At 35.4% G+C, this 288358-nt stretch overlaps 2 protein-coding genes across 14 annotated transcripts; both read left to right on the top strand.

The window, feature by feature from the left end:
• The first annotated feature begins 67074 nt into the window (after positions 1-67074).
• On the top strand, positions 67075-276575 carry NRG1 (neuregulin 1). Of its 13 annotated transcripts, none has more exons than XM_079140216.1 (13): positions 67075-67654; positions 111728-111905; positions 121631-121752; positions 129542-129592; positions 131905-131955; positions 241386-241515; positions 252249-252316; positions 264166-264268; positions 265884-266010; positions 268283-268413; positions 269418-269624; positions 271828-271970; positions 272350-272488. In XM_079140216.1, exons 1-12 carry the CDS (start codon positions 67555-67557, stop codon positions 271946-271948), a joined length of 1389 nt encoding a protein of 462 aa, XP_078996342.1. In that variant the 5' UTR covers positions 67075-67554; the 3' UTR covers positions 271949-271970; positions 272350-272488. The 13 variants fall into 13 exon arrangements, with proteins under 13 accessions (XP_078996342.1, XP_078996348.1, XP_078996343.1 ...); XM_079140222.1 differs by lacking the exons at positions 252249-252316; positions 271828-271970 and adding exons at positions 252914-252972; positions 259382-259405 and having other exon boundaries at positions 67522-67654; positions 272350-276575; XM_079140217.1 differs by lacking the exon at positions 252249-252316 and adding an exon at positions 252914-252972 and having other exon boundaries at positions 67522-67654.
• LOC306661347 (uncharacterized protein) lies at positions 161703-162019 on the top strand (the record flags this gene model as incomplete). The annotated part of the gene is made up of 1 exon (XM_079140275.1): positions 161703-162019. The coding sequence occupies exon 1, from the start codon at positions 161831-161833 to the stop codon at positions 162017-162019; it is 189 nt and encodes a 62-aa protein (XP_078996401.1). The 5' UTR covers positions 161703-161830.
• Positions 276576-288358: the final 11783 nt, after the last annotated feature.

Genomic DNA, 288358 nt, shown 5'->3' with positions numbered 1-288358 from the left:
GCAACCATGAATAGTGGCCATATTTATTATAAATATGGAAGTGCAGATGTCTTTTTAATATACTGATTTCATTTCCTTTGGGTACAAACCCCACAATAGGATTACTGGGTCATTGGTTGTTCTATTTTTAACATTTTGAGGAACTTCCATACTGTTTTCCATAATGGCCATACCAATGTACATTCCTACCTATAGTGAACAAGGGCTCCCTATTTTTCACACCCTTTTCTAACACTTGTTAACTCTTGGTTCTTGTTTTTTCTTTTATAATAGCCAGACTGTAACTTTAAATTGTCCTGGATGGATGCTAAATTATAAATAGGGAAAATTGGATTCATATTTAGAATCCTTTACATTCAAATAGTGTTTGGTATATGCAAATTATTTTCACATATATGCCCTAATTTAAAATTGTTTTATATTTATGATACAGCAACACTGAGGTATTATATGAATTAGGAAATGAAGGATAATGGATCTTAGGTATTTACTTCTTCGGTTTAGACTTCATCCAGGTTTTAGAATCCCAGTCCTGTGTTCCTTCATAGTCACAGAATTACTCCAGCTTGCTACAACCTAAAACAAAATCAAAGTTTTTGTCCAAAAACTCAGAGTTTAATAACACAAAGATGATAATGCTACTGTGACCCATTTTTCAAAAAGAATGTGGAAGACAGTTTCATTTTTCATTAAAAAAAATAGAGAAATTTTTTCTGAAGATATTATCCACCAGAAGATTGTATTACTTACATAACCATGAAATCTTTTTAGTCTTTGGTTTTATTAACTATTGTCATTGGCCCAGAACTTGTTGAAATCTATGTCATTTCCAACTATAACATTCTAGCATCATATGGTTCTCCCGTGTTTACTCCTTGATGTTTGTTTGCTTGGTTTGGTTTGGTTTTCTCTGTTCATCAAACCTCCTTACTCTAGGTAAGGTGATAATTTTAAAAAGTGAAAAGTTGGCTTTAAGTTACAAGATAAGGAAATGTACCTGTGCACCAAGAGCCTTTCTCTAATCAGGAACATTTTTCCTGCTGAAAATAGACCAGGGTGATCAGATACCACCTGGGGGATACTGGAGGAGGAGGAACCTGGCCTTGTCACCATATCATAAATCTGTTGCTTCTTTTTATTTTTAGGGGTGCAGCTCCTTGTACCTAAGTTGTAATTGCAGGATCAGCTCAATGCCCAGGGACCTTGATGCTCCTTTGAACAAGACCATTTCTTTAAGAGAAAAAAGTCATTGGTCATATATTTAACCCATTGCTGTCAGCTGTCAGTTGACTTTCCCAAACTGGTAAGCCTGCCAAAAGCAAGGAGGAACTTTTTCTAAGAGGACATCACAACAACAAAGATATTCATTAAAAATACCTGCAAACTTGGTTGCATATGTATTACATTTTGTTAAATGCTATACTGTCTAATCCAACAAGTACTATTCTGGGAAACTACTCAAAGGATATTATTTTTTTTTTTCTACAAAGAATTTTCTGAACAGGAAAATTTAATTTTCTTAATCAGGAGTGCTTAAGATAGTATTAATTTTAAGTGGGAAAAGATGGATATAATTTACATGCCCAACATTATGGAAATGACTATATAAAATATAGCATATATGCTCTTTTAATATGATACAGTTATGTAATCATGAAAGGAAATGGTTCTGATAAATTATTAAGATAAAAAACAGTACAAAGAAGGCATACCTAAAATAGAAAAAAATGTTAAGTATGTCAACAAAACAAATAGGAGATGTTAATGACAATGAGCCTGAAGTAATGTTTTTTTTCTTTTTCTTTTGGTAATGGGGATTAAATCCAGGGCAGTTTAGCACTGAGCTACTTCCTTAACACCTTTTCTTTTCTTTCCTGTTTTTTTTAAAACAGGGCTTTGCTTAATTTCCTTAAAGCTTCACTAAGTTGCTGAGGCTAGCCTCAAACTTGTGTTCTACCTGCCACAGACTCACCTCACTGGGATTGCAGTCATGCACTTCCTGTTTCTCTTGGTCTATATGTTCCGAACTTTTGCTAATGATAATCAATACTATTTTGACAATTTTCAAAGTCCAGTGACCGGGTGATCATCCAGTGGCATCAAAAATTGTAAATGAATATATACCTGAGTTCTTATTACAGCATGGACACTTGTCATGTGATGAAAAGAAACCATCTATTTTGATTTCCATTTCTTCAAAGTAATATGTGTTGTTCCTCAGACCTCTCTTAGCTCTGAACTGTGATGTTCTAGCTGTTTACAATGAGCAGTGGGTGCGTAGGTTTTAAGTGTATAGTTAATGGTCTGCACATCACTTACTTCCATCCTCCATTCCATTGTAGAATCTGCTCTGCTGTGGGATAGGTGAAAGTATGGGGAGTTCACCTGGTCAGTGCATTTAATGGCTTTGCTACTCTTTCTTTCCAGAAGTGTTTCCTCCTCAACATATTGTCTTCTTTAAGAAATATTTGACTTAAAGCAATAACTCTACCATTTATGTAATAGTGATATTTTGATGCATGATGTGAATAATATCAATATAATAATAATGTCATTCACATATCATAAATAATACATGCATACATAGCAACTCCTCAGCATTTCATCTTCATATCAATCAACTCCCTTTACCTCCACTGATATTTAACTTATCTTCACAATCCTTCCCTTTATGAAATGGACATTTTGGGGGGCGGGTGCTGGGAATCGAACTCGGGTGCTTAACCACTGAACCATGTCCCTAGACCTTTTTATTGTTTATTTTGAACAAGGTCTCACTAAGTTGCTTAGGGCCTTGCTAAATTGCTGAGCTTGAACTGTGATCCTCCTCCCTTAGCCACCTGAGTTGCTTGTATTACAGGCATGCACCACCAAACACTTTTAACCTTGTCTAATATAAAGACGCAACTTCTTCAGATGCAAAATTTGCAAGAGCACAACATATCTTTTAAGAGCAAATTCAACATAAATACAAAGTAATGTAGGAGGAAAGCTCAAGCACCAATATATTCATGGGAAAATAATATGCCCCAAATGATTATGTTTATTTTATTTCTTTTTTTGTTTTGTTTTTTGCCTGCAGTATCAGCAGTTCTTTGGCAGTGATTAGTTCACTGAGAGGGAAGAAAACTTGTCTTCACCAGTACCTTTCAGTGCCTTCCTCTTAGTCCCAAAGTCCAACTGGAAGTGTGCTGCACACCAGGTCTATTGCCTTAAGTCTAGTAGTGAACATCCGTTATGTCAAATGCATAATCAGCCCAACACAGAATTATTGCATAAGACAGTCTCTTCCCATGCATGAGAAATATTTTGATAAAGCTTAATTTATAGAAACCCTTTGTTCAATTGGGGATATAGCTCAGTTGGTAGAGTGCTTGCCTAATATGCACAAGGCTCTGGGTTCAATCCCTAGCACCACAGAAAAGCAAAAATAAAACCAACAGAAGTCACTTATTCGACTTATTCATTCACTGAGTTCCTATCAGGGGCCACATACTGTGTTAAGGTAGATCTTTGGGTCAACCAAATGTGAATTCATCTTTTAAAGAATATGAAATATATATTCTTCATAAACAATACTGAGTTATAAGTGGATAAGAACCCAAGGCAGGGGTGGGGGATAAGATTAGAGGTCTATGACAGTCAGGAACAGAAATGGTGTTGTCTGAAAGGTCAATGGCATTAGAAAGGGTCCCAGAGACATTAAAGTCTAGCTCCTTCCCTCTTGGTATAGTACAGCTTTTCAGGACTGCTGATTGGCAATGTCTCTGCTTTAAATGTTCCAGTGCACAGAGTTTCTGTGGTGCCTCTTAGGTACTTTGAAAATCCAAATGATAAACATCTGGACTAAAGACAGAAGCCTCCAGGAAGCTGTCTTGTTGGTAACCACCCAGGAGCAGGCAATAAACACAACACATTCAATAGTATGTAATGCTCTGGGGATTGTGGTCCTCCTGCTTCCTAATCCCTCAGTGCTTTTCCTCCTTAATGACTTCTCAGGAACGTGACACTTAACCAACCATTAGAGCCCAAGAAATGACCTTCCTTCGAAGAGTGGTGAGGTGGGGGCTGGGGACAGAAAGTAACTGGGACACAAGAGAGTTAAGAGTCCAGCTTTGTCTTCTTTTAAGAGATAAATCTTGTTTTTCTTCTTAGCTTCTATCTGTTTGTAACCTGAGGTCAACTGAAGTTAATTCTTTTAGTTGGTTCTTGAGAAAACACTTTCAGTCTATGTTTCTAGGGATAACTCTTCACTCTCTTTTAGAAAAGTGTGCATATATATATATGTGTGTATATATGTTATTAAATATATTATATAGTATATATGTTACATATATAAATTATATTTGTTTATAAAATTTTACAAATATGATTGTATTAAAATCAAAATTTAAAATAAATAACACATTTAAATATATAATTAAAAATTTTCAAAATCCACTTAATTTAATCCCTCATTTATAGCTGCATTCTCAATGTTTTCATCTTCCCAGAATCACCAAACCCTACAATTTTGCCCCAAGTATCAAAGTTAGTTCAACCTTTCACAATTTCTTCTTAACACTTCCAACATTTCCCTAAATAACTTAAACGTTTCTTATTTCCTTAAATTCTCCTAGGGAATTCTCTCATTTTGTACTTTTCCAACCACTTCAAGTCATACCAGAGGAAAACTTTTCTGTTGTCCACCTAGTGCTCTATTCTTCCTGTTCTCCCTCTAAGCTGTAACTAATTAGCAACTGCATATATACATATGATCATTGAATATTGCAGCATCACAGTTTTCTTTACAGCAAGAAGTATATTCATCATACATTAAGAGCCTAGGAAACTGGCTACTTGTCTCATATCATCAATATCTATTTTTATCCACTTCAATTTTGGAAGTTTCTTTTCCAAAGAATTATATGGAAGACTCAGAGGAGGGAAAGAATATAAGCAAGGAGTTGAAGCTACTGCGAAAGTCATTCATTCATTCAACACTTATTTTCTGAGTACAGTGCTAGGACCTAAAGACAGTGTTGTGAGGCAGAGTGGAGTCCTCCTCCAACAAAGCAGTGGAAACCATAGAACACCAAGTTACAGGCATGCTAATTACCAAGTCCATCACTACTAATGTACACATGAATCAAATCATATATTGTAACTCATAAATATGAACAATTATGTGTTAATTCCAAGAATAAATAATAAATGTTTATACACAATAGGAATTAAGATTGTCAGAGATGATGAAATTCTGCATAGTCCTCTTCGAATCTCAAGGGGAATGATAGTGATGATGCAGGTGTCCAAGGATAGTGCAGGAAAAACTAGCCAGCTTCCCTCCTATGGGAAATTGATTGATTGACTGATTGATTGATTGATTTGGGTATAGGGGATTGAACCTGGGCAAGAGGCTGGACCACTGAGCAACATCCCCAGCCCTTTTTATATTTTATTTTGAGACATGGTCTTGCTAAGTTGCTTAGGCCCTCACTAAATTGCTGAGGCTGGCTTTAAATTTGTCATCCTCCTGCCTTAGCCTCCCAAGCCACTGAAATTACAGGCCTAACCACCATTCCCAGCCTATGTGGAATTTAGATAGGTGTAGATAGGTTGAGAATATGAAAATAATAATTGTTCTCATCTTACTGAGTTTTAGTGAAAAGAAATTGTGCCAGCTATGTGTTTAACAGAAAGCTTGCCACCTAGTAAAAATCAGTAAACATTAGAAAACACTGTAAGTTAGAAGAGGATGGACTGAGACCCTCAAGATTTTGGATCTTTAAGGATACAAAATAGACACAAAGGAAACTCAAAAGACTTAAAGAGCATAGAGGCCAATGAGTTAAGAAATAAGACCAAAGAATATTGCAAAATGTTTCATCCACTCAGTGTGGGAAGAAGTTTCTTTTTAACCTCTTAACCATATCTAATCAAGTGCAACCTTTTTATTTATTTATTTATTTTTTTGTCATAAGCATCCTCCACTCCTTCCCCAGCAGAATATAAAAACTTTGGAATGGGAAATTTGGTGAGGGAGAGAGGTTGGGATGTTACTGGTTGTGCGTTTGCTGCTACTATACCCACCCTGATACTAAAGAAAAGTGCCTCATTAGGTAACTCAGCTCTCTACTTGCAAATAAAATGCTCTGTTAACTGAGGAAAACAAAAGCCACACTTAACCCCCTTAGATGGGTTCATTCATCTCACATGCCAGAAATTCCTACTTAAATAGTTCTTCCTGAAACAGACTGTGGCTCCATCACATGGACCACAAAATAGAGAATTGCTTTCTTTTGTACAGGGACTTTAATACATTTAAATTCTGCTTCAGAATCTATTTGTTGGCTTTAAAAAATAAAATTGCCTTATAAATATTTCTCTTCACCTTTTGGAAATACCTACCAAATAGAGTAACCAGGAATAGATATCTTGATTTTTAATGAACAAGATCTTATAGAGATGAAGAAATGTAGAATTTTAATTGACTTCAGAACTGTTGCTTTGTTCATTTACACAGTATTTAACTTTTCACCATGTTGTTGCTAAATTTTTAGGCATCTTTTGTAACCCAACTGACTCCCTGCCCTCACCAGGTTCTCTTCATACACATTATCAACATGTGAAGTCACTTATGCCTATTGACATACAAAGGACTAACTTCCTTCAATTGTCCATTTCCACTGCAGGCACTAATTCTGTTTCCATTTAACCAAATCAATGGACTTATCTTTGTGTCTGTTCAATTATCTTTTTTAGCAACAATAGGATTTTTTTTTTTTTTTAATCACTGTAGAATAGTGCATAGAAGGACACATTGCCCTGGTCTGCTGCTGCCTCGTTAAAAAAAAAAAAAAATCCATTATCTAATCACTTTTCCTTGACCCAGTGGGTCTTTTTTTTTCCTCCTACATTTTGTAATTTGTCACATTTACATTTTTGGTGTTTTTTTTTTTTTGAATAACTGATCTGATAAGAGGGTCGTCGTTATAGATCAATCACCATCAATCATGTTACCAAGCAATGAGAAGTGCCCACCATTTTACATTTCATTTAGAACAGCTTATTTAAGATCCAACAGATGACATTGAGTACAATCTAGTTGGGTTTAGTAAAAAACAATAAACATATGAATACAAAGATTTATGTTTAAAAACAAGAGAAAAAAAATCCTCCAAGGTAGATTCTGTACTTAGAAACAATCGACGTTAAATACATATGTAATATTTGTAATATTTAAATACTAAAAGAAAATTTATTGCTCAAAATCTTCTATTGAGTCCATCTACCAACTTAGCAGCAATTCCCCCCAGATAGGTTAAATAAGTTGATTTAAATTACAATTAACTTATCTGGCTTTTTGAAAAAATTTTAAAACCAGGGATTGAACCCAGGGACCACTAAGGCACATTCTTAGTCCTTTCTGTTTGTCATTTTGAGCCAGGGGCTCAATAAATTGGTTATGGCTTCACTAAAATGCTGAGGCTGACCTGGAACTTGTGATCCTCCTGCCTTAGCCTCCGGGGTCACTCAGATTACAGGTGTGTGCCACCTACCTGGCTATCTGGCTTTTTTCTAGTCAGTTTTAGAACTGATGTTCATAATAGTTGGAGACTAGATGTGAAAAGACAGCTTGGAACGAGAATGGGGGAAATTGTAGTAAGTGTCCATGAATGCCTGTGGACCACCTGCAGTCCTGCATTTACACAGGATGAAAGAAGAAGCTAGCTTCTACCTCTGTCCCCTTTTGGCCACATGACTGGACTTGCCCAGGCTGCTTCCTAGCAAGCCTTCAAGTCATCACTTCCAATAGGTTTCTTTACATTTAGGATGAGCCTATACATGATATCTATGGGATCTGTGGGAAGCCTTCGGACTTTATACAAGCATCTAAGTAGTGTTTTTGTTATCTCTCTAATTTGGCAGCACCCCACCCCCCAAAGAAAGCTTTAAGAAATGCTGAAGATGAGTGGGAGAGGATGGGGGCCATCAGGTAAAGAGGGAAATCCTTATTTATTTATTGAATCTCCTTTTATAATTCTGTTAAATTTTTTAATTGTTTTAAATTCTGTCAAATTTCTCCTTGGAATTCTGATAGCATTGCCTTCCTGTGTTTTGGTTTTCTGGTGTTTGGAAGACACAGGTTTATTAATGACCAATGGATAGGGAAAATGAAGGTACAGGGTAGAGAGAAATCTTTGCAAATACATTTGAAATCACTTTGACCTTAAACAAGTTACTTGTTGAGCACACATTCATAACCATCTTTAGTAAAATTGTGCTGTTGAATGGAATATAGATAACATGTACATGTGTTAGTACATATGCATATAGTATATAGTACAGAGAAGGTGTTGGATGAACTGGTCCAATTACCATTCAGATTATTATATTGTTATTAAAAATAAAGCACTTTTGACCTACAATTTACTCATTGAATTTAATTTACCTTAGTACACAGGGATGAAATTTTAGGAGAATTGACTTCAGAGATAATCTAGTAAGTGAAATCTAATCTAGCCCCTTCATTTTATAGATGAGGAAACTAAAGCCCTTGGGAGTTTAAGGACATCAGATTTCTTTTAAAGATTTAAGTAATCACAGATCTTGGATTAGAACCTCAAAGTCAGAATCAGGGCTCTTTCCAGGATAACTTACTATTGTTCAGGCTTTCATGCTCTAGTTCTGTCCTAGTTTCTAGATACAACTAAACCCATCATATTCTCTCCCAACTCCCAATTCTCTGATTAGTGAGAAGCCTGGTGGGTGGTAGAGCTTTTCCCAGGCTTACAATAAATACCCCTGGCCTCTCATCAGTTCACATATTCACTCTTAGAACCCTGTCCCTTGGACATAACCTCACAAACATTGCTTTCCACTTAGTATTTTTCTTAGTCATAACCAAAATGTATCGATGGTACTATACTCCTATATCTTCATGATAGAGTACAACACTAATTAATATAGGTATTATACACAATTAATAAAGGTATTAATGGATAGACATGCTATCCTATACATGAAGATAAAAGAATAAGGTGATGTTAACAATATCTTGTTTAGAAGAGCAATTTCGAGTATTTATTATTCTAACAACTCTATCTTATTCTAAAAATATTGCCCATCCCTCCAAGCATTCTAGTAATTCCTGGAAATCACTGGATTGATGAATGATGGTGGTAAGAGTTTTTCTGGGAGTCCAGGAGGTTGATTTCATTAGAAAGCAGATTCTAGTAGTACCAACAGCAGACCTCCCATGTGATCTCTCCTCCATAGGCATATAGATACATCCAAATTGTGCTCTTCTCTACAGGGTCCTGGAATGCTGTCAGTTATATTCCTGTTTCTATGACTGCAATTACGTATGCACATTAAAGCACTCGTACTATGTGATAGGGATGATACCAGATACTCTGCTGGCTTGGTACCGTTTATGAGGATAATTGGTTTATTTATGCAAAGTGCATAAAATTGCCCCCTACCATTGCAGAGTATTAGCACCAAGAAGACTCATAAATAGTGAGATTTTTCTCCCCCTAGAAATCCATTATCTTTAAGATTTCAGTCTGATTTACCCTGCCTGCTTCCTGGCCCTCACCACCTCATGAGCCTGCAGCGGTATTCACAACATCTTACCATCACTTCAAATGTCCCTGACACCACTTCTTGGCTCCTCCTTGGGAGTATCCGCTGATAGCCTTGCCCTGTCTCTTCACTTTCAGATCATTCCTGGCTTAAGAATACAAGTAGCTTATATGATATAAATCTGTAAGGTAGAGGAAAGAGAAGATAAGACTTAAGGCTTACAGGTTAAATAATGAGGTTCAAATCTTGGCTCTATCACTCACAGGTTACACGATTTCACAAAAGTTAGTTGTAATACTAGTTATTAATATCATAAGACATTTATTGATCCTTATGGATCAGGTATTAAGTGCTTTAAATGCATTATTTCAATTAATTCATTGGTCTGATTCTTTTTAGTACTGGGAATTCAACCCAGGGTCTTTTCATGATAGGCACCTGCTCTACCACTGACCTACACTGCCAGCCCCTTATCACTGATTTTTTAAACTTCTATCCCCAAATTTGAAGACAAATATGCCTATTTCACTGGGAAGTAGTAAAAATTTGACAAGTAGCCTGATGGGTAGAGAAACTACTAAGTGTCTGAACATGTGAATGAGAAAAAGACACAGATATATAAAAGAAATGGGAATCTATTGTAAAAAAATGTCTGTGACAGAAATTGTTTAAAAAAAAAAAAAAAGATAGTCTGTTGGAGAAGATATTTGTCTTTACCTATGAGATCAAGGACCAGTGGGGAAAGAAGGGCCAGTGACAGGAAGAATAAGAGCAAGGTACATGTAGAATTCTAGGATTGGCTCTCAAAGATGAAGCCAAGATCATAGATGAAAGAGACAATGCATTCTCCAAGGGTCAGCTCTATTGATACCACGTCCTGTCACACTTATCAGTTAATTTATGTATTTTTCTCCATTATGTATTCATAGGCATTAAACATACAATCAATTACATACAATTAGTAAAGTTTCATGCCAGGAGGAAGGTTTGTTGTTTCGTTTGTTTTACCTATATGGAAACAATCATGATGACTGTGGATAAAGATGGGCATGATCTTTCATTGGTGGCCACCACACGTTCTTTTCTTCTAGGCTCTGTAAAGTTTAGAAGACATTTTCCATGTTCAATTTGTTTCAGAGAACTACATGTTCTGTAAGACTGACTCCTTTGGGCAACCCGTGAGAATTACCAATGATTACAGTATAGGGGGCTCCACTCATGATAGCAATTCCCCTTGTTTCCTTACATCTTTATATATGACCTGCTGTAAATATTGACAGTTATGTTGCTGGAAAGAATAACACAGAGACAGCTTTTCTGAAGCTCCAAACTGAATTTCGTGGTTAGTTGATTGGCCAGCTGGCCCTGCCGTCTCTTGACCTCTGCAAGAGCCAGCAAGATTGATGGTTTCAACAGCCTTTCATGGTGCACTGAAGCATTCAGATCTATCTTTTGTTATTTGGGAAACACTAAGTTCTTATGTAGCACATTATTTAGATGGACTCAGGGGCTGATGAGTTGGGAGGCAGGCAAATGCCCAACTGAAAGACAATGTCTACAGATCAAAGGAGCCGGTGAGACAGAGAGTTCATAAAATGTGAATACAATTCTAGGGGAGGATTGATGATTATGGAAGCAGAAAGCCAATCAAGTTAAATATTCATTCCAGCAACAAGTCTGAGCCTCTCATCGGGACCCATGCCTCTGCCTCGTTTCCTCAGCTTTTCAAGGTCTGCACAAGGAAAGAACAAAGCCATCGAGGATGCTCTCATTCCGGAAAGCCGGCTGCAAGATGGCATGAATCAGAGGTCAGCGACTACCACTGAGAGTTCATCGCTTTCGACCCCGTGAAGAATAGAGCTCAAACAGTGGTTCTGCAGGAGTGGCTCAGCATCATCAACATCACGAGTCCCAGTGAACGTGACAACTTGGAATCACTGGGTCATTTCCTCAGAAACTTTTTCCTCCTCAGACGTAAAATGAGCCTGAAATCCATGTCTTATATTTTCTTCTATGAATGTCATGAATCAACAATAGACATTGGGATATAGTGCCACATTTCAAGAACATCAAAGCATTAAATGCATTAAAAATGTGTTGAACTAGTTTTGCAAACTGTCTCTCAACTGCCATTAAACTTTTAATGATTGTTGGGAGTAGGTGAGTTGCATGGTGTTAGAGGAAGAAAGAATCCAGAAAAATTGAAACTAAATCCAAAAAGTAGGGTTGAAAGGTAAGAATTATTAGTTTAGTATCTTTTTACACACACACAAATTACATTCAATTTTTAGTCTCTCACAATATGTACTTTAACTCCTTATGTAATTTAGTGAATTTAGTGAATAAAACCAAATTTGTTATTGGTTCACATCTTGGAAAAGATTCTAATACAGATAACTCAGTTCCATTCTGTTCCTTTTTGCTTAGCTCTTTGGATTATCTTCACCAATAATGTAGTCCATGTGCAATAGACTATTTTGGAGATTTGGAAAATCACAACCTGTAATAAATCTATCTATAATTCTCATCATCTGGAACAATGAGAAGTTAAAACTGCCTGATCTTTTCAAGTGAGTGTTGCCACTTTGACCCAGGCAAATGAGAAATAAAACAACAATACCAACCAGCAGTTTCAAGTATCCTTCTGCTGCATAATAACTCAGCAGTAGGCTTTGCTAATGGTGTTTATGAGCTGCCAGGCTAGGATTGGACCTTAAGCAAGGAGGCATTTGCCCTGTGGGCTTCTTCTGTGTGTGGGGCCTTTTTGCAGCCCAGGGGAGCCCTTTTAGGTGATTCTCAGCAGGAGCAATCCCTGCAGGCCAAGGCCTTTTGCAGTGAGCTAACTGTGTTCAATTATTGCTTTAAAGCCCAGGCTGCATTCAAAATGTTTTAGGACAGCAATATAATACCATAAAAATTACTATATAGGACATGACTGTGCTAAAAGGTCATGACTGCAGTTTTTTAAGTATTATTTATTTATTTGATACCGTTAACACAAAGCAAACAAGCCCAAAACACATATTTCCCAAAGTTTCATAAAAATGATTGCCTCCTGAAGTTGAACAACATAATCCAGTGAAATAGAAACCATCATCCATGAGATAAGCATGGAAGTATATTATATATGAAGAATTCAGAATTAGAGATCACATAATGATGTCCCAATAAAGGCAAAAAAAAAAAAAGGAATTGAGATCCAAGGATCAGACCATCCAAGTTGTCCTCTGATGTTAAAATGATCCAAAATGTTCATGAGTTCAAGTTAAAGAAGGAAATCAGTAATATATGTATAATATACTTTAGGTTTCATTTGACGCCTACAAGCTGAAACTTCCTCTGGGGTGTGTGTATTTACCTCAGCGAAGAATATAATTGAATTTGGAAATTATCTCCAGTGCTACTTGTTTGGACCTGTCATTTCAGCTCCCTGAACACTGTTTCACTGAGATCTACTGGGGAGAGTCTTGCTGTGGCCTCTGCTTCATGAGAGGGGGCTGTGCCCATCTCTCTAAATCCCAAACCTAACTCACAGAAAACATAATTTTGAGGAAAAATACTTAAGAGACAAGGCTAGGCTGGGTGTCAAGGAATCTCTGTCAGGTTTCTAATTCCTGATCCTCATGCTGAACCAAATTAATTTGTCATAGTTGAAAGGAAAGGAGAAAATAGAGTAAAGGGGTTTAGTATTAATGAGTGGTCATGTATTCAAAAGCTTAGAGGATTAACACCTTGCAGTTCTCTACATCATTTATTTTTATTATTATTTGATTTTTGGTAAAAGAAAATCCATCTTCATATATTTTCTTTAGAGTCAGTCAAGGATACATACAGATCTGGCCAAAATATGACCAGCATTTTGGTAGGCTTAAGAGGGAGGTGCTAGGGATGAGAAGGAATTTAAGATCATTATCTGAATCATTGAACAAAATGCTCATTAAGCAACCAGTGTATGAAGGATACTGGAAAAGGAACGTGTAGTCTCAGCCTTTTTGGTGACAAATGAGAAGGCAGAAATAATTGGTAATAATCTCACTTATATGTGGAATCTAAAAAGGCTTATCTCATATAAACAGAGAGTGGAATAGTGGTTATCAAAGGCTAGGGTCAGAGAGAGGGATGAGGAGGGGAGACACTGAGTGAAGACTACAGTTTCAGTTAAACAGTAGGAGTAAGTTACATTCATTACAGTTAATAATAATGCATATTTCCAAATTGCTAAAAGAATAGATTTTAAATGTTCTTACCACAAAAAACGAGATGAGTTGATAGATGTGTTAGTTTGATTTAATCTTTCCTTTAATGTATACGTATGAAATTGTACCCCATAGATATGTCCAATTATTATTTGTCCATGAAAGAAAGAAAAAGAAGGAAATTTAAATTAAAAAAAAAATGAATGAATAAATAGATAAACGGATTGTGTTAGGACAGAAAAAGGAAGAATGTTAGGCAATGTAGCTGAAGCTAACATTTAGTAAAATGTGTGAGACAAGTGATCAAGAAAACAAGTGCAGGCCCTGGGGTTATTGCTCAGTCAGTGGTAGAGCACTTGCCTCACATGGGTGAGGCACTGAATTCAGTACCACACATAAAAATAAATAAAATAAAATAAAGTTAGAAAATATTTTAAAAAGAAAAGTGCAAAGTCAGAACCACAGCCATTATTGTTGTCTGCAGATGATACAGTCAGTCTTATCTGGGAGTGAGGCGGTATTAATCCCAGCTTTGCCACTGAGAGACACAGGACCTTAGACAAAGACACTTAAACTCTCTGCTTAATTTTTTCATCTCTAATTTAGAACTGATGGTAGGGTGAAATAGCGGAAAAACTAAATATACTAAGAGATATAAAGTGCTTACAACAGGTACGCGAACTCTCTGAAGGAGCTGGGCCTTCAGGATGACCTGAAGAATGGTTGGATTAGGTAGGAAAGGTGCAGGAAGACATCACACTACATCAAATGAGAGGTGCTGGTGTGAGCAGGAATGCCGGGTGGAGAGCACAGTTTGTCTAGGGTGAGTAGGAAGGCCTCTAACTGGGACAGAAAGTTCTAGATTTTTTTTAAGGTGTGACACACTGGGCTCAGACAACTTAGAGCCCTGAATTCTAAGAGAGGGAGTTTATTTTTCATTCTATAAGACAGTTTTCCATCTCTCTCTTCCAAGACAAATAACGACATTTTGTGTAAGTAACAGGATGACTGTGCATAACTGTGAGAAGAATTAAGCACTTGCAATCAAAACTCACAACAAATTAATATACCACATTAATGATATACATTTTCTATCAGTGTATTATTAGTGTTAGTTTTCCCATCTATTCTTTGCATATCATTGAAACATGCCAAAAATTAAAAGTGGGAGGCTGAGGTAGGAGGATTGCAAGTTTGAGGCCAGCCTCAGTAACTAAGCAAGACCCTATCTCAAAATAAAAATTACAAAGAGCTGAGGATGTGGCTCAGTGGTAAAGAACCTCTGGGTTTAATCCCCTGTACCAAAAACAAACAAAAAAACAATTCCCATATCTTCTTGGCAGATGCAGACTGGTCCCTGTGTCCCTACTTGCCTTGAGTTGTCTTGCCTGAGATCCTCCATTGATCTGCCATGGTTAGGAAGGGTGAGGTCTGAGTACCCAATTGTCTTGTGGAGTGAGCCCAGTTCCTCCTCCCTATGCAAGAGGCAGGGGCAGGATCCTGACAAGAGGAAAGGTGTGAAGCAGGGAGAGGGGACTTGCAAATAAGCCCCAGGTCACAAGCCTCTTTGGGGAATCTAGTGTGGAGGATAGTGCTGTGGGAAGAGGTATGGGGCAGAGAGGTGGAATTGGCTGCTGACAGAGGGGCTAAGCTAAAGCCCAGGGACACTTCCCTCCTTCCACCAGAAGTTCATTGGTATGAGGATATAACCAGACTTTAAAAACTCATATACACCGAAGTGCATAATGCCTAAGTTGAGGCAAGCTGTTGAGCTCTATGGGTAGAGAGTCACTCAGCTTGAGGCTCAGCTGTCCAGGTGTCTTCCCACCATCTCCACCTTATGAGCCTTGGAATTCCCTTCTCTCCATCTCCAACCTTATAAAGGTCTTATACTAAGCTTTTTGAAGGTAAGACCAGGACTCTATAGATCTTGTTTGTATTCCCCCACTTAAGCATAAATAGAAAACTGAATGTTTCTGCCAATCCCTCTCAGGTGGGTGCTACTGCCATGACAGTTTCCTTCCCCTGCTGAAGAGAGGAGATTCAGGAGGGCAAGGACCTCCAGGAACAACATTACCCATTTTATAGTTTTTCATCACTGCCCCAGATGTCCACTAACCATTGGGAAATTTGGGGAAGATCACAGAGCTTTAAGAGAAATCATTTGAAGGCTTGGTTCAGGTAGTAAAAAGAAGGAAGTAAAGAGAAAAGACACAGTGCACCAAGGAGAATATTTGACTTTTGTGCAATATGCATTAGAAACAAGAGAGAAAGAAGTTCAGAAATCATGTTAAGATACTAAGGTGCTAGGTACAGAGCACAGAACTGAACTTCCCATGTTTATGTTTTCAGGGGATAGGAGAAGAGACAGTGGGGAAATTAAAAAAAAAAAACTTTTCAATTCACTTAACTTAGTATCAGGCTGATGTGGAGAAAACTTGAAAAGCGAGTCAACTTTGACAGAGGTTTGAGGAACATACACCACTGATGAAATATGACAATACTCATAAAAATAGAGAAATTAAGGTGGGTTTTGGTCAAAACATATTGATTTCAGTTTCAAACAATTTGAGGTCAAGGTGACCCTTTAAAATCCAAATGATGCTCCAGCAGGCATAGTTATCTACTTGGAGTCACTCAGGCAACCCATCTGTGTCCTATGTTGTCTTGTCTTTGTCCTGCCTTGAAACTTACAAACTCATTTCACCTTTTTCTGGTGGGCCAATACATTCTCATCTTAAAAGGAGGTTTTATGTTTTGCTTGTTCAGTTTCTGTTTCTTTTTATGAAAGTAAAAACATTTATTTGTGTGCTATTAAAATCACAAAGCATTGTTAGGTTTTATGTTTTAATTAAAGCTTTCCGTACTTTGAGAATAATAATGAAAATTTGTACAAAACTTAGCCTGTAAATAATAAATAGAACTTGGAAATGCCATCATTTCCCCTTCTACTTAAATCCTAATCACAAGGAGAATCAGGCAGAGTTGTAATGTACCAGTAAACTCACATCTGGAGAGTGACCGGAAGCTAGGAAGAATCTCAGAAGGATCTGGTTTCTGTCCATCCCTTCAGCCTCGCCTTCCACCATTGAGTTTATATTCTGGTAATGCCAGACTTCTGGAGGCTCCTCACACACAGCAGGCCATCTTTCCTTTCTGAGCATCTCTAACCTGTTGCACCTGCTATTATTGTGCATCCTGTCTCACGTGTATAATAGGCTTCTATTCATTCTGTGCAGCCCAAACATGACTTCTCTTTGGAGGTGACTTTTCCAGTTCTCTGACAGCATAGTTAACTGCTTTCTTCTTTTGAACTCTCCCAAAGACTTCCCTGAACCCTATGAATATTCTGTTTATTATATTAGATCTTTCATTTCTTAATTGATTACATGTCTGCTTTCCTGCCCTCCCCATATAATGAGGTCCTCAAAGATTGAGTTTTGGTCTTAATGTTAGAATCCCAATACTGGACACATGGCAGACAATCAAGAAGTGTTTGCTAAGAGAATAAGGAAAAGGAAAAAAAAAAAAAAAAAAAAAACAAGGAAAAGGAAGGAAGGGAGGGAGGTGGGGAAGGAGAGAAGGGAAGTTGGTTATGTTACTAGGTGTTTCCCTGATTCACTGAGGAAACATATTTTAACAAAAAAAAAAAAATAGTTGTTAGAATACCATATTGCATTTTAAGCTCCTGTGACAAGTTAATTATACTGTGGCAATTCTATCTAATGAAATTTTCCCTAAAAGATTTATTTTTCTTTTAAATTCCATAGTGCCCCTGGATTAGGTGATCTATTCCATCATCCATTCTATCTTTTCTTCTTAATCCCCTAAAATTATTCTTGAATATATAAGCCTTGCTAAAGGAAAAAATATTCAATGACACCTGTTGAAAGTATAGAAAGGAAAACCTAAACTTAAGGCTATCATGATGGATTTATGGACCACTGCAGGGTAGTCTTGTGGTGGAGGAGAGAGATTAGGCTCAATTTGAATACAGAGTGGGCAAGTGGATATTGATAGCCAAGGAGAAGTGGTGGTGGTGGGTCTGTGGATGCAAAATTATTAAGAGGAAATGCCAGGAATGAGGGGGGTTCTAGCTAAGCTAACCTAATAGGGTTTCTGCTGAAAACAGGCCAGGATGACCAGATACCACCTGGGGGATACAGGAGGAGGAGGAGGAACTGGTCAAATATGAAAGATGATCAGATACCAAGGATGGAGGTCAGTGCTACACTGAATTTGCAGGGTTCTTTTGATAAAACTTATTACAGAGACGTATGAACAGGAGGGGAAAAGGTTTAGGAGTCTAAACTTAGGCCAAGCAAATAAACTTGGTCAGTCCTACAAATTGTATTTCCTACAATTTGCCCTTTTTATTCATACTTTCTAAGTGTATACTTGTTTTATGTTTTGTTATAATTAATATTAAAGAGCTACCACTTACTCAAATTTCAGGCACCTACAGAGATTGTGTAAGTGTCCCTTACGGCATGCCATTTAAGAATACATAAGTGCTAAGTCACTAAGTTTTTAGCAGGCAACAATGTTAATATGATGAAGACATGGATAAGAGGCTATGGTCAAAATTAAGACTTTATGTATGATATGCTTTAATGTTAACATGGGTGCTAAAATAGGATGGGAAATAATTGATATTATTCAGACCTACTGTTGGGTCTCAAATGAATATAAAAGCAGGTTTTAGCAGCTGTGGATATAGTTCAGTAGTAGAGCATTTGTGTAGCATGTGAAAGGCCCATGTGGTTTGATTCCCAGCACTGACAGAGAGAGAGAGAGAGAGAGAGAGAGAGAGAGAGAGAGAGAGAGAGAGAGAGAGAGAGAGAGAGAAGGTTGTTTTTGGTTTTGTTACTGGCATTGAATCCAGGCCTTGCTCATGCTAGGCAAGAGCTCTACCACTGAGCTACACTGCCCCCAAAGCAGACTTTTTAAAATACACTATTATATCCCCAAAAGACTGCAGAGTTGCTGAAATTTAATGTCAGCTCTCAACAGTGTTTCTGTTCTCTAGATCTAAGAAATAGCAGGCGTCTGATACACATTAATAAAGCAAAAATGAAAAATCCAGAGTAAACAAAGTTCTATTTTTTTATTAAAATCCTATAGAGTCAAGCCAGGTGTGGTGGTGCACACCTATAATCACAGTGGCTAGAGACTGAGGCAGGAGGATGAAGAGTTCAAAGCCAGTCTCAGCAACTTAGGGAGGCCCTATACAACTCAGTGAGACCCTATCTCAAAGTAAAATATAAAAAAGGGCGGGGGCTCAGTGGTTAAGTGCCCCTGAGTTTAATCCCCAGTTCAAAAAATAATAATAATAATTCTATAGAGTTGTTTTTGTCAAATAATGATTTTTCATTGTTGCCATCAATAACATGTGGAACAGTATCTGAATATTCCCTATCAACTATTAGATCATAATTTTTTCCAAACTTGAAAAGAAAAAAAGGGTAAAAATAAGTTTTGATTGAAAGCTATGATAATGCCTCTTAAATGCCAGTGAATGCATGGACAAGGTTGAAGACTGCATGGGCAACTTCACCCCTGTATAGCTCAGTTTCCACTCCATTAGGATACACACATACCTAGTCTATAATGCAGTTTTATTCATTTGATTTCTTATGTCTCTTTGAGAAAAAAGCTGATCAGAAAAGGTATTTATGAGTTGATTGGGATGGTGCATGTCTGCAATTCCAGGCACTCAGGAGGATTGTAAGTTTGAGGCCAGCCTCAGCAATTCAGCAAGGTCCTAAAATTTTGTGAGATTGTGTCTCAAAATAAAAAAAAAAAAAAATAGAAAGTGCTAGAGGTGTGGCTCATTGGTAAAACACCTCAATCCCCCCCAAGCTCCCTCCCACTCCAAAAAAGAAAAGGTATTTGTGAACCTTGTTTGTTGGTGTTTGTTTGTTTGTTTGTTTGTTTATTTAGTTGGTACTTGTTTGTGAGATGGGGCTTAGAGACTTCTTTCAGCCCATCCCAATAGCCTAATTTTCCTTCCAAAAGTAAGCAAGCTAGAAAGGTTAATGTCTCTGTGGTCTGCCATTCCAGAGATAAGAGCCAACTGATTTTTTAAAATCCAAGAACAAATGATATGTACATCATTTCCAAATTCCTTGAGACTGCCTGTGTCCCTGTCCTCGGGATTATAGTCAGTCTTGTGGAGCAATTGGTGCCACTGAACTCTGAAAAGCCAGGCAGGAGGCATCTACTGGGGAACCCAATCTGGTTTCCGTGGATCAGAAGCGCTTCTCCAAACATTAGAGTCTAAAGGATATTTTAAATAGAGAGGGTCTACTCAGGAAACTCGTTACCAGTCTCTTTCAACTGGAGTCAAACTAAGAATACTCAGCAGATGGTTGTGGAGTGAGGTAAATTGCATGCAGCCTTCAGTCATTAGTGACAGATCTATTTTGAAGGCATGAGATTGTGCAACAGGGTACAAAGGCAGCTCATGATTCTAATTGTTGGGCTCCATTAGAGGGGGTTTTCCTGGAGACCGTGGTTTCTTATGGCACCACAGTCTACCCCCAAATGAAAAGCATCCTGCTGGCTAATTAACTTGCAGCTCTTTCTTCTCCATTGTGCCCTGATTTTTTGTTTTGTTTTAATCTCAGACCCTGTATCTAGAAGGGTGGATGGAGTCTTCTGTTGTTTCACCTAAATATTTTGTGATGGACTGAGTTTCAATCAACCACTCACTCCACTCACTCTGATTTCCTTGCTTTCATTTTACTTTTCATCATTATTATCTGCAATATAGAGAGCAGATTTTCAAAAGTCAAACTCTTTTGTCTCATTTCTCAGTATCCTGAAACTTTGTGATCCTTGGAAGATACATTTTACCCAATTTTAAAGTCCTATGTAAGAACATACAACGTGATTAATTTGGTTTTCATTTATTTCAACACCCCATATGAACATTACTAAATGATTAAGAATTCAGCTTTGTGACTAAATATGCAGCAGTGTCTATTGCCTAGAAGTTCTGCTTGAGCAAGTACATTGCCAGAACAAAATCAAAATCAGAGGAATTCATGGAAGACAGAATGTTCAAGTCCTCTTTCCCTTGGAATTGTGATCCTAACATACGAATTGAAATGTGGAAGAAAATGAAGCCATTAAAATGAGAGACCATTGTACTTCTGACCACTGGAGAAACACCTCCAAGAAAATGGCTTAAAAGTCTTTTGAATTGTTTAGTAATGATCTCTTAACTATAGGATCCATGAAATAAAGAAGTAGAAATGGAAAGACAGTGGGTGGAGGGGAGGAGACTCAGTACAAAAATCTGTAACATCTGCTGAGAGTGACACTTGGAAGTTTAAATAACCTTAGGACCGGTCCCTGGCTGGGATCAGGTAGACTTTTTCAAGGGACCTTGTAGACTTCTTCCTGGTGAAAGACCAAGAGTGTATGAACCTACAGAGAGTCAAAGACATTAAGTCATGGAAGGTAAATATTTAAATTAATAACTCATAATAGTTCTCCAAATGTCTGTAAAAGGCTTTCATTTAACAATAGTTGGCAAATACTAAGTCAGTGGAAAATATAGCCAAGTTCTGGCTCATCCAAAATGTTGTCATCACCACCACTTTAATATTTAAGAGATTAATGTTTCAAGACTCTTCCAAAAAACCGTATTTGGAGTCTGATTGAAAGACTTCTCTGTTCTCCTTTTATTATGCTTTGTTCACTTGTGACTCTGGAGGTTCTAAGTACATTTCATTTTTACGAACCCATGGGGAAGTGGTTCTCAAAGTGCTGTTCCTGGACCACCTTTACTTGGGAACTTGTTAAAAATGCCAATTCTTGGGCCGCACCACCCTACAAACCTACTGAAGCAGGAACTTTTGAGGCCAAGCTTACATTTTAATTAGACCTCTTAGGATTCTGATTTATACTCAGTTTTAGAATTGCTGCTCCATGATAGTGAGCAGGTACTAGCAAATGATTGGCGGGGCTGTTCTTCAGCCAGTCTTTGTGATTCATGGAGTAGGTAATAGTCAGCATTATTTCAGTACCTAGTAGGTAGGAAGTGTGCTATTATTATGATTTGTAGTAAAAATGGAGCAGAAGTGCAATTCCTTTCTCACACAGTCATGTGAGACTCTGGACACCTAAAGCCCCAGAGTTGGAGAGAGATCAAATTCATTCATCTTGAGAAATTTTAATACTCTTTTTGCACTCCAGGCTTGTTTAACTTTATTCTTTTGTTACCAAAATCACCTGCTGATCTCCTTGTTTTATGTTCTACATATAAAAAAGAGAAGCCAAACCTGGAGAGGAATGATTACTTGCCATCCGTTCTGTCCCTGAGGTGAAGCACTTGCCCATCCTGACCTGTCCTCTGCCTGTCCATCACCACTGGGCACCCGTGTTATGACTTTGCCCCCAGTCTCCCAATGTTCCATTTTATATTCTTAGTACTTTTGGCATGCCTTTGTTGGTGGTATCAGAAGAATGCAGGGCATATCAAGATCAATGCTTACAAATGTCCTGAGGGAACAATTTTTTTTTTTTTTCTTTCCTCCTCCCCCTCCTCCTCCCTTTTCTTTCTTTCTTTCCTTTTTTTGACAGTGTCTCACTCTGTTGCCCATGCTGGCCTCAAATTTGCAATCTTCCTGCCTCAGCCTTGTAAGTAGCTGGCATTACAGACATGTACTACCACACCCTGCTTCCCGGGGAATCACTACTTAATCCTAGTTACTATACTTCCTTAATAATATCTCTAATGAAGCTAACTACACTTACACTGTAGAAATCATGGTTAGAGGAAGTGGAAAACAAAAATCCCTAAAAGACTCAGCATATTGTCTGACCCATAGAGATGATCAATGATTTGGTATCAACACAATTATTTTAGTTAATACTGAATCTTCTCTTAGTTTCTCTTAGATTAGTACCTTGGGAACTAATTGCAAGGAACCAATTAGCAAGAAAATCAGCTTTTGTTTTCTTACAACGCAAAGAGGATCGATTTAAGGAAATAAGTATTTTATCTATTATTTTCATATTCTGTAAAAATCACTATATAAATACATTTTGTAATGACTAGTAACATGTAGAAGAAGATGATTCTTTACATCTTAAGGATCATAAGAGGATACTAGGAACAAGCAAATACATTTGGTTGGGCATAGGAGGAGGATGGAGGATACAGGCAGAATGTTCTCTTTGTGCCAACACCCCCCCCCCAAAGAAAAACAAAACCAAAACACCCACAAAAAAACAAATTAAAAAACAGAAGCTTCACTTCCCTTCAGTTTGCCCTGTATTACTGGATACAAATCAACTACAGAAAGAGTCTTTCCCCAGTTAGTGGAGCTTCAAATGCCACCTTGTAACAGTGTCCTGCTAAAGGAGAAAGCTGCCTCTTTTGGACCCAAGAATATCCTTGGGAATCATAGACATGGAAATGAGTGTGGAGTGGCCCTTGTTCAGGGAAAGATCCACCTTATATTCTCACTTGATCTATGGTAGCAACTTCCTGAACTTGAGCCTCTTTGAGGTTATGAAGCCAAAGGGGTATACAAGGAGTACATTTGTTTTTAATTTTCTAGGAATGGGACAGGGTGTCATTCTCCTTCACCTGCTTTTACCTGCTTTTACTTCAGCTTGTTCCCTGAAAAGGTGAAAAACAAAATTCTGTGTTATTAGTGTCAAATCAAATATGCTACTTTACAAAAAAAAAAAAAAAAATCAACATAAAACATCATTTTTTTAAAATCTACATTTTTGTATGGAATTCCCATATTTTTTCCTCACTCATCAGAGAAATTTATCCATCTAAGACATGAAAATCTTAGTTAAGACATTTTTTAAAAAGCCATTTTCTACTCAAACGATCAAGGAGAACAGATTGTCTGTCATTCACCAGGGCCAAGCACAATGTTGAGCACACACTATAGGTGTCCCAATAAATCCTTGTGGAATTGAGTTATATGGAAGTCAATTGTTTAGTCACTACATTGCTTTAGGAGGGTGAGTGCCTGATAGATTTACTTTCTGTTGACCTGTGTCACATTTAGTTTTGCCATTTTGTCTGTTTTTTCTATGCACCGATACTCAAGAATAATTTTTCATGTTCCCTTTCTCTCTCTCTCTCTTTGGAAAACACACGTCCAGATACAAGATCTCTAACAGTATGCTCCAGATCTGACCTGTAATACTAAGCTTAGTCCATGAAACACTTCAAAGAGTTGATTGATATCATACTACAGACACACATCCTTAAGGAACTTAGGACAGATCCTTTCCTTTTCAAGAAAATAAACTAAAATGTGAGAAGGCCTAAGGTGAAAAGAAAGTGTTTGAACCCAAGAAAGCCTCTAAAGGAATTTTGTTTTCTGCCTGTGTGCTAACATCTGCATTCACCCTGGTCTTTCCATTTAATTCAAAACCTTTAGTTTGTTTCGTCCTCTCACAATCTTAGTGTCTCAGAACTGCCTGGCCCCGATGAGGCAGTTGTTTTGTTCAATGAAGTTTTTCATTAAGCAAGTTTCTGAGTGTGTGTGTTGGGGGAGTGGACAAGTTAAATTTATTGTATTCAATGATGTTAACAAGAAGAGTTTGAAGCGTTTCTCAAAACATGGTGGAATAATAAAAATATAAATAAGGCATTACAGAGTTCTAATTATAAAAGCTTTCTCCATCCAGGATGGAACTTTAAGGCCTCTACTTGCTGCATCATTTTGAAAACAAGTGTACTGCCAGTGATTTCTAGTGGTAACTTTACCATTCTTACCCAGTTGGAGGTAATTAAGAGGCTTTCTGTGTGTGAAATTAGGTATCTACAGGGGCAAGGGAGCTTTGGGTTTTTGTTGTAAACCACAGCCTCTTTTCTTGTTAATCATCCTCTAAGAATCTCATAAGAATAGTGACTCTCCACCCATTAGAACAAACTCAACTAAGAAACTCAATGAAAGGTTCTGAGGTCCATCAAGAAGGAAAAACAGTGTGGATTAGAGCTGCTTAGCTGACCACTTGTTGGAGGATGCTACCTACACACTCCCATTTCCTATGTCAGAAAATGACAAACTCCAAATGGCCCTCCAAAAACAATAACCTTTAATACTTGTAGCTGAATCATTTCATCTTTTTTGAATCATTTCTTCTTTGCTTAAAATTAAATAATGGACATGAGTTTGTTACTTTAGAATGGCAGATTACATCTCCTTAGATACCCATTCGAAAAACCAAGTGGTATAAGAAGGTAATGCATTTTAAATAGACACCATTACATTCTTGTAAATGCTTCATCTGAAATTGCAATCTTAGAATCTTAGACTTTTCCATGTAATTGACATTCCTGAGCTGCTTTGGTACATTGGAGTTGATTGTTATTAAAAATAAAATGAAATTCATTTCAAGTATCTTTACCGTCAGGAATTTAAAATATAAATAAATAAATGCAAATAGACCCAAAATGTTGCTATTAGTTTTGCTGAAAGTTGCAAGAATGAACTGAATTGAAAGGTAATGAGTTCCCCATTGTTGGAGGATTTGAGGTTCTGGTTGGATAATTCCAGATGATATTGGAACAAACAATCTCTAAGGCCCCTTCTAATTCTGAGATTCCATGGTTATGAAACACATCGTTTTATTGAAAAAAGAAATTTTATAAATGTTCTCAAGGAAGTGATAGAGTAATGAAAGGGGAAACATAGAATTTTTTAAATTGTTAATAAGCAACCACCATACTTTGTAATATTTTTTTTCTTTTTAATTGCTTGTTTGTTTAAGGCAAAGGCCATGTTGTAATCAAGTGGCTTTTACAACAAGAAAACACTTCTCTCAATTAAATTGTACTGTGAACAATTCAAAGATGAACAGAAGTGGTTCCTGCCTTCAGATGTTTATTTATAGGCTTCCTTTATAAAATTGACTTCTTTTCTGATGATAAAAGTAATACATATTAATTGTGGAACATTTGGAAACTACCAAGGACTATAAATAACCCAGAATTGCCTCACCAGAGATGATTGCTCTTAATATTTTTAATATTTTGATGTATTTCTTTCACAAGTATTCATATTCACATTCACACTAATTTTTCAAATTATGCATTCTGTTTTAATCTGCTCTTTAAAGTTCATAATATAATTATACCTCCTTTTTATACATGAATTAGTGCTCAGAGCCAAAGTGATTCGTTTGCTGATGTATTTTTTAATTCTACCAGGATGAAATGGACAAAGAGAAGCTCATCTTTGTAGGGGAGAAGATCAAAGAGTAATCCTGTTCTCCTCATCAATTATGTAGCAATCAGCCATGATAAAAAGCCCAAATTACTAAAATAACAAAAATAATTTCATTTAGTAACCACTTTTAACATTAAATGGAGAGTTATGGACAACAAAAACTAATGTAGAAATAAAAATTAAGTCTTGGACTGTAGCTCAGTGGTAGAGTACATGCTTAACACATACAAAGGCCCTGGGTTCAATCCCCAGCATCCAAATAAATTATTTTTAAAATACAGTTTTTAATGAAATTAAGAGCTTAAAAAAATCAAGTTTCAGATTATTCAGAGTGAATTTTTACCCTGAGCAACTATTTCATTATTTAGTTCTTTGTCATGACATCAACCCTGAGTCCTTAGTAGTAACTGATATTTCTAAATCCTCAAATATAATGTGTGACAATGTAGAATTCTGGTCCTGTAAACAGCCTAGGAATGGTTTGTAGTCATGCTGAATATTCCTTAGGAGTTTTCAACACAAAGTAAATCATAATAACAGTACATACAAAAATACAAAATCCCTGGTTCCTTTTGTGGTTCTGACTTGGTTCCCTGAGGTTCTTGGCTTCAACTTTGAAATAGAGCCAGTGGGTAATACTAAGGGTAGCTGATGATGACCTCAGGTTCCTTTTTTTCCACACCAACATGGAAGAGGGACCTTCTCAGTCCTTTCTGTCCTGTTCTGAGATTATTTTCTTGAACTTGTCAAATGAACTTCTCGGTGAACTGTATCATGCCAGTTGTATCTGAACAGAATCACCATTCTCAGTCTGGGGGGCTGGCTATTGGTAATGCATTTAACATTTATAACAACTTAAAAAGGACTCCTCTAGGAGTTATTGAAGGATATGACATATTAAGTGGACAATTAGTGGTAGGTAATAGGGGATTGAGATCTTTCTCTAAAGTTGTTCAGCTTTTTATTTTTTTCCACCAAAGCCCTGATAATTTCAGCAAAAATCCCCAGACACAATGTAAACCCTCTTAGCAGGTTTCTATTGTTATAGCTCTTCCCCTAAACAGTAGTTAATGAGGTACTAGATGTTAGAAAAGTAATGGATTTGGTATTCTACAAGGGCTGACTTTTGTCTGATGAACACACTGTGGAAAGCCCTGAACATTTTAGAAATTGCTCAGGGAATTTTTCATCTAAAATTAGAAAGGATGGGGGTGGGGGTGGACCAAGATATAGAAGTATATTGTAGGTTTTTGTCTTTTATCTGAGTTTTTCTCAGACTTTTTTTTTGTCTGATTATGTATATTAGGAACTACTTGCTTCTTTATTATTATTATTAATATTCCTAGATTAAATTTAATAAGCATGGGAAAGAATCAACAAGCCTAGATCTCATCTCTATATTAAAAACTAAATCCTACTTAGCATTTGATCAGTAAAACTGTATGTACATGCATCCTATTTGATCCTTACTGTAATTTTGTAATATAGAAAAAGAAGATATAATTCTCACTCCCTTTTTACACAGAATGGAATGAACTTATCTACTCAGGAGGTTGCCCAGAATCATACAACTAGTAAGACACTGAACTCAGAATGGAATTCATGGTTGGACACAGTGGTGCATTGCCTATAATCCCAGTGACTCAAGAGGCTGAGGCAGGAGGATTGGAAGTTTGAAGACAGCCATGGTAACTTCAGGAGATCCCAGCTCAAAATTAAAAAAAAAAAAAAAAAAAAAAAAATGAAAAGGACTGGGGTGGCAGCTCAGTTTTAAATGTCCTCTGGGTTCAATCCCCAGTACCAAGAAACAAACAAATGGCATCCATTTCTTCTGGTTCACATGTTTTCACGTTCAGATGCCCATATATAAATGCTTTTTAACTCTTCTAAATGGGTCAAAATTAGTTAACATTGCATCTTGTGGTATGACATGTAACAGAAACATCCAAATCTCTAAAGTAACACCTAAACAAGGGAGACTGTAATGCAGCTAGTTGTTATTTATTAACTTACTGGTTGCCTATTTCTGCTGTGCTTTAAAGGGATTTAGCCACAGAGATCCAACTACAGGCAATTTCCACTACTAAACACTTAACTTTACTCTGATACACATCACACCTGCCTCGATCCAGAGAACTAACACATTGTTAGTCCAGTCCTGGAGGATTGTACAAGGTGATTATTGGAAAAGAAAAAATTTCTTCTTCCTCTTAAGTTCAGTAAATGGGGCCTGTGAATTAGAATAACACAGAAAAAATTAATAGGAAAAGCATGCAACGTTTATTAATATTTATGTGCATAGAGTTTGAAGTAGTGGTTAGATTTGGAGGCTTATAAACTCTTCTTAATAAAAGGAAGAGAGTTTGAACATCAAGGGATGATAAATTGGGGGGAATTGACTAGGAAATAAATGGGGGAAGTTAATGGAAGGTAATACAGGCTAATTTAGTAAGGTCTGTTTAAGTAAACTCACCTTGGTGTTGACCCCCTATCTTTGATGATAAGAGTTGCTTTTCTATTCCTGATAGGCCTGGGAGACAGTACTATCTTCAAAGGGAAATTTATGCCCTGCTTTCAAGCATGCAAGGAGAGGACAGGGTCCCTTACTTCACCTGTTCATTCTCCATTGCCTTCAGCTCAAAAATAATTCTTAAGCCCAAAATAACATATTTTGGACTGGCACATGAAAACAGAAGAAAGAACAAAGAAAAATGGTTAGAGCAGACAATAAATAATAGTGTTTGAATTCACAGAGTAGTTAATCAAGATTTCTTAATGTAGAGATTGAGGTCTCATTAGATGGTGAGTTGAAGATAATGGTAGCCAATTCATAGTCATGGATATTTCTTGGGGTTTGAAGGAACGTGTTCTGGTCAGCTTCCCCAGTGGCCCAAACTGTTGTGGTGATAAATCATGTGAACTATATCAAGTTGTTCAGCCTTGGCTTTCAGGGCTTCAACAAAAAGGAGTGTTAGTTCTTGGCAAAGCCAAGTCACAAGGGTGGGAGAAAATTAAAATTGCTAATTACAAAATGGCGGAATCCAGTTTACAAATAGGTGAAAATAGTTCAATAACAATGAATACTCACAGAGGTGGATTATAGTTATCTATTAAAACATAAAATTCCTATTATAATCATACCATTTTTGATCAAAGACAATCAAAATACAATTAATTTTCCCTTATCTGAAATGCTTGAACCAGAAGTGTTTTAGATTTTAGATTTTTTCATATTTTGAAATATTTGTGTATATGTAAGGAGATATTCAAGGTTAGGACCCAAGTTTAAATACACAATTCATTTACTGTCTATAAATACCTTATATACATAGCCCAAAGGTAATTTTGCACAATATTTTTGATAATTTTGTACATGAACCAAGTTCCATGGCATAATTTTCTATTTGGGGAGTGAGGTTGAGGCTCAAACATTTTTGGATTTTGAAACTTCTCAGCTTTTGAATTAAGGATATCAGACATGTGTGACTATTTGTGTTTTCAAACTGAGTCTAGTTTCATTAAACTTAGTTTGATTATTGATTAAGTACAACAAGAATAGTTGTACTTACTATATGGGCCTTTTTAAGTGTGCTTTTTCTGGAATGTTTACTATGGAATCTCAGATGATATTTTTAAAAAACCTCTCTATGATGGGAAGCTGAGAACTCACCATCAGATTTGGTCTGCATTATCTATAGATTTTGATGAATTTCCCTCTCTTCAACACCCTCAAAATTCTCTAGGTGCCAAGACCTGCCAGTTGACTTACCTTACCTCTAAAGCTGGGAACCTATAAACAAGATACCAGGCTGTTCCGCCTCAGGGGGCTTTGTAAGCATTGATCCCATAAAGCCCATCTTAGTTCCTTAAAACCATTTGATCAAACTGGGTATAGAGATACATGCCTGTGATCCCACTGAGGCAGAAGAATCCCAAGTTGAAGGCAACTTAGTGAGACCTGTCTCAAAATAAAAATTTAAAAGAGTCTAGGGATATAGTGCAGGGGTAGAGCACTTGCCCTGGGTTCAATCCCCAGTACTAGAAAGAAAAGAAAAAAAAAAAAAAAATAAGATTTGATCATAATGAATTCAATGTACTTCATTCTCAAATATGGCATTCCAGTTAAAGTCTTGGTAATGTAACTAATGTTTCCAATTGTGTCCTATTATAAGGAGAACAGATTCTTACTCAAATTGTACAAATAACTATATTTCCATGAATATAAGAATACTCAGTAAATGTTTCCAAATTTAGGACAGATAAGGAAGGGAAAAAATAGATATTACACTTTTTTTTTAACAAAAGTATAATCTACTAAATTGTTGTGAGTTATATAACTCAAGAGAAAAGAGAAAAGAAATCATAATTATTTTTCTTCTGTTAATTCAGTCGCCTATAATTAGTCCTTGCTCTGCTTGATCTTGTATTGGTGGGTTTATTATTCCATCAATTCTAGAAATTCTGACTCAATCCAGTGGTATAATTTTAAGTAATTTAAGCAATGTCATCAGAAGCTGGTACTCCAGGAATACCTGTCAGTGTCTTTTCCATGAATCTCTAAGACAATCCTTTATTGAAGATGAAGCACTTTGGCCTGTAGCTGATTGAAGGAACATTCAGGAAATATCAGCACAAAACAATAACCATCTGTGACTGCTAAGAGAGTTAAAATGGTCATGGTTGAAACATCTGATGAGAGTTCATTATAAGGCAATTGACAAGGAAATTTTATTGTTTCTGTGACATACAATTTTTAAAAATAATAACTGAAGTATATCTGATAGCAATAAAACAAGAATATACCATGCACAGCAAAGACACTAACAAATTTTAGAAATTTTATACAATTTCTGAACAACATTTTACCCATATAAAATATAACTTATGAATGGTTAAAAGCAATTCTTATTTCACAATGCTTCCCAGGCAATTTAGCATAGTAAATAAGCTGATTAATGTAACCACTAACATCTCCTTTTACCAAGAGAGGGAATAAATTCTTTGAGAATGTTCCAAAAGCCCTCTGAGAACCCCAGATTTAGTTTGAGGTCAAAAGGACATCATTTATGGGCTGGGATTGTTGCTCAGTGTTAGAGCATTTGTCTTGCATGTGTGGGGCACTGGGCTAGATCCTCAGCACCACATAAAAATAAATAAATAAAATAAAGATATTGTATCCATCTACAACTAAAAATATATTTTAAAAAAGACATCATTTAGAATTTGATTTTTAGGAAATTGTAGAAAATGTCAAAAGGTTTGAACATTTCATTGAATAGGATCACAGATCACTATGAAACATCTATTTAGATAGTGACAATAAAAGATTTTTGAGATAATATGACAAGAGAAAAACATTTAACTCTTTCAGTATTGAGCAGACTTGAGTTTCTCTAAGAATCAAGACACGATGAAGACAGCAGGAAGTACACAATCTTTCTTTTCTACGGTATATTACTTGACAGTAAAGAAAAGCTGCCATCATCTCTTTTTAAGAATAGAATAGAATTCCAAGAAAACTTTGTCATCTAAATGCTAGTTTCTCACTGGTGTATTTACTGGGCTCATTTTAAAATCCTAACAAATAAATCCATTCAATCTTAGCCAGTTTAACACACAAGGTAAGATATGCCCTCTGCTCTCCACTGCCTCCTTCTCCCACCCCTCCTTCTTTCCCTCTCTTTCTCTCTCTCCACACTTCCTTCACAACTTTCTATATCCACATGGGTTTTCATTCTTCATTTTCCTCTTTCTCATTCTGGAGCAACTTTTAAATGACCTCTAAACTACTTCCAGACAAAATTACTCTCAATCTTCTCTTACAAAAACACATTTCACAGTCTTTGAACACTTTCCTAGTAGTTTGTTTAAATGTATTTATTAGATTTTTAAATCCTTAGTAGTCTTAATTTCTATGAGAATGAGGAAGTAGACAATTATAAACTGGTCGTCATATATCAGCTTTCTGCACCAGATCAGCAAATTTGTGAAGACATCATTTTGTAATTTCTAGAGGCACATGTTTTCTAACAGTATAGTTTTTCAATGTGGCATATTATTAACAGACGCAAATACTCTTAGTCTGTCTGTAAAATTAAGAAGAAAAAAGTAGATAAATTGCAGTAGACAAACTTAAACTTTAGTAATTAACATTTGAATATTTCATCTTATTCAGAACTGATCTACATAAGTCAACGAATATCTGTAATTTAACAGAGTATAACCTTACACTTCAGATTACTGAAAAGATCTTGGGATGCTTTTTTGTTTTGTTTAGTTTTTTGGTGCTGGGATTAAAACCCAAGGCCTTGCGCATGCTAATCATGTGTTCTACCCCTGAGCTACACCCCAGTCTAAAACTATTTGTAAGTCAGCATGTTATAAAACACAGTTGTTGTTTAAATAAAGTTTGCCAGAATGATGACTCAATTTGATTAAAATGAAACTTATACATTTTATAATCTTATACATTACTAGTTTTATTAACTTGACTGTTAAACACAAATAGAATACAATGTACCTATTATGCTTAATGCTGACATCTCCGAAGATATACTTGTCTTTTTATGAAAGTGCTAATATTAGTTTTATTTATCAAAGATTATCCTATACAAGTATGCTTGAAAAGCATTTAGGTTAATTCCTGTTTTCTGAGAATTTTAGAAATAGTTACAACTGCTTTTTATCTTGTACCTCAATTTAGAATAAATTTCTATTTATGAATTGGGTAATATCATCTGAAGGTAAGAAAATTTCACATATATGGAATATATATATACATACATAAAGATACAGACAGATATGAGTAGAGATAGATTTAATGGCTTTTATTTTAAAATATTAGCCATGAGTCAGGTATATAAACACAAACACAAGTTGCTAATTTATATAAGATGAATCTTGGGTTTTTCTTCTTTAAAAAAATCTGAATTATATTTCTGGCAGGTGGAACAACTCAAGGTTTCCTGCTCAGTGTGAGGACTAAAGTTTTCACAATATTTGTCAGGGAGGGGAACTTTATCAATTTTCTTTTTCTTGACATATTAGCTTTTTGAGACTGTGGCTTACTTCAGGTAAGTGTTTTAGTTAACCGAAAAATTAAAGCAAGGTACCATTTGGGCTGGGAACCACAGTTATTTAGTTGGATGTTTACATTTCAAAAAGATGACTCCAGGTCCTACAGAAGTCTGTTCTGGGTGGTAGATTTACTTCTGACCGGGAAAGAAAAAGGATGCAAATTTTCAAAGAGTTGCTTTAAAGTCACATTTTTTGTATTACCAAATTTTGTTGTTGTTGCTGTCCTGTTTGTTTGTTTATGTGGGTCAAACAGTAAATTCTCCTGGCAGTATTGAGATTTTTCAAGTAGGCATTTAAAGAGTGGTGGTGGGGGATGGAGATAAATTATAAATGGTGGATATAGATTCAAATTTTTGTTCTAAATTTAATTTCTGCTCTTTAATTTTGTTAAGGGTGTCTTCCAGGCTCCATGATATACTTTTTCATTCTTTCAATGTGATAGTCCTATACATGCCCATAGAGACATTTATTTAGGTGGGAGCTGTCTAAACATTCTTTTAAACATAAAAGCTTTTCTGAGTCCATGAAGTCAATCCTCTGGCTTTTGATGATTTATGATGTCCAATGGTATACCTGTTCCAAAATGTGAATCAACTTCAGTAAGCCTTTTATGACTCAAAACCAATAAGCCTTTTTATGTTTTACCTATGGACACAAAAGAGAGCCCCAAAGAGAGTATAGAATATTCATCCCCCATTGTCCAAAGTTATTCATTCCCAAAGATCACCAAAGAGAATGCAAGACCCTCACTGGCAAAAGCAGTAGAAAGGGTGTTTGTAAAACTTCATGTCGCCAATCTCCCACAAAAGTCAGACACCTCTCATTTCAGATTTGCTAATCTCAGATAATATGGAGATAGGCCTTTCTCAGCACTAATAAGGTAAAGAGACAATAAGGACCCCTGTAGGTTAAGACTCTTTATTTGGACAAACATCCTGGATTGCTGGCATGGTCAGATTGAAAGTTTTGCCTATGCTTGTTTCTTAGCCTGAAGGCTCGCCACCTACAGACTCATGACCAACTATCTGTGCCCGCAGCAGACAAAAAAATCAGAGACAGAATGCTCTCATTGGATCCAAGCCAGGGTCCCAGGACAGAAAGGAGAACCTCATCTGGCTTTTGTTTTGGTGACCTACAGCAATCTTTGTCCAAAGGAATGCAGGTCTGGTAAGAACCTTGAATTTGCCAGTTGGTGTGTCTGGTTTGAGCCACAGGCTTCTAGATCTATGCCAGTATTCTACCCTAAGATTTTCCTCCTTATGATAAACAACTCAAAAGGTAGAGATGAAGGAAAAACAATGGCTATCTCTAGGAGGAAAAGGATTAATAACAATGGTCCTGAAGCCAAAAATCACAAGTGTCACAATACCCAGAGAATTCATTCTTACAAATGTTTTCTCCTGCCAATCTAAATTTGGAAAGGAAAAGACAAGCAAAGGCTCTTACTGCAAAAGATTTCTGCAGAAATCTGGGGGGGCTGACTTAGGAATTCTTCCTTTGACAGCTTTGTCAGAGGCCCTCTGATCTCAGCTATAAACCCCAGAGCAAACAGAGTTCAAATCCATCCCATTTTTTTCAAAAGCGACAGAGGAAGAAAAATTTCCCTTCTGCCTTCTTTAGATTTTGCCCTGGGGGCCTGTGAATTTGAATAACAAAAGACAGATTAGCAAGGGAAGAGGCTCTGGATTATTATTAATCTATATTGGCATGGGAATTCACAGGGAAGAAGTGAAACTCAAAGTGGTTAGACTAGGGGGTTATACAGGCTTCTTAGCAAAGGAAAGAGGGTTTGGCTTCAGGGAATAATTATTGGGAGAAAAGGAAATATATGGAGAAAACTAATGGAAGATGAGGACTATTTTAGTAAGGTCTGTTTATATAAACTCATCTTGGTGTTGACTGTCTTTGATGGTAAGAGTTGCTTTTTTCTTCCTGGTAGGATCAGGGAGAGAGCACCACCCTCAAAGGAAATTTATGTCCTGCTTTCAGGGCATAAGAGTAGCACAGAGAACTCTTCATGTATCTATTAATTCTCCATTGCCTTCAGCTTGAAATAATCCATGTGCTAAAGTGGTATGTTTTAGGATGGCATTTTGGGTAAACTTGACTCCTTCTGTGTAACACATCACAATTATAATGGGTCAATAGCTTCTCTTTTTATATGAAGGTGAACATGATTCCTGTGACTCAGATATTTCCTGTCGGATGTCGAAGTGGAAGCATTTGGAGGAGGTGGGGTACATTTTCAGATATAGACCTTACCTTTAGGGAGAGAGATTCAAACTGAGACTGACTGATTTTAAAGCACCTTCTCAAGGATGCAAAATCCCCTACACCATTCTTTCTATTCTTTGATTAATCACTCTCCAACTCATTTAGCCATTTGTCAATTTAACAAACTGTTTTAAGCACCCACTTTGTTCCAAGTAATCTACTTTGGGGTGAAAATATCCCTCCAAAGGTGAACCTGACACATTTTTTGTATTTTGTATACCTAGGTAAGAGGGGAGGGAGGGAGACAAAAGGAAAAAAGGAGCAGCGAGGTGGAAAAAAAAAAAAAAAGAAGACAAAGACAAAGGTTAATGAGTACCTGAGAGAGAAAGCAATGAAATCTGTTCTTCACTTCTTGTGCAATGCTGCTAAAGAGAGGGCAAGACATCTAAAGTGTACAGGAACCTAGTAAAGAGAAACCTTCCCCTCTGTGTCTGCCAGCTCCTTGGTAGAAGGAGTAGAAGGTGAGGGAAGAGAGGAAGGAAAAGTACAAGAACAATGATTCCAAGGAAGTGCTGTTTATGTTGAGGCAAGGACATTGCTGATAGTCACAACAAAGGACCATGCATGCTGACTGGAACCCTGAAGGGCCACCACATTCTCTGGCCAAGTACAATGAGACAAGTTTCCTTCTTAGTTACCAAGAGGATGAGATGCTACAGGACCACCTCTTGGCTTGAATCTTCCCAGTTGGGGCGATCTCTGAGGTTCTTAAAAGACTTAAGGTTAATTTTCTCACTACTGTCATAGATTAAGAGTTTAATATTTGAGGAAAATAAGAGTATGTGTTTGAACTATTTAAATTTGTACTGAGACTTTTTCCTGCTAGACCCAGTAAGATGGAAATGGCTTCAATTTACAAAGCCGTCACATTTACAAGGTCAAATAATTATGAAAAAACATAATAAAATTTTATCAGCAGTAAGCAAATTTAGTTGACCCTGCCTCACCTATCTTGCTTCTCCTCCATGTATATCTACACAAGCTCACACCCACACCTGTAAATACACACGTGTGCACACACACACACATACAAATAATTTGTGGATTATAGACTCCTTAAAAATATGTATGAGTAGGTAATAGTTGCCTGTAGTTTTGATGCTTCATAGAAAGCTGTTTCCTTCCCAGTTTTATGAAACTCTTACACTTTTTCTTATTTTCTCAGGTCATCACAGATACTTTTGATTAATTTATACTTATGCTTAGCCTAATGATGCAGTGATGTTTTATACTGAAAGTGCAAGGAGCAATAGTAGTTGGATTATCTTAAGCCTCTTACTTTGGCTAGATTTGAGCACCTTTTCAAAATGTGTACAAACTACAGTTTGTCAACTGAATTGCAAAGGCTTGTGTTTAAGTCAGCTAAAGCTACTCATTGATAAAAACAGTTAAGAACTCTCTACTAACATTAAATATGGTATGTGAGGACAAAGGCACACCTTAGAGGAAATCAGAGCAGGTAAGTACATGAGTAGTCATAGGTTAGGAGCACACAGCTGTGACACTATTGCAGAGCACAACTTGGAATGCTTCAATGTCATGGCTGCTGGAAAGCTGATGCAACAGACAGAGCCAGGACCAGTGGGGTGGGACTGGAATAGACGTCAGGCCTTGTGCCAGACATTGTCTGAGTCTCTCTACTGCCTTGCACATGTATAGTAGGAGGCTGCACTATGATCAGAGGCCAGTTCACGCTATAGGAATGCACTGACTTGAGCTGGCCCTCTTCTTCATAATCCAGGAATAAGGAAAAGAGATATGTAGGTGAGAGGCTAATGCATTATGAGAGAGAGTGGGGAGAGGAGGAACTTCTAGAGGAACTGGAATTGCAGTGCAAAGCTATTTGTTTAGATGCTAAAACAAACATACATATTTTAGTCAATATTCATGTAGAATAAAAATAATTTTAATTACTTAAAAAATTATGTCTACTTTTCAAAACGTTTTGATGTAGGGCTTAAAATTTATCTAGTTGGCAAGATTAACAGTAACTTATTAAGCTAAATTTGACATGGGAATAATAGAGTGGTAAAATATAAACATATTGAAACTCTAGAATCACATGAATTTCCTTCAATAGCTAGCTTTTAAAATCATTTTTTATTACTATCTATATTTTTGTTTGACTTTCAAAAGGAACTGATAATAATAGCTAATATTAATTGAACAAGTATTATATACCAGACTTTCTTCTAAGTATCATTATCTCAATTATTCCACATATTAACCATCTACAGTAAGTACCTTTGCTGATTGTAGCCCAGAAAAGATGGGTAACTTATTTAAGACAACACTACAGCTAAGAAGGGGTAGAGTAGGAATTAGAGCCAGGCAGGTTGATTTTAGCACTTACAATCTTTTTTTAAAATTTATTTTTTTGATACCAGGATTTGAACACAGGGGTTCTTAACAACTGCGCCACATCTCCAACCCTTTTTATCTTATTTTTTACTTTGAGACAGGGTCTAACTAAGCCCTTTGGGTCTTGCTAAGTTGCTGAGGCTGGCTTTGAACTTGAGATCCTCCTGTCTCTGCCTCCCAAGTCGCTGAGATTACAGGCATGCCCCACCTGGCAGCACTTACAATCTTAAACATGATACCATATTTCCTCCTTGGCATGGTGAATCTTCCGGAAGGATACTTTAGAAGGAGGAGTTTCCATTTTTCCCTTTTAATAGTCATATATTCTTTGAATTTGTTTATAATAAACATGCATCTATTTTGTAACTCAAAAACAGCAGCAGCAACAACAAAAGAAATAGAAAAATACCCCCATTCTTAAAAATAGTATTGGGACATCTGTTTTGGGTAGTGTGGTACTAAGATGGTCTAGGATTTGCTTATTTGAGATATAATAAGTTCCAAACAAAGATAGATGTGAAAAACTGGGAGAGTAAAAGTGTGACCTTTCTATAAAGACACAGAGATATGTGCAAGGCAGTTTAATGAGATTTGGGTAATGTCAGGTCATAGTCAACTATTATGTATAATAGTTTGTTTTAGGTAATTGTTTGTATTATTGATTTTTCATAGGCAGGTATATGTGTGTGTGTGTACAGTACACATATATATATATATACATATATAATTTTTACATATACATATAAATCTTTTTAGTGGTTCCTTTTTATTTGTGCTTCTCAACATGTTTAAGCAAGTGTATCTTTCCATATAAGGAGCAAAAGAATTTGGAGCTTTGAGGCAGGATGACGAAAAGGAAATATGTCCTGTCTGAGCAAGCAAGGAAAAGGGAAAGGAGAGTGAAATTCTTGCAACATTTAGCTCTTAAAAAAAAAAAAAGTGACCATCATTTCTCCAATAGCAGTCAATTTGTCACTTATAATAAAATGACTAGAAACATACCTATTATAGAATTGCCACCCTGAGGCTCAGTTTTTGTCTGTCAAATGCTGGTAATGGGTCAGTGGAATTGATTACATGATTTATAAGATCCTTTCCAGCTCTACCACATTGTGAATTTCTGGTCTGGTCTAGGGGTACACAAATTCAACCAGAAGTATTTTGGCTACAAAATGTTTGTATTATTTTTGAGGATAAAATATTTATATATGTGTCAGTGAAAATCTGTGCCATCAAACAAAAACTTTGTGATAGGAAAAATAATCCAGTTGATCTTTGACAGTATAAAATGTGGCATTTCAAGTCAATGGATATATTTAGATGGACAAGGGAAGTATTTGGTTATACTCTTTTACCCTTTCAACCCAAGTAATATTTCTGCATGGAAACAAAGACCATCCAAATGGCAATGGGAAGAGCCAACTAGTGTGTGGATATGCTCTAGAAGCATTTGAGGCCCAGAAATGACTTGAAGATGTTGTTGTACTGATTAGCCAATACTAATTGAAAATTTTTCTAGCAAGTTTATAACCTACGTACATTTTCCAAGCTGTATACTGTAGTTCTCAGGAATTGACAAAGCTGAATCATGACACCTCTTTGCCAAGACTTGTCTGCAAATTCTTAACCTTTTTTTGTTTGCCAGGAACAAAGAAAAACTGTTGTAAACTTAGCTGCTGTTGTAACATATGAGCAGTCTTTTCCGAAAATGCAAATGAGACAAACAAGAATCATTACATCATTTGCAGAATGCATTTACATTTGGTTTCTGCTATTGCATACATATATTACTTTCTTACCTTACTTGATATATTTTATGGTGCTTTACCATTTTTAAAGCACTTGCATATGTGTAATTTCATTTGATCTTTTTTGAGACTTGATGTTTTTAATATACTTCATGTTTGAAAACTTTGATACTTAAATTTATATGGTGCATGCAATATATAACAAATGTTTTGATTATATTGTATGGAAAATTTTTATGATATCTCGGCATATAAGTTACACACAATTGGCAAAGTAAGTCACTGTCAATTTTATTGCCACATAAACTGGATTTTCAATTATTACCAAATGCATCTGGATTTTTTTAATGGAAAACATTATTTAATAGATGGTAAATTATGGCACTATGTAGGCGAAAACCAAGTATTTTGGGTCAGGTGGATTATTTTTAAAACTTTGATTAGACTTAAAAATTCGATACACTGAAAAGTTAATTGTTCACATATAGTTTAATAATAAACCCATTGCTTAAAAAATCTGCATTTTTGGTTGTTAAGATTTTATTATTGTATTATAAGAAGCATTGTATTGGATCAAAACTATAAAAAGTATTCTATTGGCTCAAAGTCCTACTTCTTAGTTAATAGAACTCATGGTACATAAGGTAAGAGTTTTCAATTATCCTTAGTGGTCAAAGAAGAATCGTTCAAGAAAAGTAATCTGTGATTTTGTTTGATCAGCAAAAATGGCATCTCAGTGATGATGTATTCTCTAGAGAACTGAAAAAACACTTGGGTATGTGGGGAGGGAAGAAGACTATCTTGAGGATCTGTGGCTATAGGAATATGTTTGAGTAATTTTATAAGTTAAACTGGGTAACTGTAGGTCCAAATAAGATGACGAAACTTGGGGGAGACCTTCATTGTCCCCCATGTGCCTGCTTCCTACCAACTTGAGGCTTGGTTTGCCTGTGTGGTAATACTGAGCAGCACAGTATGATTGGAGCCCAAAGTGAGTTCTGTGTTGTTTAGCTGTGACTGTTTTTCTTTTCCTTGAATATGTAGCAAACTCCTCATAGTTTTTTTTTTATTCTGTCTAGTTTTCTTCCCTCCATACTCTTTACGTGGTAAATACTACTGGTCGTATAGTTTACATCTTTGAAGAACTCTTCTTTTTTAATAAAGCCTAAGTTTACATCTTCTGTTCGACACTGTTAAAGGATCCAAAATACGACTTCTAATTTGCTTTTGAGTAGATGACTAGGAAAGAAAGATTTTGCATTAGAGACAAAGAGACATTTGAGACAAAGAGAGCTCAATGAAAAAATTCAAAAGAAAACAAATATGTTCATATGTGTTTCTCAAAGTCATGTATCTATGTAACTACTTTTGTAATTTTTATTAATAAGTGAATGTATATACACTGCCATGTCTAGTTCTGGGAAATAAATAACAAGTTTAAAGATATCGCACCTCCTTTTTAAAGTTTGAGATTTATTTATGAAGATAACTACAGAGAAATGCTCCATCGAGACTCATATCAGTTTTATTATATTAAGGTGCTGTATCGCATGTTGTATATAGAAATGTCCTATCTGGGGTAATTTGAGAACTGAGACAAGATCTCTAGAACTTGTAAGACTTTCCCACTATATTCATTTGAGTTAATGTATTGCACTTACTAAAGTGTCCATAAGAGAGCCAAATTAGAGAAATATATTAACATGTTAACTTATAAGTAAACATTATTTTATTTGCTCTCTAGCAAAGATCAAACCCACAATGAAGAAGGAGGGAAAGAAAACAGGTACTATCTGGAAATGTGGCTCAGAATAGGAGAACAGAATGTAGTGTCAAAGGCCTTGATGTCAAGCTACAAAGAAAAGATGAAGAGAGAATAGAAGAAGTCTGCTGGCCCCAGATATAAACATATATTTTTGTATTTCTTGATATCATCTTGGACCATTGCTGGCGACATGTTTTCAAATCCTTTTCAGAACTTAGTCTTCACATCCTTTTCATGCTCATTTTGATCCTGGTCATCCTTGCTATTCAAAGACCACATTGAATGAAATAGTCACATTGTCCCCTGTTGTGCTTGCTACTTCCATGTCCAGAAGCTGCAAGGTTTCTGCGAGCCTCAGGAATACAAAGCAGAGAGGAAAGAAAATTCTGATTTGAATTTCATAAAGACTCTCACAATTGTAATATCTAGTCCCATTTGAGTGAGTGATAAACTGTCCTATGGTAGAATTAGGAATGTAAATAGGGTTGAGGCTCAGAGTTCCCTATTCTTGCTTCTTTAATTCTCAGGGGAATGCTGACATTGCGAAGAGCTACAACATGCCAAGATGAAAAACAAAACAAAACAAAACAAAACGTTAGAGAAGTCCTACTGAACTGCACAAGGAAAATTGCAACTCGTGATCCCAACTCTGCAAAGGACCAGATTTCCCAGTGCTTATTACCATGAAGATGCAGAGAAAAAGCTCATAGGTTCAGGCATTCATGTGAAAGTCATTGGAAAAAAACAATTCCTGTATTTGCTGCAAGAATAGCATCTGATTTGGTGCCATGAAAGGACAAGGAAATAAGAAAAAAAAAAGCATAACTATGAATAATATTGAGAAAAAAGCATAACTATGAATAATATTGAGATGGTCATAGCAATTTTGCTCATAATTGAGAATCTGGTGAACTTCACTGACTGAAGAGTAATATTGGTATTTTAGTAGTCATGTGTTGTTTATTTCTGTGGATGAGTTGTTTTAGACTTTGAAAATTTTTTCCAGGTATGAGACAAAACTACACTTAAATACCACAAAAACTGCCATATAGCGAGGCTATTATTTTAGAATGACTTAAAGTTAATTTAGTTTTGCTTATTACTAAGCTCCTTGAGATAACTGGGACAGATCAAAATCTTGTAAAGGAAAACAGGACCTATTTGTTTTAAAAAACTAAATGAATAGATTTATAATCAGGAATAGTTTGCTTGATGGACAGTTTTACCGTAAACATTATATACTCTCTTAAAATAAATAAGTTAATAAATAATAAACTAAATGTGTCATTTATAAATGATTTTGTTTTTGAGGAAGGAGACATTACCTTATAGAAGCAAATGGCTTCAGATAATAATATCTATGAAAATAATCAAAATAATGTGATTTAATGTAGGATTTGAAACATTCCCACACTTGAATTACATAACCATATTTCCTCAGACAGATCATAAACTAGCAATAATGTTGCACTCAGGTTATTTTAGTTACTAAGTTGTATTTCAGCTCTGGTGATGAAAAGATCACTCAGAGTACACTGTAAGATAACAGAGGCCTTCCAAGATGGAATCAAAATCCAAGAATATTTTCACTCAAAGAGATTTGAAATCCATGATCAATAAGTTTAAATTTGTTTGTGACCTTATTTGGTCAAAGTAACTTTTTCAGAAGTTCCCCCAAATTTTTATTCCCTTCTTTCTGCTATCAGGTCTTCTTGTGTCTTGGAGACACATTAGTCTACTGCAAAAGGTGTGTATTTCTCCAGTTTCTCACATTTTCATAAATGTTCTTCTCTTCTTATTCAGTGTTTGCAGTGCAGTTTGTGAATACTGCATACACACACATATACACACAGATACAAAACCCTTTACTCCTTGCAGTAATATTTCAAAGAATAAAAACAGACACAACGTAATAGAGTATTTCATGGGGTGGGAGGCAGGGGGCTTGGCCGGGTTTCATTGCGTGGTGCTGGTGTGAACTTGGACATCTTCTTAGATCAGATTCTTTACCTGTAAAATGGAGATAAGAGTACTTTTATATCATTGCATTGTTGTGAAATTAAAATGAGATAATGTATGTAAAAATCTTACTATACTGCCAGCAATATAGTAAGGAATAATAAACAGTACTTGTTATTTTTACTTTTTGTTACTATTAAATCAAATGGATATATAATGAAACTTTTAGTAGCAGCTATGACAGTAAAGGTGAACATATACAGAATATGCTTTGGGCTTGTTTGTTTTGTCTGTATAACTCTAAAATTATTTAAAAAATTTAGATAATCTAAGTGATTGATTTGGACATCAGATAGATTTATTGTAGTCTTTTTTGGTGCTTCATTTCCCAGTGTTTCTTTCTTTCTTTTTTTGTTTTCTTTTATGGAACTGGGATTGAACCCATGTGTGCTTTGCCACTGAGCACCATCCCATTCTTTTTACTGTTTTATTTTGTGACAGGGTCTCACTAAGTTGTTGAGAGTCTTGCTAAGTTGCTGAGATTGATGCGGAATGTGCAATTCTCCTACTTCAGCCTCTTGAGTTACTGGGATTACAGGCATGTGCCACTGAACCCAGCTCCACAGTTTCATTTTGTAGATGCAGAGATTAAGGCATCAAGATTGGAAATGCTTATTCTGGCTCATGGTCCAAGCTCAGGAAGGAACAATACTGGAAAGTTGTTAATACAAAAGATTCTTTAAAGATTTACCTAAAAAAATAAAATAGGAAACTCAAAGTAAAAGACAAAGATATATTGATTTTCATTTTAATGAGAGAAATAATCAATGATTAAGTTAAACTTTTTTTTTAATATTATGAATTAATGTCCTTAAAGTCAGGTCTTGAAGGGAAAGATAACTTTGAAAATTAAAATTATGTCAGAACATTTCAGGACAAAGTTTTGACTATTCTTAAAGAAAAATGAAAAAAAAAATGTAGAGTCAAGTATAGTTTTCTAAAGAAGATATGTAATGAAATGTCTTCTTCAACCTCCTCAACTAAAAGTGATAATGGATGTACCTAACTAAAAATCCCATGGGAAAAACTCCTTCAGTGCACCTCTTTCTTCCTTTAGTTGATTTTCTATGTAAATTTGAGAGCTCTTAATATATATCTGACAGAAAGTTGGAAAAAAGATTTTCTGAAATAAATACCAGATGAGTGTAGTGCTTGCTTGAATTATGACAGATGAGAAAGATGATGATACTGTACAAGATGAACTTTTCAGCGAGAAATCTGAAGTCCATCTCCATTGTGGATATTTCCCTGGTGGCTCAGGCAGACTCTATTTCAGAGAGAGAATCTGTCCCTTAGGAGTCAACAAGAACAGCCCAGGGTGGCAAGCCCAGCTATTTTAGGCTCATTCACTGCTCTAGTTTGGATCTGAATTGTCCCCCAAAGGCCCATGTGTTGAAGATCCCTGGGCCATGGTGCTGTCAGGAGGAAGTAAAACCTTCACGAGGTGGGACTTAAAGGAGAATCAAGTACCCCAGCCTCTACTCTTCCTCTCTTTTCTCAGCTGCCCATGCTCTCTCCCTGCCATGATGTTCTGCTTCCCCATAGGACCAAAAAGAAAAGGGCCAACCAAACACAGGCTAAACACTATGCAGCACGGTTCCATATATGCTGCCCATTTAATCACTGATTTTTTTTTCTCTTTAGTTCCCCATAGCTGTCTTTCCCCATCTCTAATATTGCACCTATATTACTCACCTGAAGCAAATGACATATGTCACTCTTGACTGAAAAGATAGATGGTAACTCAGTTTTCCTCATCTCAAGCTCATGCCATGTTTTTTACTGTCTTGGCTTTTCCTAGTATAACCACTTTTTCTTGTATATGCTTTGCAATCTTGAGGAAAAGTTAGAGATCTCTTACCTCCCAAACTGCCAGGCATGGTGTCACGTGCCTGTAATCCCAGCAGCTGGAGAGACTGAGACAGGAGAATTGCAAGTTCAAAGCCAGCCTTAGCAATTTAGCCAGGCCCTAAACAACTTAGTGAGACCCTATTTCAAAATTAAAAAGGGGTGGGAATGTGGCTCAGTGGTTAAGCATGCTTGGATTCAATCCCTGATACTAAAAACAAAACAAGACAAAACAAAGACCTCCAAAACTATAAGCCAAAAATCCTTTCTTCTTTATAATTTGATTATCTCAGTTATTTTGTTACAGTAATGGGAAGCTGCCTAACAAAACAGCTAATACAGATTCCTAGAAAACCATGCTCTCTTGACCAGTGTCCTCTAATGAGAACACCTTTTCACTGTCTTTTCATTTATTTAAAAAGAACACAGCAGGACATTCATTGTGGACTAAGCACTGAACAGCACTTCACCACTTCTACTTCCCATTTAATCATTGATCTTTCTCTCGTTAGCTCCCCTCAGCTGAATTTCCCCACCACTAACGTTGCATCTGTATCACTTACCTTGAGCAAATGATGCATGTCATTCTTGGCTGAAAAGGCAGATGGTGCCTCAACTTTCCTTACCTTTCTTCACCTTAAGTTTGTGCCATATTATCACTGCTTTGGGTTTTCTTAGTGTAACCACTTTTCCTTCCTTAAGTCTTGAGAAAAAGTTAGAAATCCCTTTAAAAGCTAAACATTCAGATCCATCCCAATACTTCAGCCCTCCACTGGGATCATCACCTGTAGCTTCAGTTTCCCCCTTTCTTGTTTCATTCCCTATTCTTAAAAACAAACAAACTCAGAATCCTTCCTTCAAATCTAATTCTCCCCTGAGTTGCCAACCAATTTGTCTATTCCCATGGTTAGGTTTCTCAAAGAAGTCCTCTACACCAGAATTCTCAGTGGGGCTTTGGAGACCTCTGGGAGCTCAAGGACATCAGGAAGTCCCTTCCAACTACCCAACTGTTCAATGCCAAATTTTCTATATATACTTCAATCAAAACAATATATCACAACAGCTTGAATGAAGAAGCAGACACGAGCATCCTGCTGTCTTCTGTGAAACCAAACAAAAAAGTAAAAAAAAAAAAAAAAAAAAGAGTAAATGAATCCTCTCTTCTTGCTAAAATTATTTTTGCTTGGGAAAAAAAATTTTCATAAAAATCTATTTTACTTATTTTAATATATAATGGAGTTAGCATGGTTATTTTTAAGTCAGTTTAATAAAAATAGGTCTTGCTTACTTAGTTTTAAGATCTAGTATGCTAAATACTGGTAGATATAACCCACAAAATCCAAAGCTTTTATGGTGGGGGGGGATTCCTAAATAATTTTAAATATGAAAATGAGTCTTATAATAAAAGATTTGAGAAAATAGGTCTGTATTCCTATACTTGTTTTTCTCCATTCTCCCTTTATCCTCTTATCTTGATCAGAGAATTAGTCCCACTGATGTCCTGCCTCAGATACTAAAGAATCTTCCCTGGTCTTATCCTCCCTACATTCTCAGCAATGTGTAACAGCGTTCACCTCTGCTTTCTTCTTGGAATCTTTTTTCTTTTATGGCAATAAACTCCTCTGGTTTTCAAACAGGCAGACTGATTACTCCTTTCTCTCCCTTGGTTTCTAGTCCCTGGGATACCTCACCCCTTACCGCCAGCAGTCTCTGTCCTTAAAGATGTTTTTTCTATCTCTCCCACCTATTTTCTAGATTGGAAATCTTTCCCAAGGTGTCAAGCAAAAAACACAGCAGTTGCCAGCTGACTATTCTGCACCTTAGTGTCAGGAGGTCTAAAACCACATTTAAGAGCTTTCCCTCCAGTAGCTTGATTCATTTGATGCCTGTTTCTGTCATTGAAGCTCAGTTCATGGAATTTTATATCTCCAGAGTAATTTTTTATACTTCCCACCATCACATCCAGTGAATCATGTGCTGTGTTAGTTCCTCTGTCTCTCCAGTCTCTTCCCAGATAATGCTGTTTGGCAGCTTATATCCCAAACACAGTCTACTTCCACAGTCACTAATCATAGTCCCCCTGGCAGAATTTCATTTGCTCAGTTCACCCTATAGTCCTTCAGGTTTATCAATACAATTATTGGTCTTACGCTTTTATTTTTAACCAGAAAAAAGTTTTACTAATTAAGTAATACTAACTTGTTTAGTTAGACTATGTCAGTGGATTTGCACTGAAATCTTGACAGAAGAAAAGTTTTGAAGCTTCCTCTTGACAGTCAGTATATGCATCTCAATAGAGGAAGGAAATCCCAGAGATGGGCATCCAAAAGATGCTTTTCCTAGCTGTCTTCTGATTCCTTAGTATAGCCACAAGATCTTGGAGTCAAAACCAAAAGCCTGGAGCCTATGAAAAGGATGCTGGCAATGTCCTCTTCCAAGTGGGCTACAGAACCCAGGGGCAAGGTCTTTTATGGCTTTTAGCCTAAGCCAGTCAGTATTTCTAGACAAGACCTCACTCACCTTAAGCATGGTGTGTGTGTGTGTGTGTGTGTGTGTGAAAGAGAGAGAGAGAGAGAGAGAGAGAGAGAGAGAGAGAGAGAGAGAGAGAGAGAGAGGAGAGAGAGAGAGAGAGAGAGAAAGGGAGTTTTCCCACTTTCTGAAAACTGAGAAGACATCAGAAGATAGAAGCCACCATCATTCCAAATGCAAACTTTCACTCCAATCTGAGACCACACTTATATGTTCTCCCTGCCTAGTATCCCCAGGATAAAGATTTTTTGACTTTAGTTTCTTCATGAGGAAATCTTAGTCATTTGCTCTTCAAGGCGTTGAGCGGATCTAAGTAAGTGCTTCTTAACTCATATTCAATCCAAACCTCTTGTTTTCAGCATTTCCTCCCCTTTTCCCTCTAGTTTCTCAGGCCCTGGATGCTATTTACAATTCTTAAACCTTTATATAATTCTTAAGCACAAAACAACTTTCTTGTTGATTTCCACCTTTATAGAAACATAGATTTCCATTCTTATCATCTGATAAGTCAGTTATTACAAATCTTATAAAATGTAAACATATCTATTATATCTCTCACAACATTCTTTCCTTTTCTTGTGAGCTAACACCCATTTTATTTCCTCACCCTTTTTCAAAAGATGTATTAGTTATCTATTGATTGCTGTGTAACAAATCACCCATTCCCATTCCACATTCAGAGTTTTTTGGTGACCAGATCCCTAAATAATACTTTGTATAATAAAGCTTAGAACAGCATATGTTTATTGTCTCAGAATCACTGTGGCTCAGAGGCCTGGGTGTGGCTTAGCTGAACTCACTGCTTTAAGGATTCTTACCAGGCTGCAATCAAGATGCTGATGCTGACTAAGCCTGGGTTCTTATATGAAGGTGCAAAGGGGAACCATTTACTTCTGTCTGGATAGTTGTTGACAGGTTTCAGTTTCTTGTGAGCTGTTGAATGGAGAGCCTCAGTTCTTTAGTGACTGTTGACCAGAAGTCATCCTCAGTCCCTTGCCACATGACTTTCTCTATGCAGCAGCTTGCTTAATCAAAGCCAGTAATGGAGAGAGTCTGCTGGAAGAAAAAAAAAAAAATGGAAATCACTGTTTTATGTAATGTAATCACAGAAGTGACATCTTATCACTTTTGCCACATTCTACTAGTTAGAAGCAAGTAGGCAACCTCCACTCAAAGTGAGGGGATTCCCAGGAATGTAAATACCAGGAGGCAGGTTGCTGGCTATCTTGGAGTGTGCTGATACAGGAGGTGATCAACTCATAGTCTCAATAATGACCTTCAATCTTGTGCAATCCAATGAATTATCCCAAGTTCTTGTCATGCTCAACCAGCAGCAATTGACATGCTTCTTGAAGCATTTTATTCCTTTGGATTTGGAAATACCTTACCTCCCTATAATATACCACTTTGTCATTTGCCTCTGTGTTACAGATTCCTTTGTTGATTGGTTTTCACTTTCTTTCTCTCATAGGACTAAATATTGGAGGGCTACAGGGCCCCATATTTAGTCCATTACTCTTCTTAAATTATACACTCCACCCAAGAAGTCTAGTCTCATGATTTTACATTTTTTTATTGATGAGTCTAAATTTTCTACTTCTAGCTCAAACTTTTCCCCTGAGCCCTAGGCAGTGCTCAATTGTCCTCTGTGCTTGTACTGAAAGACATGTCAAATTTGACAACTTAATGTAGAATTCTTGATTTCCTCATCTCTCTTTGCCTTTCCTCCCAAACTCACTCTGTCCAAATTGGTCCTCATGTCAATAAGTGTCACTACCTTTTCCCTAGTAGCTCAGATGTACATCTAGGAGTCTTCCTTTATTGCTCTTTATTGTCTTCACACTTTACCTAAAATTCTTACTCAGCATATCCTGATTGCTCCAACTTCAGATTCATCCATAACCCTATTACTCACCCCAGTTTTCCTGCTCTGTCTCCCAGGCACTGCTGCCTCTTGTCTGCCACTGACTGGCACATTTGCTCTTTTTCTATTGCACCAAGCTCATTCTGCCTCAGTACTTTTATGTTTGCACTCTGGCTGCCTGGAATTCTTATTCTTCTGATATTAATATGACATGCTCCTCTAACGTCATTGCCATCTCTCCTTAAATATCACCTCTTAGGGAAACCTTCCCTGACTCTCCTATATAAAATAGTGTCCATCATTCCCTATCCTCTGTCTCTGTTTTATGTTTCATGTGTGATCACTTGAAAGTATTCCCTGTGGTTGTATGATTAGTTGTTTACTGTCTGAGTATAGGCTTTATGGGGGTAATGTTTTGTGCCACTTACTGCTGCGTCCCTATGATCCAGAACAAAGCCCAGTATGCAGTAATAGGTATGCAGTGTCAAATGTATGAACAAACCGTTAGATGGGATTGAACATATGCAGTCGGGTTTCTCAAGTGACATCAAAGGCAGGAATCTGGTTTATTGTATATTCCCACAATATGTGTGCATGTGTTGATTTTTTAGAAGTCGTCTTAACTAATGACAGCAACTCTGCTCATAGGCTGTCAGGTAGTTCTTTTCATCTTTGTTCTCAGAGCAACTCTTCTGTTCCTTTTACTCTTCCACTCCTTTTAGAATAGACGAACTTTAAGATGTCTGAGCATATTGCAAGGGGGTTTGATTCTTACCATAAGCAGAATACATTCAAGGCCTTCTATACAATGTATTATGGGTTTGACTCAATACATAACTGGTCCCTGTATAAACTTTCACTGAGATCTTTATTATAGAGAATTGTATAAGTACAAGAATCATGGCCTCAGTTTACAATTTGAACAAAAATATGGGAATCAAAGTCCATTAAATAACCGATTGACATGACAACTATAATTTTATAGATTAGTTTGAAGCACACATTTTCATATGCAATTTTCAATAATAAATTAAGATGCCTGATTTCTAAACTGAAATATTTTCAACAGTCACATAGTTGGATTTATGTCTCCCATATCTGTCATCTAGAAATAATTTACTTCTCCATTCCTTTCTCCTTCTGTCCCATTCCCATTCCACATATAGAGTTTTTGGTAACCAAATTCACAAATAATACTTGGTATGATAAAGTAGTCCTAATGAAGTTGAGGCATTTTATTCTAGTGAGTAATTACTCTCATAATCCAAGAACAAACTACCTTTAAAAAAAATTAAGGACAAACTACCTATTGATCACAATTGGATATTTGCAGTTTAATAGTTGTATTTGGTATATATTGTCTCTGAATTAGTGGAAGTAAAAAACCAGGAAAATGCTGGCCATGCAATTTCAGTGAAAATTCAGGGGAAAGAATAGAAAAAGGGAGAGAAAGATGGAAATTGAAAAGACCCAGTGATGTACTGACATGCTGAGTTTTCCCAGTTAAGGGGAACAAAACCCCAGTGATGTAGAGAACTTCCAACACAAGCATTGATTCGTTTCTCTGTGTTTCTTTTTACTTTCTCTTTTCTCTTTTTTCCTAAAAGTCAATTAAATATTCATTACCATTAAATGAGAGATTACTCTGATAACATGGTCAAGAATAGAAAGTTTCTTACTGTTTCTCTGCCAAAGATTTTTAGTGAAAGTAATAAAAGAAGAAACGAAAAAGGGGGAACTATATAAGTTGACTGAAATATCCATTTTAAAATGTTATTGTGGCAGTATAAAATGATATTGTGTGCCCAAATACATACAAACCTTTGAAATATTTAAAATGGTATTTTTACTATAACTTAGTGTGTTGTGTAGGCAGTCTTATGTGACTTTTATGGTATAGAATTTTGAAATTCTCAACTTCAACTTATGCATCTGTAAAATAATAAAGTACAAAATAATACCTCTACCTCATAGAGTCTTTATGAAGGTCAAATCATATAATGACACATAAAACACTTTGCATGCTGCCTGGCATACAAGTTAAAACTAAAAAGTGATAGCCAAAACAAAAAAACTATCTAATTAGAAAACTGAAATATTTGAACCAACATGAGCACTTTTGAGAGTGAATGCAGGTGCTATTAGTAATAATGCTTAGACCAAAAGTATAAACCAGAATGGTCCCTGAGCATACTAGAACATAAGGTTTCCTCGGTCAATCTATTAACAAGTAAGCAATAAACACTCTCTTTTTCAGAGCTCACATATGCACAAGGCAACCAAAATCTTGTTCAATAGTGTACCAGTAACTCACCTGAATTTTCAAGAAGTCAAATTTATTAGGACTGTGGATTTATCACTGATGATTTTTCAAATATGTGCAGAAGCTAACTTGATTTATATCCACTTTTCTTATAAATTAGAAAATTTCCCAAGATTTTACTGTCTAACTAAAGATAAAATGTACTCTAAGTGTTTTCAAATGCTTGTTTTTCTCCCCAAAAATGTCCTTGCAGTTAAGGTGCTTATAATTTCATAGTGCCTATGATTTCCCATCAGAAATTAAAATGATACATAATGGGAACAAAACATGCTTTCACTTGAAATGCAATTAAACCAACTAGGAGAAACATTGCTTTTCTAGCTAAGATGAAAACAGCTGTGTTTATCAAAGCTTCTCTAATGGTATCAGAAATTCTCCTAGAGAAACATTTGCTTTATTTAAGATATATGATTTTCTAAATTATAATTGACATTGTAGACAATGCTATTTTCATTATAATTTTTTTTCCCAGTCAAGTTGGTTCTGTAGGAATCCCCCTTGTTAAATGGTGATCCTGCTTGATCATATCTCAATACAAGGTTTATGGAGAATTTTACTTTATTCTATTTTGTAGTGCTTGGGATTGAACCCAGGACCTCACGCATGCTAGGCAAGTGCTCTGCTGCTGAACTACATTCCTAACACCCATGAAGAGTTGTTTTAAAAGGTTAATAAGTGGAAGATCTCTAATAAAAATTTCATTTCATGACTAGAGATGACTAGCACAATTATGCTAAAATTTTAATTTTAAAATGCCTTAAGAAATAATTTCTGCATAAATTTGCTTAAAATTTCCTAAAAGGCAAAATTGGCAGATAATTATCTTAGTATAGCAAAAACATTTCTGTAAGTGGCTATTTTGTTCCCATCTGTGTGTATGTTGTGGCATTTTATAGATATAACCTATGCCTTAGTTTACTACATGCTGACGCTTCTCTAAAACCTTAAAAAAAGAAAATGCTTCCATTTCCATATTTAACATTCTTTCTTGATCTTTCTCAAGTGAGGTTCATAATTTGGAGAAATGACAAATGTTTACTTGGATATGTATAAATTCATATATACAAACAATAGAAAAAAATATGCAAATTTTCCAAGATGGTAATGTTCAAAGACATCATTACTAACAGCAACACAACAAAAAGGATCATAGTCATCAAGAGATTGATGTTGAAAATATAATCTTAAATCCCTCTGTTTGGAAATAGTATGTAATTAGGATATGATGGTAGAAACTTAGGTACAATAAACCTGATTCAAAGTAGTTATCATAGCTATAAAAGACCTCTAAATTTTAATTTTAGGTCAGGCCTTAAGCATCTAGTTAAATATTTTTACTAAACTGATTTTAACCAATTTGATTTGAATAATTATTATTTTCTTACTTTGAAATAATCACTGGTTGGTTATTTTAGGATCAGGGATAATCTCTCTTAAATTGATACTGTTGTATTGCCATTAAAATTCTTTGCTTTATTCCAAAAATAATTGCCTTTGAGCTGGAGTCTTGTTGTGTTGTCCAGGCCAGTTTTGAATTCCTGGGCTCAAATGATCCTCCTGCCTCAGCTTCCTGAGTTGCTGGGACTATAGGTGTGCATCTCTACTCCTGGTAACCAAATAATTCTTTAAAACATATATTTAACAATTACAAAGATAAACCTATTAATGTCTATCAAAATTGAACAGTGTTAATTAACTACACCTAGAAAATGGACTCATTTATTATTCACTGAATATTTCAACAAACTACTGGGTAAAAGATAAAATCTTCCAATAACATACAGTCTGCCCTCCAATAATTATTACATATGTATGTATAAATTAATATATATTAGTCATTAAGAAATCAGATAGGGCTTTGATCAAGGACATGTTAGCAATATAATCAGGCACGGCAGAAAGGTTAATTCAAAGAGCCAATTTAAAAATACTGATTAGTTTTGTACTTTTGTACTCTGAATGATTTTTATAAAAATGCATGAAAATAAAATTGTAATTTCTGTATTTTCTGTCAGTGTTGGTGGGAAAACAAATGTCATCCCCACCTAAAAGTGAATAGTGTCGTAACCAGTCATATGAGCCTTACCCAGAAACTTCTGGAGAAGTTTTGCACATGAACACACTCAGACTATGGAAACAAAAGGATGTTCTCTGCAGTGAGAATAAAAGTATGGTATAAATCATTCAGGGTAGCTAAGATAAAAACCATGAATTGGAAGTGAAAACAAGAGCAACAATAAAAACAGCTAATTAGAGAACAGGTTGTTTTTAGGGTCAGGCAGATGTCAAAGGTCAATTGAGCAAACTCTTAACAGGTAAACTTATCTGCATTTATATTCTATTCCTGAAACTACAGAACTATAGACTCCTTTAGCAGGAATGAGTCTTGGAGGCGAAAGAAAGAAAGAAAGAAAGAAAGAAAGAAAGAAAGAAAGAAAGAAAGAAAGGAAGGAAGGAAGGAAGGAAGGAAGGAAGGAAGGAAGGAAGGAAGGAAGGAAGGAAGGAAGGAAGGAAGGAAGGAAGGAAGGAAGGAAAGAAGGAAGGAAGAAAATTACAATTGCAAAATTAGTTAAGAATTTCGACAGTACTATTTGAAGTGTAGGACTCTGAAGCTTAAGTCTCATTAGTTTCATAGACCTTCCCTCTTAGTTCACAGATACTTTTAAAACATAGAAAGTTTGATTAAAGGCAGAAACTTCTAGTAGAATATTGGCTCTATCACTACAGAATGGTGATGTGTGGAAATACTTAAAGATAGATCATTAATGGCTTTTGTTGATAATCTGAGGTTTTAGCTATGGAAACATTGATGTCCCATTAAATAGACAATTTCATCAATGTACGCACCCATGTGGATAGTTCATATCTCAAGTTCAATATTTTCTTCACAACTGGGGCTCCATTTTTCAAAATTGGACTCACTGAATTCTTTTATTATCCATTTTACTTTGTCTACATGGGTAGGGTCTGTGGGTCGACTTAAAGCACAATACATTATTGAACACTCTTGAGTTTATTCCAGGATTTGAAAATTTTAGATGACTCTGACTTAATATATATTACAACTTTACTGCAAAGCATATGTAATCCAGTCAGCCTTTAGGGAGATGTTTTATGTTTCATGAGGTTGAGAAAAGGAGATAAATTCACCTGCTAATAGTAAAATAGTTAATCTTGTTGAGAGGAACCTTTTGCTAAACTGCATACTAATCATCTCATTCCAGCTGATTTTGTGGACTTAAAACATTTAACTTTGTACTTCTGTCTCCTAAGTAGTTTCTGTTTTAGTTATTTGTGGGTATCCACAATAAAAACTTAAGTACTACAGCAAAACAGTACAGTTCAACATATCTCTTTTCCATGCCAAAATTTTTGCTGCTTCAGGACCATGGACCTTCCTTAGGAACATTGACACATTTCCCTAATGAATCCTTAGGCTATGATATATTTTTAAGATGAATTGTTATTATTTATAGAAAAGTTCTTTATTTCTCTCATGGATTTATATTAAAGTTTATATAGCATTTATCTCCATGGCAGGTGTTTTATCTTACTGATTATTTTGGCAGAAAGCAAATACCCAAAATATCCCTGTGAGAAATAGAAATAAACATTAACCCTCCAAAAATAGAACAAAGCCACACTCTTCAGGTCCTCCTTGGACTTGTGGACAAGGCTTATAAACCTCCTTGAATTCCTTTGATGTCTGTGAGTGTGGTTGATACTCAGAGGAAGGATTAGAGACAAGATGATCTACATTGTAGAGGAGCTAGGATTTCCAAACTGGTTTTGATCTTCTGTGGTCTTTCAAAGTTTCCAACTTCTTTTCCCACTTGCCTGAGGTTTTCCTTTGAAAAAAAATAAGAATTTTATAGCCCAACTGGGTAAAATACAGTGGCAGAGGACTTTCAGAGCCTGGAAGGCTCCTTTGAGGTGACCTTGTTCATTCAGCTCCTCATTGACTGGATGAAGAAATTCAACTCTGCCTGGATCAGTAGAGCTAGTAAGTAGCAGAGATAGTCGCCACTGATTCCAAACTTTCTTCCTATTTGTCATTTTTCTCTCCTGAGAACCTGAACATCAGACATTATATAAATGAAAATGCTTGCATAGCTTCATTAGACCACTACTGCTGTGTAACAAATGACCCAATCCAAGTCAGTTTTAGCATGTGGAAAACAATACTTTGCAGCCATATACTCACTGTCCTGTGGGTTAGAATTCTGGGCACAGCATAACTGGGTCCTCTGCTTATGATCTCTGAAATTATGAGTTGACTAGATTATGCTGCAATCTGGAGCTTGGGGACCTCTTCCAAGCCCATTCAGGTTGCTGGTGGAATTTTGTTCCCTATGGTTGTAGCACAGAGGCCCCTGTTTTCTTGTTGGATTTCGGCTGTAGAACTGAGCTCCTAGAGTCCACCTGCAGGTCTTAGTCATGCAGTCCTTTCACTTAAGGGCAGCTACTTCTTTACATCCAGCAGAACTTTTCTCTTCAGGAAAGTTTCACCTTCTTGTTTAGGAATCATCTGAATGGGTCAGATTTACCCAGTTTAGCCTCCATCTTGAGTAGTTCAAAATCAGCTGATTGACCTAATCATAGAGGTGGTATCTCACCACATAACAATTCTCACTCTTGTGTTTATGCCCTGAAACAGTAATCTTGTGGGTCACTTCAGAATTCTATTTGCCAAATTGATAGTACAGTTGTCCATTGGTATCCAAGGGATTTGGTTTCAGGACCCCCATGGACACCAAAACTATAGTTCCTTATATAAGATGGTACAGTATTGACACATAATCTACACACCTACTCCAGGATACTTCATATCATCTCTAAATATAATATCTAATATGATGTAAATGTGATGTGAATAAGTGTTATTCTGTGTTGTTTATGGAATAATGACAAGCAAAAAAATACAAAAAAATCTCTGAGCATGTCATTACAAATACAATTATTTTTTCCAAACCTTTTCCAAAGGTTTTTTCTTTTCTTTCTTTTTTTTTTTTTTTTTTTTTTTTTTTTTTTTGTGCTGGGGATTGAACTCAGGGCCTTGTGCTTGTAAGGCAAGCACTCTATCAACTGAACTATATCCCCAGCCCTCCAAACTTTTTGATCAGCTGTTGGTTTAATGAGTGGCTGAGGAAACTGCAGTTACCGAGAACTGACTGTATTCTATTCATTTTTCTTTTTACCCACCTTTTCCATTCTGTTTCCTCCAATTGGGTAAGGTCAGAGTCTTTGGTCTGCAGAAAATACAGAAAAGTGTGATAAGAGGAGGTGAATTTAGCAATGAAGTGAAAACTTCAAATTCATATCCATAAAAATATTCCATTTTTGGCTTATTGCTCTTCATAGCATAAGTGACAATGGCTTAGGATCATTCAAAATTCTCTCATTTATAATAGCAAAAATTTATATATTCTTTTTGCCATACAGTTCCTTTTGGTAAAATTGGACTGGATTTGGAAATACTGGGAAAACCTGTGCTGATTGGCAGGTGTAGCAGCAGCCGCTGGAAATCAGGGGACAGTATTAACTAAAAAAGCTGCCATTTTCTCAGTGACAGCTGTAGGCTGCACACTTTACTTTCACATGCTTATTTGAGCCTAACCAGTGACCTAATACAGTAGATATTATAACCCAATTTCATAGATGAGGAAACAGTAGTTCAGTGACAGAGTCAGAATTCAGGGCTCTGTCTGATTCAATGGCACTGTCTTGTCTTTGTCAGGTTTTAGTCTAGGCCTATGGCACAGATAGTGACCTTCTGAGGTCCATAGGAGACCTGGGATGGTAGACGGGTCACAAGATTATAGGCACCCTTTGAGAGGGAGGCTATCTCAAGCAATCAAAATATATCAACTCTATGAAGGGACCCTTGACTTCTTCCTTTCAGAGTTACAATTGCATTTTTCAAAAATCAAGATCAAGGTTACATGTAATAAAGTTTATTTTTTATGGAGGAATTTATAAATAAGGGCTTACTAGAATGTTGCAATACCTAATTATGGTGATTCCTGAGTAATAGGTGTTAATATTATGATACCAGTATTTTTTATGATGAGGAAATAAGGCATAGAGTAGATAAACAAAGGGCTAATGTAGATTTTAGTAAATGCAAATGAGGTGATAGACATCACTAGCCTTGTTCTAGAACCCTGCAAAGTGTAACTTTTGGTTGAACAAATCAATTAAGATGTAGCTCATACAGCTGCAGAACTTGGAAAAGTTGCAGTTACATCGTGAATGCCTAGTTTTAGTTAGAGTAAAAAGTTAAATTTGGACACTGTTGCCTGAATCACTATGAAATTTAATCAAATGTAAATTACGAATTCTTTACATGGTTTGTTCATCATAGTACACATATGTTGGGTGTGTCCTTTAAGGAGATACAGAGATGATTCCTTGAGGCATCATTACTGCCTAATAGGGAGATAGTCTTGAAGACACGTAATTACAGCAATGCAGGTGCTGAACCAAAGATATTTATATATATAAGGAAAGCATATTCATCAGAAATTTGTTCTGTTTGGGAATATCAGGAAAAAAAGAGAAGAGGTGAGATTTTTTGGAAATCAGGGGACACTATTAACCAAAAGAGCTGCCATTTTCTCAGTGACAACTGTAGGTTGAACCCTTTACTTTCACATGCTTATTTGATCCTAGACAGTGACCTGATACAGTAGATATTATAACCCAGTTTCAAAGATGAGGAAACAGAAGTTCAGTGACAGGGTCAGAATTCAGGGCTCTGTCTGATTCAAGGCACTGTCTTATCTTTGTCCAGAAGAAAGTGTAGAAGTCTACCTGGCAGAAAATGGGGAGGAAATTCTAGGTAGGAGGACAGAGGGGAAGTTAGTTAAGAGAACATATAATTTGATGTACAAGGCACACCAAATGCCCAGGGAAGGTAGATAAAAAGAGGATGATTATTCACGCAGCAGGAAGAATGGGAAGGACCTGCTGGTCCTTTGTAGTGACATTTCATAGCATCAAGAACCCAATGGAGACATTATGTGAAGGAATGACAAGATAATAACTCTATTTTAGAAGATTAACTCTGGTGGCAGGAGGAGAGAGAATAGTGGGGTGTGAGGACTGAAAAAATGAAATAGTAAAATGAGAACTTAACAAATTCAGTCAAAGAATGACAAAAAGGACTCAGACTAGGGAAGAAGCAAAGGAGATGGGGTGAAAGTAAAACTTGCTTCAGAGGTGAATATGCTGAAATTGGGGACACCAAGTGGCTGGATTGAGGGAAGGAAAGGAAGATGGAAGAAGAAAATGAAGGATGACACCTAGTTTCTGATTTTGAGCTGAGTTGAACTTTTATTTTGGGGGGCAGGGTTGGGAATTAATCAACTATATTTGGGACATGTTTAGTTTGAGGTAGTTGGAAATAGAGGCTTGGAGTTCAGACAAAATTTGGAGCAGTAGATATATATTTGTGTGTTATCAACATTTGAGTTAGTGGCAGAGAATCTCAGTTGAACTGAGAGAATTTTCCAGGTCTGGGTACAATTGCTTTATGGGATCCCAGAGACTTCAGTAAACCTGGGACCAAAGATTAGTCATGAACACTAATCCAAACATGTCCTTAGACAGTCATTTGAATATCTCTGGCCCAAGACCACTCCCAGAATTTCTCTGGGCCCCAATGAATTCCATAAACTTTATAAAGAACCCAGGCGAGAACAGAGTTCCCTGCTCCATTTAAATTAGGTGGTTTCCATCTTGTACCTACAGGGAAGCATTGGAACAAATCCAGTCTTTATGATTAAGCAGCAAAGACAATATTTTCCATAAGAATGTAATCTTCTGCATGATTGGTCACCAGTTATTTTTTGGACATTCATTTGGTTTCCGTCAAGTTAGCTAATTATCCTGCTAAGTCATCTTTAAAAGATAGCTTGCCTTTTTGAATCATTAATACTTGTGAAATTCTTTTCCCAAATGAATGAGAATTGAAAGACACATATTTTTTTTAAAACACATGCACAAAAATTCTCTAACATATAGCTTGTTGAAAGTTGGTCTGTTGCAGAGTAAAGCTGACTTCTAGGCCTCGATCCAGGGGTGGAGATGGCTGAAACATTCCACTGAGAACTTTACTCTTGGCTCTCAGCTTGAAACTAAAAATTCCTAGTCAAGTTAGATATATGAAGCATTGGGCTCTATCATGAGGAATAACTGAGCAAAAGGAGGGTAGTGTTCATAAGGATTTAGTAAGGAAAGTTACAAAGAATGATGTGGAAAAGAAGGGGGAAAATGTGATATTATTGCATGCCTGGGCCAGGTACAGAATATTGTGGGTCAACATTTCATCCCATGCATCCCAGCTATCATGATGACATTATGAAGTAATTTCCTATATACTATAATCTGTTTTGGAAATGCTTTTTACCAGGTGTCTCTTATGGAACATACAGAGAAAAGAGTTGACCTGCTAAATTACTCTCGCTGTTCAAATATTTGACATACTAATTCATCATTCACCACATTTAATTTATATTTTAGCATTATTATAAATTTAATGGGGTTGAATCTTTTCACAATAATGAAGAAAGTGTGTTTGAAAGGAAATAAGGTGGTAACCTTGGAGTGCATCACGTGGGTTGGCTGTTAAAAGTCATTGAGGCATCTGATCTCTCCTGGTTATATAACAAATGCTCACAGAATCTGAGCCCCATATGTGTATGGAGAAATCCCTTTGTAAATGCTGTATGAGTATGGGTGATGAGAAGAGAGCAAAATATTGGAGGAATTAAATCTGAACTGCAGGTGAGTTCTAAGGTGGCTTTGAGTATAACTTGAGTCAGTACTTATATGGGGACTTAGCACTGGTCTGTGAAGTGAATAATAATCTTATGGAGAGAAAAACTTTATATCATGCCCAGGATAAGAAGAAATTTTTACCCTGTTAACAATGTCATATTTGGAGGTTTTCATCTCTTATCACTGGCAGAACTTCCTTTGTAAAACTCAGCTGCCCTTTGGCTTGCTCTGACACCTTACAAGAATCCAAGGGAGGAAATAAAGCCAATAAATATAATCTATAGGTGAAACTTGCAGAGGCATTTTAGGAGGAAAATGAATTTTCACAGGATTCAGTGGCACATACCTGTAAACCCAGCAACTCAGGAGACTGAGGCAAGAGGATCACAAGTTCAAGCCCAGCCTCAGCAGTTTAGCAAGTCCTTGTATCAAAATAAAAAATAAACAAAGGACTGGGATGTAGCTCATTGGTAGTGTTTCTGGGTTTGCGCCCCAATATGAGAGTGGGGGAGGGGGAGAGGAGAGGAGAACAGGAGAGAGGAGAGAGGAGAGAAAAGAAAATATTCCCTTGACATTTTATCATTGAATACATGTTATTGCCTCATTCCTTAGAGCAAGCATTGAGAGATTGTAACTATGAGTCTGTCTATCACTGAGATGCATCCCCAGCCCTTTTTAAGGATCTCCCTTAATTGCTGAGGCTAGCTTTTAACAAAGTGTATGTATTGGCTAAGATGAGATAGGTATAGTGGTAGACATATAAGATTACACAAGAAACAGTCTTTTCTTCAAGAAGATTCATATCCAGTGGAAAAAGATTATTGTAAAAATTATTCATAAATATAATCACATAATTACAAACTGAGAGGAATGTCATGAAGGAGATGCAAAAAGGGTGATGGGAGATTGAAACAGTTTCGAAAGGTGATGAAAATCTTTCCCAAGCAAATGAAATTCATTTGAGGTCTGAACAATGGAATTTGGCAAAGCGTGGGAATTGTGGGAAAATTCAGGCAAGTCAACAGCAGATGCAAAGGCACGGAGACTGGGAAGAATGGTGGGTTTTTGCAAGGATGCCTCTGTGTATGAAGCACAGTGAGAGAAGGCTGGAGTTAGGCACAGCTTAGCTCTTCAAGGGCATTGGATATAGTTCTGGGAAGCACAGAGTGAATGGATTTGATTCACATTTCAAAAAGATTCCTCTGAACTCTGCATGTGGAAAATAATTGGAGAAAGCCATAGTCCAGGTAGAAAGTTCTACCAACAATCAAAGCCAAGAAAGAATGAAGACTTGGATTTGGGTAGCACTTAGTGAAAGAAAATAGACGGAAGTCAACATTGACAGGACTTAGAGATGGATTTGCTGCAGAAAAGGAGGTATCAAATGATTATCAGAGTAGTTGATGAATAAAAAAATGGTATTATCAGAAACAGGATTTTTATATTCATTCAATTCTACTTAAATTCATTCTAACCACAAAAGTATTTAGTGGTTAGCAGATGCTAGGAATTCTAATGGATACCAATGAGAAAAGTGGATAATAGGATAATATAATCTCTGCCTCATATATGCTCACCTTCAGACACAATGTTTCTCATTTCCAGTAGAATGAGAATAGGTAACTACGTAATCACACACACACGTACATATACATAGGAGAATATATCTATATATGTATATGTATAAATAAATTTGAGATATTTACTTCACATATATATCTTAAATAAGGTTGTGTTGCAAGGGCATTGAGGAAGATAAAAGATAAATAACCAGTGTGGTCAGAATAACTGAAAAGTTGAGTGGGATGGTATCATAAGAAATTAAGGTATTTTCAAAACCTATTGACCTATTTATCTATCTTATTACAAAAGAGATTTATGATACTGGATCAATTTACCAAATAGTGCCCCCCCCCAAAAAAAAAGAAAGAAAGAAAAAGAAAGTAAGCATTAGTAATTGGCTATGTTATCTATATTTAATCTGATTCATGAAATGCAATCATGAAATGCAATCATGAATAATCTCATTAATAATGTCAAAGATAATAGAAATCATTGATATAAACTTTTAAATCCCAAAAACAGAAAAGAATAAACAGATTTATTTTAAATGCTCTTTGGTAATAGGATTCTAAACTCACAATTCTGTTATGAAATTGACTCTTCACAGCAGACAAAATAGAGTTAATTAGTAATTTTTGTTGTTTGCTTAAAGTGATAAATCACACCAATACTAGTTTTGCCAGGGCATCTAGCTGGTTAGAAGGCTTTGCTTAACATAGTTAACTTGCAGGTTGATTCTAGAATCTAAACATACAGAACAAGTACTAATCTGTGAATTATTAAGACTCTTTTCATTTCAATTTCCTCCCTCACAGGATAGTCTGTGTTCAACTCAGTTTTTCCTTTTTTGTCGGGTGAGGGTGTGGTACTGGGAACCAGCGTTACTCCACCACTAAACTACTAAATCCGCTGCCCCTTTTAAAATAGGATCTCTCTAAGTTGAAGAGGCTGGTCTTGAACTTGTAATCCTCCTGCCTCAGCCTCCTGAGTCCCTGTGATTACAGGTATGCACCACTCCACCACTCCATTCAGTTTCATGTCTATTCCTTGTGGTTGGGGTATTAATGTCTCCTACTGGTAGTGATAGTATTAGTGAATCTCTAAGATAGTGTATAAGCATCCTCTGCCCTTACTACAGTTATTGCAGATGATATAATACACTTGAAATTTGTAGAGGTAAATTTACCTTGAAGCTAATGAAACTTCAAGGCCTCTCACTTGTAAGGGCTCTCTTGTACTTTCTTGTACCTGAATTTGTATATTTTATTTTATTTTTGTTGTGGGCATTGAATCCAGGGCTGTTCATGTGCTAAGCATGTGCCATTGGACTGATAAACACCTAGCCTAAATTTGTATTTCTAATGTTGTACCCATTTCCTTTCACACAGCTCTGCTTTCAAAAATGTTTTAATAATTAGTTTTATGTGTTCCTCATAATTTTTTAGCTTCATGAGAAGCGATATTTTATTTCTGTTTCAGCACTGTCCACCATTTCATTCCACAAGTGCTTGTTAAACAAATTATATTCATTTAGTGGTTGTTTTAGAGTTGACTGTGGTGAGATTTTCTTTTTATCTATGCATCTTCATTAATATCGACTATGTCACAAAGTTATTTAAAAAGTAATCTTTGTTTAAACTATCTGAAGTTATTTCATTTTTAAAAAGTTGTAACTATTTGCAGAATTCTAAATTAAATTCTCATTACTGTTAATATGCAATTTTGCAAAGATGCACTCTATCTTCACTTATTTGTCTTCTTTTGTATAATCTTTTTTCTTTTTGTTTAATTTTCTTGGAGTAGTCCTAAAGGGAAATTACTGAAAGAGTAAATTCAACCAGCTTTGTAGATTGGAAGAGTACTTCTAAAAGTTAAGCCCAGCCAAAGAAATGTAATGGTACAAGATTGCACTTCTTTTAAGCTGTCATTTTATATAAGATCTACATTTTGTCTTTTTTCTCAAGGTACTTATTTATAGTTTGCCTCTTTCTTTTTTTTTTCAGATGACATGTTGACAGGTTCACATGTTAGTGGTGAGGTGATATGCCTTATATATACATGTTCTAAGAGCTGAACAATGCCCAACAAATTAATAAAATTAAACCATGAAGATATGTTGTCATTTCTAAGTTATATGATTGTGGTTCATATTTTATATTTTTTAAAGCAAAAAAATTCTTCTTCCTTTCTCTGTCCCTTGTTCTGATCAGTTCCAAGTTTCTGTAAAAATGCCAAAGAAATTCATTTGCCACTTACTGACCACAGAGATGAATAATTTAAGGACAATTTTAAACTCTGGATAAATCTCATAAATGTTTTAACTATCAAAGAAATTGACTTTTATTTGGTTATCTTTTTGCAGGTTGTAAATAATGTAATAAAATCAATTCCTGAGAAATTAACATAAAATAAGTATTCTTTAGAATAAAGACATATTTAAACAATGCAATAGTAGATAAAATTTTTGGACTTTACCATGAATTTCCTGGCAATTCAGTTGCAATTGACCATTAAAGTAGACTCCAGAATCTGGGTATAGTTCTAGGAAGCAGCCCTGTCATTCAACTGTCACTTTACTATCTTTCTTTACAATTTCTTCAATACTTACATTGCAATTTTTGTCCTTTCCCCCTCTCTCTGCCATATCAAACCAAGGAAAACAATTGAGAAATGTTAATTTATATTTCACTTTCTTTCACTCGTATTCATTCATTCACCAGTCCTAAAATTGCCATAGGAATACTGGTGGGTGCCATATTTTATTTTAAAGGTACTGAAATATCAGTCTTCTTTCACATAGTCATTTCTGTATAATTTTGGAAGACTGTCAACTATTTCAATAGGTTCATTCAGATAGAAAATTATCCCAAAATTGTACACTTTTCCATTATTCTCATGTAAAAATTACTATTAAATAAGAATTAATAAGCTCTTGTGAAGTAAAAATATCTAGACCCCATCCCCCAAAATGACTGAATTATTAGTATTTTCATCACATGGGTTTTATTACTGGCTTCCTATTTTATTTGGGAAAATCTTAAATTTGTTTTTAGTTTAAAAATATATTTAAGCTTAAGTTCTTAAATTCCAAAATAATATTTGATATCATGTGGCTAGTTACACTACACCCTTGCACTGTGTCACATCTTTGAGATAAAGTATCTTTGAAAGGACTTCTGTGTTCTAAATTTTGCTGTCCCTTCTTGCTGAGCAGTGGCCCCTCCTGGGAAAGCAGAGTTATTTCACCCAATACTCAGAGTCCACTTGATATTTGACACTGGAATATTACAGTACTATTGACATATATTCATAATCTTTTCTTTGGTTCTGCTGTTTTTGTGGCATAGTGAAACTTGTATGTGGTGTTTGTTGGAAAGTTGTCAGAAGACATCTAGACATCAAATATTTTAAAAGTGAAGAACCATGGCAATATTGCTATAATATCTTTTAATAATTAAGCCCACCCCAACAGAGTTTGATTCTTATTCCAATGCAAATTAAAGTAGAATAAAATTACTCTTAATTTAGGACAATTTAAAATTGAATCTTTTCGCCTCTTTCCCTTCCCACCTATATATCAAGGAGGCACCTGGATTTCACCTTTACTTATAAGGTGGCAATTAGAGAACCTAGAGAAGGCTGTAGGCAGGCAGTGGTTCAGTGAGCATTAATCCCAGAGAAGGAAAAACAGGAGCAAGTTGCTTTGAAAGTGGAATAAGATGTTGAGCATGGATTGTTCATGCTCAAAACTTCCTGACCACAATGCCAGAGCATGTCACTGTAAATGAACATTCTAAGGCAGTCTTAGTCACAGCTGTGGTGTAGCCATCAGATTTTCTTTACGTGGAGACTCTTCTGAATCATTCCCTGGTGCAGACATCGTTGGTCTTTATAGGTTTTTGTCCTTCACCGGGGAGTACCAATGCTTTCTGAGTTTCAGGCTCTTTATAATTCTCCACCAGAGGGAGGACAAGGGAACTAGTACTTTTCACGTACAGTTCTGAGGAAAGTTTGAGAAAACTAGCATTGATGAATTAAGGCTCTCCTAGACTGATATCTTCATTCTACCTTCATTCTACCCTTATTCTCTCGCACACAGCGGAAGGACTCACTCCAGGTTATTGCAGTCATTTTGGTTATTGTCGATCGTGCTTTGAGTCGTGCTTATCAAATGTTTTTAAAATTAAATTTTAGTAAGCGTTACAGTTTTTGACACCCCTTTAGGAAAAGCCAGTTTTTTTTTTTTTTTTTTTTGTCGTTGAGGAAAAACTGAAGATGACAATTCTAACACCAAGTTTTTAAGTACACGAAGGCAGAACACGCTTAAGGTGCAGATACCAAGTGCAGACTGATCATCCTTGTGGTTCCTGGAGCCCTTCCGGTTTTAAACTCCCTCCCAGAGTTTAACTCTGCCCTACGCGCGAGAGGGAAACAATTAAAATGGAAAGGAATGAATTCTGAACTTTTCTGGAAAAATAATAAACGTCAATCCCCCTCACAAGGTCTGCAGAGCCTTCATATGTGGGGCAGGTGTCAGAGTTGCAAATCCTTTCCTCCAACATCTTTCTCCACTTTAATGCAATCAGACTAGCCCTGCGGTCACTGCCTGCCCGCGGAGGAAAGCGAGGAGCGAAAGTCCCGGGTCCCTTCTTTGAACATCCCGGGCCATTCGGCTGAGTAACCGTGGTCGCTGTGGCGGTCGCCTTTCCGCGCAGCTTCCAGCGACCCCTGTCGGGAGTTCCCGGCAGCCGCTCTGAGCGCCGTCCCCCTCCACCCTCCCCCAGCGCCCCGGCTCGGAGGAAAGGGGCTGCGCCCGGGAGCGCCGAGCCCAGGCTCCTCCCGGTGGCGTGTCCGCGCCTCGGGGTGGGGGTGTGGTGGGGAAGAGGGAGGGGGCGAGGCAAGGGGAGGGTGAAAAGGAGGCGCCAGCCTCCAACCTGCGGGGTGGGAGGTGGGTAGCTGTGGGGCAATTGAAAAAGAGCCGGCGAGGAGTTCCCCAAAACTTGTCGGAACTCCAGGCTAGCGCAAGGGCTGGAGAGGAGCGGCGGCGGCTGCCTGGGCGATGGGAACACGGGCGGGACGGTGAACGCTCTCCGAGCTCGGGCTGCGAGGTCGCGGACAGAGGCCACGACAGGAGCCGCCAGTCGCGCGACCCAGGGCAACCGGTGTAGCCCCAAGAGCGAGGGCGACTGCTAGACGGAGAGACCTCCAGTTCCAGGTGGCTTGGGACCGCACGCCGCGTCCGCGCTACTCCCCGTAGGCAACAGGAGACGCCCCCGCACAGCGCGAGCGCCTCAGCCCGGTCCTTCACTCTCCCCTCGAGGGACAAACTTTCCCCAAATCGTTTCAAGCCCTTGGACCAAACTTGTCGCGCGTCGCCTTCGCCAGAAGAAGTCCGCGAAAGGCGCTCATTTCTCCGGCGAGATGTCCGAGCGCAAAGAAGGCAGAGGCAAGGGGAAGGGCAAGAAGAAGGACCGAGGCTCCAGCAAGAAACCCGCGCTAGCGGAGGGCGACTCGAGCCCAGGTGAGTGCGCAACCCGGGCCCAGTCATCATTCTCATCCGGTGCTGTGGCCTCTCCCTCTCGCGTCCGCCAGCGCCCTGCGCTCCTGGCGCCTGGCTCTGCCCCGCTGGTGTCCGCTGAGTCGGCTGGTACTCTTGCTTCTAGGGGTCGCCCTTCACCTGGGCGCCTACACCCTGCGCTTAGCACTGGGGTCGACAGTCCCGGCTTGCGCCCTCCCGGACTTTGAGGTGTGCTGTGCTTCCTGGCACTGCCTTCACCAGCTCCTCAGCGGCTGAGCCCAGCCCAGGAATTGGACCCGGCGTGCAGGAGCGAAGTCCGGGTGCGCGCGTGCCCTGGCGCCGAAGGGCTTTGTGTGGGCCCGGTCTGCCCTCTAGCGAGAAAAGTAGGAACCGGCGGCGGGAACAGAGAGCCTGGCGGCCTCTCTGAGGATCCCTGGCTGCGAAGAGGGTGTTCGAGAAAGTTGCGTGGGCAGCTGAGCGTCGGTGTAGTGTTTTGGGCAGGGGAGAAGCGATGTAGAGTCGCGGTAGGTGTGTACGTTCCCCTTGATTCAGTTCTGCAATAGGGAAACTCAGAGCAGCTGGGAGGGATTCCTAAAGGTTAGCGAAGCAGATAAAATCCAGCCCAGTGCCAGGAATCAGGTCAACTCCAATTAAGTTTTACAAACTTTTGGCGCAGCACTTCTGTTTTTCAGGACCGTCTTGACAAACATGGTTAATTTAAGTTCTCAAGAGGTACCAGAAAGCAACGGTTTACCTGTATTTTTTAATTCGGTTGCTTAGTGGTTGTATGTAGAATGAAATAGCAATTAAAGCATTCTGGAAACAAATCTATTTCATGATCAGAATACAACATAAATGACAGTGTTAGCTTAGATATGCCTAAGAACGGCTAATGCTTTAGACATTGCCTTGGACTGAAGAGACATCCGGAACAAATACTTGTTTGTAGGTGATCAAGATAAAGTAGATGCTTAAAAGGGGGTTGGGGGAAGAGGGAGATGAGAGTTGGTGTTTTGTTTTATTTTTTATTTTATTTTTCCCTTCCTGCCTCTGCAATTCCCAATTGTTACTTGATCTGGATGTCTTAAGTCACTTAGAGCATACCTCCAGCGCACATTTTATGAAGTACTTCTGAAGAATCAATTCAATAGCACTTGATAATATTGTGGCTAAAGAAGATAAACAAATATTTTTCTGTTCCTTGTAGGAAGAAAACAAACCAGATTTGCTTAGTCTCGTTGGAATCACTGATAGCATTTCAGGACCTGGGTTTTTGGCAGAGACCTTAAGCAGGGTTTTGAGCAAAACAGAAATTGAACAGAGAGTAATTGTTTAGCCACTGACTGACCATTCATTCATGTGCGTGCTTCTAAAATAAGACACTGCTGATCAGATTCACCTTAATTACTGCTCATTACCTCTCTTGAGGGGAGATTGAAATTTTCCTTTACTTTTACCCTATTTTGGAGATACAGTATAAAATTTTATTGTACATAGTATGAAATGTGGAGCCAGCTTGGCAACCTCTCTACTCTCTCTGCTGTCTAAGGTTATCATGGTCAGTTAAGGAGATCTTAGACCTAACCCAAACTGTAAAGTTCTAAAGAGTTATTTGTGGTGTTTTTTTTTCTGTCAGTACATTGTCTTCAGAAGTTTCTGTAGTCCTTTCAGATGGCCTAATGAAATAAGGAGGGATAAAGTTGGAGTAGCATCCCTTTCAGAGGACAGGTTTACATTTTATCAAGGGCTCACATCAGAAGTACCACAACACAGACATTTCAGACAAGCCAGTGGCTCTGTGGAGGAGAGATTTGGGAGAAAACAGGCACTTCAGATCTTATCTACTAGGTAGTCAGCTGTTCTGTGACTACCTGATATTCTCTCTTGATAGAGAGTACTGGAACTTCCTTAGTGGCTTTGATTCAATTTTCTAGGTCCACAGTTGTGATTCCCTCCAAACCAGATGTACTGATGTCTTTAAGTGACATTCTTTCAATTATCTTCCCTCCCAAATTGGGATAAACTTGTCTCTTGGCTATTTTTTAGTATATTTGTCTGTTCTCTCATGTAATAATCTTTTTTGTGGGGAGGGGTACTTTTTATCCCCTTCCAGGGCACCTTGCACTTGTTAAACTTGATAAGTATGTTTATTCTTCATTTGATTTGAAAAGAATGATGTACTTGAAACCAACTTTAGGTAGAAGCATGTAGCATTGAATGGAATCTTTGGAATCTGTGTTCCTCTCCTTCCTTGTCATTTCCCTTATAATGGGCAAGTGCCAGTATATTTTTCTTTATCCTAGGGTAATATATGACTGATAGCCAATAATTGTGAGAGAACCCACACTCTTTCTTGACCTGTCTGCTCTCTGTTGGTATGAGGCATTCTCAAAGTAATGACTTGTAGATGTTGTAACTACCACGTTTACTCTTGCCATGCCAGCCCAAATCATGATTTAGGAGGACAACCATCTTTTGAATTGCTCCTTTATCAGTTCCCTTCAATTCCAAGTTTCACCTTTTCTTTAAAACAGCCACTGAAGCTGTATTTCCTTGATGATGCATGTGCAATGGCCAAGTGTCTCTTTGGATGTTATAACATTGCTTCATGGCAGTCCAGGGAGATATAACACTGAGGGAACTCATCCATTCAGCCCTTCTGTGTATAGTATTATATGCATAGGCATAAACACATCTGTTGGAGGGAAGTTTTCAGGGGAAAAAGCTTCTCTAATTTTCATATGACATGTGTTTGATACACAGCACATATATGGCTATGTTTCATAGCATCTGCATTTTTATACAATTGACTGAATATTGAATTCCACACTATTGGGGCTGCAGATGTTCGACAGAATTATCTATTCCATGATAATGGCTCTAGTAGGTCCTGAGCCCTTGGGGTCATTGATTCCTCTTTGCTCAAAATTAGCAACCTCAGCATAGTCCTGGGATTTGTGTCACAGATCTATATACCAAGAGTCCTGTGACATCCTGAGCCTCCTGCATCCAGTACCTCCCAGATCCTGCTTCTTCATATCGATTCAGTTGACTCCACAAAGTTCTGCAGAAATCTGAACTACAAAAGCAGTTGCTTTGTTTTTTTCCAATTAGTATTTGACTCTAAGCTCCTTATATGATTCTCTTTGCTGATATGTTTTTCACACTCTGCAAAGGATTTTTTTTTTTCTTTTAAATGACCAGGAAAAAAAAGTCATTATCATGCCTAGCCCAGTTCCAGAACTATTTTGTTACTTCATACCTGGCAGAAGGGGCATTTGTGAGTACAGGTGTTGGAAAAGTTGAGAAACTTAGTATCCCAAATTGGTAGAAGCAGGCTTGTGCTCCCTGAATGACATCACCCACCTGTTTCCTTAACTAAGTGGCTCCACAGGCTGAAGTGCTTGTAAACATTCTTGGATATTAAGTGCCCTGTCACTAACAGGGCAGCCTGTGTTTATAGAATGGTAGGAATGTTCAGTGATCTGTTTCAGCCTGGTTTGTTGTAACTGTTTACCTTATATAATTATTAAAAACATTAAAGATTATTTACAGGATGAAATAGTACTTATGAAGAATGGAAATAGCAGAAAGAATGGGAGAAATGGACACTAACTTCATATATACAGCATGAAAAATGGTACCGATGAGAGTGGAGAGGAAAAAATAGAATACATAAAATCAGAAAATATTGGACCCATATTTAAACAGTACCTTTACTATATGCCAGGCTCCATACTGAATATTTTCTTATTTGATCATTAAGGGAGCTTCTATGTATTGAATTCTTACCACTTTCCAGATAGTATAACACCAGGCAAGGGATATAGTATCACTTGACCTGTAGAAAATACAAAAGAGCCTCACTATTAGGCAGCAGGAGGGGAGAAGGCCTCATTATTAACTCTCTAGCCAGATTACCTGGGTTTAAATCCTAGATCAGCAGCTTCTTAACTGCATAGCCATGGGAAAGTTATTTAATCTTTCTGTGCCTAAGTTTCCTCTTTTGTGTGTGAAATGGGGATAATAATATCATTATCACTATCGTGAAGACTTAGCAAAACGTAAACAAGATAACCCATGGAAAGCATTCTGAACAATGCCCAACGTGTAATAAGTGCCTAGTAAATCTAAGTTATTTTTATAAAATTACTTCAGGGATGAATTGTCTGTGTCTTTGCATGGATATTTGGTAAAATTTTCAAAATTTACCTTTTATGGTAAAAAATCCTGTGCTGACCTTAGATTAGTGTAGGTATAAATATTAAATAGGAACTACCTGTAACGATAGAGGAAAGCGGACCAGTATGTCAGATTCCATAACTGCATGTATGTATTATGAAAACAGTGCTGAACTCAATCTAAATATTGAAAGTAGAGTGAAGTACAACTTAATTTTATCCCTGGCAGAAAAATGTTGAGGTTTCAACCTATGAGAAGATTTTTGAAATGTGACTCCTTTTCTGGCAACACTTAAGAGCTGATGTTTAAACCTCTCTTTGTTGTATATAATATGTAATCTTCTCTTTGGGGACTATACAAATTATAGTAATTGAAAAACCAAGTGCATTAATATGTCCTGTTATCTTTTTATCAAGAGTAACAGTGTATTGCCAGTTAAGTTCATAGAATCATGTGCAGGTATTTGTAAATATAAACAAAACAGTGAATATAATAAATTCACATTACTCCCTATTTTCTTTCCTTCCCCTCTCACTGTAATGGTTATATGTAGTTTTAAGGTTCTAAAGAATATCATGTTCTCTCACCAAATCAGTGTCCTGAAACCTTCTCAAAGTAACAAATTAAATTCGACTTTAAAAGTACTGCTAATTTGGTGTGCTGTGTCATACTAGAAGAAAATAAACCAAATGTCAATGTTTTAGGTGAGTCATTTTTATTTACTCAGAGAGGCAAATAAATGACTTCTAATAGTTAGTTAACCCTGGAGCTTTTCACTTGGCAAATAGAGGAAATAGAAAACTAACGCTAATCATATTTGATTAACTTAACAATGGATTTATTTTGACTAGAAGAAAAATGTATCTATTAAGATACATAAAATAAAATTTCCCGAAAGGAACAAGCCATGTTTTGAGTTCATCCTCATTCTGTTGATGTCGTGAATGTGTGTTCTTGCATACGTTTTACTAATAAGATAAAAAAAAAAAAAAACTACCAATAAAAAAAGCAAACTACCAAAGTACCAATAGATGTCAGTGTTTGTTGCTTTAGAAAAAGTGAGGTGTTAGGAAAAATTTATTTTTATTTGTAGTAAGCATGAAGATGGCTACTTTGAAGCTTGCTAGTTAATAATATCCTATATAACCATTATTAGATTTTTAGTTATTAGATTTTGTTAATGAAAATATCATATGTCCACATCCCTCTCCTCAAAATATTGAAAAAGCCTCTACAATAAATTTCCCCAGAATTCAGAGTGTTGTCAGAAAATAGGCTATTTGGTGTATTTTTTTTTTTTTAATAAAATTAAGTAACAAAATTATGGAGAATGTTGTTATATATTGGACCTTTTTCACAGTTTTTAAAAAATGTATTTAGTTGTAGATGAATATAATACTTTTATTTATTTATTTAATTTATTTATTTTTATGTAGTGCTGAGGATTGAACCCAGTGCCTCACCTGTGCAAGGCAAGCGTTCCACCACTCTAGCCCCTCTTTCCCATTTTTAAACTAAATTACTTATGCATAATTCTTATATCTCCTGGATTATGATTGGTGGAGTGTGGTTTTTAGTCCATCTCAAGTGAGATCTGTGCAGTTCTTGGGCCTCTGGCCAGGTCAAACAGAGATGGTCAGAATTCTCTTCAGTTCTTCCTTTTACCGGTGTCCACCTTCCTATGGCCTCCAGAGGGTGCTGCAAGAGCATCACACTGCTATTCCCCAAAGGTTGACTTTTTTTTTTTTTTTTTTTTTACTTAATTTTAAGTTCCTACAATATTCTGGGCAATCTCCTGGAAGGAACAGGGTCTTGAGTCCCTCAATGTTAGATGCTTCAAGTGGAATTTGTTTTCCACCGAAACCAAATATCCTGACTTCATTAAGAGATCTGAATCAGAATATTCTGAAACATCATTCTGATGGTGATGATGCAGTAATTAAGGGAATGTGCAGGGGAACATCTGTCAGATTAATTTTCACTGGCATCTTTTCCACAGGGAGCCAAGCAACTCTAAGAATCTTCTAGGCATTTGTTGTCCAATAAATGCAAATGATATCCAGAAAGAGATTTAGTCATATTTGAAAATTTTACTCTAGCATTGGAAAATTATAAGTGAAAGCATCAGATTTGAACACGTGGTGTTTACCAATAGATTTGTTTTATTTTTGCATGTCCCTCTATTTCCTTGACCCTTGGCTTCAGTATTTAAGAGTTGTACTTTGAGTTAAACACAGGTTTGAATAACTAATTCTTTTGGACCTTGGGGTGATATTGTAATGCTCTCAGACGATCCTGCTATTTGTGGTTTACCTGTTCATGGTTTATTCCACCCTGCACTTGTCGTTTTTGTTGTGAGTTACTCTTATGGTATTACTTTCCCTCCCTTTCTAAAATGTGATATTGTTCACATTGTGTTTTGCTCCAGAAAGGCATCACTGATGTGAATAACTTTTGCTCTGCCATGATGTCCCAAGCCTCTCACAGCTTCAATCAACAGGCAACTGCCTTCCCTGGGCAGCTATTATGTTTTAGTTTCAATAATATGGGAGTCAGGGCCCATTTTATTACATTGAACCATATGAAACTGTCAATTTTATAGGTCATACATGGCTGAATATTGTCAGTGTTCCAGAGTTTAATCTAATATTGGGGCTTCAGTAACTTAATAATTTGTATGTTTTATGTGTTATTTTAAATAACATAGTAATGACAACTTTGAAGAAATCTTTTTAAGTTTTAGTAACTAAATGGGATTAAAGTAATATATAAAATAAATCTTGGATAGGAAATAAGTGAAGCAATGGCATTTTCTCCAATCAGTAGATAAGCTCATATGATATCCACATAAAATGGATTCAGTATAAAGTTAGCATATACTAAATGCTAAGGCAGTTACCATTTTTCCTTGTAGGAAAAAGTAGTAAATTTCTATCACAAAATTTAACAATGATGATTGATGAGTAATCTTAACTTTATTTTATGGAACAATAGGAAAAACAAAAAGCCCTTTACTCATGTTTACATTTCCACATCAACTGGATTTTTCTAACAGTTTTAATAAGCATGAATTTTATTGTCAAGTGAAATTGCATTTCATTATTAGATGGTTTATATTATGAAGTTGAAATTTTAATAAAGCCAGTTTTTAAAAGTGTATATGCTTATAATGCATCTCATTACACATAATCTCACAATTTTAGATATTAAGTTACATTTATTAAAAAAAATTTAATTGTAGATGGACACAATCCCTTTATTTATTTATTTTTATATGATGCTGAGGATTGAACCCAGTGTCTCACACATGCTAGGCCAGTGCTGTACCACAGAGCCACAACCCCAGCCCTTAAATTACATTTTTAAAGGATATCATAGTCTTTTTAGTTATTCCATAGCGATGTTAAAGTCTACAAGGAAATGTTTAAATTCCAATCTGGAATGATTTTTTTTTTCAGAAAAAGTACTTTTTATAAATATGTAAATTTTTTCAGGGATTGAATTTAGTGGCACTTGACCACTGAACCACATCCCCAGTCCTATTTTTTGTATTTTTATTTAGGGACAGGTAGTGCCTTGCTTTTGCTGAGGGTGGCTTTTAGCTTATGATCCTCCTGCCTCAACCTCCTGAGTCCTTGGGATTACAGGCATGTGCCACTGAGCCCAGCTAAAATTTCTAGAATACATATTTGTATATATTTTATATTGAAGGACTCCAAATTTGCAAGTTGAAATTTCCCACTTTACAAATACATTTTTGAAAATATATTTCATTTTGCTATAAGGCAAAATTTTGAGATTATTTCTAGAAGAATTTCTCTTTAAAAAAGCCTCAAATGTTATGATTAAGGGTTTGTTTCTTAGCTGTTTTGTATGTTATTTAGGATTTTCATTTGACTATAATAATAGGAAATAACACTTATTATGTGAACGCATAAGAAAGGCATCTAAGACTCAAAGAATAAAAGAAAATGAAGGGATGTAGGTGCCATATTTAAAAGAAAACTAATACTCATAGTGAGAGAGCTGTTTTTATAGAGATAGCATGTTGCTATTTAATGTTTAAAAATATGTCATGAATCAAATATTCTTTCAATTCTTAAGTCTATCAAAATTTAGAAAATTTCCTCATAGTCTCTGAATGTCTCTTCTGTCCTCTTCACGTTATTCCTTGGACTTCCTTTGATGATAAGGGAAACAGGAGGATTGTTAATGTGCTCTAACAGTAGTTGACATAATAAAGGCTGCAGGATAAAAGGAGTCATTTTAGATATAGCACATTATAGTTTAGTGTCTACCATGTGAACATTTGTATTATGTTTCACATGATTCCATACATGCTTTACTTGTGAACCTTCCCTTTGTTCTCTCTTCTCTCCCCAGCCTTCAACTTGGAGAATTTATTGTCTTATCACACTGAAATAGGAAGAAAAAAAAAAATTGTGCTGTTTCCTGATTAGCAGTCCAATGAGAATTTTTGTCTTTCTATGTAGGACAGTTCGAAACTCATCATCATAAGAATGTGACTTTGATTTCCATCAAGTAGATGGCTCTGTGATACTGGAATGCTGGTCAGGTCTAGCAACTAAGTCCATTGTAGGACAGGAAGTCCTGGTTTTAGTCCTGGCCTTGAAGGTACTCTTGGAATTTAGAACACAACAATGATTAAGAGACAAAATTCTGTACTCTCATGGGGTTGGAGCTAAGCCCTAGATACACCCCTTCCCACTATTGTAATTCTGTCAGTATAAAACTCTGTAAGCTTCAGTTTCTTCATTTATACATTGTGAACAATAATTTTATGTGATTTCTGGGGTATTTCTGAGAGTTAAGTGTTTAGCATTGTTCCTGGTATAGAGTCAACACTAAAATATCATTTTCATTTAAAATATCAGTTTGAATAAAAACCTAAGCAGTTTTTCATCAGTTGGTCATACATTTGTATCTGTGGGGTTACATCAATGTGTTCCCAATTTTAAGCCCTCAGAATGTAACTTTATGAATATTGTACATTTTTTCACAGGGCCTTATATATGGAAGTTGTTTTTTTTAATTTCAAAATGTATCTTATTTATTTACTAGTCTTAAAATATATTTGAAAAATCAAGAAGCTGGAAGCCCAACAATCTTTTTAAAATTTTTTAATTTGTTCTAATTTGTTGTACATTGTAGTATAATGCATTTATACATTTTGATAGACATACATAAATGGAGTATAATCTCTTTTTTCTGATTATACATATTTAGAATCACATCAGTCATGCAGTCATATATGTACATGAGGTAATAATGTCTGTTTCACTCTACTATCATTCCTACCCCCATATCCTTCCCCTCCCTTCACCCCACCAACCTAATATAAAGTAACTCTATTCTTCCCTATTCTACCCCCGCCCCAATTGTGAATTTGCATCCACATATCAGAGAAAACATTCGACTTTGGTTTTTTGCAGTTTGGCTTATTTTGCTTAGCATGATATTCTCTAACTCCATCCATTTACAAAAAAAAATGCCATAATTTCATTCTTCTTTAAAGATGAGTAATATTCCGTCTCTCTCACACATATACATATTACATTTTCTTTATCCTTCCATCTGTTGAAGGACATCCAGGTTGATTTCCATATCTTAGCTATGGTGAATTGAGCTGCTATAAACATTGATGTGGCTGCATCACTGTAGTATGTTGATTTTAAGTCCTTTGGGTATAAACCAAGGAGTGGGATAACTGGGTCAAATGATGGTTCCATTCCAAGATTTCTGAGGAATCTCCATACTGCTTTCCATAATGGTTGCACCATTTTTGCATTCCCACCAAGAAGTTCTTTGTGAATAAATATCATGTGAATAATACATATGAAATACATATTTGGCATTGATCCCAGAGGTTTGAAACATTGGTGAGAGTTGGATACCAAATATAGAACATACTCATAAAAGGAAGAGTTGGGCATTCTTAACCTGAGATTTAGCATGATCTTTGGCTTAGAAGTAAACTCAGTTTTAGAGTAGAAGAACTCTTGTGCGTGCTGTTTTATCTAATTGTTGCAATAGTATGTTAAATGAACTTGTATTTTAAATGCATACATTCCTGCACACACATATACACCTAGAGTCTCTTAAAACATATGCCCATTAGTTCTTAAATGTAGTACTCCCATTCTTAACCTCCCATGTTTTGAAGTCAAGTATAACTTACTGTAAATTTGTATTGCACAATAGTGCCTAGTATTTTGCATATAGATATTTGTAGAATAAATGTGTGAGAATCATTTTTCTATATATACCTATTGACTCTTTTAAAAATTTTCCAAGCCAAAAGCACAGATGAATGTAGTTTGTGAATTAATTGATTGGGGCCAATTGTATTATGTGGTATAAAAAGCTAATTGTCTGAGTTTTTCATTTGTATAGTAAGTAGACATTATTTTTGTGCATATGTATCAAACCTACTTTATATTATTTTAATATTCTATTTTCTGCCAACAGAGTAAAATAAAAGTATTAGTTTTAAGCACAGCATTTCATTGTTTAAAATTATAGTATTCCCTTTACATTCTTAACTTGAAATTGTTTTTAAATAAATAAAAATGGAAGGGGCTGCCTCAAAGCCCATGAGATGGTAGATGTTTATAAACAATTATAATTGCAGTAATACTGAAAATTATTGTCATCCATTTCTGGGAAAAATATTGAAAGTCGGTATATTGTCCCCAGAAGGATTAGATCAAATACAGAAAATAGATTGTGATTATAATTTGTTTCAGTGAGGTCACCTTGCTATATACTTGGAATCTTCCCTGGGGGTACTGCTCATGCATTATCCATTTTGGGAAAGAGTTATACTTACAGGAATTATGGAAATGAGCTGGTGGGTTTGTCAAAAGAAAACCAATTATTTGAATACTGAGTTGAATGGAAAATGAAATACATGATTTTCCATATATTAAATTCAACAGAAATGAGAGACTTATGTCTTGAGGGTTTTTCTTTTTTTCTTTTTTCTATTGGATAATATGTTGATTATATTGTGTTTTCTCAATTGTCTTGAAACTGACAGGAAGGAAACATGTCTATAGAAATACTCTTGTTTGATATTTTGAAAGAAACAGTAGATTTTTAAGTATTGTTTACATTGTTTACAGACCATCAAAAAAGGAATTGTGTGGGGGCGTTGGGGTTTTTCCGCGTGGAGTACTCTGATATTTGCATCCATATGGGAGGTACTGGGTTGGATCCTCAGCACTACATAAAATAAATGAATAAAATAAAGCTATTTGTCCATTTACAACTAAAAAAGGAATGGGGATAAAAGCTCAGTGGTAGAACACTTTCCTAGCATGCATGAAGCCCTGGGTTTAAACGAAAAAGTTTTTTCACCCCCAATTTTCCCCTCCCTCCCTCCCTCCCTCCCTTCTTCCCTCCCTTCCTCCCTCCCTTCCTTCTTCCCTCCCTTCCTCTCTCCCTCCCTCCCTCCCTCCCTCCCTCCCTCCCTCCCTTCCTTCCTTCCTTCCTTCCTTCCTTCCTTCCTTCCTTCCTTCCTTCCTTCCTTCCTTCCTTCCTTCCAACCCTGGGGGTTTACCACTAACCACATCCCCATCCATTTTTAATGTTTTATTTAGAGACAAGGTCCAAGTTGCTGAGGGCCTTGCTAAGTTGCTGAGGCTGGCTATGAACTCATGATCCTCCTGCCTCAATCTCAGGAGTCGCTGGGATTACAGGCGTGTGCCACCAAGCCTGGGTGGTGAACTCACAAAAAGAAATAATCCTTTGAAAGATTCCCAGTGTTCTGCTAGTAGTATTAGTATGTCAGTTCGCTATAACACAGATACATGACATATATATGTATGCACACACACACACACACACACGTATGTATTATATATACACATCCTATTCTGTCCTTACAGGAATCTAGTTTTGATTATCCATACAGCAGTCTTTGCTGGAAACTCCCTTTATAAATTAAAGTAAGAATGGGCCTCCTTAGAATTGTCATGTGTCAGGGGGTGTGTTTGTAACAAAAATGCTCTTTAAATAATGACTGATGGTTCCAGGTAAACAGTCTGTTTCTGGTCCTTCTAGGAAATAAAAAATGAGAAATGACTCCATGTTGATGTACATACCCAGATTACAAGTACTGCATTTGCATAGTACCCAAATATGTGCTTATATCCTTTTTATGGCTATTGGCTCTTTTTGATGTAGTTTCAAAAAGTGTTAAGAGGACTGGAGTGTAGCTCAAGTGGTAGAGTGCTTGCCTAACATGTTCTATTCCCTGGAGTCACTCTCCAGCACTTAAAAATAAAGAAGCATTAATGAATAATTATACTTAAAATGGGCTGGAGACACAAATTAGGTAGATAGACTTACTTCCTACAGAATTATTTTTCTGATTACTAGGTTATTGAAGTAGTATTTCCTGAACTGGTATAGATACTGAACTGTTAAACAGGACATAAACTAATGTATATAAATAAGTAGGCAACATTTCTATATTTTATAAACTTTTTTTTTACAATACAGAAAATATACTTTGAATTTTTTTTTTCTGTGTCCTATTTTGTTTTTGTTTACAGTTCAGAGGTGAAAATGAACTCTTGTATTGTGAGCATTTAATTCTGTCATTAATGTTTTAATTTTTAGAAATAAACCACTGTTACCACCCAATAGAACTTTTAATTGAGTGAGTATATATGCATACTTTAACATTTTATATTTCAGTCTTTCATGGAGATTGCAGTCTTTACAAAGCCATTTCTACCTCGTGCATTATGTTATTACCAAGGACCAGCACAGTGCTGGGACTATAGTTCTTATTCTTAAGAATTTACTCAGTGACTGAATAAATGAGGAAATTTCACTAATTTGTTTAAAATAGTGAGTTGTAGGAGTTTCTGGGTACCTATTTAGTTATTTTGTACTGTCACTTAAGAAAAGTATGAATTCTAATCGCCAGCACCAGAGATGTATGTATTTGCTCCTAAATTGACCATTCATTATTTTTGTGGTTTAAATTCCCACAATTTATTTTAAAGCTCTCAGCAAATATTAACATGTGCTTAATTGTTCAGACCGCTCAATTGGAAATAAACGTTTGTTTAGTGCCCAATTTTTGCTAACCCTAAATTGTTTCTATTACATTTTCTGTTGTATATGAAGAAGCAGTTTAAATTAAACTGATGTGATTTAAGGAATTAATAATATTCATAGATTACTTTCACTTCATCTGTACCTAATGTTTGCTATGTTAAGAGTTTGTTAAATAAATGAATAAATAGATAGATAAATAAATAAATAAATAAATAAATAAACAAACAAACAATTGTTCCTGGTAAGCAATGGGAATAATCTTAATATTAATAACTGCCTAAATATCAAGGTTTACATTAGTCTTGAGAAAAATCCTAGAGTGTTAGAACTGACAAGCTCATCTGCTTGAACTACATCTTTTTGGATGAAGAAAACCTTAGACTCTGACTGCATAAATCCCAGAACTAGAACCCAGTCCTCCAGATTTCAGGGTAGGGATTTTAATTATCATGATGGTACACTTTCAAATCTAAGATCAGAACCACATACATTAGCTTTACTTTGCTAATGGTTTCTCTAGTTAAGAGAAGTACATTCCTCTACCATTGAAGACCAGCTTGGGCGATGTGTTTCAAACATCCAAACCAGCCAAACCTTTATATATTTTTGTTCCCTATTACAGTGTTTATACCTGAGTAGCTCTAATAAAGTTTGACTGACAAGATGACCAGTAAAGTCATAATATGATAACATGGAAGAGGAGGGTTACATGTTGGTGTGTGTGTGTGTGTGTGATTGTGAATTTATATATGGTAGAGGTGGAAGGTGGTTCAGTGCTTTAAAACCTTTGTTAGCACTGATCCCTTAATGCAGGATAACTGAAAACAAAAAAGATCTTTAGGGCTCTCTGGATACTCTCTGTGGAATGGACGTGCATGAGAAAAAAGTCATGAGCACTTAAGCCTTGACAGCTGCTCTGAGACACTGAGTTGCCTCTTCCATCTGAAAACCAATGACCAGTCACTGATTACAGTGACATTTTATCACCAGCAACCTGAATCATCTCTGTCTCAGGAACCCAGAGATCAAAGGTCGAAGGTCTTTTAGACCATTATTAAATTTGCAAGGTGGCAGTTCAGTTTGCATTGGGGGATTTATTTCTATTTATTTGGTTTTTTTGAGGGGGAAGGATGTGGAATAAGAGATACAGTTATTTTTCCTCCTCTTATAGGATGATAATTTAGTCCAGATCTTTATTTGAAGGATTTGGCTAGTACCCTGAAAGAAAAAAAACTCAGTATACTATGGTTTTTCTCTGGGCCTCACATCAAATTTTCCTGAGGTATAGTGGGAACCATCTTCAAACTATAGCTTCACAGAAGAATGACACTCTGTAGGTCTTAAGGAGGAACTTTGCCTTGAGGAGAATGAGATCCTTTGAGGGTAGTAGAAACTCAGAAAGTTTGCTGACTCATTTAACTGGCCCCATTAATAAGGGAATTAAACAGTGGCTAGAAAGGGACTGAAGAGTCCACTGGGAGCTCATCCAAGGAAGTGGGAATACAGACAACTGCTGATTCTCAGCCAGTCATGGGTAACAAGTGTCTTCCAGGTCATAACCAGGAAGCACTCCTCAGCTCAGGCTAAGAGGGTTGGAGGGTGAAAACTTCAGAGTGTGTGTGTGTGTTTGATCCTGGATGTAGTATGATATGTGTTTGAGAGTATGTGTGTGTGTGTCTCCATATGTGTGTGTTTGATCTTGGTTACAGTGTGATACATGTCTGAATGTGTGTTTGTGTAAGTGTGTCAATATATGTGTGTTGGAACTTGTATACAGTGGTGTGTGTGTGTGTGTGAGTGTGTGTGTGAGTGAGAGAGAGAGAGAGAGTCTCTAAGAACATACAATAAGCAGTCATCACCTGGGAGGAAGAGGGAGCAAAAGCCTTTGGAGGACCACCACATGCTGGTGTGGAAAGGACACTGTTCTGTGCAGCAATCAAGATACTAGAGGACTGAATTTATGTAATTTTTGGCATTCATTTGTACTTTATTTCCTTGTTTCATGCTTAACAAAGTTAATTTAGATAAGGAGTCAAAAATGTAGATGTAGAAGAAAAACTATGATTCAGAGTTAATTTTGTATAGTGTGTTCTTGGTGTGTTTTCACCTGGAACTTCGTCACAAAGCCTAAGTTATTGCAAAAATAACAGTTGAGTAAAGTATAGGACAATAACAAACTGGTTTTGTGTAGGAAATAGTTTATGAACAATTTTTGATGGGTGAAGTAGCAATGTGGTTCATTTATCTTAGCAAACATCTAGAAATTCTTTTAGGTATGTGAATTATTTAGGATAATATAGTGCATGATAATAAATATATTGCTAAATCACCAGTGCAGAGCCTTTTGAATGACGTTCTCAATAGAAACTAGGTATTGGCTATGAGTTGTAATCTCTCACGTGCCCTTAACTTAGTTGTTCCGTACAATCTGTGATTGGGTAAGAGTTATGGTATTTAACCTCTATTAAGCAAGTCAGTATGAAGCAGTAAAACATGCAAACTAGACAGACCCTTTCAGAAATTCCTAATATATTTGCTTAGAAAATTATATAATTTCTTCCTCAGCAGTGGTACATGATTTTCAGATTTATTTTTGGTTCCTCATCCTTAATTTTCTATGTACTTCCTTTTTTTTTTTTTTTGATATGAGCTCTGTATATTTTCCAGGGGTGCAGGGAAACACTACTAAATCCATCAAGTAGATTTTTAATTCTTCTGTTCATTTTAGCAGAAGGATCATAATATTATGCTGATTTATGATCCCATATTTTTTTCTTTCTAGTAACTCTGAATTGTCATCAAGCTCTTCACTGAAAGGACCTCTTAAACTTTCTATTATAAAATTCCTGAATGTGTCTGTTCTCCTCTTGATAAAGCAAGAATTTTATTAGACAAGCAGGAGACTGCTTTTTAAGTGAAGTGGATTAAACTGCAGTGATTGTCACCATGGAGGCATATGTGAAATCATTTCAGTAGCCTTTTTAACATCAGAGTCATACTGAGTCCCCACACAGAAATATAAAATGCTCTCTAGCATTATCATAATTGTAATTAAGAATTTATTGATAGGATGTAAAGTACAATCAGAGATCTAAGGAGAAATATATGAAAGAAAAACTTGACTTCTTAAAGCCAAATCTAAAAGAAAAAGTTATTGAGCAAGCATCAGGTACTCTATCAGTGGCCCAGAGATATATTTAAGTTATTATGTTGAGGTCCATTTATTACCAGGGAAGAATCAATTTCACTTTTTCTTCTCTTTCTCTGTGGCCGAGTTCCAGGAAGGTATTTTAATTGATTGGTGGGAAGATTTTAACACAGACGAAACTTATAAGCCAAGCACCATTATTTCTAGTACAGTGTCTTTACCACATTATTGGATAATAAAGCTAAAAGCTGCCGAATGCTTCAGAATTATTTTCAGAAATTTATATCCTCTTTATTGCCATTACCTTGAGAAAGAGTTCAGAGAAAGGACTTAGTCAGCATGCAATTATGGCATTAGGTAAAACATATAGTTTGGTCTAAAACCAAGATGCGGCTAGTCCTGAGTGTACTTTAATCCATCAGATGATGTTGAGAAGCTGTTAACTGTCAGTCTAACCGCCACTCCTTTGAAGGTGATCTGCCTTTCTTCTCCAGATGCTTTCAAGAGTGTCCTCTCTGTATCCACCTCCTAAGTTTCACTGTGATGTGTTTAGGTGTGGATTCCTTTTTCCTTTGCCTGCTCAGGACATTGGACTTCTTGAACATGTGGATTTGCTTCATTTGGAAAATTCTCATAAAGCAAGAATTTTATCAGACAAGCAGGAGACTGCTTTTTAAGTGAAATGAATTAAACTGCAGTGATTGTCACCATGGAGGTGTATGTGAAATCATTTCAGTAGCCTTTTTAACATCAGAGTCACACTGAGTCCCAACACAGAAATGTATATACATTCAGAGATTTCCTGCAACTCACTCTCTTTCCTCCTTCTGAAACTGTAATTAAAATTAAGTTGGACTTTTTTGTAGTCCTCGGTTCTCTTAACTTCTCTTAAATTTCCCATATTTTTTCTTATTCTCATACTACATTTCTTCTAATCTGCCACACTTCACTCCTTGTCTCTTCTGTATTGCCAAGACCATCCATAAAGTTTTTCATTTTAATTACTACCCGCCTCTCCATTCCTAGCAATTTTATTTGGTCCTTTTTCAAACCTTCTATGTTGCATTTTATGCTTTCCTAGCCCTTAAAGATATTTTCAAGTGTGTTATTTATTTCTTTCAACAGAGTAGGCATAATTGTTTCATAATGTGTGGATGATTTCAGTCTGTGTTAATTCTCACTACTTGCTGTGTTTCCTTCTGTGTTTGGTTGTGTCTGACTTTGGGATGGTCGTTTTTTCTGTAAAAATGATGTGTGGCATTCCTCCGTGTGTAGAATACAGTGCATTCCTGTCAAGAAGGTTTGTGTTTGCTACTGACGTGCACCTTGGACACTACCAAGTTCATGGTTGGAGGTTCTGTGGTCTACCAGCCATGCTTTCAGTTTGAAAGCTTTCCCCTTCAGTTTTACTCAGTGTCAATATGATGTCCCCTTTGTTCTCTGAGGTTAGAAGAGAGATAGGTTGAGCTTTGCTTGTCTGTGGGTATAGCTTCTTTTGGGTTCTTTGCAGATATAACCTTTTGGAGTCTCAGCTTAATGTAGAGAAGTTCTACTGTAAGGTTCTTGAGTTATATTGCCTTTTTCCTTTAATGGTCATGTGCCCTTAAACAAATGGTTGCCATTGTCAATGCATTTTGCTTATATCTTTAAGATTTAAAAGATTTCCTCAGAATTTGTCCTTAATATTATCTATTTTGTCAAATCTTTTATGGATGATGTTTATTATGTTACATTCAGCAATTTGATTTTTTTTTTTTATTGTGAAAAATTTCCCTTCTGTTGGAAGAGGGAGTCATTAATTATCAAGAAACTGAAAACTTTAGGTCAGTATTAGTGCTTCAGAAAAGATCTATTGACCCGAAGAGTACTCAAGTTAGGGATTTTCAGTAGATGTCTTGTGAAGAAGAATTAACTCTGATTTACTTGGCCTTTCGGGTTTACTAAGTAAGCTTATATCTGGTCAATTTTGAGAAAGGGTATCTCTAAGAAATGCCTCAGGTGGGGATATGGAGGGAGTTAATAGGCCTAAAGGTCAGTGGGTTCCTCCTGAAAATCTCAGTGATATACAAACAAAATGTGACTCGGGATATAATTTGAACGTAACTGGTACCAGCTTAGTGATTGCTGCCCAGTTTATAAAAGAAGAATTAAGACTTTACCAAGGTATCAGAAATTTGATTTAAAAATAAATGAAAAAATCTTGCCAGCCTTGGTGGTACCTGTCTATAATCCCAACTACTTGGGAGGCTGAGGCAGGAGGATCATAAGTTCAAGGTCAGCATGGACAACTTAGCGAGAACCTTTCTCAAAATAAAAAATAAAATGAACTTGGGGTATAACTCAATGATAAAGCATCCCTGAGTTCAATCCCCAGTACACAGGGAAAAAAAAAAAAAAAAAAAAAAAAAAAGACCTCTATGGCCTGCCTTGTTCAAGCTTTAGTCTTCAAAGGAAAAATGATATGTTAGATGATTTGACCACTGGGTCAGGGAAAAGGTTCCAGCCTGTTAGTCCATCACCTGGTATTACAGGGTCTCTACATAGGTGAGCTTGAAGCTCTACATTCTGCCTTGACTGCAACTTAAACACTTTGACTGTCCCTTGATTCTCTTTTAAATAAACTATGACAGTTGCTGTAGTCCTTGTAAGTTGCTATTTCTCCCAGCAGTACCTGCATTAGACCATCACCAATGAAAGTGCCCTTGGGATTTTTGGAAGCATGTGGATTGCACATATTGCTAGTTAGCAAAGGTAACACAGGCTTGCTTGCTTGGGAGGGTCAATTGCAGAAATTGTTGTTCTACTTGAATTGGCAGTGAGTGCTTTCAGTGCTGTTGGAGTTCTGGGCATACAAGTAGATGTGATGATTATGACGGGAGGGGAAAGAACAGCTGCAGGACCCAGAGAAGTGACTGGATTCTGGTAATCATATTTGGCAGGTCAAGGGTGAAATTTAGCCTAATGGGATTTGGACCATACCCTGGTCTAGCAGAACAGTGTTAAAATCAACTCCAGGTGTTTCCGTTAGTCTTAATTCCTCAGTATTATTAAAGCAAAAAATAATGTGTTTTAGGATATGAATGGGAGGGAATAGGTCACTAACTGCTTGAGAATCACTTATTTGTAATAGAGCCTGTTCTCTCTTGACAATTGTTCCTGCATGTTTAAAACACACCCAAGATCTCTAACTGTTTGTTTCAATGGTAAGTTTCTTCCAAGTGAGCTGTTATCACTTTCGTCTTCAAGAGAATGCTAACTCACTGAGCCTCAGAGCTTTTTTATGCTTTATGAGCTTTTTTATGCTTTATGAGCTTTTTTATGCTTTATGCTATGGGATTTGGACTTTGTATCAGTGTATCCACAAGTTCCTAAGTTAAATCATAGATGAAGAAATTTGAAATCATTATGCCTGTTTTTAAAATCTCAAGTGTTACCAAGTGAAGAATGATAGGAATATGCTCTAAAAATACATCCAAGTACTAAATGATCAATGTTAGAGCACTATGAAACAGTTCATAAGAGATGCTACTGCTGACTGGAGTGAGCATGTGGAACTTTAGGGTTGATAAAGATGTAAGGTAGTTGGTAGTCCTATTTAAGCAGGTTTCTCCTTATAGCTATTGCTTGTTTTGTTTTAATCCAGTGTTGTAGAATTTTCTAGGCTTATTCACTTTCTTTTGTTTTTAAATTTCCAGTGTCTGGCAACATTGAATGAAGCTCAGTATAAGTCTGAACTTGTGACATGTAGGAGGAAGTCATTTTTAAATGATTCAGAAGCATTCTTTACCTAAGGCTAGGTGATACCATTCTTTGCCATGTAATTGTTGCATCTGGGGACTGACAAATGCCCCATGACACTGTCATTTGTATCTTTCTCAACCTCTTCCTCCAGTTTCTCCTTATCCTTGTCCAAACCCCAAATCACATTGTCATCTCTGCAGAATGCCCTGTTGGGGCAGTTTGCAGTCTTTTAGAGGTTTGTTTTGTTCTTTCTTTTTTTCTTTTTCTTTTTCTTTTTTTGGTAAGAATGAGTTTCTCCCTGGGAATGAGCAAGGCTAACAAGTTAAGGTGAAATTGGACTGTAGGTATCTTGGTGGCAGAGAGTGTGTATACAGAGCTCTACTTATTTAAAACTGTGCATTCTGTACACTTAGAGCTCAGCAAATATCAAATGGCATCAATGATTGTCAAGTTGAAATGAATGAAGTTAGAGCTGTTAAGAGAAAGGTACTGTACCTTTTTTTTCCTGGTGTATTGCCTGTGCCTGGTTATAGACCGTGACTTCTCTATGGTATCCCAGAAATGCCTGTAGAGGAAGACCCCCTACCCTATACCTCAGCACCTTTGCCTGAGCCCTTGATTGTCTAATTTCCTTCAGCATTTCCTTCCACCACTATCCCAATTCTAGTTTATTCTCTATACTGCTGAGAGTTACTTTCTAAAATCTGAATTTTAGCCCTTTTCTTTCCCTTTACCTACCTGTTTTTACGTAAGGTTGGCACTGCCAGGCCCTTATATCATGACCTGCCATGGACACTTTGGGGCTTTTTTCTGCCACTCTTTTTCTCCAACATCACACTTGTGTTTCAGCCACATGGTTCTCTGTCCCTCTAACAGCTGTATGGGATTCACAGCTTTGTGCCTTGGATCATTTGGTTGCTGACCTATCCAGGTCCTACTTTTCCTAAAAATTGAGCCCAACTCTCTTCTCTCAGGAGCCTTTCCACATTCTTTATACTACTACTCTGTGTTTCCTCAGGACCATCTCTTCTGTACCCCTATTACGTTATTTATAATTTTCTACAAATTAAAAAAAAAAACAATCTGTTTCCCCATCCCTCTCCTGCTAAGGCATTCCTGAAGTGTCATAACAGCATCTAAGCAGAAGGCTCCTTATAAACTGGGGGTGTGGCTCAGTGGTAGAGTGCTTGCCTAACATGTACCCTGGGTTTGATTCCCAGCACAGAAAAGCAACAACAGTGACAACAAAGTCTCAGCATGTAGGTTGAAAAAATGAAAGTGCTTAAGTAGTGATTACTTTGTGAAAACTAAGGCCTCTTTACAGAAGCAAATTGTCACAGGCAAGGTGTAGTTACTACAGGAAATTAAAAGAATGATGACAATCACATGTTAGTTCATGATCCATTTAACATCCATGATCCATACGACACAGAGTCTTTGATGAAGGAAAGAAAAAGCTTTTCATAGTACCCAATGGAAGAAATAAAGTTGTATGTAAAGACTAAGTTTGGCAAAGATGATTCTTGAAGTGTATGTGCTGTGTGTGCACCTGTATGTGTGTTTTTCATGGTTGACTTATTCTAGGGATACTGCAGGGAAAGGAATAATGAGTACATCTAGGCCAAAGCTGCTTCAGTGGAAAGCTGTCCTCATTATTTGCTTTATTTTCACCTTTAAAATAGAAGGAAAGATCGTATCAAAGACTCATCATATTTGATATCTGTCAGAAAAAATTATAGACAACTGTCATAAGAAAGGACTTGTGCTTCTTTTCTCATTTACTCTTTTTCTACACTTTGGTATTGTAGTTCTCAAGTTTTCTTTCTTGTGACTTTCTTTGATTATTTGTCAGGAAGACAGACTTACATAGAGATCCCTGATTGCTTGTGGGAAGCTCATATATTAATTTGTTCAACACATAATTATTAAGGGAAATATATGTTCCTTGCATTGTACTAGATACTGGAAATAAGGAATACAATAGATACAATATTTACCCAAGAGGAATTTATATTCTAGTGATGCTAGGAAATACTTTTTAGCAAAACTTGTTTTCACCTATATAAACTTCAAGTAGTGTAGGCCTTACCTTTAAACTTTTCTATGTCACTCACTACTTTTTTTTAACCAGAAAAACTTAAATGGTATTACTAAATAAGTATTTTTACCTCTTTATTATTAAGCTTTTAAAAATGAATGAACTTAACCAGAACATTTTCTAATGTAACATCATTACTAATTAAATTTCCCAGTTAACATAAAAATTAGTCAGAAAGCCCTTGGTCATCAACTCTTGTTTTGAAAGAAACCTTTCTTTTTTCTTTTTTTTTTTTAATTGTTTGAGATAGTTTTATGACATGACATCATTAGTAAAGGTACTGTCAGTGTTGAAATGAAAAGAAACCCTACCTCTAATATGCAAAGAAAATAAAGAGAATTATTGCTAATTACAAGGACTTCATAATTTGATAATATATAGTTTCAGAGATTAGGGCGTCACTGAGTCCTACATGAAGCGCCTCTTCCATAGACTTGTACTCAGAGTTCCCAGGGTTTTGCAGCAGATGAAGATGGCTTACCTGGTCACAATGACCAAGACAGTAATCTGAGTGTCCTTCCCTCAGTCCATTGTAATACATATTGAAAGAAACCTTTCTTTAAGACAAAATATTACATACAAAACTGAATGGTGATTGTGGCTGTTTCAGGTAATCGATGATAAGTTAAGTATTGTAATGTGAATGATGTTATAGGGTATTGGTAATGGACAGGAGTGCTGGTTAATGATACGAATGTGCAGTGAACTCATCACACCCAGAAAGTGCATCTGAACCAAACTTCTAGTTAGTGCTTTCCTTGTTCCTTCCTGCTTTTCAAAGAAAAGTAGTTTATATGAGGATACCCAGGTAGAGAGTATATAGATGTACTTTTGAACTGTGCTTGTTAAGTTCTGGAAAGTCTATGATGGGAAAGGTATTTTAAGGAGGATTGAAGTCAGGGGTAAACTTGTTACAGTCTTTATAATATGTTTTAGTAGACAATAAAGTGAATCAATAAAGACAGTGTTCCTAATTAAAAGTACAACAATGACATTTCCATTTAAAACTAGTAATAACATATGTTAGGCTCTGTTATTAATTTCTATTTACCATTCCTTACTCACTGGAAGTGGTTTAGGATCTTAGTTCCTTTGCAGTTTGAGATGCTCGTAAAGTCATTTTGCTTGGTTGTAAGTTACGCGCATATGAGGGGATTTTCAGTACCATCCCTTTTCCTTATGTATGGCCTAGTATCCAGTGCAATATGATTTTATAGCAAGGGAGTGGGTGTTGACTTTCAGGTCCTAGCTTTAGGGTCTTGATTTTCTTCTACTTCCTTCTTGGGTGCTGTCTCCCCTCATCTTCAGCTCAACCTTTGTGATCAAGTAGGTTCCTCTATCTTCATACAAACCATCAGAGACTAGTTTTTTTAAGGCCTTGCTTTGTTTTCACTCATATATTTCCTGAAGCTTTATTGTAGATAACTCTACTTCTCTTGCCACATTATTGTTTATTTCTTTTCCATTTTTAAACTCTGGTATTACTCTTGTCCCAATATTACTATTGGGGTGAATTGAATGACTTGCAATTCAAGTATACCAGAGCAAGACCTCCATCGTAAGATAACACAGTAAATAATTGCATATATGTGATAATTATGTATGTCCTTTTTAGATTACAGTTATATGTGCCATAAGAAATCAGACTTGAGTTGGAATTCAGTTTCTAAACTATCTGATTCTAAAACTCTAAAAACTTTTATAAGCAGTTCATTATCAGCCACCTTTTCCTTTTATATTCATTTTTATCTTCTGTTTTCTTATATTCTTAAGTTGCCTCCATTTTAAAACGTGTGTCTCTCTGACTTATTATTCCAAGTTTTGGTTCCTACCCGCTCTTCTAATTCTTATTTCCTTTTTCAAAGACATAGTTGCAACATGTTTTAGAAATGCAACATAAGTGGCTCACTCCCCGAGTCTCTGAAATCTTTTTTCCTCAACTTCTCAATATTAGATTTAAAAGTTAACTGACATTTTCCCTCTAATTCCCATCACAAAAGTCAACACAATTTTATAAAGGACATAAATGATCTCAGAGTCCTCCCAAGAACAAATTGCACAACATATTATCCATACAGCCTAAGCAAGTTGTAGAATAAAGTCCCTCAGATAAAATTTAAAGTCTTCTAATATTTTCTTTGTACAGATTTGATTCATTGTGCCCAAAATGAAATAACTGAATAATCCTCTGAAATAATAAGCCATTGTCACAGTTCTAATTCCAAAGTAACTCCTGCATAACTAGAATGCATTATCCCAATTTATAATTACGTTTCTTTTTATTATAGTTGAAAATCATTGACAACTAGTAAGGGCGTAATGTCATAACCTTGTACATGCAAACAGAATAGGGGATTTTATATACTGCTCATCTAGTAACAAAAACATTTTCCTCTGTTGGGTACAGCCAGTTGTTCTGCTTGCAAATGAGTGAGACATTCTATGATTTTGTCTCTAATTTTACATTTTGCAACCCTCAGTTCCTCTCTTTGATAAATATCTTTACCCAGGGCTTTTCTACCAGTCAGAGTTTAAGTGAACCAGTCTTCCTCTTTTTTTTTTTCTAGGTTGGAAATCATCATCAAATAAAATTATGCACATGAAATAAATACATAAGATTAAATGTGGATTTATAAAGTCATATTTTATTTTCTGCCTTTGAAGTTGATTTTCCTACCATTATTTTCAGGTTTATATATCCTACATCCACTTATAGTTTTTGCCTGAACCAAGTAATGCCAACATTTATCATAAGCATATCATTGCTTCCTCTGCTTATCTAGATAGGGATTTGTTTCTTTAACATCAACATACAATATTTTGAATATTTCACTCTATATACCCATTTCCTTCTTGATCCTCAAAATGCAGATCCCATGTGGGTTATTACTATTTTGTTGTGTCTTTATGATGCTTTTAATTGCTACGTGAAATTTTGTAGATGCTCTGTGATGACTTGTGGTGCTCCCTAACAGGGATCTGAAAATATTTTTGTAAATAACCAACTCTACAGTTGCACTGCAAAAGCAGCCAAAGGCAACTTATAAGCAAATATGTGTGGCTGTGTCTCAACAAAACTTTCTTTACAAAAACATGGCAGGCAGGATTTGGCTTGTGGACCATATTTTGATTACCTCTGCTTTATAATATCCCTTGAAGAGTTACTATTGTCCCAATATCTTCAATGATAGTTTCCCTCCCCCTCATATATATATGAGCCCTATACATATCTAAAGCCAAGCGCAGAATAAAGCTAAGCAGCAGATTATAAATCTTTCTTTGCTTCTTATGCATATGCTTTCTTCGAAATCCAGCTTCTGATCCTTCTCCATTCTGCTCAATTTACCTTTGACATGTCTGTTCTGCTTGGGCATACCTCTGGACATCCATGATGGGCATTGCCATTTCTCATGATATACGATTCTTTTCTAGTTACTTCCTCCTTTCTTAGGATGAATGTTTTAGCTCACATCATATTTGATTGCCTTTGTGGTTGACCTACTTCTTCTTTCTCCTCTTCCCTATGTTTAAAGTTGCTGGTTACTAATTTATTGGCTCTGCTTATTATTTAATGCTATGAAAGTTCCCTTCTTGGAAGGTTTGGGGATAGAAATGGGGGGATGGTAATAAAATTAACTGAAATTTGCAGTAGAACGTAGAAACACATGACTAAATGAGAAAGTCATAGTTTGGATTTTCTCAAATAAATGATGTTTGTGCCATTTTTCAGAGAAGCAATACTGACAAAGTCTCAGTCTCAAAGGACATCTATGGTGGACACACACATATCTCTATGGGTGTTAATGCTCATAGTTGCCTAGGAAAGAAATATGAAGTGAAATGATTAAGAGGTAGTCTTCTTGTAAAGATTGCATGGTGGCAGTTATTCGCTTATACAATCAGTAGGGCAGGAATATAGTACATGAGTGATAAGCCCCACAAATTCCCAGAATAAGCAGTTCTCAAAACTTCTATAATTCTTAACTACCATTTTTTTTAGATCCAGTCACTCAAATTTGGAGACCACATATGTACTAATCTTATCCAGAAAGCACATATATACAGAGGTTTGGTTCTTTCTCTTATATAACTTTAAAAAGTAGGGAAAAATCATTTTTAATGTGTTTTATTTGTTCTTTTTAGTTATACATGACAGAGTATATTTTGACATATTTATGTGAACATGAAGCATGCCTTATTCTAATTAAGATTCCAGTCTTGTACAGGTACATGATATGGAGAGATTAATTGTGGTGTATTCATATGTGAAGGGAAAAAACATTTTTAAGCAACCTCCAAACTCAATTTCCACAATAGGTGTTCTAATTAATACAATGTGCTTTATTTTAAAAAAATATTTGAACTTTAATTTTAGATTGATAAATAGTTTTATATATTTATGGATTATTGTATGATGTTTAAAACACATGTACATTGTGGATTGGCTAAATCAAACTAATGTGCATCACTTCACATATTTATCATTTCTTATGTGTGGTGAAAACACTTGAAATCTGTTCTGTTAGCAATTTGCTAATAATATAGCATACTTTAAATTGGTATTTAAATATCAAAGTCACCCTTTGCTCTTATCTGGAGAATAGTGTACCTTTCATAACACAGAAAGATAAATGCAGATGTCCAACTCAGGAGAAACCTTTTTGGAATACTTTATTCTCATTTTTTTCTCCTCCCTCTCCCTAAACTCCTTATTTTAGATATGAGGATCAAAATTGGAGCCTTGTAGATGCCATCAATTATAGTAGTGCTCATAGGAAACACTATTAAGTCTCTTTCTATAATATTCTGAATTTCTTCAAAAGAATAAATCCTATTCTCTTTAATTCCCCTAGGATAATAAATATTGAACATTCAAAGAAACCCATCATTATAGGAAGACTTAATGGGGGTGGGCATTACCTCTTTAACTTTTAAGAGGACCACCCCCAGCATAGGCAGTATACTAGTTCTGAAAATGTTGTACCTGCACTACCTGGATCAGAATCATTTGGAATGCTTTTTGAAAGAACAACAGCAACAACAAAAATCTTTCTTTCTCAGCACTGGGATGGAATCCAGAGCCTTGCATATGCTAGGTGAGCACTGTACCACTAAGCCACACCCCCCAGCCCTTATGCTGGCCCTGGAAGAGCAGATTCTTAGGCTACTAACTCTGAATCTTTATGGGGTCCATGAGTATTTCATATTCACTTTGGTAAACTTGCCTAAGTGACTTCTATGTGCAGCAAAAGGTCTGAGAACCTCTGGAGCTCAGAAAGTATTTGTATCTGCAAAACCATTAGCAGAGCCCTGTTTTCCTTTAGACATAGCTACCCCAAATCCAGGTTTGCATTCTTCAGGGAAGTGAACATATTTTGCAGAATCACACACTAAATGTAATGGGGATTCTGGGAAAGGTGGTGTTAGGGGAAAAGAACTCAAAACTTATGGAGCTGTACCTGGAGCCCCAAAAGAATGATTATGATCCTAATAAAAACTGTAACTCAGATACTAGTCTAAGGTCTAATGATAATTGTGCTCAACAATTTAGTTATATTTTTGGACCCTTAAACCTTTAGGCTGATGTTTTTTTAGAAAATTTGTTCTAATTATACATGATGTCAGATTGCCTTTCAACTCATTGTACACAAATGGAGCACAACTTCTCATTTCTTTGTACATGATGCAGTCACACAATTTGTGCAATCATACATGTACATAGGGTAATAAGGTCCATCTCATTCCACCATCATTTCTGCCCCCATACTGCCTCCCCTCCCTTCACTCTCCTCTGCCCAATCCAAAGTTCCTCCATTTTTTTCTAGTCCCACCCACCCAATATGGATCAGCATCCACATATCAGAGAAAATATTTGTCCTTTGGTTTTTTGGGATTGGTTTATTTTGCTTAGCATGATATTTTCCAACTCCATCCATTTGCCTGAAAATGCCATAATTTCATTCTTTTATAAGGCTGAGTAATATTCCATTGTGTACATAATCCACATTTTCTTTATCCATTCATCTGTTGGTTCCATAGTTTAGCTATTGTGAATTAAGCTGCTACAAACATTGATGTGGCTGTGTCACTGTCGTATGCTGATTTTAAGTCCTTTGGGTATAAACTGAGGAGTGATATAGCAGTTTCAAAGAATCATAAATTGAGTGGATTAAAATTAAAAAGCTTCCTCTCAGTAAAGGAAACAAGTCAGTGTGAAGAGAGAGGCTACAAAATGGAAAAAAATCTTTCCCCCATGCACATCTGATAGATCTCTAATCTCCAGGCAATATGAAGAACTCAAAAAACTTAACACCAAAACAACAAATAACCCAATCAATAAATGGGTTAAGGAACAGAACAGACCCTTCATGGAAGAAGATGTACAATTGATCAACACAATATGAAAAAATGTTCAACATCTCTACCAATTAGAGAAATGAAAATCAAAACTACTCTAAGATTTCATCTCACTTTACTCAGAATGGCAATTATCAAGAATATAAGCAACAGTAAGTGTTGACGAGGATGTGGGGAAAAGGTACACTCATACATTGCTGGTGGAACTGCAAATTGTAGCTTTTTTTTTCCTCCACAGACCTTGAACCTTGAGAACTTTCTATTTTAGTGGAGATCAGAATTAACTACTTTAACCATCTTTTCTGCTTTTAGGTTGGTGCATTCCACTGTCAGAGCACTTCTTGTAGAAATGGGGAAATATCTTTGCACCATCTACTACATCATTGACTTTTCCAGATAGCTTGACATTATGAAAAATAAAGTGATTCTTGAAGCCAATAAAACAGCCACTACTTTTAGGAAGAAAGACATATGTGTAGAACTGTCACCTTTTCTTCTATGAACTCCATGAATTACCATCTGTGTCTTTAATCAGACGAAGCTTGCCCCTTATTGCTTTTCAGCATTAGTTCACAGATATCAGGCCCCTACTTAGTACTCACTCTTTACAGGAACATATGCGTGCTCCTGTATCCACTGTAAATATTTCATTTCCTCTTCCATTTTTGTCACTGTCATGGTGAAATTCTTAGAGCTGGAATTCTCATGGGTCCTCTCCAATAGTTAAATCAAAGTGGTTTACTGCATTTTTTTTTTCAGAATGCTGACACTGCAGTTGTTCAAGAATGACCTCCAGGGCCTTTATATCAGCCGGTCTGGGCTAGGTTCAAAGTGTCTTATTTCTGTAGCCTTTAACTTACTTCAGGGTGATTTCCCCCATTATAGATGAATTTGCTCACACTTCTCTGTAACAGTTTTGCTGAGCACTTTTGATCCCATTCCATAATGTTCCCTTGTATTATGTAAGATATTTTAGGTATACCAATGTTATACTAGAAATAACTTTCTTTAGAAATAGTATTTGATCAGAAATTTGTGAGGGATTTCTTTAGATATCACCTCAGGAGTGAATGTAATATTAATCTGTAAAGTCTTCAAATTTGAAGATTTTGTTTAAATTTTTGTTTATTTAAATTAAGTGATGATATTTTTTCAAAAACCAAAAAAAAAAAAGTAAAAAAAAATTACTGCAACTTACAGTCACTGGAAAATTATTTACTTTGTTATATTAACTGTCAAATTTAAGCACATTCCTAATGATAATGTAGGTTTGGTTTTCTGAAACTCAGACCTTTGTAAAGTATTAGAAAGTTTTCTAAAAGCCTTTTATTTTTTGGTGTATTATTGCCATTGCAATGCTAGTATTCATTAATCATGTTTAAATATAAAAAATAAGGTAGTGACTCTGCTCATAAATTCCTGAAACACGATGTACAAAGGGAGAATAGAACTTCATGACTCACTCTGGAGTTTAACAGCACTAAGAGATGATCTGACCTTTTCATTTTATGAAAAAGAAACTGAGGCCAGAGAAAGAGAGAGAGTAGTTGTGTAGATCATAAGTGGTTGGGGTCAATGGGGTTAAATTTCAGTTCCTGAACTTATAGTGTTTTTTTCCCTCTGTTCTTCAGAGTCCTTTTGATGAGTTTCTTTGGTGGACTCTGGGTGGGAAGGTAAGAAAGAGAAATGATGCTCAGCTAGTGATTCTCTCCCACCGTGGTACATCTGCTTTGATAGATTAGGGTAATATCATGAGATTAAGTGTTTTGCTGATATTAGGAAGCCAACACAGGTGATTTCTCTTTGGGAACTGCATTAGTATTCTATGGCTCCTATAACAAATTATCATAAACCTAGAGGCTTAAAACAACACAATTTATTATTTTTATTTTTCTGTTCTATACATTGTAATTACAAGACAAATCTCACTGGGCTAACATCAAGGTGTTAGCAAGGCTGCTGGAGGTTCTAAGAGAGAATCCACTTCCTTATTCAGTTCTAGAGCTGCCTGAGATCCTTGGCTAAAGGGCTCTCTTGTGACTCAAAGCCAGTACTGTGGTATCTCTGATGGCTTTTTGACTACACTAAGGGGAGACTATCTGCTTTTTCGGTTCACTTGAGTAGACTGGTACACCTTTGTAGTAAGGTATAATCTACCCAGCTCAAGGTCCTTAACCTTAAGCATGTCTTTAAAGTCATAATATGCAGGCTAGGTAGCATATTCACAGGTTCTGCGGATTAATGATTTAGACATCTTTGGGAGCCATTACTCTGCTTGCCACAGGAATGAATATTATGATATAAGAATAGCTATCAATATGTGTTGAGTGCTTAGATGAGACACAGACTACTTAATGCCTTAATGGCAATATCTTATTTAATTCTTTGGCAATCCTATGAGATAAGGTTGTATCACATTTTACATTTTGGGAAACAGAGGCTTAGAAAATTTTTACAATTTACCCAAAGTCAAACTACTACTCTATGACAGAGTAAAACATGAATTTGACTTTTAAACAATATAATTCACTATTTATATTTGTCCCTAAAGTGATAAAATTATAGCATAGTAAATGTAGTATTGAAATATAATTTATGCAGAGAAGTCCTAGCTAATAAATAATAATTTTTAATATGGAAAATAAATTATAAACTTTCAAAATGATATAGTATCAATTGAGCATTATCCAACTTTTTAATATTAATTGGTTTTATATAGATTTAGTAATCAATTTTCAAAGTCAATTTAAATAGAAAAAAGTTGCATTGCATGATTAAGTGGAAAAGACATAGCTACCTCAATAATTCTTAGTGCCCTTAGATTGTAAAAATGAAGGATTTATTTTATAAGTCATATTATAGTGTAATCAGTTAATAGGTTCTCCATCTGTTCTTCCCTAACCAGAATATAAGCTCTAGGAAAATAAAGATGTTGTTTATCTTATTCATTTCTGTTTGTTTGAAACTTAGTAATCCTATAACAGAAGCACAATATTTTGTAACGAATGGAAACTGAGAAATATCTAAGAGAATGAAGTCAGTTATATATATGAATGAGACTGTTTGTGGATACTAGATGGATGCCGAAAGAAGGTCTTAGAGGTCGATGTAGAATAGTCTAATGCATTTGGCTAAGAACAGACAATATAAGGAGTTAATATCATATGAGTATGTGGGTAGTGATAATCCTGATAAATTTAATGCGTTTTTATATAAATCTAGTGTGTTATGGAATTCTAGGGAAAATAATTTTAGATTTATAGAATGGTTGCAAATAGAGGATAGAGTTCCCATAGATCCTCAGCCAGCTCCCTCAGTGTTACATAACCCTATTATATCCATTGATCAAACTATGAGATTAACATCAGTATAATATTATTAGCTGAACTGTAGAGCCTTATCTAGATTTCATCATCTTTGGTACACGTTTTAGACTGAGAGATCTTGTCTGACAGTGGTTTGTAAACAGTAGGCTAGATAGTAGTAGTATAAGAAATGCCAACTGGATGAGCCCAGGTTAGGTCACTGTTGGTGAAAGTTGCATTCTCCGAAGGTGGCTTTAAACAAATTATAGCCAGGCACAGTGGTGCACACCTGTAATCTCAGTTACTGGGTAGACTGAGGCAGGAGGATGCAAGTTCAAAGCCAACCTCAACAACTTAGTGAGGCCCTAAGCAACTTAGTGAGATCCTGTCTCAAAATGATAAATAAAAAGGGCTGGGGAATGTGGCTCAGGGAAGCCAGAGGAAGCAGTGCTGGATTCAATCCTTGGTACCAAAATTAAAACACAAACAAATTACATGTGAGTGCTCCATATTTTAATGTTCACTAAAATAAGTTAAAGAAAGATTAATTCCCTTCATGAATCTAAATAATTCTATATGAATCTGCTTTTAAAAGGAAAAAAAGCTGCTATTTATAGAGAGCTTATCATGTGCTTGGCAGTATCCCATTCAAAGCAGGTGATACAGCATCTAATTCTCTCACTCTGTCCTATGTAAGGTGAACCCATTTTACTGAGGAGGAGAGTGAGGCTTCTGTAGAGTGAAAATTTGGTCAAGTGCCAGAGCATTATGTGGGAAAATTGGGACTGGATCCTGAACCTACCTGACTGGCTTTAGAACCCATGTTTTTCTTGTGTATACTGCTTCCTGAGTCATTTTCCTCTGTAGCCTTCCCAGAATGAGCATTTTCCAAATTATTGTGCAAAACTTCATTTTTTTTTTTTTCTAAAACTATTTGTTTCATGCTTCCGGAGTCTTCCATGAGTTGGAGTATTCTGTGAATCTGAGAGATGATTTGACCCTTTGTGAGATTTCATGACTTTAAAGACCCCATTGCTTTCTATTCTTGGCCTTCCTTTTATCACTCTTTAGGATTCTATAATGTTTAGTCTATTCCTTTATACTGGCTTCCCTTCCCTCTGAATATTTTAGTGACCCTTCTTCATAGTTTCCAGCTGTTTTTTTTTTTTTTTTTTTTTTTTTTTTTTTGGTCCTGATGAATAACCACACTATATGCAATTTTGTAGGTATTAAGTATATAAGTTTGCACCATTTGGATTTATATCACCTAATATTTCCTAACTTCCTCATGCTTTAAGATCATGACAGTTATATCATCATTGATAATATCTACTTTAAAAAAATGCAAAGTGCTTTCATTACCCCTTTTTTTAATTAGATTTTCACTACTGAATAGAAATAAATAAGGCAGATACTATTTCCCCTCATTTTATGACCTAGATTATTGAAGTTGTAATTTTGCAGCTGCAAAGTTTCCTAGACCAACTAGGTGCCTTAACTCTGGTTTTCTGAATTTCTGTTGTGTATGGTGGGGGTGGGGATAAAACTCAGGGCCTGGTGAATACTAAACAGTCACAAGAACTTGGCAACTGAGTCACAATCTCTGTCCTCCTCCTGCTACTCTTCATCCTTACTATTGATTGAGACTGAGAAGCCTGAGGTAGAAGAGCAGGGTGTTAGGTGAAGAATTTAGTAATTTAAATTCATGACTGTTAGCAAAGAGTCAAATTAACCTTCTTTCTAAATAAAACATAACTCCAGATATTTTTAGTGGAGGAGGGAAAGAAAACTACCTGTTGATGCTCCAAGTACACTTTATTTTGGCTTCTTTTGGGTAACCTTTTATCAATCTTTATTGCAATCGAGAACCCAGGTGGTTATCTCAGAATGTGTGGGAAGCAGCTCACTTGCACTTTCAAAAGATGCCTTAATGAATTTATTTTTATGTAAGAGAAACCACAAATTCTAAGTCTTATTGTGATTCCTTATTGTGTGTTATATGAAATCAAACTACATTGCCTCTAATCATTGTTTGGCTTTTGAGGACTATACAGGAAACTCAGCAGCCTTCTGGTTATGTTCTATTGGCCACAAAATTGGGTTGTTTTTAGATGATCAATAATATTACACAAGTTTTCTTATTACACCTTTCTGTTTAAACTGACTCTGGTTATTTTCCACCTCTTCAAGTTAATGTCCCTGAGAATCCTAAGATAAGAACTTGCCTCCTGGGGCTTTTCCTGTGTTATAGAAGTAAAATGATAAGGATTCAATTGTTAGGCTGTCTACAGACTTACTTAATAAAGAGCTACCCAACCTTTAAAGATCCTCAGAAAGTTAGACTTGGACCCTGCTTAAGAAGGAATACAACATTGTTTACTTAAACTGTAATAAACAGAAGAGAGAGAGAGACTTAACGTTGATCCGGGAGGGCTCAGTGATTACAGAAGGCTCATTTCAACCCTGGCATGTACATTTAGTATGGTTTAATAAATTATTCAGTTCATTAAGCTTAATTCAGTTTAATAAATTATCTGTGGACAAAAAGGAAAAATCAGGTCATGATTACCAGGAACGTGGCCCTGCCTCATTAAAAAACACATTTAAGAGATTTGGAAAGGACACATTTATTTCACAATTTTAGCTCTGCTAAAATTTTTTCTTCCTCAAGGGGGAATAAGTTTTAAATGGCTATATGGAAAATAGATATTGGAAACTCATATCCATAGATCATTTAGGGATTTTATTTATATGCATCGCTTAAAAGTTCTCATGTGGTTGTCATGGTTTAAAACTAATTATAACCCTGTACTAAATCCTCTTACCTGGGCATTTATCCAGTTTAGAACATGTAAATAAATTCCTTCTTTTCAAATGAAAACAAGAGTGTTTTAGTAACATCAATTAATTAAATGTCATCTGGTTTGAACACAGGAAAATACTTATGAAGACAAAAATTAACACTTCAAAGTCATGCTAATATAGTAAAATGGTTATAAAGGCAAACATTAACACATCCAGGTCATGCTAATGTATTAACCAAGAAATACATCAGAACAGGAAAACTCTCATAACAAGAAAATAAATATATATTAAATTTTTACTGAGTCATTCTCAATTTTTCTATTTAATTGATATTTTGGAGGTGATATGGCAGGTCTATATAATATATAGGGGGGGAAAAAACCCTTGCTTTTCAGTAATGAAAAAGATCAAATTTGCTACCCAACCATTATGTGAATATGTGCAGGATGCATTTTAACCCTGTGCAGTTGATGGTCATAAGTGAAGCTTGCCTGACATCTTCTTTATGTGCATGAGTGAGATGTTTTTCTAATTGGGGGCAGCTGTGGCGACAGCATTAATTAGACAGGTCTGTTGAGCACTTACCTTCAAGCTGCTGGCAACTGGGCCGTTGATTACCCAGCATTCATTGTCATGGTGTATTGCTTTTACACCTTGAAAGAATAACATTAATCTGTTAAGACACTTTTGTTGCTGTATACTCACATGGGGGTTATCACATTTCAGTGAACACAAGAGTGAGACACAGCACAGTTGACCTTTGTGGCATTTGGCATGTATGACAGATGACAACCACCTAGTTCAAAAGAAATTTTTTTTTGGTGTAATTTCAAGTACTCTGTCTTGTTTTATTTCCCCATAAATCATCAAAGTAACTCAGTAAATTTAGTAATTTTGCATATCTGCTTTCTTTCCCAGACTCTTTTGCACTTGGGATAAATGCAGAAGTGAACTGGTATGTGGTGGGTCTCAGGTTTTTTTAGGAAAATATGGTCACTATTGATAGTCAATAAGTTAAATCTTGAGCACGTTTTAACTACAAAACTATAAAATAGTGGAGAACTCAGTTTATTGCCTGGCAATTAAAGTCAAGGGCTCTGGGGTCAGACTCCTGTGTGTGTCTATATACTGGCTCTACAATGCTGGCAGTGTGCCTATAGGGAAGTTCTATTTCTGTTTCTTCATCTGTAAATTGGGAATTATGATAGTGATACATATGTCCTGAACTTGTTATAAAACTTAGAAGAGTTATTGAACATAACACTTTTAAAGCACCATCTGGCAAATAGTATTAGCTACTATTATTTTATAGGGGTTTATTATTGAAAGTACTAAGGAAACCTTATTTTATTTTAATTTCATAGGCTTTGAGAACATTATTGTTAATAATAATAATATTGTGATTTTGCCTTTACCCCTCAACTGTGAAATATTGGGAAAAACTGCAGAACTGTATAGAAAAGAATTGATAATTTCAACAAGCATCATATTAATTTTCAGGGTGAAAAATGTTCTTACCTAATAAATCTGTACTCATTTGCTCTTGTAGAATTTTACTGTGTTGTAAATCTCTTGCAGGCTTATGTGAAGAGGTGAACTGATTTATATAGCTCATTATAAGAGTCAAAAAATTACCATAGTGACTGTGATATGATCTTTCCTAGATTTTTATTCTGGAGTTCTTCTTCCCTTTTTCTGCCTCTACCTCAAACAGGGTAGAGGCACCATGGTATAATGTCCTAAATCTAAGACCTGATACTGCAGCTTGTTTGACTCCTGACACTGCACAGGTTCCATAATAAGTTCCCACTTCCTTACCCGTAAATGGAAATAAAGATTATCCACCTTATATGGCACATAGACTAGACTGTTGTCAAAGAAAGGGAATTCAACACAAATGACAAATTCATGAATGTATAACGACAACAAAGCATGCTAAGAGTTAATGGAGCAAACTATAACCCTGTAGAGTGGGGTACTTTATTAGAGGAGCTGCTTGGACTTGAAGGCAGAGGTCATGTGAAAATGTGTGTGCTACTTTTACAGTATGCAAGAGTAACCTGACCATAGACTTTGAGATAAAGTGAAATAAATGAGATTGGAGGAAGCAGGCCTGGGGTCAGTTTGAGACAGCTCCTGGGATCCTATCTAATATCTTTCATCTAGTGCATTTAGAAATTGGAATGTTTGAATATAGTGTCAATCAAATCAGACTAACACCACCACCAACAACAACCCAAGCTTCTGAATGGGGACTGTGACCACCTTCTACTAACGGTTCCTACCCTCATCTGATTGGTAGGAATAACATCCTTAAATAATTCTCCTCTCATACATGTGCTTTTTAAATACAGTTTGTCGGATGTGGTATTCCCATGTAGAACATGATTATTCATTTTATCTGACTTTAGAATAAGCATGATTTTTGACTGGGTTGATAGTCATGCATGCCCTCAAGTGGAGCAGCTAAAAGAATCATACTGGTTGAGCTAACTTGTAATAGTAAACTGTGAGAAGTGAAACTTGGAGGACATCTGTGTGTCAAAATTCCCCCAAAGGAAAATGATATGTTTAAGAATCAAAGTAAGAAACCAGTTCTGGCTGTAGCAGTATTACCATCGTGAATATTAGAAGTCAAATGCTGAAATACTGCTGCAGTTTTTCAGTTGTTTTATGTTATATAATGACATGTTCTCTGCATGTGTTGTGAGGGTCAGTGTGCTCATAATGGGGATAATTCAGTATTTCATGTACACATCATCACATTGTATGAATTGGATAGGTAATTGCCAAAATGGTATTTGAACTAGTTTGAAGCACTTTCCCATTGTGTTTACTGGTGAGATATAGTTGATTGCCATTGATATACAGAGTCAGATTGAGAATATTTCATGGCAAACAATGGAATTTTACAGTATCTTTCTTTCAAGTGAAGGCATTCACATGTTTATCCCATTCTCAAAGTATCCTTCCAAATACACAGGGACATATTACCATACCAGTTCATCTCAGAGGACACTCTTGTTAACCTGAATCAGGACATTCTATCTGAAGCATGATTCATCTGGAGCATGGGGAAGTATGAACACAGTGTCACTATATGTGGTGTTACTGTGTGACAGTTGCCTTGTTGGTTGATTCTTAATATAACTCAGCATCACCCAATGCATTAGGAACAGGGGATTCAAACCTAGGTGTAGCCTGGTGTGGTGGTGTTCCCCTATAATTCCAGCATCTTGGGAGGCTAAAGCAGGAGGACTGCAAGTTTGAGGCCAGCCTCAGTAATTTAGTGAGATCCTAATTAACTTAGGGAGACCCTGTCTCAAAATAAAACATAAAAAGGACTGGGGATATGGCTCAGTAGTAAAGCACCCCTGGGTTCAATCCTGGGTACCAATTGAAAACAAAACAAAATCCAAAAACCAAAACCTAGGTGTATTTTGAAATACTGTTGTCACGAGATTTTGCTGTCTTTTACATGACTGTATTTACACATTTTAATCTGATAAGAGACATGTTCCCTTTTATAGACAGATTTGTGAGCACAGCTCAGAGAAGAGCAGATGGTGAAGCATAAACTTTATCCATTCTGCGTGACCGTAATCTTCTCCATGAGATAGTGCACTGAGGGAGAAATATGATCCGTGAAGGAGTTTTAGAGACTTTCTTTAGTAATTTATTTACCTCTAATATGACTCTTCCAGAAAGGACAACCTGCATAGAGGACTGAGTAATGATATTCATGCTGCCTTCTTAAGTCATATGATTGTCAGTCTCCAGTTTTCACTATTAGCTCTAGTGGCAGGCTTTTTAAAGAAAGGTTTTATGCAGGGAGGACTTCCCTGGAATCATGCTGAAAGCTCACTGTTATTTGATAATATTTTGCAGGTTTCCTGTTTAATTTGTTCAATGTGTTGAGACTCTTCAGATTAACTGCACAAACATGGAGAATAATGATATGAGCTAACTTTGCATTGTTAGATCCTTCAGAGAACAGAAATAACAACTTATCTAGTGTCACATGTTATCAGCTTATCTCGGTAGCATAAACATGCTAAAATTTGTTTCCTGTTTTTAATAGTACAGTACAATATTTGATAAAGCCACACTGAATATATTTGGAACATAATTGCACAGGAAATGATCAAAACAAGATGATTTAACTGAATAATTTCCTTTTTTACAAATTCATTTTGTATTTATTACAAATATTTATTTACCAATTAAGTTATTAAAAGAAATGAACATATTGCCTTAGGTATTATGATGTCAGAATGTAAAATCAGTATCTTTGGATTAATACCACTATTTTTCTACATTGTGTAACTTTTGAAATATGAAAAGTAGGAGTACAGAAGTAGACTGTTTAAATATACTTAGTATACCTACTTGTGCTGAGTTAGAATCAGAACTGTATCTTGTGATTTTTAAATACTCTTTATAACACTTAAAGCCTGTGAAAAGACATGTTAAAAAGAAGCACCTGTAAAATGTGTGGTATTGTTCTGGTGGTTCGGAGTTCATTTTGAAAGACTCCTTTCTTGTGATTGACTGTCAGTCTCAGTTAATGCGTTTCTAAGGGTGTGGACATGTCATATTAACATATAGCACGTTTGAAATAAATTTAGCCAGACTCTACTTAAAATTTGCTCTATCATTAAATTGTTTCACGGTGTGGAAATACTGCCTCCCTAGAAACACATTGGAAGGAAAATTATGAACTTTGGTAAACCAAATACAATTAAATCATGCCTAAGATTTTCTGAACACTTCCTGGTATTTGAGCATAAACTTAACATTGAGTTCCTCTCACCCAACTTTAAATTGACAGATCATTTAGAATAAGAATTGAAGGACAAGAAAAAAATATTTTGTTTCAAAATTTAAGTACTCAGTCTAAAATATGGACTCCAAGTTTAGCAGCCATCCCTGGGCTTATGAAGTTGTAACTGTATAAAGAAAGTACTTGGTGGAATAGTTTTTTTTTAAGTTGAATTAATGAGGTAATATCATGCAAAAAAAATCCCTGTCTGAGAAACATGCACGTGTTTAAACTGTATTCTATTGACAATTTTTTTAATAATCTCTGACCAAAAAAAACTTACTATATTAAAATTTGTCTCCTTAAGGATAGATGAGATAAAATCATAAAACCATCCCAGTTCAAGTATTAGTTTGCATTTTCTGGAAGAACCTGTGAAATATTTAGGGCTATTTCAGTAGTGTGGCAATTCAAGAAGACAAGGCAGAGTTTATATTGTTGCCAGGTCTCCTGGATGAGTTGGGCTCTGTCAGAAGTGAGTGAAGAATTGTGTATGGTACTTCTCTAGCAGGTATTACTGACAGCAGAACATCCACAGGTCAAGAATTTAGTCATGGGGCTCCATTGGTGGTGTGCAGGTTTGTTTCTCCATTTATGCTATGGAGGATTTTGTGCTCTTTACAAGAACTGATCCCCGACAAGCTCAATATCCTCATGTCATAGATGTTACCCTGTGTCACAGAGGATACAGAAGGAATGTTGTTACAGACTTACACACTTTCAAGGACACAAGACCAAAGAGTACCTGGAAACTTTCCCCGCTATGGATTTGGAACTGTGCAAGAGAGGATAACTTAGGCTAGTCTTTAGAGACGTATCTGAACCTCAACCATCAAGAAACATTTCTCCATTAGGATCAAGTTGAAGAATAGGGATTTATTAGCTCAGACCTTATCTGAAGGTGTCTCATTTCTTTGAAGATCATTTCTTAAGGAAAGGATGTCCTCTTTGGGGATTCTTTGTATATGAACCCCCAAAGTAAAGGCTAGATATTGACCTGCCAGATGAACAATTGGTCCAAAGGCTGATAAGTTTAGAGCCCCAAAGTCATGATTATGAAGTTGAACCACATGAGGATTTCAATGCACCATTGCTCATAGAATTAAACAGCTGCAATGAATTTGCATGGTTGCTATTAATTAATTAATTAAATTTAAGTTGTAAATTATAACCCAAATACTTGCAAGAACTTCCTTCATGATTGCAAACTTAATCAAGATTTTAAAAGTACTTAATAAAGACTGGGGTTATAGTTCAGTGATCGACTAGCAAGTATAAAGCCCTGGGTTTGATTCTCAGCACTGCAAAAAACAAACGAACAACACAACAACAACAATAAAACAAAACCAATGCAACAAACAAACAAAAACCCCAAACCTCCACAAAACAGATAACAAAAACCCCAAATGAAATCAAGGAAAGCCTAACTAAGCCTTTTATTTAACAGAAGACTAAATGGGAAAGGCAGGAAAACAAAGAGAAACCAAAGTTCCTTTTATTCCTTTTTCTGTGGGTGTGTTTTGTGTATATGTTTGTGTGTATTTCCTATTTCTGAGTCATCCGAAGTTTAGTTGAATACATCCATAACATTTCACCCTTAATTTTTTAGCAGATACCTCCTAACAAACAAGGAGATTCTTCTATATAACACATGCAATGGCCACACTTGAGAAGTTGACTTTTAATACATTTTTTTTATTTAGATTTCCCTACTAGTCCCAATAATGTCCTTCATAGCCATTACCCCTAAAGCAGGATACAATCAATAGCTGCACATTACATTTATTTGTCTTGTCTCTTCTATTTCCTTTAATCTAGGTCAGTCCCACCATCTCTAGTCATTCATGACACTGACAGTTTTAAAGTTTAGACCACTTTTGTGGAATATCCCTCAATTTGAATTTGTCTGATTGTTCCCTCATGTTTGAGTGAAGATTCTTAATAGAGAAATAAGAAATGAATGAATGAAGAGAGGAGGGAAAAGGAAAGGAGAGGGGAGCAAATGTGGAGAAAGGAGGGAATGAGATAAAGGGAGGATATGCAAACTGATTCTCTGATGAAATGTTTATACAAACCAGAGAAAACTAAGTCTAGTAGGTTTATGTTCAGATATTGATAAGCAAAGGTATGAGTGTTGGATAAAGGAACATGTGCTCATTGAGATTCAAGGATAATTGAAATACTGTGTTTAGGGCATTTTGCTTAGAGACAAGGAAATAAACCTTGAGAATTTTGGTTCTGTTTCAAGTTAAATGTAAAATCCAGTGGAAAAGCTCAAGCTATTTCTTTGAGTTCATACATAAAATGAGGCAATTTATTTTTCTTAATATATACAAATCAGTTTTGTTGGTGTAATTTAGCTGTGGCATACATGAGCACTATCCCAGATAGATGAGAATTCAGTCTCTTAAAAACAAAACAAAAACCTCCAAGATAGAGTCACGAACCACATCTTAAAAAGATTTTTATGAATTCTGTTCAGAAAGTAAATCTTACTTTACATTTGCAAAAAAAAAAAAAAAAAAAAAAACAACAACAACAACAAAAAACCCAGCCTAGACATAATCATCAGGCATCAAAAGCTAAACCATATGAAATAAGTTTTCTACAAGGTGCCACTGTGCCTGCCACAGTAAATGCCTGCTTTTCCACCTTGTCTCTCAGTCCCCAAGTAAATAAGAAGAGCGATATGTAATTGAAGGAGTACTGTTAAGAAGTCACTATGTTCAAAGTTTTTTGCTGTAACTCCTGTGCTCGTTCATTCCTGACATTTTTGGGGGTTGCTTGGTAAGAGCAGAGTTATAGAAAAACAAATACCCTGAGTAGGCAAGATATTCCATTTCCTGTTCATGCCTAAGGTGGCTTTGATTGCTGTCCTTGGAGTCTTGGTCCTTACCCAGTGAGTAATTATCCACTGAATTAGTGTGGTACAGTCTCATTTACCTGGGTTTATTTTCTGGGATTTCCTGCTAATTTCTGAACTGGGTCAAAAGTAGACTTTGTAGTTGGCTTTTCTAAGACTCAGTGGAAACTGAGAGTTGTTGAGCTCTCAGTTTCTGTGATGTTGATTAGTAAGTGAAACTCTGTAATCAGAGGAAAATCCATTCATCTGCAGTTTTATTTTTTAAATAATTTTATTATGAAAAAATCACATATACCATACAGAATTATATATCAAACCTCCACATACTTATTGCTCATATTCCATAATTATCAACTTGTTGGTAGTTTTGTTTCTTACTTGTTCCTAGTCATTCCCCACCATATAGTATTTTGAAACAAACCTCAGATATTATAACATTGTGTCCTAAACATTTCCCTAGGTAATATGTTTTCAACATTTTTGCATTAAATAAGAATTGCATAGAGATGTTTAATGTAAAGTGTTTTATAAGTTACTGCACAATTTAGGTATTTGCAATTTCTATTGAGAAGATGCTAAATCCAGTCAAACCAACCATTTGGCAGAATCATAGTGGTCATCTGGAATGGTATTCATTGTTTTTGAGATAGTTATTGTCTGGTTCAATAGGAGAGCAATATGGCTAAAGAATTTCTCTGTTGAAGAAAGGAATCCATTTTGTAGCTGTGAATTTTCTTTTTCCTTCCTTCCTTCCTTCCTTCTTTCCTTCCTTCCTCCCTTCCTTCCTCCTTTCCTTCCTTCCTTCCTTTTTTTTCTTTCTTTTCCTTTCTTTCTTCCTCTCTTCTTTCCTTCCTTCCTTTCTTCTTCTTCTTTTTTTTTTTTTTGTGGCTATCTCTGATGGTTAGTGAAATAAGCCCAAGTAGCCAAGAACTTTATGGCCATGGATAAGTCAGTCACTTATACTGATCTCTGAAATCAAACTTTTCAATTTAAAAAGTGGGTATGATATGTCCTGTATCTGTTAAAAGAACTGTGGTAAATTATGACTGGGGATATGAAAGTGCTTTGAAAATCATGCCAAGTTCCATGTTCTTCTTTAGTACATGCTTTGTTCTTTGAAATTACCAATGCTTAGGACCTCAGTTTCTTGCTCACCATTCCCATGCTGGGGATTGAAACCAGGGGCACCTTACCAGTGAACTACATCCTCATCCTCAGACCTTTTCAATTTTCTTTTTTCTGGGTGGAGTGGTTGTGTGGCTCCCTAAGTTTCCCAGGTTGACCTTGAACTTGAAATACTCCTACCTCAGCCTTCCAAGTAGCTGGGATTACAGGTGTGTACCACCACAACCGGAAACATTAAGGATTCTAAATGGTATCAGAATGTAAAGCTTGAGAAAGTTATTGTCTGGATTTTTTTTTAGAAATAAATTTATAAATTTATAATTCCATTTCTTTCACTTTCTCTTTCCTGAGTATCTTGTATTTGGACATTTCACTTTTTTCCTACAAGTTGAAATCTGTTTTCACTCACCCATTTTTCAATTTTTGTTTTTCTTAGTAAGACCTTTGGGAATAGTGACTTGATCAGGCTCACTCAAAATTAATGTTTCTCTTTGAAAGATTGCTTGGTGATCATAATTTTTTTCTTTTCTGTTTCAGCCTTGCCTCCCCGACTGAAAGAGATGAAAAGCCAAGAGTCAGTTGCAGGCTCCAAACTAGTGCTTCGTTGTGAAACCAGTTCTGAATACTCCTCTCTTAAGTTCAAATGGTTCAAGAATGGGAATGAGTTAAACCGTAAAAACAAACCACAAAACATCAAGATACAAAAGAAACCTGGGTAAGTATAATACAAATAATAACAGAGTCTACCTCTAGCAATAGGATGATAAAAAAGAAACTTAGATCCTAATAAATGCCTTTACTATCAAAAAAGATTATTCATTATATAGTGACGAGAAATTATGATATCATGTGGGAAAGTGGAGTTTCTGAGTTTTACTACTTTTGAATGAAGAAAGGAAAAGATGAATGGAAAAAAAACTATAGGAAGTGGGGGTCAATGAAAAGCAAGAAAGAAGATAGCTTTATGGGCAGCTGCTGTAATAGTGATAGTTCTAAAATCTAATTTCTTTAAGACAAATACTATTTAGAGTAACAGTGCCTTACACAATAAAATCCCAACTTCATTATAAAACTCAATAAGTACCTAGATTTAGGGAGAGTGTTGGGATGTAGTCAGTTGAATTTGGACTGTTTTCAAGGAAGGGATTAATACATGTAATTGTATCTGGTTAGTATTTTTTAATCAACCATCCTATTAAACTACATGACCATTATAGTGCTTTTCTTTGGTAGCAAGAATCTTGCATTTCCCTGCATTTTTGAGGACATCCATATTTGGAAGAGCTCCATCTTATTCCTGTGAAAATTTAATAAATGTATTCTATATCTGCTCCAAAATGATGCTCCTTTAAAATGAGATCCTTTTTTTATTTCTTTCTTTTTATACTGGAGATTGAACCCAGGGGTGCTTAACCACTGATCAATATCCCAGTCCTTTTTATATTTATTTAGAGACAGGGTCTTGCTAAATTGCTTAGGGCCTTACTAAATTGCTTAGGCTGGCTTTGAACTTGAAATCCTCCTGACTCAGCCTCCTGAGCCACTGGGATTACAGGTGTGCACCACTGGGCCCAACTCCTTTATTATTCCTGAATTCTTCATTTTATTTTGTTGCCTTATTTAAGAATTATTTCCTCTAGAATCAAACTATGTTTCGAAATTAGGGGAGAGGTAAGTATGTTGGGTTTTTGCTTCTAAACAGTTCTTCAATCAGGGTGACCCATATAATAGTGGTTCTGAGCCACAGAGTTGTTTTCTTCTCTTACACCTCAGTGAAACACTAGGTGTGGTAACAGAAGCAAAGGCATAAGGTCTCCTCTCCTTTGATTTATCAAAATGTTGTCACAGATTCATAAGCAAGTGAGAACAAAGTGATTATAATATGAATTTAATTGAATCTTATCAAAGAATTTAAGAACTCTGATAACTATAATTAGGGAATTTTCCTAGTTCCCATGGTTTAATTATCTACATTGCTTACTCTTGTTATTGGTTCTGCCAGCAAGATCTCGTTGATTTGAAAGTATAACAGTGAGAGAAAGGGTGGGTATCACTTTCTGCAGCAGGTGTTACTTCAGAGATACAAAATATAATTCTGTGAGGAGAGATGGTGCTTCTTTTTCATATAATCTTACTCTTAACATTTCAAGATATAGCAGTTGTACAATTAGCACATAATGACTTTAATTTTGCAGATTAGGGAATTGAAAGTCAGAAAGTATTTTGCTTCAAAGCACACAACTATAGACACCTCAATTAGAACATGCGTCTACTCGAATTCTTTAGCGCTACCTTCCTTGTTTAAAATTGGAGACTGTCCTTGTGTGTATGTGAGGAGAAGTAGATAGAGTGCATGAATTGAAAAGATATGGCTGATTCTTAAGGAGAAGTTTCACAAGACAAAAAATACTTGTAGGTACTGGGTTAAATAGATTTTGGTATTTGGTTTTTCATCAATTAGACAGATTAGTAAGAAAATAAGTTTATTTACATATGAATCATAATATCTCATTTATTGCCCTGAGGCTGTGAAATGATGTCAGTAACATTTAAGTGCCTATGAAAGACTTTATGCCAGGGATGTAGAGAAATTGAAGAGGTATAGTGCATTATTGCAATGGCCAGGCAGCCATAAAATTGTAGAAAAACTAAAGATTTTTCTAGTTCAGTCTTGTATAAAACAGGAATTCCAGATGCCGGGCTGAAACACAGTTAGAACTGGGGAGGAGGTAGGGAGAAGAGGTTGATCTAGGCTGATGGAGCAAGCTTCTGAAGACTGCAGATATTCATTGTGATGATTGTGGGATAGAGGCAAATGAAGTTGGGTAATAAGGCAAAGAAAAACAGAGATAAAGAAAAAGTGAACTGATGTGAATATGCTTTTGGAAGGACATGTGGATACAAAGAGGTTATTTGTTACATGACTTGGTTAACATAAAAGAATCACTAGTATTCAGAAAAGCATCTTTGTATTGATTTCATAGGTACAGACGACTTAGAGCACTGTCTATATAATAAGAAAATCCCATTATACCAGAAATGACAATATTTAGAAATTACTTCTTTAAGAACAATAACTTTGCTAGCAAGTATTAAATGGGAAAAATGTATTCAATTTATGTGACTGTAAATTACTTTTGGCAAAACATTAAACATATTTGATCTAAGAATAAAACATTTTATGTAAAGTGGGAAGCTGATTGGTAAGTGATCAGCTTACCAGTTTTCAGAATTGAGTATTTTGTCATTTCTAGAGTTTTCTCTCCTTGTTAAAAAAAGTGTTATTGCTGGGCACGGTGGCACACTCTGGTAATCCCAGCAACTTTGGAGACTGAGGCAGGAAGATCATGAGTTCAAAGCCAGCCTCAGCAAAAGTTAGGCACTAAGTAATTCACTAACACCCTGTCTCTAATAAAATACTAAAAAAAAAAAAAAAAAAAAAAAAAAAAAAGTCTGGGGATATGACTCAGTGGTTGAATGCCCCAGGGTTCAATTCCTAGAACAACAACAAAAAAATAGTGTTGTCAAATTTCTTTGTCAGGTAAAAGGACCCAACTGAATCTAAATTTAATTAATATTTGTAAAGTTCTCTATTATTTCAATGTATTCTATAAATATAAATAGAATAAATACTATTACTATTATGATTTTTTAAAAGAATTAATATCCTGAAAGTAAATGAAGTTAGTTTCTTCCTGTAGTTTATAATGGCAATGAATAGTTAAACTTTGATTTGAAATATGTCTGACTCTCAGACTCATGTCATTTTTCATAACTACTTGTGATTTTATTATATAAAATTAGAATATAGGATTTGGTGCACACTCAGACTGAGGATAATGGATTATTCAGCTTTTTGTCACTGTTACCAAAATACCTGACAAGAAAAATTTTTTTTCCCCAAAGGGGACTCACAAAGATTTATTCTTTAATCTTATAGAAAAGGAGAAGCTAGAAATAATTAAATCTGTTTTCCATATTTCTCTTTTTTTATTGTAAACAAATGGGGTACAACTTGTTTCTCTGGTTGTACATGAAATAGAGGTATACCATTTGTGTAATCATACATTTACATAGAGTAATGGTGTTTGATTTATTCTGTTATTTTTTCCTTCCCCCCTACCCCTCTGTTCCCTCTATATAGTCTCTCCTTCCTCCCCCCCCCATTATGTATCATCATCCGCTTATCAGTGAGATCATTCCTGACAAGAAAATTTAAAGCAGGGAAACAGTTTCAGAGATTTGTTTCATGGACAGTCAACTCCATTGCTTTGGGCCCCCAGTGAGGTTAAACATCATGGGAAAAAAGATATGGGGGAGAAAAACTCTCAACTCATGACAGTAGAGACAGAGAGCACTTGAGGATCCAGGGAAAAAATACATAATTTCCAAAGGCAGGCTTCCAGTGACCCACTTCCTCCAGCCATGCCCTACCTACAGTTAACATCCAGTAGTTCATTCAAATCTTTAATCAATTAAATGGATTAATTCACTGATGGAGTTACAGCTCTCATAATCTAATAAATTTACCTCTTCCTGCTTGTCTAACATGAGCTTTTCGGGGGGTGGGGGATACCTCATATCCAAACCATGGCAGGTAATGTCTTAACAAAAACTATTATTTTTCAGGTTCATCTGTATGTCAATACTGTTTTGTTATGAGGATGTTAAGGCTCTTAATATTTTGCAGTGGGTTAGTTGGTTCCTTGTTTTAAACTCTAAGGCTGTGATCAACGGGGCAGAGGTGAATTTTAGTTTGAGGTTTAGAATTTCTCTGGGATTCTCTTTATTTAAATGAAACATTGATTCTAGACTAATCCTTAGTGTAGGTCCCCCTGTCAATTTTATAATCTAGATCATACATAACCAGAATTTTCTTTTAATTTCTTAATGCTATGAAAAGATTTCACATCAATATGCAATTTCTATTATTGTGTAAAATCTTATTCCTTTAATTTTAAAACCCTGTTCCTTCTAATAAACTACATTCCTACATGTTCTTTCTATGATTTTTGAATTCACATTTGAACCTTTGTTTGTTTTATTTGGCTAAGCAATGTGTGGGACCAATTAAAAGAAATGGGAAACTGCCTTGTGTTATGTGTCTGCTGATCCCTTTGTTCTTGTTTTTGTTGCTTGGTGGATGATTTTGATCAAGAAAAATGGTTGAAGAGCTTTGGAGCTGTCAGACAGACTGTATTTAAATATCTCTTCTTTATTTGCCTTATGAAAGGCTGAATTCTTAATAGTTTGTATATCTTATACCTTCTTGAATGTCCTTAATTTTCTCTCAGCTCTTTATTTCAGCTCTTACATATTTTAATCTTGCTTAAAATTGGCTCTAATTATTTTAAAACTATTAGAAGTATTGAGTTATTTCTGCTGTCAAGGGTTGCAGTTTTTGTTTGTTTTCCTTTCTATATGAACAAAGATTGTACACTTTTCCTTTTCTTATCAGCTGAGCAGCCCTGGCAGGCCACTTGAACTTTATCTGTAAGGCAGTCTCAATTCACTTATGTACTCAGTGACCATTTACATGAGGCATTTGGTACACTGCCTGGTTCTGTTGCCTAAGAAGTACATCTTTCCGTTCTGTGTCCTCATGATTAACAGATGGACAGTATCTGAAATAGCATTGAACATACACACACACATGCATAGTTCCTATGACTCCTCAAGGATCACAGGGATGAAATTGTACAAACAGAACATGCTCCCTATGTGTATTTAAGTTGCCTTATCCTGTAAACTATGGGGGAAGAATCAAGCTAAATTAGAAAAACTTGATAATAGCTATTGGAACCTTGAATTCATCTTGCTATTGAGTACTTACTAAACTATATATACAGTTTGTTTTTTGATAGACAAAATTTAAAAAGTAATATTTAGAACTTTGATTTATAAATCAGTTTGTATTTTTTCCAAAAATAATGATGCTTCTTATAAAAATGCAATATTTCAAGAGTATAGAATTATTATTGTAGATGACACTATATTGCAAGCATTACTTTAAACATTTTACATTAAATAAGTATTAACTCATTGAATACTTTCAGAATATGAAAATCCATTGACACACAAACTCTCCCAGACCCTAGAAAACTCACAAATGAAAGAGCAAGAAGTTATCTTTCTGTTTGAAGGGAATGTAATGTTTTTTCCAAACTAGCCTTCCATGGACAGCGTATGGCATCCTATTGAAGAAACATAATACTAATGTATCCCAACTTTTCAAAGCACTAGGTCTTGGTGCAATTTATAATTTTCAAGTAAAGTTTGGTTATTTCTACTTTCTTACTACATTATGTCCCTGCTATAGCACATAAGTATTGAAGAATCTCACAGTTAAAGGAATCCTTACAGTTCAGAGGGATTGAAATGATCATCTAAATCATTGATTTTCCATTTGTGTCCCTGGAGAATTCTAAATTTCTATTGAATTGCAAAAAGGGTTGCCAACCACTTTGACCTGAATACTTTCTCTGTGATATTTTTGAATATGAAACTTTGATTTAAGCTTTCATTTTAAAGAGGATTTTGTTGCAAAAATAGTTGAAACCACTGATCTAATTTAATCTTTCTCTGCATAGAGATATTCTTGTCAGAGTATGCTTGGCCAGTTGCTCTCCAGACTCAAATCTTTCCAACTAGAAAACCTAACTCTTTGACAAGATACCCTATCTGTTTCTCAGTGCTCAAAAAGCTCTTCCTTATAATCTCACCCAAAACATGCCTTCTTTTTCCTGTAAGGCTTAGTTCTACCTTAGGTTCTTTTCCTGTAAGACTTATCAACCCCAAGTGATTGCTTTTTTTCTTTAATAGAATCCTGTCTCTCGTTAAGATTTCTAGTCCCTATTAAGGTCTGATCACACTCATTTAAAGTCCTCCATTTAATGATATTTCTCATCAAAGTCACTCCAAAGAATAGTTCAGTATTCTAGATGTGATCCAGCCAGTGGTCAGTGTATTGGACTTTAATCAAATTTTAGTTATGCTCTGATTTGGTATTAATTTGGTTCATAAGTGTATTCTTTTTTTCTTCTTCTTTTGTATTTTAAAAATAATTTTTTAAATAAATGGATTAATGTTAAATATATTGCTACTTGAAAAAAAATTTTCTCTCTATATTGGAGCCATTGCATCTCTTTCCCCTTCCATAATTCTACCACTGATTTTGTGTTTGTTTTGGCAACAGGGATTGAATCCAAACATGCTTAACCACCAAGCCACATCCCCAACACTTTTTTATATTTTATTAGAGACAGGGTCTCACTGAGTCGTTTTAGGGCCTCACTCAGATGCTGAGGTTGGGTTTGAACTCTCAATCCTCATGCCTCAGCCTTCTGAGTCACTGGGTTACAGGGGTGCACCACCACGCCCGGCTCTACCACTGATTTTTGACCCTGAACTTATCTGTTTTGCTTATCTTGATTAAATTGAGTCTTGATGTTATACCCTAGAATTCCTGAGATTCTCTACAGAAATCATTGCATGGTCACATGTCATGCTGGCTTTAAAAAGTCATATTACACATTTGCATAAAAACTACAGAGATGTACTGTTGTTAAAAAAAAAAAAAGAGCCCTTTTAGCTTTCATTGATCCAGTATTTATTTGAGCGTTAAACAAGTTTTTCTTTTTTTCTTGTTCTCTATCTTTCAAGCATAGCATTTGATTACATTACTTGGGATGGTATTCCAGGAAGCACTGATCAGGCCTATTAGAATTTTTATTTTAGAACTATCTTTTTAAGATAATGTTAACTATAAATTTGATTACCATGATTCTTTAGTTTAATACAGTTAAATTGCATAGGGTCAAGAAAAAGGCCTTTACATACAAACTTAGGATTGTACCTAGATTTATATAACTGAGAAGAAGGGATGTTCTTAGTTTTTGTGGATTCTTGGGATGTTGCTGTCATAATCTTATCTCAGAATTTTGGGACTTAACAAGAAAAGTAGCCATCTTCTTATTTTAGTTAATTTACCCTTGAAGATCAGAATGTTATTTCCTACTCTGACAGTCTTCTGGATTTATCCATTATTGTTAATGGTTTTATGATCATACACAAAACTTTGTTTCAGTGAAGTATGCTACACATTGGGCTAGAAAATCTTAGTAAACATTTAACCTTTTTTTTCCACTTTATTTTTTGAAGATGGCTGTCATGAAGGAAAATTGTCAGAAGTGGGCCAAATGCATGAAAAGCTGATAATCCATTAAAAATTTTATATTTGAATACTCTAAAACCAGGTTTGAAAGTTTTCAGAACCTGTCACAGTGATAGCCTGATGTGTTGTATTTTGATAATTTCAAAGTGTTGTTGCATTTTTATTAACAACATCTACTTGTTGGGACACTTGCCACAAAATGTCCTATTTTATACTTCAGGGAAACTTTTCTATGAGTAACCTGTCTGATTAATGTGTGAATATTCCTTAAATGGCCATTGGTGGTTCCATTACATAGATAAACAAGGATATTATTGTATTAGATCCACTTTTTTGCCAACTTTTTTCTGTGGATATTCTTTCTGAAAATATTAACATTAAATGTTAATATTAAACATTATTAATATTAAAGGTATTCCATGTGAGTGAAAAGGATTCCATGGTAAAATAAGTTGGGAGAAATTAAATATACTGCTTTTGGACTGTCATATATATTAGTATGGTATACTAATACATGTACTAATACATTATACTAATATAGATCAATGTATTAAAGGCTCTAGGAAACCCTATAGGATTTAAAAAGAAAAGGGGGGAAGCTTGTTTTTATTTAATTTAATATTTTCCAAACTTTTTGAGTATCAAATTGTTTGTTTTGGTTTATTTATTTATCCTCAAATTTGCTTGTTGACTTCCTTGTGAGTCAGGACTAGTGAATGTAGTTTTTCAATCAACATGTTGATTCAATCTATTGCTGCCCTTGGTCTGGACCATCTAAGACAGTCTTTGCCTCTTAACATTGAATTTCCTTTTCCTACCACCTACATGAGGAATTTTAGGTCCTACTCTGTGCATAGTGAGAATACATAGATATTTTCTTCCTTTATTCACACATTCATCCACTAATGTTTGAGGCCTCCCCAAAGACAAAGCAGTGATGTATGCTCTGAGGATATCATTGTGTTTAAGTTATGACTTCTCTCTCTGACTTTTATGTGCGACATGTAATTATTATAATAATATTAAAGACTGTAAGAGAGGTGCTCAGACTGTCAGAATCTAGCTGAGAGTAATCAAGAAAGTCTTGATGACAGTTGGCATGGAGATGTTCCTTCTAGGTCAACGAAGAGTTTGATGGGTAGAAATTCAGGAGGAAGAAAGGACCCAACCCAAAGCACAAAGATGGAAGACCATAAGGCTTAATGTGGAACTTTAGGCAATTCAGTTTGATAGGCTGGAGAAGAGGAGGAATTAAATTTGGAATAACTGAGTGTACCTGATTAATAATTAATTGTGTGACTAGAAGACCAAAAAAAATTACTAAAAAAATTAGCAACCTAAAAAACCAACCAAAAATATTGCTGTCTTTCCTTTCTCCCTCCTTTTCTCCCTGTTGTCTTCCTTTCAATAGCCCAGGAAGGCACAGTTATCTGACTAGAGCATAGAAATATGCTTGAGATGCTTTGAAAAGGCTTTGGTAAACTCTGAGCCTGTCCCAGTAGTTTTGAGGTTTTATTCTTGAAAACTGCTTAAGTTACAATCTATGTGCAAGAGTAAAATGGACAAATGGAAATCACAGTGCTGCCCATGTTTTAAAAATGATGAATAATGATTTAATATTCAGACTTTTATAAAAAAGTATGTGCTCTTGTTGCATGAATATTTATTCCAGCATTAAGAAACATTCATGTGGTACTATGCTTCTCCAATGAGAATCTTAAGGGAAGACAGATTCCCTTTCTTTTGGAAATGAGAAATCCTTCATTCAAAATTCATTCAAAATTAACTTTATTCCGATGTTACTCTGCTGAGCACAGAACATTTTTACCTATTCTTATGTTCATTAAATGTCTGTCCTTACTAGACTTGTAAGAAATGATTTTATACTTTTTTTCTCTTCCTTGTGACTCCTTACATTTAGATGGAGGAAGGAATGCAAATTTATCAACAGAGCTCAAAAATCTAAGGCATAATGTGGTTAGTAGTAGAGGTAGAGGAATAGAAAGAAAAATTAGCAGAGACTTCCTTTAAAATATTGGTCTATGTGATAAAATAAGATTAAATCTATGGTATAACTTAAATATCATATATCTCATTTTTACTCTGGGTTAATCATGCAATCAAATTGATGTAAATTGTGTTTTTACATGGTATGTGTAGGGTGGGGAGGAGGAGTTTGTAAACTCTGAAACTATAGAAATATATATTTTAGTATTAACTAGATTTCTGTGCTATATACTTACACCACTTTGGTCCTGATCTTATAGGAAGTCAGAACTTCGAATTAACAAAGCATCACTGGCTGATTCTGGAGAATATATGTGCAAAGTGATCAGCAAATTAGGAAATGACAGTGCCTCTGCCAATATCACCATTGTTGACTCAAATGGTAAGAGAACTCTGTATTCTGTCTCCCAATCTGTAAGAGGAGTAATCAAGATACATGGTAAGACCTGTGATAAAGTGGTGTGTTAAATATCATTGGAAACATAGAGAAAAGTTGGAAAGAAAATCAAATATTCAGTTATCTTTTGACTGCCTTCCTAAAGCTCTTCACTACATGAAATGATATAGACTTACATAAAGTTATTTAAGGTTTTGAATAGGTTATGAATTGTAGAAAGAATAGATTCCCAAGAGAAGGAGATTGTACTGTCCCATTTAAGCAATTGAGAGAAGGCAGTCAAGTCCTTGGATCTATCAGACACATACATACACACAGAGAGAAAATATGTATATTACATACATATACACAGGTATGTATGGATATACCTATATTATCTGTATAACTGTATATATGTGTTTTCAAGTATGCATACACACAAATATACACAGTTCTAGCAATTTTTATGTTCCTTTATATGTTCTTTTAAGTGATTACTTCTGGTTCCAGGTAGTATCAAGTTAAGCAGCAAGTTAGACCTATTAGCTTTTTAGGACCTATTAATTTTGAAAGTAGGAAAATCTTAGAGGTAGTGAATTTCCTACTATATAGGCTTCTGATTCAGCTTTCCTCAGCATAGTGCCAGGGAATATTTGCTAAAGAAATGAATAACTCAGAGGTAGAAAGTCCTGCCTGCCCTCTAACAACTTCTCTGAGTTATACGAAAATAAAAGAGCTGTAGCTGGTGGCTCTCTGTTTCATGAAACCCCCAATACTATACAATTTGATGAAGACATCTATAGTTACCTAGCAATGTTTGTTTAAATTCCTTGGAATAATCAAATACTATTATTGCAGTTGGTGATTGCCCTTACAAGATCTGTCAACTATTATAAAACCAAGCCTAATTGCATTACTTCTTGGTAGGAGATGAGAAAGTATTAATTGCAAGGACATGTTCTCTTAAAGTGATACATTAAAAAATAAATAAGTAAATAAATTAAAAAACATCAGTGTGAGTACAGTAAATAACTTCTGGTTAGCTCTATCATAGGACACTGATATAGTTTCTGTCACTTCATCCATAAGTGATGTGATGTAATAGGATAGGAATAAGGGAGTGAGGTAAAAATATAGAACATTAGGAAAATCCAGGTTAATGACTAATTCTTTGTGTAATCAAAGTTCATTATTTTCAGTTTAATTGTCCTCCCTCCATAGAGAATAAAGAACCATGAAAAGTAGTTTCCATTACTATTTTTAGGAGTTGTGCTTATGATAGTTAAATTGTAACAACCATTTAAACTTCATATGAACACCTATAACAAAGTTTTACATTTTAACCAATACATAGAATTTTGTTGATATTAATTTATCCCAGGTGGATTTCATATGATACTATATGAAACTAATTTAAAAATCAATTCCAGTTCTTTAATTTTTACTTTCTCTCATGCCATGTTTTGAAGCTTATTCTCAGTTTGACACTTGATTGATTCAGTGTGACTTCTCATGATATATGCTACTGAGTTGATTTTAACACTTGGATTAGATTTGTATAACTATGCAAACCATAAAGTTCCAGAAAATAAAACTATAGTAAGTGTCATAGTCTCACTAAGTGCTTATTTAGTGATTATTCCATGGTTTCTTATTTAAAGGATTAACAATGAATTATTTAGCAGTTATTATTCCTGTCCAAAACTTGTAGAGCTTTTAAAAATTTAATTTTGGTGTACTAAAAGTTTGATAATATGACTTTTTATGGTTCCCACATAGCACAGACATTCAGTTCATTTTTCTATATTAAGTCTTCAGGTCTTGGTTTAGTGCTCAAACTTGAATATGTAGTGCCCACAAATTATAGTGTCGAGAAATGAAAGAAATGGATCTGTTTTTTTAACCTGACAAGAATTAAGAGAAATTTGTAGAATTTGTAAGCAAATAATTTCAGACAAACAAGTGAAATTCTTTTAGGAATGGGTTCTTTTGGACTTTAAAACATCAGAAGGAGGGGCACAAAGAATCTTGATGACAGTGCAAGGTGGTTTTGTTTTTATTTTCTCCTGGGTGTGTTAGGAATAGATCATCTTTTCCCAACCCTCTCATTGTATTTAAAAAGAAACGGGAAACTTAGACTAGGAAAGAGAACTGTTTAGAATCACAAATATATTTAAGAGCAAAATGAGGTATGTACCCAGGTTTCTTCAATTCCTTGTACCCTGAAGCTCACTCTATATCTGAATGTATCTGTGCAATATTTAAGCAGATTCTTCTACTTGTGAAGAACAGAACTGAAGGAATGGTGTGAGTCATAAGGAGAGAGAGAGAGAAAGACAGACAGAGAGAGAGAGAGAGAGAGAGAGAGAGAGAGAGATTGATTCTATGGGGAAGAAGTGGAATTTCATTTTAACTGGGACTCAGTGAGATGGAATTGTACTACCTGGGGTATCTCTGAGAATTTAAATAATGGGATTTTGTGACTCCTCTCTCCAGAGTCTCTACCTTAAATGTACTTTGTATATTTAACTTTTTAAAAAAACTATTTCCCATACCTTCTAACCTCTCCTGATTCACTATGCTTTCTAAAAATTCCAAATTTTGACCTGCTTATGATTTCAAATGGCCATATTCTCCATAACTCTATCTTTAGCTTTAACTCCTATTGTATGATGGCTTCCTTTGTTCCCTAATCAAATTCTCCTTAGCAAGAATCTGATTATCAGGGTTTATTGTATCATACTTCACCAGAAGACTTAGAGAACTTGCAAATCATCTACCTCTGGTCAAACATCTACTACTGCTCATCCAGGAAAGGAGAAGACAGAAATGTGGCTGTTCAGAAATGCCCTAACTTCAGAGGCTGAAATGCAAAGCAGGCTGTCCACCACGGCCTGTGGCTTGATGGGAACCATGATTGACAAGGACTGGTTATTATATGTGTTGGGAGATACCTTTCCTCCCTGTACCCCAGGGGCTTTGGTATAGTGTAACTGAAAATTAAATATACAGCCATTAGGATTCTACACCCTCCTTCACTGCTATCTGATTTTACTATATTCAATTCAAGGCCCATTATCAAAGAAATCTCAGTTGGGTTCTGCATTCTCTGAAACTCAGATGCACGACTTTTATGTCAGCATATCCCCATCTTCCTAAGACTCAGGGCAAACATTGAACAGAGAAACATACTTTTATTTTGTGTTCTGTTACTCATCTATCACTTATTTCCCTCCAGAGTACATGGGTATGATTTGACAGTTTCTATACATGTCTTCTTGATGAATGATCTTGGTATGTTGCTACACTCTGATAATTATGCTCATACCTTCATATACAAAGAATTCCTTTTAATTTAATTAATTTTTTTCACACAGTACCTTTTTCTACTAAAATATTTAGAATTTTAAAAAAATTTTAGATGTTGATGGACCTATATTTTATTCATTTATTTATATGTGGTGCTGGGAATTAAACCCAGTGCCTCACACATGCTAAGCAAGTGCTTTACCACTGAGTCACAACCCCAGCCCTAGAATTATTTTTAATACATGATTCTAAGAGAGATGGGCGGGGTGTGGGGAGATATTCATGAGAAGGTCCTTTCTTTTTTCCCAGAAGGTCCAGCAGTTTGGCACTCTGTTTAATCCTACTAAGACAACTATAATAATTATTAGAATAAAATTAGTTGAGATCATAAATGTCTTCTGTACTAAAGTTATTGTTTAGATCTACTTAGATTAGCCAATGGATGTAAATTAAATGATAAAAATTCCCTATGAGTTTAAGAGAGACCACTATTTTCCAGCTTTGAGAAAATACAATCAGCTAAGATATACTTTAGAAATTGATGTTTTCTGCTTTTTTCAATGCCTTTTAACTTCCATTTGGAATTGGAAAAAAAAAAAGTTGCCTTTCATAGACATACAAACCTATGCAACATTCTAATTACATTAAGGATTATTTAACATTGAATTTTCATTAAAGAAGGATCTCGTCGGTAGCAATCATTATCTGATGAATTACAAGTATATTCCTTTCATAAATTCATATGTGGCAGCTGAAAAGGCCACATATATTATTTTACAACTCACATACTAATATTCATTTTTATCTGTACTTTATCTGGCTTGATCTTTCTATAGAAAAGCTTCATTTAGCAATTAATTCTTAGCTAACAAGCTCTAAGAAAACTCTTGGGTATTAGAATAGGGAAGAGAATAATAGACTTAACTGGTTTTCAAATTAATTAAGTAATGCTGTCTTTTCAAAGATTAACACAGGAGAATATACAACTACTCAATCATCTCTTCTCCTATGTTTTCCTTTTTAATCAGAAGAAAAATAATTTTAGTGAGATTCTCGATCCCATAGGAGCAGTTTAATCTTCTGGTAACAAAATAGCTGTTTTACTTGAGAAGAGTAGAAAAACATTATTTTTATAAAATTTGATTAAATTATCAATTGCAGGTAATAGTCTTAGCTTCCTCAATTGACAATGTTATTAGAAATGCCATGATGTTAGTGAATAACCTACAATACAGTTGTGCCAAGAAACATGGAAAATAGGTTTCATAATGTATGGCAGTCTTCACATATGTTGTATTATGTGGGATGCCTGTGAAGTCTCAAAAGCAAGGGCAATGTAAATAGAATAGGGTAGATGATGTATAGTATCATGTCTTTATACTGTTCATTAATTTCAAAATTTCTCAGCTCCTTTAGAGTATGCGCTCATTATGAGCAAGAATTCAAATGCTTAAAAGATGTTTCTAATGTCATCTTTACTAGTGCTAATACATAAATGTGCCTACTTTATCAATCTTTAAAAATTTTCAGTATATCAAATGTTTGTATTCACAATTGGTTTACAATTTTAGAAAACAAGGAGACATATAAAGTGAATGTTGAAACAAATTCAGACACATCATGTATGCTGGCGTGTGTGTGTGTGTGTGTGTGTGTGTGTGTTGGTAAATGGTTATGTTTAGTGTATTATGCTTATGGTGAAATGTCACACAAGTCATACATTTATAATAATTAGAAAAATTCCTTCCCAGACACTCCAACTTTTCCTTGAGAACAGATTCACTTTATTAAAAAATAAAATATTACAAATATACTAATGTTCCTCATGTTTCCTTGCCTACTTGGCATAAGTTGCTCAACATTTTTCAGTTCCTGATAATCCTGAATCATCATTAATTTACTCTAATGAAGGGGGTGTCCTTTAGTAAATTAACAAATTTAATATACTGAATCACTGTTGGAAAGCATATTGCTTAAATAAACATTAGGGAGATTTTTAGGACTTAAACATTTTTAGAAGTCCATAAGTATAATATGAAATTATTTTCAAATTTATATTATAAATTATTATAATTACTTAAAAATGATAACAAGATGGTTTTATAAATCTGTGAGTTCTGCTCACAGCACACATAAAAATGCTTGCTCAGTGGTTTTAATAAAAAAGATTAATATTTCGTATTGGCAAATTTCTTTTTTGAATGAAGACTTTCATTTAGAAGTTACATGTTAATGTCTAAGCTGTATTTCCCCTAAGATAAATTTAGAAAGTTTTTATTTGAGACCATAATCACTAAAGATATTTTTAAGGTCTCCATGATAAATGTCTAATTTTAGGAATGGAAGTTATTTTAAGTTGTCTCTGTGTACATGCATCATTATAGTAGCCTCCTGTTCTGGTATTTTTTATGCAGCATTCAATTAAAAAAGGAAATGTTATGGTTAACCTTTCCTCTACTCTGAGGTCTTTTTTTTTGCCAGAGATAGAAAAGCTTTATGTTTTTTTCCCCCCTTCGAAGGTCACAGTGGAAAACTAATTAGTTTGCAAAAAATTAAAAAAAAAATTGAGGAGAGTCTTGATATCTGAGTTTGGATTTTGCCCATCCCTTGCTTTGCACCTTGAGTTCCCTGCATCAATCTGATTTTCATGACCTTGATATATTCTGAAGGGCAGAATGAGACCTCTCTCTCTCTCTCTGTCTCTCTCTCTCTCTCTTTTTAAAATATTTTTTAATTGTAGATGGACACATGCCTTTATTTTATTTATTTATTTTCATGTGGTGCTGAGGATCAAACCTAATGCCTCACACATGCTAGGTGAGTGCATTACTAGTGAGCCACAACCCCAGCCCAAGGAGGCCTCTCTTTTAATGGGGGCACTTTGGAAACACGAAACTGCTTCTAGGTATTCCTAAAGAAGGCTATAAACACTGTGAAGCTTAAATAAGTTTCTCATCACATTTTCCCCAAGAACAATTTCATTTTCTACAGCCCAGCTCAAGAGAGCTACTTGTAGCTATTTCAGAAACCACTGTCCATCTTATCAACTCCAAATAGTCTCATTAATGCCTGCTACTTGAGAAAGTCTCAAGGATGTAGTACACCCTTGCTTGTGAATTCTTTCCACTTTGTACCATTTTTAGTGGATTTAAGAATTGTGTAGGCATCTTTGATATCTTGATAACAGTCTTACTCCTTGAATAGTTTGTCTTCTTAATCCTTGATAAGGGAAGCCCATCCACACTTAATTCCCACCAGTAAGACACATTTGGTCTTACTAAAGGTGTTCTGTTCTTATTCATATTTAACCTGATAGTTAAGCATCCCTTCTCAATCTCACTTGACTTTCTTTCCTTTCAATTATACAAAACCTTTTTTCTCCAGAGAACTTCATATGTCAAAGAAATATTGACATTTACGTTGATTTCTTTTTCTTATTAGTCTAGTCCTGGAAACTCTAAATAGTCATATCTAGATTTAAAGATGATTACACTGATAATAAACATGTCTAACTCCATAATTAACAGTGCATTCATTCAGACCTAAACTGATAGCATGTAAGACCTCCTTAGAATTTTCAGTCAGATCTAGTCATTTTTTTGTATAGTAGATAGTATCAAAATAGATTGAACTTTTCTTTTTGTCCTGGATAGGGAGAGTGAAATGTTCATAAGTAATTTGATAAAACTTATGCACACCATCAAGGTCAAATGGCATCCATCATTACATCAATACATCTTTCTAGGCTTCATACAAATGTGCCTTACTGAGAATGTTAGATTCTGACAAACCATAGCCCTTTTTAGAAGTACTGAACACAGAATTAGACAATGTTGCTACCTTTTGTCCTATTGGCAAAGACAGTAAGAAAATAAATTCAATGTCTTGAACAAGAACACCAGAAGTCTCAGGCTAATAGTATGTCCCGAGTGTCAGGTTCTTCCTTCAATTCTTTTGGGTGGGCCTTGCCTGCTTCCTCTATATCCTGCTCTAAGTAGTCTTAAAATCGTCAATTTTAAGTAGAGTTTCATGCCAGAACTTGACATTTTTCAACAGTGCCATTTAGAAGCATTGCTTGTTCTTATTTTTGAACAAAAGTGTAATTTTCCAATTTATTTGTAACATAAACATTCTGATACCACAGCTTTGACTTTCCTGGCTTCCCTATTGCTACTTTCCTTTCTGAGAACTCACTGCCTCTTTGGCCTATGTTCTTCCTCACTGATCCCAGAAGGGCAGCAAATTCTTTGTAATGATTCTAGTACAATTCATCTCATGCTTTTGGCCCAAGAAAGAAGAACTACTCATTTGGACTGTCTGTTTTTGCATTTCTCACTTTCTGTTAGGCTTAAGAGTGGACTTTCACGACTCCCTTGCAATACCTCCTTCCTCGATACTCATTTGCAGTATGAAGGCAGGCTGTGGTCCCAGCTCCCAGCCTCCTGATTGTACATCGTAATATCCTATCACCTTTTCTTTTTTGCAGAGATCATCACTGGCATGCCAGCCTCAACTGAAAGAACATATGTGTCTTCAGGTAAGGAGAATAAGCCTGGCAAGTTTTACTAACAAGAATGACAGACCTAACTGCTGGCTGTTCCTTCTACTAATCAGAACCCCTTCTGCATCCAAATTTCAGTTGTTCCTGTTTTTCTGTTTTAATATTTTTCTCAGTCTCAGTCTGCCTTTTTGGATTTTACTTAAGAGATAATTCCATGTCTGAACTTGGACTTCTTCTCACACAGGGAAAGGAATCAATATCTAAATGGTACTTAGTGACATCAGGATTACAAGTTCAGTTTGTTAGCTTTATAGGTGCTGCTCTTGGTTGCCTGTGCTCTTTCACCCATCAGAGTATATCTAGGTAGCGTGTCAGTGTGTGACCATTGGGATTCTAATTAACAGTGTGATTCACTAAATCAACAAACTTGTATCTTGATTCTTTAAAAAGTTATTTTGTTGTTTTTCCTTCTTTTGTTTTCGGTTTATGCATTTCTGTTTGTTTCTCATTTGCCAGTAGTATTTGTTGATATCAGTTACAGCCTAGGATGATATTAGCTACTTAGAACTCTGATAATCCATGTGTGATCATAATTTATTGATTTCTCCACTGGTTATGAATTTACTCATTTTACTATATATATGTTTTAAACAAAATAACTTTTCTTTATTATCTGTAATTTTATGGTTAGTAGAATCTTAGAACATTTAAAATTAATCTTTATTTCAAAGAAAAATTTTAGATAGTTGATATAGAAAACTTATTTATTTATTTATTTATTTTTGCGGTGCTGGGAATTAAACCCAGGGCCTTGTGCTTGACAGGCAAGCACTCTACCAACTGAGCTATATCTCTAGCCTAGAAAACTCATTTCTAAGGTATAATGATAACTCATTTTTGCATGGTACCTTTTACAAAGATTTTTACACCTTTTATAATCACAAGAAAATCATAAAACAACACATTATTTTTTTCTCATTATATAGATGAGAAAACTGAAGCATTAGAAATGTTAAGTCATGTATCTCAGGAAGTAAAAGAGAAGGTACTTGGAGCTCAGAATTCTTTTTATTGCCCCCTATTGGGTAATTTGGCTTAGTTGACATGTTTCTTTGTGGCCCCTACCTTGTTACAGCTCCAGGCAGCCACATAATCCACCAGTCTTCTTCCATCTTACCTCTCTCAGCATTTCCTCTTCCCCTCTAAGACACTGTTCAGAATCATAAAAGCTGGCTTTGTCTGTATCCTAGATCCCTTTAGCCATATTTAGAACATATTCATGTCTCATTGCTAACATGTAGGTCTATGTGTGTTGTGGGCTAGGGTGATCCTGAAATTTAAAGGGTTATTATTATTATTATTTTTTTTTCTGAGAGAAGGAAGCAAGGAAGGAAGGAAGGAGAAAGGAAAGGATGGAGGGAGACAAAAAATGATTGAACTATCTGGATTTCTTCACCTCTCATTTAGGCATTTCTCTAAAGTAAGGATTATCTGTCTCCAGTGATACTGTTAGATACCTGAGCTTTTAAAATAAATGGTGCTTATCTTGGGAATTTAGATTGACTTTATTATTTCCTGATGTGAGTTGAATATAACTTTCTGTCTGTTGAGTTTCAATCCTTCTTTGACATTAAGTTTTTCTGATTCTTACTAATGAAAATACTTAGGTCCCATGGCTTTTCTTCCTGCATGAGTTATGTTTTGTGCTTGGTCTATACTTAAACACTGATTTTCCTTCCTTGTTGCTATCTGAAAAAAAAAATCTTGCTCCTGTATATCACTAGCTATTGTTCTATATATTTATTTAGCATGTTTCTGTTCATCATAATGTAATTGCTCTGGTGAGCCCTGCATGGACTTTATTCAGCACCATGTTTGGTAAGGATATTTATGCAGCTCCAAGTTGCCTGGAAATAGTTTCCTTTTTTTTTTTGCATGCATGAAAGATGACCATTCTCTCTGACTATGGGGATTATTCTTTTGGCTTTCATGTTTCTTAAAATCAAGCCCAGACCTAAGAGAAGTAATTATCTATCTCATTTGTAGTGTGAAACTGTTTAGATGATATTTCTCTTGAATTCATGTAGCAGTTGATATGTAGGATATCTGCAGATGATTGCCTCCATGTTCTTTTCTTTCAAAAATCTTTGGGTCTAAACAACAGAAATATTCCTTTATGGTCTTTGAATATTGCATATATCTTCCTCTGACTTAGAAATGCTTCAGGTTCTCTGTTGTACTGCATTCTAGTATGCTTTTTCTATGACATCCAAGCTTGGCAATTTTTAAATTTAAGAGTCCAAGTAGCATGACTCAATAAAGCCTCATACCACTTTTATGTTTTATAGAGTCTCCCATTAGAATATCAGTATCAACAGAAGGAGCAAATACTTCTTCATGTAAGTATATTTAAGTATTTCCATTGACCAGTTTTTAACCCAAGATAATATCTGCTTCCAATAAGTATCTTCACATCCATTGTCTTCCTTTGCTGAGGGATAGGGTATTGGGTTTGGGAAATGTTTGGATAAGAAATGGCCTCTTACTATGCCTGGGATCAACTGGATACCTCCTTCCTGTCCCAAAATGCATAAGAATAAGAGTAGTAATTGACACCTCATGTGTGTTAGTTTTAGGATAATCTAATGTCTTTGAATGTTGATTTGCAGAGTTTCTGAGACCCAGTCTTAGGTGGGTTTTTTTCTTTTTTCCTTTTCTTTCTTTTTTTTTTTTTTTCTCTTGTCTCAATGCCTTCAGTAACAGCCTGAGACTTGATGCCCAGCTGTTCTGGTCCTTTCTTCCAAGGCTCCTCAGTTTTCATATAAAGTCTGCTCTGATAGAATAGGAAACTATATATAGATGCCCTTAATTCAAAGTTGATAGCAAGTGACTAATTATGAAAATGTTTGAAAGCAAATCCCTAGGCAAGATCTCAGATGGTTTTCATCTATTTAATGTGAAATGTGCTGAAAGCTTATGGACTTCTACAACTGTTAGATTGATTGGCGCTTGGTGTGATTGCTGGGGAATTTAAGAAATTAATAAAGATTAGTAAAAATAATATTTGATACTTACAAATTTCAAATAGCATGGTATTAAAATTTTATATTCAATAGACCTGTTATCAGACCTAGACAATAAAACTTACATCTATAGTCTTTCTCTTTTTTACTTTACCTCATTATTTAGAGCATTTCTCAGTTTGATAAGCTCTTCAATAAATACATGTTTTCAGTTATCCTGTTCTTACCCAGATAATGTGTTGAGGGACAATTTTCTTTTATTATCAGTATGATAGAAAACTCAAAGGAAATCTATACTTCAGATAACTTAAGTTGTTTTGTCAATCTGTTTAAATAGATGAAGTGATTTTAAAGTCTTTCCCTCTGGGTTGGTGGAATGAGAATCATAGTTATATGGTGTAAAACTATCTTTTATTGACTGAGGGTATAGTTCAATGGTAGAGCACAAGCTTAGCATGCCTGAGGCCCTGGGTTCCAACCCCAGCACCAAAAGCAAAACAAACAAAAATCTATTATTGCATGAAGCTATTATTACATGTTTTAAATACATAAAGCATCATTTAACAGAATTGATGGCAACAATCTAGGAAGATCAAATAGGAAATGAAATGCTGGGAAGAACTAAATTGGCTTCCTCTGTGTTCTGAGGACTCTAATTGCATACTCCAAAGTGATAATTGCTGCTGGCAAATTTGGAATATTTATTATTTAATTATACTTACAAAAAGATTAGTATAATTATATGATTTTATATAACTAACATTAAAGAATCATACTAATAAGTTTGCTTTTTAAAAGTATTTATCATACAAAAGCAAGTACCAGGTTTTTCTTTTCAGCATTTCATCTGAGAATAATTAATCTCTTGCATGATTCATTGAGTAAAGTTATTGAAATTCTTGTAATTGTAACCCTTCATGCTACCATTAATGGGGCTATGGATGCTCTCCTTAGGCACATTTGAGCAGTTTGGGAATGGAAGAAATACTTCTTAGTTTTCCAGAGCTTTGGGGAACTGAAATGAATCTCTCAGTTTATGTTTCCATTCATTGTAGTACTGTTGAGAGAGAAATAATTTTGAAATCTGATCTGTTCTCTAACTCTCAGTGGAGTTAGTTCCTGCTATTTAGTAGTTTAGGACTTTGAGAGAAGACTTCGTGCACCATTAGTTAAAATATATCCATATGTCGTTTTCATACATCATTTTCTGCTCATCGTAGGTTTCTGGTCAATATTGTTGAATTGATCAGTAAATATGTTGTTTTAATCTCATGAAAATATGCTCTGTAATTTAAAAATGAATACCTTGAATGGCAGGAGTCTAGATCCAACCTTGTTGGGAATATTCATGCAGTGTCAGGCACACAGATCATTTCCAGGCAGCCTCATGAGAACTCTGCATTGCAGGGAAAGATTGTAAGGAAAAGATATCTCCATTTAGTAAAGGCCAAAGGTGAAATGTGAAGAACCAGGAGTTACAATAAACTGTACTTAAACATTCAAAATATATAAAAAGTCAAAAGTCTTGCAGAAGTTCATATGGGTCAGAAATCATCAGTTCTAAAGAATATAGGTTTCTTTTCACTTTTACTTCAGCCAGAAAGGAGACACCAGCAAATCCCTGTATTTGAAAAATGAATGATGCTTTAATAATGTAATCAGTTCTGTGTGGGCCACATTCTTTGAACTATTGACATTGGTATTTTCTAAGTAAATTCTGAAAGCCTTTCTAAGGTAGTAAGGATTCAGCAAACATTTTGTGTGTTATAACAGTTCTGTGTACTTTTTGGGTCAGTGTGAAGGAGAAGAGGCAACCCAGTTCCTTTTCAGTTTTGTAGGTACAAATGTACACAGACCTCTAGGGCGAAGCTTCCTCACTGCCAGGGCTGTGTTTTGAGAGCTTCTCACTGCTGGGTGAATCTCTAGAGTGTTTTGTTTTATTAGTCTGTGAGCCTCCTGCTCAGAACCCTGCCTGGGATGTCATGTCTTTCTCTGTCACCTATATCCTACTGGCTCCAAAAGCTTTCATGACCATTCCAGCCACTGAGTTCTCCTTTTCTCTTCTGTCAGGTTGAATTAGATAAAAGAAAAAAAGAAAGAAAATTAAAATTACCTACTTACTTATCTGAAAAGTATATATTTTCTTCTCATCAGTGCTTTTTGTTCTGACTTTCTACCCTCTACTTAATATATCACAAGTAAAATACTAGCTAGAAATATCATAGAAATTTTGCATATATGTGTGTGTGTGTGTGTATGTGATTTTTTGTTTTGCAGTACTGGGGATTGAATGCAGGGCCTCATACATGCTAGGCAAGTGCTCTACCACTGAGCTACACCCCAGCCCTCTAGAAATGTGGTTTTAAATTACTGTTTTAATCTGTATTTTTAAGGGATTTATTTTTCATTTGTAAACTTATTATTATTTTGCTTCTTGTTTTTTTTTCCCAGCATTTTATAAATAATGGTAAAATATCAAAGTTACTAACCCTTTGTGTGACAGTTTATGACTTTTTTGTTGGAAATTGGGAAATTTCATTCTACAATCACTATTTTAGAGTTGCTAATTGTAATTTTTAAAGTTTCTTATAATCATTCCAATAAATATCTTTTTTTATTTATTTTTTTGTAAATGAGGCATATATGACTAAACATGTTGTAAGTAATTGGCTAAATGAATGTCCTATTACATGTGACAGGTCTTTTTTTGAAAGGAAAAGAACTTGAACTTTACAGAATAGAATTATCTTGCTCCTCCTTTCATAGAATCAGCAAAAATGTAAATGGATTGTTTAGAACAAACCATAATGACTTCTTTTGGAAGTGCCAGCTTCTGGTGACCCCATTTTGCAGACAACTCTGTTGAATGCTATAAAAAGACAATTGTTATACAAACTACTTTACTGAATTAAGTTCCATCCTTTCCAATTTAATATATAAATGAGGGAAACAAAAATGAAAAGTCAACTGAATAGAGTAAATGAAAGGAAAGGAAGATAGGTTTCTGGTAAATAGTCTTAAGTTTTAAGACTTTATTTTTTATTTTTTGGTATTGGGGATTGAACCCAGAGCCATTTTACCACTGACTCACATTCCAAGCCCATTTGGTTTTTTATTTTGAGAAAGGGTCTTGCCAAGTTGCTTGGGGTCTAAGTTGCTAAGTTGCTAACTAAGTTTCTGAGGCTGGCATAGAACTTGCAGTCCTCCTACCTCAGCCTCTCAAGTTGCTGGGATTACAGGAGTGCACAGACTTCTAAGACATATTTTGAATAATAATAATAATAGTAATAATAATAGCTATTGAATGCTTCCTGTGTCCAGGTACTGTGGTAGGTGTTTCACATGGATAATAACTCATGATTCTCAAAAAATCTTATTCCATTTTACAGATGTGAAACATGCATGTTGTCTAAAGTCACATAACTAGGATTCAAACCAAGACTGATATGATTCATAAGGTTTTGTTGCTCCAAAGGAAAAGCCTTTACTATTTTTTTAGTCAGCTTTTTCACTGCTGTGACCAAAAGACCTGAGAAGAAAACTTAGAGGAGAAAATGTTTATTTTGGGGCTCACAGTGTCAGAGTTCCCAATCCATAGAAGATCAACTCCATTGCTCCTGGGCCCTAGGTGAGGCAGAACGTCATGGCAGAATTGTATGGCATAGGAATATGGCTCAGTATGTGGCCCTGAGAAGGAGAGATAGAGATGGGGGGCTCCCCCTTACCATGGACAAAATATATACCCCAAAATTTCACTCCCAATGACTCACCTCCTCCAGCCACATCATACCTGCCCACAATTACCATCCAGTTACTCCCTGTCAGGGGACTAATATACTGATTGAGTTAAGGCTCTCATAACCCAATTATTTTACCTCTGAACTTTATTGCATTATCACACACATGAGCTTTTGGGGGACACCTCATATCTAAACCATAACAACTATTAAATGGAATTAGATTCCATGAATGAATTGAAAAATAGCTTTGATAGAAAGTAGGTTGGGAGTATGTATGGTAGATAAATGTAAATGAGTTTCCCTGGACCAATTGAGTTTGTATGATCTTAATGTTGCACATCAAAGCATGGTAAGTGAGTGTATGAAATGGAAAGAACTCAGACTTTGGATGAAATGATGCTTTTAAGTCTAAATACTAGTGCTACAACCTTGTGTGATCTTGGTTAAATGACTGAACTTCCTTCCTTCTTTTTTATGTCTGTCCTGTTTCTCTTAAATGTATATTGGGGAGCCTAATGTGAGAAAATGAACATACATCATTTAGCACAGCTTTGTTTAAAGGTGGTTCATCCCTTTATATGGAAGAGAGCTTTGTGAAAAGAGGACTGTGCTTTTAAGAAAAGACAGATATCAGGAAGTCCTTGATTCTTATTTGAATAGTTGAATATTGTTGGAGAAGGAAACGAGTTTGTGATTTTCAGCCTAAATGATGCTGCTGAAAGTTCTTTGCCAGGAAATCACTATATCTTTTCAAAATATTATGTATTCTCAGCAAAGCCTGCATTTTAAAGGAACATATCCAGGAAGTCCTCTTTGAAATCTCTGAATGAAATGAACAATTTGGTCTTGCATTTGGCACCTAGAAGATCTAGTGGAAGGAAAAAAAAAAATGTCCTTTGTCTGAAGACACCTTTCCATCATAATGAGAGACAGCATTTGCACTTGGGAATAGCACAGTGAAATGTACTGATTAAATTGGACCAGGTCCGACTGGCCCAATGGTGAGAACGAGAGCTTTGGGTCTTACATTCTACCCCCAGCTCTAACTGATGTCTCTGCCTTAAGGGTAGAGGAAGCTGCCGGGACCTTTGCTAAATGATTCTCAGCTGGAAAAATGGCATTTCAATTTCAGATCTTTATTGGTGGTAAAATGTGAACCTGTCCTGTCACTGTTGGAGAGCTATTTCTAATTGAATGCAAATTGTTTTCAGATCGCTATAAACATGACATTTTCAAAGGTGTGGTGGCTCTGCCCACTGTGGAGAATGACAAATAAATTACCATGCATCATATAGCAATAAAATAATAATTTAAAAAGAAAATTGCCTAACTGATATTACTTTCCTCTTTCCGAAAGCCTGGAGAGTTAATCACAGATTTTTAGGACAATACAGTGACTTGGAGCAAGAGTTGGGGCTTATACATCACAGCCCAATTCATATGTGCAGATAAGTTATTGTTCAGTTCATTTTGTTGGTGAATATACCTTATTTTATTTTATTTTATTTTTTTACAGTACTGCCTGCAACTTCAGTTGTGCCTTTGTCTTTCATAAAGTCACTCAGTGTTTCTCATGGTATTTCACCACTGGACAGGGTAATCCCAAAACTTTTGGTCAAGGTTTAACCTTTTGTGCTGAGTTGAAATTAACCTTTTACATAATTATTCCTTTGAACCATAAAACCGTGTGTGTATATGTGAGCTTGCACGTGTGATTTGTATATATAAATAACCAATATTTGTATCCTACTTTATATTTTATAAGACACACTTTCATGAACTGAATCATTTACTCACACAATTCTGTGGCTTAGATATTGCCCTATATATTAGACAAGGCACTTGCAGTTCAGAAATTGTGACTTGTTCAAATTAAAAAACCAAGTAGATGATAGAACAGAAATTAAAACTGAATCTTTTGATTTCAAGCTTCATGATCTTTTGTTAAAATGTCTTATGAGAACCGAACAGCATGCTTGAAAAAAGGCCTTTGTTTAAAAAAAAAAAAAAAAAAAGGCATCAAAATGGAATTCTTTTAAGGACTCAAAAAAAAAAAATCACATTCATCCTAGCTAACCTAAAGCTAGCATTTATAGAAATAATACACTCTTTCCGTTCTACAAAGTAATGAAAGGGATAGGAGAGCCTTTTTTTTTAATGCCAATATAATTCAAGGCTTTTCTACTATAAAAGAAGGCAGAAATTGTTGATCTAGATATTTGAATTACTTTTTTGGATATGATATATGATGTCAGTCTACTTAAGAACATGATATTTACAGAGATGGGAATAATCTTATAACCATGGTGCTAAGAGAAACCTCATCATCCAGCAGGCGTATCTTCCTCTGATAGTTTGGTGTTTGGAACAAATGCATTACCTAGATTAAGTAATATTTAATTTATTGTATAATATCATAAATCCTGTAAATTATTTGACAGCTAAATTCACTAGTAGTGGAATATCAGATATCAAACAATTTTTTCTCTGTGTTTTGTTTTTGGGAATATTTGTTTTTACTAGAATATTTTCTTCAATATTTGAAAAACTCTCACATTACATTGGATATCGACTTAGGGAGGAAGATCTTTATTTTTCTGTTTAATTATTTTATTCTTTATTGATTAACATAATTATGTGTGTTTATGGGACACAGTATGGTATTTCAATACATATTGAGAGTATATACTGTTCAGTTAGTGTAATTAGCATTTCCACATCCTTTTTATTTCTTTATGTCTGGAGCCTTCCAGCTCCTCTCTTCCAGTTTTTCATAAATTATATAACAGGTCATTGTGAACCGTTGTCAACCTAGGACACGGGAACGTATTTCCAGTGGCAAAGATGCTTCTTATCCTGCCTCCCTCAACCTGCCTCCTTCCTGCCCTTCCCAGCTTTAGTAATTACTATTCTATTATTTTTCCGAGTACAATATTAAAACTGTAGTACTTTTAATTATTAGGGATAGGGCAGTGAAATGGATTTATATACACAAAAGCCTTTTTATTTTTATTTTTTAAACATTGGAGGAAAGAAGGTAGAGATTGAGAGTTGTACCACCATGGCAGCATATAGAACACAGCCAGCAAGATTATGATAAATTTACATACCCTGACCTTGATGGCTTTCTAAGGTCTTCATCCCCCATCTGTCAAGTTATCTAGGTATCTGAGAAGTAGAACAATGGGAAAAGAGAATTTAAATTTAAAAATCTTGGATGTCTTAAGAACCATCCCTAAAAAAAAAAAAAAAAAAAGCCAAGGGAGCTGGGATAGAGTTCAGTGGTAGGGCACTTGCTTGTGAGGTGCTGGATTCAATCCCCAGCACCACAAGAAAAAAAAAGAAAAAAGAAAAAAGGAAGCTAGAGGAGAAGAACAGGATAAGATATCAAGATAGGAACTATGGACAAGGATATAGTAAAGGAGTCTCCCATTAACAAGTGATACAAATTCAAAAGAGTATAAATATAAAGGGTGTATATGGGCTTACATAACAACTCAGTGTTATCCAGAGACTCAACTGATAAAATTGATTGGTTTCTTGGTCTTTGTGTTTTGCTTCTCTGCAAATGTCTTCATTCTCAGAGGGTTTCTCTGCCTCACAGGGAGATAACTGTTTGTAGCTCTAAATGTGTGTGTGTGTATGTGTGTACATCATACATGTATGTATGCACATATATATACACATATGACATATGTAAACATAGTCACACATATCCCTGTGGCTCTGAATCTGAAAAAAAGAAAGTCTACTCCTTATCTAAACAGCAGATTTTAGGAACTCATGTGATTGGCCTTGATTACATCATATGTCTACCCTTAAATACTGTATCCAGGGAGATTAATGACTGCCACTGAGTGGGGGCTGGGCCACATATCCGCCCTGTGTGTGTTGGGGTGAGTGAGGGCAGATGGGCTCAGCCCCAGGGGAACGGGGCAGTGTAGATTCATTAAGAGGAACATTTTGCACCTAAAGAAAGGAAAAGAGAGCTAGTGAGAGAAAACAGCATAGTTTTTTATGACTGAGGAGCAAACAATCTTGGAAGAATCAGGAAACAGATACTGCTATGGGAGTTTTAAAGGGAAACTTTAAAAATAGATGTTTTGCAATTTCATCATAATAGGGCATGTAAAACTGTAGCAGGATGACCAATCTGAAGAAAATACTGAGTTGGAAAACTGAAGACAATTGCAATCTTGTTTTTTAAAAGACTACTTATTAGTACCTCTGAACCCACTGTAATCTTCTTAAAGAAAAATGATTCTCAGGAAATTAAGCCTTTCTGAAGAAAATAGAAAAAAGCAGAAAAATGAATTACAGTTTTCTTTTTGGAATGCAAGGGAAGCATGTAATCATATAAAAAAGTTTCCTATTTTGGGACTAAAACCCAGAGTCTTAAAAAAAAGCTAGATTCTTATAAATTTTTTTGAATTAATTTCCTTTTCTGTTTTAAAACTGATACATAAAACCCAACTTTTTACATATTAATGGAGTAATGTGATGTTTTGATACCTGTAAACATTGTGTAATGTTTAAATCAGGTTAAATTTATCTTTCTCTTTAAAAATTGTCATTTCTTTATGGTGCACGCTTTCAAAAATCTTTCTTCCAGCTTTTTGAGATGTTCATTATTGGTCATCCTATAGTGTAATAACATACCATAAACTTCTTGCTCCTAATTGAAACTACTTCCCATTGATCAGCCATTCCCTGTTCTTTTCCCCTAATCTCCTCATTCTCTGGTAACCACCATTCAGCTCTGAATTTCTATGATATCCTTTTTTTTTTTTTAAATCCACATATGAGTGAGATCATGCATTGTGTATCTTTCTGTGTCTGGCTTATGATCCAGTTTCTTTTTAAAAATCCATGATTAAGGACAGTTATTCACCAGAGTAATTATGTGTTGGTTTGTCATTGTTGCTTTTTTGATTGAAAATGAAAAACAAGTATACCTGCCCATTCCATTTAATATTGTGTAAAAACCCCATAGGTGCTGTTGAAGTGTGAGTTAATGTGATTGTAGCTTTATCATCGTTAGAGATACCACTATTTAAACTTAAAGGAAAGAGTGAATCTGGAATTCTCTGTGAACATCTCCCACTTTTCTCTGTCCTACTCTCATAATGCACCCAGTATAGGAGGTGCTATTATACTAAGTTCATTTCTTGAACAAAGGTGCTGGGTATATACATAGTTCAACTAATCATCAGAAAACTGCTGGAGTGGCACTTCTAATTTTATCTCTCATTCTACCAGAGGTCAGCAAAATCCTAAAAACCAATTATATAACTTAGTGTGGGTTATAACTTAAAGTTGTGCTCATCTTCATTCAAGTCCGTAACTATCCTTTAGTTAGGAGATTTGGTGTTTAGGTTGAATTAGTTCATCAAATATGAGAACACATGCCTGACTTAGTTAAATATTGGTGGAACTTTTTGTTGAAATGACCAAAAACTTTCTTTAAATTTTTTTCAAAGCATTTGGCTATTAATCTCTCTATTTCAATAGTAAGGAAAATAAAATACAGGGAGGGTTAGGCTAAGTGACAGCTAAGGTCAGACAGTGAATGGTGATTTTGGATTAAAACATGATGGATCTTTCTGCTCTTTTCTTAGATCATTGGAACTTTATATCTAATAAAAATAAATAATTACAATACTAATATTAACAAATAAATAACAGCATAGTTCCTACTGTGTTCTACCATGGTGCTAGGAAGTATGTACATATTTCTTGAGTGTCTGGTGCAGGGCTGGTTATGGGAGATGACTAGGGAATAGTCCTTGGATTGAAGGAGTTTGCAGAAGGAAAGTTAATTGTGGTTAATTATGTAATTGTGGATAACAACCCATAATAATAATATAAAGTAGAATATGGGGTGAAATTTTTAAATGGTGGTTTTCAAAAAAAATATTTCTTAAGATAGAAAAAATGTCATGAAAAGATGGAAATATTGAGTAATGATTTTCGTTGTCCTTTTTTTTAAAGGAACCAATTGTGTCAATTCATATGTTAAGCTCAATCATTTTAGTGAAAAATCAGAAATTTGCCCCATCTAAAAAGATGATGAAATTCTATTATGTACCACTAAAAGTAAAAGGCTAATCAAGATTAAGAGGTGATAGAAATTAATTCACATCTACCAGGGTTTTGAAAGCAGTTTGGGGTTCTCAAGATTTAACTAGAAACTTTTAAAGCAACATAATTACAGTGTAAGTTGAATTACTGTTGATTTTAAGAAACTTACTCTTGGTACATAGATGGGCTTAAAAGAGTATGTTACATATCTGAGGAAATATTTTTGTTTTTCTACTTGGGAATGTGTATGTAAAGACTGAAACCTGTCAAACAGTTTTATTTTCATTAAGAGTTTTTGTTTTGTTTTGGATTTTCTTTTTCTTTCTTTCTTTCTTTTTTTTTTCTTTTTTGGTAATTAAAACTAAGACCATTAAATTGACCCAAAGGAGATAAAAGTGATAAGTTTGAAAATGCATCCCTCATTATAATTGAGTGAGTCAATGTAGTAAATAAAAAGGTTAATTTATCCATTACCATTATTAAATTTTTAAAGCAGAATTTTGCCTTCTTGATGATTACTCCCTCAATTTCCTTAAAATTGATTTACTGAATCAGTGACTAATTGATAAGAAGATCCTATGTTATTTGATTAAGTTTTCAACTACAGATTTTCCATATGGGAGTTAAGATATATTAAAAGTTTGCTGCATGATGAAATATTTAAAATGTTATAATGTTCTACATAAATATCTTCCTACATTTTGATCAAAGATCTAACTATTTAATCAATCTGCGGAAGTCCATGTTCTTTACAAATTACATAGCTTTGAGACTGGATCATGGTTACTTATAATTCTCATTCTACAAAGCTAGAAGAAAGCAATTGCTGCATTTCCCTCCTACCCCAAATAAATAAATGAATAAATAAATACAAACTGTAAAATATTACAGCCTACTTTTGTTGAAATGTACAAGGAGGAATCCACCTCATGAGGCAGGATATTTTTATGATAAAATGTGACATGAAGGATATATTCAAAAGAAAATTATTTAAGTGGTCATATACAAATTTTAACAAATTTTGTACATTTCCTTCCTTGATCCAGATGGATTGTTGTTCCCTGCTGTTCTAATAGCAGCTTCTGAATTTCCCCTCCCTAATGCTCCAAAGCATAAATGAGTCTTTATTCAGACTTTCCTAAAAGTTATCTGTGAAAAAATAAACCATACAAAGAGTCCCTGGTTATGTTTTAGTATGAATAGATTATGGGGTTGAGAAATTACCTTGTACGTGCAAATGTGACTGTGTGCGGAAGCAAGATAAGATTTAGGAAAGCAACAGATGACTCAAGAGCACTTAAAAGGTTTATTAAAATCTTTAAAAATGTTTGTACAGTGCAGGTTAAGGCGATAGAGATTTAAAATTGTTCAGCTTAGTGAAAGAAATAAAAATAAAATATCTTGTGCAACCGTAGAATGTGTACACACAAAGACAAGTAGTATTGTAAACTTTTTGCTTGTTCTTTAAAGTTTCAAGATCATTGACTATGATCTTGGTTAAAAGTGCATTGAGGAGTGAGTCCAACAGAAGCTTCTGGTGGAGAGAGAGGCTTCATGAAGTGTAGGGTTGATTGTTGTCGCAATAATTTTCAAAATGTCATCACTATCCTTGTTGAGCTGACCTGGGTATATTTTATTAAAAATTCACTACTTGGTAATTGTAAAAATTATTTTAGGCCCAATCATGGAAAAAAGCAAACCTTTTATTATTTTGTTGTTATCCTGAGACATGTTGTTACCTGATAGTGTTTTCCAAACCCCAGCAGGCTGCCCTTGTTGGTCCAAGAGCTCTTGTTTTACTATCAACACTGGTGTGCACATCAATACCAGTGTTAAGAGAATATAAGAGCCTAAAGGGAGGAATTCTGGTTGATTTTGTGTTTCTATTCCCATAACTGCCAGAATTTCCTACTAGTAATTATTGTACATGACAGCAAGTTAATAAGGGTTTTTATTTTTATTTATTTTATGGTTGAGTTATCATCATATATTTTCAAATTTCACATATGTAAAATCAAAAGAAATCATTAAGAAAATTGACCTTAAATCATGAAAACAGATATTGAAGGATGTTAAAATCAAAGTTTTAAACAATAACATTGACTTTAATAATATTTGTTAGAGAACGTGTAACACTTGAAGAAGCAGGCACACTCTCTGTGCTTCTATTTTACATTTATTTCTTCATCCCACACCTGAAAACTCTCTTCACTATATGATAAATACTGTTTTCAAGGTGGCTTTTAAGAATCTGTCTCTCCTCTGATAGGATTAATAAAAATTATTTGAGAATGTATTTATTAACTGGTCGCTGTCCCTCTCTGTGGTGCTGAAGAGTCACTTGCTTGGGAGTCAGGGTATTGCCACAATTGAGCCAATAAGGTAGATTTTCCTTTTATTATCATTAAAATAATAATGATAAACAACAAAGATATTTTTAAATTCCCACCCACTATGTGCTGAGTACTTTAATTTAAAAATAGATGTTATTAACTCCATTATACAGATGAGGAGACTGGCAGAGGCTCAACAATTTCATGTTTATCAAGATTTGAGGACAAGTGGAGGCAGAAGTGTGATTCTGTATCAGCTTTCCTGAGTCCTTGTACTGTGTTCTTTTTACCTACAGATGTTGAAGGTAGATGCTAAAAGAGAAATTGTCAGCTCCTTTTGTGACCTCTATCATATTCATCCAAAGGGTATGCAAACATTGCAGCTACTTTCAAAAATGATCTCTTTTCCCTAATGAGATTACGTGGATCAAATTCACTATGAACCATGGTTCCTAAGCAAGATACAGAAATATATATACACATTTACCACTAGAAAAGACATTTAAACCAGAACATTGTAGGCACCAAATTGTATTTGTTTGGTATTTAGGAAGAGTAGAAAGAACACTGTGAATCTCTCTCCCTTTCCACACACCTCAAAATACACTCATTTGAGATGGAGGGACAATGATGATAGTGTTTGGCAGAAGTGTATGAGTTAAACAGCTAAAATGCTCAGATTATTTAAAAATAATAAACATGTGATGCATAATCTCAACTACTCTATCTTTGATTTCGATGGGGTCTTTCAGATTAATTTTGAATTTCAGAATACAATCAGTAGTAGCTTTCATTTAAATTTCAGATTGCTATGAAATGTATTTGGTTTTAATAATCCCTATGGTAATTTTTCTTTTTTTATGTGTAGGTGGATTTGTCACTTTTTAAGGTTTTGTTTGTTTTTGGGGTAAGATGGTATTCTCATCCTTTGCTCTTGTTCACATTTAAAGCATGCAGCCTTCTGTTAGGGTATAAATTCTAAGTGACTGATGATGATTAAACAGAAAATGAAACTTGAATGGCACTATCTCAAAATCTACTTAAAGCCATGACAGGTATCTGTCTGTAGCAATACATCAGCTTGAACACATGAAGAATAAGAAATTCTGGCTTTTCTTTGGTGACTGGGTTTCTATTTCTTTGAAATCAAAGGCAGAAAATACCATTTTTTCCTCAATCACTAAAGTAGTAATAAGGAATTACAAATAAGATAGACTATACAGATTTACAATTAATTATACCTGAACTTGAAATTTCACACTGTGTATCATGCCTCCTACACCAGTTGTAATTTTTAATTTGTGTACAGATACTTTAGTCAATTTTTTAAAAAAATACACAACTATAATTAAAAAGAAAGCACTCAAGAAAGATAAGACAAAAAGAATTAATTGGAATTATAGCTCTTCTTTCTGCATTGACTGCAAAAGCTTAGTGATCTTCTGAATTGTGTTTTAGTAGTGATCTCAGGACTCCCTCCAACCCCCAAGGCTCTTCTTTTTTAACATTTGTTATTACTTAGCTATTTTATTTGGCAAAGATCCCCTTCTATCTCATCTTCTAATGCACTGGCAAGATTCCTATTGTCAATAGCTTAGAGCCTACTACTGCTAGGATAAGCTGCATAGCCGAACTTTCTAGCCTCTGCATCCTCATAAATAATGCATCTGCTTTCCTGTAACTACATGAACCTTTAGACTTTTGTAGGCATTTCTATGTTAGTCAGAGTAAAAGAGTTGAGAGATGAACAGTTATGAAAATAGTTGTAGGCAGTTATTATCACTGATTAGAACTTGACTCCATGAAATAGGCATTAATCATTGGGTTAAAGCTAATGGAATGCTTATGGTATTTATAATTGACTTAAACAAGATATATTAAAAGAATATCTTTGTTGACTATACTGCATAATTCATTCAACATGGAATCGCTGATAATATTAATGTAGGACCCTTTGAGATTCTATTGCCCAAAATTGTGCCTAATTTACTTATTTTTAAAACCTATTTAGTTGCAAGGAGTCTGTTGAGTTTTTGGGTGTGTACATACTTATTTTTAAGAACAATAATGAGATGTTGGTTAAAGATAATATGTTTTGCTCCACATTGCTCAGTGATATAGCAAATTATTGGATTTTGAATGACAAAAAGAATGCTGTGTTAATAAGTTAATAGCAAAGTAAGTAATATATACTCATTTTTAATTTCAAAGCATTAAACTTTTCATTAAAATTAATGTTTTATTTTATATTATTTTTTTGGTGGTGCTGGGGATTGAACCCAGGGCCCTGTACATGCTAAGCGGGCATTCAACCAACTGAGCTATATCCCCAGTCCCAATGTTTTATTTTTGAGCAACAAAGAAACTAGTATTTAAACAAGAGGAATCAATTTTATAAATGAAAACCAGTTTTGCAATATTATTTTTTAAAAATGCACCTCCAACAAATATTTGTATAAATAAAAAATACCACCCTAGTACAGTATATGCCTGTTTGTTCATTGGACATGCCATCATTGGACACATAATGGGATGACAGTTCAGCATTTGAATAATGTTGCAGGAATAAAATGAGAAACTTGTTGCTTTAGAGCCTTGTATATTCTTATCAGAATTGAAAAGAGGAAAAATTATGTACCTAACAGTACAGTATATGAATCCTGATTGTTTTGTTATTGATTTCTTTAATTACCATCCACTCATACATTTGTGAAGATGATAGCTTATGACTAGTAATAATTCTTATATGGTCACTGTTAGCTTTTGACATGCTGGTGGGTTTACAGACCTAGATGGTTGCCATAACTGATGTTTATTTTAATCAAAATGCTTCATACTTATTTCACTGAATCGTATCAAATTTCCTTATCAATTAAACAACTTCTATAAGCAACCAATTTTTAATCATCAGATCTATATCTTTATGTATGTAATGTAATTTTTCCTCTTTGATTTTGACTGAATTTTTTTCTGTGCTGAAGTTTCAGAACTTTTATGAAGTTAACATATTTCCTTGACAACTCAAGAAATCTTACTAACTGTACTTCCTAACTGTGCATTGGCATCACCAGAAGTCATCACCAAACAGATAATAAAATATATTAATGTTTCATTAATTTTAATTTTAAACTAGCCATCAGAAAAATTAAGTCAACTCCTTTTTTTTTTTTTTTATTAACCTATTAACAAATTACTACTGTAGCCAAGTCTGTTCTGGTGGATTTTTTTGTTTGATGGTTACTGAGAATGGAAATAAATGGATTCTGTTGTTCTGCTTCTAATTGTCTAAAACCTTCTAAGTCCTCTTGTCCAGGCATGGTCCTGTCTGGAATTTAAACCTTTGCATTCTTCTTCTATCACTAGTCAAAAGAAAATATTATCAGACAAAAACATTTTCATAACTGAATCTCAAGTGAAGGAAAATCTCGTCTAAATTTAGACTTGCATATACTACAAACTGTATTTCCTGACAGGTTCATTAAAAAGAAAATCACCATGTGTCAATTATACAAATAGAATCCATTGTAACTCTTATAAGTCTATGGACTCTGATTTCTGAAGTCTTCACCTTTGTGTCTGACTGGGATTCAGAAAACTAAGTTTCCCTTCAAATGTGAGTGCCATGGAAGCTGGAACCCTTGCAGTCTAAGTCACCAGTGGTCTTCCCTCTTTCAGTCTTATGTAGGGCCTGTCAAATTTTAGCACTTGATAAATAATCATTAAGTGAATGCATAAACAAGTGATTGAGGGGCTGGGGAGATAGCTCAGTCGGTAGAGTGCTTGCCTTGCACACACAAGGCCCTGGGTTCGATCCCCAACACCGCAAAAACAAAACAAAACAAAAAACCAAACAAACAAAAAGAAACACAAGTGAATGAAGTTGCCAAACAGCAGGGACAACATCAGCCTGAACGTACCTAGGAAAACTTAGAAAAAGCATGCATCTAAAAAAAGCAAACAATGGATGCTGGGTGTGGTGGTGCCTTCTGCAGTTCCAGTTCCTCAGAATGTGGAGGTGGCAGAATGGCTGATGCCCAGGAGTTTGAGACCATCCTGGGCAACATTAGAAAGAACTTCATAAAGACAAAATTCTTTCATTTATTTGAGAGATTTCTAACTGTAATAATTTTACAGTATTTTCAAATACTGATAAAATTTCTTTAGAAAAATTTTAAACATTATATGTTCCTACTCAGCTCTAAGTTTATGGCATCCCTTCTTCTCTTGTCTTCTTTTTTTTTAATATTTTTTTTTTTAGTTGTTGATGGACCTTTATTTTATTCACTTATTTATATGCGGTACTGAGAATCGAACCCAGTACTTCACACACCACAACCTCAGCCCCTTCTCTTGTCTTCTTGATGTTAGAAGAAATACACAACAGATTGCCAGCATAAGGTTTAGTATGTTACATTTTTATGATTCGTTTACTTATCTGGCAACATCATTTAAATTGGTTTGTTTCATCATGGCCCAAATCAAGCTGCATAGCATTAAGTGGTCAGCCTAATGTTGCTCATTACATCTTATGTTGGAAAAAAGGTGCTGCATTGATCAGAGAAGTAGGTCTGTCCAAAGTGCAAATTGTGGCATGTGTGTGAACTTGTATATTTTCATTGTCATATTTGTTCTTATTCTTTTCTTCTCCTCCTTCTTCCCTCCTTCTTCCAAATGAAAATTTGATTGTAGACCTCAACAAAAAATTTACCCCATATACTTTGATGATCCTTTGTTCTTTTCAAAGTTTAATTCTTCCATTGTTGCTGTAATTAATGCAATGTAAAGACATTATTGCAGTTGTAGGAAATACAGTCTTTGAAGTCAGATGGTTTTGTTCTCAACTTCATCAATTCCTAGCTGTGTAATCACAGCTTACCTTTGTATCCCCTCTAATCCTTACTTTTCCCACATGTACAATAAAATAGAAACAATATCCCTTACTTTAAAGCCTGACTGTGAGGATTGTTGCATGTGTTCTATTTGACAGTGTCTCACCTGCGTGTTATTCAAAGTCAGCCTTCCCTTCAATTTACTAAGGTGACTTACCTCACCACTCTCAAAATTTGAGTCATGTCTTCACTCTGCAGATCTCACTTTATACTTCAGAGAAATAGAGATTAATAGGATGGAAATTCTTTTAACTAATTGCTACCAAGTCTATAAGCCACAGCACAATGCCTGGCACATACAAGCCACTTACCACTTTTGAGATGGGTAGGTGGATGGATAGCTAAATAAATTAATATATATTAATTAATATGTATCTTAGGTCTTTTAGAGATGATAGCTATTTTATTATATCTCATGTATCTCATATATTGAACTTAAAATTTGAAATCTGCTTTTAAAAATCAGGTCATCCTTTGAATGATCTCACTGATAAGCGGATGAGGACACATAATGGGGAGGTGGGAGGGGGCAAGAATGGAGGAAGGAGAGACTGTATAGAGGGAAAAGAGGGGTGGGAGGGGTGGGGGGAAGGAAAAAATAACAGAATGAATCAAACATTATTACCCTATGTAAATGTATGATTATGCAAATAGTATACTGTTACTCCATGTACAAACAGAAACAACATGTATCCCATTTGTTTACAATAAAAATAAATTTAAAAAAAATCAAGTCATCTTTTTACCTGCCAGCTTGTGAAAAGAAGATAGTTTAAATGCTGAACAGCAAATGTCCTAATTATTTGCTATATATTGGCTGAATTACAGAAATGCCATTTCATTTTGAGTTAGATAACTCAGGCATTTAGACCTGATTTTCTGATAGTAAGATAATTATTTTCATATCCATTCAACATAGTTTTCCTCCAGTCATAAGTTATTTTATAAAAGTCACCTGTCTACATGAGTACATATAATTCTGTACATGAGAAGACTTAAAATGTTTTACATTCCTGTGGCCCTTTAAAAAAATTCAGAGATTTCTCTGCCATTCTTTTGCATTGCCAAATGCTTAGGTACCTTGGGAAACTTCTTAGTTAATAGTACTTATCATATTAGAAAGCATGATTTTAGGGTATGAGTGGGTAACAATAATTTAACTTACAATGGACCCTGATGTTTCCTACCCTCAATTTTTTTTTCCTTTGAAGCCTTTTGGAGGAAAAAGGAAAGAGGGTTATATAATTGTACATAAATATCTTTTAGAAGCCTTTGATAACAGGCAGTAAGCAGCTGTGGACATTTGGAAGGACATGCAGGAGAGTGGGTTAAATCTAGGTGCTTAACCCTAAGAAGATGTCACCTGAGGGTGGCTTATTTGTCTGACCTCTAGTGACAGAGTCATGCCAAAGCCTCAGGGAAGAGTTTGAGAAGTGCTTCTTAAGATTTATGTTTCATTTTAGAAACTTGTCTAAAAAGCATTTTGAACCATTTAAGTTAAGCCTTTCCTTTCTTATAGGAAGTATGTGCAGGCAGAAAAGAAGCATATGGTTGGAACTCTCTGCACTGCAGTGATATGTAAAAGAAGTACTTTTCCTGCTAGGTTAAATTACTCTGCATGCCTCTTGCTGTCAGTGATATGATTTACTTAAATACAGATGCTTTTAGAGGGGCTTTGTACTGCATCATACATATTTAATAGTATATAAAATATCTGTATGCATAACTGGGTGAGAAATATGGCAGTGGAGAAGCTCTCCTCAGAACCTCTGGCCTCACAGAGTTCACTGACCATTTGACCCCTGGGAAAGGTATCCACAACTTAGGAATGTCCTGAACAATCCAAGGATTCTATTTGTTTTTGACATACTGAAGCCTACCTTCCAACCCTTCTGATCTTGTCAATAGTGTGAACTTAACCTTTTCCCTATTCATTTTATTCATAGATGTTTTAGTTCCCTAGAAATTGAAGTATAGCATTAAGGAAAGTCCTTTTCCAATAAGTAAATGGTACTGGGGGTGGGGTTGGGTTGCACAGAAAGCTCTTAAGATTTTCTGCAGCAGTTAATGGTTTGTCATATAAAGATACTTCATTGCCATTAGATAATGGTCCAAATTATATGAATCTCTTATCTATGTCATAATTTTAAAGTTTATTTTAAAAGTCAGTTCCTTAAAAGGAAAATGGTAGGTGTGGGCATAGGAGAGAGATGTGGCAGAGGAAGGGGAGTAACCAAGTGCAGGTTACTAAATGTGGAATAAGTGGATTGTTTTCTTTGTTTGGCAAAATCTAATGAATTTTATGCTAAAACTGCTGTGTTTTCTCTCATATAGTTGTGACCAGAAACTGCCATGAAAATAACTTTTAAAAATTTCCCTACATCTTATTACTTAAATGAATTAGACAGTAAACAATTTTAATTTTACAGTTAACATTTTCCTGTATTTGTTGTATCAACTGTCTGCTCATTTGTTTACCAACTCTTTATTTTTTGATGTACTTTTAAGTATGCGATATTACAGGAGGACATTTTACCCTCAAATATCCCAGCATGCCTGATATGTATATCTTACTACATTTTTAAAGAGAATATGCCAGTGATAGATTTGTGCCAGCAAAGAGAATATGTTCTCTTGAATAATCCATCATTTTGGAAACTAAAGTTTTCTAGTTGTTATTTTTGAAAGTATAATTCAATCACCAGCAACCTTCTTTTTTCTGTCCTTGACAATCGATTCCTTCCCTTGTCTGCTAATTCTCCAAATTAAAAAATAAATAAAAATTACAAAAAAAGCAACCTTGGCTCTCCAATTCTGAGATACTCATGATTATTGATATAGTATGCATTTGACCCATTGCATCAATGATAGACTGATTTGGTTTTGAGGTGACAGTCAGCCTCCCTGATGTTATACTTCCTTCCTATACCTCAGAGATTATTTTATACCCTCCCATATAGGCAGGGAAGCTAATCTGAATGTTTCTATCATTTAGGTAATTTCTAATCTTCAGACTGTTCCCAGTGAAAATTTGGGGGTTCTACAGCCCATACCTGGTGTGCCCCTTAGTTTGGTAAAGTGCTTTTGAATAACTGAGTCTACATATAAGTATTGGTCTCTGAATATCTTTTAGAAAGAGGACTATTACATAGAATTATGACTATAAATGGTCGTGGGAGCAGTAAGTAGAATAATCTTTCCAGTAGAAGCAGTCTTAGTGAAAGTGTCAAAATGAAATAATTCTATAAAGATCATCCATGGCACCAGTGACAGAAAATCTAAACTGTCCAATCAAGTAGGTTTACCTGTATTGGCAGTACAGAACTGAAGAGCTGTCTATGGTGGACATGAGTTGAAAGGGAAGGACCCATAGACCTGAATTATAGTCCTGATTCTGAAATTAATTTCTACATGATTCCAGGCAGGTTATTTTTACCTCCTGGGGATTACTTTTTCTAATATAAGTTAAATTCATGGGTAAGGTCTGTTCTAGTTCCAAAATTCAGCTCATGAAAAATTTAAATCAATTATTGTTGAGAATTCAATTGGTCTTTGTATTAAACCTAAATTCCTTTGTTCCAAATAATTTCTGAAATAGAAAGAAAATATATCATTCTTAAACTAATACGATTATAGCAACATCTTGTGTGATTTATGATAAAAAATTTGAGTTGGAGGTCAAATCCTAAGATATTTTTATCTTATGACTTTCAAACTCATATTTTTAAAGTAATAAAAATTATAACAATGTTGGAAAAGTTTCCACCCTTTGGGCTGAGAAGCAGCAGAAAAATGTGAGGCTGGCATTTCATTTTAAATGGTATATTTCAGTTTCTATAAGCATCATAAGGCTGTGACCTTACAACAAAGTTGCCTGCCAGTTAGGTGATTCACTTGGAATGCAAAATCAGTTCTAGAAACTGCATAGGTTTTTATTACTTCTCCTCCACACTGGTTGTTTTGGTGCAACTTTTTATTTTCATGTCAATCAGCAACAAGAAGGAGGAACTGTGTAGCCTTTGAGAAAAATTATATCAATAGATGTTTCTTCTGGCTGAAGTCTTTTCAGATTTAGAAATTTGGACCATATTTAAAAGTAAAAAACTTGAGGTAATTTATTTTCCCAAATTTTCTATATTCTGGGTAAGCATTGAGGGTTTGTTTCATTCTTGGGTTTATGTGAAGTTTCAAAATCTCTAGAGTTGCTGGTACTCTTATGAGTAATTCATAACAGCACTCACGTGTGTATAATCTCATACTCAGTTTCTATTTTAAGCAGAAGATTTAAAAATCAAATTAACACATATTTCTAGAGCATGTTCTATAAGTGATATGCTGTGCTATATGCAAACTACATTTCTGGGTTAGTTTGGGGATCAGTTTATAGAATCAGCTGACAAGCAATCAAATTTTAAATAAAATATTAATGTCTAAGTGCTCTACTAGTGAGCTGCATCCCCAGTCTTTTGATTTTATTTTCTTTTTTTTTTATTTTGATGAGTAGAGTCTCACTAAGTTGCTCAGGCTGACCTTGAACTAATTACTTCCATTTTCTGAAACTTTACTGGTCTCCTATTAATCTGATATTGATTATCAGAGATATTTTCCCCTAATTAGTAACAAAAATTTCTTCTAGTACATGAAAGTACATCTGTTGTTATTTTTGTTAAACAAGATAGCACATGTAGGTGCTCAACAGCCAAATGATTCCTTCTAGTTCTGTTACATTTGCCATAGAACTTGAAGGAAAAAAACCAAAGAAGCACAAAATCTCTATTAGCTGTCTTGAACTTAAGTGTGATGGTGCACATTAATAAAAGTAAAGATTTTTGTTTGAGCTAACTAATCTAACACATATTGCTGTAGTAAATAGTGTAGATGTCATTCATAACATAAGACTAGACACTATGAAGATAATTTTTCTTTCGGTTTTTCCTCTTCCTCCCCCCACCCCACACCATAATCTAACATTATTTGCATTTACTCACACAGTAAATCTCTGTCTGGAGTACCTATGTATTGAAAATGTTTACTCATAGTTTATACATCCCTCTTCAGTTGTGTTTTTGTATTGATATTCATTCAATAAATGCCTTTCGCATGCCTTCTGTGTATCTAGCTTGTTATAGCACTGGAAACAGACAAAGTGCTTGTCCTTTGGGAGCTGATGTTCTGGTGGTGGTCTTCACACATTTGATAAGAAGCACCACATACAGAAGATACATATGATATAGTATAACTACCATTTTCCTTTCATCTTTTGCTCATATTTGTGGTATATTCTAAACAGGGGAAAGTAATGGAGTTAAGCAGTGGGAAATTATATCTTAAGCTCATAAAATAGGACAGAATAAGTCTTTTCCCATTTTTTCATAGAACTTTTTTTTCTTTTTTTAGGGGGGTGGGTACTGGGGATTGAACTCAATGGCACTCAACCACTGAGCCACATCCCAAGCCCTATTCTGTATTTTATTTAGAGACATGGTCTCACTGAGTTGCTTAGTGCCTCGAGGTTGCTGAGGCTGGCTTTGAACTACAGATCCTCCTGCCTCAGCCTCCTGAGTCACTGGGATTATAGGCATGTACCATCATGCCTGGCATACAGCTTATTTAAATTGAGACTCTCAAGGACATAAGAGTTTATTACATCTTTAATAAGCTTTGTAAAATATTTTTATTTGTTCTCATTAGTTATACATAGCAGTAGAATGCATTTTGGTGCATCACACATAAATGGAGAATAACTTCTCATTCATCTGGTTGTACATGATCTGGAGTTACACAGATCATATAATCATATATGCATATGGGGAAATAATGTCCAATTATCTCTACTATCATTCCTATCCCCCTACCCCCACCCCTCCCTTCACTCCCCTCTGTCTAGTCCAAATTACCTCTAATCTTCCCCGCCCCCTCATTGTGAATTAGTATCTACATATCAGAGAAAACATTTGACCTTTGGTTTTTAATATACTTTTGATATGCTTGGGATAAAGTACTGTCAGATATTCAATGATGTGTTACCTGATTTGTGTATTTGTGTGTGTGTGTGTGTGTGTGTGTTTTGCTGGGATTGAACCCAGGGCCTTGCACCTGCTAGGCAAGCTCTCTAACGCTGAGCCACATCCCAAGCCCTGTCTCACCTATTGAGAGGGCAACTTAAACATTACCAAGTCTCACTATTTTTGTGGAAAAAACTAGTAAAATTAGTCATATATAACATGTTTTCCATTTAAAATTTAATGTTGAAGAAGGTAAAACCATAATGAGTGTCCACTGTAATCTTTTCCAGTGAGTTGAAAGCCACATACCATGAAATTAATCATTTTGAGGTGAACAGTTCAGTGGCATCTATAACAATGCTGTGTGACCCCTATCCTTCATCAAGTTTTAAAACATGTTCAGTGTAATTTTAAAAGACAGGTGATATAAAATTATAAGTAAACTGTGTCTCAAAGATACAAGGAGTTAGAAAGCTAATCGTTCTGTTTTACTATATATTGTGTATGTTTTGCACTATCATACTGTATCCCATAAATATGCACAATTATTTGTCAACTCAAAAGAAAATGTGAAGTTAAAAATCTTCAAAAAACAAAAAGACAAAGTGTGTTGGTATTATAATCATGGGAAGTAAAAAATTAATAGGTTGTTTCAAAGTAAACTAACTATAAAACTCACCATAACATTGTATACAATAAAATCTTTCTATATGAAGTTTTCACATCCTCATCTTTGAGATCATTTATTAAATCTTGAGTTGCAAAGGATCATGAAGAACAAAATGTACCAGAGCCAATTGATCATCATGTTACAAAATGAGAACACAGAAGCACCTTCAATCAATATCAAGCATTCGATACAGCATCTCACAAAATATTTCTAAAAATTAAGTAAAATTGTCTTCTCTGAGAACCTTTTAAGTGGATAAGAATAAAACATAGTCTTGATTCCTCCTCAAAGCGGGCAGAAAATACCTAATACCTGCTCATTAGAAATGACTTTCAACTCACCCATTTAGCATTGTCAGTAATGCAGAAGAACATCAAATGCACGTGGATTTGGTTTGCCCTCAGAGAACTTTTTTGCTTGGTTGGGAGAAAAGTACAGGAAAACAGTTAAATGTTGGTTTATTCCAAAACTTTGTTCATCTGTGATGAATATTGTTGGAATGACAGTGTTTCACTAATCAAGCTAAATTCATGTCAGCCATATTTTGGAACAATCAGAGAATATTTGATAAGGAAGTATCTGAACTGGACATTAAAAGGTTGAACACATGGAAGGGAGTACAGATGGTATTTTAGATAGATAGATGGATATGAAAAATGCCAATTTGTTGGAGGTACAATAATCTGTGTAATTCAATCTCAATTAAAAATGAAACCACACAAAATGTATGTGTTGATTTATCAGCACAGCTCTAGAATGAGGACAAGTTTATAGTCCCAATTGTTAGTATAAAGAAGATGTCAATATCTTCAGCCCTGTATACAAGATGTAATTAAATACTGATACATGACAGTTAAAAACATGACCCAATAAATAGTGACATGAGAAAATCCATGATTTGGAAGATTAGGAAGGACTCCATGGAGGCTGAGGGGATGCTTTAGATTGGTGGGAAGAATCTAACAGGTCCATTTTGGTTCTTGATGCTGTGATAGAGCAGCAAGTTTTTGCAATTTCCTTTAGGGCTTGGAGTTTTCTTGTAAAAAACATGATTTCATATTTCATTAGCAAATGAATATATAATTTACTGTTTATACCTTGTTATCTTAAAAAATGAAATTACTGCTATCATTACTCTATATTATATACCATGAAATAAATTCTCTTTTTTTGAGTAATAAAATTTAGGAGCAAAGAAAAACTTTTTCAAAGAGCAAAATACACAAAAAAGGCAAAAGAGAAAATAAACTTGGATAATGTGGTCAAAACTCAAATGCCCTTTCATCTGCTGGAGCTGTGCTACATACCTCTGAAAATGAATGCAAAACTAGGTAGCCTAGCTTAGATTGAAGTAGAAGAGGAATTTAAATATTTTTTGATGAAATAATAGGATCTTTTTCCAATGAAACTGATTTACAAGAATGTGGATCAGAAATACAAGTGTATGTTACCTTGTTCTTCCAAATCTATTCTGTTATTATGTCTCCTCTTCACCCAGGTTCACTTACTTACATTTGATTCCTTACCTTCAGCAGTGGACCAATTGTAGCAGCAAATCTTTGTCACTCTCTCCATCAACATTTATTACTCCTGTCCTGAGTCTGGACTGGCACTGTGACTACTTAACAAAAAGGATGCAATGGAAATAACTTGTGGCACTTCACGCCCGGTCTTTAACAGGACTGGCAGCTTGTGCTTCCTGTCAGAACCTAACCACCATGCTATTAGAAGCTTAAGCCACATGGAGAGGCCTCAGGCTGGTACACCATTTGACCACCCTCCCAGTTGAGCTCCCAGCTGACATCTGCTTCAGCTGCCAGTCACATGTGTGAGCCACCTTGAATGTTAAGGCCAGATTGTGTCTCCAGTGGGCATGAAACAGGGCAGAAGAACCACTCAGCTGAACCCATTAAATCAATAGCCTAGTGAGACATAATAAAGGTTGCTATTTTAAGCTATTTCAGGGTAGTTTATTTTGCAGCAATATGTAATTGAAATAGATCCCCCAAAAGAGTTGTGGAATTGAGACCATGGAAGAGCTCATTTAATTTAAATTATAAATAGATCATATTTAAATGACCTATGTTTAATCTTTATAACTAACTTCTGAAAATCACTCAGCAAAATTTTAGAAGGCTCTTATTTTGGAAACTAGGCATCTTTAAATTTGTTAACTATAGTAAGATAAAAATTCACATTTGATTCTTTATCCTTTCTACTTCTCTTATTCTTCCATTGAACTGAAATGTAAAAAGTACATAATAGATATACTGTTTTGATTGAAAAATAAAAGCAATGTTTTTTTAACACAAATAGCGTGAGTCAGGCCTTCTTCAAATCTTGGCTCTGTAATTTAGTCATTTAGTCCGTGGCTAAATTACCTAAATTTTCTGAGCCCATGTTTCTTTATTTTCAAGGTAATAAGGACTGTACAGTATTAGCAAAGATCAGAAATAATGTAGCAATAATTCTATGAATGTAGCAGAGTTCCAGGCACATGAATAGAGCTCAAATAAATTTAGCTTTTATTAGGAAGGAGGTGGTATTAGAAGGCTTTGAAAAGATTGCCTCTTTTCATGTTTTTAAGAGGACATGGAACTATGGGTGTTCCTGGATTTTATTAAGGTGGAACTTTAAGGGTTAAATATGGTATGTCCTCATAGCTCTTTCTATAGACATGTGTGTTTCATCCTAAGGCAATTTTGACCTATAACTCCATGTATGCTACCCTTCCTCAACTATTTATTGCAGTAGATCTGATGAAGGGTTAAAGGCAACTTCTGGCTCCTAGTCCCCAGGGTAGAACTAATGGAGAATTCCTTTTATTCTTCACCTCCTGTCCTATTCCCTTTCCCCAGTTGCATTCATCTTCCAATTTATGGAAGAAAACAATTTTATAGGAAGCTGACTCTGCAAGCTGATCTCAGTGCCAGTGTGCCACGGAGTTCATGAAATCCATTCCCAGGGAGCAAACACACTCATCCCAAAGTTTGATGTGTAGTACAGGGCAAGGAATAGTTGTGGCAGCTCTTTAGACACTATCTCTGATGTTTTGCCCTTGCCTTTATATAACATGTTGTCTTTCCTTAAAAGTTTTGGGGGTTTTTAATACAACTAGAGTAACACCCAATAGCGTATTATGTCTGTTCAATATATTAGCTCTTAATTATTAAGGTGAGGTGAGTAGTTGTGATTGGTGCAAGTTAACAACAGACTTTCACATCTCTGGGTTATTGTTCTTGGTTTCTTCTCCCACCTGTCTGACTTGGGGCTAGTGGCACCCCACTTTGGTCTTTGGAAATTTAGATGACCATGCCCAGGTTAAACTGCCAATATATCAGACTTGAGTATTCTATTGGTTTGGGGGTATAATTGAAGAGTTGTCATATGTAAATTGAATAATCTTTGAACAAATTATAAATGAGCCTAATTTAGCCTAAACCTTTGCCTGCTTATATTGTTTTGGAATACTTACATGAATATTAATAGTTAAGATTGTAATGCTTCAATATTTTCTATACTATGAAATGTCATGTCCATCATTAGAATCTTTGTTAAGATAGCTCTTACTACTTTAAAATCAAACAGGGAAAGCTAGGAATTATTTTAAAATATGGTTATTGTTGTATAGATGCAGGTTATATAGCACTGAACTTAAGTATAACTCATTTTGTCCATAAGGTTGTCATAGTTATGGCTACAATTATGCAAATTAATTCGAGCTTTTGTTGTTAGTGATAGTACTGAAAATAAGTTTAAGACATTACTACTCTTGAAATCTTTTATAACTATGGAGTAATTTCATTTTGAAGGAAATGATAATATTCTTATCTCCTGCCATTTGAAGCTTAAACATATTTCAGAGCAGTGGAGATTGTGCTATACAAAATATAAAGTGCTTAAAGCAGATTTTCATAGACTTGAGCTCCAAATTTTACTGCTTCTGGGACTCGTTTGATGGATATATAGTATAGATTTAGAGAGTTTTTAAGACTCCTATTGACAAAGGTGAATACAATGGTTCCTTGGAAACTATTCAGATGTCCAGTCGCAGCAAAGTGTGGATTAAGGTTCAGATGCATATAGCACACACTGAAATGCAACAGAATGTTCCAAAGAGCCTGCATTCTCCATTAAGGACACTGCATTTCTTTCCATCTTTTAATGACTACTGGTTTAACAGGGGTGGGGGGAAAACAGCATTGAAACTATAAGGTACAGCTACTGAAATCTAACCCGAATGGCATGCTCTATTGAAAACCCTTCTTAATACTTGAAGTGCGGTTATAGCTGAGGACATGTGGTGTACATTACAGCATCCAGGGAATTCAACCTCTGCAGTGTGGAGTCACAATGAAAGGCTAATTTAAAAATGAAGCAGTAGCCCTTGCTCCTTTGTATGTTACCAGTGTGTCCTACTCTCTTGACATTAATTTAGCCTGCTCTGGGTAGGACAAGGAAAATGGAAATTCAACAAAAGGGGATGTAGGGGCTTCTCTTCCTTCCCTTAGTACCCCTCATCCTCTAAATACACTCTGCATTTCACACCGGACAGTATAGTCTCACATAGTCATCATAGAATGGGCAGAGCTGTCCATGGTTAGAAAACAATGTTCTAACTGTTGGTTGAAAATTAGGTAATAACAGTCCTGCTGGTGAACAAAACTTATTAGAGTAGGCTAGGGAATGAATGCTATCTCTCAGCAGCAGGCAGGAAGAAATTGCTGTTGAAAAAGCTTACCTCTCTGGGGAGGAATCAAATATCAGACTTTGCCAAGCCTCAGGTCCAACCCATAAGGTCCCAACTACATCCCCCGCCCCATCCCAGCTTTGTTAGATTGCTAGAATTGATTGCTGGCTTTTTCTGACCCAACAGTGGGTGAAGGAAAGAGAGTCAGCAAGAGGGAGAGAAGGCAAGGGGGTGGGGGCCAGAAGTGGGAGACTGGGGCTGCTTTTGTAGAGAAAGAAAGAGAAAGGGAAGAAAAGAGTGGGGGCATGGGGACCAAGCTTAACTGGTGCCTGCCTGCTTCTCTTCGATTTGATGGCCTTTATTCCTTCTAATTGGATAAAATAGGAAGTCACTGGCAGTCCTGTGTTGCTGGGTGTACAGTACTGATTTTACTCAGACCAGCCAACAGCTTAGAGTGGGGATAGAGGGTGGGGGCTGGGAGAGTGGGAAGGGAGAGGGAGGGAGAGGGAGAGAGAGGGAGAGAGAGGGAGAGAGAGAGAGAGAGACAGAGAGGAAGAGAAAGAGTAGAGACAGGACGCGTTTGGGATGAGAGGAAAGAAAGAGAAAGAAACTATGAAGAAGGAAGACTGCAGAGGAAGAAAGTGAGCGCTCAAGAAGGACAAAGAGGAGTGACTGGGGGTGGGGGTGGAGGCAGGGCGGGGAAGGGAGTTACCGCCCCTCCTGGCCGCAGGCTTCCCTTCAGATCCCTCTGTGATGTTACTGTTTGCAGTGATGCTTGGAGGGCAGGCACCTGCTGCTCTGTAATGATTCAGCCTCTTTCAGCCGTCGCGTTAACACAACAGGATGCTGTTGCTACTGTCACTGCTGCCTCTCCTGCCGCCGCCGCTGCTGCCGCCGCCGCCACCGCCGCTGGTCCTGCTTTTGCTTTTACTTCTCCTGCATGACACTTGTTTTCTTCATCTAAGCAGACATCAGCTTCAGCTGCTTGAGGTGAGAAACATGCCTTTCAGTTTGGGCTACTGGTTTACTTAATTAGCCAGCCATCGGTTCTGATTCTATTTTGGCCCCTCCTGAGCAGCCAGGATGGTTTGTAGAAGCATTTAAAAGAACTGGAAAAGTGGCCCAGAAACAACAGCTAAAGAATTTTTTACAATATACTTTTATTTTTTAGTTACCAGAAGCTTTTCCTTCTTTTTTCTTCTTCTTCTTTTTTTTTTTTTTTTTTTTTCTCTTTTATTCCAACTGAACTCCTCTCGCTTTTAATAATGGCCTTGGACTTGGACAACTTATCGATTTCCCCTTCTAAGATGCTGTATCATTTGGTTGGGGGGGGCTCTGCATGGTAATGGACCGTGAGAGAAACCAGGCCTTCTGGAGGTGAACCGATGGAGATTTATTCCCCAGACATGTCTGAGGTGCCTGCTGCAAGGTCCTCCAGCCCCTCAACTCAGCTGAGTACAGACCCATCTCTGGACGGGCTTCCGGCAGCTGAAGACATGCCAGAGACCCAGACTGAAGATGGGAGAACCCCTGGACTTGTGGGCCTGGCGGTGCCCTGCTGTGTGTGCCTGGAAGCCGAGCGCCTGAGAGGTTGCCTCAACTCAGAGAAAATCTGCATTGTCCCCATTCTGGCTTGCCTGGTCAGCCTCTGCCTCTGCATTGCTGGCCTCAAGTGGGTATTTGTGGACAAGATATTTGAGTACGACTCTCCTACTCACCTTGACCCTGGGGGCTTAGGCCAGGACCCTATTATTTCTCTGGATCCAACTGCTGCCTCAGCTGTGTGGGTATCGTCTAAGGCATATACTTCACCTATCTCTAGGGTTCAGTCTGAAACTGAGGTTCAAGTTACAGTGCAAGTTGGCAATGCTGCTGTATCCTCTGAACCTTCAGTAGCACCAACCCTGAAGAATCGTATTTTTGCTTTTTCTTTCCTGCCATCCACTGCACCATCCTTCCATTCACCCACTCGGAACCCTGAGGTGAGAACACCCAAGTCAGCAACTCAGCCACAAACAACAGAAACTAATCTCCAAACTGCTCCTAAACTTTGTAAGTAGAGAGAGAAAGAGAGAAAGAGAGATGATGGTGGTGCATAAAGGGTGGGCTGCAGCTCTGAGGAGGTGTTCTCTAGAACCCGTGTGTAGCTGCTTTCTTTTTTCTTGCGTTTTAATTGCATGGTTTTGTTGGAGCAAATCATGTGACTCTCATGCTCCTGGTAGTATTGAAGAGATGAGTTAAAAAAAAAAAAAAATCTTACAAACTCCTGGTATGAATCAGTCTTCTAAAAGCAGCTCCCTCTAGCCTGATTGTTAAATCTGGGGTTGGGGATCCAAAACTTCAGCGTCAGAAAGACCTGTTTGAATTTAAGTTAAATTCAGTTATCTCTGATGTTTTTAAAAATTAAAACGTCAGACCAGACTTTATCTTTTTTATCTGATTTCTGTATTCCTATGAGCATTATGTGGCATCTACTTTTCTCTATTGTAAATGTTGCCCCAAATTGCTTGTTACCTGTCTCCATCTTTTCTTCCTGTTCCTTCACCACTTCTCCCCACCTTTGTGTTTTCATTGTTTCTTCTCAAAACTGTAGCAAGTCTCAAGACCTTGACAGTGCTCTGCTCTCCCTGGCCTGAAACTATTGCTGTCCCACCCAGTTTGTACTTTCGGCTACTGAGCACTTTAGGAGCAGTTTTATTTTGTTCAAGACACATTACAATTCTGCATGAAGGGATTTTCCCAGATTAGTTTTGTCTTCTATAATCAGAAATTTAAATAGCTTCCTTGGCAGTCATTAAAAAGTATAAGCTCCATTAGTGAGGCACATCATTTTTTTTTTTTTTTTGACATGTGTCATTTTAGCCCACCAGGTTGCAGCAGCCTGGTTTAACAATGTATGAGTGAAGAGACTACGCTCTTAAAACAATTCAGAACTCAGAACAATATAATGCTGTCTGCACTTAGTCATTATGAGAGCTTTATAATGGAGAGTTGACAAGGATGAAACCATGACAGGTCAGATTATTCTAAACATCTACATATAGAAGGGAGGAGTTTTGTAGCTTTTTTCTCCTGATCTTTTTAGTTTTGTTCCCTATCACTTTTTACCATTGCTGAATATTTACTTACTAGAAAAAAGTAAAAGATCAAATAATTTTTTTCTTACAGTCTTTAAAAATCTTTCAGAGATAAAAGAGATGAAGGTAGAGAATCTGTGATGCAATATCCCATCCATTTTCCCGGTAGATCATAATGATGAATAAAGAATACCTCCTTCAGACTTTGTGTTTAGTATGCATTAGTGCAGTGTGTTACAGAAATACACAGGGCAAACTTGCTTGCAAAGATTCAAGATCTTTTCACACACACAACAGTTTTGGTAGCAAAGACTTGAATCTTCTTTTTCCCCCCAGATGTAATTAGGAAGACCTTTCTTATGCAGACACTGCTTTGCATCTTTATCGAATCCCTGAAGCATCATTAAAGGTCTGACAGACATCACTGCATTCTCTGCCTCTTCCCACCTGGCAAAGTGACCGGGAAATAATACCCAGATGAAATGACAGGCTATAAAAAGCAAGTGCAGATCCTGCACAGAGAAGCAGAATTCACCACGAAGACAAGGTTACTTCTTTGTCTTCATCATTTTCAACTTAAGTCTTTAATTAAAATATGCCTGGGTAGGTTGAATTGGCCCTTGCCTCCCCCGCAAAGAAGGATGGTTCTTTGGAAAAGCCTTCACCTAAATTCTGTAATTTTATCATTTGATGAAATCATGCAAAGAAATATCAGCATTTTTCTGATCTAGGACCTTGTTAGAAAGTAGTTGTGAAGTTTCAAGAAATTGTTTACAAAGGGAAATTCTTCTAAGTGTTTTAATAGAATATACATTTCATATAGTATATCTTTTTCTTTCTTTTTTTTTCCCCAAGACAGGGCATTGATTTTGTGGCATTTACAATAAGTGGATAAGATTTACTGCTGCCTAAAAGCATCACAGTGGCCAGTTCTGGCCAGATACACAGCTATAGCATTCTGAAATCCATCAGAGATAAGCAGCGTGAAAAAATAGTTTTCTCCTGAAAACTTAGTAAATAGTTGGTTAACATTTTAAAGCCCATAGGATTTTCTATGTGGGAAAGTGTTAATTTTTTGGATTGGTACCTTAAAAAATATTATGAGTTCATATTTTTGGGGCAGGTAGGGTATTATTCTAGGCTGCTTTGCTTTCAGAAACCTGTGATTGGTTATTTTTTGTTATTTTAAAAGATAGTAACCATTAAATAAAGGAAAAAAATCTTGCAGTTTTTCAACTAAGAATTGGTCAGTTGCAGAAAAAACTGGGTATTTTCTTTTATCATGCATGTTTTTGACATGAACTAAGCTGTCTTGACTTATAGTTTTAAATGACATTATCATATCTGAAATGTGCTCTGCAGTGGTTTCAGGACTTTATGCTCCCTTTTCCATTTTCCTTCTGTCTCAGCATATTCAGCATATTATACACAGGGCTGTAGCCTTCAAGGTCATAGTCTGTTGAGGGCTAATTGATTCTTCTTTATCCTGGAGCCTGAGAGAGTAGAAGAGGAACAATCCCAGTAATTGTGTCTGCTCTGTTAGTCCCCAAACCAATCTATATCCTCATATTAGGATTTCATTTTATAAATACTAGAATTACTCCCTTCCTCAATGACTCTTGTTAAATTATAACATGTTTTTCATCTTTATTAGAGTAAAAGGACAAATCATGGCATTTAAAATTGCCTATAGGTATAGTGACTATGTCTGATTTTCCCAACATGGTATTTCTTTCATTATGTAATATAATTTTATGGTTTCACCATATTAATATATTTACACATGTGTCTTATGAAGTCTAACATAAGACTGGGATGAAAATATTTATATGAATGTGTAAGTATGCATATCTATTATTCTGAAGTTTTTCTCTGTGTTTTTAGTGGTCTTTAACCAACACAAAGTTTATATTGCTGTGAAACTAAGTTTTTGATTTTCATTGAATCACATAATACTTGGACCATATTTTGGGGGAGGGGGATGCTGGGATGGAAACTAGGGCCTTGTACATGCTAGGCAAGCACTCTACTACTGAACTATATCTCAAACCCAACTCATTAATTTATTTTCTTTGCCTAGGCTTTAAATTTTTTCTTACCTTCTCTTTATATGGAGAGGATTAACTTTTGGGAGGTTGCAATTACCATAAAAAGAGCTAGTTATTTAGATTGTATCCAGGAAACTGTAGTATCATCTTGAAAAACAATGTTTTCTAGATGGAAGATGTTACATGACAACAGACTCTCAGATGCAAGAATATATTGGTATTTTCACCTTAGGCCAATTTTGTTTTGCTTTGTTTTAAATCTTTTTATTAGATTGCATGGCAAACCATTATTATCACAGTGACGATATGAATCACCCACCACCATCTGCATAAGATCAACATGATGAATTAAACATACCAAATAATTTCTTCCCTTTGGTTCCAAAGTGCCATTCACTTTAGTTCAAGTGGATTTTTTTCCTACTTCCTTATGACTGTACCTGAAGGAGTTTTGGAAGTGATTTCAAGTAACTTCTCTGCACTTTCACCATGTTTGTTTTTAGCCTAAAACACTAAAAATGGGAAGGAACTGAAAGATTCTCAACTTGAACCAAATAGTTGAAGCAATTAGTAAAATTCTTCTACTTAAAGTTACTAAACTAAAAAGCCTTAATGAAATCCAAAGAAATAGAAAATAGGGTACTAGTATCCTGTCTTCCAGAATTTAAACATACACACACACACACACACACACACACACACACTTTCTGTGACTCTCTGCTCTTTCTTCCTGACATTTTATTTCTATTCCAGAGAGTTAAAGCTGGAGACTAAGTCTAAGTGACTGACAATTAGGCAGGTATTTCAAATGGGACCACTGGCAAAATGTGTATAGTTCACATCACCAAAATTAAATTTTCTTCTCGCCTTCCTGTTTTGCTCTTATTAAATATTTAGTAGTGGGGGTCTTTTCCCTTTTTATTTGATCATCCATACCACATTCAGCTTGCTTTTGAAAACAGTGTGGGTTGCCCAGGGTGAGCTGTTCCCTAATAGATAGCAGATGGCTATATGGCTCACCTCTTTCCTGCACATCCTGCTTTGATTTTGCCTCTGTATTCCTTTGTGATACCCAGATCAGCCCTCTTCCTCGTCTTCCTTCCCTATTACATTTTTAATCTCTCTTATTGTTCTCATTATGATATTATGGCTTCACATGGCAGGATTTCTTTGCATCCTAAGACACCAAAGCATCTTCACCTATCTTTTCTCATATAATTTTATTTATTGCATTTTAATATTCACTGGCATTTGCCTATGCCACAAAACACATACAAAAAAATATACACCACCTTCTTTTTTGGCACAATTGAAATACATGTTGTTCTTCTTTCTTGTTCCCTCCCATAGTGTTCTTGATGCCAGTTTCTCTGCTGATTTCTTGTGTTTGTTCATGCTAGCATTTATACATTCCCAGAAAATCATTAAGTCCCAAGTCATGCAGCTTTCTTCTTCCTCCTTCTCTTGTCCTTTTAGTAACACTTCATAGTGTCCTTTCAAAGTGTGAAGGAAGATGTATTTTATAGATCAAATAAGCAAAGCATTAAAAAGTTATGGCTTATCTAGAAGTTCCCGAGAACTAAGGATATAACTCTTGTCCACTGAGTTTATTGAACTTTCTATTACATCATATACCTACCCATGTCTACTTTTATGCTCATGGCTCCACTTTTATTATTTTTGCTATATGTTAGTGTTGAATTTTTCTTCTACTATTTCCAGTTTCTCTCCATTCAGTGAAGGTACATTAAGTGCCTGGTATGTGCCAGGCACTGTTCTGAACTGGTTATGTGATAGTGACAAACTGTAGAGATCATTGCCCTCACGCAGCTTATAGTCCAATTGATTTTAAGACTCTGGCCACATAACTCACTTTGAGGTATTTTGCTACTTTTTTATATACAATGCATTCAGCATCTCTTCTCTGGACCTTCATTTTATTCACTGTCTGCCTCTCCTGTTCTTCCCTCAGTATGTTTTTCTTTTCCTTCTGATAATCATGGAACACTTACCCAGCAGTGTCCTTTATCTTAAAGTGACTAGTCCCACCTCTTCTACCAACAAGTTGGATAGCCTTGGTTGAATATATTTCTAGTCCTTTTGGGGTATTCAGTGTGTGTCTGTGCCTGCATGTGCGCATTTGCATGTGTGAGTGTGTGTGGTTCTGGAGATTGAACCCAGGGCCTCATACATGCTAGGCCAACATTTTACCATTGAGCTATGTCCCCAGCCCTTGGAGGCATTCTTTTTTTTCAATTATTTTTTTATTTTTTCAGACTGCATTTTGATTTATTGTACATAAATGGAGTATGTCTTTTCCTTTCTCTGGTTGTGCACGATGTAGATTCATACCATTTGTGTAATCATACATGTACATAGGGTAATGATGTCTGTCTCATTCCACCATTTTTCATACCCCCGCCCCTCCCACTTCCCTCTATATAAAGTTCCTCCATTCTTCTCTCAAACCCCCACCCCTCACCCCATTATATAACATCATCCACTTATCAGAAAATGTATACATAATTCTTCTAGCATGTAAAGATTGTAAGATTATTTTCAGGTTCTAGAAAACCAGTAGCTGTACATATCTTTACATCAATATCTTGGTTGTATCTTCTATGTGGTGTTTTGATTTGAAGAACATTAAGATTATTCAGATAGTCTCAAAATTTTTTAGTTTTACTGTCCAGAGAAAGGCTAGAATGTACCATGAAGTTGTTAATTCTCAAACTGCATAGACACATGAGTTCATGTCCCATACAGATGAAGACAGATTGACTAGAAGTGAAGTTAATCCTCAGGATTTCCAAACCTTTTCAAAGGTACTGCAGTGAATTTGACCTCAAGTGTGTGAAAGCATTCAAAAGTTATTTCTGAAAAATATAATGGATGTCTTATAGTTGTAGAATTGTGTTTGTTGACCATCTTTAGCAATACCTGAGTTACTTCCCAGGTAAGGACAAGCAGGTCTAGAAAGTGAAGTGACTTCTCAAGGTTATTCTGTCAGTTGGTGGCAGTGCTGAAGACTAAGCCCAAAGTGATATTTTGCTTTGCCCCACCCAGTTTTTCTTCCCAAAACAGTTTTTAGTAAATATTATTGTAATTTAAATAGTTTTTATTTTCCCATTTATTATTCAAATCCTAACTAATAAAACTTTTATCACTCCATTGCAGATGTCTTCTTTGGAAAACAGAATTTACCTTTATGATTTTTTTTTTTTTTTTTTTTTGGTGGGGGAGGGAGATGCCAGGGATTGAACTCAGGGGCACTCAGCCGCTGAACTACATCTTGAGCCCTATTTTGTATTTTAGTTAGAGACAAGGTCTCACTGAGTAGCTTAGTGCCTCACTGTTTCTGAGACTGACTTTGAACTTGTGATCTTCCTGTCTCAGCCTCCCAAATTGCTGAGAGCACACGCATGCACCACCACACTCAGAGGACCTTTGGACCTTTATGATTTTGAACAATTTAGGATAACCCTCTGGAGATTGGACACCCATCTCCCAGTATCATAGAGCAGGGGATAAGTTCTTCAAAGTTTAAACTTCTATTTTTTTTACTGTGGATTATAATTACACATAATGGTGGGATTTGTCATACATGCACGTAACATAATTTGGTCAATTCCATTCCCTAGTACCTTCCCTTTCTCTTTCCTTCTCCCTTACTCTGGTTGCTTCCTCTACTCTACTGGTCTTCCTTCTATTTTTATGAGATCCTCCCATATATGGGATAATTTTTTTTTTTTTTTGGTGGGGGGTACTGGGGCACTTAACCACTGAGTCACTTTCCTTATATTTTGATATGTGGTCTCACCTAATTCCTTAGGGCCTTTCTAAGTTGCTGAGTTTGGCTTTGAACTTGTGATCCCCCTGCCTCAGCCTCCTGAACTGTATATGGGAGAATTTTTACTGATCAGCATTATCCCAACTAAAATGTTCCACCATTTGAAAAGAAATCAGTCCTTATTACTGGCAGTATTCAAGCAGTGAACCTGTTGGGGGAAATTGGTCTTCCAAGCAGGTCATTAAGTGTTTGGCCTCTAAAGTCCCTTACAGATCTGGTTCTCTCATCTCTTGTCTAAAGGCATTTGCTTTCCATTTTGGCAGACTTGAATTTAAATCCTACTTGCCCCTCTTCATGACTTTGAGCAAGTAAGATCATACCTCTGAATCTGTTTCTCATTTATATGTGATAATTGTAATACCCAACTTGAGGCTATTAAATGAGCTATTGCAAAGGCTCAAGTCCTAGGCCTGAAACATCACAAATTCAAAACCAGTACCAACTTTATTCTTTCTTTTTGCCTTTGCTCCTTTCTTTTTTACTTTGTCCTTTGCCTTCTTTGATCTTGACAGTGGTTTCATGTCCAAGCTTGTAGAATAAATTTAGGAGTTTGGGAATCTTATGAAAAACTTAGAAGAAAGCCAAGAATTGAAGAAGCACCATGGCAGCAAAGTAGAACCTGCAGTAGAAACTTATATCAAACACCAGCTGTGCTCCTTTGAACAAATCAACTCACCACTTGAGATTTAATTTTTACATCCAAACAAATGGGAATGTTAATACCTAAAGCTCTTGAGAGATTGTGCTAAGGACAGAACAGTTTGCTCTGTGTGAAAAAAACAAAAACAAAAACAAAAAAACTTCTTGTTAGGATGGGTCTTAAGAAATACTGGTATCTTTCCCTCTGTCAGGGTTTACATATGCATATATTCACAGATGTTAACATTTCTAGGAATAAATTGTAGGGTTCTTTATAAGTGGATTAATTTATTACGTCTTAGGACAATATAGAACTTTAACTACTTGAGCCTTAGTGCTATAAAAAGAGTGATTTTTTTTTCTTATAAAAATTGGCTAGGATAACAAGCTTATTAGTCTTTGAGTGATGTTCAAAAATTACCTCGCCAGGGGCTTTAAGACAGGCAGAATGATAAGGAGATACTTGTAAGAGAGAAAAACAGAAGCAACTAAAATTGTGTTTGTTAGGGAAGATTGAAAGGGAATAGTTTAGATGTAGCACAAGAAAGAAACTTGGCTAGAAAGATCATGAATCCTTAATTTGAATAAAGATTATATTTACATTACTCTTTTTATCATTCCTATCTGGAATTTGCTGGCCCTACAAGATAGGAATTAAGGTCTAAGAGCCATTTTCAGCATTTAAAAAATAAACCATGGAAATAACAATTTACATAGAATAATTTTACATGAGTCGAATCAAACAGAAATTATTTTAATTAAAAATACAATATTTTAATATATAATAAATGTGTATACATGTGCATATCACATAGTCCATATACAAAATATTCTAGATAATAGAAAATGATTTCATAATTAATGAAGAACATTGAATAGATGAAAATCTTTAAAGTATATGAGAAAATATTGTTTATTAATAGGTTTAGGGAAGGGAGAGGGTGCACAGAATCTTCTGGACCCAAGTACTACTGGAGGTTTTTAAAAGATCTAAGAGAAAAATATGCTGTTATGGGAGTGGAAAATAATCATACCTTAAATATATATTAGGAATTCTGTTGTAATGAACTTAAAGTGAAATCTTATTAGCTAAGACTGTTGATCACAAACCCATGAAAAGGAAAAAAAAAAAGCAACTTCTTTTCTGAATACATGTACTTAAAGGACTTTGGTGTTTTTGTTGTGCATCTAATGACTTTTCTTAGAGATACAGTTTCATAAGAGCTTGTCATTTATAAAAATGTATAGTAGCAAGCATAATAAATGTTTTCATTTATTCTTTAACATAGAGCTATAAATATGTGAAAACTATGTTTTGATCACCTTGACTGTTATTATTTCAATTATAATATATTTGCCACAGAAATTAAACTAGGAATCAATATTGGAGCAATGAAGCAAACATTTCTAACGGAAAAATATTTAACAGCAATCTAGGGTAGATTTTACCGGGGTCTAGGTTTTGATCATGCAAATAGGACCACTAAAATTTAATGAGAAATAATGTATCACTTGCTCAGGTAAAGCAATTTTTATTTTCCATCAGGACAAACAACGACAAGGCACAACAAGGCTTGATTTACTTTAATTTTCAGCAACATTCAATCGAGTGTTTGAATTGCTTTTCTTGGGTTGGTATTCCATCTTGAACTGTATTTTATACAAAAGTTAATATAGAATTTACTATGTGTGCTAAATCTCCAATACCAAAAAACTTTCCTCTGTAATTCATTTTATTTCAAGAACTCAATTTAAAATTAAAACGAATGTGCATACACACAGACGCATTTGAAAGTTCAGAGCAGCACTGAAGATAATGGTAGTTGCCACTAGAAAGTAAACAGAATTCTTAGACAAAGAAACATCATTAGGTCTTCTAAGTCTAAACTGTGTTACCACAGTTGGTGTAAGATGTTGATATTTTTTTCTGCAAAGCACCTCCCTTTGTCTTCCCATTTTTTCCTATCTTACTTATTTCCCATTCCTTTTTTTCCTCCACACTGTTCTTTCACACCCCACTATTCTTTCTTCTCCAATGATTTCCCTACATGTTCCTCCTCCACATTTCTCTCTCCAACCCTTTCTGAAACCATTGTCCCAGAGCACCAGATTTTATGGAGCACAAGGCCCAGGCCTGTGGTTTCTCACCATGGGTCAGGGGAGAGAATGAAAGAGACCTTAACCACAGACTTGACCGCGATTAGCCCAATGACTTTCAATGTTGCCTCTTCCTTTGCTAAGCAGCAGGAAGTTGTTTTATGAAATATGTTGGTGCCACAGCAATAAAAGCTCCATAAATAAATGGCATGATCTAAGGACAGTGGAATTGAACCCTTGTTAGCATTTGTTTGTAATCCCTTGGTAGAGCTTCCTGGTGGTAATTGCTTGCTCTTCTGGGAGCAAAAGGAATCAGTAACCATCGATTGTTACATGATGCTAAGTATTGCCTACAAAGCAAATCTTAAGAATGATTAGTAACAGAGTTCAGTGTTATAGCTCTGACCTCTCCTTACTATAATCCTTTAAAGCAAACTGGATTTTGCAGTTTTTTCTATCACACAACTCTTAGGGTTTTTCCAAATAAAGAGAAAAAACAATGTTATGTAATCAGTAAAGACTTTGATTGCAAAGAAAATGAAAAAAAAAAAAATGTAAAATAGTCACTTCAGTCTCAGTATCGTTCTTTAGTGATACATTTAAGTTAATACCTGACCAGAACGTTCAGTTTTGCAGGAACCTGATCCTATAATTGTACTTGGCTGAGATTAGTGGAAGCTGAGGAATAATAGTCAATGACCCTAATGTCTTACTCAGTAAAATATTTGTGAAAATTTTGGCATCAAATACAATAAGACTTTGGCTTCTCAAAATCTTTGGATATTCATTGTCTAAGATTGTAGTTTTCTAAATAAATAGCTCATGATTTGTCACCTTGAAATTTCAATTTATCTTTTGGATTGACATCATAAATATCTTTCATACATATCATTAACATCCTTTTAAGTGGGATTTATTGAATATAGGATCTTTGTAATTTTGAATAGTGTGCTTTTTTAGGACATATTGAATTATATCAGGGATTCTAGCCCTTGTACTAGCTAACCCCAGACTAATGTGTATTTTGAATGAATGCTAGGTTATCGCATAATGAAAATTGGAATGTCAGAGCTATAAGGCATCATAGAGACAATTTAAATGAAACCTTTTATTTTAGCCCAGATAAACAAACCCAACAATGTTAAACTTCTTGACAGAAAACATATAAAACCAGACAATTTTCATGAAGTTTTCACATATTTTGTCCTTTTGGCTATACAGTATATATTAATCATATAGCTTTTCTACAGTTCTTCTAATTATAGTTCTGATCTATGATATTTATAAATTAGAAACTTTTTTGTAAATTTGTGATTTTTGTCATATTTTAAGCAAGCTGAACATTTATCTAGAGGATAAAATCTCTCTGAGCAAAACTTTCTCCTTAAGAAAATGTATGTCCCAATGACATATTTTGTTTATATGTCATTCTTCCTGTATTCTGGATCAGCAGACTTCAAGAATTAGAGGTGAATGATAAATGAAGAAGAAGAATATTACTCAGTTCTCATAGCCCTTGGATTTAGAAGGCATGAGTTTAATTCCCAGATGTTTAATTGTCCACTAGTTATTCCTTTCATAATAAGGAGAATGGGGGTAATAAATCTTTAGACATTGATCATAGCCTGTAATAGGAAATCATTTTTTGAACATATGAATGCTACTAACTTAGTCATTGTGCTTTATTGAACCTGTTTCGAAATTGATTGTGAAATTTTATGATTCACAAAGTAGAAATTACTTTTATTTAATTTTCCTTAGATATACCATAGTCAATATTTAGAAAACACTCATATTATCTTATAAACTCTTCTCTGGTATCTGAGGTCCTCCCACAGAAGGACCCCAGACTTCCTATCCCCAGAGCTCCAGCTGTCTCCTCATCCCCACCCATATGGTCCATGTTCTAGCCAACTGGGATTGTACACTAAATATTATTTTATTTCTCCTTTCCATCTGTTTACCCATCCTGTTTCTCTACCGTAAGTGTTCTTTTCCCACAGTCTATACCTTTCCAAATTCTGCTTAGGCCTCCAGACTCACTGTCTCTCTTAGATGTGGACCCTTTTCTCATAGTGCCCTATAGTATGTTGCTTGAGCTTCATGGTGGTACTTACTTGCATTTTGACTTGTGATGTTTTTATTTCCATCTTGCTATTCATAGTAGACTGAAAATTTCCTATGTTCTAGAGTTATAGTTCTTTTATTGTCCTTCCCTAGACAGTGTCAAAGTATTTTATATGAAGTAAGTATTCCATTTATATATTTTTAGAATAAAGAGTATACTGACTTGCTTACAGTAGTGGAGGAGGATGGAAAGGATGTAAGCTGTTTTTTAAATTGCTGAGTTTATTCTTTACAAACTTTAGAGATGTGATTTTGGACACTTTAATATGTGACTTACAAAGTCTGTGTATGTAGCAGCATTGTGTATATATTCTCTTAAAAGTTCATATCATGGGACATAAGAGACTTAAGGTTACAAATAATTTTACTTCATGATAGTACAGTTATTAAGAACATGCATAGTAGAAGCAAGTGCCTGGTTCAAATCCCAGCCCTGTCTCTGACTGTGTGACAGCATGCACGTTTTAGAAACTATCTATGCCTTCATTTCCTCATTGGTGAAATGATGGCAATTGTGGTGTTGTAAGGATACGATAATTTGATGTAAATAATGCATTTGGAGTTGTGACAGAATACACTGACTTGTGGCACAATACAAATATGAGCTGTTTTTACTATGAAGTTTTTGAAATTAAATTTCACTTCTTTTAATCTCAAATTTGATACTTTGCTATTACTGTAACAGTTGTGAAAAAAGGAGCACACAAGAGATAACAGGGATGTGGAGATGCCACCATTTTTGTTAAGGTTGTTCATGTGGTTTCTCTTGTGTGTGATTTGTGTTACTGTCATATCTGCATTTTTCTCAGGAATGAAGAGGGCAATCAGGAAGTTTAGATGGTCTGAAACAGAAAGTTGCTCTCCCTGGCCATCTATTTATACTGATGTGGATAATCATTTGCCTATATACCTAAATTTATTGCTGTGAATTCCCACTATCATAAAATAATGGGAAAGTTCAGGAGATAAATAACTCCTCTTAGTTCTTCAAGAGCAATTGCAGAATCTTTGAATTTCATCATGGTCTCACTTTCACAAGACAGAAATCTCATTACCCAGATGTACTCAAAAAATTAATGGGATGATTGGTGCTGTCAGTGATGATAATGATTTGGAAGTATCTGAATTTTATTAAATAAGATCACAGGAGAACCATTAACATTTAAAGACATAGGAGATCTTATAGATAAGTTGGTCAAAACATTTTACTATACTAATGAGGAAATCAAGATCCAGAAATGTAAAATAGTAGGGTCTTAACTTACATACTTGTAGCAAGAAATAGCAATTCACAAAAAAATGGGGATGGCACCTCATTTAGTGTTTTTATTAATAGTCCATGCTGCTTCCTATAAATCAGATTATTTTTTTAAAGCTGGAAGAAATTAACTTTTCCTCATCATTCCTTATTTTTTGAGTGCCTGCTGAATAAACTTTGTTCTTGGTGTTTACCTAAAAAGAGAGAAAACCGATAAAAGAATAATAAAAAAGGAAATCTTGTGAAAATTTAAAAGGTGGTATAGCATATGGAAAAAAATAGCACTGAGAGAGGAACATGGCCATCTTAAACTGAATGGTCCAGGTAGTCTGCTGTGAGAAGCTAACAGCTAATAAAAGATGTGAAAGAGGTATCCATGTGGATCGTGGAAGAAGAATGTTCTAGACAGGGAACAAACCAGGGTAAAAGCCTTAGGGGATTTAGCTGCATACCTGGCAAGGCAGGAAGAACCAGCAAGCCACAGTGACTTGAGTATAGAGAAGGAGGAAAAGAGGCTTAAGAGATTTTCCAAACTCCAGACTGTGTGAAGCTTCCTTTTCTAACCAAGGTAGTGGTACCGAATTCTTAACGAATACAAATATTCAGTTTACACTGTGCCTACAGTCTCTTTATATCCCTGTCCTCTGCATCCCAACTCTAACCTGCTCTGCAAAGTCTCATGCAGATTCTACTCTCCTTGAGAGACATTTCCTGTGCACTTGTGTCCATCATTAAACTTTCTTCCTTAGTCTCTATTCCAGCAACCTGTATTGCCTTTAATATTTCTCCATGTACTTAAACACTCACCCTCCTGCATAGTTGTTTGCTTTTGTGGTGTAATTTTTATATTACCAAAGAGCTTGTAAGGCATGCATTTGCTTTTCTTTATTTCTCCATACCTAGAAAAGCATATTAAGCACTTCTTACAATCCCTGGATTCAGACTAGTAGGATTGAGAGAGACAGCCAGTTTCTATCCTCTAAGAGTTTGGTCTAGTCAAAGGTAAAATACTTGTCATTAACTAGAGTACAGAGTTGTATTTGAGGAGTATGGAGAGTAGTGTTTAAGAAGCTTCAGGCATAAGAAAGCTAATGGCTAAGGAGGAGTGAAATCAGAAGCATTGTCATACAGGATGGTATTGGAAGTGGGAAGTAGGCCTTGAAAGATTTATGTGATTCCAATGTTTCATGTGGAAGAAAAGGCTGAGCTTGTTAGGTACATAGAGAATAAACCAGTTTGATCAGTATGGGAGAATCTGTTGATAACATTTACTAAGCATGCATTGTGTGCTCAGTGCTTTATATGTATTATCTAATCTTCAGAGAAAACCATGAACTAGGTCCAATTATCCCTCTTTAAGAAAAAGCTGATAAAGAGAAAAAACGGATGGTCTAGACATCAAAATAGTATTAAGAATGGTTATGATGATGATTTGGGTGATAATCTGGTGCAAAAGGAAGCAGGAAGTAAAGCATGGGTAAAAGATGATAAAATAGGACTAATTGTGGGGAAGGAAGGAAATGATTCTGCACACATTAGAAATTCAGGGGTTGTTGAATTAATTAATCTCTGAATGACAATACCATGCATTTATTCGATATGTACATATGGGAGTCTGCTAAGCATTTATGTATTTATCGATGTACAGAACTAGTGGATTTATGAGAGGAAAACACTTATGTTTCAGTTTTCAGGAAATACTCATTGCTCGCCTCTTCCTGATGGAGCCAGTCTAATATTAATTGTACTTTTCCTGATATTACTTAAAAATTAAAACTGATAAGATACAGAATCTAAAAACATTTTTCCTTACCTTTTGACATCATTTATTATTGCTAATGAGTCATCCTTTTAAGGATATATATCCCATTAAATATACACCAATAATTTATGCACTAAGATTTATAAGATGGAAATTACAATTAAAATTATATCTTAGGTTTGTAGTTATACTGTTACAATACAGGATCTCAGCATAATTTAACATACTACTTCATATTATATTTTTACATATTTGTGCTATGTGTGAATTTTCAAGTTTTTAATTATATAATTGTTACAAAAAGAAGGCAGAAAATATTCCTCCTACAAAGTCATTATTTTTTCCTAATTTATTCATGGAATATTTAAACAAAATTATATATTTATTAAATTCTGTAAGTTGGTTCGTTCAAGGTGTTCAAAATATGAATTCTGAAGTGCAGCATTTAATATAAGATATTGGCAGACTATTAAGACTGGCCTTCTCAATTTGTAGCTCTTTCATCCATGTAATTTAGATGATATATGTACTGTGTTCTGCATAAAGGAATATTTCAAGATTAAAGAGGCAGTCAATATGTGGGTACATATTTTTAGTTTTTCAAAGCTGGTAAATAAAATGATGCAATATAATTTGTACTTGCACTAGACAGATCAAACATACATGACTATATGTAAATGACATTACAGGAAAATAGTGAACATTTTCTTATTTAGCTATGTATTTAACGTTGTGATATTTAATATTATTAACAATTTATTTTTAGAATCAGAATTTTAAAAGTGTAGTGATGATCTCTCTGATTATCAAAAAAATGTATAAAAGACACTCCCTAGAAGTCTTCAGTATTGAGGTGTGCTCAGATGAATGTGGGCCAGAGATCAGAGACCTGATTGGGTTTTAACATTTTAGAGTCTGAACTCTTGTGCCCTGCTTCCAGAAGAAATGGAAATTACCAGTAACTCCCAAGAGAAAAGCCCCTCCAAAGATAATACATGAAAGTGTTCAATTTAGATCCACAGACTTTGGACTTACATTTTCAAGCTAGTAAATAGAAGTGACATTGTGGTATTTTTCAAGAGGTAAAATGGAGGACATAGTAGTTCCCCAGCCCTACTGTATTACTTCTAGTTTGTCCTGCACTGACCTAACAATGTGTTAGATGCACAAGTACTAAAACCTCCCAAATTCCCGGTGCCTATTGCTCAGTCTGTTTTTTCTTTTAATTGTGGTAAAATATACATAACATGAAATTTGCCATCTTAAACATTTCAAAGTGAAGTTCATTCATGTTAGGTATATTTATGTTGTTATGAAGAAATCTTCAGAACTTTTTCAATTTAAAAATCTGAAACTCTCCACCCATTGAACAACTTCCTGTTTCCCCTATCCTCATCCTTGGGCAACCAGTATCCTTCTGTGTGTTTCTATAGATTTGACTATAGATACCTTCCATAAGTGGAATCTTATACTATTGGGCTTATCTCACACAGCATGATGCCCTCAAGGTTCATGCAGGTTGCAGTGAGTGTCAGAATGTTCTTCTTCTGTAAAACTACCCATTTGGCCACACTGGGGTTGCTTCCACTTCTTTGCTATTGTGAATTAATACTGATGTGAACATAGGTATAACATCTACATTTTGTTTATCTAGGATGTGAAAGTTAAATCAATATTATCACTCCTCTATAAATTCAATCAAATTTGTGAAAAAGAAAATTTCCTAAGAAAACATCCCAATAAGCCTACTTTCTTTATCATATACTAACAATTCCCCTGGGAAAACCTTGCTTCTGATAAAAGTATAAATTTGTGAAGATTAAGTACTTGCTAGAAAGTCGCTTTTAACTAGAGCAGAGACTCAGAATTCACTTGTTCCTTCTTTGCTTCCCTTTTTGATCATGTTTAAGATCTCTCATTCTAGCTCATTAAAATTGGCTGGTTGATTTTGATTACTGACATACACAGACTGTTTCAAACAGGTTATCACTAAACAGCTGTTGACTTCTTATTTATGAAAAAGATCTCATGACACTTTTCCATGGATAATGAGAAAGCAGGGGCTACTGTGCTGTTCATTTATAAAATGCGAGGTCTTGGTTAAGGGTACCTGTCTACATCCCCTTTCAACCATTTACTCTCTAGGAAAGTCCTAGCCAGGAAGTCCTAGTAAGATTTACTATGCTCTGCATTGTTAATAGACTGTTTTCTTCAACTACACTCCCGTAAATAATCAGTTGAGATCACTAGTGTGTCTCAATTTGAAAAAATTGTGAGTATAGGTGATCGAAGTGTCAGGGTTATGTTGACCTTGGCTTTGGGCTCACTGGGACTGAAACCATAGAATGAGGTCTTAACTAGAGAGATTCTTGGATGGTTAGTTCTACCACACAGCCTTTACCCAGTGTATCAGAACCATTTCTTGCATCATGTGTGTGAGAGAGAGATGAAATTCTCAGATCTTATTCAGCATAGTTAATAACCCAAGTATTATTCTAAAGTTTTGTTTGTTTTATATTTTCCAGGGTAAAACATTAGTACTGCTTTTAATTTCAGTCCTTTAAGATTCCTATTCTGAGGAAATAGGAGGAGACTGCTTCTCTGTAAGCATTGCTTATTCTTACAAGTCTACAACTTTGGTTTAGAAATTTTTAAAAAAGTAAAGGTATTTAGTATTGACTCTCTTTGTTTTATAGTCAATATGAACCCAGCTTCTGCTAGCAACAAGAAAGTCTTTTCTTCTGTTTCTTATTTAATAACTACTTTTCTTTTGGCTGTACATCATAGAATTCTTACCTTAATATTTTTTGACAGAGAATGTTCTCTTGAATATATGAAAAACACGTAAAGAAAGCATCTTAACTTTATGAAGCAGGATACACCACTGATGTGTATGTATATATATATATATATATATATATATATATATATATATATATATATTCAAGTGAAATTCTGACAACCAAGTCCTTTCTGGAAGGTACTTAAGTCTCAAAATACTCTGCTGTCCTACTGCTTACCTCACATCATTCTAGGTGTTCATTATCCATTTCTCATTCATGTTGAGGGTAGTCTTGATAAAAGACCTACAGGAAAATCATAAGGTAAAAATACAATAGAAAAGTTAGAATAATTCATGTATAACATGATGTTTTGATCTAACCGTGTTGATTTGAACTCATTCATAGTGCATCAGGTTGGCAAACATTTTTTTGGATTTTTTGTTTTTTTGCTGAGGTCCACTTCAACCCTCCCATCTGTGGCCCTGAGGCCTAAAAGGAAATAACGAGAGAGTTCTATAGGTTAGTAAATCCCACATTCTGAACATACAGAAAACCTTTCATGTGGATATCATCAGAAGAAAGTAACCAAGAGTGCTAAACAGTAGATCTATTTTGAATTGTTCAGGATGTTTAAAATCCAGTGGCTAACTGCATCCAGAAAGAAGTAGATCTGATAAGTGAAGTTGGATTGGAGTCTGGCATTTGGAGTTAAGCAGCTTTTCTCTGCTGTGTACTGACATTTAAGTTAATAGAGTGATTTCTAATGGATTTCTTTAAAATATTACGGTTCGTCTGACATTTTGTTAAAATGTATTTCATTACCTAGTTTGGAGAAATGATTGGGGTAGGTCTTATTGGGTCAGGGCTCACAAAATCCATAGTTTTGACTCAGGGGCGTGTACTAAAACACTGAACTGTGATTTTCCTCAATTGGTTGAACCTGAAGTTTGCATGTGAAAATCATCTTTTTTATTTTTCTTATTCTTATATTCATTAAAGGGAGTTGGAAAAGTGAAACTTTGCAAAAGAAAAAAAAATGGTACAACACATTCTATTGTCCCTCATTCCTACCTCATTTACCAAATTACTTTTATCTCTGCATTCACCAAATTGGTATCTAGCTATATATTCAATTTCATATCTTGCCTTTTAAAATTTAGCATAAGATGAGCATTTTTATGACATTAAATGTTAAGACACCTGAAATTTTTATATTGGATTTGTTATTTTTAAACCAAGACTTTCTCTTGATTTTTAAGAATTTAATTTTTTTAATTAAAACATATTTTTGAAGCTCCTTCTCCACTGTACTCATGCCACAGGACTCAAGAATAAACTGGAACCACTTTGGCCATTTGATCAAGTGCTGATAGAACTTGAGCTGAAAGGGTTTTGAGGATACATTCAAATTAGTTTGAAAGAAAAGGAGAGAGGAAGGTTTAGAAACTGTAATTTCATTAAATTTTGAGGCAATGAAAAGTGCTTCTACAGTAATTTATAATTTGTCCATTCTTTACTTCTTCAGTAGGCTCCTCAGACCTCACCTCCCTCTGTGTGCTTCAAAGAGAATGGCTGACTGGAAGGGTTGTTAATGATACTTGGGGAGTTACTCTATTCCAACCCTCTTCATTCATCTCCCCCATTAAAACTTGGTTTCTCGAAGTTTGGATCATAAATGTCCCTCAAATGCCTATGGATTAAAGACTTGGTCACCATTTTGGCACTATTGGGAAATGATGGAACCTTTAATAGAAGGGGCTTAGCCTGAGATTTTTAGGTCACTGGCCTGTACCCTCAAAGGGGATAATGGGACCCTGTCTCCCTCTTCTTCTTTGTCTTTTCTTTTGCTTTCTAGCCATGAATCATTTTCCCCTGAAATGCACTCTGCCGTGGTGTGCCACTGCAGGTTCAAAGCAATGGATCCAGCTGAAAATGAAATAAAACCTCTAAATCTGAGCCAGAATAAACATACTTTATAGGGTCATTGTTTCAAGCATTTACTACAGTGATGGAAAGCCTACTAATACACATGTAACTGTATTAGAAGCGATCAGTGTTATGCATGCAGAATTAATGAAGAATCAATGAATTTATCGAGTTAAAATCATTTAGGTAGCATTTTACAGATATGTGAGTACTTCAGCAAAGTTTACCTGATAGCACTTAGTCAGTGCTCAGAGAGAATTTGCTGAAGGAATGAACCCTTACCAAAGTCGTTTTGCCATGAAAGAATGGATGCCCAGGGAGTTTCCTTGGTTTGTGTAAAATCACACATGACACATCTATGGGTGAGATGATGGATATGTTACGTAGGTTAATTTAATCATACCATGTGCATTCATATATTAAAATATGTTGTAATCATGCATAGATAATGTTAATGGAAAATAATATTAATAAAATAAATGAGTAATCACATATCTCCTAATGAGAGAGGCATGTGGCCTAGACCCCACCTTTCTGTTAGTCCCAGGAATTGAGGCTTAAATGGGAGACTAGCAAACAATATTCCTAGGAAGCTTTTGTTATTTAATTATTGTTCCTTCTCTCCGAAGCACTCTATTCAATTGGGTTTATTCTTTGGCAAATTAAAAAATATATATTATCCTTGATTTTTTTCCAGTTTAGCTCTGAGACTAATGGATATTGGAAGAGAGCTCAGTGACAAAGGCCAGGGGTTGTTTTGCTTTTCCTTACCTCTTCCTTTGTTCATCCCTCATCTTATTATGACATTCTGTTTCAGATTCCTTCTGCTTTTTAGCAGGATTGACATGTGGGGCCTGACCCGGAAAGGCAAAGACTGATTTGATTAGGGATGTCTTTGTTCCAGGTATCTTGCATCAGAGAGCCATTGTGACAAATAAGAGGAATGGAATATGGTTTCCTGGGGATAATTTTTGGTCTGTACTACAGGGAAAACCTTGCCTTAATTAATTAAAGCTCTAATGGCATATGTGAAATAATAGCCATTTTCATAACCAACAAGATGATTTTGATTATAAAATGCTTTAAAAATATTGACCAGCATACACATACACACACACACACACACACACACACACACACAATTTGTTGCTACCTTTTTCTAGTTTGATTGTTAATTGTAAATATATGTTAAATATAAAGAAAATCTTGAATGCAGAAGCTAATACATATCATGGGCTGCTACAAAATGAGTATTTTAAGATGGAACCCCCTGAAATATCTCTCTGAATAAATTTAAAGTGCTTTGATTTAAACTACAATTTGATTAGTAAATTAAAAAGCAAACTAGTATGACCTAGAAATATTTATATGATTACAAGGTCATCATATACATTTTATTTTAAGTGAAAATAAAAGCATTAGTTTCCTCATTATTTTTCCAAACTCCTTTTTGGTTCTCAATTGTCCTTTATAGAGGTATTTTGTCTGTTTGGGAATTTTTTTTTTTTAATTGTTGTTGTTGCTTTTTTTTTTTTTTTTTTAAGTTAGTTACTCTCTGCTTGCCTCAAAACTCCAGCCATTCTTCCTGACCTATTTTCCAGTATGTGATTTTCATCTCTTACATTTTTTATTGTCACGCATTTTTGTACACTACTTCTAACATCTTTGTCTTTGTATATTGATTTCATTACTTTGCTGTTCTCTCTCTGTTCCTTCATTTGGAGAAAACACCACACCAGAGACACTGGAACCCACAAATTCTAGTTTAGACAAATTCATCTACATTCATGTTACTGTTTATAATAGCAAAACTCCAAGTTAAACCCAAACATCCACTATTTATTGTTTGAATAAATTATAATACACTGTAGAATGGATATTTAGTAGCAAAAAAAAATTAAGTATTCAGTGGATGACCATAGTAAGCTTTTTAAGAGTAGAATGTGTCTTTTCTAGACATAGTATCTTTTACCCTAAGATTAAAAAAAAGAACTTGCAATATGACCTTCACCAAACTACTCTATTAGTCTCATTAAAATAATGATTTTAATAACAATAATGATTTGAATAACAATTACAGGTCTTGTTGTTATTGTTGTTTTTATTGTTGTTGTGATGGTATCAGAGTCACAGATATTTAGCCCAGGGAAAGCAGTGAAACGATCTGGCAGTGTATTCAAGTTTCCTTGAAGCCCGTCTATCTCACCTGTCCTGGGTTATGTATATAAGAAACTCTTAATTTCTTCATTTTTAAACTAGCAACAAATGATAAAGTGCTTATTTGTTTATAGGAATGTGCAAATTATTCACACTTAATTGAAGAGTTAAAATTGAATTCTGTTTAAACATAAGCATTTAGAACCAACCATATCTACATACAGAATTAAAACAAAAAACAAAACATATTTTTCCAACTTTGTCAGTCACAGAGAGATATATATTAAAGCAGTTAGATGGTTCCACCAACTAAGCAAACATGTCCCATCTCATCAGTGGGATTTGACAATATATCACATTATGTAAAAACCTTTCATAGTTTTCTATTTTTATAATAGTAGATGTAGAACTTTGTAAGAGGGGGTAGATGATAAAGTTTATGCATCAGTTGATCAAGTAAGATATCTTCAAATATACTCATAATAGAATCTGATATTCTGAAGCATTGTAGTTTATCTCCTATTGAATAGATTAAATATTTGTGCAGGGAATGATAGTACCTAAAAAATTTAAAAAATGGTTTTACATATGTATATCTTCCACTGTTTATAATTCTAGCATTTCCTTTTGATTGGTTAGAAGAATAAATAGCAGATTATAATCTTAAATCATGACTCTTTGACAGTGGAAAGTGGGTTGTAAAAGAAATGTAAAAACAAACTCCTACCCCATGTACATATATGACTGCATGACTGATGTGATCCTACAATATGAATAATCAGAAAAATGGGAGATTACACTCCATTTATGTATGCTCTATCAAAATGTGTAAGTGCATTCTACTATCATGTACAACTAATTAGAGAAATTTTAAAAATTTTTAAAAATCAAACATAAAAGCAAACTCCTAACTCTTATATTTTTTCTATGTAATTAGGGTCCTAGCTAGAGGTAGCAAACATCTATAGGAAAAGATTACTCTTGGCTGACTGCTATAGTGAATTTGTGACTTTGCACTATGACAGTTTCTGCATTGCTCTGCATTTACAAGGACCCCTGGAATCCTGCAATGACTTGGAGGTTTCCTGTTTCAAAATTAAGGTTATTTGACACTGCCTCATAATGACACTTGAACTGACTGAGCTTTATCCACTCTCCTGAGAGTTCAGATGAAACCTTTTCCTTATAACTTTAGGGTTCTTTATGTGACTGGAAAAAATGCTATAATGTTCCTTCATGGAGCTAAAATTTACTGTATTATGATGAAAAAAATGAGTAAAGCAGCCTTAACTCCTTTTAAGGTATTTTACCCATGTCTGATTCCAACTTCATTGTAATATACAAGAGCAAAAGGTATTTCCATGAGAGCATATATTATTTGCCTATTTCTAATCCTGTACACGTATCTTAGAAAAGCTAAGTATAATTTTATGTATGTATTTGTCTTAGTGCAGTAAAGTCTAATTTCATAACTGAGGAATTACTATTTTAACATATGAGCATTAAAGCCATCCAATTTTATATTATGAAACCTATAATTATTCAAAGTCCAAGACATGAACAGAAAGTAAAAAGTCATGTTTAATAAATCTAAGAAAGCACAATTGAGGCTCATTAGTCACACAAAAAACTCATGAAATTTCTCACCTGAATCTTTTCCACCATGAGCATAGAATTTCTTTTAATTGGTACCCAATTTTAGAGAACATTTAAGGAAATTAATAAGCAAACAGTGACAGCAATGATGTTAAATGCGTTGTTTTAAAGTCTCCATGAATAAATTGACAACTGAAAAGGGTTTGGGACAATTTCTTTGAGACCATAGTAAATTGTTCTCTGATGCTCTTCTTTTGAACAGTTGATATAATAGCAAAGTAATATATATCCAGAAAATATATACAAGGAAAAATATCTGAATTTTACACTGATTGTAGCACTGAATACATGTTTTTTAGAATTCGTAACAAATAAAATTTTAAAAGTGGTTATGATTTTAATTGTTTCTTAGAATTATAGAAATTATAAATTGTATCATTTAGTATATGTAGTTCCATGCCCCTCCCCATATGCTGGAATTTGAAAGGTAATGAAACTTTAGACTCAGTAATGTTGAGTGGTGTACCCTGGATCCCTCTGAGCGAGAGTGACATATATTAATGGAGCCCAAGCCTCTTCCTTAGTCTGGTGCTACCAGATGTCTGCTACCCTGTTACTTCTCATTTGTGTCTGTGAGCCAAATATACCACATCAGTTGGCTTTTGTGTTTTATAAAATATCACCACAAAAAAGTAAGAGTCCTGGTTTCATGAGCTCATTCCATGCTTTGCACTAGTTCAGGAAATCTGGTGACAGGCTGGGTACAGGAGTGCATACTTGTACTCCCAGCAATGCCAGAGGCTAAGACAGGAGAATCACAAGTTTGAGGTCAGCCTCAGCAGTTTAGCAAGACCTTAAGCAACTTAAGCAAGACCTGTCTCAAAATATAAAAATGAAAAAGAGATGGAGATGTGACCCAGTAGTAAAGCACCCCTGGATTCAATCCCCAGTACAATAATAACAACAACAAAAAATTGTGATGGCAGGAGAATGGGTTTCATGGTATTGCTTTGCACACTGTAAAAATTCATATCATTAGCCATATAAAAGAGCAAGAGCACATATATATACATTTGTCTCTAGTGTCCTTCTTGCTACCCACCCAAACCAAGCTGTATTTTTCCTTGAGAATTTATAATTCAATCTGCTTCTCTCATTCACTAACAAACAACACCTCCACAACAAGCACATACCTACTTATTTGCTAAAGATTTTTTTTAAATCGTGACTGGATGTTAAGATTCCTTGCACATTAATTGAAAGAACCACTTCTGTGGCTGTTTTCAGGCTTATTACTCAGGTTTGAATATGGGTAGTTTACATGTCTACAGATACATTTTCTTGATTTTATTAAAAAAGTAATTCAAATTTGAGTTGTCTGAGTTTTATTTCTGCTTAGGTACAACATATTGATTCAATCTTTAGTTGAACAATAGCATATTATAGAACCATGTGTTTTGTTTTTTCTTTTCTTTTTTGGAAGTGGGTGCTGGGAATTGAATCCAGGGCCTCCATCAAGCATGCTGTATGCATGCCATTTACCACTGAGCAACAGTTCTAGCTCTAGAACTACCTTACAGAGGGGATAATATAGATAAGTAAATGCCTACTTGACTTGGAAGTGTGTGTGGGGGGAGGGGTTCTCTGTGTGAGGGGAGAAATATTATAATATAGACAATTATAATGCAGTTTTTACAGAAGGTAAATATATGATGAATAGAATATGGTAGTATAATGATTATTTAATGAATTAAGCACATACTCTTGCATATATAATACTCAAGATAATATGATACTAATTTGACCTTGCAGGAATGTACTAAGTCAAAAGAAATTTCTAGTCATTCTCTTTTCAAATGATCACAAATCAAGACAATCAGGAACACTTTCGTACTTTGTCAACTCATCACTAACTTATTTGGGCAATCCACCAGAGTTCATGATAATAATAATAATTAATACAATTAATAATAGCAATTATTCTTTTAATAGTCATAATAGATCAGTGGTGCTGTGTAGGCCAATGTTGCAACATAGCCAAGTGCATCTAGTTTTTTCTGGAGTTTTAATGACCACCTAACAGATATTACCTGGTTACGCAAAAGTCAGTGACTCCTACTCTTTTTATGAAATGGCCTCAATGGTTTGAGGAAAGTGCTGAGAGAAGATATATGGGGACTTGTTCCTGTAGATGTCAGTCATCATTAACCATAACTGGTGGCTGTATGTTGACCCCAGGGAAGCTGGTTCATTTAGGAAGTGGGTGGTATGGATATTGCTTTCCAGCTGCCCCCTTCTATGGCAGACTTACTGCCACATTCTTTCTCAAAATAATGTTCCATGTTTCTGTAATGGACAGAAGTTTGTCAACCTTGGTTTTAGTTCCAAACCTGAGTCCCCATTTACTTTGGACAATTTATTCTAATTTTAGCATTTTTATTTTCTTCTCACCTATAAATTTATTCTTCTTAGGCTAGTAGTAGGGGTTAAACAAGATAATGAATTGGAATATGATTTTGTCAACTGTATCAATGACTGACACTTCATCAGTACTGGCTGTGGTTTTACTAGTTATGCATATATTAAGTTAGACAGCTTCTCTGTCCTGCACTTGTCATGTGTGCCTAAGGAATGTCTTGTGTCTGTACTCAATATAATAATTCCAGTGTCTGTAATGTTGTTCTGGTGGGAAAAACAATAGTGATGAACATTTAAATTTGTTCCAATTTATTTGCCCCAAATGTCTTTCTTTAATTTACAACAACTAATGAGATATCTGGGGATAGTCAAGTCAGTTAATGTTAACGAATATCAATTAATGTTAACCAATTAATGTTAACTGATATTGTCTCCTTAACTCTACTGTAAATCCTGGAAAAAGTAAATATTTATATTCTCATCATCTGTAGTGCTTTGCATGTGTTCAGACCTCAGCAAATAATTTCATAATGAATGGCTTTCATATTTACCTAAAGACTATAGAGACATGAATGATTGATAATCCTGCAGTTTGAAGTCCATTGATCATATTTTCCTCTTCAAATTTTAAAATTTGAGTTTGTTAGTGAATACCTAAATTGACTCCTTCCCAAATATTGCCTAACTTTTTTGTTATATAATTAAGTAAAATAATTTGAGGAATATATACAATTTAGCCATCTCTCTATAGCACAAACATGAGATGACTTTTACAATAAGTTGATTCAAAATATTTATGAATTTTAAGAATTTTAGTCAATCATTTCTATTTTCTGGAATTTCTCCCAGATACTTTGAAAGTGTTTACTCAAGCAGTTTCCCCTTGTCCATCAGGCCATTGTGCAAATTTCAGCAGCCTCTCCCCACCCAGTGTGCCACATCTCCCATAGTTACTCTCACAGAATTGGAAGTAAATATATTTCTTAACACTGAGCAAACATTTTCCCCACCAATGATTGAACATTAAGCATTAAGAAATACAGACTTTGCTATCTTTTGCTCATGTTACTTCAGTTTTTCGATGTATATACTATACAAAAATCCTCTAAACTCACATGATCTTTTCTACATTGATCACATTATATTATTGACAGGAACCACTCTATCTCCTGTTCAGGTAAATCATGCATATTAATTATTTCTTGGGATGATGAACATAAAACCATCCATTTTATAGATTTAGTTATATTTGAATTCTTTTCAAATCAAATGCAGCATAAGTCCACACTTCACAACATTTTATTATGAAAGTCTCCCTGGATTTGTCTCTTTAACTAATGTCCTGGGCCACCAGCCTTAAAGGAGGTACTTTCAAAGGACAGTGTAGGGAGACAGCAGAGAAATGTGCAGCAGGTTTGGGAAGCAGAGAAAAAAAGAATAATAAAAAGGTCACCTATAATATAAGATTTCTGTCAGTGTCAGATATTTTGGCTATGGGGCCTATAGACCTTTATTTCCCCCGCCTTTTTTTTATTAGTCTTCTCTGAAATGACTAGTGTAGACTTTCTCACTCTGAGTCCAATTAAGGGTTCTTTAAAGAGCTCATCCCCAGCATTATATGGTGGTCAGCTTTAATGAGTGCTCAGTAGTACTCTCATTACATACAAGGCTTTTGAAATAAGCTCCTTTCTCAATCAATTGCTTCACCTACTTCAAAGCAATTAGCATAAGAATAAAGGAGGTTAAATTGGACTTCCGGGCTTTGGTGAAATTAATTAATACCACTTCACTGGTAGGGACAAGAAGTAGATAACTGTTTTTCATTAACTTTGTTTGAAAGACAGATATCCACATGCATAGCACCCAGGCATGTGCCAACTTAACCCATGCTGGATGTGTTAGCTTTTAAACCCAAATGTTGCAAGGAGTTTTCTATAATTTTAAGAAGTATTTCAATTCATTGGTAAATTGAGCAGGTTAAAAGGTTGGCTATTAATCCTGCATGGATAGGATGGAAATTGAAAAGTGTAATAAAAAGAATGGTGTAAAAAAGGAAAAACAAATATCTACCCTCAGATAAACTATCCATTCAAGACAAATGAGGACTTTTTTGTATTTTTCATGATGATTATTGTACATAAAAGGTTAAAATATTCTGTAGCCGTCATAGCTTTGAGAATTCCAGAACTTTAATTCCATCAATTTAAATGTATTGGTGAAGTTAATTTTTAACAATATATAAATACACATGTATTTTCTAAATAGTAGTTTTAATGTTACAAATTAAATCCAGGTTTTTAAAACTGAAAATAATGAAAAGAGGTCCTTCCCCTCCATATGGCCCAGTAACTCTCAGCAGGTTAGTTATGTCAATCTCAAAAGAAATAAGCATTTGGCATTCTCAAAAACATTCTCACTTCATTTTTCTACCTTATACACTAACAAAGTTGAATGGATTCCCCTCTTTTTTGCCATTATACAGTATAATATAAATTTACTATACATTCTAAGATATCACATTGCTCTTCAGGATTAATTTGGGCATTGTTCACAAAAGTGATCTTATTTTTAAAGAAGTTGACTAGTCAAGTGAGTCAAATAGCTTTATTTTGATATGTAGCGAGTAATGACTAAATTTCAGGCTCAATCTATTTCTCTGATCTTAGATATTCATCTGAGACAAAGCAATCAGTTAAAATATTCTTGAATGGAAACACTTATTTTGATCACAGTGAAGGGAATTTTTGCTAATGCGTTCATTAATATGTTTACTTCTGTGAACTAATATAAATATTCTAATGTCTGAAATTATTGCCTGAAAGTTATTATGTTGCTTCTTTCTAATCTCTTAGAGATAAAGAAAATGTGATGATTTTCAGAATAACAACGTATCATATTATTTCAGATATTGAGAATATTCACTTTGTCAATTAACCTATGACTTTTTACATTTTGGTTAATCGTACAGATTTATCCTTGATTGCATTTAACTTTGAATTAAGGTAATGAATTGGATTGGGTATAGTGTCTAACATAATTATTGTATAAAAGGTTATTGTTAATGTGTCTGATGGTTGGTTGAGTAGAAATTATCTGCAGTTCCACTTTTCAAAATGATTGTACTAAGGGGTGGCATGGTGGGTGCACTAATTTAAGCCATATTAACCACTAACATAAATTGAGGGTGACCTGTTATCCCTGTTTTGTCAAGACTGCAAAAGTTCCCAACAAAAGGGACTTTTGGTTTTAGAATTGGTATGGAGGGGATACTGGTATGCTGGAGGCTAAAACCAAGAAAGTCCTAGAGAAGCAATATAGGTGGATCACCCTTACAGATTACTGCACAATTAATTGTGAATTGAATCTGAATGCTATTTAAATAAATTTTGTCAGGCATGGTACAGTTTGACCCCATGAGAACATGATTTTAATGACCATGTAGATTTAGCCATTGATAACTGAGATAAAGGATTTTGCTTAATGAAGGAGAGAGGTGCTGTAGATGAGCTTGGTGGTATTAATGGCAATAAAGATAATCATTTACTGAGCACAGTACTGAATTTTTTAAAGACTTAGCCAAAGATAACTCGGCATCCTTCCCATAGGCAGAAGCAACCTCTCTTCCTTTCAGTCCCAGTGTGCCTTGTACCTAAGTTCATTATAGTGCTTGTAAACTTCCTTATGTTTTTCTCCCTCTAATAGCCTGTAATTTTCTTTAAGAGGATGAAAACTTTCTTTTATCCATTCTCACACCTTAAGCATATAGTGTGTTTAATGTGAATGAGTTAGGTATTTTTTTAACTCTTCAAAATAATACGATAAATTATATTTATTTTCCCTATTTTACTGGTAGGAAAAATCAAAGATCCAAGATGTTATGTAACAATTGCAACACGGTGTTAATAAATGGTGAAGCCAAAGTTGGAAAATTAGATCTATCTGATTACAAGGCCAATTCTCTTTCCATTATTCCTCATTAAACAATGCTGGCTCCACGTAGCTGCTTAGAAGCTGCCCTTCTCTCAGGGAGAAGAGTAGGAATCAACAGTACAAATGAAGAATGGGTCAGTCTTGTCATGGATACTGATTAAGGTTTTCTGGTAATCTGCAATTGATTTTTATAGATAATTACTGTGGGAAAGAAATACATGTAAAATATAATCAATGCTGGTATGTTTAAACAAGGCAGTGAGAATACTGCACTCAAATTAAGCAAAAATTTATCTGTTCTTGGTCATCAATAAATCCATTTTCTTAAAGCACAGTGAAATCTCTGCATTTAAAAATTCTTTATTAACCCAGCTCACTGTGTCGTCTTCCTTCTCTAGCATCTTTTCCTATGTACTGCATCACATTTTTAAATTCAATAAGTGGGAAATGAAAATAGTTAAATGCTATTGATATTATGTGGTAAGACAGTGTAGCTCTACATGAAGAATATATTTATACTCAGCATTTTTTAACACAGTGATAAAATAACAATTAAATTTAAAAAAAGTTCCACAGCTGCTTGGAAAATATTTGTAAACCAAGTTTCATCATTTTTAACTCTTGGTAAGACCACCCATACAAATGCTTCAATTCAGCCAAATTAGGACATTAATCAGAAATTAACCACCTGAAAATAAGCTCATCTAATGGTTTCAGTTATATGACATGAAAACAGTGACCCATTCATTAAGGTGCATTATAAGGATGTGGTAGGGACTTTAAACACATCACAAAATATTTGCAAGGCATTAAAATATTTAATATTTCAAATTATCAGTGCAAAATGATATAGACAATGTGAACATGTTCACCAAGTAATAGCAATATAGTAAATAAATACTTACATAGCAGGAACCTAGTTAGTGTAAGACACACTACATTCTGGGAATATGATAAGGAAAATTTATATTTTGAAAAAAAAAAAAAAAAAGAAACTTAAGAAGCAACTCTAATGAAGATGAATGCACAGGAGTTAAAGATGCCAGACCAGAGTCTGAACTAAAAAAATTTGTGATATGAGAAACAAGAAATATTACAGGAATTTATTATATATTCATATTTCAGATCACATTCTATGACCATTAAATATGTATTTGTAAAAAAAAAAGATAAAATGTGTTGTAAGTCATGAAAATAAGCAAAAAAAAAAAAATTCTTTTAAAATAACCAAAATTACTGTAATGACTTTTTGTAAGTAATAAGATGATTTAGAATCTTAGCAAATTATGCCATTTTTACTCCACTAAGGATTCCATTCATGTACCTTAAGCAATATTAACAAATATTTAGACTTTTAACACTTGAGTTTTAAAGCCTATACATATTATAAAAAGTCACATTTGTTTCATTCCTCTGTCTTCCCATAATCATTAACAATGCAAGAACCCTAAGAGCTTCTGATGAGTAAAGTCTGTTTTATTTAGTTACATTATATGTTGAGCCTGGAAGAAATGTAAGATGGAATCCTGTTTAGCCCCTATTGTTAGACTCCTAAATATAGATAGGTAATACTCTAATATTCATATAAAAAGGGGTCTGAAGGTCCAACTTACAAAGTTTTACCTACCATACCCTCAAGAAGTAAACATCTGAAAACCAACATTATATCTTACTATTATAAATTTTATTCTGTAATATACTTAGATAATATATGTGCATTTTAAACTTTAAAAAAGTTTTAACTCAAACATAAAAACATAAAAGTTGCACATTTAATGGGGATCCATAAAATGTTTTGTGTTTATGCATTTTTGAGTTTTCCTCTTTTTCAGATTTGAATATTTTGTTGGCTTGCTTTAGTCTAGCCAATAGTCAGTTTTTAATGAATTTGTATTAAGTTTTCCTTTACACAAAAAATGCTGCAGCGAGCAGAAAATAGTCAAATGTTAGAAATCCAAGGATTACCTGTACCTAAACCCTGTATAGCTTGGAAGCTTTTGATTTTTAGTTTAATTTAATAAAGCCTGAATATTCATTTATGTATCAAGCCAATTCTTGGTGTTTAATATTTGTCATCTAATTTAATTCTCATCAACATCCTAGGAGTTAGATAACATTAATCTTAGATGCCATGTAGTGCCCTTCCAGTGCCCATGTTTAACTGCATTAGAAATATCCAAACAAATATCATAAAATATAGATCTAATGGCACAAGAGATGATTCAAGGGAGACAGTTAAAGAACTTGCAAAGGGGAGAGAAAGAGAAAGAGAAAAATGAATGCAGAGACACAATATCATACTGGTTAAACACATAAAGGGACACTTGGTATATAGATAGGGTATAATTATGGAGTGTAACATTGGCAAAGTGGAAAAATCTTCAAAATTTCAGAGGTTAAAAAAAAGTCTGCAGTTTTTCATATAGCAGGTAATTTTAAAGGAAGAATGCATGTGGGAAGACAGAGGGAAGGTAAGATTAGAATCATAGTTAGGACCTTATTGTTAGGGACTTAAAATGCTGGGGTGACATTGCAATGATGTCTAGCAGGGGAGACTGGCAAGGCTGTATACAAATTATATACTTTCTACAAATGGAAATGTTAACTTAAAACATGAATAATGTGCATCATTCTAGCAGGAAAAAGAACTTTGTGTTTCAGTTATCTCCCTTCCTAATGGACATTTACTGCTGTTTTTCATTTTCTAATAACTCACGTGCTTGTAAAGAGCACATGTAAAGTGCTTGTATTTTCCACTTACTATTTCTTTCCATATACCACAAAAATATCCCGTGCATTAATATCCATAAGAACATGTTTTCTGTCTTTTAAATAACTATTTCTAAATTTCTCTAGTTTCTTTCCAGGCCTGCTAAATAATGATAATTAGATGGGAGAGGATATTCATGAGAACCTAATATGTGAAATTCCTACTAGTGATAGGAAGCACTCATGGGCCAAAACACCAAGTTTTTCTCTCCCTCCATTTGCTGGTGTTTGACCTGTTGCATTGAAGTGGGGAGAAGCATGGGTAGACAGCTCTCTCAAAGCAGTTAGTCATGGTCTGACCAAGTTTTTCAGAATTCTGCAGTTTTTCACCAGTTTAAAAAATGTTATAAAATATTTCTAAAAGTAGGGAGTATCATGCTGACCTATCGCAATGATGCAACAAAAGGATGTATTTCTTTTAAGTGCTTGAACAGGTCTGGTCACTGACTGGAAGTGAATAGCAAATGCACTGCTCCAGTCTTCAGTAAGAGCAGCAATACCTAACTTAATCCCACTCACAGCAAGTATGTTCTCTCTCTCCATATTTGCACCACCTTTTCACTTGTCTTAATTGTGTTTGTTTTTAATCTTTCTAATAATAAGGTTTTTTTTTTTAGGGGAGTTTCAGTTGAATTTCAACTCATTTTAACAGATCATATCCATTAATTTGTTGAACACGTGGAATCCTTGAATTCCTAATAGCTGTTGACTGTAATTTGCATCTGGAATCACATAGATATCCTAAACCCAGAAAAAAAACTCCTAGGTGAAAAGAAAATAGGAGAAGGATGAGGGAAAAAGGACAGATGGAAAGGACAGATAGGTGCATAAGAAAACAGAAAGGGTTGAAAAGTTACTTGTTACAGTGCACTTGATTTTCCTTCATTTCTGGGTTTAGGATATCTATGTGATTCCAGGTGCAAATTACACAGTCAAATGCTATTAGGAATTCAAGAAATGAAAAATTGTAACCTTCTTTTATAAACTTGAATAACACTGTCAAGCACCTTAGCAAAAAATCATGTGTGACACATATTATGTAGGATTATACTTGTAAAGTAACTTTGACTTGAAAATAGATAAGAAACAGAAGTTTTGCCCCAAATACCAGTTATAAATTATTATTAAAAATAGCACATGTAGAAATTATTTATATGGGAACTGAATTATCATATATTGCTTATTAGTATCCTATTTGTGGCATCTTTATTCTTAATAGAGAAATCTAACTTCAGCTTTGGAGGCAATCTATCAGTCTGTACCCACTGATTCATTAGCTGATGGCATTGACTGGATAAATAAATACCTCCTTGGAAACATCCATGTGATTCTTGCTATTACAGAACTCACATGGGAATAGCCACAGGGATTTTTTTGGCTGAACTTCATTATAAGAGGAGAAAAATGATGCTTGAGAGAGTAAAATGATCTCCCCAAAACCTCAGAGCTTGTTGGTGACACAGCTGACACCAGGGACAGCTCTTCTGTCTCCCAGGTCCTATGTTCTTTTCGTTCTAGCTCCTCTCAATTTCTCTAGCAAACTTTTTAGTCCTGAAGTTAGTCCAGCAGTAAATATTTAATGCAGAAAACTAATTTGAAGAATTATGAAAAATTACAATCAAATGCAGAATATCCTCATTCAACAGTAGTAATTTTGTGATCTCAGGATTTCAAAACACAAATTCAGTGGAACATACCATAGGTATACTATAGCAAAAATGAAGGAGGAAGATTATTTCATGAGCAAAGGTTGGCAGTTATTTTCTGTTCTTCACAAAATACATTAGGATACACAAAAACTTCTGAATTAAAATAACCTAATATTTTGTTTGTTTTATATTTATGGTGTTGGAGCCCAGGACATTGAACAGGCACTCTGCCACTGAATTACACCCCTAACCCTTTTTATATTAAGACAGGATCTCACTAAGTTACCCAGACTGACCTTGAATTCATGATCCTCCTTCCTAACCTCCAGAGTAGCTGGAATTACAGATGGGTACCAAAACACCCAACTCCTAACCAACTTATTTCTCAAGTCTAACATTCCTTGAGATTTGCCAGGTCTCCCCTCCTCTTCTCTGAACCTCTCTTTACTTCTGGAGATAAGGTTTTAAAGAAAATTAAATAGACTAAATACTAATGAATAAGTTGAGTACCCCCAAACAGGAGTCTCATAAACCTTGTTTTTGTTTCTTTATGTCTTGTACTATAATAGGAGCTATTGTTCCTCAATTATATTAAAAATTATGATAATTTGATACTTCTTTCAATATAATCTCATATTCTTTCAGAATAAGGCTTCTTTTTTCCTTAAGGTTCAGTGAAGTAAAAGTTGTACTCACTACATTGAGATTTTGTTCTTTTGAAGTATAGTTTCATGAGGCTTGTGTTTTTCAATATGAATTGACTTATGATGATTAAAAATTTTGTGAATTTATAAAAAGTTAGTCACACATAAAGTAATCTAATTGTGTAATCCCTGCTTCTGATGCCCAGGTTCACTTTTCTGAATACATTGGTTCCTTCCTAGAAGTCAAACGTGATATATTTCAGAACTATATTGAAGACTATTTTGCCATTTTGGGCTATCTATAACACTTGTCATGAGCAAGGCAGCATTTCTCAAGTGTATGCTGTTTTTATTTTTGCATGTAAAGTGTCTCTCCTACCTGTGGTTTTGCTTTTTAAGTTTTCAGTTACCCAACCAAGCATGAATCAAAAATACAGTATAGTACAATAAGATATTTTGAGAGAGATCATATTTAACTTTTATTACAAAATATTGTTATTATTGTCTCACTTCTATTGCTGTGATTAACGTCTTACTGACTTCATTATAAATTAAATTTTATCACTGTTGTGTATGTTCAGGGAAAAACATGGTATAATTATGGTATGGTATTGAGGTTTCTAGCATTCACTGTAGGTCTTGGAATGTATCTCCAACAGATAAGGGAGGACTTTAATTTAGCATATTAAATTAATAGCATATTAAATTAATAAGTAGTTATGGTAAGATTTCTCCAAATGAAAATTTATAAATCTGTAATTTATAGAAAATTTATTTAGAAAAACTTAATTCCCTTTTAACTTACTTCCGTTCTTTGTAACAGCTTGGTTTAGAATAAAAATTATACACTTTATCTAGACTGATTTACAGAGCACATATTATTTTGAGAACTATCTAAGGAAATTCAGAGATAAACTTTGGAACAACAGCAACAACAAAAACCCTGTTAGCAATGTCAACTATACTTATAGTGTAATTTGTATTTAACCTTTTATCTTTATAATAATAACTATTATCACAATGATTTAGAGCGGACAATTTTAATTTACAACTTTTGGGTGAAGACTTTAGCTATTGTTTATGTATAACAAGAATTCTGACTTTCTTAAAATTAGCTTTAATTTTTTGGATCAACTCCATAAAGAAACATATTGTTGTTAGATACAGACAAACTTGAGAACTTCACCATTTCTACATTTATGACCAGAAGCCAAAAGTCTATTTCCATGTTTATTTACTCTTTGTTTTAGTGTGTTATGTCAGTTGGCAGTACTCGGGGCCTGTGTTTTTGTAAATTGCCATAAAGCAGCGAAACAGGCTAGAGAACTGTCAGGCATGCTCAGCACTGCAGAACAGCACAATTTTAAGAAAAGCCTTTGCAGAAAGATTCAGTGTCAGTCTTTGGAAGTTGACTCTAAACGCAAATTGGCCTCAACTTTGCACTCTCTCTGGAACAAAAGAGATGGGAAGGGAGGAATCACCAAACAAGCTGAACACACTCTTGGTCATGGCAGCTTTCATGCAGACAAAAATAGGATCCCATTTGTTCATTCACAGTAGATATTCAGACTCCACATTCTGCCATCCCCAAGTTTTATTGGAGCCTGCAGTTCTCCCAGGAGAAGGGTTGCCTCATTCTAATTCATCTTAATGTTTCTCCTCCTTCCTACAGAGAGGAAGTCTTCCAGCCCTCCCCACTGCTTAAGGTTAGAAGGAAGGACTTCCTCTTAAGCCAGCTGTCTCTTTTGTTACCTTTGTACCTTTGTACTGATGAAATGCCCTTATGTTTTACTTAAGTTCAGATATTGCTGATGTCTCCTGTTTATTTCATCATGCATTATTTACCAGGAATCTGGTCTATGTTTCTGTTATACAATACCATGAGCTCTTTTTATTTGTTTCTTAAATAAAAATAAATTCAAAAATTGCTCAGACACAGGCAAGGGGAACATATCAGGGAACATTTCATTTCTGAATTTTTGTAATGCTTATTCTCAGACCTCTTAAAATAATTTATATTTAAAGAATTATTTTACTTAAGACATAAGGGCCTAGGAAAAGAATATTTGATTGTAAACATTTTCGCTTTTGCTGGTCTCATCAAAGTAGGATGATTTTAATCGAGTGGTAGGGAAAAAAATTGATTTTAGGAGGGACCTACTTTTTAATTGTCAGTTTTTCCTACATTAATAAGTGATTTACATTTAATGGAAATGAAGTGTCATTATCTTCCAAACGGAATTGATGAGACAGACATGAAACAAGTTGTCACAAACACAAAACCATAATTAAAACCTTCACTAACATTTCTAAATTAAAATTTTCTTCACATATACATGGAGAGAATTTTCCAAATTCTCAGATTTGAATAGATATCTTGTTAATGTACAACACTGATTTTTTTGGTGGATCCATTTGGACATTTTATTGGATTAATTTATTGAATTAATTTTGAGAACAAAGACACAATTAAATAGGGAGTATAAATTTTTCACAGTTTTTTGACACCCCTGACCTTTTCAGGAAAAAAAAAAAAAAAAAAGGCATATACCCTGGTTCAAGGTGAATCCAGATGATACATTTTTAAACCTAAGTTATTTTTCAAACTTGTAATAATTTTAGATGCACATACAGTTGAAAGAAATAACAGGGCGTAATTCCCTAAACTCTTTCCCAGTTCCCCCCGGGGTAAACTATAGAACAATACCACAGGCAGGATATCGACCTTGATTCAGTCAAGTTGCAGAACATTTCCATCACCACAAAGAGCATGGCTGTAAAAGAACAATTAAATAGATTTTGAGAATTATTCCACCACTGAATTATTTCGTACTAAATATTCAACATTTGGACAAATAACTAAAACAGGTTTTATAGAAAGAGCAATTTGACTTTGGATCTCTGAATGAATTTACTCCTCAGGTCTGTCACTCCAACTGGTTTTCTCACATCTGGAGAATCACAGCTTCCGTATGCTTTAATCTGTTCACTCAGCCAGTGAATTTGACCTTTACCTTTTGAGCACATTTTAGTATTTATTGATTTTTATTTCATAAATAGATATTCTGTGATTATGATGCCCTATCTCTGAAACAGTTTTTTTTTTTTATCAAATTATAGCAAAGAAAAGAAAGATTCAGTGTGTTTTTATCATTATAATGACTGTCTTAAATATTTCTTCTGATGGGCCAGAAACTAAAACCTTTTTAGTTTCATCCTTCTGGTTAATGCTATCCCCCTGATTGTGGCAGATTCAAGTTACCAATAAGACTCCTTTCTATTTCTTGCCTTATGGAGCCAAAACATATGGCAGAAAGAAAAAAAAAATCTAAGATTCCAAATTATGTACCTAACTCATACAAGGAGATTGAAAACAAAGAAATGAGTCTGAACTGAGAAACCAAAAAAGGAGGTGAGGAAAGTTAAAAGGAAATAAAGTTTTTCTATATCCCGTTAGGGATGCTACATTAAAGAAAAGTTGAAGCGAGCCAAGAATAATAATATTTTGTCCAAGCTGACAGCTAAATGAGATTTTCGGGTCCATGCTAGAATGAGCCAAGTTGGAGTTGGGGGCGAGGAGTGATGGGAGGAGACACGTACTGGATCATGTGTTGCCTCCAGGTTTAGAGTAACTCAGACGATCTCAAAACATTCTTTCTTTAGATTCAAGGTTATTTATTGCACACTTGATTATAACTTACAGATATCCACAGCTAAGGGAAGGTGATCTGGACCCAGATGCCCACTTTGAAGTAATATCCTCTGATTCTGTCAAGCGAATGACAAAGCAGTCCTAAGAGATGGATTGCCACCTCTTTAGGAATACCCTGTGGAAGGTCTGAGTGAGGGAGCCCCAACGACTGTGAAGGCAGACCTGCCCTGTGTTTGAGACCCTCAGTGAGAACTCACAGAAGAGGGAGGGAAATGTGCTCACTTTACGGGTCAGATTCAGATTGGTTCAGGAAGACAAATCATTCAGTATTGGTAACAGAGTGATGCTGCAAAGCACAGCAAGTGTAGCCAGTTAGCATTTAAGTGAGAGACTGATGTGAATTAGTGTCTGAGCTGGATGCAAGAAATCAGTACAATATACCAGCTGCTAAATTCTTCATAATCTAGCTCCTGAAGGAGTGCTGGATTCAGTCATCTGTGGGGTTATTGAAGCTCTTTTAAAAACCCTGATCTACATAAAAAATTTATCAACCACATGCAGCCATCTTCAGCATGTTCTTATATGTTAATAGAGTAAAAAATATAATAGAAATCAATTAACAAATAACAGGTGGTAAGACAAGCTACAGAAAATTAGTGAAATCTAAAATAGTTTTATCAGGAATGGGTATGCTAGAATGATAGAGTATGTACTTAGTATGTGTGAGGCCCTGGGTTCTATTCCTAGCACCAAAATAAATAAATAAATCATACACATATATATAAATCACACATATAGAGTCCTCTCTCTCTCTCTCTCTCTCTCTCTCTCTCTCTCTCTATATATATATATATATATATATATATACACACACACACACACACACACACGTAACCAATACTTCAATAAAGAATGAAGCTAGGTTATCTTGTTGTGGTTCTATTTTCTGTTTCTCTGTGAGAATTTTAGATGGTCTATTTGGTGGAAGAAAGTGTGCAGAGAGACAATGATGGATGGATGGGTGGACGGATGAATAGATGGATAGATAGCTGCTGAAGTGGATATGTGCATTGAAAGAAGATGTAACAGAGTGCTTTCATCTAAAGTCACTTGATGTTGTTCCAGAAGGAAAAAGAACAAAGGAAGAACTGGAAACCACACATGGGATTAGCAGAGCTGAGCAGGAGTCTGAACACATTGGTAGGAGGAAGAGCCATTAAGGAGGTTGTCAGACTAGACGGATGATCCATTACCAGTGGAAACCAAGAAGCTCTAAACCATTAGCTGAGGCTCTAATCCTCTCAGGCAGGGATTCAGATCTGAATGCAGGGGGAGACAATCAGAATCCACCTAGGAAGGTTACTGCTGCTTATAGCAGGATCATGAGAACACCACAAAGACCAAACCACAAGTGTTTCTTGTGAAACATGGAACAAATGGTGAAATTGAAGCTAATCATAATGTAGTCAGTCTGCAGCCCAGGATACTTAAGAGTACAAGTAGGACCTCTTTGTCTTTTTAAGAGTGCAGGACATTTATTATCAAACGTGTGAACGAAAGAATTTACTTAAAAATAATTTATTCCAAGTATTTGTGGGAAAGGGGGTGCTGCTATTGTTGCTTTTAAAAATGGTACTTTTACATGTTTTCTGCCACTGCTATCTCCTACTCATTGTTTTGAGACAATGTGGTGAAATGTTTAAAATCACAACTGAATGCAAATGGCCTAAATTGGATTCTTGCCTCTATTCTCTTATTAGCTGTGTAACCTTAGACAATTCATTTAAGGTTTGGGTCCTTCAGTTTCCTTATCCACAAAGTGGGTTTCAAATACCACTTAAATCATAAAGTTTTGGAGTTTAAATGAGTTTATATGTAAACTGTATTTGTACTTCCTTCCGTCATCTGCTGAGTGGCATGCAGGTATGCCTATGTTCGGCATATGCACTAGCCTGTGGGCAAAGACTGATGCAGGAGCTGTTCCTTAGCTGCAGTAGAAATTAGAAATGAACTTCCTTACCCTGGCTAATTTGAACAAAGAAAATAGCAGTTAGTTTTGATGGAAACCGTGAGAGGGCAAAAACAAGAATCCATGCTTCCTATTTTTAGTGGAAAAATAAAGAATTAAGTGACTAGGCAACACAGAAAATTTATAACTCTTAGGCATGTGATCCTTCAGTGCTCATTATAAGTACTAAAAACCCTCATCTGTGCCACTCACCCCACCTGAGATGTTTTGCCTCATCACCAGTTTCCATTAATTGATGGTTAATCCATCTTTCAAAGCATGGAACAATGTACTGCCTTTATTCCTAGCTACAGGGATTTGTATTATTAAGTTATTATGAAAAATAACTTTTCATAATGGTTATTTTTGAACTTGCCTTGTTTATCATATCAGACTGCAAACTAAGACAAAAATCCTGTTATCATGTTGCATTACCATTTGTTATTTTAAATCACCTCTCTTCCTTCCCTTTGACCTACCCCTTGTGTAATAGTGCACAATCAACATTTGTTGAATTATAAATGAACACCAAATATAGATTCTTAAGGAGTTCCAGTCCCTGATAAAACTCCCAGGAAATCGTTTTCCACACTTCATTTAGACTTGGTGTAGTAATCTTGATGGCTTTTTAACAACTATTTTGGTAAACATTTGCTCCTGTAGGTTGTTAATTACTAAAGAAAAATATATTATGTTCTCTCCACTGTTAGATCTGTTTGGATCTCTGTGAATTCTTGTTTTTATTTCTATTGTTCTCTTGAAACCCCTGCTTGCTGCTGGTTTCATCTATTAGACATTTGAAATGCTGAATTACTTTGAATTGCATTTGTTCTTGTGTTGTCTAGGCCCTAGTTGGCCTCCTAGGGTCGTCACACCATAATCTCAAACACAACATGTGCCTTGTGGCCCAGATGTTTTCCAAGAGGGAAAACTGTAGCCAAGAAAAGCAAGATAGTATCTTGAATACCCAAAGGAATTGATATGACTAAAAAGCAACCATATAGCCAACTGTGTAGCTGTCCAAGAAAAAGTGAGCCTATTATTTGTGTAGTTGGGGTTTCTGTGATCAAATAGTAGAATTTGGGAAAAAAGTGTTTCTGATAAGATCTTTTGCTTCACAGATTCTCATAATATCTGCTTTTGTAGTGTGGACTTGGGCATTTGGCAGTTTGTAGATAAAACTAGGATTGTGGCAGCAGTAATAGGAAAAGCAACAAAAAAGGAAGAATTTGTGGACTATGTGTTGTTTCTTCATACACGTGACAAGATTAAATACTGCCATTCTTTTCTAGTACTTGCAAATAATACACAGAATGTAAAAAGATTGCTACTAGAACTAAACTTGGACTGAAGTAACTATTAAACTACTCTTTCAGTTGTTTCTCTTTTTACTCCTGACAAGATTTGCCTTGAAAAATTTTTCTGTGAGCAGAAATAATCTACATTTGTAGTTTTTTTTTTTTTTTCTTTATTTTAATGGTTATATTTTCATGTGATGAGGTCCCCTTTTGGATTAATTACCTTTTAACAAAGTAACAATATCATAAAGTTACATCTATAGTTTCATTTCTTTGTCCTAAGAGTTCACACCTTTTTCATTACCAGTCATACAGCTTGTGGATATGAATATGAAATCCTGGCAGTGTGGAATGTCACACATACGTCATGATGTTACACAGCGAAATCTGTGGAGCTGAAGCTACCATAGGTGTCTGTGACCACCAGTTCTTGCAATCTTGCCTGAAGAATTTGAAACAAGTTGCACGTAATAGCAAGCATGAGTTTATTAGAAGAGACAGGAAAAGGGAAAAAAGGAAAATTCTCAAGGAAGAAAGGGAGAGAATAGGTCCTTTCAGAGAAGAGAGGGATGGCATGTCCCTCCTGCCCTCCTGTTTTATTGTAGCTCTTAGAAGTTTCCAGAGACTCCCACCCTGGCCTACCTCTTGAGTTTTGACTGAGAGCAGAATGACATCAGACTTTCAAGTCTCCACTGTGCATACTCTTACTCCATGGAGGGTATTGTAATGACATGCTAACAGTCGAAGGCAACTCTGGGTCACCTTGGTCTGCACTGACCAGTACTAATTGGAGCTTGTTCTTATAGATTTTATGGTTGGTAAGCTTTACTTCTAATTATCCCATCTCCCTGAATCCTGGAATCTGGTCTGCATCAGGACACAGAAGTCCCCGCTTCAGGATAACTGTGTTCTTCAGCAGGGAGACCTCTTTGGGCATGCATTTCTCCTACAGAGAGAAGGTAGTTGGTGAGGAATGTATCATATTCCATTGATTTAGGCCAGGACAGGGCCATAGTGGTCTCAGGTTAATTGCTTTTTAAAAGAAGTCTTTTGTCAACAACACAGTAGGGCCCAGTTATCTCCTTAACCTCATGTTCCCAGTATTCATGTCTGTTTTCTGTCATTCCTCTCTTTGATAATGTCTTAGTTGTTAGATTCAGTCCTACCTCTTGCCTCTGAATGTGTTGGCTTCTCTTCTAATCTGAATAGCCTAAATTATATCATTGTCTGACCTAGTCTAAATGAGAGGAACTTATAGGAAGCTGCTTTGGTTCTAGGGTTTATCTAGATCTTTACGTCTACCTTAGGAAAAATGGTTGAGATGTCTATGCCCTTCTTGAACTAAACTTGGATACTCCTTCAACTTGGAGATCCTAGACTTCATATTTCCTGGGGCTTTCAGATCCAGTGAAGCTTGCTACTCAAGACTAGTTAGATCCCAGTGCTTCTCAAATTCACATTTTTAAGTGCAACTGACTCCTTGTTTTCTCCAAATGAAATCTTATTGCTCTGTATTTAAAACAATAAATCAGACTTTCTCATGTGGAAGTAATTGCAGGAACGCCTGATTCCACTGGCAGTGTTTCCACTTGGCCTTTGTCACAGACCCGGAGGCAGCTTTAATGACGCCTCCATTCATCCAGCACCTTGAAAGCTCTGCTCTACAAGCAGGACTGGACCTACTGTATTTACAAGTTTAATGTGAATGGAGATGTGAAGGATGAGGAGGTCACAGCTCAGCACTTCCCCCTGCTTTCATTCCCAGACAGGAAGGCAGTTGCCACTGCAGGACATTTGCTCCAAAGTGTTGGGCTCTCTTCGGTGTTCTTTGAGTTCTGAATCTTGTTCTTTGGGTTCTGAATCTTGTTCTTTGAGTTCTGAATCTTGTTCTTTGGGTTCTGAATCTTGTTCTTTGGGTTCTGAATCTTTGAGCCAGTAGTAGTTTATGAAGGCCCAGGGATCCAAAAGACTAAAGCCATCACCTGTATATCTCCTGGTGGAAGTAAACTCCAAGGGCATGTAAACAAAGCTAGGGATGACACACAGTGACCTTTTTCTTTTTTTCTTCTTCATATTGCTATTAACCTTGAACAGAAGATTCTTTTATTAGAGCTATTGATACTTAGTCTTGGGTGATGATCACAAAAGAGACAATTAGGAATTTAAGATGATTTTATTTTATATTTCTAAGTAACTAATTATTATTTGAGAGGTCATCTCATAGCTTTCTAGGAATTTTGTTTTGGGATATATGTTTGGCCATGTCAAGTGTAACCTTCTCTGTTCTTTAAGAAAAAGATAGACTGTAAATGTCCTTCTCATGCAGGTAAATACGTGAGAAGCAAATTCACTTTCTGACCCTGCATTCTGCTTGGTGCCCCTTTCCCCCTGTTGATGATGTCCATTGGAACACATCTATTTTCCCAGGGCCTCGGTTCTGCATGTTACACTGAACACACTGTTAGGAAACACAGAATATGAAAATGATCTTGGGAAAAGAGGATTCCAATTGCAACCACCAAATGTGCTAGATAATAATGAATGAATAAATGTGTTTATTATATATTGAACAGATGTTGAAAAGTGTTTATGCATTCTCATACAGTGAGTTTCACCTTTAGAAAAAGGTAGCTTTTTTTAAAATCTTAAGATCCTGCCGAAGGTAAATAAAAAGATAATAGCAAAGAAGCTGTGGGAATTGTTGGTGTGATTGATTTGTAAAATTTGTGTTGTAGTTTTGTGTTACAGGTATACTTCAGTGACATCCTTTTTTTTAGCTTTTTATACTAATGGCTTGAAAATTAAAAGAAAATTTTATATATATATACATCCTGTATATATATATATATATATATATATATATATATATATATATATATCCTGTTTTCCCCTAAAGGAAAAATGATACTGACCTAATTACATCATCATAATCTTTATAACAACTAAATACCTTTACTGAGCATCCACTGTATATGTATGAGAAATAAAGCTATGAGGTCTGTTTCCTATTCTTCCTACTTCCTATTCTTCTTTCTATAACTTAATTAGCCTCCAAACCCCTGTTCTAATATGCATAATGACTAAGTGTATTCCAAATGCAATCAGTTTTATTTTTTTAAGTGCTCTCAGGACAGGGTCAAAGATACCTATTACATATACACACTATAAGAATTTAGCACAGTTGACCACCAGCAATAGACACAAAGATTTATTCTGTAGCTATTTTCTAGCCTGCTGGATTCCAGCCAATTGCCTAATGGATCATGAGTGAGTCAGTTTCATTCAGCTTCTTAGCAAAGTCAATTTGCCCAGCAGTTTTCTGTCACGTAGGGTTTTTGCCTGGCTTTGCTGTGACATGCACAGTTTTGCCTGCGGTTTCTGCTTCCCAGATTCCAACTGGGGTTTGGCCCCGGTAGGCCAGCCTAGGGAGTTTGTCCTACAGAAGGAAAAATGATGTAATAAAAGCTTCCCAGAAAAATTAGGACTCTACAATTTACCTATATTCCAGAAGTGGGTCAGACAACCAAAAATCCATGTATTAAGTTGTATTAATATTTGTGCATGCAGTGAACAACAGCATTTTCTTTTTTTTGATTACTTCAGGCCCAATTGATCTATTTTAAGCTGCAGAAAAATAATGAAAGTAGGGTACATCTAGAAGGGACTGAATAACATTTGCTAATATACCTGAGTCACAACCCAGTGTGGGTGATTCACTGTGGCTCTTTTTAAGGAAATCTGCTCAGGGCATGGGACCAAGGGACCAACTCTGCACAGGAGTGACAGGAGGTAAGATAGCCACACCTTCTCTACATTCCCTCCTCCACGATTGCCATGGTTGGAATTTTTTTCTTCATGAATTTAAAATACAAGCAAATTACAGTTGTCCTTGGGGAGGAAATCCATATCACCAAATACCTTTGCTGATTCTCTTGATGGTTGTGAACAACCAAGAAGCCATTTTTTCTTAAGGAAGATACTGATGTGGGAGCTGCTGATTGCACAAAAACGTAATCTTAGAAGAGACACAAATGTATTATGCAAAATCAGTATTGTTTTTAATAGCTCTGAGAAAAGACCTGTTTTTCTTTTCTATAGGTCACTAATTTTTAAGGGAATTTTTTCATTTAAAAAAAAAAAACAAAAATCCTCACATTCTCAAATTGTCATAGTAGCCACTGGCATTGGGAATAAAACACAAAGACAGCATGCTCTTCCTTTGTAGCTAGTTTTAATTCAGAAATTATTAGATAGTACATGCTAAGTCCTAAAAATTTTTTTAAAAACTGAAAAGTTTTGCTTCCCTTTGGAGAAAATGTGGTTTAACCATGTATATTGCTTGCTTTATTTCCTTTTCTATTTGATACAGTAAAATCAAGGTCTTGAGAATCATTGTGGAATCAAAAGTTGCTCTTGCCAATAAGAAAAGGGTTTTTCCCATTATTCATACATTTATTTTTTGAAGTGGATACAGACAGATGGATTTTCATTTTTAAGGACAAGAGCAGTGCTCTTGCTTCGTTGATTCTGTTCTGAAGGACTGTTCATAAGGACGCATACTTCATGCCTGTCTGTTTTCCCCTTGCCTTTAGCTTCTTCCTGTCTAACCAAAGGAGCAGGTTTTTGGCATAGGTTTAGCTACGCTTTCTAACCTGCTGCACATCAAGCACATTCTACCTGGGAGAGACTAGTATATTCTTTTCACTAAGGTTAGAGGTTCCTAACTTAATCTTCTACTCTGCCTTTCACCTCTAGCATACATCTGGTTTTAAAAATACATGTTCTACGATACATCCAGCACTTGTTAATATCAATTATTATCATAATTCAAAGCCTAGATTGCAGATGTTCATTGTAATACTTTGCCAATGTTCTTATGACTGTTTTCTTTTTCCCAGAGATGAGTGTTCCAATTCAATTGTGTTTTATTTTCCAGAGTTTTCTATATGTAACTATTCTGACATTTCAGAGATTGTGATATCCCTATATTTAGTCTCGTGATGTGCTTCATTTTCAAAAGTACTCTTTATTGTGTCTTTTATTTCACTGTACTAGATCAGTTCCTTATTTTACTTTTAAGCATGACTAATAATAATAAAGTCTGAGCTCTGGTCTCATATTCCATATTTTAATTGTATAAGCAGCTATGAAGACCCACACTGACAAGATCCTGAGCCTAAATGAAATTAGATCATGTCTAAAGAAATTATCCTGTGATTTGAGCAAATGTGTGGGTGGGTGCACACGTGCAAGAGAGACAGAATGCTTACACACAAGCCGCTGACACTGATATTTCCTCAGCTTCCACTCAGCATCCTAGTAAGATAAAGGGGGCTTTGGTGTGTGGACTGTACTCATTTTACAGATTAGGACAATAGAGCCTAAAAAGAATGAATTATTTTCTTGAAAGCTCATAACCAGGGTCAGCTGGTGCTTGTCCTCATTCTCTCAGCATGCTCTTTGTCTAGCTCTGTCTCCTTGGAACCAACTTCAGCAACTGGAGTTTAATAGCTACTGTTGATACAAAAAGAGAAGGTAGATGAAATTCTAACAGCCAAATCAATCTTGAGATACTAAAATTCAACTTGTGAACTCAGGAATTGATAAACAGAACTGTAGTATATCAATATATCTTTATCACAGTTTTATGGGGAAGTACAGAAATGAATGAAAAGCAGAATACCACTTTCTATACCTGGTAAGTAAGTGGAGACCTCAGAGAGTAGCCAGGGAAGAATTGTTATGATAAGAGTTTCTCTGTTGGATTAAAAAGCAAAATGGTGAAATCACAGTTCAAATTGCTTGAGAACCAGTATAGTTTGATGTGTGGGGTGATGACTCCAGTGTGGATCTCCACATGCATACAATGTCACATGGTCAGAAGTCCCACTCCTTTTTTGCTGATATCATTAAGTGTCATCTGTTAAAATCAGGTGCCTTACCAACAAGAGTATTTAAAGAAGCACAAGAAAAAAGGAATTGTGTGTCTCATTATCAAAATGTAATATCCAAATAAGGATATTATCAAATAGTCTAAGCAGTCCAAGAGCAAGCAAAGGAATGTCCACAGGTCTCTAAGCCAGTGTCTGGAAGCTAAAAAAACAGACTGGACTAGTCATGAAAGTGACCACAAAATTAGATGATTTTGATCCAGGGAATGCATTAGCCTCCCTTCCAAGTGTGTTTGCCCAGTTTTTTCCATTTCTGCTCTTCCCCTCTTTAGCCCAACCCCAGGTGGACATAAAGATAGCTTTCCATTTTGTTTTTAGAAGTTTATGTCACTAGGCTGCAACATGAAGGAAAATATTCTCATCAAATCATTATTCTTAGGGAAACCGAGAAAGAAAAAATTGCTTATGTCTTGGGAGTGTTTCCCAAGAGTTGGATCATATTGGATAATGTCATGATCCTCTTCACTTGCAAAGTTCCTTAATTACCTTAGAGAGGGGAAAAAATATAAGTGGTATAAAATCTACATCATGCTTTTTAATTGAAAAACTGTATCTTTGCCTCTGCAGTTTCTCAAGTTGCCTCTAATTTCCATTTAACTCTTTCAGCAACACTGATCTCTAGGCTGCTTCACTTTAGAGATTATACAAGAGCCCCTGACAATTGTTATCATCAGAATATTGATCCTATAAACAGCATCCCGATTTTTTTCTGCTTTGCCTCTACCTGTCCTTTTACTTTTCTTTACAAGTGCTTTGAAGGTGAGACAGTAAATTCTCACTATTCTTTGCCTTTGGGGATTATTTCATATATCTGAGTTTCATACTTGATGTAGGCCATACAGTCAAAGTTCCATGAACTATAAGGTTGGATGGATGTTGCCTGTCATTCAATTCCATATGTAGAACTAAGTCACATCATGCACTAAAGTCAAAAGAAAAAGATCTTCAGAGAAGTGTATTGATCAAAATTGAAGTGGTATTGTATGGGCAGGACTTGAACCAGTTTGTTCTGTTGATGAATTGCTATGTCACACCAGAGAAGACAGTCCTGGACTAGTCATTGCTGGCAGCTTGGCTATGCCTATAATTTTCATCAACAATTGGTTCTTCAAATAGACATACATCTTTCTTACAGATGCATGGATAATTTGAGCAATACTCAATTAAATTATTGTTTGCTATCTCATATCTAGAATTAATTGCTTATTTTTGGCTTGAGCAAACCAGATGATTACTTTGTGCCAAATACTTACCTCTTGTTCCATAGGTTCGTCCCCTCGTTTTGACAGGGCTTTCTTCTTGGCCTGCAGGACCATGCTGAACCACCTTCAAGTATCAGTACTCCATTCTAGGACCAGTATACTCCTTCAGGATTCATATACAATGCAGTAGAAGTTCAGCTCAATTACATAACTCTCCAACAAAAAGACCAAATGAGTTTTAGAGCTGAAAAGAAATCTACATATATATGTGCTAGAGCTGGTTAGTAATAGTAATAGGGGCCAATCAAAATACATTAATCACTTAGAGATACAGTTGCAAAGGAAGATGGTATTCTTATAAATCAGTGAAGTAAGGCTTGGTTGCTTTTTATAGCATTTGAATTATGGCTTAGGCTTATTAAGAATTAGGAAAACAAATTACAGTGCTGTCAATGACACCTCAGTATAATGTAGAGCAATCTGTTAGAAATTGGTATGCTGAAAAGATAACTGCCATTTCCAGTGAGTAAACACATAAGGGAAGCACATAGAATAAAACTGCTTTTTTGTATAGCATTCAAGAACAGCTAGAAAATGGAAGATGTGTAGAAAGAGTAAGACATCAAGAAATACATATTAGTGATTGCACCGTCAAAAAAGTGCATTACAGGAGAGCTGTGAGGGCAGACAGGATCTGCTAGCTATCATGGGCTATTGTGTGCAGTGTGCCCACATTTCAGCAAAGATATGATAAGCATGAGCACAGCTTTAATGTGTTATCATAGTAGCCATGCTGTCTTTGATTTCAGTGCTGAGGAATCATTGGAGATTGCAGATGTTTAAAATCATGTCAATAAAGAGCTCAGAAAACAGACCTGAGTATCCTTAAAAAGGGAGAATGACCAAGCCTTGAGAAAGTCTGAACTGTAGGACCAGGCAAGGAAGCAAAGCTTCCACTTCACTTCAGTACACATGGCCTTGCACCAGTACCAGTGAGGACAAGCTCGCATCCTCTATGGTTTACCCCATCCCACTGAGGTCATTTTCTGAGAATTACTAGTGTGTCTTTTTCGAATCAAGTATATCATAGAGATGAGAATGATAAAATGATCCGTCATATAAAGTTGTCACTTGGGTGTTCATATAATAGTAAATATAATCATCTGGTATTGAAATCTTAGGCCTGCAAGTGATTTCAGAAAGCATTCAGTCTAACCACTTCCTGCAGATAGGACTTCACCTAGATAGACTAAGGACATTTCTTGTCCATTTCATCCATTCACAAATAAGGAAGGTATAAACCTTCCTAATAGAAATTCCACAAGGACCATTATTAATGCTTCCAGTACAGACCCTAAAGTCCATACACTTATTCTTCCAAGTATGTTTTATTATCATAATGATATGCATTCTCACTGTATTATCCTCATAAGTTTGTATTTATTTCTGTACTTCATAGGAGTGTTTGTTTCATGCTCAATTAGTTTGAAACTTACGTATGAGCAATTTTGCATGGATAAAACTACCATGCAACTATAGCTTTAATTAAGTAATCATTAAAAATGAAACTTTTCTGCTTCCTCTTGGTTCGTAGTTGACAGTGATTGAGAAGCTTGGTATGCTTGTAGTGGCACAAAAAAATGGAATCAGTAAATCAGAGCAGTTGTCAGACCCAGATTCTGATTAGTTAAACAGCTTGCCTGGGTTAGTGATTAATGCAGTTGTAGGGAGAAAAATCTGCTTCCCTAGAGAAGTCAGAATCTATTCCTTTAATGGAATAGAGTTATGTGACAGTTGTCCAATTGTGTGAACCATCTTTGAACTTAGTCAAGTGTAGATGTAATTTAATATTGGGACTTGAAAAAAGAATGGAAATATGACTCAAAATATAAGAAAACATAATTTTATGGTTTCTTCCTTTTTAATTTGCTGTTCTATGTCACCATATGAATGTGATTAGTGTAGCTTTTTAGATCATTAGAATTTCTTGCCTTTTGTTTTCTTGAGCCATCTTTTCTCTGGAAACATGCTAATACTACTAGTGGTTTGTATTTTCTGTAATGTCGATATGTAAACCCTTTTCTGATAATATAGAGGTTTGATATCAACAAAACAAAAAAGTAATTGAAATATTCACGTGCTTATGCCTCCCTTTCCCAGTATTTAATAATTCAAGTGGTTTTTACTACCTAGAGATCATTGTATATCATAAGAATTACCTTTTGAATATGTACAATGGAGTGTTTATTTTCAGTATAGTCACTAAGTTATTCAGTCCATTACCACCATATGATTCTAGAACATTTCAGTCATGCCAAAACAAACCACATACCCATTAGCAGTCATTTCCCATTTTCTCCTTTCAACTTCCCCCTAAAATTCTAGTTATTTTTGAAGCAGGTGTTCTGCTTAGGACTTGATGTTTTGTGCCTTTAGCTAGCAAAAAAAAGTAATGATTATAAATTATATATACCAATTGATTGCACATTTTCACTGGTATATATAATTTATTAGAATGTTTTCACTTCATTTTTAATCAAATAATAAATAATGAAATATTTTCATGTCCATAACTTTTGAAACAAATTTGACAATGTTTTGAATGAAATGAAAGGACTCAAGTGAATGCTTTTATCTAACTCATGATCGATATAACCAGAAAATCAAAATTTCCTAGGCAAGATAAGGGCAAATTCTCATTAAGAAAGAAAATGATTACTTTTCCACCAGTGTAAATACTATTAAATTGTATAAACATACGTAAATAGAATTTGGATCAGTATTACCTTTAGAAAGTATACAACCCATTGTATTTAATTCAGCAAGTACTTCCTCTTTACCACAAAAATGTCCAGTTACCTCTACAAACTGGTACATTGGGTTAAATCCTGCATGTTAAGTAAAAGAATTGAGTTGAAGTTTATCTCTATGAATAGAAGAACTTGATAAGCTGTTTGATAATGTAAGTAAAAGTACAAAGGTAATATGTGATTTGTGATGCTTAACCAATATCTCTAATTTATGAGTGATTACACTGCACACATTTTAAAATAAGCAAAGGTCATGTTAATGTAGGATTCTGCTTGTTCTTGCCAAGCCTTCCACTCAAGCATGTCTCTTGTCCTGTGGATGCTGACCACGTGGACTTGCATTCACTTAGTAGATCAGTCTGTGTGTCCTTTCCTGCCTTTGGTTCTTTAAGTAGGGCCCTTTCTCAGCCTTCAAAAACCCAGTCTGGCCACCTTCCACATCATCCTGGCCCTTGGCTTATCCAGATCTAAGTTCAAGGTGCTTTCCCACCAAATCCTTTTTCAGCTTTTCAGGTCCCATTAGTGTCCTCAGAGCACTCTTTCAAAGCAGCAGTATGAACTTGTATTAGTCTCTGTTTTCCAACATGTAGAAAGATTAGGAAGCAGTGGCCAATCTGTGCAAACACACACGTGTACTCACACATTACTGTGTATACGTGCTGACAGTTTTGTATCTTTGTAGAAAATCTACATCTTGTACTTTTCATTAAGTCATCTCTCCCTTCCTTTCAAGAATTCTGAATGATTATTTCTTTGCCTATGTTATGGCTGTAAGATTCATTCTGTGTGTTTAAATCAAGAGACAAGGATATTTGGAATTATGCCTTGCAGGTAACTGGCTAGTTTTCACTGTTTAAAAAGGGAACATCTGGACTGGGGTTGTAGCTCAGTGATCGAGTGCTTGCTTAGCATGTGTGAGGCTCTGGGTTTGATTCTCAGGACCACATATAAATGAATAAATAGAATAAAAGTCCATTGACAACTAAAAATATATTTTAAAAAGACAAAAACCAAACTGAACACCTTTTCTTAGAAGAATGACAACTCAGTGATATAGGGGCATAAAGACTATAAGGATCCATATGTGTCAAGATAATCTTTTTTTTTTTTTTTTTTTTTTGGTGCTGGGGATTTGAACTCAGGGCCTTGTGCTTATGAGGCAAGCACTCTACCAACTGAGCTATATCCCCAGTCCTGTGTTAGGATGATTTTTAAGTATTAATTGTTGTGATCTTCAACTGAAGTAGTCTACATTTTTCCAAAAGTTTCATATCTTACTAAGTTCTTGATTTCTCAACATATTGAAGGAGGCAAATCTGTCAACTAAAGTAAATGTACACAACTGAAAGATGATTTGCTTTGCTAAATGTGACAAAAACAAATTGTGAAAATTACAGATTATTGATCAGCTGCCACTTTCTAACTTATTTATGTATTTACTCACCCTGCTTTGTTCCATGAAGAGTTTAAGGTACTTCAATGTTCAATGTACATTTGCTTGAACAAAAAGAAAACATGAATGATACACCTTGATAACAGAAGGACCCACTGGATTGAAATATTGACATGTCCATTTGGAAGTCCATAAACTGACAGTGAATATCAAGATCATGATATCAAAAAAATGACATTTCTTTGACATTCTATCAAGTCTAATTTCTAGGAATTATATTTTCCCTTTTCCTTATAATCAAGTACACTTCTTGGATGGCTTTTTTTCCAAGACCAGCAAGTTCTCATCTTTGAGACTTTAGTCAGATTTTTAAGCCTCAAATATGGAAAACATTTTAATTCTTTTTCTTGATATAAGAATACAACTCATTCATCAGAAGAACTCAATCAATAAACACTGGATGCTTAAAGGAAGTGTATCCAGATTCTTGCCTTTAAAGCATTAATGAGAGACTGCCTGTACATTATCAAACAACTCTGGCATGGCACACTCACTCATTTCTCTGAGAAACCTGTGAGAAAAATGTGTCCTTCTATGTCGAGGAGGCATAGGAAGACATATCAGTGTTCACGTGCCCAGGGTCATATGGAAGATCATGTATGTATACATATGAAAATCAAGTGAGTCTGCAGAAATGAACAGCAAGCTGTCTTTGGGCATTTGTGTGGAGAGAGATTAATTTTCAAAGCAGACTGAATGGATACATATTCTGTTTTCAATATTGCTGTGAATTTTCACTTGCAAAATTGCAGGTCAGCTCTTAGAATTTGAAGACTGCAAAAATCAAGAAAATAAGGTGAATTATAAGTTTACTTAGACTATTTTCATTTGTCTTACAGTTCTTTTTTTTTTTCTTTTGTTAAAGGCCCATTTTTTTCAATAATGATACAAACAATCATAAAAGTTACTGAGTGAAGGCTACCCTAAAAGTGCCTGTGTTTGGGTTTGAGATTGGTTTACCTTAAATGAATCAATGTTTAACTGGGTAGCATTTAATTATACTCCCTATTTGCTTAGAAAAGTACTTTTTCTACTTGGATTTCTTAAGTAATGTTTGTTGTGATTAGAGGATGGGAAGGAGTATGGAAGTAGTATTTAAAACTGTAGGGACATTGCACACCTCTATGGTCTTATCTGGCCTTCTTCAGCTGAACCAATTAGAACCTCAAACACAACAGATCAGAGAGGGATTGACACTGACAGTTCTGGAATCTGAATATTGTAATGAATACTATTCTTAAATGTCCTTCCATTTGGTTTTCCAAATAACTGGAGAAATGCTTTGATCTATGGTATTGTAGACACATCCTGTTGATGATTTAAATTTTTTTCTTATTTTCACAAATATTTGACTTAAGCTATAATGCCATATTTGTAAACTTACATGAAAAGCAGTACCATTATTCTGATTACTGAACTTTTCCAGTGGGATCTGAGACATCATTATTGGAAGTAAATTAGAAAACAAATGAAAAGGGTCAAATAAAGTCAGTCTTCCCCCCCCCCCAATAACAATAGGTCATTTTAAAAAATTATTCCACTTACACAGATCCACAGAAAGTCAGTGTCTTGGTTCAATATACGTTATTGTGCATTTGATCCCAGTTCTCCAAAAGAGAGAAAAAGGACATGTGATAGAAGAAAATGAAACTTAAAAAGAAATCAGTTGTAGATCTTAGAAATAACAATTTTACTTGGAATAAGAAGAGTCTTTCCTGCCATATGACCACATATAAACAAATCTTATGACTTCCATTGAAATTATTGTATTGTATTGCTTTCTCTTGAGCTTCTATGTAGTTTTTGTCTTCTGAAGCAGTTTCAGGACTTTGGCAATTGATGGATACTCTTAAGAGGCACCTCAGAATGCATTTTTCATGTCTTTCTTATGCATTAAAAATAGAATTCACTTTTTTCAGGTCAGTTTACTCATGGGAAGGAAAATATAGAAATGTAAGTCTGTTATATTCTTACCTTTATGTGAGGCATAGTGTCTTTAAAAAACACACACACAAACAATAGAGCAAACTATTTTAAAAATTTGCAACCAACACAGAAAAATTTTTGCCAACTCCTTGGAATAAAAGTGTCCGCACATCTTAGTTTGTACTCTATTCTTTAATATAGCGAAACATTAACATAATTAATGACTGAATACCTGTTGTTTTGATGAAGTATGTCACAGTACATTCATTCTTTTAAAAAGTGACAGCTTCTCCAGGGAAACACTAGTAACTCCTGCAGAGGGGCCATCACTGTCCCTTCTGAGTCCTTTGCATTTGCTTTGCTGGTGGTACATTGATTAATTCAGATGCCATCAGCAAAAAATGGAAAAAGCTGAACAAGCACTTATAAACTAAGTACTTTATAGAGCAGAGCACTGGCCCTTCCGTCACAAAGAACGACTCAAAGGAAATGAGTAATTTAACAAATTGCCAGTTGCCCACTAGACATCGGAACAGAGGAATGATATATGCAAGGTATGCTAGAAATAAGTTTTTCTCATTTTTTCCCCCTCCATCCTCCATCACCAGTAATCTTCTGAGAAGTCAGTAAGGTGGGGGGACAGATTGGTGAATTTTTAGTGATGTGTTGAGCTGAATTCAGTGAATTTAGAGTTGAATCTTCAAAATGATCATTTCTTTTCTTTTTAAGAGTTCAATATAATCTGGATTTTAGTATTGAGGAGCAATGATGCAATAGCTTCACAACAAGACACCTTCAAAGACCTTTTGTTATATAGGTGGAAAGATTAATCTGTATGTCATAAAAGAAAAAAAGTTAAAAACAAATAATCATGTGTTTTATGACATGGAAACAGCAACCACAAGCAAAAGAGATAATCCAAAATCTATATTAAAGAACAAGTTCTAGTGTCCCAAGGTTCATACTAGTTTATAATTTTTAAAAGAATGTCTAAGTGTTTCCTGTATTTTTGTGCAATAAATCACATTATTCAGAATTTCATTTTGTCACATTGTTAGGAAATTAATGGATATGTTTAATTATTTCTGGGTTGGAAAAGATCACTAAAATATAGTGCACTTGAAGTCACAGCACAAACAATCTTCTATTTATCATTTATAGACACATTTATTGTTCCTAGTGCATTTAGTCACCCCCAGTCCCATTCATCGCTGGTGGTCAATAAATGCTATAGAAAATCTCATCAATGAAATTAGAATCTTTGGGGACAGAAATGAGTTACTGACTGGCAGTCTAGATTTGTCATCAGGTGGAATCTGATTTTTTATAGCCACTGAAAATATTGGTTTTGACTTAATAAAATGGAAGGAGTGTTATTATGGTTAGACATGCTTATTAAATTCTGAACACAAAAATGTCCTTTGATAGCTATTTGCATTTAAAAATATATTTAATAAAGTAATGTTTTTAGGCATGGCAATCAGCTATGATAAGTGACCACATATTTTAACTAGCTTCTCTTACACTTGGCTAACACTGATAAAATTGCCGATTTGTCTTTAGAGATGTACCAAGTAGGAAATTTGTGAAGAACATTAGGTTTTTTTTGTTTTGTTTTGTTTTGTTTTGTTTTTCTGGGGGAAATCTCTTCTAAATATCCCCTTTATTCACTATTCCAATTCCAATAAGAACCAGTAACATTGGTGAAATAGTATGAGGATACTTGAAATTAAGATTTAGATAGAGCACTCAGTGATCCATAAAAATCATATTAGATATTGCTAAATAGGAAAATTGTTGAGCTTAACCCAAACCACCAGCATCATTGATGTATTGAGTTTAATCCTCTTCTTAGAATAATAAAACCTCAAAGTTGGAAGAAATTAAGTATTGCTTCAAGTCCAAAGCTATCTCCCTCCCAATGAAACGAGTCACTTAGAAGAATATTTCCTACAGTCAACCACTTTATGCTTTCTGTAGTTACAATCTACCAAGACTTACTGTCTTTGTCTTTGACTAGCTCTATAATTTTTTTAACATGTTCACCTGACAATTGGTGTACCTATAGCTTCAATTAATAGAGCTCAATTTCTACATTTTCTAATTTTAATTTTAATTTTAATTTACTTTTGGTACCAGGAATTAAACCCAGGAGCACTTAGCCAATGAGACACATCCCCAATGCCCCCAATTTTTTTAAATCACATTTTAATGATTTAAATGAGACAGGGTCTCATTAAGTTGCTTAGGGCCTTGCTAATCTGCTGAGGCTGGCCTCAAACTTGCAATCCTCCTGCCTCAGCCTCCGAAGCCACTGGAATTACAAGTAAGCACTTTTGCACCCAGCCCAGTTTCTACATTTTAAAAATAGAAATATTCTGTATGGTTGACTTTGATACAGTAGGACCATTTCCCAGAGTCATTTCCCCAAAACAATTTCATTTCTTTTTTTTTTATGTGGTAAAAATTGAGGCTTTTAACCAGAGTTCAGTCCCCTAAACCAATTCCATTTTGCTGGTTTTCCTTTTGCTTATTCTGTTTGAAAACTATTTCCTAGAATGGCTGAGTCAGGGCGCACATGGTGTCTAAGTGTAAAATGGGTGACCCCACTTTTTCTGGAATTCCAATTCAAGGAACCAAATATCAGTGATAGTAGCATATAGTTTGAAAAATTGCCTGTGTCTATTTATCTTCTTCCCTTTATCTCACAGTTCTTCTGAATTACCCTCTACACTGTGGTGCTTATGCTGAGGTCATAGCAGTTCTATTTGGAAAGTCCAGACATTTTTACCTTTCTGTGGTAGTTATTCCTATGAACTTAACCCTAGACCTCTTAGAGCCCAAAGAAAACCCTTTGTTGACAGTGCTATTGACTCCTAGGTTATTATTGCATTTGGATCTGAACACTGAGACCCTCAAAGGACAAAGAAAAGGGCAACAGTGTGTATGTGTGTGTGGGTTGAGGGATAGATTTTATTACCCTTGAAGTAAGTTTTAATTTGAAAGCTTCCTCCACCCTGTTCAGTTCAATCAGAACAGAAATGGAGTGGAAATCCCTGACGTACAGCAACACTGTAATAGTGTATTTCTAATCTTTTTGCCAATTTGATAAGCAGTTTTAGCATTGAATGAAAAAATATAGCCCCATGGTTTGTTTTATAACACTGTGTAAGAGATGGAGACAGAGACCAAGAGAGATGGAGAAAGAGAGATTGTGTATCTTAGCAAAGGAAATATTTGCTGGTATAAATATGTTCCAAATATTGTATGAGCATATTCATTATTTATAGGAAATCTGAATGTAATTTTATTTATATTTACTAAATATGGTGATGTTGCTTTCAGATGGAACACTTCAGCTTGTGAATCTTTTTTACTTCTTATTTATTTTTACAGCCCAGGGGATTGAATCCAGGCTTTGTGCATGCTAGGCAAGTGCTTTATCACTGAGCTACACTCTAGCCCCAGCCTGAGAATCTTGACCAGCAAGGCTCTTAGAGGCTAAAACTTGGTTCTACCTTTGTTAAGTAAAGGAAAACCTAGGATTTTCCTTTAAGAAACAGGAATTTGGTCAAGCAGATGGTTTTATAAAGTACTCAGGGAGCCAGAGGTCAAGGGAAAATTATAAAAAAGAAAAAGGAATCTAAGCTGGGAATATCAAGTCAACCATTCAAGACAAGGTTTCAATCTTAGGCTATAAGTTAGAGAAAAAAAGAAAGAAAAAAAATGGAATTATTTCAGTAACCCAAACATTTATGGTGTGATTAGTGGACAGAATGGGAGAAGAGTAGCCTGATTTTAAGCCATAGGGGACAGTGGACAGCCACAGATATAAAGGATATAAGTCTGTTTAAGGCAATTGCCTTACAAGACAATGATCTAGCAAAAATGAGATAACCTAGAGTGATAAAAATTCTTCAGACCAGGGTGTACATGCCTACACCAGTTTTGCAAATACTTGATTTTTGTTGCCTATAGATCTGAGATGATAGGGGGTAGAAGGACCAAAGGTTTGTGACTATCAAGGAAAAGACCCTATCATCCCCTTTGTAATGGATGAAAACTTATGGAGGACTTTCAAATGCTAAGTAGATCCAATGTAGGTATAGATGTGTTTGAGTAATTTTTATCTCTTTTCATTTATCTTTCTACTCTAGGTAAATGACACATAAGTATCTGTGTAGGTCAATAAGAAAAAAATTCAGATAGTTTTCTCATTTTATCTAAGACTCTATGGTATGTATAAAGCAAATAAAATGGAATAGCTTAGGCATGATGTTTGGCAAAAGGCTTCTGGAAATATGACAAGCAGCTTTTTTAAAAGTTAAACTTAAAAACTAAAGACTTTAAGAAGTTGTGTGGTTATACATAGAGATATGTGTGTGTATATACTAGTTTCTAAGATTGTAGTTATAAAAGAATATTTTAAGGAAAATTTGACCAGTATTTTCACTTAGGAAAATAGTGTTAGCCTTATTATGATACCACTGCAGATATTGAAAAAAAGTTTTTAGAAATCTCTTATAATAGTCCCTGAGATCTGGAAGTCATAAGGAAGGAGTAATGGCTTTCTTTCAGAATTTGAGATTTTTCTCAAATATTTCATTAAACACTTGTCTCACTGATATGGTCATTATAACTCATAGTCAGAATCAATCCTATACAGCAGGATTTTAACAGAAGATTTTAGAAATGAATCCTTGGCATCTTTGTAGATAAATGCTATTTAATTATCCCCTTATATAATTTAAATTATTCAGTAAGTTTATGAAAGCTTATCCAATAATATTGGAATATTCTGAATAAGTAAAAAAAACAACACACAAAGTAATTTTTAAAGAAATGTATTTTATGTTTGAATGCAGTACTTATTCATTACTTGATAAGTGATGCTTTTACTTCAGATGAGGGTAATTCATAACCATTTATTACATACAGCAGATTTGCTATTCCATTTCTATAAAATAAACATGCATTGTTATATTTGTATTGATATTGATTAGGAATAGTAACAAAACATTACCCCAAATTTGTGATATAATATCCTAGGGTGAGAAAAATTGTAGATTTAAAAAGCTAAATTTGAATTCACCTCTTTAGTAATATTTGAGAGAAGAACAGGAAGACTAAAAGTCACTATAGCAAACTGCTTCTTCAAATTGTCTTTAGAGCAATTGAGAGGAGAGGAGAAAAATTAGCAAATGTTTAAAATTTAGTATGAAATAAACTGTTAACTTGAACTACTCAGGTAATGACTCACAATTATATTTCATGTCACAAAATATTAGAATTATATCACAGAATTTCTGTATTAAATATTAAAATAATGTACCTTTGAATTTCCCATCAAAAATAATATTGTAAGGATGATTTAGGTATGACTGTGTTTCAGGCTGTGTTATATACAAACATATGTAAATAAAGCTATGTCCAGTTGGCTCATGATGTTTGTGTTTTGGGGTTTTTCTTAGAAAGAAGGTGATTTTTATTAAAATAAGTTGTGATTGTAACTTCCTTTCAAGAAAATTGGGCTTCTATATAAAGTGATGCTGGTCCAAGGTTAAAAATAAGAATATTTATGACTAGTAAGTATTTTTCTTTTCTCAATAATAGGGAAAAAACTGGAGCCCTTCTTCCTTCCCTCTCCCTACCCCTCCCATCCAGCTTTAATTTCTGAAGTTAAAGTTGTAAATATTTGTTTTTAGGCTACAGGAACCCCTTTTAAATGAAATAATCTTTCATTATTACAGGTAATCTATAAAACCGACAAACACAGTGACATTAGTTGTAATAAAGTCCTAAAGGTTAAATCACCGTTATTATACTTAATACAAAGAATACTCCTAATTAAACTTTTATTTCCTAATTTATATTATCTTGTCATGATTGGCGGTAAAGGTGGTAATATTCTTAAGTTTTCTTGTATCTGCTTCTAATGTAGTCAACAGATCATTGAGACAGGCCTCTGAAACAAAGCTGATAATTGAATAAAAGGAGATCGTTTTTTTTCTCTTATCACTGATGGATCATGTCATTGAATATTCTGAACTGTAAAGTCAAAGGTCTTAGAGTCAGACCTCTCATGAAGAATGCTCAACTTGAGATCAGCAGAATAACTACAGATGGCAAAGGGTCTATGAAACTGCACAATTGTATGCTAGTATTCTATTTGCACATGTAAACGAAAATCCATTGCTTTCCATAGATACTGAAAAGAGCCTTTGACCCTGAAAATAAGAACGACCCTTGAAAATACTCAAATACCTGTGCAATGTCTTGAAAAGCAGGGACTTTGCCATTAGAGATCTCTTTGAATGTTGACTCTGCTGTTTTCCATCTGTAAGACTTTGGCAATCTATTTAATCTCTCTGAAATGTTTACTTTCTGATTAATTGGGGAAATAATATAGAACCTACAGGTTATTCTTTAGAGCTCCATGAGATACGTGTATTTTCCACTGGCACATTGAAATCAACAATAATTGTTATGTCCTTTCCCTTTTTATCTATCTCAGAGATGGCTAATGGCTGGCTAACACATCTTAAGTATTAAAATGAGATTTCCTTCTCTGTTGCTGTTACCATTCAAGAGTATATCAAATACTGACTGCAGAGAGGAGTCAGCACTCCAGAGCTCCTTTCACTTTGGGATTTTTATAATAGAAAGCAACCACATTAACTGCATATGGCCCAGGGTGACACTTGACATTTATGTTTTTTTAAAGTAATTTAAGTTATTGCCTTTTCTTTTTATTATGGAAGAAAACATAAGAATGTTGACTATTCACCAAGCTGAATCTTCTCTTTTTTGCCTTCAAAGCTTTTCTCAAGGACATTAAACACTCCTCCTAATTACTTTTTATTGATTTCTTGACATTTCTGCTCAATAATAATTGCTTATTTTTAGGAAACAAAGGATGCTAAGCTAAAAATGTTAATGGTGCATTTGAAAGTAAAAAGTTCAATATTTTAGTCATGTCTCTTGCACACATTTATAAGTTTAAAAAAGCTGTTAACAGTTTTGCTATGTACCTCAGTTGTCTTATCTTACTAAAGAAATAGAAAATTCCATGGTTTTCAGATTTCTTCCATAACTTTAACTTATTTTGAACAATACCCTGCAGTATTTCAAACTTTAAGATAACATTCGACATACTCAATTGAATAAAAAATGAGTAAAACTCTACTGAATTAAGGACTCTATGTAAGCATTTTAACCCTATATTATACATTTTTATTTCAATTTTGTAGTCATCTGCCACTAAAAAACCCTTATGTCTGCCACTCTTTGATTTATAGCATTACTTTGTTAGGAGTAAATACATACAGAAGTCTGATTAAAAGAATACATGTAATCTAATCAAAAGAAAGAGGTCTTATGTAAGCTCCTTAGAACTGCCTGTTTTTATAAGAGCTGCTCATTTAAATTACTCGGCAGTCAGATTTTAATTTTCAATAAAGGGGTTCTACTGTAGAACACATTTTAAAATTGTTATGGGTGCTTTATATGTTATATAAAAATGAGGTTAAAGAATATCACCTGTCAACAAAAGGAGCCTAACATCAAACGTCACTGAAAGTAGTTGTTCATTTTACATAATTTATTTGTGTCTCTTTCAGAAAGGCCTTTTTTTCTCTTTTTCCCCTCTTTGCTGCATACAGCCAGCTTTTAAAGGAACTAGTGGTATTAATTTTGCATTGAGGTCAATCAGAGATCTTATGCAAATATTAAATATTGCACAGACATCATAACTAAATTTAGCATTTCATTTGGAATAGTTCCTGCTGCTATAACACTCCAAAGATGTTTATAACTCAGCACATTTATATTTGGACATGCAGTTTTATGTATGTGCATTTCTCTTACTTTATAAAGAAATAAAAAGATAGTTTCCTTCTAACTTCAAATTCATTACTAATTGAGAATTAATTTTCCTAAGAATATTGTTAAAAAGGAGAATGAAGATAATTTGGGGATTGAATAGAATTTGTTATGATACTTCAGTAGCAGGTGGTCATATATCACTGAATTTCTGGTGATTTTTCTAATTTAGACTAAACTTTCAGGATTGGTTTAGGAAAACTTTGCAGGAAAGAGCCATTTTATTCTGAGACAGACCATAGAATACTCGATAATGAGGACTGAGCATTTTGCCTGAATTAAGACTAAAACAGTGTTGATTTGATTAACATTAGCCTCCCACCTCCTGCTAAGACTGCAGAACCTAAAGGTGATATTTGAAGTCTCATTCCCTGACAATACAATTTGCAAACATAGGGAAGGTTTCAGAAGGGATACTTGCTGGAAGGTGGAAGAATATGGCTTCTGCAGGAAGGATTCAATTCTGCATGTTTTTGTGTTTGCTTTCAACTATAAGGTCACATAAGTTGTCCTGAAATGAAAGAGAATCCTGTAGTGGATATAATATGGCCCTTGCTGTCAACCTGATTATCCTGAGAACACAGGCATATCATTTAACCTCTTCCAGCCTCAGTTTCTTCATCTGTGAAAAATAGGAAGTGCTACCTATTCCAAAGGGTTGTTGTGAGAACTAGAATTATTTATAATCATAGAATGAGTGGAACATAGTAGGTATTTAATGAATATCTGTTTATTTTTCCTTAGCTAAGAAATTTTATGCATTACTATACAGATAACTCTTGAATTTCATCTGTATTTTTCCCCCAACACACCTTAAAAGGAGTGGGGGACCAAAAAGAACAGAAGCAAGAAATATACCTGTACAATTTACAGCTGACATTATCAGTGGCAGGTACCACTGACCCAGATAAATATGACTTCTACTTCAAAAAGCAAGTTTACTATAGAAAATGATGTGATGCTATAATTCTATGCCATAAAGTTGTGATGCTCTAAAGAGGAAGGAATATACTTAGGAACAAAATAGAAAATATCCAGAGACTACCTCCATTTTTGCAGTTACAAAATAGCTCCCCTACTTCATTACTCATTTCTTCTGTGCTTTCCTTCTGGCCTAACTTGAAGATTACCTGAAAGCCAGAGTGTGGTAAACAGCACACCCAGTAGATATAGGAGTTAGGAGCATATTTAAAGTGCTCTTTGGTGTTTTACTTTCAGACTCACTGGAATATAGCTTGTGATGGCTTGTGTCCTAGAAATATGACTATGAAGCATAAGTAGACCTGTTTCTTCTATAATAAGAAAAGATAGCACGGGAGTTATCATCCTCCCAGAAAGATGCCACTACTTTCAAGGCTCCACATTAAGCTGGCTGTTGGTCAACAGAGTGTACCTAAGTAGTAAAACCTACATGGTCCTTTCCCTCATATTCTTTGAGACAATAATGGCTCTAATGGTTTAGTCTCTCTGAAGAAGAGAGACTCTCTTCTTTGGAGAAACCATACCCTTAGCCATTTTCTAGATATCAATTCCTGTTTCAGAAAAATGTCTATCATAGGTAATGTTGACAACCCAATTCAATCCATATGACCTTCATTTTTAAATTTGATTTCCATTTTAGGTGATATTTATAGTGGAACTTGTATTTAAAGAAACTTAGTAGCTTTTTCTGGAATGTAAGCAGGCCAATTTGCTGTTATTATTTTTAACAAAAGGAGTTGGAAATACAGAGTGAGAGAAAGATGAAGAGGAACTTAGCACAATGCTTCCTATTTGGCAGCAACTGTACCTGTTAATTCAACTTTTGAATAATTTTTAAGGAACTTGTCTCATCATAAATTGTGCCTGGGGAATTGAAAATGCTACATGCAAATTTTATCTTTGGAAATCCATAAAGATCTATGTCAACCTCATTAAAATGATTACTTCTCATCTAACTTCAAACATGTCACTTTTACCTTATTAAGTCATCAAGTTTAACTGAGCACTGAGGGTATGTTCTTGTTATTTGGATGATAAAATGCTCCTGATCGCTTTCAGTGTAGTTATAGCTAAGCCTTCCACGTCGTCTTCTCTGATGTTTCCTACACTTAGTAGAGTGATGGATTCCTTCTGTCTGGACCTCTGCTCCTGTAGCTCTCTGATCTCAGCACAGTTGGAACTTTGTTCTGATCTCATGCAATGCCTACTCAGAGTTTCTTGTAAAATAGAGAAAGAATTTTATTAACTTGGACAGATCTCTTATCTCTAGAATTAGATCATTTCTGACTTCTTTCTCAGGGTTTATAAAATGGTCACCATTGTTTTCTAGAGCCTGCAGCCCTGGTGCCATGAGTCAGAAGACCACAGGGCTCAATTACTAACTTAGATACCTTCTCTCTTTTGACGTTTGCATATGTGTTTAGGTTACCTGACCCCAGAATGTGATTGAGAAATATAGATCACAATGTCTGTTCAGCAGTTTCACCGAAGACATTTTCACCTAAGTTATTCTTTGTTGCCATGAGTCTTCTCTTATAGTTCTATCTAGGAATCTCTAACTTCACATCAAGATTTGAAGCAAGAGTTTACTGTAAATCACAGCAGCTTATCTTTGGTCCATTTAAGGCATATTCAGCATTCAACAAGAAGGAACAAACTAAAGGAAGTCACCAGCCCTGGGCATCAGAAATCCTGTAGTATCTACCTCACTTTTTAGTGTCTACCTAACTTTAGTCCCTGAAGGCTATTATAATCTACTGACTTTAACAAAACTACTCTTAGACCTTCCCTACTGAATTGAACTTCAGGCTCATGGTCTAGGTCCTAAGAAGTGCCATGTTTCTGCTAAGCATATCCTTCCTAGTGTCTCCTTCTCTTTCAAACATCCAGCCTCAGGCTACTTTTTATTTATTTTCTCTGATATTCATAGATAAGTTTTTTTTTTTCTTAAAATATGTATATCCAGCATTTTCTTGTGGCTATTACTATGGATTTGCAAACGCCTTGTTCTGATTTTAGCAGAAATAATTTGACACTGTGAATTCATTTATATTTTCCATTCTGTTTCACCCTGCTATTCTGCTCCTTTACCTTCATATTAGTTATTTGCAACTAAAATAATTCACAGATGAAATGGTCTTTTGATCCTAAAAACAAACAAACTTAAAAGCAACAAGTAAAAAACAGATGCATGAACAAAAATGATGCCTGGGCAGGTACTTAGAGGCTTTGAATTTTGCAAAGGATAAAAATCATATTTTATAAACATTAAAAAATAATCATCTGTTTTAGTAGTATTGTTAACTAGTGAATCAATTCATATTCATCCTGCTTTAAATTATATTTGACTTCATAAAAACTAATGTCAATTGCTTAGAGTAAAACACAACAAAAAAGTCTGGTAAACAAAATTGAGAAGAGAATGGAAATAATGGATATCTTGGGCACATTCCTACTTGTAGGAAGAGAGCTTTGATTACAGGAGTGATGTGATATGGTTAAGGACAAAGTAGCTTGCATCCTTGTTGACCAATGTGTCCTTTAGTTCCTGTCATTTCTTCTACAAAAAACTAAAAATCAGCCTCTCAGTTAATGGGTGACAAGGCAGTTGCATTTTTCCAGGAAGGGAAAGCCACACCCATAGGAATGCACACACACACATACCCACAGACTACTTGTACAAGTGGGAGTTAACTCCATGCAGGAGCCTCAGGCCCAGGCCAGTGGATGTGATGTATCCGTATCCACATCTGACAGATCTGATTGGGACAGTATCATATGGAGAACAATATGAAAGGGCAAGTGAAGGATTGCTGAATTCCTTTTTTTTATTATAAATTTTAGTTCCTGGGACTTATGCAACTTCTGTAGAACAATGACTCACTTCCCTGAGTTCTTCGGGCTTTGAAAAAATTCAAGCATTAGAGCGTTTGGTACATAGCTTTAGGCTTTAAGATCAAGGAGTCCCTGGACAGAAGAGACTTTCCTCCTGTGACTGATGTTTATTCAGAGACGATTACTTCCCTATGATGAAATATACAACACACCAAAAAGGTGTGAAAGGAAGAAAAATCGCTAAGTCTTTCAATAAAAATATGCTGTATTCAAAATTCTGCAAAATTTAGGACTTCTTAAGGGAAAATGGTGTGAGTCAGCCAGAATGGGGGCAGAGGTCTGGTTCTTCTTATTAGCAGGATCTTATTTCCTGCTACGGTTTTTCTTAGGAACATCACCAGAACCTGCCTGTCTTCTATATTCTTCCTATGGTGAGGTTCAGAATCCATTTTGGATTCTGCACTAATCCATTTTGGAAGTCATTAAATCTGTGTTTTGGGGATTGGAAAATTCCTCCCTGGATGTTGGCAGTGCTTATGTGCATCAAGGAATGCAGATTCCTAGTGTGCATATCACTTGGTATTATTGTCAAGTATTTTCAACTACTGTTGAACAGATGACATATCTCAGGTGAGGACATTTGATTCTGCTTCAGAAACTATGGGAATATGAGGAATTAAATTGGAGAAATGGACAGACTAGGATTTGGTTTTGAATGCTTAGGTGGCTTTGTGGGCCTGTGGCTCCCTTAGAGCACTGAACAGTCTTGATTCCCCTGCTCCATGAAGGTCCATGTGAGAGTGTTAGAGTGCATAGCCCCTTGGTAATAATGGATGGAAAGACCAAAGACCTATAATAAATACATGCTGATAGTATCTATAAAAATGGCTTGTGATTTAAAAGAAGAGGAGAAGCCCTTAGCTTCTTGGAGTTACAATAGTTTCAGGAGTTAGAAGTATTTTATTAGGTGATTTAATGCACAAAGATAGCACTACCAGGAAAAAAAAAAAAAAAAAAGCTCACATATTGTAACTAATGTCCTGTAGATGGGGACCTTCTTACTAATGGTGCAGGGATATGGCCAGGCAAACTGAAATAAGGCCTCACCTCTTTTAGGCACCAAGGCCAGATGATGATAGGAATATGCTGAACGCATGACTTAGTTGTTAAAAAAATGTTGTGTAATTTGGAGAGAGTTCAATGTGTGCACCTGTTTACTTTCCATTAAGAAATGTTTAGTGCAAACAGTAGAAAAGCAGGTGCCTGTTAAATTTAAGTGTAGAAGCTTGGAAATTTAAAATAAGAAAAAGAAAGGAATGAAGGAACAGAGCAGAAGGAGGGAGGGAGAAAGGGAGAGAGGGAAAAAATCACTCAGGGTTTCAGGGAAGGCTCTTACAGACATGATAAAGTTAATTTATCATTTTGGCTCTATTCCTGTAAAGGCACAGGATTTGCCTGTAAAATATTACCTCCATGTCTAAGACCGAAATAAATAGTCTCTTTAGAGAAACAAGTCCTACTATGAATTAAATATTATAAAGTCAGCTAGCCTTTTAGAGAGAAGGAAAAAAGGAAGTCGTTTGTTTGAGGTGAAACATTTGAAAATTATGTTTTCTTAAAACCTTGTTTTATTCCTGTTAGAATTGGTCATGTATGACATGTCAATATAGTATTAAAAAAAGTAGGTTTCCATGTCTTATTTGGTTAACTAGGATTTGTACTGGGAACCTAAAAGCTGCAGATACATGTTTCATAACACATCATATTCCAGGGAGGGAAGTTTTGCTACTCTGATTAAGAACCTAAGAACAAGGAACTACTGGGAGTTGTGAGAAAATCTATGGGCTGAAATTAGCCAAGTGTTACAGAGCAAGATTCATATGCTATGGCATGCAGTTTCTGCTTCATTCCTTCATACGCAGCAACCTTTGTCCTCTGTAAGGAAAATGTTGTGTTTATGAAAACGGAAACTGGCTATTTATGTCCACAACCATCACATAAACACTGAATTGCAGTAATTTAGCTAAATACCACATAGCAGTGTGCACTCCGAGGTTTTAGAGGGGTGTATTTGGAACTTTGAGGACTGTTCCCAGGAATATTATTCAGGCTCCTTGCCACTGTTCAGAGCCACTGTTCAAAGATGCCTGGCTCAGACCTAAAGTATTTGGAAAAGTGTGTCTGTATTTCCTAGAATCATTTTTGCAATATTCTTCAGGAGGCTTCTTGATGCCAAGCACTGAGAGTTTTAAATTATTTAAAACATTCATCAGAAATCATTTTTTGTCATGAAGATGCTTTCCTAATGCATAAAAACATGACTGTGGGTATCATCTGATTAATAAACATCATTTCAAAACAACTGTAGTACCATCTTCATGTCTGTTCACTCTGGGTCTTGAACACAGGGCTATACACAGCTATGCCTGTGCTGTACATGAAGCTACACCCTCAGCCCCAGTGCCATGTATTCTTAGTGGAATTCTCTGTATCAACAGACACGTGATAGAGGCAAACTAGGAAAGCATAAGTAATGTGTGTTCGGCCCACATTGCTTCTCCTGAAGAGTATTGAGTATGGAGAATGGACCTCTGTCTACTAATATGGTGGGTGTTTCCTTGATTGTGTAAAGAGTAAAGAGAAAATGTGTGTCAGGCAGTTTTAATACCTCCTAAAAAGGTGCAATACAAGGTGTAAGCTACAAATGAACTCTACCACTTAGCATCTGCCTATTTTTAATGTATATAAATACAAAGTAGTGCTTTTTCCTGATTATGATCCCTCTTCTTTCCTGTCCTTATCTTGCTGGTTGGACACCTTCTCTCTCTCTCATCTACCACACCTTTGGAATTACTTCCTTACTGGTCTTCTTACCTCCATTTTCTGTTTTTCCAAAGATGAAGAAATAGGCCATTAATCTTATTAATCACAAACTTACTCAAAAACTTAACTTTGTGGTCTACATATTAAACCTTAGTTTCATCCAGGGGTATCAAGGACTTCTCTGATTATTATTTTAATAATAATAATATTTTATATCTTCATTAACTTCTTATTTAACCATGTCCTAGTCAAACTGAACTGCTATCTACACTGAGCATATTTCCTCTCCTCCCTTCACAAATTTATTTGCTTTTCCCTTTACCAGTGTATCTTCTTTTCCATAGTCACAGGCCTAATTATCCCTTTTAATAATCACCCTTTTAAAATACTTTCTATTCTGCACACTTATTGTTAGATTTATTCCTTAATGACATAATTGATTTATACTCTTTGTTGTTGTGGATATCCTTTCATTTCATTGGATTTTTTTATTAGTTAATACTGCTTCCTAATCATGTCATCGACAAGTAATGTTTTGTTTTCTAATTCCCTAAAGTTATATGACAGTGGTGTTTTTTAACTCCTGCCTTATAGCATTGATTGTAATTTTCAGTTAAATTTTAAATAGTATTTCTGATAGTCAATGTCCTTGGCTAGTTCTTGACATTCATGGAAACTTCCCTGAGAGTTACAGCATCAAGCATGATTTAGGTTGTTGGCTAAAAGTAGATATTTTGGGATGATATAGAGTATCATTCTAATGTTACTTTATAAAGACATGTTTTGAAAAATCTGTCGGTATTTGTATTTTTAAATTTTAAGTACAAATGAGCTTATATTTAAATGTAGATTATATATAATGTACATTCAAACATGAATATGAAACATGAAGGTACAAAGAACAGCGTAGTGAAACCCATGTCACCCTGTTATCACGGTAGCAGTTACTAGTTTGTTCCACTTGATCACTTTCCCTCCATCTTACTAGACATCTTATCATTTAATATCTTTATATGTTCATCATGTATTTCTAAAAGATTGGGACTATTTCTGTTTTTAAACACAACTGTGATACAATTGACACAACAATAATTAATGGTAATCCCTGAGTATTATTATTTATATTGTGGTCAGATTTCCTCTCATAAATATAATAGCTGGCGCTATATCCAAACAAGGTTCGTACATTACGATTAATCCATATCTTTTCACTTCCTTTTCTGGGCCTATAGTTTGGATTTTTTTCTCTGTTAACTCTTTGTAGTTCTAGCTCTGTCTCTTTTCTCTCATGAATTTGTTTTTAAAGAAACCAGGTTATTTGTCCTATAGAATTCTACACAGTCTGGGTTTAACTGACAGCATTCCTCAATTGTATCTTTGAGTGTGGTTCTCTTACTTAATTTATTTCCTGTATGTTTGCACTTGTATATGGATATTTAATTAAATTCAGGTTTGCTTTGGGATAGTAAAATGCTCAATAGATAGTTTGAGAGAAATTGACAATTTCACTGAATGTTGATTCTGTATCTATTGAAATGACCACATGGCTTCTAATTTTTGATATGCCATGATTGTTGTTTAATTTGTTGAATATAATAATGAATTTGCTTCATGATTTCACTCTTTTGACCTTTCATTTGCTTTCATTTATAATGGTATTTAGTGGATGAATAAATTAACCTATCTTCTTAAATGTCAGATGGTAATTTCAGTCACTGACTGAATAACTGAATCCTTGATCGTTGTTGAGAGTTCAGACCTCTGTTTTGATTTGTTTTGTTTGTGTTCAGTTTTTGACTAGCTAGGACATTGACAGGTTAACATTTCCTACATTTGTATGAACTTCTCCCATCCAAACTGATCCCCATAGAAAATGCAGAGGATAATAAAGATTGTGCAGTTTCAAACTTAGCCTTGAGATCTCTGAATACATCAAATTAAGCCAGTCAAATGGACTGCTAATATTTGCTCTGCAAGCTAGATGGATTATACTCCTTTGGAATAGGTATTGATGGAAATAGATTCAAGAGACAGCTTGAAAGTTTGTGGATTCCTGACTATGGAAATGTTATAACTCATATAAAACTGCCCATGATTAGTAGAAATTATATAGCAGAACTGTGTTTCTGGATTTTTCTTCCTAGTTAGGAAAGATTATTGACTTTGTGAAGAAAAGAATGTAGCTTTCTTGTTGTAGCTCTACCCAAGCAAATATCCAAAGATGTTCTCCTCTTCCTTGAAAAGCCATGACATCCTCTAAGATGTCATTGTGATATTACTCTCTAAGCAGCAGAGTAGAATGATTAGACTATGTCCTGCATTAAATGTTCTGTCAGGAAAAAGTAAATGCCAACAACATGTATGTGTGAGAAATAGCCTTTCCTGGTGATCATTTTTCCAAAGATAACACTGTCTAATGACACCAAATCATTTGCTCAGCAACTTCTGGGAATTTAGAATCCAGTTTCTCTTTAGCTACAAATGACATCAATGTTACAACAAAAAACATAATTTTGTTTTATGAGGAAAAACACCCAAAGGTCACTTTTCATTCTGCTAAAGAAGGAAGAAATAATATCAGACTCTTCACAGAGAACTTGTAAGGGAGAGAGATATGTGAAGTCAGCCTTATTAACCTTCTTCAGACCCAATATGCATTTGCCAAAACAAAAGACAGGCATTTCCTAATTCACTTAGGCTATGACCTTGGGAAGCCTTCCTGTGTGCACATTTGTGAATTCTTGGCTAAAGAGATTTTATTAAAGACTGAAGAACTGCTCTTCTGAGATGATCTGTATCTTCTTTTAAAGTAGAGGATAAATTATAAAATGTGCTCAGGTCTTTTCTAGTCCTACAATTTTGTCTGTGTCTAAGTGGTATAAAAAACCCAAGTTCATCAGTGAAATCTGTTAACCTTCCATCTTGCAGGTAGTCTACAAAACCCCTAAGTGGTTCCAGCTTAGAGAAAAGTCGAAAGGCCATGAAATCAGATGCCCTAATTCTGCTTTTGAAAGTTTTGGTTCCATTTATGGTGTCTCAGGATAGTTCTTCTTGGCTTCCTCCCCCAACCCCTCTTTTTGCAGTGCTGGGGATGGAACCCAGGGCATTGCACATGCTAGGCAAGTGCTCTACCTCTGAGCTCTACTCCCAAGACCCCTTCTTGGTTTCCATATCAGTTCAATATAGGGGAGGTGAAGAGAAATGGATTATTACTTTCAGTTACAGTTTGGGCTCTGGTAACCTCCAAGTCTGGAAGGATGTCTTTTATCACCTCCTGTCATTTTTTTTTTTTTCCTTTGCAAGTACCTATTTGCTATTCAGCAAAGGATTGAATTACTCCATGGAAATAAGTGCCAACCCAGAATGACAGTGCTTCAGTGGTTCCCAGTCTGGCTCTGACTTTCCCTTTGGAAAATTAATGACTGCACCTATCATTCCCTTGGCATCTAGAGAAGCAGCATGAGGTAGCAGAGCCTAAACTGCTCAGCTTCTGCTTCAGGAGCCACCTAAACATTCTTCACACTGGGCAGGTGCTTTTAGTACCTAATTGTGGGGGAGCCATATTCTGAGCAAGAATAATCATTTTGGGTTTTTTTTTTTTTAAACTGGAAAATCAAAGTGCAAGAAAGCATGCAGATTTCTAAATACATAGGCATTGAAGATATCACAGGTAAGGCTAAAAAAAGTCCATAGTTTTGCAGTAATTAGCTGATTAACATTAGTATATTAAAAATGTATGTTTCAATGATATAACTGTGCAGTTAGTTTAATTTTCTATAAGAAAATCATTAAGAATTGTCCTAAAAATTAGTTCATCAGGAAAGACATGATCTCATGATGACTCCTTGGGGTATACACTGTTTATTCATGCTAATTCCTGCTAATTATCAAAGAAGAAAAGAATGACTTCTTATCAGCAGTTTGCATTTGTGTAATGGTCTTGGTCTATTGGTGTTGTCTACTTCACTGACAAGGAAAACACCATTTAAAAGAAACAAGGAAGTAAGTCATCCTTTTTTTCAGCATTATTTCATTTTTTTTTTTTTTTTTAACTTGTCTTGAGCAGAAAATTTCCCTGCAGGAAATACTCTGTTGTTTCATGGGGGAAATAATTAGTAATGAACAGAGAATACTTAATTATTACTTAAGTTTTTATTAAGTATAGTTACAACAGTGAGTAAAGGTATGATTTCTTGAATGTTAAGTTATAAACAAAGTTTATATTATATTCCATATACTATAGACACACACTAAGATATTTTGTAGTTTTTAAACTGTTATAATAACGGACATTACTGTAAGTATGCTTAATGCATATAACTTGGAAATGTTGTCATAAGTATTGCAGAATTATGTAGATTTTGACAGTACAAAATAATCATGTAACCAAGATGTTAGTTTTCTTTCTTACATTGTTTCTCAGTTTTATTTATATGCAAATTTAGTGGTTATAAGTTGCCGAGAGGCAGTTACAATAATGTTAAGTTAGAGTAGTTTACTGATATTTCTTAGTGATTTACTATTATTCAGTGATTTCCCTTCTAAAATAGACCTTCTCAGTTCTCTTTTTTATACAAGAATTAACTATAAAATAACACAATAATACTTGAGACTTGATTTTTTAAGATTCCAGAACCTTTACAGATTTTTTTTTTCCTTTTTCTGTGCAATATTGATGCCATTAATAGTAGTAACTGTAGCATGCATCTGTGTGCAGTGTTGTGGCCCAATGTATTTTAACAAACTTCACAACACTGGATGTCTCACTTGTGCTGCTGAATTTACTGAAGTAGGTCACGAGGCAGGAATTACACAGCTAGTATTGGCACTTAGACTTGATTCTTCTCAAGATGAGTAGGTTCAGTATTCATTTCATTACATCTTATCTATAAAGGTTCCCTTTTAGTGTCATTTTTTTCAGAATTTTTAACTCTAGTAAATTTACTTGTTACCATTATTTCTTGCACATAATGAGCAGTCTATAAAGAAGAGTGGAAGGGATGGGGGGAGGAAGGAAGATGGAAAGAAGGGAGGGAAGAAGGAAAGGAGGAAATCAGGCTAGAAAGAAGGAAGAGGGAAGTAAGAAAAGAAGCGGGGAGTCCTATAGCGCAACAAAGGATTTTACAGTTCCTAACTGGTTATCTTAATCTCCAATCCTCAACTGAGAGAACTGTCCTATCTCCATGGGGACGATCACTTGTTCTGATCTGTGCTGCCAAGACAAACTGGTTCTAGAGACAAAGACATTCTTTGCTAATAAATTACCACTTTATTTATTCTTTCTTCCTTACAGTATTGTAGTATCTAACCTACCAAGCAAAGTGTGTTTGTGATAAAGACTTCATACAGATGGCAAATGTAAAAGTGATGGAGTCATGTTTAGCAGTGTTCTTAATTGCCATTCATTTAGCACTGATTAGAAGATAACGCCTAAATTGTGTCAAACTACTCACAAGGCCAAGGGAGACAGGGCTTATTAAGCACTGAATAAGCAAAATTTATTTTACTGCCTTCCCAGAACAACTACTGGGGGCCATCTTTTATACATTGAAATGCATTCTACTTACAAAATCTTTAGCGTTATCTCTAAAGTCTCCTTCTAACTCCCCAGGGGGGGAAAAATGGAATGTGCATAGCTTGATTTGTTTGTTTTATTGTTAGGGGGCAGAATTACCAAATGGGAACTGACTTAGCAATACAGTATACAACGTAATCCAAAGAGAAAGGATAGCACTGGAAAATTTATAGATTTGCTTAGGATTAACAGCACAACAGCACACTGTGTTCAACTAGGAGAGGAGAAAGAAACCTGGCAAAAATCTGAAAAGTGTGTGTATAGCACCATCTCTATCCTGGGTTCTTCTGACAATCACAGCTTTTTCTTGTTGTCTGCTGTTGGCTCAGACCAGCTGTATCCACTCCATTCACACTTTGCATCACCTGGGAGTCAATTGCTGTTTTACAATTCCTGATTCTTTTTTTTTTTTTTTTTTTTAAATCTCAAGGCTGCTAAGGGATAAAAGTGCTAACCACAACAGTCTATAACTGTGTGAGATAGTTGCTACTTCATTTCCCTCTAAGAATCCCTTTTACTATCAAATGTCCCATTTCTACTTTAAACTAATGATCTAAAATTTTTTCAACAGACTGTGTCAGAGCTAGGTGCTTCAGGAATGCATCATAAAAAGATAATCATTTCAAAAAGAATTGTTTCTTAAGGACAAAAAATAGTTATTTCCACTTTTAATGTACATTTATTAGTCTTATTTTGATAATCTCACAAGATCAGCTAATTTTTATTGTTAGTTTACAATTTATGTGTAGTGTCTGCATTACAGGGTGGGGAGTTTCCTTTTGTTTTTGTAAAAGTCTCAAGATTTTTTGTGAAAGAGCCTGTTTAGTGTCTGCTGCTCAGTTGGGTGAAGGAAATTCCTTAGCAACCTGTCAGGGATTCAGATGCCACTAGGGTTTCCCTGTGGTTCAGCATCACCCTGCAGGAAAACATGGTGACAGCACGCTGCAGGTGGTCCCATCAGTGCTGTTGCTTTGGGCAGAAAACAGACCCAGCCCAATTTGTCTTTGCATGGAATGCTGTCAGCAGTTGAAAGTCTTAAGCACAAAACCTGACCCAGTTAAGGCAAACTGCTCCCTAATATCTTTTAAAAGCAGTTGCCATGGATGAAAATATTGATATATAGCACCACAGTTTTTCACATGAAGACATAATATTATGTTAACATTAAGTGCTGTGTGATATAGTGTAATGTTGTCTAGTCTATGATTTTTATAGACCAAAAGATGCAAATTACATTCCCCTCATTCTGATAAAGATGTTAAATACTATATCAGTATAGCTGATAACAAATGATAAAATCACCTCTCCTCATAGTCTTTCATTCCTTGTTTGACTGGTAGACGTGTAAAGGATACTTAGAAATTCATATTGAAAAAGATGAGAAACAGTCTTTTTGTTGGAGTAATTAAAAAACTGATGTAGGCTGAGCATATAGCTCAGTGATAGAGTGCTTGCCTAGCATTCATAAGGTCCTGGGTTCAATCCCTAGCTCTACACAAACACTAAATAAATAGATAAATGCATATATATATATATATATATATATATATATATATATATACACACACACACACATATAAATGCATAAATAAATAAAATTGTCCCAATTCTTAATTTTTGCAGTGATGTTTCAAGAGTAGCAGAAGAGCATGCATCCTTGAAACACCAGATATCCATTGTCAGGCTTTATTTTTTTATGATTATTGAGTACCAGAATTAAAATTCACCTCTACTTGATATCATTCACTAAATGCTAGTTTTGTGCCAGTTCCTTTACCTAGATTACTTATAATCTCTAAAAAAAAAATTCTCTGAGATTGTCATTACTCCTGTGTTCTACATGGGAAAACTGAGCAGCTGGGTGGCTTAGGACACAAAGCTTGTAGAAGGGTTTTGAAACAGAGTCCACATTGTTTTGACCTTCTTTTGCTATTACTTCTAACACAGGAGACTAAGAGACAAGATAGCCTATGAGTAATTAAGAAACTGAAAAATTAATCAGATGTTGAGTATTCTGAACAATAAAATAAAACCAAGAAGAGCAGATAAATGAGGTTGAATGTCATAACAAAATATGAACTTCGGGTGGAAATGAAAAAAAATGGCAGAATAAAATAGAAAAACAGTACATGACAGGTCAAGTAAGCATAAGTGAGAGAATGTGAAACACATGCAAATATAATTAGAAATTAGTAAGGAAGGCAAGAATTTAAAAATGTAAAGGAATGAACCAGTAGATAGAATAAAATGTCTCAATGTAGACTTCTTTTTTTTCCTGAAAGAGTAAAGAGAGTCTTTGCTGGCTTGTTCATTTTCCTTCTTATCTGACAATATCAGTGTTAAACACTATGGAAATTAGACTTTTTCTGATTGAGGCTGAGCACTGTTCAGTTTCCAGTGACGTAAGTGAGGAGAAGTCCTGATACTAAAATGCCCTTCAAGGTTCATTTAATTTGTCCCCTCAATGGCACAGGCAGCATTTTCAACTTTATATCCACATAACTGTGAAGTTTAAGAAGTAAAATGTCAAGTTATCACATGAAGATATTGGAGACAAAATTTAAAGACTCATTTGTATGTTTCTAATTTAAGATACTTTTTGTAGTGCTTTATTTTACATTTGTAGACGTATTTACACTGTCTTTCCATTTCTGCACAAATATATTGGCAATCAAACATCAAACAGACTTTCCAAGTAGAATAGTAGACTAGAAATTGTGGAAAATGTCTTCAGACTTGTATGTTAATATATAATATTCAATTAACAATTTTTTTTCATTTGGAACACATAAACCACCTAATATTTTTCTTTGCTATACATTGTCAAAAAAAACCCCATAAAGTCAGTATACATGTTAAACATAATTTCCAAAATAAATGCCTTTGCCAATTTGTTGCCATTAAGGTTGAGCTTCATAGACATGACTTGATATCTTAACTCTGAGCCTTCCTGGAAAATGAATTTTACTTAATATCTACCCTCTTTTCCAACTACCTTAAAAGGTATAATACTGTATGTAAAAAACGTTGATCCCCTTTTCCTATTCAATTAGAATTCAATTAACTCTGTAATTACACCTTTTGTAGCTTTGCTGAAAATAATTACACCCAGAAAGCACTTAACTTCTTCTCTATCGTTTGTCAAATCTGAAATTGGTGAAGTTCACTGTACTTTATATTTACTCTTCCTCTGAAGATAATTTGAGATGAGTGGCTGCTTAGAAGGGGCCAGAAACAGATGTGAACCTTTCCTCTTCTTTATCTCCTATCCAGCCACATCTACATCTACCACCGGGACCAGCCATCTTGTAAAATGTGCAGAGAAGGAGAAAACTTTTTGTGTGAATGGAGGCGAGTGCTTCATGGTGAAAGACCTTTCCAACCCCTCAAGATACTTGTGCAAGTAAGAAAAGAAACCCTCTCTGTGGCTCATATCCATAGCTTCTTATTCTGAGTGATTCCATGTCTCATGACATGGATTGTTGCTTCTTTTTCCAATTCTGTTGCATCCTGTTGAATAATGCTGTTTAATTTGTAGAGTGTTTTGAAACATTCACACCATTTGTTATTTCCTCTGTTATATTCAGAATTGGTTTTGCTTTTTTTAGTGTATGTGGAATTTTGCTTTTTGTATTTGGTTTGGATTTTTTTGGCCTTTATATCTGTTGTGTTGCTTTTCCTTGTGGTTTTGTGGTTTTCCTCATTGTTACAATGAGATGTGCAAATATCACTGGGGGCTATAACTTTTAATACCTACCGCTCCATCCTGAGCTGTAAGATAATATTCTTCTCTTAGTCCAGTGATCACCTGCAAAATCAGTAGGACAACTAAAGGAAGCAGAAGGGCAGAAGGTTCTTTATTAATATATCTGTCATATTATAATATGAACTTTAGGTTGATATTAATAGTGGGAAAACAAATCACTGCATGTGTTCAGAAATGTGCTCAGTGTGTGTGACATCACAGTGTATAACAGGCAGTGTTCTTTCATGCACTGCTATGATCTATGGACATATCTAGATTGTCCCTTTTTTCCAATGACATGGAGGAATTGATATACCATCAAGAAGGATCACATTTATACTCTGTTACCAGGAAGCATAAAACAAAGGTATTGTCATGAATTAAACAATTAAACCTCATAGTAAAAATTAATAAGGTTTATTGAAATGTGGTTTTCGTGCCATGCATTTCAGGTCTACTCTTCATATATATTTTCCATGTAGTATGTGAACTCATAAGTTGATGTTGGTAAAAAATGCTTCTTATTTTACTGATATGAATAAAAAAATATTTATTTTGCTGTTTACTAATAGCAGTGTCCCAAAAGCAAAGCATTTAAAGAGCAATTCCTTTAAAAATGTACTGTAGAGCATCTAACACATTTTGCAGGCACTTCATAATTCAAACATGCAGTGTGTGTGTTGTTCTAAAAGTAATGATTAGTCCTAAAAGAGGAAAAATAAAAACAGTGTCTTGCTCTAGAATATTGGCATGTGACTTAAAGGTTGACAAGGAAGAGCAAGTCTTTTAGAAAGGCAGTTGAGTTGGCATGAAGGAAAAGGCGCAGGATATAATTAACAAGGCCTTTTACACTATAGCAATACAAATGTTGTATTCATTTTAAGAAAGCTTAATTATACTTGTTAATAATAAAGTGCATCTTAAAAGACATATTTTTCAAAATTTAATACAAAATTTAATATCAAACAAAAATGGCATTTTGTAGGAAATATTTTGCTGTCCCCTGAGCTGTCAGAATAGGTGTCTCTATAGTGTGTCCCAAGGGAACTTATGGCTGTGAAGAAGAATCTTCCAGAACTGTTTCTTTTTTGCCCCCAGAGTTCTTTTTAAAGAGTGGAAGCAGTTCCACAAGAGGACACATTTGGGTGGTTGTACTGCTGATTTTATCAATGAAGACAATTTACAAAAAGTAAATAGAACCTGTTAGGAAAATACAAGAGTATAGAAAAAAATTCTAATCTCAGTTAGTAGATGTCTCTTTCATGGAGATAATAGCCATAAGCCAAAGTAAAATTGTAGATAAAGTCATAAAATTTGTAAAGCAAGATAAAAATGGAAGAGTATGTAGAAAAAAAAGATTAATTTCCTTTAGTTCTGTTATCTCACGTTTCATCTATAATTATTGCTTAAAATTAATTTTTTGTCACTTTTTGAAAATTAACATTATTCTTCTCTGTATGCCTATGTCAGAACAAAAATTTGTCAGTTTCAGTCTTTGGTTTTACAGACTCACCATGAATATAGTGCAAATATGACAGACCCATATTTATCATGGTGAATTGGCATGAACAAATTTTATCATTTCCTATAAGATTTTCTCAAATCAAAATAGAAAATACCAGAAACTGGAAATTATAAATCTGTAAAATATGAAGTTAATTTATTACATGGTCAAAATTGTTTTCTTTTCTAATTTTTAATAAATCTCTTTGAAAAAAACATTTAAATCATAGTTTCTTAAATTCTTCCCCCTTTTAAACAATTGTATTCATATTATCTATGTCTTGTAGTTTACTCCCTGAGAAACATATCTAAGACCTCTGTATTTTAATTATAATAATGAAATATGATCATTTTTCATCATAGCCTTTGTAAAGATTTATAAGCTGAGTGAGTACATATGATAGTTACTGAATACCTCCAAGGAACCCATGCAGTTATTTTCCATATATTAATTTCAGCTATCTGAAACCCTCCCACATCCTATACAAAACATGTAATCACATAAGTGCTGTTCATTTATTCCATCTTGGTATTGTGCCAACAACTGTAATTTTTCTTCACCCACACAGTTTCTCATTCAATTTTAAGCCCAATCCAGAAAAAGGTACTTGCCATATGTTTTTTAATCCTAAAGTGAACCGTTTGTTACTTGTCTTGTTTGTTACTTGTCTAATAATTAAATTAAATTAAATAATTAAAGCAGCAAAGCATTTGGGGGATGCACTACTTTGCATCCCCCAAAGTAGTGGATCACACTTGCCTTCAAATTCTCAGAAAAAATTATGCTTCCTTTCTCTCCTTTTCTCTTTCTTAAAATGTTGCCTTGTACTTAAAATGTTTTAGGAAGTTGTTATATGTTACTACAGTGTCCTTTTGGAGAGAAAATCTTTGACATCTATAAATTTTGATAGATGACTTTATTAGCGTGTTTAAGTAAGCCAGTAACTTGAAGGAAGAATTGGAGTTTATTTCTATACAAAATAGTTCCGGCCATTTTTGTTATTGTTGTTAAAGAAAGTGTCTTTATTTTTAAAAGTCCCTATATTAAAAACATCTATAGCATTAAAAATAATCACTACTCAGAATTTAAACAAAGTCACATAACATACCATGTGTTGGAATAATATATTGTTCACTAGGCCACTTGAACAGAAACAGAAAACATAAAAATGTTGCATTGGCTCATTGTGGTTGTGTCTATGAAGCCAGTTCATAGTTTCCATATGGCCCAGCTGTGTAGAGCAAAACATTGCTGAGGCATGAGCCACATCATTCAAAGTCCGCTTTATTTCTGACTGAAGAGATGACTCAGAAACACCACAAGTGTGGAAGTTTCCAAGTAGTCTCTCTGGTCACCTAATCCACTGTTGTCTTCTTGGGAGTTGAAGAAGATTTTACAGCAAATCTCTTTTGTCCCTCTGTTTAGAATAAGGTGTTACAAATGGATTAACCATGTAACAGTTGAACACTTCTCTGAGTGGTTCCTCAGACATCCCCCTGGGCACCATGTGGGGATTCCAGTATGGTTCTCATCTTTTATATTTCTCTTTGCTCAACAGTAATTTAAAAATTGATCCCGAGGAAAAAATATAGTCACTATTTCAGATTATATAAAGAGAAGGAACGATTAATTCCAGTTTTTACTTTCTGATGCTGTATGTAGTCATGTAGCTCAAAGAAACAAGATCACTGAATATGAAATGGTCCAGATTTCCCTCTTTGTTTTCCTTCTTATATCTGTTCTTCTGAACAGTTTCAGTAGGAGGTATTTTGGAAGATATTAATGTGATTTTTTTATCTGAAAATAATTTTCATATCAGGCTGTATGTATAAACCTGATACATTGTCCAAGTGGACAGATGGGGCTTCATCATGAAGGGATTAGAGTTTTAACCGCCAATTTTGGTGAAATGTCTTGAGTCCTTTTACTTCAACTCTCTGGACAATATCTTTATTTATAGATAGAGTTAATAGGTTCTCCAAATTTTTTCCTAGGGAATCAGTGAAATTAAATGAGTTCATTTCTGTTAAAGTACTTTTAACACTGGGGATAGAGGGGTTTTTTTCCCTTATAATAAAAAGTAAATGGTAGTATTACATTGTCTCTGTTGGCGTTGGAAAAATAAATACACTTGTCCTAACAGTGTTATCATGTTTAATCCCAATTTTTTTTCTTTTTTTTAACATTGGTAGTTTTGTTTTTTTGTTTTGTTTTTTTGTGACTCCACAAGCTTGCTTTGTAACTTCTCAGTTGACAGATCATTATATATCTCTGATCATTAACTTCCTTCTATGCAAAAATAAAAACAAGAAACCAAGCAAACTATATTTGGAAAGATGGTACCTACAAATACGGACTTTTGTGATTTTGTAGATTAATATTTATGAAACCATGTAGGCATGTGTTGTATTATACATTAGTAAGAGACAAATATAGTCATGAAAAATATGTAACTATAGGAGATTAAGTCACACTAACATGCTATAAATTAAACTCAGTAAGTGAAATATTAATTAACATGTATTTATTGATCAGCTATATACCACACGTTTTTTAAAACATAAATATAAGGCATCTCTCTGGTCCCTAGAAACTTAGTCTGTTTAAGAAAATGAAATAGCTAAAGGAAATTAAGTAATTACATGAACATATTACAAATGGTATAATGCTGATAATTAAGGAATAAGAACTTAAAGAAGGAAAGAAAAGACTAAAATAAATTAAACTTTATAAACATGACCATCATTTGTGGAATCTTTCTAAATACCAGGCAGTTATTGAGGTTGCAATAATCTTTTCACTGAAACGCAATGACATGCCTACCTAGACCACCTGCTCTATTCTAGCAAGTTTAAAAAAAAAAAAAAGAAGGAAGAAAGAAAAGTAAAACTAAGATGGGGAGCAAGTTTTTGAGCTCTAAACTTCCAGAGCAGGAGACTGGCACCATGTATGTAGCAGATGGTTAACCAAGCAGGCTGGAGAAATTTGGATCTAAGTAAGATATGGTGAGAAAGTCAAAGATGCTACCTAAGGTTAAAGTTTTATAAATACTATCATACTAATGATGATAACACATATAATATTTATTAGTAGCTGAATTAACATAATTAACCAAACTCATAATTGTGTACCCTAGATTCATCATTATGGCTGTAAAAAGAGAACTTTGAAATAGATAAAGGGACACATACCAGGTTGTAATTTATTCCAGTCTGTCAGAACACACTGCAAACTCCAATTCCCGCCCCGGAAGAGCTCTTTCTTTGAATGAATGTTACACATCCCTATAGCACTTGTCTGCTCTTGAGTGCTTGAGAGAAAGTGGTGGAACTATTGTGGTTATGGACACTGAGCTCTTCAGCCAACCATGTCTTCCAATTTCTTTTCTGTCCTACATATATATATTTGGAAAGATGGGAGGTACCTACACACACACATACACACACACACACATGTGTGTGTGTATGTGGATGTGTGTATATATATATATATGTGTATGTGTGTGTGTGTGTATATATATTCCTTCTCTGTGCTTACTAGATATTTATGAACTCATTTTGACTTTGACTCTCCAAGGTACATTGAACAGAAATCCTTTTGTTGTTGTAAGAACCAATTTAGTTGCAGTTTTATCTAAAATCAGGTACACTGACTAAATGTTCTAAGTGGCTCTTCTTTTTTTCTCATAAAATCAGTAAGGCAGCCATATGGATTTATTGAGCTCCCATGAGTCAGCTCTGTTCTCATGCTGAGGAAAAAGGAATGAACAAAACCATGCTGATCTCTGCCTCATGGAGATGATAGGCTATTGCACATAACAATCATGTTTCAAATAATTGATTTAATTATAAATTATTGATGTGCTGAGTGCTGTGAAGGATATTAAGGAACTAAGGGAATAGATAATGGGGACCTAAACTAGTCAGAGGCTGAGGCTCTGTTGGAAGAGAAAAAAATACACAGTCCTCACTTTGAAGTACATACTGTCTATTTGAAATAAACTGCAACATTTTGAAATATTTATATTGAATTATTGAAGTACAAAGGAAATATTTAGATGTTTTATCATAAAATGAAGCTAGTAGATAGGATGAAAAATCTCTGAACCCCTAAACTGTTTGATGAGACAAGGAAGGGCATCTCCAGAGAGGAAGACCAAACCACTCATTAGCAGCCAATATGTCACTGTGTCACAGTGACGTAGAGATGCATAGGATGCGGATTGATCCCATATCCGATGAAATTGTTTGATCCCTAGTGGAAGGATACATCATGTCAAATAAACATTGGCAAGGGTTTCAGTCTGCAGCTGAGCATTTCAGAACAAGCTGTGCAAACAGAGCTTTAGGAAGGGCACCAGGGTTCAAACAAGAAGGAGGACATTCATAAACATTGCCACCCTCATTATTGGGATTGTATGTCCTAGACATGGAATTACACCATTTGATGAGACTGAGGACAACTTAGTTGTTTTGTTTTGTTTTTTTCCTCAATATTTACCCATGAATCCAGGGAGGCTACTATGTGTATCCTGTTATCTCATGAATTGAAATCTTGTCCCAGGAACATAATAAAAAGGAAAAAGAAAGCTATACACCAGCTGAACAGTTAGGGGAGGTATAGATTGGATCTGAAGGAAACATTATTGCAACTTTTATATTTAATATTTTCTTTAATGATGTTGAAGAGGGCATTCTCTTGAGGACATGGATGTCTTTTGCAGATAGTACTGTAAAGAACATTTGTGTAAAACCCAAATTAGAAAAGCATATACAAACCTCAAGAAATTTCACTTAAAGTTTGATAACAGAATAAGATTCATCTTGGAAAAATGCAGACTAATAGTAACAATACTTTTGGGAAAAGAATAATCTACAGTGCAGATACTCAACCAGTGAGTGGGCGAATTCTGGTCAGAATGTGAGCCGGCTAAGGACTGAGAAAAGTCAGGGTTTGCAATATAATACTATAGAAAAACAGACCAGAACTCTGAGCTGGTGTATACACTGCCAGGTGAAGTTTACCAAGTGACAGCAAAAGGCCTTGACACTTAACACAAACCAACCAGGACCCCTCAATACATAATTGTTGGCATTTTCATCATTCAATATTTGTAAGCAGATACCAATAAATAATTTCAGATTTTGTACAGTGTAAAAGGAAATGCTATGGCTAGTATTGAGGAAAAGCAAAAAGACAAGAGGGCCTCTTCGTTTTGGACAGAGTATTTTTTAAATTACCCAAATATTTCATTGTGAACCAATGATTAAAAAGTGAGGGAATATAGGATGCAGACTCTGTCTCCCTTTTCCTGGCTCCTCAAGGGAGAGCCTGGTGAAAATGACACCAGAAAATAGAAAGAAAGAGAAAGAATGTCTAAGAATGGTTTATAAATTGACTATAATTGATACGTGGTTTATAAAATTAGCCAATCTTGGCAACCAGAAGTTTCTTGAAGTCTGTGACATCTTTGAAGATGTCTAGAGTCTCCACACAAAAATAATAATAATAATAATAATAATAATAATAATAATAGAAATAATTTCATTATTTAAAATCTAAAAGTATATCCAACACTGAGCTGATTCTCAAAATACATCTATAGATAATCAATTGCATAGTAAGCATGTTAGGTTATTCATAGCATGTAATATTATCAAAATTGTTTTTATAATGAATTGTTACTATGTTCTTCAATTTAAACCAGTATATCTAATTGATAGTGCCCCTAAAATAGCCATGGTTTGAAGGTTTATAGAGAACCTAATTATTAGGTACCACTTAGTAGCTGAAAGAAAAATCCTGTACATTACAAGTAATGAAAAGCTGTGGGCATAAAGGCTAGATACTTAGCGCTAAATTATACATGGACTTTGGGCTAAACTGAATTTGGTAGTCCTCAATTTTAGAATATCTTAATATGGACTTTAAAAAATCAAATGATTTTATCTGGCACTGTAGAAGACTAAGTGAACACAATAGTAAATAAATGCCATTTTGAGAAAACATCAGTTCTTATTTCATTGGTGCTGAGCAGAAGTCTTGGTTAGTAAACCGTACTACTTTATCAAATCTGAGGTACACTGATGTTTCAGTCACGAGATTTAAATTTAGATGATACACTTGCTCTTAAAAGAATTGTGTACTCTTTCCAAATTGCACAAACACACTGTTAAAGGGTTTTACTTTGGGCAGGAAATTTGTAAGGAGAACACTTGCATTAAAAACATTGCAGGAGGAGTCTACAGAGGAGAGTGTATCATAAACTGTAAAGATAACAGAGATGTTCAAGATGGACCTGTACTTGGCAAATCTGTTTTCTTATGAGTTTCTTTTTGTACAGTTCTTTATCAAACATTGTATTCTGATCTTAGATTCAGTTTAACAAACACCTTGTGATAGTGCTTGGTGAGCCAGGCAGGCACTGTGCTAGGCAGTAGAGATAGGAAATGGTCAAAATGTGATCACTGTTTGCACAGACAGAGTAGCACAACACAGGTGCAAGGTAAACAGTCCAGCACAGGGTGCAATGAGAGCACCATACAAAGGAAACTTCACCCAGAATGTGGAAACGGGGAGAGGGGAGGTAAAGATCGGGATAGTTAGTTGGAAGAGGTTCCTATGACTTTAGACAAAACTAAATCTTCATTCCATTGAAAACAAATGTAGGACAAAGATTATCATATTTAAAGTAAATATTGAAAATTTTAAAAGATTTCCATCTTCTAATCTGATAAATGAAACAAATGATAGGTATTTCTGGAATTAAAGCAGGTGTTTGATTCTTATTCAAATCTTCGGATTCTTCTACAAAATAAAAGTCTTGAGATTTGCTGAGACTCATGCCAAAGTATATTTTCAAAATCAGATTAAATTTACCATGTTCATATCTTCCAGGAAAGTGATAGATTGGATGCTTAATATACAACGCTAATAGAAATACAGCAGAAGCCAGACAGTCTCCCTATCCTTTCGGAAGTAATTCCTTAGAATTTCATCCAAGCTATATATCAGATGAGTTTTCATTTGCATATGCTTTCCATGCAATCAGTGCGTTGAATTATGCACAAACTATCCCAGTTAGTTTCCGCTTCTTTCCAGATGATTTGGTAACAACTTTGGATGTCAGTGAAAGTTAACAAGATAACTTCTGTTGCTGGTCACTTGAATTGCTGGGGTATTTGCAGTTAGTTTTACCTCTAAGATTGCCTTAAAAATCCATTTTATAAAAATATAACTTTTTGTCAGGGGCGGGGCTTGCAGATGCTAGGCAAGCACTCTACCACTGAGCTACATTCCCAGCTCACAAAAATGATTTTTAGGAGTACTTGAGTTCTCTTGTCCCTAACTGGTAATATGTTCAGAAGAAATGATGTCAGGATTTTCTAACAGAGATTCTATTAAGATGAACATCAGTTCCCAGAACCTCCATGGTAAAAGAGATTTTTTGATAACCACTTCTCTAAGTAGCTCCTTCTCTCTTTTCTGCAGCAAAATTATTCTAAATGAAAATAACCAGTTCATTTGTATATGTGTTTGGAAGAGTTCAAAAGGGTTCTACCAATACAAAATGTTTGCTGTTTACTCTTACTTATGTTATTGTTAGTGATCATAATTATACTACACAAAACCTCATGGGGCAAAAAATCTGGCAATACTTCATGAATTGAAAGAATTACATTTACCAAATCATGTGGTAACATTCTTTTTTAGTATTAACTTTGACTTGACAGGAAAATAAATTATGCCCATATTAATAAAAATAGTTTAATTCACATCTCTTTGATGTCAAAATGATAGCATTCATTCTTATTTACTCTGGAAAAGAAAGGGTTGTATAAAGCACTGGGTATGTGCTTTCAGAGCTAAATTACATTAGTTGCTTTGCATAATGGTTATGATTAGTGATTAAAAATTATGGCTATGGGTGTTGAGCATTTAAATAAAGATTTTTTTTCCACCCATAAGTATATTTGCTTTCTAGAATTTTTCAGTGGACTTATTTATTAGAGCATGATATTGGGTAAAATGCATCCAATTTAAAATCCTTTAGATGCTTAAGTAATAGTCACAAACAAAGCAAATATAAAGGACTCACATATCTAAGACTAGCCCCATTGTGTGACCTTAAGAACAACATAATATCAAGACCCCAAAAATTTGATAGGTAAGTATATTCATGGAATAAAATGTAAATTATATGTAATTTCAAAATAGTTTTACCTTAAATAGAAGGATGATATCTATTGAATATTTCTGTAGAAAAATATCTTCTAAATTTTAAAGTGTATCTTTCATTTGGGATAATCAAGTGAAATTTGTGATAATAAAATCCCTTATCTGCCTTGCAACATTTCAAATGAGGCTTAGTTTGTAATATCATCTAAAAACAGTGATTACTGACTAGTTTTTCTTAGACTATGAAAGTGTTCAACATCTATTGTTCAATAGTTTATCTTACAATTTAGAAAGTAACTATAAAATAATGGGAAAATTGGATATCACAACATAAAAAACTCAAGATCTCTTGATAGAGATCATGAAGGAAGCTGTTACCAAAGCCAGTGTTTTAACATGGAAAGAATCAGTGCTCACAGTCAGAAGGAAAACAAGACCTGCCCCTCCCTGCCACCCTTATTCAGCTTTCAACTTCACTCTAGTTAAATTTCAGTTAACTGATCTTTGGAAGAATGAAGCAAACAACCAAAATTGGTAACCCACAGTTCTCATGAGGTGTGGTCTTCTCAATGTTGTGCTGTTTCTTTTCTTCATGTTGTTCAGTACCAGGTTGATTTTAGGAGTCTCCATATTCCGTAGGAGGAAAATTACCAGTCTGAAAGTTCAGTGTCTTTAGCGTTCTATTGCTTATCACATTTTTGCCCTCTAGGTGCCAACCTGGATTCACTGGAGCAAGATGTACTGAGAATGTGCCCATGAAAGTCCAAAACCAAGAAAGTATGTTAAAATAATCTGAAATTTGCTTTCTCCCCCAAACTACAGCAACAATCACTACTACTTGGTGCTTTTACAGCTCAGTTGTAACTGAATCCTTTTGTTTTATTATGGTTTGTCCACTCAAGGCATAAACCCATTCTCTATGATCTTTAGCTATCTCTCTGCATAAGTCCCAAAGTCATAAAATGTAAAAGAATGGTCACTTGGGATGGCCATGATGCTGGCAATCGATGACAGCAAACCAATGAAAATATACTTCCTCCCAACATCTTTGTCCAAAGTTATCAAATAGAAAACTGAGATGAATAAAACACTAGATTTTAATTTTAAGTGGCTCCCTTTGAAAGAAAGAAGTCACTTAAAATGCTGGGATCTTTTTATCATACAAATTCAAGAACTACATTTTGTTCAAATTTTTAATTATTGGGGGGAAATGCCAGAGTCTGAAAACCATGATTAGAACGAAGATTCAGTTCCTGAGGGTGAACTCACCAAGTTCAGTCAAATGACACAGAAGGAGCTTCTTTCTAGCATATATTCACCTCTTCTCTTTTTCTCTGTTTTTTTTCTACCATTGTTTTTTGTTTCTTCTCTCAGGTGCCCAAATGAGTTTACTGGTGATCGCTGCCAAAACTACGTAATGGCCAGCTTCTACAGTACGTCCACTCCCTTTCTGTCTCTGCCTGAATAGGAGCATGCTCAGTCGGTGCTGCTTTCTTGTTGCTGCATCTCCCCTCAGATTTCACCTAGAGCTAGATGTGTTTTACCAGGTCTAATATTGACTGCCTCTGCCTGTCGCATGAGAACATTAACAAAAGCGATTGTATTACTTCCTCTGTTCGTGACTAGTTGGCTCTGATAAACTAATAGGTGTGTGAGGCTCCGGATGTTTCTGAAATTGATATTGCATATGTGATACAGAATGATAGTAAATATCAAGCAGTGAAATTATAATAAAGGCATTTAAAAGTCTCACTTTTATTGATAAAATAAAATCATTGCACTGAACAGTCCATCTTCTGTATACTATGTCAACATCCTGAAAAGGCTGTTGCTAAGCTGTAACCAATATGCACTCAAAATGATGGTAAGTTAATTTTGGTTCTGAGTGTGTTATTTATAACAAATAAACATCATGAAAAGAGTTCAGATGTTTCTCTTCATTAACCAAACAGTTTGCATATAGGTGTTAAAAAAGAAAAATATTGAGTAGGAAAATTAAAAGCAAACATTTCACCACAAATGAATTATCTTAGCTTCTATTTATGTTGCTTAGGGAACAAGTAATTCAGAACTAGTTTAAAAACCATTTTATGTTAGCATCTCTTTATATTAGCATTTCTTGTTAGTTTCAAAGGTAAATTTAGGAAGAAATAGTTATTTTTTAAATGTTACTTTGAACTATAACCGTCTAGCTCTAGAATATATATTTTTAATGGAGAACTGGGAAATCACAATGGATTTTTGTGACTTCATAATGTTTGGAAAATCATTCCTAAAATATCCAATTCACATTGTGTACGATTATATGGATAATTAAATTATGTATTTGTCCTTTTGTTAACTGGGATTTTAGATTTAGATTCTGTAACTTTCAAAACAACATATTTGACGTAGATCCATCTTTGGTTATTCATTTAGATGAAGCGTTGACATTTTTTCTGTAAAGATTCAAATAGTAATATTTTAGGATTTGTAGTGATCTCATGACTATCACAGCTTCAGAACTCTACCACTGTAGCATGAAACCAACCACAGAAAATGCGTGGACTGATGGCCGCGGCTGTGTTCCATTAAAACTTTATTTATAAAAGTGGGTAGTGAGCTGGAGTTGGCAACTCCTGTTTTGCTACTTCCTGCCAGTTGCTTACCCTTAAAAATATATAGTTTATTGCAGTTTAAATTCATAACATAAGAAATAGTAACACAAGCTGGTCATTTTGGGTCCTTAAAAAAGAATCAGAAATTTGTCCTTGTTCTGTTGCACACAATGAATAAGGATTTTTTAACAGTTATAAAAGTTATCAGAATGAATTCTAGAATGCATTATGGGAGATTACACCCATAATTTTCATTTATTTAATGAAATAATTCTTAACATAGTTACATAAGCTACATATCAGAGGATATCATAATCTATTGTAAAAGAAAAATGGCAAATTGGCATTGCTTGTTTTTCAAACATAGTCTTATTGTATTCACAAATATTTAAATATGTTAGGCAGAAATTTTCTCTCCATAGCTCTAGACTAATTTTTTTAAAGGTATATAGGATGGAAGGTAAAAATAGAATGGAAAAAAAAAAAAAACGATTTTATTGAATATCTGACCAGCATTTTTTTTTAGAAATGTGTGTTTATATTCAAATAGCACAGATTTAGCAAATCCATGTGACTGTATAAATACAATAAAATTAAATTTTAGAAATTAATGACAATTTGGAACATTTAAGTTATTTCTTAAAATTCTGGTGTTTCATTGTGCATTGAAGACAATGTTGGATCACTATACAAAGAAAAGTATTAAACATGAAGATATTTTCCACAAAAATAATAAAGTTAGAGCTGATGGAAATAACCAAAGAAAATGTTTTCATCCACTTTTTTGCCATTTTCACTTTCACAAGATATAATTTTAAAATAGCCATTATTTGTGAACTCCAAAGTGTGACTCCTTAAATAAATTCTTTAGTAAGCTCTCAATGACATGTTTGGAAGATATCCAGGAAATTAGCATTCATATTTAACCTGATTTAACAAAGATTGATAGGAAGCACATTTATGAACAAAACATGTAATGAATGACTACATTATTGATGCCTCATGTCTGGAAAAGCAAGAGCTTACAATCAGACATTGCTTTCCAGAATTATGTTGCCCAAAGTTCATTTTCTACCCTCTATGCCTGAAATTCTCAATTTTTCTCTCTGCAAATCCCTACATAGAAGATAGCAGAACAAATTTTTGCTACTCTAACAATTTCATGTTCAAGTAGCAGTGAAGGCTGAGACAAGGCTAGAATATGTTACCAGATAGGTCACTTAAAAGTTTGTTTGCTTGTGAACATAATGTCTGGAGGGCCGTTACATAGATTTGAAGTAAAAGGTAGTCCTCAGCCTCAAAGAGAAACATTGAAAACCTACCCAACCACATTTGTAGTTGAAAATAGCATTGTATAGGATTTGCAATATTTTAAATATTTATTAACGTGTAATTTACATTATTAGGATTTGATAAAGTCACTCTGGTCAGGATATCCCAGGGGCCATTTGTTAATTTATAAAAATGTATTTAAAATGAAAGGAACAAATATATATCTTATAGGATAGTCGTTTTTCTCAATTATATGATATATTTATAGTCTTTCCTAAAAAAATTATCAAACTTAGTCAGTTTTATATTTGACCTGTCTTGACACAATCCCTAGTTAATATGATTGTGTTCACCAATATGTTGTATGGGGTGTGTGTGTTATGTGTATGTTTGTGTAGTGTGCATGTACTCCATAATCAATGTATAAACTTTATGGAGAATAAAAGAAAAAGCATTTGCAGCTTCAGTAGTTAATTGTAATAAGAAGCAAGTATGTCCTATAGAAGCTAATGAGTAATAGGAACTAGTTATAGAATATATCAGATGCAGAATATTTTAAAAGAATACAATTTTAGAACATTTAGGCACATTCTCAAAATGAGTAAACATCCCATATCCTTACAAGTAGCTTTGAATCTTGGGTTATTATTTCATTAGTTATTTCATAGATTTCTAAGTGCTTTCAAAACCTGTTGGAATGATGTATTTATCAAATAGTATCTTGATAACAGTAGAACAAAGACACATTCCATCTATGACAAAATTGTCATATCAGAGTATGGGATTTTATTCTGTGTGTGTGTGTGTGTGTTTGTGAGTGTGCTCATGTGCATATGAATCCAAGGGAATAAGGAGAAGTCTGCTATTACATTTCAAAGAGTTCAATGACAATATGGATTGGCATATGTGAAAATAAAAGTATCTACACTTACAAAGGTAAGTCTAAAATTAAAATTCAGACACTAAATTGGTCCAGTTTAGAATTGGCATTGAGAGAACTCTTTAGAAATTTCATAGGTGCAACAAATCAGAACTACACAGTCTCAGTGATTATTTGCATAAACAGTTCCAAGATGTTAAAGAACAAATACTGGAATGTCTCCAAATTATAACAAAAACCACAATTGCAATGGATATATAATTTTGGTGAAAGAAAGTTGTTTTATTATTCTTTCCTCTAATGCAGTTGAAAATTTAAATTAACCTCCAGGTTAATCAGTTTTCTAAAAGTAATTATAAAATCCTAAGGCAAAGGATTAGTGAGTCAATATTTAATAGTTTCTGAAGACTCTAGATTTAAATTAATTTTTTATATCACTGAGGGCACAGCAGGAAATCACATGTAGAAAAGGAAACTAAATTGTTTACAGTAACCTTTGTGTTTTTGAATTATTAATTTAATTTGAAAAATGTAGTGGCTAGGCAGCAGTTCAATAGGAAGCATGTGATACATAATGAGACTAAGCCAACATTAGATTAAGTAGAACAGATAGAAATAACCTCTTCACGAAATGAAAAGTATTTGCATACTCTGCTTTTTTGACTCACAATGAAAGAGATGTAACCACCAATAGTAGAAATAAATCAGAGCAGTATTTGCTCCGGATCTAGAATGACCAATGCATGTTTCCTCTGCTTGTTTCCTTCTTAAGGCTTATGGCCAGAAGATTCCAGTTTTAAGTACCAAATTACCATTGAATTATTTGAAATTGGAGCTGCCTGATATGAATGACTTCCCTCGAAATGAAATTATAGTTAGGCTCACAGACTTACCTATAAAACTGTAAATGCTGCAATATGTATGCATGGGCATGCTACTAATTTTATTGAAAACTTAACCAAGCTTTCTATGCAACTAATATAGATCATTAGCAGTGTTCACGTAGGCATGGAAAAAATGAATCTTCAGAATGAGTTTTTATAGATATGTCTTGATTTTAACCCTTAAAATATTACTGACTGGTAGAAGTGAAAAGCAAGAGATGGAGGGGCTTCTAGGAGGAAAATTGGGTCACATTCTTGAAAATTTATTTATTTCCTTAGGAAATGATTTTTTTCGCATTGATGTGCCAAAGTTTATATGAAGAAAGCAAATGGAAAAAAAAAAAAAAAAAACATGTAAATTTGACAAATTGAATATTGCTCAGAGGCAAAAGAAATTTGTTTGGAGTTGAATAAATTATTCTACTATGAACATCTCATGCAACCAAATTAATCCTAAATTCCCTAACTTCTAATTAGTGAAAAATCCAGATTATTTCCTGAGTACATTGAACCCAAGGAAGAAGAAAATATTATATACAGTGCTTGCCCATTATCAAATACTTAGTACATATGTACTTTTTTTAATTTGGGAAGTTTTATTTCCTTAAGGTGATTCAAGTTTTTAAAGTCTCTTTTTTTATCCCAAGAGCTTTCAGCATTTTCCTGGGCACAAAATTTGTGAAAAGTAAACCCGAATGCATTAAGTGGTCCAAGGTATATCTCTCCATATGTCTGTTTCCTAAAATGTTAACCCCTCCTTCTACTGGCCAACATTGTTTCATATCTCCTGTATTCCACAGGATCACACAGTGAGGCAAGTGTATCATGAATTTGGTCAATGAAAAATTTACTTTTCCAAAATTACTAAACCATAAATGGCAGAGGCAGGACTTGAAACCAGCACTTAGCTTCCACTCTTCCCCCATCTCTGTAGAAGGAACTTTCTCCATGCCCAAACTTATGTTTCCGTAAGAGTAACACCCCTCCATACTTTTTTTTACAAACTTAAGAGATACCTCCTTATGTTAAGGTCTCACTCTGGTATCTCTCAAATCAGTGATCAAAGGAAGAAAATACAGACCTTAGTTTATGCCAAGCACACATAAGTAAGAAAGTCCTAAAACTTCCAAACAGTGAAACTGGACTTTCAATTTTTGTTGTAAGAATTAAAAGTTCCCTTTCTGGAGTTTCTGTTTTTGTTTTTGTTTCCCATATTTCCTTATTTGAGCCTCCGCAGGTTCTGCTTTCCTAAAATCCTAAAGTGTCCAGAGGCAGATCTGCCAGGATGGCTATTTGAGGGGCACACACTTTTGAGTCCCTTCCTTGGGTGATACTGCAGATCCTCTTGGTACCTTTGACCATCAGAGCTCAGCACTATGGAGAGATGATCTAACTGGCTCTAATTTTTACTTGAATGAGTAAGAAATTAAAATTAAAAGACCCCATAAACTACATCCCCCCTCCACACACACTAGGAAAAAATTTTTTTGCAATCTGAAAAAGTGGCCCATAGAATTGTCCAATACCACACAGAAATTATGGGGGAAAAAATTGCAAGCTATCTCTAGTGCTTGTCTCAGATTTTTTGTGTAGAAGCATTTGTTGTTTTCTTTGAGACATGTTATGTAAATAGTGAAGGAAGCGGAAGGAAATACAGGTTAGAAAAAAAGTTAAAAACAAGAAACACTAAAGTGTAACTACCTACAAACAATGAAAATATAAGTCCAATGTGATAAAAATTTCAGACCAAATTACTCTCCTTTGGCTTCTACTCCTGGTTCTGCCACTCTGTGTCTCTTGTTTAAAAAAAAAAAAAAAAAAATTACTTCCTTGGGTCTTCATTAAAATGGGAATGAAATAATATCAAGTGCTTCTTCTGATGATGAAAATAAAATACTATTGCTATTTTCAAGCAATGAGTAATGTAGAGGATAGTTCAGTTATGAAAATTCTCCCTCAGTAAATTCTTTTAAGGGTTAATAAAGAGCATGTGCTGGTATTTGCACATTATCTAAAATACAGAAGTTCTTATGTGAACTCAGGGAGGCCTACCTGAGCACTGCTTTGTTAACCACCCATTTGTCCTGTTCAATGTGCACGCACAGAGAGCTGTAATAGTCATGTGTAATGTGTTTTGGAGTGCAGTGTATTGCTCTTTCTGAAACTTTTTCCCTTTCTTTCTTTTTTTGTCAACTTTCTGCATTGGCAGAGCATCTTGGGATTGAATTTATGGGTATGGACCAATCATCATTCCTTTTAGCCTGCAGAATTTAGAGCCTATGAGCTGAAATCGTTTTCCCTTCCTACTCTTACTTTTCAGTTCCTAACTAATTTCCTTTTTCTTTAGAAGGGATCATACAGCTATAACAATGATTTCTCTGCTGTCAATCTATGATTAGTTTATTGAAATGTGCAGCAGTTTTTAAAGCCCCAAGCTACCTTCCTTCACTTAGTTTAAAATCACCTACCCCTGCTGCTGCAAATTCATGTACATACCACATTGTGTGACCCACTGTTTGGATTTGGCTATGCTGGTATTTTTGTTTTATTAAAGCTGGGGTAAGTTGGAGTGGTGCAAAAGGTACAGGAGAAGGCAAACTAGGGACTTGAGAACAAATGAAGCTTTAAATGTATCTGCTTAAAAAACACAACTTCTTAACTGATGGGCACTTAAGATACAATGTAAAATCATCTATTTAATGTAGCAAGAAAACTCCCTTTTAGTGCAACACAGTATTATATGCACAGATTTGAATCACTCAAGTTTTCTAGAGATACTCAAGCATGACTCTAGTCAACATCATTATCTTAGGAATAAGGAAATAGAAGACAGAAAGAAGCCTTGTGCTATTTTAGGTGAAAATTCCAGTGCTAATGGAATTAAAATTGAGTCACTAAGATTATTCAGACAAGTAATCAAACAGAAAATTTCACACTGTAAACATAAAAAAAAATCTCTTAAGAGCAGTCGAGACTGGGGCATACTCCTGAAGACCTTCATCCTAAATAGTGGATCAAAAAGACCAGTCCTGCAAGGAACAGGAACCTGTGTTCCTTTGCCTGGTCTTCACGGTGCCAGGCCAGGATGTCTCACTGGAATGTTTTGTGCAGCCCTGGAACAGTGTCTGGGCTCAACAGCACAATGTCCTGGTTAACAGGACAGTATCTAATTCCCATGCAGCTGATTTCAGTGACATCCTGCAGCAGGGGTGACCTTTAGCTGCTGCCTTTTTGGATGTTAACTACTGTCTACCCCTAATGTACTTTCTTATCTTGTGGTAAATGAGGCAGTTGCAAGCTCTAGCAGTTACAGGGATAACATCTCAATGAACTGCCCAACCCCCTCAAAAAATAATCCAGAAGAAATCTATTACTTTGTTGGAAGTTTCAGCATCAAAAAGCATCTCCCAAGACAGGGGAACCTAAAAGGAACAGCAGTTACACTATTAGGGATTTTCCCCTCATGATAAAAACTTTCCCAGTTTCAGCAGGGAGGAAAAAAATCCTGCCACTCCCCACAACCCCTTCTCATTCACAGGATATCTCCTCCTTTATAACTTGGATCTGACTATAGAATTCAATATTTCTATTTCAAAATAATGAAGTCAAATAGTTGAGACATACAACTTTTTCAGTAAGATCTTTCAGTGGTCAGTAAAGAATGTTGGCATCTAGACATGTCGAAGACACACTTTTCAAAGCCTCCAGCGTACATTAGACCAGTTCATTGCATCCTTAAGGAAAATTTTAATCTTAAAGGTCAATTCAAACTGAGAAAGACAAGGGCTCTGTCTCTTGGCCTAGACATATCAGATTGAAAAATATGCTTGATCCGATTCATTACAGTGCATCCAACCTAACTATAAAAATCCAGGAGCATTTCCACATAGGAAGACTGATCCCCCAATTGGACTGACAGATTCTTGATTTTTAGCAGAGCTTCTGATTTACTTTTGCCCTATAGACCCTGCAACATAAATAAAAAACTATAGGGAAAGGGGAATAAAGGAACCTAGTGCTTAGGTGGTGTTGTTAATAACCTAAGTGTTATTGTTTTCCAAGTATTTTTCCCTCAGCACATTCCTATTATAGAGATTACATGATCTGGCAAAATCATGAAAAAAGACATATAGAAGTGTTTGCAGTGCATTTAGTCATTGCTGATATGAATATGGAGTTTTAATCCCAAGTCTTTATTCTATGGGCCTTGCCTTTAATTGGTTCATTTTAGCACTATTATATTATCCTTTGTCCTTTATTGAGCTTTTTATTCCTGTGAAATAATCATTCCACTGGAAATTGTCTTCCTTCCTACCATAGGAAGAAGGGGTCAGTCATCCCATGCCATTTGTTCTACAAATCCAACTCAATTTATTTCATTGCAACAACCAAGTGAGAATTTATCAAAAGGATCCCTGAGAGTGCACAAAATAATTTTCACCCATCCAGCCCTCATGTATATCCCCACTTTTGAAGTTTGCAGAAGCAGTTTCTCAGCTTTTTCTAAAGGTAGAATGTCAGTTTATTAGTGAAGAAGTGAAACTAAAGTCTTGCCTTTTTATTTTGTTTTGTTGGTGGAGCTGGATATGGAACCAATGCCTGGCAAGCATTCTACCACTAAGCTGCACCCTCACCCCAGCCTTAACCATTTTAAAAAAAATTAAAATATTAAAAAGAGTAAATCAGAGAAGACAGGAAAAAAGCAGGGCTTTGCCCTTCCTGGCCATTATATGGACACTCTTATTTCTTAACCAGTTCATCACAGATGAAGGAGCCCTGCTCTGCATCCTGGGTCCCATGGACAAAGAACAGTGGGGTGATACCTCTGCTTCTTTCATTCATATGTATGCTAAAAACTGATCATGATGCCAAGGTCAAAAAGGGAGGCTACAGCAGCCTTAGCTCACAGATAAAAACTCATAAAAATTAATTACCTGTCCTGTGGCTATGAGGGAGGGGAGGCAACAGACACAAGCAATTAACATACAAGCACTCACATTCCATGTCCTCATTTGACTTTTGCGGCTCAAAAATCCATGACACCAACTCTATGTCTCCCGGCGCAGTGTTGCATCGCAATGCACCAGCTGCTTTGCTTTCTAATTGTGGCTTGCACACAACTGCTAGCCTAGGGTAGGAGTTATGCTGTATGGGATAACCCTTCCAACTTTGCATCCACCTTTTCTTCCACCCAAGCATCTCCTCCTTCTGGTTTTCTTTTATTTATTTATTGTTCCTCCCTTAGTATCAGGCATGCTGTGCCAGGGACTTCAGAAGGCTCCCTAACTTTTTAACCTTGTTTTCCTCTCTTACTCTACTTCCTCACTCTCTCTGTCATTCTGTCAGTCTGTCTGTCCTCTCAGTTTGTTTTTCCTTTCCATTTCCAACCCCTTCAGTTTGTTTTTGAATAATCTATGCAGCATTCTAGTCTTTTACCCACTGACTTCTATTCTCCTTCTCCTCCTGTTAATAATCAGTGCTCTATTAATTTTTTTTGACAATGTTCTTGACCTGAAATTTGATTATCATGGGCTCGGCTTGTAGGAAATGTTTTGTTTAATGATAAGGTCCACTGTGTCCTAGAAATTAAAATTCACTTTTTCATCTCAAGAAAACTTCCTGTGAGTTGCCCTCTCTCCAAAGATTAAAAGTTATCATTGCTGAGACTGGGAATGTATAATGGAAATATTCTTTAAGGGTCCTTTGCTGATGTTCTGATAAGCCTGTGTCATTTGTACAATAGTCCTCAGATCCTGACCACCTTATAAGTATAATGGCAAGTAAAGAGTTACTTACTATATACCAGCTGAGTTCTCTTTCTGAGTGAACTTGTGAAGATCTTCCAATAAATGTAATTAGACTGTTGAAAGCTCAGCTCCTAAGGGATCAAGGTCCCCATTAAGTCAGCAAATCTTGTTAAGAACCTGACCTACCTTAGTATAATCAATTTATCCCCCAAAGAAACTAATTTGCAAATAGAAAAATTTCCATGAATTAGAGAATAAATTGCACATGAAGTAGTACCTTTAGTTCAAAGTTCTAAGCATCATACTTCCTTAGTAGAATATCCATTAGCTAATTTGCCAAGTTGGCCAATGTAGGAAGATGCACTCTATTCCAAATTATACATCATTTATGCTAGTGACTGCTTTCTTTGTAAAATAAACTAGTTCTCTAAGTTAAATTTATGAAGTGATAGGCATTGTCCTCTAAAGAACAAAGCTTTATTTTGGTCCAGGACTACTCTACCCATCATACTGGATTTTCTTGGATACAGTGACCACTACTTGAATACAGTGCTACTCCATATTATGCTTCCTATATTTTACATTTTACTATTAAATCAAAGAAATCTTCTATCAATGTACTTGCTAACTACAAGCCAAGTTCATGTTTGCAAATATCTTTGAATTTATTTTTTTTAAGTTAGAAATGACTCTTTGTAAAGACCACAGGATATGAATGATGACATAAATAGCCGGGAAATTCAAATGGGTTGGAGGTGAGGGTGAGAGGGGAGAGAGGTGAAAAGGAGTGTCTCAGGGCTGCCAATCTTAGCTCCTTTTATTGGTATTTATTCCTGTTGTCTTTGCAAGAGTTTTTTTTTTTTTTTTTTTAATTTTTGCAAGAGATTTAAAAATATCTGTCATGTTTTAACCAAATCACTACATTATAATTAATGTTTATGATTTTCATTTTAATATATAGAAATGTATGTATATAATATGTTTGTATATATATATATTTAGCTTGTTATTTGGTATGATTTTAGAGTATATTATTTTATTGTCAGTGTCCTCAGCTGGCTTTGTTATTTATGCTCAAAGTGTAGCACAGAGCATGTTGTTTCTTAGATATGTCTGTAAGTGCAAGGAATTGTATTTATTTTCTTGTGAATATGGACAGTGTCATGCAGCATGCCAGCTGTTCAGTTGTAGTAAGTTCTGGCAATTACAATTGACCTTGGTGACATCTGCTCTCACCCCTTTCCAGAAGCGGAGGAGCTCTACCAGAAGAGAGTGCTGACCATAAGTGGCATCTGCATCGCCCTGCTGGTGGTCGGCATCATGTGTGTGGTGGCCTACTGCAAAACCAAGTAAACCTTCATCCTCCACACCTTTCTCTCTCCTTAGTGCACAGACGGCTTAGGGGCCAGGGCTTGGCAGACACTGTGCTTCACACCTTAATCTTGGAGAGAAAGAGGGCTGAAGCACTTCCCCCCTTACTTTTCCCTTTACTAATGCATTTTGAGGTCCTTTCCTAATCACATATATTGGAAAATTTTGCAATTTTGTGTGAAAGAACTCAGGAGGTTACTAAAATGTGACCATGACCTTGTGACTAGATGAACATTTGGAAGGACAGGGTTGTATAGAAGCACAGGAGTGCATGTATTTATGTGTGCATTCACACATGTGCACACAGGCATCACATACTAAAAGGAAAGTATAGGTGCCAAAGGTGCACTCGGCACATCATTGTACACACTTAGGAGATAAAGGAAACACTTGGTGGATTTTTTATGTGTTGATGGACCTATATTTGTTTATTTATATGAGGTGCTGAGAATCAAACCCAGTGCCTCATACATGCTAGGCAAGTGCTCTACCACTAAGCTACAGCCTCAGCCCACTTGGTTATCTTAAGTGCAGTTTTCTAAAAGAGTGAAAATGTTTCAGTTCTTTTACTTGGGTTGCCAGTATAAATGCTGCCAAAAGGTGAGGTATACAAAAGGAATCTCATGGGAGTAAAATAAGCAAAGTTTGCTTAGAAAGAACTTCAGGGAAAACTTTAAAAGAGATTGTGATCACTGGTTGATCCTATAAACTTGGTCCATCTTGACAAATATATTTATTGTCTGCCCTTCATTTTTCTCTCTTTAAGTCTGAAATTAACAAGAATCTTAATTTTTTTTTTTCTCCTAACAAAATACACTCTTGCCAAAACTACTCATGGAAATATTTTTGTGATCTGAATATTGTGTTGAGAAAAAAAAAATATGCTTTTGTACCACAAAATTAAGGGCATAGATTGTGTTTTCTTAATACCCCGTGATTTAGCATATTACCAGAATTGAGTAAGTGATAGAGATAAGCCATCATGGAATTGACCTCATGCGACTTATTAGATTCAGTCTTAATATTCACTACCTACTTACACCAAAAGCATTACAAGTGTAAGATCACATTACAATTTTGCCAAAAGCTAATTGCAAAATATGTCCACAGTCTCACTCCTATATGAGTGATATGCACACACACACACACTGTATATAATGTACAGATTCAAAACTAAGTATATTTTCTGAAGGGATCAACAGGAAAAAAACTAGAAGTAGAATCAGTCATCGATTCTACAGCACAAATTGTTATCTAAGACAAATGACCATCTGTAAGATTTAAGCAAAGATGGATTGATTAAGAAAGTTGGGATTTTAGCCAAATACCAACATATTTGTTTTCTCCTCCTCCTTTCTGATCCGTCAGTAAAACAGTTAAGATTCTATAAGAATCCCACACAGTTTCTTAAGCCTAATTGCTGAGCATGTGTAAGCCCACTTATTCCAAGATGGAATGGTATATAGTCCTGCCCTCTTCCTCACTACCAAGCCACTGCCTCAAATTATTCGTAGGTGTTAGTAGAATAAAGATTTGGCTGTACTAAGAAATGTAAATAATAGAAAAAATAAATGCTCCCTTTTTCATATCCAGGAAACAGAGGAAAAAGCTTCATGACCGGCTTCGGCAGAGTCTTCGATCTGAACGAAATAACATGGTGAACATAGCCAACGGGCCTCACCATCCTAATCCACCCCCTGAGAATGTGCAGCTGGTGAATGTATGTTGACTCTGGCCAGTGGGACAAACTACACATCTCTCTTTTGTTCAGGCATCTTGAAGTTTATTTTCTAAAGCTCTTAGGCTCTTAGCTGCTGCCATTAATCACCATGGCTTCCAGGAAACCAACGTTTCACCAGGAGAAAATAATGGGAACGTTTTTTAAAGTGGATTTGGTTGCTGTGAAACCAGCACATTTCCTCATATAAAGTGTTCATTAAGGAGTTGAAAAAATAATATCGGGTTTGTTCTGCAGGGAGGTCATACCAGGAAGAAGAAAACAAAACAAAGTAACAAAATTAATAAAACCAGAATCAGAAGGAATTTGTACTTTTTAATAATTTGGAAATGAAAACTATTCCAGTCTATAAGATTAGGACAGATAATTGAGCAGAGGACTTTGGAGAGATATTTATTAGGGGTGCTTCACCATGCCTGATGATTCTGATTTCCAAGGGAAGAAATCAGGGCATGGAAAGGCATGAAAAGTGACTTGCAGTAGCAAAATTGTAGGAATGTGATGCTTGCTGATTCCCTGGCTCATTCCACGTGATACAAAGCATCCTTAAGCATTCAAATATTTTGTTTATACTTTACCAAGCACTTGGCCTTTAAATTTAGCTAGATCATAGAATTTTCAACTCTGGAGGCTATTTATATCTATATCATCATCTTCCAAACCTTTTTTTTTTATAGATAAGAACCAGAGCTGTACTCAGTTTTCCTGGCTTTTGAAGTGTTGGTCTTTCTTTTCCAGAAAAATACTTCTTGTTTTGTTTCGTGTTATTGTTTTTGTCCCCCCGTTATATGTTTTTTTAATAGACCAATCCCAAAGATTGTATTGTAGTAAACATTTTTTTATCCTGTAGAAAAAAAAAGGTGTATATTTAGTAAAGCAGATATGTTGTAGACTCAAGTCTGGAAATGGTGGTTTCAAGATTACCCACAGGTCTTGTAGCAGAGATCTGTAGGACACTGTTGGGGGAAGGTTAATGTGCTAAAAGGTTAATGTGCTCTGTTGCTTTCCTCCCTCTAACAATGTTCATCAAAGTGTTCTGCAGAGCAAATAAGTGCATTCTCTACCAACATGACTATAATCTGTCATTATATATGTTGTATCGCCATGAGTGCCTAGATTCTATTATGACTCTAAATGGTGTGGCTTTAGGCTGTGACCTTTTATCAACCTTATTTATTATGAAAACAGGCCTAAAAATAATAACTGCTTCATAACTATTTACTATTCTTGCAAATAGTAAATAAAATAAACTACATGAAACAGCCTAGTGGTACTCAGATTCATTGAGCTTATGTCACTTCCAAGAAGCAAGAGCAGAATGTCCATGGACCAGAAATAGGTCACTCTGTCTTTTCCTTAGATATATCCAACCAGATCTAATTCTCAGGAAGATCCATATGGAATAGTCTTTCCATGAATAGAACCAGCACAATCCAAGTTGTACATTTTTGGGCTACCATGAAGAGATCAGGTTCTTTAGTCTCCACAACCCATCCGAATATAAAGTGTCCTTTATATTCCTTTTCCTGTTATTTAATTCAGTTTGTTAGAAATACTAATAGCATATAAAACACAATAAAGTACATCTTCTCACTGATAGAGGCAGTAATAGCTACTATGGTTTGGTGATGAAAATAAAATAAAATGTACTTGCACTGAATATAAGACCCTCTGTATACTAAATACTTTATCAAGATGTGTGATCTTGACAACTATTGTAAGTCTCTTCAAATTTTGTATTACCTTTGTTAGTCTTACCACTGACAAGTTAGAAATTTTAGCATTGGTAAGGCAATATTGACATGATGAAGTTGAAAAAGAAAAGCAGATCCAAACACTAAAATTAATTTTTTTCCAGCAACTTAAAATTTGAAGTAAGATAAGCTATACTTTTGTTTCATTCAAAAATATCTGCTGATCTTCTTTGACTTGAAACAACCCTGACAAAAAATAAGTATCAGAATTTGTTTTGAATTCTAGACATGTTATTAATTGGGAATGAGAGAGAAGAAAAGTCTTTTTCTGATATAATGTAGTTAGTCATGATTTTAGAAACTATATTGTGTGTAATTGATTAATTACACTATTTTTTATCTAATCTAAAAGCCAGAGTAACCAAGAGAGGATTTGCCATACAGCACTGGTGAAATGGAAGTTATTATGAAGCATGTGCACAAAAACAGATTTGTGTGTGTGACAATTTTAGTATTTTGTGTTACATGAATCTTCAAGTTGTGTCTCTGTGTCTACCCAGCAATATGTATCTAAAAATGTCATCTCTAGCGAGCATATTGTTGAGAGAGAAGCCGAAACATCTTTTTCCACCAGTCATTATACCTCGACAGCTCATCACTCCACAACTGTCACCCAGACTCCTAGTCACAGGTATGAAAATTTAAAAATTTCACAACATTTCTCTAAAAATGAATTTTTGCACATGAGCTTTTATAGTCCCTGCATTAAGAAAGGAGACACTTGGGAGGCAGTGCAATGTACAGATATTAGACATAAACAGGCTTTGGACATTGGCTGACTCTACACTTAATTGCTGTGTAAATATGAGCCTCAGGTTTTCCATTATTGAAAAAAGGTGGTGACCAGGTGCAGTAGCATGTGCCTATAATCCAGCACCTCATTATGCTGAGGCAGGAGGATCACAAGTTCAAAGCCAGCCTCAGCAATTTAGTGAGGTCCAAAGCAATTCAGTGAGACCCTGTCTCTAAATAAAATAAAAAAAAGGTCTGGGGATGCAGCTCAGTGGTGAGTGCCCCTGAATTTAATCCCTGGTGCCAAAAAAAAAAAAAAAACATGTGGTGGATAATTATACCTATCTCATAGGGTTGATGTTCCCCATTCTAGAGATTGTATTTACTCAGGTGCTGCCACTCACTGAATTGCTACACAGAGAAAAGTCTAAGATTCTATATGATACTTAGAAACTGGATTCTATATAATATTTGGACTGCCTTGGAAAATGTTCATGAAGATGGTGAATCCTAAATTCTCAAATGTCCTGGTGATACCAAACTGATTGCAGGCTACCAAGAGTAGCACTGGAATTTCAAATGTAACTCTTACAACAAGACATTTCTCTGACCTAAAGGACCCAAGACAGAAAGATTGTAAGAACTTTTAATACATAATGACATTTGATAAATATTTGTTGAATGAGTGAACAAATGAATAAACTGTGTTCACAAAGCCAATTTGAATCAAGATCCTCTCTACAGCTAATTTCTTTATGTCAATTATTTTCTTAGGCAAGTAATGCTGTAGAAAGCTACTGATGTATCATTAATTTGAAATATTTGTCAGAATAACTTCCTTTCATTTCCATTTCTGCATGTAATTTTTTAAAAATCTCATAGTTTCTCACATTTCCCTTCTAGCTGGAGCAACGGGCACACAGAAAGCATCATTTCAGAAAGCCATTCTGTAATCATGACGTCATCAGTAGAAAACAGTAGGCACAGCAGCCCAACTGGGGGTCCAAGAGGACGTCTTAATGGCACAGGAGGCCCTCGCGAGTGTAACAGCTTCCTCAGGCATGCCAGAGAAACCCCTGACTCCTACCGAGACTCTCCTCATAGCGAAAGGTAAAAGTGAAGGGCAAAGCTACTGCAGAGGAGAACCTCAGTAAGAGAATCACATGAAAATCCCGTGAGCACCTGCCGTCTCACCTAAGGAGAGCTGCCTAACAGAATAAGGGCAGCAGTTCCCTATTCTAAGAGTGCTCCTAGGTGAAGTCATCTTTTTGATGGAACTCACTTCTTCTGAGCTTCTCTCATTGTCCCAGTGTCTGGCAGGCAACAGACCCTTAAAGAGCTGAAGAGATTTGATGTGGAAGGTGCAGCAGACTTGGAGTTCCCAGAACTGGCCATAGTTCTCAGACCCATCATAGGTTCAGTTTCCTCAGTCATAACATTAGAAAGATGAAATTGATGCCTGATGAGCACCCTTCTATTATTCTAATTTGACAGTTACCCAAACTCTCTTAATTTGGTGGTCTCAAGTTGGCCTCATGTTTTCATGTGCTAACTCTGTCTTACTTTCCAGCCTCAGTTAAATCGAATAAGGGCTATGTCTTTGCTGACAGTAATGGTGGAACAGCTGCTTGTGTTCCACCATATAGTATCACTTTTATGAAGTTCCAAGAACGAATGAATAAGAAAATTTCTTTTATGCTGCATCTGGCAGTCTTCACAGGTGGTTTTCAAAGCAGGTGCTGCCTTCTATATGGCCCAGAAGGTTTGGTCTTTGTTCTGGGGAGACTGAGTAAGGTTGGGGGAGTAACAACAAAGGTAAAATAAAGAATGAAAGAAAATAAACTGAAGGAGGTGTTAAATAGGAATAGTGAATTCATATATACTCTTTATTCATTTTTCTCCTAAGTGGAAGAGAGTAATTCTCAAATGGTTTTTAACCCATGAGTAAGCTACTACCTGTGTGTTTTCCAATCCACTGGGTTTTATTTTATATTATAGTCATCTCAGTCTAATCTCTGACCATTTATAAAAGGCTTACATGATGCCAAATCCATATTTATTTGGTAGTTACATGGGTGGAGATGATTTTGAAAGATTCCTTTGTGTTCTGGACTGGAAAATACAACAAAGGATGACCCATTGAGCTTGTAGGTCATAGAGCCAGCTGATGACTTCTTTACCGCCCTCCCCCACCCCCCAAAATGTCTTTCAGAACCATATGGAATTTATCAGATTCAAATTCTCCTTTCAAACCATCAATTAAAAAAATAGGGTCTAAAACTGGTTTAAAACATTAGTCTTAAATTCATGTGATTTTACCTGTTTATTAATGAAATCTGTCCATCCTAATTTGGTCTCTTTTGAAACATGAAAAGGAGGTTGGGATGAACTCTTTCTTCATCAATACCTATGATATTGATCTTTGAAGGCTGACATGCAAACTCCAGATACTATCAAAGGCTGCAAAATAGACCTGAACTTAATGACCATAGGGAGAAAAGATGAATTACTTGTACCTGTTGGTTTAATTTGGATTATTATTTCTCAGGAAACTTAATTTATGTACCCCCAAAATAAAGTTTGAAGACTCAAGTACCAAATATTTCAATCTTCAAGACACTTTCCCATTTTAGACACAGCTGGATCTCACTTTCATATCACTATGAATCATGGAAAAGCAGGGAAGTTAATAGGTTTCCTGTTCCTGTTAGCTGGAGTTCAGAAAGTGGTGTCCTGTGTCATCACAGGTCATGATGAATTAGACTCTGTGACTGTCAAGGTGAAGAAAAGACTCATTTATAGTCCTATGCATTGGTAACATTTTATATAAAGCTGAGAAATGTGACTCATTTCCCTCAGTGCTGGAAGTCAGGTCTTCTTATTCTGGGGAAATCAAGCATGGTATGGTAAAAAACAGTGCACTCAGGGTCATGGCAATGATACACTGAGAACTGTCAGATGTGGCCTGATGGCAGGTAACATGGTCCAGCCAGCCGTTGAGTGGTCCCAGAAGATGGCCAGGTAGTTTCAAGTGATCTTTGCATGTACTCCTACTAGGAAGCCAAAGACTGATGGAATGGAGGGTTTGGGAAGAGAGGTAATCTGGAGATTGGACATAGTCTCCATTGTGGTAACTCTGAAACCAATGTAAGGTTCTTCCAGGCTTACCTTTGAATGTAAGACCTTGGGATGGATAGTTGCAAACTGAATGTTAACTAATAGCATTTCATGGAAAAAAAATTGAAAGCACACAAATGTATGACACTGTTGTCAGGAATAAATCTAAGTTACTATGCTCTTTTTTTTTCATAAGACATAACCTTATAGCTGAGCTAAGGAGAAACAAGGCACACAGATCCAAATGCATGCAGATCCAGCTATCAGCAACTCATCTTAGATCTTCTTCCATTCCCCATTTGGGCTTCATTCTCTAAGACCCCCTTGGCATTTAGGAAGGTATAGTATTTAAGTAATACTTCTTTCCCTTCCAAATCCCTGAGCCTTGGTCCTTATAAACTGAGTAATTTCTGGGACCTAGTGTTCTCTTTTCTTGGCTCATGTGCTTTTGTTTAAACTCATGATGAGACTGAAAATCCCCAAAGCTTTGATGAGCTAGACAATTTAGCTGATCTTTGCATGTACTTCTGTGAGGAAACTCTTGGCTACATAATTGTTTTATTCCAAGGGTGCTGAATTTCTTAGTGTAAAAATTGAGAAGTATACAAATGAATATTGTTCTCTGATTGGATCCTATCATGAACTCTGTCCCCTTGCCCTCCCTGCTCTATGCCTCTTACTCTACCACACTTATGTGGGGTGTTCTGTGCTCACACAGGTATGTATCAGCCATGACCACCCCGGCTCGTATGTCACCTGTAGATTTCCACACGCCAAGCTCCCCCAAATCGCCCCCTTCGGAAATGTCTCCACCTGCATCCAGCATGACGGTGTCCATGCCCTCCATGGCAGTCAGCCCCTTCATAGAAGAAGAGAGACCTCTGCTTCTTGTGACTCCACCCAGGCTGCGGGAGAAGAAGTATGAACACCACCCTCAGCAATTCAACTCCTTTCATCACAACCCCGCGCATGAGAGTAACAGCCTTCCCCCCAGCCCCTTGAGGATAGTGGAGGACGAGGAGTATGAAACGACCCAAGAGTACGAGCCAGCTCAAGAGCCTGTTAAGAAACTCGCCAATAGCCGGCGGGCCAAAAGAACCAAGCCCAATGGCCACATTGCCAACAGGTTGGAAATGGATAGCAACACAAGCTCTGAGAACAGTAACTCAGAGAGTGAAACAGAAGATGAAAGAGTAGGTGAAGATACACCTTTCCTGGGCATACAGAACCCCCTGGCAGCCAGTCTCGAGGCAGCACCTGCCTTCCGTTTGGCTGACAGTAGGACTAACCCAGCAGGCCGCTTCTCAACGCAGGAAGAATTACAGGCCAGGCTGTCTAGTGTAATTGCTAACCAAGACCCTATTGCTGTATAAAACCTAAATATACACATAGATTCACCTGTAAAACTTTATTTTATATAATAAAGTATTCCACCTTAAATTAAACAATTTATTTTATTTTAGCAGTTCTGCAAATAGAAAACAGGAAAAAAAACTTTTATAAATTAAATATATGTATGTAAAAATGTGTTATGTGCCATATGTAGCAATTTTTTACAGTATTTCAAAACGAGAAAGATATCAATGGTGCCTTTATGTTATGTTATGTCGAGAGCAAGTTTTGTACAGTAACAGTCATTGCTTTTCCACAGTATTTCAGCAAAACCCCTCCATATATTCAGTTTTTGCTGGCTTCTTGTGCATTGCATTATGATGTTGACTCGATGTATGATTTTCAAGACTTGCAACTGTCCCTCTGTTTGCTTGTAGTAGCACCCAATCAGTATGTCTTGTAATGGCACATTCATTCAAATACTTGTCTCTTTTGTATGAAGTTTTCTTTGCTTTCAGAAAACAAAATGAGTTCTGTCTACTCTGTCAGCCAAAGGTTTGCTTCATTGGGCTCTGAGAATAGTAGATCCAACAGCATGCTACTATTAAATACAGCAGGAAACTGCACTAAGTAATGTTAAATATTAGGAAGAAAGTAATACTGTGATTTTTAAAAAACTATATTATTAATCAGAAGACAGCTTGCTCTTGCTAAAAGGAGCTGCCGTTTACTTTATTTTAATTTATTTTCCTGGACAAAAAAGCAAGAGTTTTAGGCATAGCTTAGAGAATGGGTTCTGGCTTGCTATCAGGATAAATATAACACCTTAGAAGAGGACTCTATTTTACTTTCTCTCTGGGGGAATGTTCCAGCGCTCATCTATTTGAGCAACAAACCACAACCAATAAAGGTGCAATCATTTCTGACTTGTATTTTTCACTGATTTGGAAGCTACTGCGTGGCTGTGTTTTCTAACTCCAGAAGAGGCAGATCTTAGTACAAAAAGCCCAGGTCAAACAGCACATTCAGAAGTGTGTCTGACATGCTTGTAGAGTGAAACATGCCTCTGTATAGTGGAGGCTTGTCATCATAGGAAAATGTTTCCATCATAGTGTTTGGAAGGAGTGAATGTATAGGAGACCCAGGTGGAGAGCAGTCATGTGACTTGGTTGACATTTTAAATTTGGTTGACCACTTCTTTCTCCCATTCTGTTTCTCTTGTTTTTCAACATCACATTGAGTAGATCATAACTATGCATGAACATATTTTTTGTCAGGAATGGCCAATGTGCATGCGATTTGTGATTAGTGAGAATCTTCCACAATGCTGACTCACCAGGAAGTGTCAAGAGTGTTGGAAAGGTTGCACCTTTACTTGAAGAAGTGATCCCCCCACTGTGTACTGACCTCTCCATTTACAGCCTGTGTCACCCATGTCCCTCTCTCTTAATTTTTGCTTTACTGTCACAAAAGCAGGACTAAGGTTGTTCTAAACCTTGCATGTTCTCTCGTGATTGTAAATCCAATGAAAGCCTATAGGTATTAATGTTTGAAATAACTGTTAATTCAGGAAATAAGAAAAAAAAATTTTAATGCAGAACCCACTTTATGCCCTGCCTGGTATCTATGAAATCAGGGCTGGAGCTTTACTTAGGTTCCAGGTGGCCTTCTAGGAGTCATGGGACAAAACAGGAAATATTGTAACAGGGGGTTCACAAAGTCCATAAGAGTACTCAACTTCTTGTTTGCAGATGTACCGAATCTACTTCTTCTTTATGTATGTTACAAATAAAGGGAAGAAATGACATGCAAATAGGTCTTAGAAGAAAAATGTAGGCTAGGCATGAGTCAACATTGTTAGACTCCTACGTGTTTCTACAATCCACAGAGGTGCTTGTCTGCAGGTCCTGGAAGTTAGTCTTAGTATTTGGTATCCCAGGTTTTCTGCCATTGTTCACATGCCACTTTCTCTGTACTCACCCCTGTCTCTGTTTGCTTTTTAACCTACATGGAAAAGCCCCTGTTAGGCCATGCTCATTTCCCAGTTTTGTAAAATGAGTTAGATCATGGCATGGGGAGAAAGTCCGTTTCAAGAGGCTGTCTAAACTATTTTAACATTGCCTTTGAAGGACTTGACTCACTCCTCAACATTTCAATAAAGAAATTCCTACTGTTATTTTAAAACCTTACATATTCTATTTCAAAGTCTTTGGGCATTGGGGAATTCAGATGTCCCTTTGCAAAAATTTCAAGAACAAATAGAATCTTCTGATGAGAACAATGAATAACGCATCTCTTTAGTTGGAGAATTGCTATAAATTTTTAAGTTGCAAATATATACGAAATTTTATTTCCAACCTGCTTTTGTTACTTGCAGAGATGGCTCATATGAGGTAAGACCACCGTTACTCCATGGAACAAGATATCCCTTAATAAGAAAGGCCAGTTGGCTGCTCAGGGCTACCTGCTACAGCCACCTAATTTATGTTCACAGGGACATTTCCATGATGCTTCAGTGCCACGTCTCTCTCAACCATCCCTATTTATAAATTCAGGCAGTTCAGTAGCAGTTTAAAGGAATGTAAACCTATGGCCCCAGCATGTGGAAAGCTGTCTTGGATTTAAAGTAGTGGAAATGACCCAGAAGTTTGACATTCGCTTTCTTTCCTGGGTCTGGAATCATATCCCACTAAGGGATGCAGTGGAACATAGTATATGCAAAACTCCTTTTTTTTTTTTTTTTTTTTCTCACTCAAGATTCATTTTCTGTCCTGTTTTCCCTTCTTTTCTTTTCTCCCAAAGAATGCCTGGTAGACAGCCTTCTGCTTTCTACAAAATGGTACTCTGTGTGGGTGACTGTGTCCCAAGCAGCAATATGCCATCTCTTCCTTGTTTCAGTGTGACTGTCTTGATGGAGGTAGAATTGATCTTGGTAACTTGCTCAGTAACAATTCCTTTTTTTTGTTTGTTTTTGGTTTTTTGGCCTGAGGTTGAAAGGTATATGGCTCACATTGGTGAAAATAAGGAAGGCATGGTCTTAGTTTTAGTACTGGCTACATTCCACCAGTCACAGAAATTTCTATCCACAAAGATCCATGAAACATTGCAGAGAAATGCAGACAAAAGGGAATGGCCACATATCACAAGTTCTATTATATATTCTTTTGTAAATACATATTGTACATTACTTGGATGTTTCTTAAATCATTTACTGTCTTTATGAGTTAATGTCAGTTTTTTTACTCTCTCAACTTACTGTGTAACATTGTAAATAACATAATGTCCTTTATTATTTATATTTAAGCATCTAACATAGAGAATTGTTTTCATATAAGTTTAAGATAAATGTCAATATATATGTTTTTGTTTTTCTTTGCTTTAAAATTATGTACTTTTCCATTTTTTTAAAAAAAGAATAATTTATTGTTCAGGAGAAAGAATGTATATGTAATTGAAAATATTTGAAGAATGCACATTTGAAGGCCGCGAGGTACTGATAAACTAAAGAATTTATTATCCAAAATACTAAGCAATAAGTAATTGTGATTTATTTAAAGTTTTGTTCATTTCCCAAGAAAGTCATACTGCAATAAAAATATGCTACTCTGTGGAGACCTGGGCGTGTTGCTCAGCAGACTAATGTTTCAGTCTGTTAGACCAGCACCTTTTGTCTTACTTCAACAGTTGTACTAACTTAGGAATGAATGTATTCCATAGACCCCATGATCATCTTGTCCTGTCTGTTGCTTTTACCACACTGCCTGTTCTGGAATCATCTGCCTCCTTACTCTCTTTATCACTTTCTTTCTTGCTGAAGGGGCCACACAACTGAGCAATATGACATTTCTTTCCCTTCCCATATCCACCCCCCAACACACCATATACAATAACATCAGAGAGAAACATTTTAGGCCATGACTGCCTGCATTTCAGTTGTTAAGATGTCCTATAATGACAGCCAGAAACTTCTTTAGATTGATGTGAAAATGACAAGGTGCCAATTCCATCCAATCATAAAAGGTAGAAAAAAAAAAAAAGCTATCATGGTTCAAATGGTCCACTGGCCTAAAGTGCAGTCATGCTAAGCTAAGCTTCACTATAGGCTCAGTAAATTCACTTTCTATAAGGTCCACAATTGATCAATTCACAGTTTTTAAAAAGGTATAAGGCTTGAATGAGTTAATTCCCCTCATTCTACCTATGAAACAGGTCCAACTGATGCTCATCTTACTGCTCAGGGAGGAGTCCATGCATGAAATATATCTCCCATTGTAATAAGACTCACCATAGAAAAGAATATATTACTTTTCTTATTGAAATGATCTAAACAAAAGCCATATTTTAACAAACATATTTGCATGGTACTTTTTATATATTTCAAGAATTTTACTCATTATCTCAGATTTAAGAGATTTAGAAGGATATGGAGTAGAGTTCAGCAGTACTCTGGGGTATTCTGAGGTCTCCTTTGGAGATCAAACATAACATGAGACTTCCCATCAAAGTTCACCTACATCTACATACACATTTCCTCTTACCTAGTAATAGCTCCATTGGTATCATTTCCAAACAGTCTGGATATCTAAGAGGTTTAAATTGTAGGCTTTGACTATGCTGTTCTGAAGCCAACACACTAATTCACTTGTCCACCACTCATTTGGCCAACCAACCATGCAACAGATGAGAGAAAGCACGGAATATTTAAAAGTTAAAGATTGAGAATTCTCCTCAGTTCATTCTGAGGCTTTGTCCACCCCCAAAGTTGAAAGCTACAAGCAGCTATGTTAGAAATTCAGGTTAAAATTGTTAAGCAAGGTTATCATGATATTAGAGACAGAAGTATGTATGGAGGAGGGTGGTATGGAAAGAATGAAGATTCACATCTTGTCAAATTAAATAACTGGATAATCATTAAAATTCTCCCCTCATAATTGACTATTGAATGTCAAACCCAGACCAGTTTTGTAAAATGGAAAATTATTTGTCTTTCCAACAAATCGTTAGATTTCTTTGGTCTCTGTCCTCATAATAAATGACCAAAGGATTTCATGTCAGGAATTGGGGTTAAGTGTACCAGGTCTGAATTCCAGAGACTTAAGATGCTGAAAAGAATAGAAATTTTTGATGATTTGTAGAATCACTTTGCACTCTATCTCTAGCTTGTCCACTCTGAAACCAAAGTAATAAACTAAATTTATGGAAAATATTACACTAAAAGATTAATTTGGTCAGAAATCGAAATGTTTTCAGCTTATGAAATATAAAATCTTGCTTGTATGGGAAACAGCAAGATTTCCAACCTTTAAGGTTGTTGTTGCAGAGGGTGGTCACACCCTCCCTGAATATATTCTGAGTCTCCTGTTGACAATCTGGTACCACAATTGCTGGACCTTTCCATTAGATATTGGTTTTGAACTTCAATTAAGATTAAAAACATTATCTAACATAGAAAAGAGATATTGTAACAGGAAGTAACCTATCATGATATTCCTATCATTTTTAAACAGAAAAGAGGAAAAAGACTCCTAAGGTGGAGACACAGAATGAGGTTATAGTTTCACCTAGCATCTTTTTCTAACTCTTCTCTTTCAGATGGACTCTTAATAGAGAAGACATCTCTCCCCATCACAGAACATGCCAAAAATCCTAAAGAATTACCTCCATAGTTTTAAGCATCTTTAATGGCTTATGTATAGATTTGTTCATATACAAGAAATGAACTTAAATATAAATAATATTTTATGATATTTTATGACTTAAAACATCATTTCTTTTTTATTCTCTTTAAGTCATGATAAATGATGAAAATTTAAGCTCAGAGAGGTAAAAAACATCTTTCTTGGAGCTACATATCTAGTGAATCACAGATACTTTTTCTGACCATAATTTATAGTTCTATTTAACTCCTCCCCCTATACAGAGCATGAATAGATCTTTCATTTTCAGCTTTCCTTCATAAACAGTATAAGTTGCATCTAAAACCATGTCTCTTTTGGGAAGAGCATTAGCCCTTCTAGCTTTGATTTAGAGATATTCAGGAACCCAATTTGCTTAACTTAGTGACTTCATGCATCTTCCCCTAAATTTGGTTTTCTAAGGAAGTGAAGTATAGCTATGAGGACGAATTTATAATTTCGATATGTAGGTTGCATCATCTAATGAAAAGAGAGGATCCTTGTGGCCAGAGTTCTATCCTTACCCCTTAGCAAATTTGTGAATTTGGGCAATTTCCTCCTCCAATTTATTTCCTGATCTGTGACTACAAGGCTGTGGTACATGGAGGACTGAATGTGAGGACATGTAAAGAAACTAGAAACCGTCTAACACAGTGAATATTCAACAGCCTTCCACTTACTCCTTCTCCTTCAGGTTCTTAAGCTTTGTCATTTAAGTTCCTTAGTTTAAAGTGAAATGCACTGCATTGCACAAACTGATCAAATAAACATATCTTATCATTTCTCCAATCTAGTGCCAGTAAAAGAATTATTTTAATTACAACAGTATGTTGAGTAATATAATCACCAAATAGCATTTAAAGTGGTAGCTTAAATAAGTTCTTTGTGATTTTTTTATAATGCATGACAGTTTGCTTCTTACGTAGTCACATCACTTCATATGTCATTTCTTTCATTCTTAATGGTTTATTCCATTAAGACTTCATTATAATTGCATAAATTTAGTAAAACATGTCTCTTTGTACAGTTTTCATAATACTACATTCAGACTTAATTGTAAGCATTTTAAAATGGTAAAAACTGCTTCCAACCCGATAGTAAATCTGCACAAACCCATTTGCCTTGGTTTTCATCCACAAGGTTCAGACATATTTCATTTTCTTAAAATCTAAAATCCTAGCAAAAGTCATCAGAGTGACAAAATTGGGGGAGTCAGGTCTCAGATTAACACCTAAGTATAAAAAAACATGTAGCTTATGGGATGTTGTCACCCACTCCCATCATCTCTGGAATAATTTTTAAGTTCTCCTTATTCTTCACCCCATGCATAAAACAGGATTCATTTCTCATATCCCAGTTATCATGCAGTCAATACTTGATGGATTTAAGCTATTTGGATTCAATCCTTTAAAACTTCATCCTGCAGCAAGAGTGGTGGGTGATTTAGTCTCATGATAGCAATCCTTAGGCTTTAGTATAGGCACTGTTAATAACAAAATATCTAATATAATTTTCTATCTGCTATCTTTCCTCTAAATAAAAAAAAATATTTTTATTGAAAACAACTCTAGTTCACTATGAAAATAATGCAAAAATGTTTTCTTAATTTTTACAGAAATAATCTTCTAGATATAAACTTTGTATCTTTCTAATTATCATCAATAGTTAACACATGTCTTCTCTTCCTTCTCATAAGGTGACTCTTTATTGTCTGACCTTGAGTACTTCTATGATGTGAGGTGCTTTGAGAGCTTGATGGTGGTATGAGAACTTCAGGCTAGGAGGTTATCTAGAATCTTTCTAGGTTCATATGATAGAGACTAAAGTGAACTTCACATCTTCATCAGAGAAAGGGGATTCATTAGTATACACTTTTCAGTCAATAAGTTACCAAAATCATTTTTGCTTGGATCCTTGGCTCTCTCCACCAGGGTGAATAAGAAAGAAAGGGAATGCTACACTTGAGAGCCACTTGTTCCCAGCTCCCCAATTGCCTGGAACCACATCCTTCCAATTATGAGATGATTCTACCTCACAGGACCCACTCCATTCTTTAGAGCTCCTATCTTTTCTGTTCTTCCCTTCAACGATTCTAAAATGCTAATAACCCTGAAGTTCATTCCTCTTTCTTTACATGAATCAAAATTTTCCTAGTATACCCATAAAGATGTACAAATGTGTGTCAATATTTAAAAAGATCTAAAGTTATAAACCATACAATTCCATACTTACAAAAAATTAGAAATGATTGGGCTTAAAGAGAATTTAAAGTAATTTAATTAATCCCTGAAGACTTCCTTGATTAGTTGTAGGCTCTTTAGAAAGTTTTAGGGCAGAATCACACAACATTATATCTTTTCCATGTTTTGCTAGACCAAGAATTTCTCTTTCACAACATGAAAAAGATCCTAGCTCCACCATGTATTTTGGATGTTTTTCTCTTTGAGGAGTTAGATTTCCAACCAGGACTATGAAGGAGGGACTTTGGGTTCTTCTAATACGGAGTTAATACAAAATGAATGAAATGTAGAGTTCCACTGAGGGTCAAAATCATGTCAATTATCAAGCAAAGGAGCAAATAGTCTTTGATCTGGTTAGGTGAGCCACCTGCCACCCATTTACCAATCCAGACCTGAGCAATATTCCAGATTTCTTCCTCCACATCTAATTGGTGACAGAGGTGATTGTACCACTGATGTGACAAACAAATCCCTCCCTCCTCCATAGCCTCACTGCTTCCACATTTGTTCACGCTCACATCAGCTCTCATAAGGCCCAATGGCCTTCTAACAAATTTGCTTCAGCAGCTTCTGTGTTCCACACTTCACATTCTGCTGGAAGATCCTAGTGGGCAAGCTTCATTGTTCAGTCTCCTGGTTATAACCTTCCATGGCACCTACGGGTGATTAAGTCTGAGTCAGTCATAGGACCCCTACACAGTCTGGCTTCTGTCATGCAGCTCTATATTGTCTCCCAATCTCATCATTCATTCCAATCTCATGATTTTCTGTTTCCCAAATACACCATACCAGTGCTATCAAACCTTAGTCATGAGTATATCATATCATTGCCATGTACCACCTGTATAATTTTTTGCATATTGTTTTTTTAATTGACTGCATTTTTAACTAAAATAAAGTCATTTCAAATAACACTTTGTATCAATGCTGTGAATGGAAAACTGCACTCAGTTGCCATAATTAAAACTGTAAAAATAAATATAATAAAAACGAAACAATGTTATTAAGTTCTAACAAGATACTGTTTCCTGTGGAAGTCCCTTAAGGGTAAACCTGTTTTCTGACACAAAGGGAGATCAGTAAGTCATCAGGGACATAGAAAATATATTTGGAAAATACAGGGAGATTTATTCCCTAAATTAACAAGGATTGAGCAGGAATTGATGGGGGAGCTACTTACGTTAATTTATTCATTATTTAATGTTTGTTCCTAAAATTGTCTCATACAATAGTGAGTCACCCACATAACTTAGGAAACATGTTTGCTATATATTCCTGCTTTTGTGCAGACTGCTCACTGTGCTGGAATTACCTTCTCCATCTACTCTCTTGAACTTCCTTTATCATTTTTCTGGGTAAAGGAAGACTCCATCTCTAAGAATCCTTTCATGATAAATTTCCACCTTTCTTAAGCACTAAGGGCTGTCCTTTACTTTCACTGCATGCTGTGAATTCTTTAACACAATATTTTCCATTTATCCCACAATTTGTAATTACCTGGAATTCCTTCCAGAGTGGACTGTGCATCCTTTGAGGGCAGAGACATTGTCCTATTTTTGCACCTACCAGAGTCTGGAACATGGTAGATGCTGGATGTCTAGAGAATAAAACACTGGATGTTAGAGTCCTGGTATATTTACATTCTTTGGCAAATACATGAAGAATCTAGGTAATCTTAGCCATTTTTAAAGATCAGAAAAGAATAGCCTATAAATTGTTAATTTTTTTTAAAGTATGAGTAAGAACCAAAATTGCTAAGTTATGGTAAAAAAAAAAAAATATATATATATATATATATATATATATTAAATAAGACCAGAGTCAAAGTCCAAGGGATTGGAAATTCCTTCATTTAGACTAGATTTATAGTGAGTACATGTATGCTGCATGTAACTTCTGCACTTCATCTTGGTTTTCTCTCCACCCAACTCTGTCCTGAAATTGACCCTTTGTCTCTAACCATAATTTTCCCTTTCCATGTCTTTGCAAAGTTCTGAAACTAAAACTTTTAAATTGGACTTTATTCACTATGTCTTATAAAGACTTACACATTAACTATTGCATTAAAACCAACCTACCTTCCTTATCCTTTGAAAAAGCACAGATTGCTTTGCACATAATAAGCCTTTAAGGAGACTTTCAAGTGTATGCTTAAGTACAACAAGTGAAATCAACATTTTGATAGAGAATATCATTTGTCATTGAAGATAGAAAGTGGATTTGCAAGACCAAGTGTTCAGGGACATTCTAGGTGATTTCATTTCAAAAGTAGGTAGAATATAACTAGTTGCAAATTCCTCATGTAAAATGCACCAGGTTGACAAGCAGATTCTGAGATATGAAAAATCAAGGAGCTAACAAGTAGGTAGGTGCTAATAAGTGGTTAAATCTTTCAGGTCAGATCATCTCTGTTTTAAGACTAGTTCAGTGACTTATTTTTCTTATAAAACCAGGGTCCAAGAAATTCAATATAAACCACACAGATGATTGGAACTCTTCCCTTTGAATTCACAATTTGAGTATGTAAAATGATCGTGCTTGCCTACACTCACCCAGTGAGTTGAAGACCTGGAAAGAGAAAGTGGAGCTTCTTGGACTGTTATTAGGCCACATGGACAATTAAACTTTAAAAGCCTTGCAGAAAATTCTAAGAGTAATAATGAGTACTCTTTTTTGCCTGTACTCATATGACCACCATCCATTCTGTACTCATGCGGAAATGATCAAGTAGCTTTCCCTAGACTTTACCTACATTATGATAAAAGCAAAATAGGGCATAAACAACACGAGCTTGAGAATCAGTGAGATCTAGACTTAAATCATCCCTCTTTCCTTTGGACAATTTGGTCCAGTGAATATCCCTGGACCGTAGAGTCATGAGGGGATTAAATGAGATAATTGTTGTATGCTAACCATAGCAGAGTGTAATGCTATACAGTAGGTACTCAGTAAAAAGTACATCTTCATTTGGTGGCACATGTCTTGTATCTGGCAAAGAAATGGGTATAGACGGTGTTCCCAAGCTGAGTCACCTTGCTAGCTTCAGTTGGTTCTACCCTGCCTGCTGAGAGCTCCCTGGGGAAGCTAGCAGAGGTTTTTATCTTTGAAAAGCTGGATTTTGTGACTTTGCAGCCAGGATGGTATCCTCTTTTTCTTACTCATGTACACCAAAACATAGGAGAACAAACTTGCTCAGAACTGAGCTAGCCCAGTAGAACAGATGTTTCTTTTTTCCTGAGAAGAAAAACAATTTTACGAATTCAGAAATGGAAATGCTAGTTTTCCTCCATCCAATTAGCAGAAGCTAATTTAGATTTCAAGGTCATTGTGTACGGTGTCCTCCTTCACATGCCCAGTGCTTTGGCTTCCTTCCCTCCCTGATTCTATGGCTCAGCATCCCTGTACACACTGTAAACAATTGAAATTTCCATTTTAGGATTTGGCCTCCTGGTGAAGTGCTGCAGTTCCCATTTTTAGGAAATTGGTGCTTGGCAAATGATGAAAGATTTCACAGATTATGAAGGTTATGGCACAGTTTTCTCCTGCCTTATGGTTTAATTTAATTAGATATCCTGTAATAGCTTAGCAGCAGAATTGTGCTGCAAAATGGGCTCCAATTTGCCCACAGGCAACTGCAAGAGCAGAGAAAATTTGAGATGTGCTGTATGACTCATCAGCTGTCAGAAAATGCAGTGAAACCTTTTCTTTTTCCACGGGATCAGGCAAGGTGACTGAGAAATCTTCCTTGGGGATAGACACCTGGTAACTCTGCATCTACAAGAACATTTTAAAATATGCTTACAGTGAAGTAATCAGTGCAACTACTGTCTGACCTGGAAACTGTTCCGTAGCCACTGGACCTTGCAGACACTGATGGAAGGAGCAAAATCCAGCTGTCTGGAACTTTGATCAACTATGTCTGCCCCTGACAGGGCACAGAGCAGCCAGGCCCTCCCTCCATCAGCAGCAATTTCACGAAGGAGACCCAAGCTGAGAAGTTCAGAAACCAAGATGCTCTTTCTCATTCTGGAAAGTGCTGAGTCACCTCATGCTTTTGCAAGGTTTCAGATGTCCACAAATCCTGAGATTTATTACTCTTATTGGGGACATGAAACTTCACAGTTTTTTGTTTTTCAAACATGAAAACAAAAACAAAAATAAAACAAAACAGTGGGGCCCAGAAGAATGTTTTGGTACCTCTGTTCATGCTGGATAGAAAGGCAAACCTGTGGAAGCAGAGCTGTTCTCTGGTTCCATTTCACTTACTATCTACAGAAGGAGAAGATGGAGTGATAAATCATTGGGTTGGGGGGCGGGAACTATGTGATGGAGATTTTTTTCTGTACAGATGAAAATGAGGGAAACTTTAGACAAATGACTTCCAAAGAGACTAAGTATAGCCTGTCATCCCAATGACTAATAGGGTTGTAATCTAAAAACACAGTGCTAGAGATTGCCTAGGAGACAATGCCCAGTGACATGTGGTCAGTTGGTATGGTCATCTCTCACTGCAAGGTGTAAAAGTAACCAAACACTCTCTGATTCCATGCATAGCCATGGTCACACTAATGACCCATTGGATGGCGCTGTCTTTCCAAAGTAAATTCTCAAAAATGATTAATTCAAACCTCATTCTTTCAGCTTGAAGAATGAGCTCATTCTTTCATCCAATGAACATGTACTGAGTGTGTGTAATATGCACAATACTGAGCTAAGAGCTGGTGCTGCAAAGAATAAAACACACCTTATTTGAACACATCTAATACTTCTGGGAGAACTCATTCTAGTTCTGAAGAATAATACATAAACAGCTGCAGTGTGACTGGTTCAGGAGAAATGAACACAGGACTTAGACTCTTTCACAGTATGTTTTTTATTGCCAACTCAGCCGGAGGTGTTAAGTAAACTTTGACATATTACTAAACATTCTGAAGCCTAATTAATTTACCTCTAAGAGCTGAATAGCCTTACAGGATTATCTAATACAGATAAAAGTATATAAACATATAGATTATCATTTGGCACAAGGTAGCTGCTTAGTAATTTATCTGATGAGAATTTAAAATCATGGTTGTAATAATATGCCAATGTACCCTGAGAACATAGAAAAGACAGCTGCTCTTTCAAGGTTATAGTTTAGCTAGATTTGAAAAGAATTGTTGCTCACCTATGATGATTAATCTTAATTGTCAACTTGATTGGATTGAGAGAAGCCTAGGAAACTAATATCTATTTTACTGATATGGTGTTTCTGTAAGGATGTTTCCAGAAATGATTGGCACCTCCAAGAGCAAACCGAAGGGGAAGACCTGTCCTGTGTGGATGGCACCATCCAATATATTAGGTGCCTAAAGATAAAAAAAAAAAAAAGGCATAAGAAGGAAGCCCCCCCAGAACATGGAAATGTGATTCTTTTTTTTTTCCAGTGCTGGGGATTGAATCCAGGACATGTTAGGCAAGCACTCTAGCACTGAGCTACATCCCCAGACTGGAAGATTGATTCTTCTTGAGCTGATGGGTCTTTTACTGCTGCCATTGCCAGTGGATATCATATGCCAGCTTCTTCAGTCCTTCAATATGGACTCATACGAACAGCTCTCCATGGAACTTCTAGACCGTCAGTCATGGGCCAGAGCTATCTCTTGTTCCAAGACTTCCAACTTCTTGTAATGAACCAGTTTGTCTGGCTCTCCAGTCTAGAGGTGGTCATTGTGGACTATCTAACTTCTAATCACTTAAATCAATCTAATAAATCCCTTTTAATATTGGTTCTGTTCTTCTAACCCTAATATACTCACCCAAAAGAAAATGGAGTAAGGTTATTACTGCAAATTAGTTTTTCATGGGAAAATGCCCAAAGACATGAAAAAGCAGGGTTATTTCAAGTTGATGTGGATATTGCAAATGGAAATGGAGTTGGAGCTGAAGACAAATAAAAGGCTGATATGGGTTTTTGGGACTAAATTTTGGAATATGGTCATCGTTTCAACACTGGAGCCAATAATAGAGGATTTATATAATTATTTTTGAATAACAAGGCATGAAGGCAATAGAGGAGAGAGAATTTAAGAGATGAAGGTTAACACTGCACATGAGTGATGAAGATGAGAGCAAAATATGGATCCATGACAAGGAAGATGGAAATCTGGAGATGGAGTGGAAGGGAATAAGTGAGGTAGACAGAAATAGACTTGATGACTTAGTTGACATGCATTGTAAAGTGGGAAAGGATCCAAGGATGCCATTCAGTTTGGGCTTTGAAAGGACTGCTAAACAACCATCTAAGAAGTTTGATAAAATACTCTCCAGGCACTTAGAAATCTAAGAGGTAGGAACTGAGACAAGTCCAACACTATTCATCCATGTAGTCAGATCCTGATAGCTGTGAGATTCATGCCGGGATATGCTGGCACTTGTGTAGATGTGCTTACTTAATTTTTAATACCTAGTGTGTGGCAGGTATAATCATTCTCATACTACAGATGAGAAACTGAGGCTCAGCTGTGGTAACACATCTTGCCTAATATCATTCAACCAGCAAATATTGGAACTAGAAATCAATCAAGATTTACTTAAAACCACAACCCTTGCACAACCACTTCCTTCAACCTTCTTGTCTTATAGAGACATCTACTTCATGGGACTCCTACTGGAAAACCATTTAACAGGGCCAATTCTTTGAATGAAAAACAGTTCTCTACATATTAATAGATTATTTAACATGTAAGAGAAAATTTGAACTAAAACTAACTTGTCACCTCTTTCAAGTATTTTATTATAGAAGCGACATTCAAGTAAGCCAGGCATGAAACTCACACCCTCCTCCATATCTGCATGTGTTTATTTATTTGTCACTCACCCACCTACTGGTAGCACCCAATGTTCTATGTTATCCTTGTATTGTGTTAGCATTGTGCCTGTTGTTTGAATTTTATGGGATGCTTTTGGAAACCTCCTCTGCCTTTCTTCTTCGTCTTGACTACCTTTCACGGAGAACATGTTACTCCTTGGAATTCTGATAGTTCATAGAGGGAGAAATGTTCTTTTATGTCTCTCTCTCTCTCATTTCTGAATTTGCTGGAAATGTTGTAGATCAACGTTTTGTGGGGAGGGGTATTGGGCATTGAACCCAGGGGTACTTTATCACTCAGCCACATCCTTTTTATTTATTATTTTGAGTTAGGGTCTTGCTAAGTCAGATTGGCCTGGAAATTGTGTCCTTCTTGTCTCAGGTTCCTGAGTGAATGGGATTACAGGCATGCACAACTATGCCTGGACCGTAATAGATCATTTTTAACTTAAAATTTGTAATAGATCATTTTTAACTTAAAATTTGAGGAGCTATTTTGGAATCTGCCCTATCAGTCTTTGAGAAAATTAAGGTCTTAATCTCAAGTTAGCCCTCATTGGAAATTACTGGCCTACCACCATGTTAGTATGCCTTGTAACATGGTGTTTGCTGAATAAGTCTATTGAATAG

The sequence above is a fragment of the Sciurus vulgaris genome (assembly GCF_902686455.1).
Source record: "Sciurus vulgaris genome assembly, chromosome: 5".
NCBI lineage: Eukaryota > Metazoa > Chordata > Mammalia > Rodentia > Sciuridae > Sciurus > Sciurus vulgaris.
This window is presented reverse-complemented; position numbering and strand designations above follow the sequence as displayed.

Bases quoted from the DNA above. Each gene is read 5' to 3' on its own strand.
- NRG1 (XM_079140215.1), top strand. From the start codon at position 162,373: ATGGAGATTTATTCCCCAGACATGTCTGAGGTGCCTGCTGCAAGGTCC. The intron at 163,040-241,385 runs GTAAGTAGAGAG...TCTCCTATCCAG, and splicing joins CCAAACTGCTCCTAAACTTT to CCACATCTACATCTACCACC. The intron at 241,516-252,913 runs GTAAGAAAAGAA...TTCTTCTCTCAG, and splicing joins CCCTCAAGATACTTGTGCAA to GTGCCCAAATGAGTTTACTG.